We start from the raw sequence: 288,358 nt of genomic DNA, 5'->3' as shown, positions 1-288,358 counted from the left end.
TATTTTCCAGCAAAAAGTTTCAGATCTCTCTTTTTTGTTTTGGACAGTCTGGTCTTAATTGTTCTGTAACCAGCCCATATTTCACATGTGAAGTCTGTGCTATGATACAGGTTTCCCAAAGGGATGAGGGGATCTCTGTCCATCGGGCTTTTTAAAACGTGACTGATCTAACTTGGGACATAAGCCTTCTTTAACTGGACCTGAAATCTTGTAATTTCTGCAGTTCTCTCTGTTACTGTGGGAGAAACACGATTTCCGTGAATTTCTGTCAAAATCAGTTCGAGTCCTGTCAATGATACAGGAGAGTGACCCAAGAACACAAGCAAAACAACTTCTCAAAATGTCGGGTTCTCACATTTTCTTTCTCCCAGCCGGCTCTGCTAGTTTTGCTTATGCAGTTTGGGTATTCATATGCAAATCACATATTTGCGACCCTGCTGGACCATTATCAGAAAACAGGTCTTTCAGAAGTTTTTTAAACAATCACTTCCAGGATCGTGTTTTGGACCGGGAAAAGGAAGGAGAGTGGCATCCTTTTGAGACCTTTGAGATCCCCAGCTCTTTACTCCACTGTGAGACAGTGCAATATTTGCTATGGGAGAGCGTCCTGGTTTTGGCTGGGAGCGAATTAATTTTCTCCATAGTGGGTATTATGAGGCTGTGTTTTGGATTTGCGCTGAAATAAGTGTTGGTAACACAGGGATGTTTTTGTTACTGCTGAGCAGTTCTTACACAGAGCCTTTGCTGCTTCTCACCCCACCCCACCAGGGTAAGAGGGCTGGGGCTGCACCAGGAGTTGGGAGGGGACACGTCCAGGACACCTGATCCCAGCTGACCTGAGGGATGTCCCACAGCATATGGTGTCATGCTCAGCATATGAAGCTGAGGGAAGAAGGAGGAGGTGGCGGGGAGGGGGAGGGATGTACAGAGTGATGGTGTTTGTCTGCCCAAGTCACCATTAGGCATGACGGGGCCCTGCTCTCCTGGAGGTGGCTGGACACCTGCCTGCCCATGGGAAGCAGCGAATGAATTCCTTGTTTGGCTTTGGCTGTGTGTGCGGCGTTTGCTTTACATATTAAACCGTCTGTATCTCAATCTTCTCTCTCTTCTGGTCTTCCAGTAGTTTTCTCTCTCTTGCTCTTCTGCTCCCGCAACCCACCAGGGGGAGCGAGTGAGCGGCTGTGGGGTACTTGCCTCCCGGCTGGGGTTAAACTGCGACTGAGAGTGTCTTTATTACTTTAAAAAGTAGAGAACAAGGGAGGGATGGAAAATTAAATGTGAAAATAATTTTTAAAAATACTACTTTTTTTTTCCCTTAAGAAGTGTTTGTTTAGATGTGAACAAAAGAAAAAGGTCTGAGTGCAGGGACAGGGTGAGATCGGCTTCCAGCAGACCTGGTCTGAGCAACGTGCTAAACACAGGAGGAGGTACAGGACCGACCTCTGCAGACAGCAGAGAGAGGAGGCCTCTTGAAGGTACCTCCACCGTAGTGGCAGGAGGATCCCAGAAGGGCCCAGCCCGGCCTTCCCGGTGCTCAGACAGCAAAATTTGGGGCATAGTCCCCCGTGGGCAGTACATGGTATCCCTGCTCCTTCCTGGGGGTCCTCACAGGTGATCCTTGAGACACCCCTTGTGGGGTGAGGAGCAAGCCAACACCCCTGTGTGGACCACAGGAGCGAGGGGCAATGACTCAAAGGAGGGGGGCACTGACTGGCACATCCACTTTTCTGGAGGTGCCCAGCGCTGTCAGTGACAGTGTGCCGTACTGAGGGCTCTGTTACCGTGGTGGGGTGGTTCTTGATGGGGCACTGTAAATAGCTGGGCACTGGAGGTAATTTCTTTCAGTCACTTGTTACACATCCTGAATGGGGAGTGTCAACTTTTTCTCCTCTGAACTAGTCCGGGCAACACTGACAGAGGAGTTGAAAAATAAGCGCTAATCCTGCAGGAATGACTCATTCTGGCATGGGATTTGCAGAGTGAGATGAGCAGTTCAGGTAAAACAAAGGGAAATGGAGGCTGTAGTAAAACTCTGCGGTTTGAAGCACGACAGTTTAACTGCTACTAAGCCGAACTTGGAAACCCCCTCCCAACAAATTGCTGTACTCAAAACCTTGGCAATGTCTAGAGCAAGTCAATATTCAAGCATACCTGTTCCACAAAAACAGAGGCTCTTTCCCATGGGAGCTGTAGGTTGGATTGCTAATTACTATGGGTCTGAAAAACAATTACTCTTATTTCATTATTATTTTTAATTAAACACAAATAAAACAATGGCTGTCCCTTTAAAGTTTGACTTTGAAATATTTTTTGCTTTTTTTATCAGGGGTTACACTGACCATGTCCAAACAGAGCAGCACTGGAGTTTTGACAAAGGTTAAAGGTCATTTGCAACCAGATTTCTCTAGCAAGGACAATGGGGTAGTTGGGGTGAAAGCACAAGCCCAGTTTAAATAGCTGGGCTGGGGAAAGGAATTTTGGATTTCTTGAAGCTATAGTAGACATAAAAATAATTTTCCCCTGCATCCTTCATAAGTCTTCTACTTCAGCATGCTTTCTTTGCCTGCTATTCTTTGCAGACATTTCCAACAGGTTGCAGAGCAGTAGCTCAAGAGAGCTCACCTCCACAGTGTGGATTAGAGGAGGTCATTTTTCCATTATTGTTTTAAACTTTTCACCTTGTAAGATGAAGACGTTGGTGTGGTAATCACAAAAAGCTAAAGCATCAGGGATTCACAGAGAAGAGGACACTTTTCCATCCCAGCCTTTCCCACACTTGTTAGTAGAGATGTGGCACTTGCAGAAAAGTTGTACTAAGATGAGGCATAAAACACTAGGTTTTAAAGGAAGATATTTCTGCAATGCCCAGAACATTAGCAGAAGTGTGGCAGCCTTTCAGTAGATGCAGATTGTGTTCTGCAAGCCAGGACAGGAGAAAAGCAGTTGACCTTTATGCATGAGGCCAGCTGGGACCTGGTAGAATCTCTTGGGTGCTTGGCTTTGGCAGCGACATTTGGTGTCTCGCTGCTGTTTAGACTTTGCTGCGGGCAGATCTGAGCTGCAAAAGGGTCTCTGGCAGCAGCAAACAGGGCAAGGCTTACTGGAGCTGTAAGCCTACTCAGGACGTGGTGGGGGCTGGGGCTCAGGCCAGAGGGGGCTGCAGCTGCGCCTCCAGGCTGGAGCAGCTCGGGGCTGCCGTGCATGCCTGCGGCGCATTCTCCAGAGGATTAGCCCTGCAAGGAATGTGGTGCCTGAGGAGTATCCTCCCGGCGAAACCTGAAACCCTCCAGTCTGCTACAGCCTGAAAAACCGGGTGGGTGGTGGCAGCTCCGACAGCCCCATGACCCCGTGGTCCTAAGCTGGGGATCGTGGGGGATGCTCTCTGGTGTTTGGACCAGAGCACTGGCCGTGCGTGCTGTGAAGCTGGGGTGGAAGGAGCATCCCCCAAGAGCAAAGGACCTCGTGTGAGGGCACTGGTGGCAGGCTTGGATTCATCTCCTCATGCATTCTGCCAGTGTCTAGGCACCAAGACCCACTGCCACTGCAAAGTGAGCTGAACAGTGATTATGGGGAAGTGGGTTTTTACTTCAGCAGTCCGGGGCTTGAGAGTCCTCTTCCCTCTCTCTTACACCCAGCTGCTTGGCACAGCTCTCAGTGTACCTGCTGACCTAGCTCTGGAACCACCAGCACCCTTATCAGTGTGGCATCAAGACATGCACCCTTGGGCAAAGAGGGTAGCGCTGTGGGAAGAAAAGCCACGTTAGCTCATGTGGCTGTTTTAAGACCAGCTAGCAAGTCCAAAATAAAACTCAGTCAATGTCTGATGCTCATCCCAACTGCTTCTGTCACAGACTTCAGCCCCTCCCCACGGTGCTCACTTTAGGGACTGGCCCTAGCTGGCTTCCTGATCCCAAACCTGCCCCTAACTCCAGGTGTCACTCAGCTTGCATGCCAGTCAGATGGTGCTGCCTCACCTCTCCACCAAGTGATGGGTGTTTCGGCACAGTGTGAGCATCCGGGGGCCGTGGCTGGGTGTGGAGGGAGCCGTATCTTGTGGGGCTGCAGTGCACAAAGCTGTTTTCTGATGAGCTCATGGTGTCAGAGCCAGAACAAGGGCAAACAGAGCGTAAAGAGGGTTTGCACCCACATGCTGGCCCCATGCAACCTGTATTTTGTAACTGGGATTTAACTCCTGATCAAATTCCTGCCAGGTTATTGCTCAACCTCCTTGTAGGGGCAGCAGTGGTGTGCAATAGGTAAAGGCGTTTGGCCCCATACAGCTATGAGGCAGTTTCTTCTCTGGAAGCTGCTACTTCCTTCTCCCTGTCTGGAGAGGTTGCTGGAGACCCCTGTGTGATGACTCTTAGGGGCAGTTCAGCAGGCATTTTCCTGGCAGCTCCCAGCTTTGCCTGTGGCTAACCCAGCAGATAGCTTGTCCTTCTGCATGAAGCAGAGATGTTCGAGCCAGTCCAGCATTAAGTATGCTGTGAGTCTAAGGCTCAGAGCATACTTGTTCTCTTTCTTGATGCAGGCAGATGAGATCTGTCTCAGTTGCCCACCTCCTGCCTTGGGCAGCTCAACACCAAGGCAGAGTCCCAGCTGATAGTCCAGGGACCCTGTGAGACAGGAAGCCACACATCTGGTTTGTGATCTGTCTGAGCCCACCTCCAACTCTTTGTGCACTACAAAGATCTGGGGGCAAGTGAGGCTGCTGGGCTGCTCAGAAGGAGGTGGGAAGGGAAAGAAGGAAGTTCTGAAGGCATCATAGTAAAGCCACAGCAGAGTGTCTGGGAGTGCCATTTCTGTTGTGGGTTGAGGGGAGGAACTGAGTGTGGTTCTTCTCTTTCCCTGTAATAGAGGAAAATAGCTGTTGCACATGGTCATGTGCTTTGGACAACCTTCAGGGAGTTTGGACCAGCTGACCCACTGTGGTCCCTTCCAACCTGACCCATTCTGTGATTCGGTGAATTTGGCCCTGGGACCTGCCAGTGACAGGAGTGTCTGGACTGAGCTGCCCCCTTATGTCCTTGGCCCCATGCTCATGCCAAACACTGCCAAAAAGAAGCAGAGGCTGGCTCATAGTAATGTGCAAACAGAGCCTGATAGGGTTGGGGCACAGCCACAGAGAGGCTGAAGCAAGGGACCAGCGGATTCAGACAGATCTTTTGGGGCAGATCACTGCTCTTTTGCTCTGTCCTCATTCCTTTACCATTAAAAAAAATGATCCTACATTGAAAGCATGGCATCACCTTCCCTTCTCCATCCTACCTTCCCTCTCCTGCAAACCAACAGAGCAGCAATGGCTGTGGAATTGCAGTGAACAGTTTTCCATCCCCTGGATCCCAAGGAGTCTTGTAGGAATAGATACATTTCTCGAATAATTTGTAACGGGAAGTTAGAACTCGTTTGGCTGGAAAGGCTTTCTGCCTAAGCTGGTGGCTCTTTCTCAAAGGTAATTTCAATGCTTCCCCCCTCCCCCCCACTGAGAAATTCTCAGCCTTACTCTCTGGTATGCACAGAGATAACATGTTTGCAGCCATGCACAAGGCCAGAGAGAGTGGGGGAGGAGAGAGAGGATACAAAAACCCTTGGGGGAGGAGGGGCATGACCTTTTTCCCCTGGAGGCCCTGTGCGCACCATGGGTAAGAAATGGCCCTTGCATCTGAAATAAACCTTTTTTTTTTTAAATCCTTCCACTACCTCGGCATTCTTTTTCAGGGAACAATGTTTACCTTACAAGCCTGAAACGTGTACATTTTCACCTCAGACTCTCAGCCGAATCCTGGCATTATCCTGAGCACATATTCCCTCTGCTCGGCTCCTGTTTCCTCTCTGTGAACTGGGGATAATGGTGTCCCTTGTCCTTCCCCAAGGAAGTAGGAAATTAATTCAGCAAGGTCTGGCACAGTGAGCAGGTACTAGGTAGGAAACATCTGAATCCAAACCTCAGCACTGACTCACTACCACTCAAGCCCTTAAAAGTTCCCGCGCAGCGGACTTTCCTCCCAGAACCTTTCCCAGCCTTCCAGGCATTAAGAATAGATGGCAAAGTGCCGGAGCACGACACTGTACTTTCCTAAATGATGCCTGAGGTTCTTCTCCATTTTGTTGGTTTTCATCATATTCAATTTCTTTGAATTTTGTTTGTTTGTTTGTTTCTTTTGGAAGCCTAGAGGGCTTTCAGGAGAGGTAATTTAGAGAGAGAGGCAGCAGAAAGGCAGACATTTCTCTCTGGTTTTATCCTGAGTCAGAATAAGAGGTTTGGTGCAGAGATTTACAAAAGAACTTGGGATATAAATCTGCTGCTCAAATACTCTCTCTGTCCAGTGATGGAGGCACGTGAAGCTCAGAGGCTCAGAGGCTGCACCTATAGGACAGCTCTTGGGCAGATGGAGAGGATGTTTGAAGATCTGGAGGTTAGCTGGGAAAGCCTGGGAAAGACTTTCTGCTCCCAGTGCTCAGAGCAAGTTCACTGGGGGTGCCTGGCACCCACAGCCCTCAGCCCTCTCCCTCCAAGGCTGCAAACACAAGGACAGGAAGACACTCAGGCTCCCAGGGCTCCTGGCCCCATGGGTGGGTAGGATTGCTGGCAGGTCTCGGGGTCTGAGCGGACCCAGGGCAAAGGGGGTGACCAGATAAGCAGCAGCACCGAGAAATGCACACCCCTGTGGGTGAGGATGAGCCCAGCAACTGTGCAGCTCTTGGTACTGAGGAGGTATGGGGGACAGCAGCTAGCACTGCTCTGTGCACTCACAGACCACAGTGGCACTGGTGGCAGTGCCCAGTCCCTTAAGGGCCTGAAGGAGAACAGAAGTGGCTCTCCTGCATCGGCCAGCATCATCTTCATGACCAGGCACAGCAAGTGTCCACTGCAGAGGAGCAAGAGACAGGCCACTCCACCACGGGCTGTGTGCCACTCCAGGCCTGGAGGAGCTGCAGTCACTAGTCAAAATAGCACAGGGCTCTTAGAGGGTCACCTGGCAGTCACAGCTGCCCTTGCCAGAAGAGGTCCATTGTGCCTGTCCTGCTCCAAGGGCTTCTGGAGTTCTGTTAATGAAACCACTAATGCCTGAGATATGTGAATACTCCTCTGAGCAGTGATGCTGACCCTTAGTCCCTCTTTCTGGCCCATTGATTTTTAAATAGCTTAGCCATAATGGAAGGGGCTCAGGCACCACCTCCTGATGTCCTCCCACTCACAGGGCAGCATGTAGCCTGGAGCAGAAGGAATTGCTGTGTAGAGGAGGGGTAGGTGGGAACACCCAGGGTTTCCCTCAGGTAGAGAAGGGGTCAGCATGGGGAGCCCAGTCCACCTAGTGCTGGGCTTGATAGGGAGAGTGTGCTTCATTTAGGAGGCAAAGCAGAAGTGCTCTCAGGAGAGGGGGGCATGGTGTCTGTATGACAGGATGCAAGTTTCCACTGCAGACCTGCTCTGTCCTCCCAGCATCCTCCACTGTCCAGCAGAAGTTGGATCCGTGCATGTCTGCTCACACCAAGAGCACCTCAAGCACCGTGTGCATTAACAGCTGCAGGGGAAAAGGCCTACTTTGGGGCTGGGCTGGGCTCTGACACGGGAATGCATTCCCAGATCAAACCCCTGCTCATGCTACATTACCAGCAGGATGATGAGTAACTTCTGGGTAACATGAAACGCTGTTTCCCAAAGGCAGCCCTGCAGTGATTCATCAGAAGAACCCCTATCTTCATCTTTCAAAAGCTTTTGTCATTTTAATGAAGAAACAACTTCCTGCTGGCTGGATGGGCGATTACCCAACACAAACTGCAGATATTCAAAGGAAGGGCCCGGGATCCATTAGTTGGCTAAGGGCTATTCTTCAGCCCCAAGAGCCAGGATAATCCTAGGTGGGAACATCCACAAAGGGGTCAGCTGTTAGAGGCATTTAAGTGCATTTACATTGCTATCTAGAGCCCTGCTGGGAAGCTGAACCTTATGGAAGACCTCCTGTGACCTTTTTCACAAATCTTGGGGGTAGGCTTCTAAATCACTGAGGCACGTCCTAAGGCTTCGCTCTCTGTTTTCTCCATCACTGGGCTTTCAGACAATTGCATACTTGTCACACATTTGTCAAAGAGAAAGGGGGGGATGAGGAAAAGAAATTTCAATAGTCTCAGGGTTTTGCTCACGGCTGTGTTAATGCTGAATAGCACGCGGAGGTGGAAGGGATATCCTGAACAATGTCTCGTCTCCAGGCAGAATTCGTTTCCCATGACAGTGCCTTTCTGAAGCAGGAATGCCAGCATGAAGCAAAACTTGTTAAAGTAGTAAAAGAAGAGGTCTCTATTGTGTCCTGTGTGACAGAATAATCCTCCCTCTCAAGAGCAGGCTGCTGTCTTTTTCCCTCCCATCTGTGAATTTTGGCTTCCGTCAACTTCATGATTTCCACAAGGTATAAAATTAAAGTCCTACCCTTAAAAGCAACCAGCCAACCTTGCAGACATGCTCACAACTGTATATGTAGTTTTCCTGTACCGACTGTAAAATATCTGACTGCATTAACCTGAAATAAGCTTTCCTGTTAGGAGAAAAAGACAAAAAGAAACAGAGATTTTCCACATCTCTGTCTGTTCCACTGGTTAAACATCATTTCCCTTTCTCAATGCTTTATTCACAGGTTATCAATCCCCGTCTGAAATTTCTCCTTAAATTTCTCCTAAATTTTCTCTTTAAAGCTTTCCTTTCTGAAGTACCTGTGAAAACCTGAAGACAATTATTTAGACATAGCAGGTAAGCAATGCTGTCTTGCAGCTGTCTCCCCAGCTCCTCATGCCCTGTGCTTGTTCCACCTTTCTCTTCTGTGTTTGTACCCTAGACAGAGGTGTCTCATCTCACAGCTCAGCCTCTTAATTATAACTTTAATAATTAATCACATACATCATCAGTATTGTCAACAGCTCTGTACAGGAGCTGATCATACCAAGTTAATAGTGAAACAAGGCCTTAGCAGTGAAACAGGGCTGTTCCTTTCCCCTATTTTAATTCAAAAAGCTACAGATTGTTATGTTCTTTCCACTTATCTTTTTTTTTTTTTTTAATTCCAGCAACACCGTTGGAAACAGTGTCCCGAGAACCAGCCCTGGGAGGCCTCACCAGTGAGTGCAGTGCTTGAATTCCACATGCACACCATTCAGGGATCCTCCTTCCCACCCAGAAGCAGACCACAAGCTCAGTTTTGGAAGCTCCTCTGAGCTCTGAGGAGCCCCAGAGCCAGCAGCTGCAGGCTCTTCACGGGCCCTGACAGCAGCACCGGGTCAGGCAGAGCACTGGGTGGCACTGGGCAAACCGGAGTCCCAACCCAAGGCATGCCCCAGCATCCAGCACTGCCACAGTCCATCTCAGGGCAAAGGCACAGAGGGGTTGGATGACAGGCACTCACTGCCACAGCTGAAGGTCATCAACAGACTCTGCAAGGACAAGGTGATGGGCAACCTGTTGTCTTTGGAGTTAGCAGGAGGTTGGACCAGAGACCTCTGGTGATTACTTCCCACATAAAAAATCTGTGATTTTGTGACAAAAAAATGTGAACAGGACCAGCAAGTAGCTGTGTGAATGCTCTGTCTGCATATTTGTGTTCTTTTCACGTAAAAATACGGTATTTTTCTGGTGGCAGGTGATGTTTTCTCTCTGTGGAAACAGGAATGGTAGGTTTTCTTCATACAGTTCAGCAATTCACTCCTCTACAGCGCAAGGTTCACCCCTGACATGGCTCCTGTCCTTAGCAGTTTGGTCTCACCTCAAAGATCACGGATGTTGTCCCCTTCTCCTGCTGCAACCACAATCAGCTGCGTGTCTGTCACTGCTGCAACAGCATGAAAAAAACCAGTTACAGGTAAAAGGCCCTCTCTGAGCATACCCAATGGGATCCATGTGGACTAAACCCCATTTGTCGTGTTTTGAATGGAATAGGTATGGAATACTTGCTATCTGTGCGGGCAGTCAGCTATCCCTGGAGAAGGCAAACACTCAAATCATTATAAAACCAGACCAGCAAGACAGAGGCTGCTGTTTATCATGTGCCTGTGATTCTGCCATTAAAGGAATTTGTATTTTCTGGAGATGGAGAAAATCCTAGTGCTGAGTCTGGCACTGCTATTAAACAGTCTTCTGTGGAGAAGAGTATCTCTCCATGTCCCCAACCACAGGGAAAAGGATGAGGTTAGAATCTCTGCTGGAATCTATGCTCTCAGCTCAACAGACTGCATAAATGATCCTGAAGACAGGGGTTTGTAACTCCATGTGCCCAGGGTGAGCCCAAGCCCTGGACACCAGCCACTGCAGAGAAAAGGGTGTCTGAGATGGGGGTCGGGGCTGGGCTCACTTGCAATCCCTGCCCAGGAGCCACTAGGTAGGTGGTTGCTTCTGGTGCCTTCACATTCCTGTCTTGTGAGATCAGGTGGGGGATCTGACTGGCAGCCTGGCCAATTTGCAGGGGAGTTACCACATCAAACACCAGTGCTGGTGGAACCTTTGCTTTGCTGTTAAGTGCTACCCTGATTTGACTCTGGCACCTGAGAATTAAGTGACTCCTTAGAGCCTTTGTGCACAAACAAAACAAATCCTCGTAACTTTCAAAGCTACACATCTCTAAACTTGATGACAGCTCTGCACTGTTTACTTAGGGATTTCTTACGTTTTTGAAAGAGAAGTCTGTCAGCAAGGAATCAGACCGGAGATGTCTTGGTTACTAATTCGTCAGTAATTGAATTATGTACCCTTAAGATTCAGGCTGCCTCCCTTTGAAAGATCTGCTATAGCTGAAGCAAATGGATTTGGTAAAGGTAGTCCTGGACCACAGCTGAAACTTGTCCATGCAGTTCTCATATGGTGATGTTTATAAACAAAGCCCCACAGGAGCACCATGATGACAGACAAGCAGGGTCAGCACCACATTTGGAGTTTCCGGGCACACACCTTGGTCAGTAAAGCTGTGCTTTGGTGGCAGAATAAATTACTTCTGGAATTTGGTCCAAACTGACAAATGTCTTTAATAGAGAATAGGGGAGTAGAAGTTCCTGAAAGAAGAAACAACACATTTTGACATTTTCCAAATTAATTCATTTGCTCTCTTGTTTCATGAGGAGCTTTCAGTTTGAAACTGACCCTGACCTGTTTTCTTTTTCCTTTTTTTTTTTTTTTTTTTTTTAATTAATGAAAATTGTCTGAAAGGAAGAAAGAGGAAGGTTTCCTTTTGGTCCCCGTGAAGTGGAACAAATGCTGTGGCTCACCTACTGCCACACAGTGTCAGAAATTGCCCTCCCCAGGCATTTGCATGCTGTGAATAAGTCTTGTCTGCACAGGAAGAAAGAAGTTCAGGAAAAGCAGGACGAGATGGGTGCACCACCACTCAGGCAGGGTGTTGTAGAAATTGTTCTTTAAAAACACTTTAATTGCTCATTTCTTCGAAGTGTGGAGGGATGCAGTTTCTTTTTACAAGCCACCACCATTGTACTGCAGTTACAAGTGGTTACCTTAACTGCACTAAAGAGCCAAACCATGACACTCTCTTAATTTAGAGCTGCACAGAGAGGACCACCCACTCCCACGGCTCCCCCGTGGGCTGCTGGGGTGTTTTCACTGAGTCCGCCTTATGCATTTCAGTGAGTCCCCACTCTCCAAAAATTGTCGTGCACCCTCCATGTGCGGGAAGTGTGGCACAACACTGTATGTTTGCATAGGTGCCACACCGCTTGTGTCTCCATCAGATTAATCTCCATCAAACCTCACCAGAAACAGCATCTTCTCCGAGATCTTTGGCTACTTTGCTTCGGAGCGATGCGCCAAGAACAGATGTCTGCTGGATCTGTGTCAGGAATAGTCAGAAACAGGACTTTCCACAGAGAGTTATTTTTTTATCAGTTGCTTGCTTTTTAATCCATGTGACAGGTACATCACAGACCTTTCAGGGGACACTAATTAGGCACCTAAAATGAGATTAAGTGGACTGGCAAAGCCATTTGGCTGCTATAATTACCATCCTCCTGTTTACATTGTGCCTTTAGCTGAAGTTTGGGCAGGACTGATGAGAATGCAGGATCACTCATGGGTGTAAATTAGGGTTCGTCACATTTCCCTGTTTTTCTGCATGGCTGCTGAAGACTTCAGAAGGAAGCCAAGCACAAAGGAAAGGAAGCTTAGTGCTGCTGCCTCCATCGCTGGATCTCTTGCACACTCAATATGTTTCAGCACTTTTTGGGGCGGTTCATACATCACTGGGTTTGTTGTTGTAGGTCTTCATATGTGATCTCCTGGCCTCCTTTGCTGCACTATGAAATCTGTGGTTCTTGCAGTTTCTTTTCAAAGGATGGGGAACCCATACCCCTCCGAGGAGTATGCTGTGGTAATAACCTCAGATAGCAGTTGCTTGGCTCAGTTTATGTGACTAAAATGCCACGCATCATGACGCAAGAGATACCAAACAGAACCTTGTTAGCTGAGTTAGTCCACCCTGACAAAGATGTCAGAGATGGAAGATGGGGTACTGACATTTAATTACAGCTTCCAATTTCTTTCCTCCTAAGACACAGTTTAGTTTGAAAGGTGATCGGGTTACAGTGCATGGAGACCCCATGCTACCATCCTAAGGGCACTATATGGGGGAACAGCCATGGAATTTGGGGGCACTTATGAGAACAGGAAAAGACTGATGTCAACCTCCACCTTGTTAGGCCTAGATTTTGTAGATAGATACACGTATCCTCAAAATTTGTCTGGAAAAGTTTGCATTGGGAAACAGAGGCCTCAACTGGAAAAACTGAGATGTCTGACAGAGAGTGTATCAGCAAGCAGAAGGGATGACAGCACATGGATGGGGGTGTGTGCATAAATTTTCAATTTACATAAGGATGACTGGCAAAGGCTCTCTGGGCTTTAGAAGGAGAGAGGCCCTGAAGCTCAGATGACATTTGCTGGAGAGAAGAGGAAGGAGCTTGAGAGCAGGTCTCAAAACCATGTTTAGGTTGTCATCATGATTTCTGGTGCATTTTGGTTGTGAGGGGAGGAAACCCGGGGAGCAGAAGGCAGCCTGTGCCTGTGATACCATGCAAAAGTGAGAGACAGCTAGATGGACTGAAGTGCCTGTATGTGGGTCACCACCCTAAATTTGCCTTGGGTGCAAACCCCCTAGATTTAAAAAAACAATCTGTTCAATACGTGCCTTGTAGCAGAAAGGATTACTGTGTGTGTGTGTGTGCCACTGTGCTGGGAGAGCCAAAGAAGAGAAACTGGCAGCAAATCTGCGATGACCAGCCGCAGCAGCAGCCTGGAGTATGACAGCATCCAGCCCTGAGGAGTCTGGGGAAGCAGGCAAGGGGAACTTGGAGTTACTAAACTTCAGGAGAGGACTTGGTACTCATTGTGTCCCGTCTTTCTGTTGTCCACTTCCTTTGTCTCTTCTGGGACATGGTGCCATAAAGACTTTTGCGTTTAATTTCCCTGAGTCTGAGACAGGATAACATCAACAGTCCAAAGCTGGATTTTTGTCGGAGTTGCTGCAGTATGTCAAGAGCAAGCCAGAGATGCCAGCTGCTGGGTGTGCCACACACTCAGGCAAGGCATTGGATGCCTGGAAGCTATCTACCAGGACAGGCTCTGCTGCAAGGCAGCATGTGGTGAGCCTTCCTGGCAAGGCCTCCAGATGCCCCATTCTCCTCCAGTGCTGTTGTATCACCTGTGTCTGCTGCCCTCGGGAAAACGATCCAAACTCCTTCCTTCCAGTTTCTGTCTGGTGGGGTTGAGATTAGAACCTGTTTCAATGTAACATCCTGCAATCTTGCTTGGCTTCTCTCCCTGGGAAAAGGGGGTGGAAGAGACCTTCAGAGAGCTCTAGGAAAGGCTCAGGGAGAAGTGAAGCAACCCGTCACTTTGCTGAGAGGGGAGCTCCTCTAAGAAATGGCAAGTCCTGTGTTGAAAGGTGCTAAATTTCAGATGTGAGGGGGTTTTGTTAAAAAATAGTTGAGAAATTTTGTGCAGCGTTTGTTAAAAACCCTTTACAGTTGAAAGACAAATGTTTCAAGAGTAATGACGAAAGATGTCTTCCAGCTCATATTCAGGCTTACACGCTCATGGAAAGCCAATTCCCAGTGGACAGAGCTAGCTGCAACCAGGTACTGCTAGATGACATCCCAATGGCACTGTGCTCCACAGTTTCACAGGGACAGCTCACACACAGTTCTGCGTGGGGGGATTCTTGTTCCTCCGGCTTGCTGGTGACTCACAGGCACAAAAGACGAATGTATTGAGAAATGCATTGCCAGTGACAGCCCTGATTACCTCCAGACAATCTCCATAAGCCTCCACAGCCTACCTCTGCCATTCCAGGCATGCTTGATCTCTCACTTCCACTTGTCTGCTTGCCTCCATCCTTCTGGAGGCGTGTGGTGATGGCATGGCTGGCCTATCTGCTGCTAAAGCCCTAGGTTTTTCCCATCCTGGACTCTCTTCTAGGAGAAAGGACTGCACACAGTTCCCTCTTCAGGCGGGCCCCTCTGCCAGTGCCTCTCACCACCACCTCCAGGAGGTCACCTCTGCTCTGAAGCAGTCTGTGGGCTCAAGGCCTTATCAAACAGTGGAGGAATAGAAGCACACGCCTACCACAAGGCTTCACATTCAGCCAGTTAACTCGGGCAGCACCTTCTGCCTGTGTTCTCTGCAGCAGAGATAAAACCTGCCTGGATTTCCTGATTTTCCTTCCCCATGCAGCCTTTTGTGCGGCATCCCACTGCAAACTCAGCAGTTCCTTTCCAAGTCAGTGGAAACTTCCACCTGAGCCCTGCTCACCAGCTTCATTGCTGTCTTTCCTGCTCTGCAGAATCCTTGTTTCTGTGTCCTTCATTCCTCTTCCCACCTGCTGCAGAGCATAGAGAAATTGCCAGCAGCTGAGGGTCTAAGGCTATTTTGGCCATGTCATGGCTGTTCCTCCAAAGATCAGTGACATGGCAGCCTTTGCTGTACAGAAATCAAACACCATTAGTGTGCCATGGCATAATTATCTTACATATGGCCATGAGGCACATGTGGTGAAAGGTTTAGCTTTGGTAACAGCCACCAGGGGGTGATGGGAAGGACAGCAAAGGAGGAATGTCTGGCACTTCTCAGTAGGAGGCATGTGCACACCTACATCCCTACACCACCCAAGGCCCAGGCTCCATCCTCATATAGGCACCTCTACAACTTACTGTTGCTACAGCTCATGGTGTTGAAAGATATCTCAGAAGGATCACTGTTGGAGTTCCTCAAAGAATCACAGAAAGAGTTACATCTCATGGTCTTAAGCCCAACTACCTGATCAAAGCAGGGCTGCTGAAAACTAGGTCAGGACCTTACTCTGTCTGTCTGGAGAATTTCCAAGGAGAGAGATCTCACCATCTCTCTGGTGGCTGTCCCAGACCTGCTCCACTCCTGTAAAAGTGTGGAGTAAAAGGAGTTTTTTCTTGTAAAAGGAGTTTTTTTTTCATATGTCCAAACAAAATTTTCCCTGTTGCAACCTGTGCCCATTGGCTCATGAACCTGTGAGGATAGTCTGTGTCTCTCCTATGTAACCCTGCAAGGCAGTGGAATGGATTAAAGCAATTCAGTACCCTTCTCTTCTTCAGGCTGACCAAGCACAGTGCCCTTCTCTTCCACCCTTTACTGTTTATTAAGCTGTGCTTACCCTCTTGTTGCATTAAAGTTTTGGTGGGTTTGTTTTGTTTTGTGTTTTTGTTTGCTTGGTTGGTTGGTTTTTGTTTTGTTTTGTTTTGTTTTTGTTTTGTTTTGTTTGTTTTTTTGTTTCCCACATCTTCCTTGTGTAGCTTCCTCCTAAATGTCCCATCATGGTTCACTCAGGTACAAAAGGATTACTCCTGACCACTTTGAACGAGAAAGTGAATCACCCTGCAGAAAAGAACCCAGAGACCCAGCCAATACCCCACCATCAAGACCATTGGAGATGTGCTGCAGAGAAATGCTAATCCCAAGGGAAAGCCCACCTAAACTCTCTGGCCCTTTATTTCTGCGTGCTCCTCTTGCTGGTGCTTAGGTCTGAAGAGATGCACTGCTCTCAAGGGCAACAGGCTGCACTGCCTCCCTAAGAACACTCTTTCCCCAGCAGATCCTCTTTCCAGTCTCCACTTGTGTGAGCTGTTGAGTGGTTAAGTGAGGACTCAAGCCTCCTTGTCATGGCTCAGCTAGGCAGGAATTTCACTGGTGCATCCTGCTGGAGAGGTGAAGGCCCTTGAGTCGGCTGGAGTGGGGGGCACACAGACCTCAGGGGCTTCTCTTTTCCACTCTGCTTGAATACAAAATGTGCCATGACCTTAAGCACGCAGGGCTTGTGTCAGTGACATTGTAGCATACAATGTGAGACACATAAATTCAGTCACAGAACAACTGCTAAGACTGTTGATCGGCAGAATGAACCGCAAAATAAAACTTAGTTAGTGAATGGGAGGATTTGGCTGGTTTCAGTGCTTGAGGGCAACTCGTTTCTGCTCAAATCACTGAACCCTGCTGCCACATGGATCAGGCTTCCAAAGGGCACAGTTCTCCCTGCTAGGATGCTACAGCAAACCATCCTGATGCATCCTGACAAACTAGCTAGCAGACCACTAAAGACTGCATGCCAAGAAACTTCCAGGTATTTGCTGATGCCAGTCTCATGTCTAAAACCTGCCAGACCAAACAGTGGAAAAACCTGAGAAAGACATTTTCGTGTGAAAACCTGGCCTTTCTCATCACTTTTCTAGGCAGGCCACATTTTGTGTTGCTTGACTATTCAAGAAAAGAAAAGCACTGAGCATTCGGTGATTAGATGTAATGTGACAAATGGGATTTTGGGGGTGTTTGAATAAAACTGAATAGGGAGGCAGACATGCTCTGCAGCGTGCTGCAGATGTCAGAGGCAGGTGCTGCAGGTTTCTTGCACATACTGGTTGCAGGACTACAGTGTACCACAAAGGGACACAGCTTTTCTGATTTCCCTGTCTCTTAGGCTCTGCCCTCTTTTCTGTGCTTTTTGTTTTGTGACTGCAGGAAAGATACTTTCTCTGAGAAAGCCTTGAAAACTCAGAAGCGTGGATCTTTTTAAACTTTCCAGTTAAATATTTACTGTCCCAGACACAAAATGCTTCTTTCATCAATTGTCTGAATGCCCCCACCTGGAAAAGAAGCACAGAGCCTCAGAGATCCTTCAGCAAACAAATTCCTTCTCATTACCCACTCTGTGGGCATGACTGTTCTCAGGAACTTGAAAGTCAAGCTGCTCAAGAGTGCTGCCCATACATGTTTACCTTGTACTCCAGCTTCCCTCTCCAGACAAAATCAGGTACCTTTTGTCTGGTTTGCCTAAACAAGTACAGCTAAGGAATGAATGCTGGAGCAGTCCTAGGGGTTCAGCCAGGCTAGCCCCAGGTTTCTGACACTCATTTCTGTATGATTCCTGTAAACTCCAGGTTAACCTGCAACACCCGTGGCCTCCTCAGCACCACACACAGATATCAGAAATGCTTGTATATATAGTTTTTATGTGCTCTTGACCTTACTCTTATACCCTGACTCGTTCTTTTACATGAAGAAGTAAAAGGCTTGTTCTTTTACATGAAGCATAGCTGACATCCGCAAAAAAACTACTTTCTAACCAAAGTTCAGACTGTGGGCTGCCCTGCTTGTGGAAGCAGGTATTTCAGGACTTGAACTTCAGCTGCATGTCCCTGAGAGTCCATCAGGCTAAGCTGGAAGTGGAAAAGGTGACTGTGAAGGGCAAACCATTTCCCCTGCAGCCTCTACTCGCCCCATCAGGGCTTCGCGGGAAGGTCCAGTCACCATCCCCTGAGCATAACAAAGAAGCCACGTTCAGCAGGATCAAATAGCTTTGCAGTGTGCTGAGTGGAGGACGTGGCTGCAGCGTGATGAGTGTGTTTGTAATGTTGATTGTGGGAGCTGAAATCAAAATCGGTGTGTTAGGTTAAAACCACCCCAGGCAGTGAACTTGTGAGGAGTGAGCATGCTGCCACGAGCCTGAGAGTGAACAGTTTCAGTGACATTTCAAAAACTGATACCAAATGTTTGTCTTAGCAACTCAGTGTATTTCATCCCTCAGATATTAAGTTGTATTGACATATTTCAGAGCATCACAGAGAGAGCCTGTGTATACTTTTGCTTAAATTACGATGTGAATTCATACCTGCTATGACTACTGTGCTGTTGGCATGGTTGGAGTAGCCCCTGGGGAAGATTTGGCCCCCAGATTTTGCGCATCGCTCAACAGTTATTGTCTGGAGCTTGTACCTATAGTGGAAAGCCCCAGAACATGGCAATACTGCAAACAGCCATTTGTCTGAGCCAGACAGGTGTCTCTGTGGCTGATCACTGCTTGGAGCCAGAGCATCATGACCCCAGTAGTCAAAGTTTATTAAAGAAAGGTATGGGAGAGCATTTTGTCAGAAAAAAAATAAAAAGGGTAAAAAAAAAGAAAAAAAGAAAAAAAAAAAGGAAAAAAGAAAAAAAGAAAGAAAAAAAGAAAAAAGAAAGAAAAAAAAGAAAAAAGAGGGGAAAAGAAAAAAAAAAAAGAAGCCAAACTAATAAAGGAGAGAGCAGAACATGTGTAAGCAGCAAGGTTTAGTTACACATTTGTTCAGTACTGACATGGAAAGGGCCTGGGCTCTCAAAGATGCTGCTCAAGTGCCAGGATGAAATCCTGCCTTTAAGTATCATCTTCTGACCTGGCCAAAGTCCAGAGGGCCATCACCAGCTGACCACAATGTCCTGTGCTGCCCAAACTCCTGCTGCTTAATGCCTTGCATGGCAAACAGCACCTTTTCCCATGCAGACTCATGCCATTCCCTCTTCCAGGGACCAACTCTAGCCAGTCCTGACTGACTGGTACAGCCATAGGAGCATTAAAGTATCATCAGAAGAGTTTTTGTCTTCTCCATGTGGCTGCAGTTCCTGTGTACCTGTCAGGGATGGAGGCAGACATCACAAATTGGAGAGACATCACTGCAAGGTCACAGAGATGGTTGGTGTGTCTAATGTATGGAGGAGAGATGGAGAGAATAAGGATTTGTTAGCCTGGAGAAGAGACATGTCAGGAAAGCCCTAATGGCAGGTGCCCATTGGCTCACCAGGGGTTACCAGCCTCCTCTCAGAAGTTCATAGGGATGTCTGGTCTTAAAAAGCCTTATTTTGTCCCTCGTCATAAGGGACAAAATGGGAAATGCAGCATGGGAAAATCTGTTTGCACTTGAGGAGAAAAACAACAGTGGTGCAGCCCTGGGACAGCGCCAAAAGAAGTGGTGGACATGTTCAAAACTTAACTGGACAAGGCCCTGACCAACCTGACCCTGCTTTGAAGGCAGATGAGCTTGGAGAGAGGGGAGGGAGTGAAGACCTTAAGCTGTTCCTCCCCATCCGAAAGTTTCCGTGATTCTGTGTGCACAGCCTGCAGCTCGCAGCCATATATTAGTCATACCTTAAAAAATAATTTCTGAGTAATCCTGAGAATTATTTATGGGACCCTGGGGCTCACTCACATGAGTACCGAGCATAGGACTTGCTCTTAATTGAAGAGTTAAACATAAGTCAGCAGCCCAACGGGATTATTCAGTCTGCAACAGTGTCTGGCAAATAGGCATGTGAGCTTTCCATCTCTTCCTTTCAGATGTTGCTCCGATATAGCATTTGCTGCAACATGCTGTAACTATGTAGAATTATTCAAATAGGCAGTTTCCCATGTGTTCCTGATAGGATGGAAGGTCAGATCTACTTTCAGTGTGTGTTTCAGTGTTGTTTCATGTCTGTCAGGTTACAGAAGTGCTAAAAATCAAGCTTTACATCACTGACCTCCTGCTGATCTCTATTGTCAAAATGTTTGAAGCCATACAGAGCAATCCCTAGTTCACCTTTACTAAATACTTCTTGTTTTGTGATTTCTTGGAAGTGGGTCTTTTCAGCACCTCTGCAACCAATTGATCTTACGGACTAGGAAAGCCACTTAAATTTTAAGCAAGCTTGTTTCACTCTCTCATTCACTCACACAGATTTTCCCACATCCGCTCTCACATGTGTGTTCACAAGCACAGAGGGGTGTATATCCAAGCAATCTGGCCAGGATCACTTGGGATGAAACAGTGGGTGAGGGACACAGGTATCAAGTTCTCATTGAGCCTGGCAGCCCCTCTTCATAGGTGATGGTAGGGCAGAAGTGTGTTCTGGGAACCTGCTGCCATCCTCCTATTGTCAGAGCATAAGGTCTCCTGTTCGTAGAGTCACCACCTAATCTCAGCACAGGCCTCCTGGGCATGGCATAAGAAGCTGCATTGAGTCAAAGCAAAGTCTTCATCTCAGCTTCAGGCCTGCTACAAGAGTAGCAGTGTGAAATGCAATTAAAGGAGCTCAGAAAAATTTAGATTGGAAGGCGTCTTTGGAGGTCCCTGTTCCAACAACCTGCTCCAAGCAGGGCTTACCACAAAGCTAGATCGGGTTATTTCCAGTGAGGGAGATCCCACCTCCTCTCCAGACCATGTCCAAGGACTGCACCATGCTTGTGGGATGGTTTAACTTTTGTTTTCTCAAAACTTCTCTTGGACTAACCCAAAATTGAACCTAATTCAGGATGCTGTCTGATCAGTGCCATGTAGCAGTGGAGGGGCCCTTCCCTCCACTGCCTTTTAAGGACCATCCAGGCCCTGGTCTCTCAGCCACCGAGGTCTCAAGGCCCCTAGCTGCTGTTCCTTGCTGTCCACCAGGATTGCAGCACTTCTCTCCAGACCTTGGCCCTCATTCTGCACAGTGCTGGGCTCCTCTCATCCAGGGGCAGAAGAACACATCTTTTGCTCAGGCTGTGCTCCAAGAGGTTCACAGCATCCCATTTCTACAGTCTGCCAAGGCCCCTCTAAAGGCCAGTGTTCCCCTCTAGCTGCTCCCCCACTGTGGAACTATCCCCAGAAGTTCTACATCCCCTCTTCTAGTTTGTTGATAAAGATGTTAAGAAAGTTAGCTTGGTATTAACCCTGAGAAATGGCACCTCGAACTGTCTGCCAGCTACTCTTTGACTGATAGACCTCTATTCTTGAACCTGATGGCCCATTCAGCTTTCCACTCAGCAGTTTGCCTATGAAAACCATATTTTCATCAGTTTAGCTGCAAAAGTAATGATCAAAAACTCAAAAATAACTCTTGCAAAAAAGGTCCCCCTTCCTAAAACATCATCATTTGCAGACACGTTTCGTTTTTATCAGTTTGATCCTTTGGTGTTGGCCCAACCTGGGAATCAGCATGTTGGTATTGTCCCACCTGCTCTGAGTGCCCTGTTACTCTAACAAAGAACACCCACTCATCGTTTCATGCTGGCACCAGCGAAAAGGTTTTGTCACATATGAAAACTAGCAGGGACTAGCATCTTTTGTAAGCTTCTAGAGTTAGAAAGTTCAGGCATTGTTGACCAGACAATAAAACAGATATCGTGAAGGAAATGGACTGACAGTGCCTAGTAAACACAGTTTTACTAATTAGGAAAAAAAAGGGAGCATTGACGCTTTTATTATCTTGGGACAAAAAGTGAGCTACTGGAAGGAGTTACAAGCATCAAAGAAACACGGCTTTATCTGCAGGTTGGGTGTGCTTTAATCTGACATCCTGACAAAGCTGTGTGGTGAGTAATACCTACAGTGTGTCTGCCAAAGCTCTAGAGCCAAAGCACAGAGTCTACCTGTCACTCCAGAAGGGCCTGAATGAATGGCAGGACGCTAATCCCTTGGGCACCACTGGGGATGCATCTGGCCACTACAGGAGGGAGCAGGTGATGCTTCCTTTTGGATTACTGCAGGTGTGGAGCTCCCACACACAGAGAAAACCGCATGGCCGGTCATTGCTTCGGGTTAGCTAAAGCTTTCTGGTAATGGAAAGCAATGTGCTTAAACTTCCAGAGCACTTGCAATTCACTGTTTCAGAACTGAAACTGACTCATCTTTCTCAGGACGATCCCACACCCTCCTGCCTTTCAAAGTTTGCTTTGCTATGATGAAGTGTTAGGTGGGACTTTCAGACATCGTTTCTCTGCGTGCTTCCCTAAGAATCTTAGCCTTCTTCATAGGAAAAAGCATTATACTGACAAATCCATGAGTAGCTCACATAACTAGTGAACATCTTAAGTTATTAGATCTGAACCAAAAAATGCCTTTTCCAAGTGAGATACTTGAAAATTTTGCTTTTTACTTTTTTCCTTTTATACAGGAAATATAGCTAGAATTTTTCTTATACCACAGTAAAAGTTCAGAGAAGATGTTACCTCTATACCTGGTCCTTTGTGTAGGTCATCATCATGTTCGTACTGGTGCTTTCTGAGCAGGGGGCCCTCTCAATCAGCATTTCAGAGGATCCTTCATAGAAGTTCCTGGGAACACTCAGCACCTTTCTCTTGAAGGGGTCATTCAACTGGGCTTTTTCTATCAGTTTCTCCCTTCAGTCACCTTTATTTCCTTTATTAGCTGTGAGTACTATGTGAGCTACCTGAACAGCTAGGAATCTCTGCTAATAGCTAAAGGCTGTGGATTTTACCTATTTTGAAAAGACAAACATATTTAATGGTACCTAGAATGACTCTATTGCAAACTAAACAACAAAAACAAGCAACCATGTCTGTGAGAATTTTCTGAGTTAAGCCACCACAGACACAGTGATGTCCTACCATTCTTACAGGTAAGAAAAGATGGACATTTTGAGAAAATGCTCGCAGGTGGACAAAATGAAACAATTGGCTCAGTCACTCCATGGGTATAATAGATTTCAAACCCATTGATAGCAACAGGGAAACTTTCCTGCAATTGCTCTCAGAAAAATAGAAAAAAAAAAGAAAAGTAATTTTAGTGTGGAGTCAAGATTTGATCTCTGCTTCTTCCACTTCCAGGAATGGCAGGACCAGGATTTCTTTGAATCATTTACTTACTGTCTTGTATAGGACAGATGGGAAGAGGTGCCTTTCTGGAGTGCTCAAGCACATATTTTGAGTCCTTTTTATTACCAAATCAGTTAAGTGTATATGCTATCACAGTGCAAAACTTTTCAGTGAAAAGGATGAGGAAGGAACATTGCACCATCCGTCAGGATGAGCCTCCCTGACTTGCCCTCCTCCCTAGCCCACCCCACATCTCAAGTGTACAACAATTTTGTATCCTGTTTTTGGGGTCACAGATTTGAGCTCTGCTGGTTCAGATCCCAGAGGTGTGAGAGGTGTAAAGCTAAGAGTCATCTGCAGGATGCAGACCTTGAGCAGCTTATCCCTACTAAATCAAAAGACCTCTCTGTTGAATACTTACTTGGTAGATCAGTGACAGCAGGGTACAAAGGCTTTACTGGTCAGGAGCCACATTTCAAACTCCACCCTGAAACCAGAAGCATGCTATAGTGTCATGTGCATGCAGAAAAATACCCAGCTTAGCAAGGAGCTGCCATATCCTGCCCCAGCTTCAGCTCTCAGGGTGATTTAAGGTGGAGCTCATGTGGAGTGACTGTGATGTTGAATCTCCAGGTGATAACAGCCCTGCTGATGACAAGCAGTGTCAGCATCTAAAAGCTGTGCCGGCAGCCTGTTGACCAGTAGGAAGACAAAAGTCCTGCCAGACTCATTGCTACTCAGTCCTCCAGGAACAAGGAAACCATTTGCTTCATCTGGAGAGAGCTGCATCTGCAAATGCAGACACCCTGCAGCTGCAAAGCACATATGCTTTATTCCTGTCTTCCAGGACAGAGCCAACATCCCTTGTATCACAGGGATGTTGGAGTAAGCTTTGACTTGTTTTTCTTTTGTAGGCCCCAAGCTCACCCCTGTGCAGGGAAGAGCACTGAACTGCCCTGCCTGTGTTTAGAGCCACAGTAGAGCTTGGCACTGCTGGTAGTACCAGGAGACGGTGTTGAGACACGCAGAGGGAGAAGTGGGAGAGTAAAGGTAAGGGGGGAGAGGTGGTGGCAGCCTAGGGCTGCTTCACCTTAACTCCCTGTGCTAGCAAGCTCCCTTGTAACATCAGCTCCATGCCCCATGGAGGGATGTGACAGGTTGTTCAATTATTGCAGATGAGTGTCTGCACTTGGACTCTTGTAACTTTTGGGGTTCCATTAAGCTTATCACATTCAACAGGTTTAATTGTTGTAATAGAAATATGTCTTTTGCTTATCTCTGGAAGCATTCCTCCTCCCCCCACCCCACCCTCCCTTGCATTTTGAAGACTTAGGTTTCAAGTTCACATCTATCAGTATAAAAAACAGCAGGACATGCCCTATCATGTCCTGGACACCCTAAGCCAAAAAATGAGAGAGCTGCACCCTTTTCCCCTCATTTAGATACTATCTTTTATATGCACTTAAAATGTACATATAAAGCCTTATCACGCCCAAACCATTTCCGAAGCAATGAGCAGTCACATTAACTACTAGAATTTTGAAGGACTGTAATTCCAGGGTAATTTTACCACTCCCTCTGACAGTCTTTTGTATTTGTGATACTGTATGTGTCTCATAAACAAAACAGAGCAGAACATATCAATTACATTATCAGCACAGAGAGGATTACTTAGGAAGGCACTTAGAATATGCTTTGCAATCCTGTTGAGTCCAAAATAGCAGGTAGCCCATCTTACTCTGTAATAGGATTAACACTGGTGGAAAACGTGTTAGTACCTTTCTGGTATCCATATACCCCAATTCTCCTATTAAGTAAGAGATGCATAAAATAGCAGGTACTTAAATTGGGTAAGTATTAAAAAAAAACACCCCACAACAGTACCCTGGAGTACTGTCATCAGATCACTATGTCAGAAAGGCATGAGATAAGATATTTATTGACCCTGCAGCCGATAAAATCATTGGGATAAAGCCTTATAGTTTTTTCATGGTGATCTGGAAAGTCCAAACAGCAGCAGAATGTGCAGAATCCAACATGCAAAAGTCAGAGCAAGAAGTACCAAAGAACAAGTCATGACTCCCTTCTTTCTTTTGCCTTTGCCTTTCTCAGTAAGAAATCAGGGTTACAGGTCAGTCCCTTTCCTGCTGAACACTTGTGAACTTTGTGCACTGGGTCATCATCCATTCCCTTTTCCAAGGGGATTTCTACACCTGGGTAAGGACAGGGATGACCTTGACGGTTAAAGCTTAAGCCTGACTCAGGCAGGATCACTTGCAGATTATGTCTTCTCATGTCTCCTTGTGTGTTGCTGGTACATCTCTCATGAGCTGAGTGACTCTCAGTGGGGGTCAGTTCATTTTAGCACCAAACAACCGAAATGTGCTGCAGCACTGTGACAGCCAACATGTGTGGGGGGTGCTGCCACAAGCTCTGCTGGATTTCTGAGTCTTATATTGCTCCTCCCTTTTCTGAAAACCGTGCTTCCATGGGCACAGGAGTACACAAGGATCTCAGCTTTCAACTAATGGTAGGGAAAGCATGACATCTGAACCCAAAGGTTTGGAGGAAAAGCAGTTTAACCTCCAGGCCTGCCTGACCGACCTAGTGGCCTTCTATGATGGAGTGACTATATCAGTGAACAAGGGAAGGGATACAGATATCATTTATATGGGCTTCTGTAAATCCTTTGATACAGTCCCCCACAACATCCTTCTCTCTAAATTGAAGAGAGATTGATTTGATGAGTAGATTGTTAGATGGACTAGAAGTTGGTTGAGTGTTTACATCCAGAGGGAAGTGGTCAATAGCTCAAAGTCCCAGTGGAGCTCAGTGACAAGTGCTGTCTCTCAGGGATCTGTACTGGGAGCAGAGTAATTTAATATCTTCATTAATAACATAGATGAAGGATTGAGTGCACCCTCAGCAAGTTTGCAGATGACACCAAATTGAGTGCTTGACATGCCTAAAGGATGAAATACCATTCAGAGGGACCTGAACAGGCTTAAAAAGTGGGCCCATGGGAACTTCATAAGGATTCACAGGAGCAAATGCACAGTGCTGCATCTGGGCTGGGGCAACCCCCGTTATCAGCACAGCCTGGGGATGAACAGATGGAGAGCAGTCCTACTGAGAAGGATCCGGGGGTGCTGGTGGATGAGAGGCTGGACATGACCCAGCCATGTGCACTCACAGCCCAGAAAGCCAGTTGTGTCCTGGGCTGCATCCAAAGCAATGTGATCAGCAGGGAAAGGAGGGAATTCTGCCCCTCTGCTCTGCTCTGGTGAGACCCCACCTGGAACACTCTGGGGTCCAGCTCTGGGGTCCTCAGCACAGGAAGGACATTGACCTGCTACAGCGAGTCCAGAGGAGGGCCAGCAAGTCTATCAGAGGCATGGAGCACTTTTCCTATGAAAACAGACTGAGAGAATTGAGTTTATTCATCCTGGAGAAGGCTTTGGGTTGATCTAATTGTGGCTTTCCAGTACCCAAAGGGGGCTACAAGAAGCTGGAGAGGGACTTTTTACTAGGGCATGTAGAGACAGAAAAAAGGAGAAGGGCTTCAGACTGAGAGAGGGTAGATTTAGGTTAGAGATTAGGAAGAAATTCTTTACTATGAGGATGGTGAGGCACTGGAACAGGATGCCCAGACAAGCTGTGGATCTCCATCCCTGGGAATGTTCAAGGCCAGGGTGAACGTGTCTTTGAGCAACCTGTTTTAGTGGAAAGTGTCCCTGGCTGTGTCAGGGGATGGGAACTCAATGGTCTTTAAGGTCCCTCCCAACCCGAACCATTCTATGATTCTATGATTATTTATTAAAAATTCACTACTAAAAGACAATACCTTGCCCTTCAGCTTGCTAATACTTCACAGAAGGAAATAATGGGCATTATGCGACAGTCAGATCTGGCTGTGTGTGTATTACATTACCAAGCAAAGACTCACACATCCAATATAACTACAAGCAATTATATGTAAGTGGCCACTCTGCCGGGAAGATGCACACAAATGGAGGTAGGTCATCCTAGATACCTTTGCTGCTTATTTCTGAAGGCTGCTTTTATAGGAATGAACTGCCCCAGACACACAAACACAGCCTGACATGACTGTCTTCAGGGCATTTGATCCGTTCCTGGCATTCAGAGATATAAGGCACTGCCAAAGCACAAGGAAGCAAAACAATCAATTTGTTACATATTCTTAATAGACGAGGTCCTGGGATTTCAGCCATTCCTGAAATCTATTTAATGAGAATAGATGAGTAGTCTGCTATTCTGACTACCAATAACCCTGAAAATAATCCAGAAATCATTGATTTCCAAAAGGTGAAATAAAGCTGCTCCTAACCTCTGCCTGCTTTGTGCAATCCCAGAAAAAAAACCCAACTTGGATGCAACAAAATATACATCAACTTTAATACTGAAGAGCTCAGCAAGATCACTTCCAATCACCTCTGGGAAAATGCAAACTTGCTTTGCAGTGTACAGAATTTAGTCAGCTAGCAGCTTACAGGGGCACCTTCTGGTTTGGGAGTGATGAGTAAAATCTCTTAGCTATTTCTGTTAGAAAATAAATAATTTTCTGAAAAAGAAACCCACAAAACAACAACACAACTTTATGGTAGTTAAAGAAGGCTTTATGAGAAGCCAAATCCTTTTCATTTTTTTTTTTTTAGTTTTGCTCATGGTAACATCATCTCACTCCTCAGAGACAGATGAATCTTCTGGAACCTTGTCTCTTCCTTGCCTTGTACTGCTGCAAGAAACAGGAGCTAATGAACCGAAAGCTGTTCGAGAAGGCCAGACTCCCATTCAAAGGCTGTTTTAACCTCTTCCAACAACCCATTTGTCACAACGTAATGAAGCAGAAAAGCCGTCTTTCCTACACACAGGTTAAAGATGTCTGTGTAAAACCTGTGCCATAAATAAAATCCTTGATACTGCTACAGCATCTGTTGTTTTAAGAGAGGGCTGACTGCACAACTGCCTGGGCTGCTCCACAGCCTCAAGCTGTATCCCTCCAAGGAACACCAGCCCAAATGAAAGCTGGGAGCAGACTCCAGTGTGCTGTACCATTATGCCCATTAAGAGTTGGTCAAACTTGACTGCGTACATAAAAAATGTACCCCACGCTACAGCAGCTAAAACCAGCGGGAAACAGAAAAATGTAGGTGCAGCTATTTCTTCCCCACAACTTTTCCTAATTAAGCCTAAAAATGTCTGTAAGGCGAGCCCTGCCCCATGTTTTTGAAACCAGTCACTACATGTGCTTGTCAAAAGTACTTGCATGCTGTTCTGTAAATAAGCACCGGTTGGAAACTGCAAGAACACAGAGAGAAACAATGTAAATATCAAATAATCCAAAGCCTTTAAGTAATGTTTCTAAACACAGGGAGAGTGGCAGGTATATTGTACTTGCATAGAGGATTTCTAAAAGCCAGTATTAGCTGTGTGAGTGTAGGACAGAATACGTGAGTTGGGCAAGGAATATGGCCCTGTGCAGTTGGAGGTTTGTACAGGACTTTCAAAATTCATACAGCAAGTGACAAGAGCTCTGAGCCAACCACGTGTTACTGTGTACGAGCATCCTCCACTGTCCCTGGGTCCCCTGGACAGCTTCCAGCAGCAGAAGGCACACACTGTGAAGATGTATACCACTTTCCCAGCCTCTGGAACTAGCAACAACAGATGATCTCAGCACATAAGAAAAGATGTCTAGCAAAAACTGAACTCTTTGGGGAGAGAGACTGTGCCCCTCTGCATCCAGAGTTTTAAGACGAGTTTTGGATTTCCCAAGACATCAGAGATGTTGATAAACTGAAGAGTTCAAACACAGGATCACAAAGATGTCCTGGGGATGGGAATATAGAACATTAAGGGAAGAATGGGAGGAAACTGGTCTTCTCCAGCCTGATGAAGACAAGGTTACTGTGGGATATATTTGCAGTCAGCCACTGCCTACTTGAGCAAGAGGCACCGCTTCTCTGAGGCATGTGAGGAAACAGTGAGACAACAGGCATGGGTTGCAACAGGGGAAGTTCTGGCTGGACATAAGGAAAAAATTCCCTTCCATCATTGGTGCAGATAAGGCCCAGATAAGAGCTGACTGGACCTCTTTCCTAGGAGATATTCCAGACCCGGCAGGACAAGGCAACCTGGCCTAGACTTGGTGAGCCCTGCTTTGAGAAAGGGGTTGGACAAGGGGGGACTCTGTATGTTTCTCTTCTAATCTAAATTTTTCCATGCTTTTTATGACCCTCAGGTGTGGATTTTACAGTTATTGATTTGGGGATGTAGGTAGGCTTTCAGCATTTCTGATCTTCAGGGGTCTGAGTGTCCCTTGTGAGCCACCTCTCACTCAGCCACCATCACTGTTTGCCATGAGGCTTTCAGAAACAGAACTTTAAGAGCAGTTCTAGACATGAGATACAAGTTTAAAAGACCTCAGCTCACTCCTTCCACTGACAGCACTAACAAAACCTAAGCTGTTTGCCCTCCTCTATTCTTTCATTAGCTCCAGTCCCTACCTTCTGTGGTGGCCCTCTGCATCTTGGTCTGTCACTGGATCCAGAAGAGCCTATCCTGAGCCTCCCTAGCAGCAGGCTCTGCCACGACAGGGACACAGATCATGGTGCTGCCTCCCACCCTGGTGCCCCCCATCCCAGATGTTCAGCAGCAGGGCAGGATGGAGGTGCATCACAGTGGTGTGGGGCTGTGCCATCCCTCCCAAACCCCTCTGCAGTCCCCTCACTGTGGGGTGGCCAATAACAAACCCAGGCTGTGGAGCCACTTCGGGTTGCCCAGGGAGCAACAGTGTCCAGGAGAGCAGAGCTACTGCTGGAGAAACCTTATCTGTCTTACTCTTTGTGGCCTTTGCCTTCCTTCAACACCACTCACACATTTCTGTGCCCTGCTGCAGCCTATGCTCTTTGCAAAAAACATAGCAGTCACTCATCCTTTGTCTTGTTACATTTGTTAACCCACTTAACAGCACCACTGAAAGGTGAAAAGGGACCAAAATGAAAGACTGGAAGGGAGATACCTCTTCCACTCATTTGTAACAAAGTTTTTTCAACTAAAACATCAGGCACGTGTTAGTCTCAGTCTTCCTTGTTTAACACAAAGCAAAGAATTGGAACAAGGCGGTAGGATGCAGCGCGGGAAGCTTGGGGCAGAGCCGGTGGCCAAAAAGATTTGGTTTCATAGGTGTGTTTCTCTGACTTGAAACATTATTATTATACTCCAAATGGGTTGACAAAGCAAACAAGCACAATTGCTTGGTAGGCAGTCAGTATGGATGCTGAAAGCAGAGCCCCTTGGCCCATCCCTTCCCCAGACAGCTACTGCCTTCCCGCAACACTCCCAGTACAGAGCCCGTCTAACATGTTATTTTGTATGAAGAGTTCAGCCAAATGAACCATGAAGCAATGAGACAGGCAAAAATGAAGCAAGTACAAACCATGCCCACAGCAGCAATCAGACAGGTTGAGAACTGCCTGCTCCTCCTTCATGGATGCTGTGACGAAGACCTGGCTGCACCAGCGTGGCAGAAGGACTCTCACGAATGTTTATCTCACCAGGAGAAAAGTGCAGAATATCAAAGAAATAAATATCTTCCATGGCCCATTTTTTCCCTTGCTGGCACAATTTCCCTCTTTCTTTGGTTTCCAGCTCCATTCTCGTAGCTGGGCACAGCTGAAGAGAATCTCTGCCGGCCCAAGCAGCCGGGTGGCACCTACCCTGGCCCAGCGCTGCACAGCACCATTCCTGCAGTCTGAAGGTTTGTTGTGGCCTCCCAGCAGACTGGCAATACACACAAAGCCTATTTTCACCATCAATAACTTATCCTTAGGTTTCCTGCGTATTTCCAAGAGCTGGGGTACATGGCAGAAGAGCTGAAGCTGCCTGGGAGCTGGATCACTTGTATGGCAACTCTTATTTCTACAGAAGGAACCAAAGCTTTCCTTACTTGGACAAGTACATGGAGGCTCCAGACTCCTCTCCCTCTGGTGGCTAAAGTCCCTGAGAATGCGCAGCAGGTTGGGAAGTAGCTGGAACACTCAGCCAGCTCCCAGAGACAGCCCTGGAGGATGCACCCCAGCAGTCCATGCTGTTCCAGTGTTATCACACACTGGTGTAGTTCTGTTCCCCACAGCCCTGCCAGGAACGTGTCCCAGCTCCTGCACAGCACCGGCTTCAGGGTACCCCCCCAAACACCCTCTCACCTAAATATGTATAGACACTCATACCATCCGTTTTACCACTGTTGCTGCTCAGGGGCTGGTTTCAGTCAGTGGAAGGAAGGATGAAGCAAAAACAGTGCTCAAGGGCTAGGAGCTCAGGTAGTCTGGTGGGACACCTGTGTGATTGGGACCTCATATGTGCTTGAAACTGGCCTGAATTTGAAGTGATATATGTGATGACTGTTACAGGATTTTCTCAAAGGATCTAGGGCCATTTCACATCTTGAAGGCCAACAGGCTCAGCTCTACCCCATATCTGCACAGTTACATCCCCCTTCCCCTCTACCACACCAGATGGACACATCCAGGCTGTGGATGGGGAGCTCTCCCAGGCCTGGGTATTGTTTGAGAGTGTCTGACCAAAGCAAGTGGCAAGGACAGTGAGGAACACCACACAGAAGCGATGGTGGTGGTGCTGTCAGGCCAGCACCCAAGTGGGAATTAAAGGAAAACACGGAGATTGTATTTAGGTGAAGTTTGGGGTCGTGAGGCAAAACTGGGAGATGGGGAAGGACAGGTACCTTGGGATGTAAGGCCAAAGCAGCATACCTATCACGTCTTCTCTTATCACAAGTGATGCCTATTTCACTGCATTCCAGAGCTGCCTATTGTTGTACAGGTACCTACAGTGTCACCATAACAGCTGTAGCTTGAGCTATGGGGATAGCTTGTGGGCAAGGACACCAGAAATGATTTCAAAAAATGCTTCACAAAAAATCTGCTCTTTGCTTCTTTCAGGGCTATTCTTAAAGCAGAGTTTTTGCTTTCCACCTGTATTTCATGACTTTGAAGCAGAAAATATTCCAACAGCAAGAGAGGACAATTCTATAAAAACCACAGGGCATCTTACTAGCATATCATTCCTAGTAGAAAATTATAGACTGCTGCTTCATCTGTTCTTCTGCTACCCCCCTGACTGCCCGTTGCTTACGTTAGGACAGGCATATCTGCACAAAGAGCAGCTCTTGCTCTGAGTGCCACAAGCCCCGTGCAAAAGCTTCTGAGCTCTGGGCTGTGCCAGCAAAAATGGGGGCTGATTCCTAGGCCAAGTCGAAAAACGTGTATTTGCAAACATTAAAGAAATGCTGGAAACAGACAAAAAATCTTGCCAATCTTCTCCTGTCTAAAAGCTGAATGTGTTTCAGCCTGAGCTGAGTTTTAACTCTCCTCTTCCCAAACACCATGTCCCACCCTGCAGTGATTTCCTTTGTAAAAGGCAACTCAGAAAATAAAATAGCTCCATTTCTTCCAGGCATGTCTGAGAAGACTTTTTCTAACAGTAAAACTGAGAGATTCAGCTGCCTTAATAACTGTGGTGTTAGCTTGACCTGAATTGCTTTCAGGGTTGAGGATTCTGCTGTGACCCTCACACATGAAGCTGCTTGCAAGGGAAATGACTCCAGTGTTACCGGCCATGGGGCCTCCAGGGTCCATTGCAAGCTGCTGCAAGAACTCTCTTCTCCTGCCAGATGTTTCTCCAGCAGCCTCACTTCATGGGTCACATCACCTCTAAAGGGCCTCTTCCACCTTCCAGCCTTCCTGGTCCCACTGTAGAGTAACTCTCACAGGTGCCCCTGCCTTAGAGACTGTCACTGAAATGCCTCATCTCAACACCTGGACCTGACAAAGCCATTTCCACACACGGCATCAGTCTGGATTCTGAAACAGGCCCTGGCAACAAATATGGAAAACATCTCTAAATACACCTGTGAGGCAGCTGTGGTACAGTCTGTGTTAACCTCCCAGTGGCAAAGAGTGGGTTTTCAGATGCCACCTTGAAACAGTACCTTCTGACCATTACCAGACAGGAAAGAAAAGTGGGGAATTAAGCAAAAAGGAGCAGTTTTTCTTCAAAAGTGCTCTCATAAGTAGACAGTTCTCCTCCTTGGGGCAGGGGAAGGGACTGTCTGTGTTTCCAAATGCATCTTGGCAGGCAGCAAATTCGGCAACATGGAAATGGTCACAACAGCCACTAGGAACTTCACTGAAGATGCCTAAAGGGCCAGGGCCTGCACAAAGGATAAGGTGACAGTGGTGCTGGTAAAATCTTGTCCAGGTCATAATTTATGCCTACATCATTGAGAAGCCTTCAGATGATCAAGGAAAACATTACTTAAACAACCATCAACCATCCAGTTCTCTACTCCTTCCTAAACATATCTAAACACCTCCTCTTAAGTTTCCTCTTTCATGTGCCTCTTACAATGCCACTGGAGTAATGTTTAACCCTTATCTCCCTAGCTCATAATGGAGATGGAAGAACTGGAAAAGGACATAAAGATATAGGGAAGATGATGAGAAGTAAGGAATAGCCAACTACATCATGATATAGTGCTCTAGAAAAGAGATGACTAGAGTGAAAGCAGATCCCATCAGTGGTGAGGGGCAAGGAGAAGGCCAATAGGCAATTAGTACTCATGTGTCCTTCAGTACAAGAACAAAGAGGAAGAAATCGAAGCTAGCAGGTGGCAGCTTTACATTCAAACAGGGGATGAATTTCTTCTTACCATAAACAGTGCAGCTCTGTGACCCATTATTGCTAGTTATTGTAGATCCAGCAGTCTTGACTGGATTGAAAACCCACAAGACAAACTCACAGAAGTGGATGTACAAGGTAAGAGGAGAAGACAAGATTCACCAAAGCGTAATAGGATGAGACAAAATTCACCAAAGCAAATACTGCTGTGGTCAGGAGGAGCATACTCCGAGCAGAAAACAGGGCCAAACTTTGATGCTGAGTAAGGAAGAGCATGAGACCCTCTGTTGGGGCAGCCAAACATTCACAGAGAGTTACACCTCCCTTTTGTCCCACTTCATCCTCACACATAATTAAATCAATACTGTCATCATTTAAAACTGGCCACAGTGAGTTCCAGTGTTCACTTTGCCTCATGCCTTCTAAAGAAAATGTACCCTGCCTTCACGTTGCCTGCTGCCAGATCCTCACTGGAGGTTAATATATTCTTGACTGTTACAGAGATGTTCTCAGCTGAATCCATTCTCCAAAACATAGTTTGCTTAGCACAGAAAGGAGACAACTGAGGGGGGTTCTAGTTACAGTCTGCCACTGCCTACAGGGCACTACAGTGAAAGCAGAGCCTGACTCATCTCAGAGGTGACCAGTGACAGAGCAGAAGGCCCTGGGGGCACAAGTTGCAAGAGGGTTTGGAAGTGAGGGGAAAACTTTCCTGTGAGAGCAGTGCAGCTCCAGGACAGGCTGCAGAAAGGTGTTGGGATCTCTATCCTTGAAAAGATCAAGCACTCAAACAGATGAGGGCCTGAGTGACCTGACCCAGTGCTGTGGTGAGCCCTGCTTGGCACACAAGGTTGTACTGAAAACTTCTGGAGATGTCTCCTGACACAAACCTTTGTCAGATTTTGGGAACCATATTCCATCCAGTGCGACCAGCCTTGCAAGCCAGAACTGGTCATCCATGTAAAATCAAGTAAGTAAGTGTTCTTGACGTGGGAACAGCATCTTCCATGCACGACTGAGACACCAACTCACAAACTTCATGGGTGGTTCGGCGCTCAGCCGTGAGCTCTCTGACTCACACAGCACCTCTGCACTGCTGCCTGCCCTGCAGTACTGGAAAGGATCTGCACAAGGGAGGAGCTGTACCTGGCACACACACTGAAGCACCTTCATCCACTTTTCTAACTCTCTCATTGAAGGATTACCTGTAATAGTGGCTCCCACAGATGTCAGAGGTGTTGCTTTACCCATGGCAAGGGGAGGAAGCCATAGGATCCTGCATGTGGCAGCCTTCATCTGCTGCCCCCTGGGGAATTCTTGAAGGGTTTAAAGGAAATAGAAGCAACCTCCCTTGTTTCTAATTAGTCTTTAAAAAAAAGCATCACTGCCAGTTCTCCCCAAGCTCAGTGCCACATTAGGCCAGGCAAGCCAGGCTCTACAGCACCATTTTCAGTGCCCTGAAGAACTGTGACCCACATAAAAGAGGTGGGAACAGCCAGTTTGCCTGTTGTCCTGCATGGGTTCAGGTGGACACTGGAAAGTGGTTCACTTTACCCCTAAAGTAGAGAAACGTGCAGCTCCTGGATTCAGCCCTTCCTAAGACACAAAATCCATATCATTTGTATCAGTATCCCATAGAACCCAGAATAACAGTCCCATGGACATTTTAAAGGATCAGAATTTTTGCACTGCTGCAAGAGGTGAGCAAAATCATCAAATCCACCTCTTTCTTCTCCATAATAACATCAATATTATTTTTCTCTTTTTATCACTCTCTTTCTCCCCCTTCTGTCTGTAATTTGCTCTTCCTTGTGGAAAGGAAAGGAAGCACAAATTATTGCAACACTGACAAGACTTGAATAGCATCTTCTGTCACTACCAGTAAACCTCAGGAAGCAGAATAGACCTCTGACAGGGCTTTGTGGAATTCTAGATATGCTATCCATGTGTTTCTTTACTGACTGAAAATGTAAACATGAAAGCAATTCAAAGGATGTCCCTCTTCTATCTTCCTTATTTCTCCTGTTTCTGGCATATCTCATAATTTTTTAGCAATAAACGCACTGAGTTGGGCCAGTTCTAACTTTTCAAGCAGGTAAACTAATGTACATTTGCCTTGTCCTTTTGCAGTGAAGAAATTCAAATCGCTTGCTCTTTCTGTGCAGATGGAGGGCCCAGAAGTAATTGAAACTGACCCAGCAATGTGTAGACTGCAATGTCACAGTTGTGGTCAAATGCTGTTATCTTGTGAAAGAGAGATCATGGGAGAGTCATCACTGCCATCTTGAGAACAGCTTGAATTATGTGCCCATGACTTACACAAGACTTCTGTGCTGACTGAAACACGTATCAACTACAAAGGGGCACACCACTGTTTGCCCTGGGGAGTGAGTGCACAGAAAGGATGCACTTTGCTCATCTGTCTGCCTAGAGACCTGCGTTTTAAAATATTAGTAAGAAAGTCTGGGGAATATGCTTCAACAACAGAGCTGTGGTTTGGGTTCATTCAGCAGCTTTCAACTCAGTTGCTGTGCCTCTCAGGGCTGCCTCCTTTCAGTTTCAAAGAGAGAAAGACCCAGCCAGAAGCTGGCTGCCTCATTCAAAACTGCAGAGTGTGACTTATGGCGGGAGTAAATCTCACCAACTTCAGCTTCCACTGAGGCAAAAATCGCTTTTTTTTTTTAGTCTTGATGCTCTTTTGTCAGCAGCACGAACACACAGAAAACTGCGTGTTGCTACCATTTTTTGAGTCTATTGTTCTATAAGTGACAGATACAGAAGAACAGTATTAAAAAAAAAAAGAAAAAGAAAAAGAAAAAAAAAAAGAAGAAAGGAAACAACCCAAAGGTCTGTCAACTGTGCAAAATGCATTCCTGCACTGCAGGGTGGGTGGTCTGCTTGGAGGTTGTTATGGTGTCAGCACAAACTGCCACAAAGATTAGTGATGTGTGTGCAAATACGGCAGCATGATCGCTGCATTTGAAACCAAGTGTATTATATATACCTGTGTATGGAATCATGTTTAACACACGCACTCCACTCACTGGCCGTCAGGTGGGAAGCGCCACTCTAACATCTCATCCACTCTCTGTCAGGAATCTCACTGGAGTTCTAAAACCGAGATGGATCTACTCTCATTTTACACACAGGGAAACAGAGGCATAAAACTCACAAAGAAATGATAGATTCTGGGACGTGGAAAATGGGGTGTCTTTGAAAACACAGCAGCAAGTTACTTGTCCAACTTCACTGATTAAAGTACTAAGAAGATGGAAAGCCAAATTTGCAATTGGTGGTTCAGTGCAAAAATCCTAACTGTAGCACTTGCAGTACCAAACACTGAAATTCTTTTTCTTTTTTTTTTTTTTTTTTTTGGAAAAGACCTGGACGTCTTTTCATTTGGAAATTTGGCTTTTGTATCAAATACGAAACATTTTATTATGTACTTTGTAGGCGTGAGACTTGTAACTAAACTAAATGAAAATTCAAAATACCTGCTACTCTTACAGCTGTGTTAGTGCAAAAAACCACACATTAAAGAGAAGCCGAAGACATTGTCGGGTTTAGCTTCAACTCAGGGGAAAGTGTATTTGGGTGGGGATTATATGACCAAACGTAAATGCCATTTTCAAATAACTTAGCTAGATTCCACTTACGATTAACCACTTTATTTTTTATAAGCATTAAAATTAGTTGTCCCGTTGATTCTGAGGATGGAAGTCCAACGGCACTCACGGAACAGTAATTAAGAGCACCCTCTTGTGGTCATTATCACAGATGTTAATTTACTCTTTTACGGTAAGCCGTTAATGTATCTGCTCTGTCATGCCAACACTGTGCCCAGAAAATTCACTTTAAAATGCACATTAAGGTGCTGCACGTTATTGATGCCACATCCACCCAACAGGCACAACTGCAAGGTTTTATCTTGCTTAGCCACCAAAAATTCTATGCAATTGATAAAAATATTTTAACACTTCATGCAGCTTAAGGCTGCCATTTTCAAAATTGGCACGGAAACCCTCAGGTAGGATACAAAAAATGACAGAGCAGTACGTCTGGTCTCCACACCAGAGAACTTAGCAAAAACTATTACAGAGGATGGAATTAATGTACAGCAGCATAAAGCTTTGTTCTCTGTTGAGACAAAAGCAATGTGGCTACTGTAAAAGTGAGTAATTTTTTACGTTTTTTGCAGACCTGTTTCACTTCTCTGAAGCAATGATGAAACATGAAGACTTCCCATTTAACCATAGCTTTTCTTAAGATTCCTAAGAATAGCATCTACTAGAATACAGAAATTAGTATCTGATAGTCATTAAACATAAAACACCATCAGAACATAAGGAGTAGGTGGGAATGTATGAATGACTTATGGCAGCTTCAGTCAAGTTAACTTTAGTTAGGCTATATGAGAGTTATAGCACGAAAAACTGTCAAAGACAAGAGACGGTTGGATTGAGTCTTTACAAAAGCAGATTAGGAAGAATATCTTGAATGCCAAGCAGCCAGCAAGCACACTTTGTCCACATTTAATTTCCAAACACACCCCCTAGACATGTACCACAGCACAAGAATTTGCCATATCATATTAGTTTCACACTGATCTTAATTTAATCATCATATTGCATGATTACGTTAGGAATTAAAACTTGTCATCCATTACCATGAGAGCACACAACTTTCTGGATGGGCCCTCTGGGATTTGCCACGTAAACATATGTGTCAAGAGGATCAATGTCCTGTATGAGGAAATTTGCAACCAGGATTCTGCCTCAATTAGGACAATTTTATGTTGTATAGAAGATCACTGCAACGTGTAATTGTGAGCAAACACTTTGGGAAAAGTAAGAAGTAGCACTGTGAAGTCAATTGCTGGAATGATGAAACTAAAAGGGAAAGTATTCAGATTATCAGCGTATTAGGGAAGAAACTGAGGTTGTGCAACACAGCAGTAAAATGTCCCAGAACACCATTTCTATGGACAACAGCAGGGACAGACTCAGGAAATTAGGACATTGGTTATAGAGCATCCCAGTACTTTCGTATGTACCATGAGAAATTACATTGTTCACAGAAGAGATGGAGTGGCTAGTGTAGATAAATAGTCCAAGTCCAGGGATGTTTGAGGTGATTTGTACAGGCATTTTCAGACTTCAGTGGGATACTGAGGTAAAAGTTAATGAATCTGTGAGATGATGTTGGGACTTCAGCAACTCTGCTTGTTTTGCTTTCTCAGAGAAGAAAAGGAAAAAAAAAAGTTGAAACTCATAAAAATATCTCAAACATAATTTAGGAAAATGTGCAACATTCAGAATCACAACCCCCACCCCCACCCCCCAAACTGGAAAAACAAGAAATGAAAAAATGGGGCTTGAGGAAGATCCAAAATTTGACTGATAAAAATTCAAGCTGGTTGAGTTTAACCATGCTGACACACCCTAGAGAGACAGAGCACATGCAGACTCATGAGAAAGCAACAAGTCCCACCTGGCATGGGACTGTACCAGTGGTGCATCAGCTGCAATGGCTGGCAGCTGAGTGTGTCAGGTCTCCAGACAGGCACTAGACAGGGTGCTTTTCTAGACAAGTGAGGATACTTTCACTTGATGGTGAGTAGTTTCATTGCCTCCAAGTTCAGAGGGGATGCTGAAAACTGGGAGTCATTGACCACTGTTGTAAAGAAAACCCTGGCTGAGCAAAAAGCAAGGAAGTGCAGCCTCTTGCAACAGAAATGCTGTGTCACTAGATCATTAACTAGATTCCAAAAATCACTAATGAGATCCTAAATCTTGTAAGGAATAGAAAAAATCTCTCTTTTTCCCTCCCTCTCATTTTTCTTCACAAAGACCTTCCCAAGTTTTAAGCAGTATGTGGACATATCATGCTCTTAAAAAAAAAGAAAACAAAAAAAAAAGAGTTCTATCAAATGGCAAAGCTCAGTGTACCTATGCTACAAAGAAAACAAATTCTGAAAGAGAGCAAACCAGTCTCAAAAACTAAAATGGAGTACCTGGCTTTACCTTGCTGTTGCTATGCAAAAGTTTGACTTCAACAGCTTAGCTAGGAGAAACTTTTGGATGAAGGGGAAGTAACATAGGAATGCAGTAAATTTCTCAAAGGGGCCTCAGCAAGTCTTTTTCTTTTACTTCACTTATGAACACTTTCAAATTAATCAGAGGTATTAAAGCCTTTGGAATCCATTTTTCTGTGTTCCAAAAGAGAAATCAGTTAATGTCACATATTAAATTGCTATGGTCAGTGTTCTTCTTTCCAGCAAGGCAAAGCCAAGATTTCCCATGGTGGGGGAAACAAAAATAAGACAAGAAAATCAATTAACTGAAGAAATCCAGGTAGCAAGCAAAGACCCTGATCAGAAACTATTTTCTGGTCACGTTGAGAGGATGCATCAGGATTATGTTCAACATTCAAATTCTCTGGGTGGCTCAGTCCCTCAGAAGCACCTCCCACTGGTTCTGCATTCCTAGGGGTCTTAAGCCATATGTTGCTTCCCTATTTCTCTCACAGGGAGGTTTGTGTGAACCTAAAATGCATGGTCCAGTCATTAGGATCAATTCCACATTCTCCTTCTCCTTCTGTGCTTCAGCAGTCTGAACTGGCCACAGGCCTGGTGGTGCCTGTGGACAATATCGTGAAATGAACTTATCATATGTTTGCAGCTAAAACTGGAAACAAATTGGAAAGAGAGATCTGATCAAACCTGTGGACAACAGCACCAAAATGTTTTGTAGACCTTTGCAAGGACCAGAAGAGACACATCTTGCTAAAATCCTGGTAACTGGAATATGATTTTCTTGCTACAGCAGACTTTGTCGGCTGTTTTATGGTTTTCCCTTCCAGCTACTGGAAGGAACAAGTCAGGCTGGCTTGGAAGCAATAGTAAAAAAAAAAAATCTCTTTATATGACGGCTGATTTGGAGGGGGGGGGCACCTTCAGGTCTTGGATGTTAAGCCATTCTCTGGAGGTGTAACGCTCTCCCAACTGCCCCTCAAGCACGTGGCTCTACGAGCCTGTAAGGACACACAGGACCACGGCTGAGGGATGGACAAAAGAGGAAGTTTATTTGGGGATGGGGGTTTATATGGGTTTCAGGGGGATTGGAAAGGGACCAATGATAAGGTCCAGGTACTACAGAAAAACCCAATCAGGTAAAGAGTTAACAGCCAATAGAAAGAGGTGAACAAAGGCCAATGGGAAGACCTCAGGGTATCTTCCCAGGACATTCCTGCATAAGGGTCCTTCACAGGGGGGTGTCGGGAAGGAGACAGTGACTTTGCAAAATACAGAAAAGCCATCTTAAGATCTGTTTAAACAACATTAAAAACTTCTGTTTCTATAACATTTGAGCTGTTTCCTTCTTTTCCTTCACCAGTCCATCTCTGGCAGGACCTTTTCCATCCTATATAGGGCAAATCCATTCCTACATCTTTATGGTACGGTTTTAAAAAAAAAAGTATAATACACTGAATGATGTAAAGCAGAAATTTGAAGAATTTCTTTTTACATACTTATCTTCCTCATCTCCTTAAATACTTCAGGAAGGCCAGAATTTTACACTTTTCTCCAGAACACTCAGTCTTTCACCTTCAATATAGCTAGAGCTCATGTCTTGGAGATTAATATAACAGATGATGTACCTATTTTCTGTTTCAGAAATGCCTGAGATCCTCTAAAGGGAAAGTAAAGGTGACAAAAGCAATGGACAAAGTTTCTTAATGTTTCTAAGTTGCTAAAGGTAAGGTTCTTGCATGGATTAAATAACTGTCCAGATAAGAATATTGAGAGGGAGAATAAATCTGACAATATAGAGATTCCTTTTAAGTGGTATGTGAATATTCCTACAAATGATAAGCCTTGCATTTGGAAAAAGGGTCCCGAAACCTGAATAATTCGGCTTTATGACAGTTGAGACAATTCTTCAAACCCCATTTCTGGTGGGGCAAGAATAATCCCAGTACCTCAGTTTCAGAAAAAAGGAATTATTTTCCTCCAGTGCTTTTATGCTTTGAATTGGAGACACCCAATCGTCAAAGGCTGCCATGCTGCAGTTACAGACCTTGTTTGCTGTTTGGACACCGTTTCCCACTCTTTATGTGCATGGAAGAGAAAGAGGATTTTTTTCTGGTAAAATATTTCTCTTTCTGGATTGCCAATCAACAACAAAAGTGTGCAGTCAGCTTTGTAGCAATCTCTGAAACAGTAAAAAGCAGTGGTTTTTTTCAGCATGCCTTGACACTTTCCTGTTCACAGATATGAAACCAGTGGTTTTTATTGATATTAAAGGCAAATATATTAAAGTCCTATTCAGTAAAGAGAATAAAACAGAAAAGTCACGTACAATGCTAGCAAATAAAAGATATTTACACTTTAATTTCACATTCTGTCATCTGTAACAAGAAAATGATAACAAACTTGCATTAAGATCTCCCATTAGAGAAGAATGCCAGTTTTTGTCTCTAAATGGTCCTTGCCTACTTGCTCTTTTCAGATCTGTTGCTCAGGCATTCAACATTTTACATATTTACCTCGTTATCTGTCTGTTCAACCAAGATTACATACATCAGTTGGGGTACAATAAATGGAGCATGAAGACAGGTCACGTCACTATGAAAATCCCCTCCTACAGGTAGTGAGCAAAGGAGAAAATCTCATGGAAGTATGACAAACTTAATTTACTCTGCATGTCCCATTCTGTCCAACAGGATGATTCACTGTGTATTTCCTGATCCACGAACTACAGCATAGGTGAATTCAGAAAGGGAACATACAAATCCAAGCAGGTGCACTGTCTGGTTTTAACAAGTTCACTCTGTTTCTCATGGGTCACATGCTTCTTTTTCACCAAGGAGCCAGCAATACTTCTCCATTTATTTATTTAAGGTAACATAAGAAAAGGGTGTATCAAACTAAAAACCTGATGAAAATAAAATCACAAAGGCTATGGTATTTTTTTGTCTTACATCCCTAAGGCCACAATTGAACAGTTCTCTCCCATTCAAAAAGCATTTGAAATCACTGGACAAAATCCAATGCCTTAGTCATGCTAAGAGGCAGCAGCCCAACAGCCTCTGTGTATTGGCTGGTCAACTGCTGGCTACTGAATTCTACTGAGGCTAAAACTGATGCTACCACCTGAACCATCAAACAAAGGGGGGGGGAGGGTAAAGAGGTTTTTCTTCACATCTCCTCCTTCAAAAGAAAAACTCACAGAAAAGTGAGACCGTTAGGTCTGTTCCTCGTGGAACAAATGTTTTCTTACTGAGGAAGGACAAAAATATGTTTGGTTGTAGGCATGCAAATGCAGCTGTATGCATATGTCCACTAAGACTTTGGGGACACAGAAATGTAAGTGTATCATGAGGCAAAGCAGAAATATGTAGCCCAGCAGTTGCTCTATAATACTCCTGGTACAGATGAACACTGAGTCCGGTTTGAAAGAACCCATCACACAGGCTTAACGCTATTACGTGGCTCCAGGTGTTTCAGCGTGATCCTCCATGAATACAGAGGAAGAGGCGCACTGCCTCGGATGAAGAACTCATTCAGTCCGACATCCTGTTTCCACTACAGGCCACAGGAAAACGTCAAAGGAAGCGGAAAAGCAAGGCAAATACATGATATCTTCTCTGCAACACTCCCACAGCTTCCAACTGCTTTTAGCTCTGGGAATTTCCTGAGCGTGAGGGGGTGTTCATTCATTAACTCTCAACACAGCCTCTTCCTAATACTTCTCCAATCTTCCCTGCACTGCACCCAATTCAGAAATACATTGCAGGAAGAACATATCTTCTTATTTATTTAAGGGCTGGCTCCCACTACCACAAATCTGATGGTTTGTACTCAAAAAGTCAGTCGCCATCCACCCTCTCCAAGTTACTTAGGATGTAACAGGCCTCAGGCAACCTCTCTCTCTTGAGAGAGAAATCCAATCCTACTCAATTGTCCCTTTCAAGGGACACAAAGTCAGACAGCTAAGCATCCTTGTTATTCTTTTCTAGTTCCAGCATTTTCTCTCTAAAAAGCAGGAAACCCAGTGGGGAACATTGCTCATCATGCAAACTCAGCACAGACTTCTGGAGTGCCATAAATATGTTCCTTCTTTTGTTCTCTGTCACTTTCCTTACAATGTGCATTTTCTAGACACCAAGCTGGCGTTCATGCAGGCCATACACACTTAAAGTCTCACTCCTGAGTGGCAGCAACCATTTCAGGTATTTGTACCTTTTACGTAAAGTTAGAACTAGGTTTCTACGCACCCGTCATCTTGCACTTATCTACCCTGTATTTAATCTACTTTTTTACTGCTTAATCACTCTCAATTCTTTACAAATGACCCTCAACCCTGCTAACTTAAAAAAGTTGTGCAGAGTCAGCAAACTTCTCATCTTGCTGCTCGCTGTTTCCTCCATGGGAGTGATGAATTGCAAAGCACTGCCTAGCTGCCTCCTTGTGCTCAACCACTCACTGGTGCTGGCCTCTGTGGCTATGAAATAATGCATGTCTGTGCTTGCCAATTAACAGCCTACCTTTTAATACATGGCTACCAGCAGCCAAGTAATACTTGGTATTACTTGGCAGACAGCACCCGAAAAACTGTGTAAAACACAGATACCATTATGATTATTAACTCATGTGCACTTGCTAAACCACGTGTGATTAACATTAAGCATGAACGTGACCAGAGCAGTGCATATGAAATAGTTTGTAACACCTTGCTAATACATAACTATCAGTTTTATCCCCTTCTCATGACCATGAAAATAAGAAGCGCTGTATTTGATTCATTCTGATCAGAAGCAGAGCTGAGGAGAATATTCTGCTTTAATTGCCCAGTCAGACTGACCCTGTGAAAAAGAAAAAAATCTCAAACAAACCTCTACTATATGTTTCTAAAACAGTTTCACTTAATAAAGCACTGCATTGCATAGATAGTTGCGGCCAAGAGCCAATTTTATTCAAATGCCTTGCCTCCAAATTTGTTTTTGTTTATGTATTCTGATTTCCTTTTAATCCTAATTCTAGTTTGGTTGCATAACAACAATGTCCTTCTGCCCTTAAAAACCCTTCCACAGGGTCTCAAACTTGGCTTCGCTTTAATGCAATTTTAGTTTGTGAATGATACAAAACTATTTGTTACCCCACAAGCACAACTCAGAAGTTCACTCCTCCCTAAATGTCTGCTCCCACAAAACAAGGAAAAAGAAACTGGCACCAGAATAATACAAGGAACATAAGCGTATGTGTGTTTGCTTTTTGAGCAAACAATTTACATTTCCATGTCGCCTAGTAAAACACTTTTTCTTCAATCTCCTTTTATTGCACTTATTTCTAATGTATTTATTAATCTGTTTGTAACTCCACTGTCACTAAGTAAGTCCAAAGGAGGGAGTGACGAGGCTGGAGAAATGTGTGCTCATACTGTATAATTGCATAAGCTACTTCCTGTAGGCTGGGGTTATGATTTGCATTTTCATCCATTAAATACCTTGTGTTCTAGATCCTTCTCTCTGACTGTGAAAGGTACTTGGACATCTCCATTGTGGCACTTTTCCAACTTTATACAAGCACTGGAAAGCAATCTTGCTGAAAGCAGACGGTTTAGTATGACTTGGCTATTAATTTTTAAGGAAGAGGTTCTGTGATCTGCGACAAGAGAAGTATTTTAATTGATGGGAGGAACTACATACCACTCGTGCAAGTATTAGAACCACTTAAAATGTCTTCATCTGCATTTCTGTACATATATGTAAATATATAGATGTAAAAATTTCCCAGAAGCAGGATATTCTTTTCATAGCGTTCACAGCACACTCTGCTGGCTGCTCTCGAAAGTTAATGCCAAGCGAGGACGACAGGCTAAAAGGAAATGAAATGTTTCAGGACACGGGAGAAACCCAATCCATGCAGGTAATTACCGGGCGTTTGAACGGAGGGGAACAAGGGACGCGTTCTGGGAGCAGCAGGGAAAGGCTGGCAAGAAACTAGCTTAGTTTCGCGGAAGAGAGAGACCTTTTTTGGTGGGGAAGGAGGGGGGGAAGGAAGGCTTCTCCCTGGGCTGTGAGGTCATCCCGATTCAGCATGGAGGCAGGGAGCGCGCATCTGTGCCAGTGCCTCCATTTCCGTTCCTTCAAGGACAGGGCAGGCGCTGCCCGACGGGCGGGCGAGGATCGCCGGCTGCCCGGCATTAAGTGGCTTTACACGGCGGTGGCTTAGAGCCACATTTGCATGACAAAGCCATTTGCGCGCCCCTCGTCCGTAGGGGAGGCTGCAGCCTCCATTTACCCCGCGCCGAACACGCGCGACCATGAAAGGCAGAAACGGGGATTTCGCTCGGAAAGCTCTTTCCCGGTGCCGAGCGAGGCTGGGATCACCGGAGGCTGCGAACAGAGGGAGCACAAACGGGAACAGGGATCCAGCAGTTTTCTGGGCAGAAAACGTGGCCGGGGCCGTTTCCGGCCGGGTACCAGCCCTGCGCAGGGCTGTGGCGGGGCCGGGCCGGGCGGACAAAAGGGGCATTGCTGGGTGACGCTGCTGAGGAATTCCTGCCGGGCGGGGCGGGATTTATGGCTTTTTTTTTTTTTTTTTTTTCCACGGGGCCGCTCGGGCCCGAGGCGGGGGACGGTGCGGAAAGCGCAGGGTCATCATCGACTCCCCTCCCCCAGTCCCCCGCCCCCTCCGTGCCGTTGGTCCGCCATGCCGGTCCCAATCCTGACCCCGATCCCGGTGAGGATCCTGGGGCCGGTCCTGCCGCCCCCGCCCCGATCCGGGTCCCCTGGCCCGCGCGCGCCCCCGCCCCCCGCGCGCCACGCGGGCCGCGCGCCCCGCCCCGCCCGGAGCCGCGCGCGCGGGGCCCTCGCCCTCCCCCGCGCGCCCTCCCGGCGCGCCCCGCGCGGCGGCGGCGGGGCGGGGCCCGCCCTGGCGGCGCGCGGGAGGGGCGGGGCGGCGGCTCTGCGCCTGCGCGGGCGGCCTCGCCCCTTCGGTGGCCACCCCGCCCCCGCCCTGCGCAGGCGCAGTGCGGCGGCGGCTCGGCGAGGGAAGGGCGAGCGCGGCAGCCGGAGCGGGGGGGACCGCGGGGCTCCGCCGCTCCCGCCGCCGCCGCCATGGCGGGCGCGGCCCCGGCCCGCGCTGCGACCAGCACCGCGACCAGGGCGCCTCGGCGGCGGCGGGCGAGCGACCGCACCTCTCGGCGGCGGCGCTGGCGAAGATCGAGCGGAACCGGCAGCGGGCGCTGGCACTGCGGCAGGCGCGGCTGGCGGCCCGGCCCTACCCTGCCGCAGGTCGGATGGCGGCGGCGGCGGCGGAACGGGCGAGTCCCCGCGCCCCTTTTTTATCTTTTTTCAGGGGGATTTCAGGAGGGGAAAGGCGGCGGACGGGTGGCCATGGGGGGCGCCGCCGTGCTTGAGGCGGCGGGGGCGGCGTGGTGGTGGTGGTGGTGGGGGGCGGCGGGAAGAAGGAGGAGAAGAAAGAAGAAAAAGAAGAAGGTGGTGGTGGGGTGGGGGGGCAGAATCCGTCGCCGCCGCGGCGCGCGAGGGCCCTCCTTCCCCCACACGTGTGGGAGGGGGGGCCCTCGCACGCGCGCGCTCTCCGCGCGGCCCCCCGCCTCGCGCGCGCGGCGCGGCGGGGCGGCGCGCGCCCCTGTCGGCGGCGGCGCCTCTAACGCAGCGCGCGCCGCGTTTGTGCTCCCGCAGGCGGCGGCGGCGCGCGCGCGAGGGCCCTCCCCAAGGTCGTGGACACGGGAGGGGGATTCTTCCTGGAGCAGGAGGAGGAGGACGAGGAGAACAAGAAGGAAGAGCCCGGCGAGAGGATCGTGCACACACCCGGTAATAAAAAAAAAAAAAAAAAATTAGAGGGGGAAAAAAATTAAAAAAAAAAAAAAAAAAGGCTGTAGGGAGCGGCGGGCGTTTGGCGGGGAGGCGGCGGGAGGAGCCGGCGCCGCCGCGTGCGCGGGGCTGGCGGGGGAGGGCAGGAAGGCGCGGGGGCGACAGTGAGCCGGCTCCGGCCGCGCCAGCAGGGCGGGATGGATGGATGGGCGCCTTTTTTTTTTTTTTCCCGGGCTTTTTTACACTCCTTTCTTACCGTCTTTTCTTTCTTTTTTTTCCCCTTTTTTTTTTTTTAATTTCATTTTTTTGCCTTTTTTATTTTCCTCTCTCCTCTGCACGTTTTTCTGGATGTGCTCGATTAGCGGCGCGTCCGATTCTTTTCAGCATTAAATCGGCTATAGCAAATGCTCGGTAATTAAAAATGAAGAATTTTAAGCCGCGGAAGTGGGACACAGCCAGTGCCCTTGGGTATAGCACGTTTTTAATTTTTTTTTTTCCTCCCCTTTAATCGTTATTTCCATTATTTCTTTCGGGGAATTAGAATTTTAAGACCGACATTAAAGTAAACCTGCGCGGCTTCGTCGGTTCTGGGGGATTTTGGGTTTGATGTGGCTTGTGCCAAGACCGGAGTGCTGCTGCAGTGCCAGCTTTTATCGTTATAAAACGTGCTGGCGCCAAGTTACCGATCGTTCGGTGGAGAATTTCAGCACGTTGCCTTGCGATATTCTCCCCCCCAAAAAAGCAAATGGAGAAGTAAGGATCCCAAAATAGATCCACTTTCTTCTCTGGGATTGTCTTTGTCTTGCTTTGTTCTGCTTGAATCAGCTGCGGGGCTGTTGGTGCAGTGTATCTCTTTGTTAGAAATCAGCACCAGATTTCATTAGCGGTGTAAACAATTAGCAGCCCTGCTTCTTTTGACGGGCTAACGTTTAACAATAAATTTAAAGTAGATTTGGGATGCCCTTGCACGGGGGGTATTTTTTGCTGTGTAATTCATAACGTCATTGTCTTAATAAAATGTCTTCGTGTTCGGGAGGACTGCCTTAAATGATGGAATGTGATGTAAGAGTATGAAATGACTGTGTGAAGTACTGAGCATCCGGCTGTCGCTAGTAGGACGGAATTTACATAAAATGTCGACTTTGCTGGATCGGATCTGCTATAAATGCAAACGCAATTAAAATGTATGGTGCTGCATGTCAACCATTAATCTTGTGCTTCAGGTGTTCCTAAGATTCCGCAGCATTGCCTCAATTTTGGATCTCGAAACTGTACGGAAATGTGAATTTTTTGCTAGAACTCCAATGTTACTGTTCAAAAAATGTTCCTTATAGCTGTTGTTTCCTGAATCGGTGTTTCTTGGTGTCCCATGGAACATAAAGCAGATGGCGATGACGCTGGAGGTGATCCGCCCGTTGAGGATGCGCCCAGAAGTAATGGCTGGCGCTGAGATGAGTCTGGGCTTGGAGCAGTGCTGAGAGGGCTTGGGGAGAGGATTGTAGTGGAGCTCCATCCCCATTCCACTCCTAGCAGCTCTCTGGCCATCCACCTCCGTTTCTGCCAGCTGGAACGAACAAGAACCTTGCCAACTGCCCCAGGCCTCCACTGAGCACATTTAGGGAGAGGCAGGTGTGGCTGAGCTAGGAAAAAAACTGGAGCAGGGCTGAGAGAACTACAATGCCAGCGCAGCTCCTGTAGTTTCCTGCTCTAGCCACCCTCTTTAAAATGCATCCCCTTCTCTGCTTCCTCCCGTTCCTACCCACATGTCCTCTATAAACGAGGACATATTTTGGGAGGGTCAGAACAGAGGAAGTGGTAGGAGGGGGCATGAAGCATTTAGTGGGGAAATGGGGATTTTTTTTAACAATGGCTAAGTTAAAACAAATGTGTGCATTTGAATGTTGAAATCGTGTTCCTAAAACTGAACTTCCCAACAAGAACAGAAACATACAAACAGAGATGGGATTGTATGGCAATGGGTTTGAATTTGTACTGTATCATTCTGGAAAACTTTTATTAGAGTGAAACTAGTCTGTAACATGCTATAATGTGAATCTTAGTAAAATTGCCTGTAATACCAATTCTAGATGCTTGTTTTTATCATTGTAGTCCCTTTAAAAAATATTTTTTTCCATTAGCACCCGTACTAGAATTTGACTATCTCATCTGTGGAGACTGTGGCAAAGAATTCATGGACTCCTACCTTATGCAGCACTTTGATTGGGCAACATGTGATAATTGCAGGTATTACAAATAATCAGGAGAGAGAAGCACTATTTTACACAAAAAGATTTCTGGCCATAATTCAGTGAGTTACGGTTATTCTGTTAAATTAAAAAGGCTGTCATAAAAGAGGCGTTTCAGTAACTTGAAAAAAAAATTAAGGTTGACTGATACTTTGTGTATTTTCCATTATGGAAGTAAATCACGGCAATGTCTTGAAAGCCTGCCTTAAGATAGGGGACATCAGTGGCTTTTCATACAACATGGAAATATGTCGTGAGAACAGCTGGTGTGTTTGTCAGTGTGAAAATTTATGTCTGGCTGCAGACTAGAGCCAGTTAAAAATCTGGTGGAACACAAGTACCTGCTCACAAGTAAAACATGGATTAGAAGGAGCATGGTCCTAGTGATTTAACCTGAGTGGAGTTGGTACTTAGCACGAGTGACCTGGGAGCATGGCAGCCAAAGGGCAGAGCCCCTGTGGGGGGTTACTCGTTGGCCTGCAGGGTAAGCAGAAGTTCGACCTTGAGCAGAAGGCAGTCCCTGTGCTCTTATCTTTTAACACAGAAAATGCTCCAAAGGCCATCAAGATAACCAGGGCAATGAAAGCAACTGCAGCAGCAAGCCATCCATGTGTGTAAGAGTGAATTGGGTGAATGAAAAAAAAAAAAACCGCAGCTGGGAGCTGGTTCTGGGAGCCTGCCCGTTTACTGCAGGGAGTGGTTGGGCGTGTGCACGTGGTGTAGACAGTTCACAGGCATTTCAGGCAAAGTGCTGTCTGGAACTTACAGTGGGAAGGACAGGACTTGAAGCCTTGGGAGTAGTTTCCTTCTGTCTCAAGTTCCTGTAGCTGAACATTAGAAAGTCCTTAGTTGCAGTAGCTGTTACTGTGAACTTTGAATTCTAGTAAAGCTGCATTTACAGCAGTACTTCCTTGATGACCGTTGTTAGCACTTAGTGTTTGGCAGCTCAAGCAATTCAAGTTGCACTTCAGTCAGGATTGCGTAAATGTAATTTTTTCCATTAACTCACAAACGCTGCTGTGATTACACACTTTTTCATTATCTGTCTGGAAAAAGCTACAATCCTTTAAGGTCTTTGGTTCCTCTGCCTACAGCCTTACATTATAGAAACAAGTGCTCTGTCTGTGTTGCTGATCAGTTTCTAGGATCTAGAAGCATATGGAGTGTGTATATTCTCAGGTGATCTGTCTCACGTTACACATTCTTTCTCTCTTGACCATGTGTCAAGCTGATACTTACACTTTTGTCCTCTTGGATTGCATCTGGGTTAGGTGAATACTTAAAATTATTGATAGTAATTTTAAGTTTCAGTTACTCCCTCCAGGAAGAAAGTAGAAGAACCTTTCTAGAAGAGCTGGCTTTGACTCAGCCTGGGTTTGCTCAAATGGGAGAATTTTTAAACACTTAATTTCAGTAAATCTAGCCTGGAGTTTAGCTAGACTGTTGGAATCCAAAGTTATTTGCATGCATAAAAACCAGAGGGGATTAGGGCTACCTGTATTTCAGGAATGTTGAAAGGGATGGGGACTTACATGTTAATAAGCTGTGGTTTTAGGGTGTAGCTTTCTCATCATTATTTTACATCTTACAGAGATGTTGAAGATAAACATAAGCTTATAACAAGGACAGAAGCAAAAGAAGAATATCTCCTTAAAGACTGTGACTTAGACAAGAGGGAACCGGTGCTCAGATTCATTGTGAAGAAAAACCCTCATAATTCACGATGGGGTGAAATGAAACTTTATTTAAAACTGCAGGTATAGAAATTTACTGGATTTTAGACCTTTTTTTGCTCTGTACAACCTTATTGGCCAAAATGGTGTCACTTGGTACCTGAATGATTTTGTGAAAGCTGTGTGTTATGCATAGCTTGTTGCAGTTACATGGTCGTGGTCCAAATTGTTGAAAATGTCTGTGTGTGAGAGCATTTTGAAAATGCTCATGGAGCGCAACCTCAGTGGGTTGCACAATTCCAAGTCATGAAGCACGTGGCCGTTCAGTGCTACTCTGAAGTTAGTGGAGCAGCCGCTGCTCCCCTTGTAGCTGCGTGCACAGCTCTGCCCTCAGAGGCAGCAGGAAAGGCAAGTGGATTTTCAGATGTTCAGGACTCCTGTAATTTCTTGTTTGCTACTTGCATAGGAGTGCTGTTGCTTTAGTGAAATATGTGCTAAACTAGAGCTGGCTTTAACTTTTGCTAAGTTACATCCAGCTGACACTAAAAAAACAGCGTTGCTTTTTCTTGTGGAAGGAATGCAGTATTTTATTGGTCCAGAGCAGAGACAGAAGGGGAGGCAGAGGAAGATTGGGTTGGCAATTTGCAAGTTAGAGTAGTTTACTTTTATCATTTCAGGGGAAAAAAAAAGACATTTATGTCCATCCTGTAGGTAATCCAGCGTTCACTCGAAGTGTGGGGTAGTGAAGAAGCATTGCAGGAAGCAAAGGAGCTCCGCCGTGACAGCAGAGAGAAGATGAAACAGAAGAAGTTTGATAAGAAAGTTAAAGGTAAAAGGTTGAAGTTAAATACTGCAGTACCTGGGGTTAAGTACAGTTTTGTTTGAATCTATCTGCATCTGATTAAGGTACTGAGAAAGTCTTCAGTGTGGTAAAATGGTGGTTTTCAAGAAGTGTGGATGAGACTGGAGCAGTCTGGTCTGACCTCATAGCTATTTTGGGCAGAGGGTTGGACTTCTAGGATTGAAGTCCCTTTCAACCAGAATTACCCTCTTGTCATGATGGACATGATGTGACAGAAATCAGTTATGATGGTTCATTATGGTGTTCCTTTAATTTTTTGGTATGACCCAGAATGTGCCGTGATTGTTCAGTTACTTTTGACTTGTGGAGGACATAGGTTTTTGTGGCAGTGTGTTATATTTCTGTCATAGAGAGGCCCTTGGGTGGAGCGACTGTAAATGAGGGTAGAAAACGCCTTTTCCCAGCATTGTTCACTTCATTCCACACTGCTGTCTTGACTGCACATTATCCTTGGGCTTTTTTTCCTGAGAACTTAGTGTTTAGGAGAGTATTTGATGGGTGGGACTTTCTTTGCGACCTGTAGCATCCCCGCTTCCCTTTGGGTCCGCACTCGCGGGGACAGAAAGCTCCAGCTGGGTGTACTGGTGTTGCCTGGAGGAGGCAGAACAAATAACCCCTGTGGGCCATTGGTGTTCCACGCACAGGCAGACTGGCAGCAGGCTGCAGCCGAGGTGCCAGAGTTCAGTGCAAGTACAGGCCTTAACACGATGAAGTTTGCAGGCTGAACGGCTTGGCTCAAAATGTGACCACGTTTTGCTCTTCAGTGTGCTTGCCACCCTGCTTGCAACATCCGGAAGATATCTTGGGCTCTGCTGCCAGCCGGTGCGCTCTCGAGAACCTGCAGATTTCACTGCAGATGCTGCAGAGGCAACTCATATTATTGGGCATAAAGCTTAGAGAATGCCAAGTCATTTGGGAGGCTCACTGTGACCTGAATGAAAATGACTCTCTCTTGGTCATGTAAAATAAATGAGGTGTTCTATAAAAACTTATCCTTTGCATTTCACCGACCCCTTTTGGATACCTTTGAATGGCTTCTTGTAAAAAGGCAGCGAGCAACACGTCCTTAGTCCAGATGGGAAATCTTTGCCTGTGAGATCCTATGCCAATGTAGTTCTTAGCCTTTAAAACAGCAAACAAGGTGAGGGTTGCCAGGCAAGTAAGAGCTTGTTCTTGCAAGAGCAGATACTTGCCCAAAATTTATGGAAGACAGGCAGCAAGCGTTTTGTCATCTGTAGGCCTTGGGAAGGTGGTTAGCTTGAGTTTTATTAAACATTATTTAAGATTTATTAAAATCTTAACATTTTCTTGTATGTCTCATCAGAACTGCGCCGTGCTGTGAGGAGTAGTTTGTGGAAGAAGGAAGCTAGTATCCATGAACATGATTATGGACCAGAAGAAAACATAGATGAAGATACATATAAGAAGACATGCACTGTATGTGGCCATGAATTAACTTATGAGAAAATGTAGTGTTAATCTGGGTTTTGGGTTTTGGTTTTGTGGCTTTTTTTTTTTTCCTTTTTTTTTTTTTTTTTTAAATTTTGTTTAGTTTTTAATGGTATTTTGTATTAAAGTCAAATAAATGCTAATTATGACCAAGCTGTTGTCGAATTCTGTAAAGAGTTACATTTTTCAGTTGTAAGAAGTGCTGTACAGAACAGTAAGCTTTGGCTTTTAAGCTAGATCTTAGGGTAGAATGGAACACATTTGCAACAGTTCAAAAATTGGTATCTTCTAGGCCAAAGTACACGATTATATTGTTGTACTTGATATGCTGATGAAATGAAGGTGAACATTCCACTGCTGGTCTGCTCCTGTCAGAGGTGGAAGACTCCATGCTCTGTATTTTGTCCTGACTTTTGTCTGGTTTTCTAGTTACTGGTCATGGGTGGGCAGAGGACAGTAAGCTGATAAGGCTGGAGACTGTTGAGGCAGGTTCTCCTTCAGCTTGGAGGTGTAACTCCATGAAGGAGAATTTTCTCTCAAAAAGAAAGCTGCCTGCTCCTGGGGAGGTTCTGACACGTGTCTGCCATATTTTACAGGGAGAGTCCTTAAGTGCATCTTCTACTTCTTTCTGCCCCCTCCCCCCCAACTTTCAGACCAGAGACCAAGGCAAGGAGAAATATCTGTCCTCAGGGACAAGGAAGGGAAGTACCATACCAAGGTAGAGCTCTCTGAGCACACCTGAATAATATTTGCTTTCAGCAGAGGGTGGATTTACTGCCAAGCTCAAATTTCAAGTCTTGGAGCTGTTGGGAACTGCATGTGGAAGTGGCTGAAGGGATGTGTTCTAGGTAGCGGCTCTGCATTTGTTTGCCATTGTAAATATGATGGATCTCAGGGAAGTCTTGGGAGACTTCTTTGGGAAGCCTGGGCCACTGGCTGTGCGGAAAGCTAGGATGTGTCCGCCATCACGGAAATGGGGGATGAATCCCACACCTGGAGTGCTGCAGTGATGGTTATAAGCTCTTCAGGAGGGACAGAGAGGGAAGGACGGGTGGGGTGGCTCTGTACTTCAGGGAGCATTTGACTGCAGAGCTCAAGGACAGTGATGGTAAGGATGGGTGCCTATGGGTAAGGACTGGGGGGAGGCTAAAAAAGCAGATGTGCTGGTAGGAGTCTGTTAGAGACCACCCAACCAGGATGAAGAGGCAGATGAAGTATTTTAGAAGGAGCTGGATGACATGATTTCTAACCTTGGTTTTGTGGGAGACACTAACTTGCAGGATGTCTGCTGATGAGGCAGTCTAGGAGGTTCCTGGAGTGTGGAAGATAACTTCCTGACACCATTGGTAAGCGACCTGTCCTGATTCCTGCCAGGACAGGGTTAATTTCTGCAGTATCCAGGAGGGGCATGACCAGGACCCAGACAGCACCTCAGTCCATACAGGGGGACAGGGTGGGCAGAATGGGGTTCCTTCCAGGTAGGGTAACAACGTGTTCCGCATGGTGAGCACTCGAGGGGGAATCACTCGTCTCTCTTGCACACTTTTACTAATATTGGTGTGTTACTGTTCCTTTCAAGTTGCTGTTGCCATTTCCAGTAAATTTTTCTTATCTCAACCCGTGATCTTTATCTTTTGTGACTCCAGTTCTCCTCTCTGTCCCACTGCAGGGGAGGGGGGGAAATGAGCAAGCTGTGCATGGTTTGGAGTGTTTCAGTGAGAACACAATTGGGGACCATCATTCTTCAACCACAACATGAGCCTCCCAGCGGTGCCCCGCTAGACCTGCTGTTTAAGAACAGAGAAGGGCTGGTGGCAGATGTGATGGTCAAAGGTCATCTTGGGCACACTGACCATGAAATTATAGGTTTTGATTCTTGGTAAAGTAAGGAAGGGAATCAACAAAACCTCTGCCTTGGGCTTTGGCCTGTTCAGGACACTGGTTCAAAGAGTCCCTTGGAAAACAGCCCTTAATAACAAAGGGGTCCAGGAAGACTGGATATGCTTTAAGGGGGCTTGTCCCTATATGCTGTAAGATGAGTTGTGGAAGAAGACAGGCCTGGCTGAATAGAGAGTTTTGCTGGAACTCAGGGGAAAAAAAGAGCTTCCGACCTTTGGAAGAAGGGGCAGACAACTCCAGAAGAGTATGAGGATGTTGTTGGGCCATGTAGAGAGAAAATTAGAAAGGCGAAAGCTCAGCTAGAACTCAATCTGGGCACCACTGTGAAATATAATAAAAAGTGGTTTTTTATAGGTACATTAACAATAAAAGGAGGGTCAAGGAAAATCTCCATCCTTTATTGAATGCACGTGGGAACATCACCAAGGATGAGGAAAAGGCTGAGGTAACTAATGCCTTCTTTGCCTCTATCTAAAGAGAAATACCAGTTACCCTCAGGGCCATCAGCTCCCTGAGCAGCTAGACAGGGTTGGGGAACAGAATAGACACCCTGCTATCCAGAAGGAAGTAGTGACCTGCTGTGGCACTTACAACACAAGTCTCTGGAACAGGACAGGATTCACCTGAGGGTATTGAGGGAGTTGGCAGAAGAGCTCGTCAAGCCACTTTCTATCATTTATCATCAATCCTGCCTACCCGGGGAGCTCCCAGACAACTGGAGTTTGGCCAGTGTGACGCCTTATCCACGAGGAGGGATCAGGATCTGGGGAATTACAGGCCTGTCATCCTGACCTCGGTGCCTGGCAAGGTTATGGAACAGATTACCTTGAGTGTGATCACACGGCACGTGCAGGACAACCAGGGGATCAGGCCCAGCCAGCACAGATTAGGAAAGGCAGGTCCTGAGTGACCAACCCGAACTCCTTTTACACCAAGTAACCTGCCTGGTGGATGAGGGGAAGGCTGTGGATAGGGTCTGCCTGGACTTCAGCAAAGCCTTTGACACCGTCTCCTGTGGCATTACCCTGGAAAAGCTGGCAGCCCATGGCTTGGACAGGGGCACTCTGGGTTAAAAACTGGCTGGGTGGCCAGGCCCAGTGAGTGGTGTCACATCCAGTCAGTGTCTGATCACTAGGGGCGTTCCCCAGGGATCAGTGTTGGGCCCAATCCTGTTTAATATCCTTACTGATGGTCTGGATGAGGAGATGGTCTGGATGAAGTGCATCCTCAGTGAGTTTGCAGACATCAAGTTGGGTGGGAGTGTTGATCTGGAGGTTAGAAAGGCTCTGCAGAGGGATCTGGACAGGCCGGATTGATAGGCTGAGGCCAGTGGTGTGAGGTTCAATAAGGCCAAGTGACAGGTACTGCCCTTGGGTTACTACAACCCTGTGCAGTGGTACAGGCTGGGGCAAGAGTGGCTGGAAAGCTGCCTGGTGGAAAAGGACCTCGTGGTGCTGGTCAACAGGTGGCTGAACATGAGCCAGCAGCCCAGTTGGCCAAGAAGGCCAGCGGCAACCTGGCTTGTATCAGAAATAATGTGGCCAGCAGGACCAGAGCAGGGATTGTCCCTCTCTGTCTTCAGCACTGGTGCAGCTTCCAGTTCTGTGTCCAGTCCTGGGCCCCTCAATTCAGGAAGGACACTGAGGTGCTGGAGAGTATCCAGCAATGAGCAACAGAGCCGGGGAAGGGCCTGGAGCACAAGCCCTGTGAAGAACAGTTGAGGGAGCTGGGGTTGTTTACACTGGAGAAAAGGAGGCTCAGGGGAGACCTTATCCCTCTCTATGACTACCTGAAAGGAGGGTGTAGCCAGGTGCCTCATCTCCCAGGCAATTTGAGATAGGTCAAGAGGACACAGCCCCAGGCTGTGTTAGGGGATGTTTAGGTTGGACATTAGGAGGAATTTCTTCACAGGAGGAATTCTTAAACATTAGAATGTGCTGCCCAGGGAGGTGCTGGAGTCAACAGGAGCTGTTTAAGAAAAAACTGGCTGTGGCACTCAGTGCCACGGTCTAGCTGACAAGCTAGTCATAGGTTGGACTTGATGACCTCAGAGGTCTTTTCCAACCTAACTGAGATTCTGTTAGAGGAGGAGACAAGGTGTCTGGGAAGGGTGGATGATGGTTCCAGGAATAGGTCTTCACTTCCCCAGTGCTTTGTCTGCAGCTCCCCAGTAATTTGCCTTCCCACTAAGCACAGAAGGCCTAGGAAACTGGCATGAGGGGTTGGCTGGACACACTTCCCCACCTGCACAGCCCTGTGAGGCAAACATACATGCTGCTAGGTGTGAGGGGGTGCTGATGCTGACATTCTCCCTCTCTCTTGCCACCTCCTGTCCTCTGGCGGGGGGACGTGCTGCTGCAGGAGGTCAAGAAGGTGTGGACTGGTGGTGCTTGCTGAGGGGGGTGGTGCTGCAGCATGCCCACAGGTGGTTCAATAGCCAGTGCACACCTCCCAGCTGCCCAGGAGAGGAGTTTATGGACCCAAGACAGCACTGGGTAACAAAACTGTGACACGGAGGACTTTCAAAAGCCCTGCTGGGAGCTCAGCCACAGCATGAGGAGGTGAAAGCTTGTGTGTTAGTCAGGGTACCACCACGAGTGCTGGGAGACGAAACTCCCCCCGACCCCACTGCATTTAACACCAGCATAACCCAGCATGACTGCTTTGTTTCAGTGCCCCCCAAAACAGACTGGACAAACACCCTCAGCAGCAACCTGCTTCACCTTCATTTATTTTTGTCTTTAATTGTACATTTTTCCAACCACAGCACATTTCTACAGCATCTTTACACTACCCGCCACCACATGCTTCAGGCAGTTCCAAGTTTCTCCAGTGAGCTGCTGGTATCCCTGTGTAAACCTCTCCTTCTCTTTCCTATAGATCCAATCAGTTTCCCAGTCAAGTCAAGTGTACACCATCAGACCTTCAAGAAGGTGAAGGTGTCCAACAGGCTCAAGAAATGTAATCAAAGCCTGTGGTCAAAGCTTGGCATGATTGGAAGTTAAATCAATTTCAAAAGACATTCCTATTTGGTTTTATAACATACGATTACACTCAAGCATTTGCAACTGTATCCCCAGCATCAGTATTTGTCAACGCTCAAAGAAAGTTACAGGTTTGCAAGTTCTAACTGCATTACAGTTTAACAGAAGTCACATTTATAGTCAAAACCCCGACCATTAATTAATATCAGAACTCTGATACTGACCCAAGCCAGTGAAAAAACTATTAAAATCCAATTAAAAGCTCTAAAGTATTAAATGTTTCTTAAAAAAAAAACAAAACCAACCAACAAAAACTCCTATTTGATTACTCAAGAACATTAACAGAGAAAGATCTGAAGCACAAGTCCGTGCATGACAAAACTCTTGCATAAAGCAAATTTACAACAAATAACAGTATACTCGGAAAGAATGGGGGTATCAGTCAAGTCAGAAAGGGCAAGCAGAAAAAGCAGAAGGAACAGATCTAAGTCTATGAGAATATTGGATATATTGGATTGCTACAGGCCACACAAACTTAGGTCAACAGTCAAAATAGAAAGTACTGGTTTGTACCCTCCTTGCTTCATCAGGAGGTCATTGGTCAATACAATGAAATGCATTTCTAGGCATAATACTTGAAAAAATAATTTGTACAGGAACAAAATTACTCAAAGCCTGTAATTTTCTAAGCTAAAACTAAATAGCACTGGGTATGGAATTCTTTTGTAAGTTCATCTGCAAAATGAAGAGACCATGAACAGCTTGGAAACACTGCACGCTGATGGGCCCGAGTGCCTAAGGCAGCTCCTTTGCCATTCACCACTGACAAGGACCACGCTGGTTTGGCCTTTAGGTACGAAATATAACCTGCATAAATCAAAACCAAGGCTACTCTACTTTCAGGTTGTGTTCTCCCAGTCTAAGTCTCCCGTGACGTATCACTTAATTCAGCGTTAAAATGCTTTCTCGAGGCACGGGAGCAGCGTGCTGTTGTCACGTATTAAACAAGGGAGGTGCAGCAGATGCAGCCACGGCAAAGCAGTTGTTACCAAGCCAGATGAGGTGGGAGCACTCTGTTCACCCACTGTCACTAACCAGAAAGATTCCTGACATCCCTGCAGGCCTACAGGTCCAGCTCAGTGCAAATGTGACAGACCAGCTAGTTACTGGCTGAAACAAAAAAACAAGAAGCCCAACACTGCATTCCTTGTCCTCTTCCCAGCATCTGGGGCTGGAGCTCCCAAAATCCAGGCAAGGCTTGCAGTATGGAAGTCAGAGTTTGTCTCACTCCAACTCTTGCTTACTGTCTCTGTTTATGAGTGAGAACTGCTACCAGGAGCAGTTCATTATCTTCTGACCACACTGAAAAAAGGATTGCCTTTTTCAGAAGTGGTCCATGAAGCTTATCTACTGTTTATAGATACTGTAATAAGACACTAGACAATACATTTTAAAAACATATTTCAATTGAATTACATGTTCTTTCAAACTGTGAAAATCTACCTGGCTTTGTAATAAACGAATTTATAAGCTACTTTGAAAATGTATTTCACATGCCCAAAGTTAAGACAGTTTTCCTATGCCATACTTGAGAACTTACCACAGGGGTCACTGAGAAGGTGCATTCCCTTTCCTACTGACAAAACACTATGAATTGTTCTTCATTTCTGCAATTCCTTTAATTTAAGTGATAGGCAGAGGCAAAAATCTCTATTGTTTAGGATTGGGTTTTCTCCTGTTGTTCTGAGTTTGGGATTTTTTTTTTGCGGGGGGAGAGAGGGGGGTTGTGCCTGATTTTTATATAGGCAAGAGGGGAGAAACAAAGTTACTATCATGAAGCGAAGAGTCATACTAAATTAAAAGACAACAAAAAGAATTAATACTTTACTTCACAAATATCCCCTATAGATCATATCTTTTAAGGCTTATGATGCTTACACAGTTTGTTGTTTGTTTAGAGTACTCTACTGTTTTATATAGGAGCACATGAAAGCCAGTTTTACTCAAAAAATTCTTCCATCCCCATGTTAAGTTTTGCCATTAAAAAAAAAAATTAAAATTCGTTGAAGTCCTGCAGACAAGACTCTGTCCGTGAACAATCCCTCAGGCCTGCAGAGCACAGAACTGCTGAAACACAGCCAGTATATGGTGGTCCAGTTCAGCTGTAAACAGGAGGTTCTCTAGGGTCACCATGTACTGCTGGATTATCTGGTGGTGCTGGCAGATAAAAAAACAAAAACAAGACACATACCTTTACTGTTTTCCTTTATATTTATATAAGAACAGGCAGAGAAGTCACGACATATAAGAATCACAAGCCAAATGTGAATTGTTTAGCACATCTCATTTCCACAACACAACATAATGCAGAGCCACTACCAACTGTGAGAACAAAGCCTGCACTGAAATCCTGCCTGAAGCATCACTGTGCTCCCTGCACCTCCCGCATCCTGAGCCGTGTGCAGGGCACAGGTGTTGTGTCACTGCAAGGACCTCGGGAGAATCATGATATTTCCTTTCGTCTGAAGACACATCTACTACCAGGGAAGGGTTTACCCCAACAGAGAATTATACCCCCCTCCCATTATTCAGTGTATATCTTGTGCTCGCACAGGTACAGCTTCCTGTGTCCAATCACTTTCATCCAGCCGCCTGTGCTCGTTAACTGATTTAACACAGAGCCAAGCATTCAGAAATTATTTTTAATAAATGTTTATGCACCTTATTAAAAGGTATCCTGCAACAGTTTAATCCACTCACTTAAAATACACCTATTTTAGCATTCTTGTCCGTTCACAACTTTGCCCTTACTATAAACATGCAGCCAAGCGGAACTTGGCGAAATTCATAATCGCGTCTTGAAATACTTTTGCAGTGTGCTTCCAGTCAGGGAATTAGTCAAGGATCAGTCACTCCACCGGACTGTGGCAGAGGTTTGGCCAGAGCCAGAGCCATGGCCGGGCACAGCAGCCTCCAGAGGAGCCGTGCTGCTGCCACCTGCTGCTACTGCCGCGAAGCGCTCTGCTCCCCGCCCACGGAGCTCCCCCACCCAGCACGGCCCTGCCCAGCGCCTTCCCGACCCAGGAATGAGGCTCACCTGCAGGAAGATCTGCTGCAACCTCTCTATACAGCTCTTGTACCAAGGTGTGAACACATCAATCCCACCGGTCTCGCAGCGCACCAAGTGCTCCGTTAACAACATAATGAAACGCTGCAGGAGGGGGGAAAAAATACCCTAACTTAGTCTCATCGACTGAAAGCAGAATCCTAACCTCAGGTAAGAGGATCTGGGGGTCAGACACTTTGAAGAGAATAATTATTGTGCTTGGGAAACACTGAATTTAGTAAGGAAATAAAATCCAGTTACCTTCTGGTTGTTCAGGGAACAATGCTAGCAGAACTAAGCACTGCTCAGAAGCAGTTTGTGCAGAAGGATGATCTGCACTGACACCAACACACAGTAAACCCACCAACCCCTTCCCATATTCTTATTCCAAGAAGATGCCCAAGATGCAAGTGATGCTGAAAGCTTATAAATCCAGCAACTTCAAAACCTAAAGTAAGAAGAGACTGCCCATCATTACCTGGAATATGACAAGGAAGAGATTCTTCTGCTCGCTCTGGGCTGACTCCACCTTTTCCTGCAAGCGCTCTATCTGCTCTTCTAGTGGTCCATCTTCTCGGTCAGTGCTTCGGTCATCATCATCATCGTCATCATCACTGTCTCGCTGTAAGTGACGACAACACAGGATTAACCAGTAATACTGACTACCTGTGGATGCTGTTAATGACCTGTACTTCCACACGTGAAAAGGTCTGCTGAGCAACTGAAAAGCAGCACAGAATTCAGGGTAGAAATTTGGAAGGAAAAATGCCAATATGGGAAAGCCCCGGGGGAAAAAAAAAATTAAAAATCAAGATTTCAAAGAAAGTAGAGCAAGCTGCAAGATTTATCAGAATTCAAGGGTGTTCCTCTAGGATGGTGACACGGCTGACAGCCCAGCTGGGCTGCCTTTACACCAACGCACGCAGCATGGGCAACAAACAGGGGGAAGCTGCTGTGCTGCTGGGAAGTCATGACCTACTTGCCACTACTGAAACTGAGGGGAGGAAGGAGAGGATTGCCCTCTGCATCAAGGGTTGGACTGAGTGTGTCTTTGATGAAGAGCCACGAGCAAGTGGAGAGCCCTTGGGTAAGAATGAGACACTGAGGCAACAAAGGGATCCTTTTGGTTGGTCTCCATGTCAGGCCCCTGAACAAGAAGAGCCTGCTGAAGCCTCCTTGCTCCAGCTACAGGAGGCATCACACTCACAGGCTCCTTTCCTGCTGGGGGACTTCAACAACTCCCACGTATTCTGGAAAAGCAGCTGCAGGCAATCCTTGAGATTCCTGGAATGTATGGAGGATAACTTCCTGACCCAGGTAACAGAGGGGAGGGATGTGTTACTGGATCTGCTGGTCACCAACACAAGTGAGCTAACCGAGGACATGAAGACTGGAGAAGCCTGGGCTGCAGCAACCATGTCTGGGAGGAGTTCACAGTCCCGAGGGATACGGGTCAGGCAAGGGGTAAAGTTAGGTCCCTGCATTTAAGAAGGCAGACTTCAGCTCTCCAAGGAGATAGTCAGTGGGATCCTCTGGGAGACTCCCTGCCCTCATAGACAAGGGAGAAGAACAGAGCTGGCAGATCCCCATAGACAGCAAGAGCTAGCAATTCCCAGGAGTAAGAAATCAGTCAAGGATGGCACAAGATCAGCATGGCCGAGTAGAGACCTGCTGGTCAAACTAAAAGGAAAGAAGTAAATGCACAAACAGTGGAAATAAGCACAGGTAACTTGGGAAGAGTATAGAGACTAAGTGTGGTTGTGTAGGGATGGGGTGAGGAAGGCCAAGGCAAAGCTGGAACTGAAGCCGGCAAGGTTCAAGGAATAACAGCAAAGGCTTCTACAGGTATGTCTACCAGAAAAGGGAAGTCAAAGGAGGTGTGTCCCCCCAAACAATGCTAGTAAACTGGTAACTACGGATGAGAGCACTGACTGAGGTTCTCAATGACATTTTTGCAAGTCTTCAATGGCAACACCTCTTCCCACACTTCTTGAGTGGATGAACAGCAGGATGGGGACTGCAAAGTCCCTCCCACTGTATGGAAAGATCAGGTTCATGACCACCTGAAGAACTTGAACAGACACAAATCTATGGGACCCAATGAGATGTCCCATAGAGTCCTTAGAGAGGCCTTAGAGTCCTGAGGGAACCGGCTGATGTAGTTGCCAAGCCACTCTCTGTTACATTTGACAAGACTTGGCAGTCAGGTGAAGCCCCAGGTGACTGGAAAAGAGGAAACACTGTACCCATCTCTAAAAAGGGTAGAAAGGAGGACCCTGGGAACTACTGATCTGTCAGCCTCACCTCTGTGCTTGGGGAGATCATGGAACAGATCCTCCTAGAAACCGTGCTGAGGTACAGGGAGGACAGGGAGGGGATTTGGGACAGCCAGCACAGCTTCACCAAGGGCAAGTCCTGCCTGACCAGCCTAGTGACCTTCTGTGATGGAACGACTGCATCAGTGGACAAGGGAAGGGATACAGATGTCTTTTATCTGGAGTTCTGCAGAGACTGACATGGTCCCCCACAACATCCTTCTGTCTAAACTAGAAACTGTTTGGGCATTCACATCCAGAGGATAGCAGTCAACAGCTCAGAGTCCCAGTGGAGATCAGTGACAATTGCTGTCCCTCGGGGAGCAGTGTTACTTAATATCTTCATTAATGACACAGACAAAGGGATCGAGCGCATTCTCACCAAATCTGCAGATGACACCAAGCTGAGTGGTGCAGCTGACACATCTGAAGGACGGGATGGCATCCAGAGGGACCTGGACAAGTTCAAGAAGTGGGCCTGGAACCTCAAGAGGTTTAATAAGGTGCTGTACTTGGGTTGGGGCTCAGCACAGCCTGGGGATGAACAGATGGAGAGGAGCCCTGCTGAGAAGGATCCGGGGGTGCAGGTGGATGAGAGGCTGGACATGACCCAGCCATGTGCACTCACAGCCCAGAAAGCCAGTTGTGTCCTGGGCTGCATCCAAAGCAGCGTGAGCAGCAGGGAAAGGGAGGGGATTCTGCCCCTCTGCTCTGCTCTGGTGAGACCCCACCTGGAACACTCTGGGGTCCAGCTCTGGGGTCCTCAGCACAGGAAGGACATCGACCTGGTCAAAGGAGGCCACCAAGTGGATTGAAGGGATGGAGCACCTCTTCCATGAGGAAAAGCTGAGACCATTGGGACTGTTCAGCCTGGAGAAGAGAAGGCTCCCAAGTGACCTAACTGCAGCCTTCCAGTGCCTGAAAGGAGCCACATAAGAGCTGGAACAGGACTTTTTACAAGGGTGTGTAGTGACAGGACAGGGAATATTGGCTTCAAACTGAAAGAGAGTAGGTGTACATTAGATATAGGAAGAAATTCTTTACTTTGAGGATGGTGAGGCACTGGAATAGTTTGTCCAGAGAAGCTGTGGATGCCCCATCCCTGGGAGTGTTCAAGGCCAGGCTGGGCAGGGCTCTGTGGAAGCCCATGGCAGGGAGGTTGGAACTAGATGATCTTTAAGGTCCCTTCCAACCCAGGCCGTTCTATGAATCCAGGAGTTGAGGGAAACACAAGTGAAAGGTAACACCCCTGCTAACTTTATCATTAGCAAGTAACGAACACCTTTTTAAAAAAACATGGCACAGATTTTTTCAAATTGCATGTACTGCAGCAGGGCAGGCAATTCATTGAATGAAGAGTTTTGAAGTCTCAGGGCTCCAAAAAATAGTGCAAGAACTCAAAACAATCCAGCTGGTTAGCACAAAAGTAGCGTAAAGACTGTTACCAGTGTGGTTGAAGTGGTGACTCCCTATATTCATGATCAGAAATTGTACTCTCAGGCTAGAAAGGCTCAGCATGGACCTACTTGGATATACTAGATGGATGTACTAAGAACATGGCATGCTCTCACTGCATCAAGACCAAAACACAGCATCACCACCACCCACAAAATACACAAAAGTACCAGCCTTGGAAGCTCAGGTAATTAAGTCTTAAACAAGACAACAAGGCGTATGGAGAGGAAAGGCAGAATCTGATGGATTATCGTCAAGTCAAGCACAGATACTGCCTCAGTCTCATATGATTGTTTCTATGAAAAAACATCCATAAATCAACAGCTCAAAACTTCAGATATTTGTAAAAGAAGCATGTATAACTTGTGACAAATACAGGGCCATGTGTCAACTCACCTACTGCACAGGAAATGAAGCTCACAATCAGAAGACAGGTATAGCTCCAAATTAGCGTGGAAAATGAAAATGACTTACCATAGCAAGTGAGAATCTAATTTTATTCTCTCTATGGGAACTTGCCTTTTCCCCACCTACAGAGGTTTTCTGAACTCAAAACACTGAAGGACCAATAGAACCCAAGAGAAAGGATGGATTCATTCCACAGTAAGGCAATCTGCTTTGTGCTGGAGACATCAAAACTTGATGTCTTACCTCCTCTAAAAGGAATGGTCATGCAGCAGAGCAACAGCCTGCAGAACTACTCACTGTTGCATACAAATGTTTCTTCCTAGCATAATACTCACTTAAAGTACTAAGTAATACAGAGCTGCAGCAAGAGACAAGTGCAGAAATTAAACCACTGGTATATTTAGAGTTGCTGCAGAAGCTTCTTCGCCTCACATTAAGATCAGTGACTACACTTAGGCCTTCACTAATGGGCATTTATTAACTGCTCATCAATGCAGGCTGAGGATGCAAGCAATTAGCATGGCTGTTGCTGTGAGTGGAGGAAACAAGATGAAGGAGCTGGGATGAACTGACACTGGCAAACTGTGAGTTATTAGCAATCTCTCAACAGAAGCTTCTGGACAAATGACTGACTTGTGCAGGTTTCTTCAAAAAACATCAGCCAGCCTCTCTCTTTCTGACATTACCCTCACTCAAAATTTTGGAGCTAGCTAAGGGTTTTATGCAGCTAATCACACTCGAAGACCTCAAAGAAACATAGAAATTCTCTCTTGATTTCTCCAAGTCAGCATATTTATAAATTAACTAAATTCTGTCATGACTAAGTTCTGCATTCAGCCATGCTTCCTTGGGCCCCATCTCTTCCAGCTGCCACAGAAGACACTCACCCACCCCACTTTATTGTCCTTCTTGGGACAACAGAACACAACAGCAGCTGCTTCCTCATCAGCTTGCTCTATATAGTAATGCAAGATCATGCAACTGTATTCAGAAAAATAAGCTGGAAAAAGGAAGTGACATGCCAGTGTCAGAATCCAGCAGCATCCATCAGAAGAACAGTAACAGCCAATTCTCAGTTGCAAATAGCTGTTTCTGTGCACTTCTGCATGGAAGCCACAAGAGCACTCTTTAAACAGAACTTACCACAAATAATTTGTAACTGTTCTTACTGTTATCCAATAAGGTAACTGAACGCAGATTAGAAGGCAAGTGGAAGACATGCTCATATTGGAAAAGAAACTTGTGAGAGAGAACTTGAACAGAGCAAATACATATGAACTCCCTTAAAAGATTTTACTAAATTCTTATGTTCACAGATACTGTTAGAAAGGTGGACTGAGAATATGCACCTGATTTTTGATATCTCAGGGCTACAGATGACCACATGTCTGCAGACATGCTTCCTGATGAACCACATTCATTCAGTCCTCCCCAAAACCAACTGTGTGTCTGTCTGTCTGCACGCAGGTTTGCATAACTGAGTTTAAGATTATTAAAATTTACGAACAAGTTACTCACTCTTTTGTGCTGCCTGGCCAATCTTGCCTTAGTCTCCTCCAGTTCTTTGTGAATCTTCAGGACATGCTTATTCATCTTACGAATTGTGGAGTGTAAGATCTCCCAGATATAAAACCTAGGAAAGACACAAGGCTCAAAACGCTATACTACACACTACCCCAAGACAGAAAACTAAACATAGTTTCATACAGAAAACTAACTGGGAGAACTTAAAAAACTTAGTATCACTTAAGACATCTACTGGACTGAACAAACACAGCATATAGGAAAGCATACTTGTAGTGCAAGAAAGCTTAACAGTCAGTTCTTTCCAATTTTTTGCAGTGTGCTTCAGAACCAGAGTTTTATTTCATACACACAGTGCAAGACCATCAACACCTGATGACTCCTTAGATGAAACAGTTCTCCCATTCTCAATATGCAGTGTATCAGTGGTGGTACAAGTTACACACCTCAACCAAAGACCAGGAGCACATCAAGGTAGCAGCTATATAACACACAGCAACAGGCTTTGTCTAGAAGAAGTTTCAGTGCTATTCTACTTAGGCAGGCTTAGATACTGTTTGCAAAATGGCATGCTAGCAACAACCGTGTGCTGTCACGTAAACATTCATACCCAAACTTAGAAAGAAAACCGCTAAAGTATGTGTTTTGTAGAAAGAGCAAAAGCTGAAATGTACCTTCTTCCACTACTCAGTTTTCATAGATTAAACAATGTACTGGCAACCTCAAATAGCAAGTCAGAGACAAATAACAATCCCAAACAAATTCCTGTTACCTAGTAAAATCATGTGCAAGCTCTGAAGAAAAGATCCAGTTTGCTACTGCAGCACAGTCGACAATTTGTGTCCGAATCATCTTGTCCACAAGCACAGCAATCATCTGTATTTTGTGAAAGACAATACACACACAATCTGTGTAAAATATTCCAGCCTCAGACAAAACCAGAGATGCTTTGATGCAACTCTACATCAGTGGTATCAGTGGGTAATTTCAAATACTTTAGGAAATTGGGTAGTCTAGCCTAAAACATTTCAAATGAGGGGATCCATACCAATTACATAAAGCACTGTTCTCTTGTTAACAACCTTACCTACTTCTGAAAGTGAGCATCACTCTTTGTTAACACACATATTTCCATACCAAAGCAAAAAAATAAAAGAATCAGAGTTGGAACCGAGGACTTAGAGACATGAGTCTTAGTATTTGGCATCCAAGTACTCAAACCAGAGCACATATACCTATCAGATCACCATAATGAAGGAGCTACTGTTAGCCCACTACCCTTGAACTGCAACAGCCTTCAAATGTGACACCAAAGCTTTTCTCTCTGAGGCCTATTAACTTCAGGGTGGAGCCAGTGCCGTGTAGTCAATGGAAGGGCTCACTTGCTGCACTGCCACGACTGTGGAGGAGCTGCAAGCAATGCAGCAGGCAACTGCAGAGGAGAGTAACTGACTACACAGGTTGCAAGCTGCTCAGAAAAAAAAGGTTTATCTTAATTACTCATGTGATTGAATGCCACAGTATCTAAGAACTGCAGCCTGCACTGTATTTATCCTTACAACCACCCGTTGTCAAATAAGGAAGTGTAACAAAGCTCCTTTTAAGGAAGGAAAATTAAAATAACTGAATGAATCATACAGAGGACTCAGCACTCAACTTTCAAGTCTCAGGATAGCATCCTATGCTCTATTTGTCTTTCTGCATTGCCAAGAAGAATTTCTGATTACTTAGCCTGATCTTCCAAGAAACACACATCTAGGATTTTGAGAAAATATTTAATGTCAAAGTTTCTCTTTATGAAGTTACCACCACAACCTTGGTTGTACGTCCAGGGACTAGGGATTCCTGTTGCTAAACCACTACCTGCAGCACAGATCTCATCAGTGCTACACGCCTTGTGAGTACTGCTGGTAGTCTGAACCAATTCAAAGGACGTTCCCATAGACACGGGAGTAGGGTGAGCAGCCTAAAAACAGACTCTGCCTGCTGTCAAGGCGCCATTCCTTCTGTGTGACAACCTCCTTCCTGAGGTTGTGGACTCAGGAATGAAAAAAAAAAGGAAAGTGCTAGATCAGAAACAAAATACTGAACTGCGAGAGCAGAAAATCTAACTTCCGTGGTCAAGCAGAACAGCAGACCTGCCTTACTTTATACTTGACATTTTTTAAAGTGATCTTGATTTATTCATAAAAGTCCAACATGACTATTTATCCTGGGTTTGAAACCTCCATCTCAGTTTGGCCACGATGCAATACAAAGGAATGAAGAGGAAGTAGATACAGATACTAGATTGCAGTAATGCAATTTCTTCTGATCCAGTTAAATGGCAGTAAAAAGTAGGTCAGACTGTAAATGTCACACATTCAAGGTCACTAAACTGGGTAGTAACTTCAATGTATGAAAAAAAAAAAAATCCCCTTTTTTCCATATTTTTAAGAGAAGTAGCAGCCTGCACAGGTATCTCCACCAGGGAATGGACCACATGTCCAGTAGCACATGCAAGGATTATCCCTGGTTCTCAGTGGCATGACTTCTCAAAGCCTGGCCTGTGCAGCTGCGAGGTACAGTCCACTTTCCAGCACTGAAGTGGAACACAAACACACCAGTAAAAAAGACATGAAATAACTAATGCAGGCAAATTCAGCCTGAGTTCCTTATTTATTTCTATTTATAGAAAAATGACAGCTGAGGGAGAAAGCAACTGCTGTGAAGAAACCGAACAGTTTATACAACTGAGGCATTTTTTTGCAGGTCTTTTAGGGTGTTATTTCCTCTGGCTCAAGAATGAACATAATCACAGCACTGTCAGACTGATCTGTTCTGAAACAGCCACTACTGCAGCTCTACTCACCCTGCCCACACACAACAGTGACTCCAGCATGAGCTTTGTGTAATAACTGGATGGCTTTCACCAGCACTTGATGAAAAAAACACAATAACACAGCTCTAAAAAACTCTAGGTTTCCACATCTCTAGGAATGCGGCCTGCTTTTGATATGAGATCTACATATTATTTCAATTTACGTATCTATGCTGTTTTCCAACTCTGAACAAAAACATGATTTTTGGCAAAAGTTATTCTCTTGTACAACAAACAGCATAGTATGAATCTGAGTCATAATGAAGCCTTTGCCCTCTCACAGTGAACCACTGAGGAAGAAGCAGCATCATTGGTGGTATGTACTTTATGTTCAGCCCTCATTTCAGACACTAGTAACAACATTAAATACAACCTCCTGAACTTTCCTTAAAATGACAACAGACAAGTTACAGGATATAAAGCAAATTGTATTTTTTTTTATTTACATACGACCTCTGTGAGTTGAAACACACAAAGATACTTGACGTTCCAGCCTCTTACCTGTGGATGATTCTTCCAAACCTCATACACAACCCTCAGCACATGGAGTTTCCCCTCATCACTTTCAGCAAGGGTTTTGAAGACTTCATGAAACCTTTTAACAGATACAAGTAGTCAGTGGAGGGGCTGGGATCAGGTCAGAAGAGCATGAGATACAAGGCAAGTGGTTTAGATTGGCCAAAATAAAATTTTGTGACTATCTGCTGCACTTCTTGGACAACTGTTCCCTGGAAAACACAACCATCCTTAGCTAAAATAGACTACAAAGACATGGCACCCTCTAAAAGTAACTTACATCTTAGTGGTGAACCTACTTCCTGAAGCGGGGCTATGTTTCTCATACTCTTAAAAGCAGGAGGCACTTTCATGCTTCATGTGCTTACCTATACACAGCTGGAGCAAAATTTGCTGCCTTTTGAGACCTTCCTCTTGACTTGTGTTTCCATAACTTTAGACACTTATCCTAAGTGCCTCTTTTTGAAGGAAATGCTGCTAAAAGCCTCTATTTTAGCAGTTACGCCGACTGCTACAGAGCACTCACAGCCCCGCTTATTGTAATGAAACTATAAAGGGTAAGAGGCTCTTTCTGATCTCATGGTTGCTGCTGATGGTGTGCAGCAGTGAAAATACCACGGGTCTGAGCACTTGCATCACCCTGCCTCTTGCACTCCTGACTGCAGGTTACTACCTGCAGCTTCCTATCAACGCTGCTTCTGCAGAGCTCCCAAGTGCATGCTTTTGGAACAGCTTTATGTATCTTTAGGGACAGACACAAAAATAACTCATTAAGATGCACATGAGACTACCTTTCGTGTAACAAAAGGCCTGAAAGCAACTCCGAAACACAGAGGATTAAAAATGTTATTTTATTTAATTTTGCTAAAAATGGTGCAGTAAATTCTTTATGAGTTCCAGCATATCTTTGAGGGATGATCTCTAAAGTATTTTAGGATGGATTTTACTTTGCTTTGGTAGATAGACAGAAGGAGTTTACGGCAGATTGTTTTGAAGTTTCGTGTTTTCTTTTTCTTTGCTTTTTATACATAAGTAACTGTTCTAGGATCATATTCATAGTCCAAGATATTGGTGATGGCAGCCATCCAGTCATTCAAATGTAAGGAGAATCCCTTGTTCCCCACCATAATCAGCAAATAAATAATTGTAAAGTGGAGTAATTTTCCAAACCTGTCTCTTTTGTTTGACTTACATCACACAGCTGTAATGTACACATTTCTGCTAATTCCATTCACATATATATAATCTAGGATTTACACTACCATTATTATTTCAGTAATCAGTGTCATTAGTTCTAATCATATCGCATTGTGGAGCACCTAAAACACTGCTAGAGCTTGCAGCCCTTTTCTTTTATCATGCATTTCACTGTCAGAATTGACAGTTCCATAAGCCCCAAAACTGACAGTTCCATAAGCCCCAAAATAATGCACATTACACTTACTTTGCCAGGGCACTGAAGGAGTGGCTGAAAGACTTGGCAGCTAGATGGAGCAGAGTCTGAACAAAGACTTCTATTTTCAGAGGGTTGAAAGAAAATCCTTCACCTGCAAGTTATTTAAAGTTGAAATTAATAAGCACTCCAAGTAGAGCATGTAAGCTACTAATAAAACTGTACAGGTAACTTATGGTTTTAGCTCATTTCACAAAAGAGTTCCAACAACAGGGTTGTGGAGGGCTGAGCAGGTAGCTAGTAAAGAGTCACCCAAAATGTGCAGGTTTTCAGGCTGCCATTTCACCACGTAGAAAATGTGCAGGAAGAATTCCAGGTCAGTGAAGAAGCCATCAGAGGCACAGCCACCCTACCAACATGTAGCAGTACTGATGGACTGCAGCAGAGAAAGTCAGCACAGGAAACTGCAGTTGTGCATCAAGATGAAGGCCTGGAAGGCCATAAAGAAGGGAGCGTGGATGAGGAGACAGGAAAGTAAGGGTTACTAACCTAGAGAGGCTGACTATTTGGGATATGGAAATGCCCAGCAAGCATGTATAGCAAATACAGGTACTAAGATGAATGGTGTCAAGTCCTGTCCTGGACCTGCAGCTACCTGCAGCTGAGGACAGGCAGAAGGGAGAGCACTAATTAGTGGGTAATGCCCAAAGCAAATCAGGAAACATGACAGTGGACCCCAGGGCAAAAAAACCCCCACCAGATGGTTGCTGCTCTCTGCCTGCATGACAGAACGCTTGCAAATACTAAAGAAACAATGAAGTAGTCCCCATTGTTTAGATCACTTCTAATTCTCTCACACCCCTCATTCCATAAAATATGCAGGGTTTAGGAATCAGTGCTGCCTGTGGCTGCAAAGCTAAGGAGAACGTGAGCGGAGTCCTCTTGTGAGTTTTTATCTGTGGAAGATGACAGCGGCAGGCTGGCTGTCTTATCTGTTGTGGGACTGCACTGAGGGGAGGGATGCTCTGAGGGCAGAAGTACTGAATTTCAGGGGTGAGGATGACAGCACGAACTGCTCTCTGCTGCTGGGAGGCAAAGGGAATGTTAAAATCTTTCATTCTGTCAGTACTCACAAGAAAACACACCCCAAGCACCAGGTTACTTCTGTTAGGTTAGAAAAAAGAGGCCTGACTTAGCATGTAAGATATTTACAAAAAACCCTAACAATGGTGTATTATTTCTATTCACTGATAAACTGAAACCAGCTACTAGAAGGAAAAGCACACAGTTCTATTAACCACCACACTCACAGCTCCAAAGCATGGCAGATCAATCCATGCACAGGATAAATTACAGCCTGCCAGAGCCTAACAGAATACATCTTACCATCATCATCATCCTGGTTGGGATTAGGCACATCTTTTAAAATGCTGAAGATTTCATCATTGCTGGCCTTGTTTTTAATGGCAATTGTCAAACAGAGTGCCACAGTATATCCAGGAAGAGACCCTGAACAAAAACAAAGAGGTCAAAAATATGTCAAGGCAACATCAGTTTGCCTCTCAGAGAAACCAGTACACTTCCCAGCTACACCTAAAACTAACTGTTTCCAATATCATTGTCCACATCAATATTCCATAAAATCACTCAACAAGGTTTCTGGTCTTCACTTAAAATTCAAAACTTTGAGTAGAACCTTCAGAGCTGAGGTCAGGTGACCACTTTCCTGGCTAAAAGCTCTACTTCAGTTTCCACCACTTTTTGCAGAAATACAATACTTCCTCATTTTCCCCCACAGTATCTGTGATGATGACACTTTTATGCTTAGGTTTGTATTTACACCCAGTAATAAAAGGAATAATAAGGCATCTCTCAATATTCATGCTGTCTGCTCCCTCTGGGTGCTTCATTAAATCAAATTTACTGGTAAAATATTCTACTGTTTCACGAAGTTCAAAAAATAAACTCTCAGTATCACTTCATATGCTGCCTTTGGCATAGCATTGTGGTCAAAGAGGGAAAATGGATGAATTATCCAATTTTAGACTTCTGGCAAATAACACTGCACAACACCACAACCACCTCAGCAACAGTAATTGCCCATATCTGGATTTTCTTTTCTTCATAAGCAGCAGAGAGGATTTTATTACAGTGATCCAGGCTTAATATATATTAATTGCCCATGTGAAGCACATTCACCCATATGAAAATCATGCATATTTATTTCAGCTATGTTCCTCTTAATGAAGACAACTGACATTAGGGTCAATCTAGTGTGCTCCCTTGCTCTGAAACACTTCAACTTGACCAGTAAACACTCGACAATAGTATATTTACTTGACCATATTTAATACTTACTATTACTTTCATCTCCATATTTGTAAATGCATACTGGATTAGCAGGACTGAGGACAGAAAAACTTGCAGGAACAATGTCTATTATTCGCTGATGGTAGGAGAGTCTGCAAATAACAAGTTTCATAGCAGCAAGATTAAAATGAGAATAATACCATGGCTAATTTTACTGTGACTGCTGTATAATCATTTTCCCGTACTTCCACAGAACAAGAATCAGGATGTTTATACAACAGAATGGTAGTTTCTGCTGGATAGTACAAGCTAAGTAAACCAAACTTACTAGTAGATGCCTTCCATTTGAACTCCATGATGCTTGAGTTTCATGTTCATACAATTAATTTGCCTTGTGAAAAGGCTGCCTGGTAAGAAGTTTTATGTAACAGCTTAAGATGCACTGCAGAAAACTAGTAAGATGGTGGGACTCAAAAGTAGAAAAATATTAAACTGGATGTCTTCATTTTACTTTCCAGCTTCATTTAAGTCCCACAAAGGCTTAATTTGCCAGCAGAGTTTTTAGTGAAATGGAAGAGCACAACAGAAAAACTGCATTCATTTTGCAGCACACTGCCTTCACGTTTCCTATACAGAATTCATCCAAAACCAGACTAATGTTTTCATGTAGGATGCTGAATAACATACGCTTTCAGAACATTTTGCTCTTTCTCTCTCTTATATCCTCCTATCTCAACAATTTTACGCCCAGACACTGATTATGTGGTATAGTTGTTGGGTTTGGAGATTTTGTTTGTTTGCATGATTGTTTGTTTGTTTCAGGCAAATGAACACCAGAGGCACCTAGAAGAACCAAGACTAGATTCTCATTTTGCATATTTAATGGTCAGTTCCCTCTCTTTCTGTGAATACTGAATACTTTCCAGGAATACAGCCCAAACTCTTTATTTCTTTCCATGCCTATGGTGAAGCATGTCTTTTTTTAACTACAGGAGTGCATAGACAGCTCACTACCATCTATCTGCACTACTTGTTTCTCCCTCTCTCTAGTGTCCTACAGCAGGTAAACCAGACTAAAAATCACACAAACAACAGAGTCATCTCTTAACTGAAAATGAACTGCAAGACCATAGTCAAGTTAAAAGCACTCTTACAGTATCCAGATGAAACTTTGCCTTGAATGCAACTATCAAAAGATCTTACTTACCGCATGCACTTTTCCAAAACCTCTCTCACAAATTTAGGTTTGGGTTTTTCAAGATCCTGAGTAAGACAATCTGACCTATGAAAGGACAGAAAGGGAAGGCTTTTATTAAAACAGTTTGTGCTATAGTCTCTTTTTGGCTTGGTCTAATAGGTACAAAACAACAACAGTCTAAAGACAAGTGGAGCATTTGACATTTAAGCAATTTTAAGCCACTGAGATAAGTTAATCACTACTTCCTTACTGGCAATTAGCATTCTTGGAATCTCATCTCTCTGTGATACATTTTCAAGTAACATCCCTTCCCCTAGCAGATTAAAAACAATTTGTGGCTATGGTTAGCTGGTTTTCCCTTTCCTTAGTAAAGCAATCTTGTGTGATTTCATGGTCTTTTCCTCCCTCACTGGAATTTTTAAACTTCTGGCTAATTTCAAACGCATTCAGATAAAGAAAAGCCCCAAATACAGTCATGTGCAAGATCTGTGAAAGACAGATCTTTGAATACAGCTGCATGGTCAGTCAACATGGATGCAATAACAGGACAGCCATCAAACACTTAACTCCACATAAGGACAACACGAGAAACATAAGAAAAGCCACAAAACTCTATCAGAAGAAGGGCTGCACCCCTCTCCACATGGATTCTTGGGCACATCACCTACAGAAAGCATGCACAGTAGCAGGCTGTGGAAGCTACTCTAGAGAGAACTTAATCTCAAGCTCATCTCCCTTGCTACATGGGTGCCTGGAATAGAAAGCTCAGGGAACCTGTGGATAGACGTTGATGGTGTCCAGGGAGCTCCTGCTAGAGATGCAAGTTCAAAACATGGCATGGCAAGAATGGGTGGCAGGGTAAGCTCTGATGGAACTTCAGGCACTAGGATTTGGCAGGTGGGAAATAGACCACAAGGTCTCAAGGACAACGCTTATAATGAAAGGTTTCAGGTAGGACACAGAGAAAAATTGCAGAATGAATACAGGATACAGTCAGCACAACCCATTAAAAAGAAAATCAGGGAGTCATTTTGAAAAATGTGATAACAACTTTAATGTCCAGGACACATTAAAGAAATCACATTTCTGCTTCCCTCTTGAAGAAATACTTATACTGGCTTGAGATTTATCACATGTTCACTAGGGACTAAAGAGATTATCAAGATAATCTACCACTGAGGGCTGATGAACAGATTAAGAACAATCTCTAAAGAGCTAGAGGAAAACAATTAACAGGGCCACTATGCCCTTATTCTTCCCAGGTAAGTTCGAAATTTTAAGGGTTTTCCAGTATCAGGTTTGAATCAAAAGGAGAAAAACTTACCAGTCACTTCGTTCCCACAAAGGCTTAATTTGCTACCAGAGATTTTAGTGAAATGGAAGAGCACCACATAAAAATTGCATTCATTTTGCAGCACAATACTTTCACAGTTCTATACAGAATTCACCCAGTGGAAGATGCCAAATAACATACACTTCCAGAACATTTTCCTCTCTCTCTCCCTACCTCTCCTATATCTCCCTTCTCAGCTTTTCGCATACTAATGGTCAGTTCCCTCCATTTCTGTGAATGCTGAATATTTTCCAGGGATATAGCCCCCACTCTATTTATTTCCATGCCCACGGTGAAGCATGTCTTTTTGTAACTGCAGGTGTGCACAGACAGCTCACTGCCATCTGCAATATCAGGTTTGAATCAAAAGCAGAGGAACTTACCAATCTTCCCAGCTCCAACGGAACTGAAAGTTGCTCAAGTGGTGAGAAAACCAGTTAATAAATCTTTATTAAAAGAAAAAGAAAGGTCCATTAAATGTCATAGAAGTGCAGGAAAACTTCCAGTTAAGCTTTTCTTATAAATGCATTCTAAGTTTTCAAAGGTAATCCTGTATTTTTTTAAGCAGTTACTGCATTAAACAGGCATTTCTGTCGACAGATACAAAAGACTTGAGTTTGGAAAGTCATAAAGAAGCTTTTATGGGAAAACAGACAGCTTGTCATGTTCTGTCATTTCATATAAAGAGATGACGTATTAAACTAACAATTAAAATGTAAACTTACTGTGAATATGCAACTTTCACATTTTTGATTAGTCAATAACTGCCTTCCTACACAGTGCAGACATCACTGAAAGGGCAAAATCACCACCATTCTCCTCCTTTCGGTGGCACATACCCCATTAACTCCACTTCCAAGTGGCCCCCCAGACCACTAGGGAGCAGGCACAGTACCAGGTAACAGAGTGCTGTTATACCTGGTAAGTGACAGTACATACAACTATGGACAGCTCTGGACACAGTAAAACCTGTCACCCATCTGCACTGTCCTGTGTTGACAGGCAGACCTCCAGGAGAGTGCCCCAGCCAAAGGGAGGCAAGCTGCCAATCCTCCACCTTTTCTTTAGACTGTTCTAAGCTAGAGGCCACAGAACATTCTGAATAGCATCATGCAGTTCTAACTGTTCTGACTACAGCCTCTTCACTTTTTCCTCTGCACTGGACACTGAGGAATGTTTTCTGTTATCTCCAAAACGCACTTACCTGTCCACACACGTTGTATTCATGGTATCCAAGCGCATGTAGAGCATTTCCGTGGCTTGTGCAAGCTTAAAGTTTCTTATTAAGGTTTACAGAAAAGCACTAGATAAGTCAGATGTTATTCCTTAAAGGTTTTTAATAGAATGTCATCAACCTTTTGCACTGAAAGCTTCCTGAGTCTACTCCAGAGTGAGTTAAATCCACAGTGGAAAAAAAAAAGAATATTGTGAGTTCCATCCTTTAATCCCAGCCTATTTTTCTTCCATCATTGCAACAAGACTGTTGGCTTCCTCCACAGAAGGACAGAATTCACATCATGCAATAAGCAAAACTGCACTGACATGAATAGACAGCAACCTCCTCATGGAGTACTTCTGTAATCTCACCCACAGTCTGGCTTCACAGGCTGCTGCTTACCCACACTCACCACTGAAGGCTTGAAAAAGAGTCAGTGCACTGACTCTACCCAGCAAGGCCTTTATCCTTCTTACAGTGTCCCTATTAAAATAAAAAACTTCATACACCAAGTTCTAGGAAGAGACTTGGCTACTCATTGAGATGATGTGATTTTCAGACAGTAGGTGGTATCATGAAGTAGAATGAAAGTTTTGGCATGAAAATACCAGTGGACAGACATTTTTGATCGTCATCCGTTCTCAGTCTCTAGCTTCATCTAAACCAATGACCTAGGAGGATATAGTGTGATGGTCAGAGTTAGCTGGAAGCCATGCCTCACCATTTCTTCTCAGCATTTAGCCACCCTGTCTGTCTGGAGCTCAACAGATGATTATATTAACCTCCTGAATGCTCCAGTGTGAGCACCAAGTGGGAACTCAAGCAGGTTCTTTTAAATCACCTGCTAAAAAAAAGAGCAGGAGCACTCACACAGTTGTTAGAACAAAATATCAAGTTTGTCCCTTCCTTTCCTTCTCAGGCTTTAATGTGTCTACTGACCATGCTACACGCTGTCCAAACCTAAACAGCCTGCAGTGACAGAGAGAAGTATTGTATTTTACCCTTTTACCAAGACAGCATTTCCTGGGAAGGTTAGAGGAAGTATGAGAACACTGCCCAGAATGCTGAAGAGTCTTGCCTACTTGGCAAATCTAGATCTCTGCAAAGTGGGCTCTGTTATTCTATCATGCACATGTTGCAGGCAAAGTTTCATGCAGCTGCTGCAAAATACTATTACTGCCATTATTTACTGCTATCCCATCAGCTACAGAACAAACATTTCATAAATGCTCTTCAGCAGCACAGAAAGGATACAACTTGTGGTAAAGATCCAGGCTGAAGTTTGCACAGTTCAATCAGGAGCGTTGTGTACATGACTTCAATGTGCGGTGGGGATGGAAGCTGAAACAATTCTGCAAATATTACCTGTAGGAGAGGAAATCACAGAATCAGAGCACAGTCAAACGTGGCCTGCATGACTCTTAGCTTCACAATAGTGCAGGCCATCAGTCTTAAATAACTATCTATCCCAAAAGACCCATATTGTTCTGTCAAATGCATGTTCCAGGAAAAAGAGAGAGAACCATATAAAAGGTAGTGGTAACCCTACACTGTACTAATAAGGCCCACTCTAACTGCCCTTACCATTTCATACTAATACAACACCAGCCTTATACATCTACTATGCCTAAGAGATGTAGCACGCAACTGTAGAAATGGGAATAGTTACAATATGACCTATTGCAGTGATACCACATCATCTGAGAAACACAGAAATAATTTGATCCTGTTTAATAGTAAATATAAATATCAATTATACGAAAGGAAGCCTAAGCATTTAGTATGAAAGACTATTTGCATTAAAATGACATCTCTTTTACATCATGTCCTCTTTTCTCCTATGCAAAACCTCATATAAATAAAGCCCCAAATTTAAACTGCAAATTCCAAAGAGCATTTCATACAACAAAAACATATGCCCAATACTTCTTGGCAGAAGGTCCTTCCAAGAAAACTGAAAATAATCCTGCAGTCAGCATTTGTGCTTTTATTTTAAAGTTTGCCTCTAACAATAAAACCATCTCTGTACAACATCCACCTCTGCGTTTCTGTTTCCTTCGCATTCCATTCTCAACTAAATCTAAACAACATCAAAGGAATCGGGAATCTTTGATTCATTATGGTTGATCAGTTCCCTCTTTAAACTTCTGAATAAAGCTTAAAGAAGTAAGCTTCAGAAAAATCTTGTTTAAGAAATCAACCTCCATTTATAGACTCCAAAAACAGCACATGAAAACACACTGACTAGAACTTGTTTATTCTAAGGAAGGACTTGACAGCAGAAAGAGACCGTAAGATGCTGGGGAACCTTCTGTGTCAGAATAATTTAGAATACCGTTAAGATAGATGTGACAAAAACGTAGGGACAACTTTGTTAGGTTAGAAAATGGCTCCACTTCTCAAGACAGGAAATAACAACTGGATGATGAGTTGCTTTCTGTTTGGGATACTGCATAAAGCTGTGTTTCTGATACTCATCACATGTTCGTTACCAAGTACTCAGTTCAAGTATTTCAAACTGTCGTCACATACTTTGTGAAGAGTTCAAGGCTACAAAAATGATCAGGACACTGATGCCCTGAATGTCTCAACTGTGTACCAGAAACTGTGGGAGCACAACAATACACAGCAGTACAACAAGCCAATGAGGCTGCCCAGACATCCCCTGTGAAGAGCTACCAGAAATACCTATAGGTGTGTCTGGAAGAAGCTACTGAGAGAAAGGTGTCACACTTCAGTGTTTCACACGGGTTCCAGGCAGCAGGGAACATCCTGTGCCCAAGGGGGTCCCCAAAAGCATTTTGGGACACTTGGGAAGGTACTGACAACTCCTTCCAGGTTCCATTTACTTCTGCCTGTTACTGAAGTTCTGAACTTCAAATAACATTTTCCTTTATTTGTTAGACCACATTATTTCTACAGTTCTGTGACTTACTGAAAAAGTCAGTGAAATTTCACAGATTAAACTACTGTTGAAAGCAACATATAACCAACATGACTGCTGGTGAGGGAGATCATCAGACAGACTTTACAAGGAAGCAGCAGTAAAGCAGAATGAACAGAAGCACAGAAAAAAAAACCTATGCTAAGCCTTACAAACTCTGAATCTTCATTAAAAGTGAGCAGTCAGACAAATAATAAAGTGAATATCCTAAAGTAACTCAAAATTGCAAGAAAAAAGGAAATTATTAGTGTTAGTCAAAGAATCTGTACTCTAATTTTGCACTTCTTTTCATCACTTTTTACAGCACCTCAAGATACTGAAGGTAAAATCACTGAATATACTTCAGCGTTAGGGCAGAGAACTACTCCTCATTTTAATATTCCTCCATTCTGAATTCAAAGTGCAAGAAGAACAAGGTGACCAAACCCCATGTAACTTTACAGAAATCAAAATATCTGGCATTTTGGTGCAAAAGGAATTCTCAATCCCACTTTTATGAAGATAAATCTTCTACATAACATTATTTCCTGTCAAAACTAGCTCTGAAATTCCTACTTACAGCTACTTCTTCATAAAACCTTTCTATGACAAGTTGCCGTAACTGAAATCTGTTCATCCCTTTCAACTTCTGATGAAAATGAATGCAGTTTTATGCAGTTCTACAACTTGAAAACTTTTCAAAGAAGGCAGCAAAAGAAAACCTATGCTGCTCTTCTGGTACACATTACAGTTGCCTAGCATTCTCTAATATGGAGAATGCCCCAGAGGAAACACGTTGCTATTTCACTGCAAGTTCTTTTGAGGGCTAGTAGAACAAAATAATTTAGAAGATTGTCCTAGTTAGAGCAGCAGGGACTGTCTGGGTGTAACCCAAACTGAGTATTCTAAACCTTCTATGTCATTTCCCAGACTCTGTTAACAATAGGCCATTTGCAGAAGCTGCCCAGAGCACACCTGACCCCTCAGGCTGTTAGCTGGGTGTTAAGAGGCCTGTGAGATAAGAGGATGTTCCTGTCCTCCCACCCACAACTCACAATCACCGTTTGTGGCACTCCCAGCCCTGGGAGAGGTGCTGGGCATTCCTGCCTGAACATGAGTGAATACAATCTTGGGCTCTTGGGACTTCTGGTACCTCTAGTGGGATCCAGAGGAGGACCACTGCTCTCAACCGGACTGCGACCATCACTCGCATTTTTGTGGGTTAAAACCAATTGTTAATCTGTATAACTGTGTTTATTGTATTATTTTTATTAAATTGTAATTCTGACTAATAATCTCTTTTGAGTTGCATTAATTTCTCCTGCTGGTTTGCCTTTAAACCAGCACAAAGATCCAAACATAAAATCCTACGGAATAGCAGGAGTCTAACTGGAGATCAAGTCAAAAGCCCCCTGCATAAGGCAGTCACCTAGAGCAGGTTGCTTAGGGCTGTGTCCTGTTACGTTGTGAACCTTTCCAAGGGTACAGACTCCACAAATTCTCTGGGCAAACTCTTCCAGTGCTCAATCACCTCTGAATTAAAAATAGAATTTTTTTACGTTTAAATGGAGGTTTTTTTGTATTTCAATTTGTGCACACTTCCTCTTGTATTTTCACTCGAATTTGTTCTAAACTGAAAGTGACTCAAATGCAGCCATCTCTTAGGCTGTGTGATACATTAGAAGCATCATATATATAATCTTAAGTTTGAGAAATGCCACAACCCAGATTACTAGTTCATTAAGAAATTTTGGTATTTGATCAGAGCTCCAATGTTAAAATGACAACAAAAGCTCAAGACAACCCGCTCATTTATAAAATGTTGTTTCAATTCAACGAGGTTCTGGTTGATTCCCAAATCAACCTGTAATTTAATGGATCTGTAACAGAACTAACTGGGACATATTACTCATGAAATAATGGTGCTACAAAGAGGAGATCTATAAAATCCATACCTCTACAATGTGGTAGTTCAAGGGGATCTTGTTATTTCCCGGATAGCTCAACAGCTGTGCAGCACTGCAAAACCAGAGATACATTCAAACATGACATAGCAAATGTGATGTAAAGACCAAGTAACAGAATTACAGATAATGCTTAATTCTATGCAAGAGTTTCCACAAAACCAGCATCAAACACATCAATAATGCTTCTAAAGCTTGTTCATTAATTCACAAAGCACTTAAAAGACAGCACAAGAACAAAGTAGCATTGTCTAAACTACGATCTGTAACAACTGTATGTAGTGGTTACATTGCTTTGCTTTAAAAAGTCACTGTGATATGCAATTCTGGCATAAACCCGCCAAAAATGGAAAGAAGAACTACCCCTAACAATTATAGTTCAGAATGACTTGAAAGCACAATTAAGCTAATGGGTTATGTAAGAAACTCATGTTTCAAATGCTTCATCTTTTAATCAGGTCGTTACCACCTATCATTAGTGCAAAGCAAACAACTAACTTCTCTGGTAGTCTTAGTCTTTTACTGTCCTCTGATAATTACAAAGACTACCCCAGTAACTGCAACAACACCGAATTTCTAGTTTCTGCTGAATCAAACAGCTGCAACAAAAAAACTTTATCACATGCCATCCCCAAACCCAACATTTCTGCCCATTTTTTTGAGTACTATATACAGTTTGGTAGTTTTCATACAGAAGCCTGACACCTGCAGCAAACCACCTCGGTTATCAATTACCCACATCAAACATTGCCCAGGCAGAAATGAAGGAAAGTGCCCTGACTGCATCCTGAATTGAGTGGACTGCACAGCTGAACTGAAACTAACGAAATCTACTGGCCCAGCAATGGCTCCCCAGAGCTCAATTATCTCTGCCATGTAATTCCCACAGGAAGCCCAACACAGAGCTGTTCCATAAACACCAAGGCACTGTCAGCTGCAGATGAACAAGCTCAAGGCTCACTGCCCCACCCAGCAAATCAGCCCCCTCAATACTCTGGGAAGCACAAAACAGTCACACTCCCCACAGCGCTCTTGTGAAGAATAAGGTGTGTCTGCATACTTTTTACCGCATGTTCTGTATTATCAAGGGATTCCCTTCCCAGAATCCACTGTCCCCCTGGATCATACAGACTCTGTTATCTCGGTATTACAGCACACAGTATCCCAGGCAGCAGTTTTAATAGAGCTAAATGTAGTAAATTAGCTTTCACCAAGTGCTTCAGGAAACATTTGGTCCCAAACTCTCTCCTAACCACTGCAGGACTCTACACATCCCTACTGGCACCAAAGCCATGGCAGCATTTAAAAAGTGCCAGGCCCCCTAGTGCTCAGCTCCTCCTACCAAGTCTTTCTCTCCTTCCAGTGGGATTTGATGATGCAGTGGAGGTTCTCTTCTATTACAAATCGTTCAACGGAGTGGCTGCCAGGCATGACAGGACCCTAGAAAGAAAGAGTGAAGACTCATGAAGATCACTGCTAATGCCGTGGTACAACAGGCAGCAAGCTACCCTAGATACATTTACAGGTGAAAAAAAGTGGTCCAACTTCCACAGAAACTCAGTGAGGTCTCAGCTGCCCTTTAGCCTTCAGGACTGAAGAGGTGATGTCACACAGTTCCACGCAAACCTCAGACTCACGTTTAAAACAAAATGTATGTTAGGACTTATTACAAGAAGAAATAGGAACAAAATTAGAGAACATCATTTTAAGTTCATAGAGCATCTGCTTCTTCCTTTGCTTTGTGGAGTCATTGGGCAGGCTACCACTATGCAGCCTGGAAAGAAAATCAACAGTTGAGCTAGAATATGATAAAGGAATAAAGCCACAGAGTAGAAGAATACATACTCATGTGTATTCTTTCTTGTTCATTGCAAAAAAAAAAAACACAACAAATGAAGGTAAAAGGCAGCTGACTTAAAAGGAAATGGAGGTATAAAAGCATTTGGGGAAAGCAGTACATATTCTTTTCCTGCACTCCTTTGTTCCACAATACGCATCAACAAATTTTAACAGACAATAAACACTGCAATAAATACCTAGCCTGGAGAAAGACTCCAGTCACCAACCTTTTGGGAGTGAAGTCTAACCCTGCGAACGTAGTTTTACTAGAGACATTAGAGAATTCAGTCAACATTGTCATTCTAAGCATCGCAACATCTAAATTCTCCTCACCACAAACTCAGCTTTTACAGTAACTTGGTAACTTAGTTCGTTTCTGCAGAAGTACCAAAGCAAAACTGTCCTCAAACCACTCACTGTCCTGGGAGAGGAGACATCACATTTTGACCACTATCACCCCAGCAACCTAACTGTGAAATCCGCTCGCCATCTTCCACAGCAATCACATACCTCAGGGTCATCTGTGTAGTCAAACATCCTAAAAATAACCCTTGGCATCGGGTACACTGAATCTTCAGTATGAGGTGGAGGGGTGAACGGAGGCAGATTGTGTTGCAGAGCTTCACAAAGAACGCTGTCAAAAGCCAAGTAGGGCCTCAGAATGTGTCGCTCCTGCCAACGGTCTTTTTTCAGCTTCTGAATCTGAGACCAAAGGCAGTCTAAATACTGAAGGAAAAGGGTGAGAAACGTCAGATGCGCCGAATCTCGCAACAAAAATGGCAGTTCCCTGAGCTATCTGAAATGTATTCCTTAAACTCCATGCTCCACCCCGAAAAAAACAGTTTCTTAAACTGCTGCTTCAGTAAACTAACAAATAATTTAAGAACTCTAAATACAAGAGCCGCTCCTAATTCCACACAATATTGTGCTTAGTAAAATTTAACCCCTTTAAGTTTTTTGAACACCAACAAGCAGCTCGGGAGTCTCGTGGAGCTACAGCAGCAAACGTCATGTCACTGCTCTTTGGTGGTATTAAAACAGACATATCAACATTAAAATCAGAAATACATTCTATTGGACTACCATGCTGGTCCTAGAGCAATCAAAACTACCAGCTATTCAATACATATAAAATACTATCAAATATTAAATACCTTTGCCTTGGTTTTCAACACAGTTTTGAGTCCCAGCATTCTCACAGAGATAGCACAGACATCTGTGCAACTGGCAATAAATAATCTTGCTTTGTTTAGTTACTCCAGGAACTCTGGAGGCCTGTGGCCCTACTGAACGCAAGTTTCAAATTATAACTTCTACACGGAGGTGCTTTGCATTTACTGAAATCATCACACTACAAAATGTGAGCATTACAAAACTGGTAACAACCAGCACTTGAAGTGAACAGTCATGTCTGCAAGTACTCTGGGTAACACATGGTATCAAATGCAGTCAGCTAATCTCTCTACTGAACTAAATGAGAAAATCCAGATACTGGGCAGGCAGAATACTCATATAGACAAATCAATCATAATCAGAAAGCCTACTCCTCCAAATTAGGATTAACAAGATAATTATTAAGGCTGTGATTTAATCAGAACAGTGAGCACAATCTAAGAGGGCCATGCTCCAAAATATCCCAGAAAATCAATTTAGATACCCCATCCCAACATTTGTCCTGAAAGTCAGGGGAAAGAAGCATCTTCAGGAATATCCAGAAAGGCAAATCCCACCCTAAGCCAGCCAGATGCCACCTCTCCTCTCCATATTTTTGGCTCGATTGTGAAAGATGGCATGGTAACTGCTGCCCACAGTTTCTACATATTTCTTTAGCACTTCCTAAGGTGGAGAAAGCAAAGTCACTACAGAGGGTTCTTTCTCACAGACAGAAAACATTTGGGGATAAGTGAGGAATTACATTCTGTTTTACACAAAAAGTCTTTTAAGATGAAGTCCTGCAACCTGCAGTTCCAAAAAAACACTACAATCTACAGCCATTCCTCACTTTGTAATATTTTTCAGAGGCCTGTCAGCACACAACAAAACACTTCTTACTCCATACAAGCTCATATTTTGGACCAATACTTGGAAAAGAATTCCCCCCACACAACTTATTGGAATTACTGTCAAACAGCAGACAGCTCAAAGCATTCATGCTTTTAGAGGTGCCTTTTAATTTTGCGATAAAAGAACACCTTTGCACAAAACTATTTTTGACTTTCTGAAAGAATGCATGTAAAGTCCAATCACCTCTTCTTGTGGATGTGGTTTATCAGCCGTCCACACCTGCAGCATGGGCACATGAATCTTCTGGCGGCGTCTGTTTAAACAGGAAAGAAAACTTGACTTTAATGGACTAATTTAGGGCAGCAATTTTGTTTTTTCTTGTGGGTGTACTGCTATTTGTTCTTTTCAGCTGATGAAGTCTACAGTATATAAAAAAGAGGTTTCTGATTACTTAAAATCTCTCTATTAGTACATTTTGACAACAACATGAACTTGAAGCACCCAGACAGAATGCAGTGACGCTTGTTAGCACTACTGCAGCAACTGTTCAGTGTTCATACCACACTTACAACTCCAGCTGCTCCAGCAAGAGCAGAACATGACCTAGAACATACTCTAGAATTAGACATGACAATAAAGCTTTTCAAATTCAAAAATCTTTCCACCTAATGTATTTTCAGGGCTCTTGTTCCCCCTCACAGGGCAGTTTGGACCTAAGGCTTTAGAATACTTTTAAGTGAGCATTAATAATCAAAGCTATTAATTCTTATTTACTAATATACTTAAACAGATACCACTAAGAGTGTTTCTAACTGGGTTACAACTTACTTCAAATAACTTTCTGTCTGAGACAAGAGACGATCCATTTCAGCGTCCTTTTTCTCATATAACTCCTTTCCAACCCAAGGCAAAGATGACAGAAATGCAAAAATATACCAGTCACATCGCACCTACAAGAAGGTAACATACCAAAATCTAAGTATACAAGTGAGCTTCAACAGATTTTGTACACACATAACATTTAAATTTGAAACATCAGCACACTGTTTTGGCGGGACACAAAGACCAGCATTTGCAGATTGAGACATCTAATTTTTCGCTTGAACTGTGATAAACAGACCTGAAAAACGGTATCACTTTCAAAGTCCTTCTGCAGATTATCAGTACAGGAGAAAAGCCAGCTGCCAAAGTAAGGTAAAATAAATTCACTTTGGCCACTTCACTATAAAGGACCACACTTTCTTACTGTATGATCTATTTCCCAATTGCCACAGGCTCCTTTTACTAATGCTCAGGAATTCAGTTTGCTGTCTCTAAAACCATCCTGTTCTAAGCATAAGTAAAAGGAGGATCAGTCCAGACAGACTGTGAAAACAGCCCTAGGGAGCCCACAGATCTTTTGCTTACTTGGGGTACATCCTCCTCCTGTGTCACACTCACGAAGTTCTCAAACATAGCTACCATTGAAGGTGCAGCTATTACATGACAATTCACAAGATCAGACAGAAAACGAACCTAAAAAAAAGAGAGAAAAAATGTTTAAAATTAATACTTTATACACTGGTTGCACAAGAACAAACAAACTTTACTGAAATGATTTAAAAAAAAATCAATAAAAGTATAATACCCACTGAGGACCACCAAGACTGAAATACTGTACAGACCCACCTTTCAAAGCAAGAAAACAAGTATCGTAAGTGCTGCCTAACAGATTGTTCACTACAATGTCTGTTATCTGTTCCACTTCCACAACACTGAAAGGATAATATTCCTAATAAAGGAGTGATGGGAAATACCAGTATGCATTCTAAGACATGCAACCTGATTCCACAGACGAAGACCCTTATACTTCTACCTATACAGTATACAGTATACAGCTATACAGTACCAGACCACTAAATAACAGAAATTCAGCAATTAAGTCCTATTAGAAAATTGTCCCACGGTTGAACAGCAGTCTCTTGACTAGAACCTTTATTTTCACCAGTTGGGTTCAGAAGCAGCTGGGAACTTGGCAGTGGGCTTCTAAATCAAACACTGCTGAAGTTCCAATACCTTTTAGCAGACAAAATCTATAAGCAGCAAGAACAGGGCCAGTGGTTTCAAAGACAGGTAGCACTTAAAACTGCCTGTTTTATCTTCATCCCCCATAAGCAGAATGAAAACAGCCATCCAAAACAGCTTTTAAGAACCAGATTGTTCATTTTCTTTTCAGTATTTTTCCAAGAGAACCACAAGATAGTTGTATACCTCGGAACATAACAGAAGCACAACGACTCTCATTCATCTTTTACATTTGACTATAGAACAGGTGGGGAGAAGCACCTCTTTACCACAAATTTAATTTTTCACTGGAAAAAATATACAGTTGAAAGTAAATTTTGCAACTGTAATATGATCCCTCTCCCTTGAGGAAGGAAATAGTTCTCACGTAACACACATTTCCTCTTGGAGTATTTACAGTTACTGACTGTAACATACACTGCACGGCCCAGCTCTTCTGGGACAAAAAGGTATAGAAGGAGACGAAAAGGACAAAGAGAAATGTAAAACAAATAGACAGAACTCCACTTACTAAGTGCACAGCTTCGTTATACATATTGACTTTCAGACATTCTTTAAGCTGACGAATCATGGCTTCTACGAATTCTCCACCAAAATTGTAGTTCCTGGCATTCAGCAACCCAACCAGAGTGGTGTAAACAGTAAGCTTTTCTGGTAACAGACGTGCGCTGGCACAGAAAAAGAAACACTCAGTTAGTCATTTATTCATCACGTGCCAATTGCATTGCACCTTAGAACCTGCTTCTCTTGACTCACGAGGAAATAAGATTGCTAGCGGGATCTTACAGTTTTATCCCACAGTTAGCATCTTACAGACAATATTTTTTGTTTCAACCATAGCCCCTTAGAAAGGCACGTGCCATTTTCAAGTACAATTAAGGTATATGCTTTTTATTTATATCTAATTGCTGAATATTCCAGAGGGTTGGACAAATAATACATGTGATGGAATTTATGTAAGGATGTAAGAAGCTGCTTTAAGTTCACAATTTAGAAATAATGTTATTATGCAGCACAGGGAAAGCCAGGCCCTACCATAAAGAATTAATTCTCCTCAACCATTTTCATATGCATGAAAGCTAACCCTGTACTTTCAGAAGTGTCTCATTGCTACAGCTAAAAAAAAAAAAAAAGGCACTATCTGCCTTTTACTAACAAGTATTGGTACAAAAATAGATTTATAGTATCTGCAAAACCAGATACTTTAGTGTAGGCTACAGTCTCCCCCGCACCCTTCTTTTGTATTTGTCTTAACTGCTACCTTAGGCACTTCACAACCCCTCCCTCAGACACCACTCAGTGACCCTGACAAAGAGCACCTCTGCTCCTGCACTCTGCAAGGGAGAGTAGGGAGAGCTGTCAGGCAGCACAGAGACTGCTTCCTGCTCCTCATGTTTGGGCTTACAAAGACATAAGCAAATCGTTGCCAGAGAAGAGGAGAAAGCAGTGAGGAAACGTCACAGATAATAAGACTAAATAAGTGTTAGCAGCTAACAGCTTTGGTAGTCATAAGCATTTCACCTGGGTACAGGAAACTGCCCAGCATTGCTGTGTTTCCACAGCTACTGAAGAGCAGCTCTCAAGTTTCTTCTATCTGCTTTGAGCCTTGTACACATTTCAAGTCAAAGTAATGCAAAGTCGTATTTTCCTTTAATGACACCTACTACATAATGAGCTTATTCCTTCTATTTCTTTCATTGGTAGTAAAACAAACTCCATGCTATGACAGCAGTAAGGAACTAAAACCACTCTTGGCATTTAAACTACCCTTAAACTTATGCACAAAGAAAACACTTCCTATATTCCCAGACTTCCTCTATACGTACACAGTGCACAGAATTCTGAGTATCTTGCTTTTGTAATTGGGCAGATCAGCTTCCAAAACACCAGCTAGGCCCTCCAAGTTGCTCTCCAAAGACGAATTACTCTAAAATTAAAACAGAAAAAAAAAAGCTTCATCATCAACCAGGCAAAGTCTGAGGAGATGTCACCTCTTTTTTCAGGGCACCAAGCTGTGATAAACTGCTCTCACTTGCCTGAGAGAAGGAGCAGCTACTCCTCAGAAGAGCTGCACCTCACCAACCTCCCCCCTGGGAACCCCAGTGCTCCCCAAGGATGCAAGACGACACCACCTCGGGCATCCTTGCAAGGCAGCCGAGCCTTGGTTAACAACACAGCGTTTGCGCCTTTTTTTCTCAGTGCACGGTCATCTTTTGTCCTTTCACCTCCTCTTCCACTAGCCCTAAATTCCGTCAGGACTGGAAAATCGTGCCACAGGGACACCCAGTTTATTCCTTCACGTCCTTGGTAGAGTGGGACCACCAACCCCCGCAGGCGCACAGGTAACAAACTACTGGCTGCCCGTGTATCGCCGCTGGGCAAACACCACGATGCAAGTTAAGCACTTGCCCGCCACAGCAAGCGGCTTTGAGAAAACCGACAACTTTCCGCGTCTCTCAACAAAACACGTGGGGTTTTTTTGGGGGGAGGTGTGTGTGTGTGGGGGGCGGCTACTACAGACGACCTGCTACCACATGGCGCAACGAAGGGGAAGGGGCGAAGGGAAACAAGGCCTGAGCTCTCCCGAGCCCACCTACCTTCTCTCCCACCCTGCAGATGAGCGACTCGAGCCTCTCCTCGATCTCCGACGGCTCGGACGTCCTCCGCCTCTTGTGGGGCTGCCCTGCTCCAGGAACACATCGAGCACAGCGTTACCGACGCCGGAGAAAACACTTCCCACCACCCCGCTCCTCCATCCCGCCCCATCCACCCTGCCGGCCGCCCGCGCCACCCCGGCGGATGAGGGTTGGGGGAGAGGGGGGCTCACCATCGCTGTCGTCGCTGTGTCGCCGCCGCGACATGGCGGGGAGGAGCGGCCGGGATGAGGGCTGGGAAGCGGCGAGAGGCGCCGGGAAGCGGCGAGAGGCGCCGGGAAGCGGCGAGGAGAGGCGCCGGGAAGCGGCGGGCAGCAATGGGCCGGGACGCCTGGCGCGGGCCCACGGCAACGCGCTCACTCCCCGCCCGCGGCCGCGCTGTTTCCGGGGCGGGCACGGCACCCCCCGCCGCTTCCCGGCCGGGCCCGAGCGCTTCCGGGGCGGGGAGCAGGGGAGGGAGGAGGAGGAGGAGGAGGAGAGCGGGCGCTTCCCGGTGGAGAGGCGGAGATGGTGCCGGCCGAGGCCGGCGCGGCTGGCAGGAAGCAGCGCGCCCTCGCCCGCAGGAAGGTGGGTCGGTGCGGGGCCGCGCCGGGCCCGGGGCGGGGGGTGGGCGGGCGCGGCGGCCTCGGTAACGCGGGTCCTTGCGGTGCCTTCCAGGCCTTCTCCCTGTTCGTGAAAGCCAAGGAGGTGCCGGCCGCGTCCCGGTGTCCCGGCGGCGGAGAGGGCGTGCGGTGGCGGTGCTGCCGGCAGGCGTTCGAGGAGCTGCCCGGCATCCACAGGCACGTGGCTCTGCACCACTCCGGAGACCTCGGGAGGCAGGACGGGCTGGATGCGGGGCCGGCAGAGGCCGGAGGGAGCCCTGCGGACGGCCCGGCTCCTGCGGGCAGCCCGGAGATCTCCTGGGTGCTCCCGGACACGAGCCGCATTAGCCACGACGATCTGACGAGGTAAAAAAGCCCCCCGTGGGTTTGCCGGCCCGGGAATGGGCTCTACGTGCCCATCTTTACGTGATCGTCTGCCAGCAGCACTTTTTGTGAAATTCAGTCAAGTGACACTTTTAAGGTGCAGAAGGTATCTTCCCCAATATTCCTTTAGCTCTTCGAAGTCTTTGGATGCCTTTTATATAAAGAGGTAGATGGCACTGCGGGTTTTTTGATGTAGTTCAGTCCACTTAGGATACTCTCAGAGCTCTATCATCCCACGTTGTTAAAGCTGACCTATACAGGTGTTGCTGGGCAGCTTGGGTCTGGAAGGAAGGAAGGACCATAAAAGTAAAGAGCAGAACAGCAGGATATGCTCTGCACAGGTTCCTTTTCTCTGCTCATTCAGGTACATTAAGGGCTTGTTAGTTATGAAGTAGGCTCACAAAACTGTTCCTGACTGTGAGAGAGTACAGCTTGTGCTGCACGGAATGCAGGCACACTCAGTCTCACTAAAGGTTTTGGCCTTTTAAATTTAGATGGCTCAAGCACTTGAATTTTCAAGTGCCAGTTTGGCAAATCAAGCATTTAATGGGACTCCTGTACACACAAAAATTATCAATTCCTGTGTCCTGTGTTGAGAGAGCACACGTAGGCCACTAGCAGAAATGTCCTGTGCAGCACAGATAAGTTCCTTTTGTACCCAGTCCTGACAACTAGAAGTGTGGGAGCTTTTTTAGTTAATATTCCTTCTCTTTGAAATAAATCAAACCCAGCAGTGCTAATCCCTCCAAAGTTTGTTTGGTTGTTTTTTTCTCCATATAACTGCCAGAAGAAAATTGTCTGCTTTTTGAATGTTTACTACTAATAGTATGTTTTTGTTCTTTCAAACCCTAACATCCTTTTTCTGTTTGCTCGTCTTTACCATGCTATGGGCAGCAAGGTGGGAGAAGTACTTCTCTATTACTGTTATTGTGAGGTGAAGGATCCAGAGAAACTCTGTGCTTGGCAAAAGGCTCTGTGCCAGCATCTACATCTCACTGGCAAGGTAAGGTTTTCAGCAATGGGTGTATTCTTTAGCAAAAAACCCCTATCTTTGCTTACTGCAGGACAATGGGGCATGTGGAGAATCGAATGTTTGCACCAGAAGATGCTAGTCTGTTACAACCCCATTAAGAGAGGTACTCAGACTCTGTAAGGTATCTTTTAGAATTCTGCTTAAGAGCTATTGCTACAAAGAAAGAAAAAAATACAGATAATCTTGTATCTGTTTTGGTGCAGGGAACCCTGGGCTGTGCAGCATCCAGCCAGCCTCTGGTCCACACACAGTACACAGTGCAGGCCCTGTTCTTGCAAGGGTTACCCCATTTCCATCATTTGAACCATTACATGTGGAAGCAGAAAAACAAATCCTTTTATCACTCCTGCTGTCACCTGAGAACTTCCTGATGCACTTTTAGATAAAGTCAAGGAGGCAAAGGTGGCGTAATCACTGGTGTCAATCAGGTGTCTCAGTTAGCATTACTAGGCTGTGTTTTATCCTGTGGCCAAAGGCTACTGCAGCACAACACAGCCTGAGGGCCAAGCTAGAGGTGCAGCAGTGTGTAGTGTGGAACTGGGCTTGCTCTGCTTCTGGTTACGTGTATCCTAACTCCTGGGGCACAGTGATCTTCCAGCCCAGTAACTACACCAAGCTGTAATCCATACGGTCAGGAATTAGGTGAGAGCAACTGACATCTTAGACCACACCATAGGAGAGCAGTGTTCATTCCTGCACTGTCTATGTTCTCCTCATTCCTGGCAGGCCAAAAGGAGGTGAGTTGCTTATCTAGCTGGCCTCTTGAGGCTGTGGGCAAAGGTGAGTTTTGGCCTCATGAAGCTGGTGTTCCTAGGCTGTCTGGAGGACAACTCAGAGGAGGAGACTCCTTTTGTCTTTGACTTTGACTTGTCTTCCTAAGTAGCTTCTTTCTCTCTGCCCATGGTAGGCACCTTCCCTGTTGTACCTCAGCACAGGAGATGTGGGGGTGAAATGTCCTGATGCGTTCACTTCTTTTTCTGCTCAGCTCTCTTGCCTGGTGGGTGGTATTTTTCTCAAAAAAAATTTTTTTTTCATCTCATCTCTGAGGCAGGTACAGCATTTAGCTTCTTAACCACTTGTTTTTCTCCTTGCCCCTTATATTCAGTCTTCCCTCCCTCCCCCTACTTCAGCACTTTTGTTCCTTTGTCAGTGCTGAAGATAAAATGACTCACCCTGAAGTTTAATATTAGATATGATATTATGCATATTCACATTTTGCTTTTAGCTGCGTGAGTCATGGGGCACAAGCCTATTGTTCTTCCTGAGGCAGACTTCCAGTGGGAATTTTAATGCTGACTGCAGGATTTGCAGACAGCAATTTCTCTGTTTAGAAAGCATTTCTGTTTATTGCACAGACTCTTCTGACCATCTTGATATGATTCTTCTGAAATGGCTCAGAAGTGATTACCGGGGTTTTTTTCCCAATTTACTGTCTTAATGTTTAACTTCAGTATAACCATATTTTCCTTCCTTATTCAGTAGTCTCTTTTCTGGACATACTCTTGTGCCTGCCTTTTTCTTCCAGTCATATTTTGCTAATTTCCCTGTGATCTGTTTTGCTGTCACTAAGGCTCAGCCCCAGCTTCTTCTCTTGCCTTCTAGGTACGAGTTGCTTCAGAGGGGATTAATGGGACAGTTGGTGGAAGTAAAGTAGCTACCAGTCTCTACATTGAAGTTATGCTTTCCCAGCCTCTGTTCAAAAACATTTTGTGTCACGAGGATTTCAAGGTATGAAAAAATAATTTCTACGTAGACATTGTTAATGCAGGTAATTTAATTTTTAAGAAATAAGCACATTCCTTCCTGACAGCATTACCTCTGCTGTAGCAGTTCTGCCCTGCCAGCACTTACATAAGCGAAGGGTTCTTAACCATGCCTTGTTTAGATATCTTTGCTGGCTTTTACCAGCATTAGCAGTTATCATGAGCTGTGACAGCACCTGCTACAGGCTTTGGCAGCTATGGGTGCAGCTGCAAGGCCCCTTATATAGGTGAAGGAGGGAGAGTGCTTCAGCCCCATCATTCTTCAGCAAGCATTTTCTCCAACTTGAGTAGGCATCACGACATTCTCTTAGGCAAGGAAAGCATTTCCACGCTGTCCTCTTTACCCTGATTTTAGATCCTTGACTGGAAGCCTGCCGATTTAGGTTCATGGAGGCTTTGGTGTCTGTACAGGTGCATTGTCCATTCCGTGAACTGGATATCTTCTAAAGGAAGCACACAGGCGCAGTCAAGAGGTTTCTTCCTACTCCAGTTAGTACCTGGCTGGAGGCAGAGGTGCTGACTTCTGCATGAGCCTGAGCATATGTGCTGATGGCTGTCCTTAGATGGTGAAGGCAGCTGTGGCTGGTGCACTCTGTGGCATCCTGGTAGGCTTTGGCTGCCCCAGCACTGCAGGTGCTGGTTTCTGTGTGAGGAAGGAAAGCTGTTGCTAAAGCAGCAGCTCTTCTCCACACAGTTTTATTTACAGGGAGAGCTATTTTTTTTTTTCCCATAAGCAACTAGACCAAAGGAATTAGTGAAACTGCGGAACTAGAATTCCACATAGAGCTGCAGTGATGATTCAGTCTTAGCTTTTTAACTGTTTGTTGTGCTTGGCTGAATTTCAGTGGGAATTGCGTTAGTTACAGTTACCTGCAGATGCTAAAACAGAACAGGGATGGAATTTTACTTCAAGCTCTCTGTGCATCACCATTCATGCATTAGTACATTACAGTATTTTCTGTATTTGCCTAAACCTCAGGATTTAAGTGTGGATTTCAGAAGGAGAGACATTCCTTTCCCTCAGCCGCCAAGACATTTTCATGTTCTAATGAGCTGTAGAAATTAAAGTGAGTGGGTAATTTTAACCTTGACACCTGGCAAATGTTGGTGAATTGTTTTTGTGTTTGATTACCTAGAGCAGTGCAGGAGGAGCTCACTGTTTCCCAGACCTTCGAGTTGGAGTATTTAAAGAAATTGTACCTATGGGCATTGATCCAAAGATAGTGTCTTATAAAGAAACTGGTAAGTTTATTTGACGAAAAAATAAAGCCTCTCACCCAAGTGAGAGGTAAGTGAAGAATAAAGAAATAAAGTACCTTTATCAAAAACATTTCCCTCTGCACAATGGCCAGGGCACAGGACAAGCAGATACTGCTTTCTTACTGGTAATCAAAAGCTACTAGTACAGGAAATATGTTGGCCCAGGTTTTAGTTTGCTTTTAGCTGCCTCAGAAAACTTAACATTAAATTCTCATTTTGTGGGAAACAGTTCAGATGACATCAAGCAGTTACCTTGTTGTGGGATAGGGACATACCTTGTGCTTTAGTTATGGAGTAAGTCACTGGATATCTGCTAAAGGCAGATGTGAGATGAAACTATGTATGATGGTTACGAAAGACATTTCTATGCATGAATATATTCATATTCTAAGTATTCTGTAGGAGTTCGAGACTGCTCAGAAAATAAATCATATGAAGAGCTCCAATGCTCTTGTTGGGCTTATCTTGCAGTAAGAACCAAGCTGTATAAAAAGAGCTTTTTCCATGGGAGTTTCTTGTGGATTCAGTGGGCTCTGGTGTTGTGGATGCTGAGAGCTTTTTCTTTTTTAGAAAATGTAGAATCCCTGTAGAAGCTTCAAGTTGAGCATGTGCATGTTCCTGTGTTGGGGACTGCTGACTTGGTGCCACTCATTTTGAAGGCAGGCCCTTCTAGTGACTTCTGCACTAAAGCAGAGAAGAGTTCTGCACGAGGTCCTTGCCACTCCCCCAAAACAGACTGCATTTGTTTTGTGCTGCCTGTAGCTGCTTACTGTGGATTATGCCCGATAAGATATTTCTGGCTATGCCTTTGCTATGAGGATGCTTATATACGTGGTAAGCAGGAGCACAGCAAATGGCAATTAACAGAGCAGTTTGTTTGGTTTTTTTTTTCCCACCGAAAGGTTTTATTGGTGCCAAACTTCTGTCGCATCTTTTTGTGTTTTTGGGAGAGGATTGCTTTTTATCCCCATTATTTTGTAGTTTGTGGGATGTGTGTTTGAATATTATCCCTTTTTTTTTCCCTTTTTCCTCCTATTTTACAGCATTTTATGGAGATGGTTCCTATTACTTGACTGGGTTGCTTGTAGGTGGGGGGGTTTAAATAAGGTAAAGGATATTGCTGGTTTTCCTTTTGTTTGTTTTCATTACACTGGGAGTCTTAAGAGCAACCTGAAAGCTGAGAAACTTTATGTAAATTGAAGTTGTACTGAAATTAATAATGCTTATGGAAATTTTCCATTTTTATCAAGAAGGGTTTTAATTTAAAAATTGCATTTCTTTATTCTTCTGCACCTCCAAATGTAATGTCAGATGAGCAAAGGGAAGTGAAACGTTTTTCACTCTTTCTTTTACAATGGTAAGAGGTGCCAGGAGGATGCAACAAAAGACCACAGAGACAGGCTTCTGCTGCTTCTCTGTCACGTGGGACAGTGTTGTGTTTTCTTTCGTTTGCCAATGGGAAGCCAAAGATGGATGAACTTGGCTGATTGAGTTGGGATGAAAAGGCTGTGAACAATCAGAAAATTTTTTTTTTTTTTGAAATCTGAAGAGCATCTGGATCAGTGAGATCATATGTAATATTGTTTTGTGGTTCTGCTTCTCACTTTTCTTCTCCCTTTCCCCTCACCCCCTTTTTTTTTTTTTTTTTTTTTTGTGTTAAAGGAATCCATTTATCCCCTCAGGAATTTCACAGAGAGGTAGAACAGTATTTGTCTCAGGCCAGTCAAGGACAAAGCGATACCATCTTGCTGGACTGTAGGAACTTCTATGAAAGTAAAATAGTAAGTGTTGTTTGCCTGCTTCTTGCAGTGTGTTACAGGTGCTGGGGTGAAGCATGTACCACTGTGAGGGTGTAACCTTACTGGAAGAAGAGATGCCGTATTCCAGACTGACTGTAATGTGTACAAAGTTTTGTAGTGAATATTGGACACAAGCAGTAGAGGACTCGCTCACAGCTCAGCCTGGAGCTTGCCTGGCTAAGTGCTTGGCAGGAAGAACACAAAGTGGTCCATACAACATTAGCAGTGAATGTTTGAGGTAAAGGTGGCGTAATTTGTAGGGATGCTTTTCAGCATTTTTTGCCTTGTCCCATATGTAAAAAAGAACAGGGGCATCCTGCTGTCACAGCCACCACCCCTCTGTGTTGTGGTTTGTCTTCTCTCTGACAGTGCTGTTCTGCTTAGCTCAATCTTTTCTATTTGGATGAGGAGACATGCTGTGTCCAGAATCGTCCTGCAGTTTTTAACATGTGTTTTAGTGCATAGATGCATCTGAGGAGCTGCCTAAAATGGCTGCAGTGAGATGAGTGTTCTGGGCCAAACATTTGTTACTTCCTCTAGTCTGAAACACAAACCTTACCAGTAATACTGCTTGTAACCAGTTGCATTGGCCATCTGTTGTAATTGCAGGGGCAATTCCAGGGCTGTCTGGCTCCAGATATCAGGAAGTTCAGCTATTTTCCCAGCTACGTAGATGAAAACCTGGAGCTTTTCAAAGACAAGCGCGTCCTGATGTACTGCACAGGAGGGATTCGTTGTGAAAGAGGCTCTGCTTACCTAAGGAGCAAGGTAAGATGTGGTTCTGAGGGCACAGGTGTTGGGGAGTTAACGCTGCTCTAAAGGCACCTGTCTTTTGTTTTGCTGGTAAATTCCTACTGTGCACGAGCTGCCTAATGCACAGGTGGGGAAATAAATACCTCTAACTCGTGCTTGCCTCATGCTGCCTCTCAAGGATGCGGATAGTTTAATGCAGCTCAGTATAATCTGCATGGACTAGTGTCACAGCGGTGATTGCTCTGTGAAAATGATTATGTAACCCATTTGTTGATAAGAGGTATTTTTACGTCCGCTGTAGGAGTGTTTCAGGAGGGCTTGAGAACGTTCTGCTGTGTTTCCACAGATGCTGTCTAGGTTATGCTCTGTGGTCATTACTGCATGGCTTGAGTATCTCGGAGTGATGAAAACAGCCAGTCAGTGCTTTCCTAGTGTTGTGGAATTAAATCCAACACGTTGCATTGTTCTAACTGTGCTTTCCATCCCACTCTTCTCCTGGATCCTTCCCTCAAGGATCAAGGGAACAGAACACATAAGCGTTCTCCTGAGACTTAAACCTTGTTTGTTTTTTCTCTGCTGCATCAATGTGAACCCTGAGAAATTCTGCTACTGGTAGCAGTTTACTACATAAAACCAGGTTAAGCAGCAGTTCATGGAGGTTTAAAAGCATTTGATCTGTGATGCAGCACACCTCCCTCAGGTGAGGAGGTGACCAGCTTCTTTTGACTGTAGCATTCATTAAATGCCCAGTTGGGTTCATGTCAACAAGCCAACATTGTGGAGCTACTGCCCAGTAGTCCCTGATGGCACTGCCTAGGGTGTGAGTGCACGTGGTGCCATCTGATGGTCATTGAGAAGCTGCTGCTTTTCACTGACCCCTGGCATTGACAACATTTGCTTTGGGAACTCTGGCACACCACCACTTCTGCGGTCTCCTTCAGCTTTTCTGCTAATATGCTTTAAACAGGCAGTGTGCAGAGAGGTTTACCAGCTAAAAGGTGGAATTCACAAGTACCTGGAAGAGTTTCCAGATGGATTCTACAGGGGGAAGCTGTTTGTATTTGATGATCGTTACGCCATTTGTTCCAATGAAGATATCATCTCAGGTAGGACTAGATAACGTAAGTGCAGAAGGCTGGGAAGCTATTGCAATCATTTCCAGAGGTGTGCAGGATAGGGGCAGCCAAACTGGTCTACGTAGTTCTTCCTCATACTTGGTTTGATCTTTTAGTGTTATCACTTTTCATGATGACTATCAACTCTGTGGCTTTAACACATAAAACAGAAATGAGAGAAAAGTGGGTCACTGAAAAGAGTTCACTAAAACTGGAGCAGTAAAAGGCAGTATTCCCTGCAGAACAGCTGCTGCTATGAGCGGTCTGCACTTACGAAGATGTATGTCAAGCACCGCTGTTGTTACCTGCTTGTTGCCCACAGTGCTGATCAGACTGTGGTTGGCCAAATGACCCAAGTGTTAGGTTGTTCTCCTGCTGCCAGCAGTTCTCTGCTCCAGTAATTTGACAGAATATCCACACAGGCTACCAGGCACTGTGAGAGTAGCGGCACTGTACTCTACAGCACTTTGTTATTTTCATGCTTTAAAATTTTCTGTAGCTGGTGGAATTTCAGTGACCTCTAGTAGAAGTTGTTAAGAACATAGCTTGGTCTTCTGGCTGGGATTGCTCTTCAGTTACTGCAAATGAAATAATATGCCATCTTCCTATCAGTTGCCAGGTACAACAAATAGATGGAATTTGTCTCTAGCCCTTTTTTCTTTTTTTTTTTTAAGGAAGCAGTGCAGATTTCTCTCTGAGTTAGTAATTTTTCAAGCATAACCTCTCATTCCTCTGCTGCAATTAGTGTATACATCTTAAGGGGGCCTGACTTGGTGTAGAAACAGAACACACTCTGGACACATCACAGCCATCCCTAGAGAAGTTTCAAGGGGAAGTGTTGTGGTGCAGCTAAACTGGGCTGTAGCTTTCAGTTTAAGAGTTAAAACCTCTGATGTTGTGGAAGGATTCCACCAGGACTGCAAATGACACCCTGTCTGAACAAGCCATTGCCTGTAGATGGAAGGAAGTTCCATGTCACCCCTTTCCCAGAGGCAACATATCTGTCTACTGCCTTGGTTACCACCTGCATATCTTTCTTCTTCTCTTGGCGTTAAGATCATTAAGAATTTTTAAATCTGTCTATTCAGAACTAGAGGAAGGACTAGTGAGTACTTTCCTCTTTTCCTGAGAGAAAACAGTCCTATGTTTTTCACATCAAAACCAGAAGTTTAAAAGTTATCTAGATTCTAGAAGATCAAGCTAAGCAGGAATTAAAAACCTGGAAGGCAATAGATAGCCACTTAAATGAGAGCTGGCAGCCCCCTGGTGCCATGGCAAGCCCTCTGCCAGGAGAAGAGCTGGAGCAGTGCAGGTTGTTAACTTTTTTTCTTTTCCTCCTCCCTCCAGCGTGCAGATACTGTGGGGCGCTGTGGGACCAGTATAAACTTTGTTCGAGCCAGCACTGCCGGCAGCTTGTCCTGACGTGTCCAAGTTGTTGCAACAAAGGTCTTACAGCTTGCTGTCCTGTTTGTCAAGAGAAGGAGCTCAAGGTGACTTCAAGGGCTGCAGGACAGACGCTTAAGGAGGAATGTGAATGCACAAGGAGACGGCCAAGGGTGCCTATTGAACGTGTTTCACAAAGGATGCTGGACACAGGAAAAGATTAAGCTGTTTCACTGGCTGATCTGACACGTGCTAATGTGAAGGGCTTCTATAACCAGATCCCTACCTGTTAATCAGTTAGGTTTGGAAATCATGAAAATGTGTTGGCTTGGAAAGTCTTGCTCATATGCTGCCTTTAAACCTAGAGTATACCCTGAAAACCATCCATTACTTGCCTGTAAATTACCAGAGTGCCCAACACGTCACCAGCACTGCAGGATTCCTCTCCCTGGGGACAGTCTTGTAGTGTGGCCTTTACCATGGGGATTTCGGAGCAGAGTATCTGCGGTGTGACAGAGCTGCTCACAATTCGAAAGAAACTTAAGGGACATAAGAACAATTCTGTTCTTTTCTTCCTGCATGGAGATCAATCTGTCTGACCTCTCCAATGATCATGCATTTGCTCCAATAGCTGGTAGTAGGGTGTGCAAACAGCAGATTTGGTGTGGGTACGTGACTAGGTTAGAGCTGAAGATACTTTCCATGTGCATGCCACCTCTTGCATCTCTTACTTTATACCAGTGAGAAGCAAGAGGTAGTTACCTGAAGTCACCGACTTAACTCTTGTGTAAAACTGGCTGAAGGCAGCATAAGGACGCTCCTCTTGTAACTGGAGCAAAGGCCCAGAGGTAGTCTGCCCAGCCATAGTTGTGTGACCTGTAGGACGAACAGCAAAAACCATCCTCATTCCAATGCTCAGTCTCCCTGCGGACTTTTGTTTCCTTCAGCTTGTCAGTATATGAAATATCCAGGGCTCAGCTCTGCTTGCACTGAAAAAAAACCTGACAGCTTGAAGCATTTTGAAACAAGCACACAAAAAGGGAAGCACAGAGACTGTCAAAATACCGGCATTATGGCACTGGAAGTGATGCATGTGTGCATAAATGTCAGCAACAGCTATAAGGAGATTGCAAGATCCTTTATCCAGGTTAAATAATTCAAGATCTGGGGAGCATTTGTCCTTTTTAAACATGGGTTGAGTTTTTTTAAAAGCTGCAAGATATTTGTGGAATTTCCAGCACCTGTTAGTGGAGAAATTGTCTTTGAATTTGAAACAACCTACAGCAGATGAGCTCAAAATACTTTCCCACATGCTGCTTGTGTGCCTGATGCTGTACAATGTACAGAAAGGATTTATTAATAGTGTAGATGCATCTTGACTGAAAAATGTCTTTGAAACATACTGTCATTCTGAGAACTAAACAGCAGTTAGTCACTGGGGTTTTTTTTGAGCTGGCAACTGCTTTTAAAAGCAAGAAAACAGTTCACAGTTCTGCAGTTGCTTAATAACAGCTAGGGCTATGTTATTTTCATACAGATTGTGACTTCTCCCATGGTGCTATTAATTCAGCAAGGCCTCAAGTTGGCTTGACTAGCAACTTAAATATATGGACATTGGTTCCATTAAAGCCATGGCAAGCATTTCCTCTTGCTTCCAGTATTGCCACTGTGAAATAATGGTTCAGCAACTGTCTTTTTGGCAATTCCATTAATGAGGCAAAACTTTGAATCTTACGAATATTTCTTTTGAGAATCTAGGATAGTGTCTAATAGTAAATCTATGAGAATTCCCAGCAGTAGACACCTTCAGCAGAAGTCTAAGCAGTACAAATGTTTCCCTGACTGCTTGCCTTCCAATCTTTGCTGACCATTCAACCTCTGTGGTTTTGAGGACTTGGAGTATTTGTGGAGAAGCATGCAAGCTGTACTTGCAGGTCTGGTCTAGAACACTGATGGGGATTGTTCCAGCTTGCATGGTATGCTCTTCTGGTGTTAGGCTAAAAAGAAACACAGTTTTGTAATTCCGTCTGTCAGCAGGTCTGGAACACTGTAATCAGTGTGTTTGTAAGGCTGTTTCAATATCACCAGTACAGGATGGCAACAACTAGACTTTGTACGTAAACTTTTGAAACATCCATGATGATAAAATAACCTTTAGTGCTTCCATTAGATTTTTTTTTTAAGTACTGCACAAATACACTTCACCTGTTGTGTTGGAGGTGCTTAATTCTGCCGAGGTAAATGCTGAAGCCTGGATAGTCTGCCACGTGATAGACCTGGCTACAAGGTACAATTCTCCTGGGAGCTCGTGGCAGCTGCAGATTCTACCTCAAAGGCAGAGGGGAGCCATGAGGCCTCTTCTGGTTCTTGCTGCACTAAGGCAAGGAAGGAGAAGTGTTTGAGATGTACAGATGGAGTCCCATAAAGTCACGTTCCCTCTGCTGCAGAGTGGAGAGAGGGTTAAGAGCCTCCTTCTTGCAAGTTAGCCCATAAGCAGCTCTGTATCCTGTTTTCTGGATTAATTTTGTTGGATTATTAAGGACTTGCCATGTGAAATACTTTGTGGTAGGATCCAGGCATCTCAGTGGTAATGCCTGAGAGAAAGCACATTAGCTCCAGGAGAGGGAAGACTTTTGAGGAGGAGAGGCTGTTGACCGCCAGATGCTGCAGTCACCAAATGGCTTTTTTTCATCCTGTTCCCAGAGAGCTGCTGGGACAAATGGTGATGCATTTGCTCCTAAATACTACCATTTTGTAGCTCCCTTGCTGCACAGCTTAACACCTTTCACCACGAGGCCTGATGACTCAGCACTGTCTGTCTCTGCTGCACAGCGCTTGGCTGTCGGATGTATCTTGCAGCAAAGCGGCCCTGTGAGGATCAGCTGAGGAACCTGGAATGATCCTGCCAGCTTTATATACCTTTGGGCTGCATGGCTGCTGCTATAGTGAAACACAGGACAAAGTTCTTGTCTTTTTTTTTTCCTTTCCTTTTTTAGGGGCTGGGGTTTATTTTTCATGTAGCGAAAGATGCTGTAGTAATATCCATGGTAGTGCTACCTATTCTGCAGATGCATCCCCTTGCATGTCTGGGTTTCTTAGCACCATCAGGATTTTCCAGGATAAGATATACATATGTTCTTCTGAATCTGAGCCTGTACCATGCAAATTTGAGTGGATGGCTCAGCTGAAACTGTGTGGTTCTGATTTGATGATTTAGTTGGCCGTTTTGAAGTCTTTGCAGCGCACATGGAAGAAAGTGGCTGTCTGCCAGTTTCTTCATTTTGTTATGCTTTCAAGTGTTTTTCTTCTGTAGTCTCTTCATTTTCTGATACAGAACTTGCACAGGGGGGGAAAGAAGCTGTAGTGGAGCACTTTATATGACACCACTGGCACATTTGTTAAGATTTGAAGAGCAATGGATGCGTTTCCCACATTGCTGAATAGTGTTTCTCTGCTTTGCTGGTCAGAGCTAAACCATTGGTGGTGTTTGTTTGCACACAAGCTCTGAAGAAGTCTGTGGGACTTTTGCCAGAATATGTGTAAAAGGCTGAAAAACTCCACTCTTAACAGACATTTAAAGGGAGATTTCTATCAAGAGAGAGCATTTTCTGGGACGTGTCATCTGGCCAAGATTAAGGCTTAAGTACAGCAGCACTTCTTCCAGGAAACTCTTCCTAGCAAGCAGGATCCCACCCACGTTAACAGTGGGAATTTCAAATGTGATGGTGCTGGGTCCAGTCCACTGCATGTCTGGGAGCTGCACACAGGCCTGTGGGGAATTCCTCCCAGGCTGGATGATGGGTTTAGGCTGACAAAAAGCTATCAGACCGTGTGCAGTGCAAGTTCAGAGTTGCGGGTATTTCACTTCACAGCCTTTCTAGGGCACAACATTTATTCTTGCATTTATGTGGACGTAAGGGACAGCAGTAAAAAGAAACAATTCCTAGCAGAACAGAATTTAATTAGTGGACATGGTCATCTAGACAAAACAGCGAAGAGAGAATTTGGCTTGTTTCCAGTGAATATCTGGACAAACACTTTTAACATAAAGAAGCTGAAAGGAGTGGGAATTAAAAGAGAAGGCTCTCATTTGCTGATTAGTTTGGCCATCTCTTTGGGGTTAGAAATTGCATCACATCTCTAAAAGTAACTGTTTTCTTCAGATGTGCATTGAAGGATATTGACCCGTCCTAAACCACTTGATTTTTGAGACTCTGTTTTATAATTGGTGGCCTTAAGTTCCATTTATGCCGGGGGTGGAGATCAGGTTTTTTTCTAAGAAACACGGGGATGCATTTGAAACAGCATCTCCAATTAAATGATTCAGCAAATGTCGGTAAAAAATGGTAGCTCACAATTCTTGAAATTAGCCATGTTTCCAGACGGTAGAAGTGCTTGTTAAACAGTTGCTCCTCTATAGTTACTTGAGATCAACTTGGAAAAAAATAAAGTATTTTTTTAATACTTCTATAATTTGTGTGAAACAATTGTATCTTTCACTCATGCATACCACATCCTAACTTTATGAAACACCGTGCAGGAAGTTTATATAAAATTAAGTCCCAGGTTAATTAAAGTCACTTTTACACTGGGATGTGCTCTAAACTGAGATTGCATAAAACTGACAGGTTGTTATTGGCTTGAATAGTTTCCAACTCTACAGAAAACATCACCAGTCCTACTGGATAAAATCTTCATAAAAACTATAGCCACTAGTTAATTTAAACTGTTAGTGCATAAAACAGAACCGAGGCACCACAAATACTCTGTCAAGGCACTTATTGCCTTTAGATTTCCACAGTGTAGCACAGATCACCGGGAATGACCTCCATAGCCAGGAACTACACTCCAGTTCTGCACTTGGGAAAAATAGGCCCATTCAATTCTGCAAGTCTTCTCTTCCTCACTGAAAAAGAAAAGAAAGAGGAGTCGGTCATGGCAATGGGAAAATGTGGATGGCAGGCTTGGCTTTACTGCTGTGGAGAGGAGCTGAGAGATGTACTTTCTGACAGGAGAGAAACAGGATATTCAGCTTCTGAATACCTGCTTTAAGCAGCAGGCACAGCCTTACATAGTTTAAAACCAAGGAAGGTAAGATGAGGTTTCTCTCCCTATGGGTTTTTAAGGTGAGAAGCTACTTGCAGCCTTACCTCCCTTATTCTACAGTCAGTTGTATTTCACATAGTTTGTCTATGTAACTAGATTTTGGCCAGTGCATCATCAGATGCTAATTGATGTAGAAACAGCGGGAGATGCATGCCACAGTTTTTCCTTTGCTAGTTTTTCCTCACTTGCCTTTTAAAAATTAAAAAAATAAAAATTAAAAAAAATAAAAATTTAAAAAAAAAAAAAAAATTCTTATCCTGAGCCTCTAGGCTCCAGTCCTCTGATCACAGTTAACACAGTCAAAGCAGCCTCATATCTAGCCTTAAAGCTGATTCACACCTCTGACAGCTACATTCACGACTTTTTGAGAAATGTGTGCAAAGAAAAACAACAAAAAAATTTATAAAGAGGATGCAAAAGTTAGCTCATGAGGGTGAATGTAAAAGCCTTCATGGTTGGTTCATACAGAGTATCTTAGAGAACAGAAGCTACAGGACCAAAACCACGTTCTGGTGGCATCAGCTGATGATAAGCAAAAGTATTGGAGTGGAGCACAAGGAGAGAGCTATTGCTGACAGGGAGGAAAATAAAGTTTTTCTGTACTTATACATCGTCCAGTTGTAGAGCTGAGATGCTATTGCCAGAGACCATCAGACCGATGAATATGAGCTGCAAACAAGAACCGATTCAGACCAAAAATGCAGTTCTTAATGGTCAAAGAGGCAAAATGCACAACATGGAAGGCAAGGTGTGAATTCATCTCCTTAACAACAGGAACAATTAAAATACTAGATTTAAATCTTTCAGCTGGTTACTTTGAATGCCAGGTGCTGCAGAGTCATTCAAAATCTTGCTCTGTTCCAAAGGACAGGAAATAGCAAGCCTTTCCCAGTGCAGCTCTCTAGTGACCAGGAATGCAGCCACAGGCAGAATAAATACGCAGTGATCCGTGAGATTGAGTATTTTGTGTGATCCCTGAAGAACTGGCACATACCTCTGCTTAAATGTGCTTCCTAGGAGCAGAGGACCAGCTGACACAAGGTTTATTTGCATTATTTGTGTTTAAAACACCACATATTTATCATCTGCCCCAATATGACAGCCTCTGAGTACAGCGTGATGGGTGTGTTAGCTCTGCCCAGTGCTACTCTGCTGGCCTGATCTCCAGAGCTCCACAGCAGCCTGTAGCCAAGCACTGCAAAAGCTCTGAAATGGCAGTCTGCAGGCTTGCCCACATTTTGCTTCACAAGCACTTCTGATCACTTCATTGAGAGTATAAAGATAACTCAGCCACGTGGCTTCCCACATCTCCCTAGAAACAGTTCCAGCTTGTTTCACTGAAGGGGATGGGCCAAATCCTACTGCTGTCCAAGTTCAACTCTGCTACTTTTCATCTCCTTGTTAAAGTGGGAATGAAGCTGGAGGAAGACAAGCAGTTGGCAGGAATCACAAGCGCCGGCAGCTCATAACCCATGTGCCATATGCTGTAGCACAAGCTGTACCGAACCGCATCAGCAGCTCTCGCTCCTTTCCAACAACACCCACCGCCACTGCAAAAATCCTTACCTCTTCTTGGAGTTTTAGCTGCCCAGTGTCTCCAGGTTTGGAGCACAACCCATTGCCTGCCCGACAGCAGCTGCATTGAGGGACCAGGTGGTGAAGGCTGCCTCCCTCCTTGAAGGGCAAATCATCGTCAGGCCCTTCAGGAGGTGGATTCTAATTCATACACATCTACCGGAGCTTTCCCATGGGCAGTTCTACCCTAATCCCACCAGAAATTGTGCACAGGGCCTTCCCATACTTCCTGGCTTGCAGCCAGCCTGACTCACCTAGGTCGTTGTTATTCATCATAGCGTTGGAGGCACGAAGCCGGGGACCTTGCTGAGTGAAATGGTACCCAAACTTCAGCAGGGAGGTGTTTTTTTCCAACATATTTGCGATTTCCATTTCTACTTTGTTGCCCAAGGGCTGGCTCTTTTGAAAATAGAAAACAGAAAATCAACAGAAAATCATGTCAGATGGTGATTCAGAGTGAGCACTTAGATCTGTCATGTCCACCTCTTCCCTTCTTCTCTGGAGCTGTTGGTTCGTTTGACATTTCTGACTTGGAGCTGGTAAAACAAACCACTGGCCTGTTTCTGGTACAACTGAGTGGCTCCAGCTGCTCCAGCAGACATTCCCACAAGTTTGTTTGCCCAAAGACTTTATTTCTTGGGCAAATTAACAGCTAAGAGGCGTCTGGAGAAACTAGGATTTTGAACTCCCAGTCATCTGTCCCTGAGCTCCCCATAGCTCAGCTGCTTCAACCTCTGGGTTTCTCAGGGAACTAAACTTGCCACAGCATCTGCACGCTGTACAGGTCTCCTTCACTTTCCATTGCATTTTAGGAAACTGCAGCAGAAATGGGGCTGAGAGCTGCCAACCTCCACCCTGACCAGCCACTCGGTTCCCCACAGCCAGGGCATGCTCCCTTGCCCAGAGCTGTCACTCCCTTTACCTGGTTGTCGATGCGCAGCTCTACCAGCGATGTGTTGCCCTGGAGCACCTCGACAATAGCCAGGATCCCTGACCCAGAGATGAAGTTTGATTCCACGTTCAGGCTCTTCAGCGTGTTGTTGACCTTCAGCATTTCTGCCAGGGCCTGTGGGCAGAGGTGGGCAGGAAGAACTGGCAGTCATACAGGCAGGGGCAGAGCACCCCAGGGCAGTGGGGGTTCATCTCCCCTGGCCTCCAGGAGGGTCCTGCATGTGGAGCAGTTTCACTGCCACCAGATGGAATTGCTCTGTGCAGAGTGAAGGGGCTGCCTCACCGCTGCAGGGGGATTCTTGAACGTGAGCATGCTGGAGGCCACAGCAAAACCTGATTGGGTCTCTGCCTGCACTGCACGGGGCTGAGATGCTCCCCATTATAGGAGGCAGAGAGAGGAGCGTCTGTCTTGAACAAGGGGTTCTCCACATCCAAGGTGTCCTCCCAAGTGGCAGCATAACCATATTAATGACTTTTGCTTCCCTCAGCAGGTAAGACCACAGGTGGGCTGGAACACTCCCAACCCCCCTGACCCGATCAGATGATCTCGTATTGTACAAACTGTATGGGAATATTCATCTGTGTCACAAAAGAGAAGGAACAGAAGGTGATGCCCAAGTGGCAGGGCTGACCTGCACCCACAGCACTTGGCCCCACAACTACCCTGGCCGTGCACAATGTCCCTGGAGCCCTCGCATAGCACCAGTGCTGCCTGCACAGGCTTCCTCCTCAGTCCAGAGTGCTTGAAATAATCTGAGGGCAATATTCACCCTCCAAAAAGGGTTTTTTTGTAACACGAAACTGGTGTGCACAAGTCTGTGTGGAGGTAGGTAGGGGTGACCTGGGTGAACAGGAGCAAAAATTAGCTGCCACGGTGCTGGAGAAGTATGCAAAGATGCAGCCTGGAAGGTAGCATGAGGGCCAGGCAGAATGTTCCGCACCTCTCTGCATGCCCACTGATACTTAGGATCATGCACAACAGCCGGAAAGACCCATTATCACCTACAGAGGCCACACATAGGAGTCCTTCTGCACACGTCTGCACAAAGGAATATAGGAAAGAGAGCTGGAGCAGACGTGTGCGAGGGGAGGAAGAGGTGTGCACACAGCAGCACACATCCTTGTGCCAACAGAAAGGAACCTCCAGAGAGAGACAACCTGCTTTTAGAAAATGCCACCAGGGAGCCAGTTCTTGTCCCATGCTCCTTTTCTGGGAGATCCTTGAGGACAAATATGAGACTGAGTGGGGTTAAAGGATTGTACCCTGAAGGCTCTGTAGCTGAAAAAGGAAGTGAAGGAACCAATGCCTGTCAGTTGCTGACTTCCACTAGTGCTCCCAAAACTGAAGCACCTGCACCAAACGCCAGAGATGTGGAACATGCCAAACATGACATAAGGTGCAGAACCAGTCAGTCAGTCAGTCATGCCAAGAACACCTTGCCTGAGAACAGCTCCTGTCACAACATTAGGATGATGAGCCCACAGTACTTACAAAGGCAACGGGATCGTTGCTCCGTGTCCCAACTATACTGAACTTCTTCACATACGTGTTGTTCTTGAGCGCTTCCGCAAAAGCCTTTAAAGTCGGGATGGGAATATTCTGTGAAAAGAAATGCAGGCAGCGTGTGTTAGGCCATCATCTGTATGAAGGAATACGCAACACATTTAAAAGATACTCCTAATTTCCCATCAAGGTCAAATCACCAAATGCAGCGAAGTAATTCAGGAAGGCATTGAAAAGGGTTTTAACAAGTTCTTTTGCTTAATCAGCATGGCCTGAGGAGCATGGCAGTGCCTCCATCCTATGTCGTACTCTGCTAAAAGCTCCCTGCCTTGATTTGAAGCCACATCTCTGCTGTTTGATTGTTTGATTTAATTGCCCAGAAACTCAGCAATGTAGGAACGCAGGTGTTGTGGGAAGGTAACCAGGATCTGTGAGCCCACAGAGTACTGCTCCTGTGCTCCCTGGTACGATGACAGATCTGAGTAACATTCACGTTTTGTTCAGAAAATTTCCACCTACAGGACCTGATCTAGAAAGGCCTGAAAGGATCTGCTTGTTAACACAAATCAGACACCTCTGAGTATTTTATACAGCATCTTTCAGGCTAACATTTGTCGTTCTAGGTCTCATCAGACTGAAAAAAAAAAATCCATGCTGCTTATTCTGAGTTCCTTCAAAATGAGTATTTTTCACTTACCAAGCACTGTAGATACCCTTTCCAAATGCACAAATTTTCACCTAACATTGTAAGTAGTATCCTCACCTTGGACTTCTTGCCACACCATTTGGATCCCACCATGTGGAATCACCAAAAGTACTCAAAAGTTCATCTGCAAAGCCATAACACAGAACCCAACAGCTTACAGTCTCCACTGTCACTCCTTTGTTCTCCAAACCATGTCCCAAAGTCGTGAGTTCAACACACAATAATAGTGCCTGCCTGCCTGCCAGACCCTCAGCCTTGTGTCCTCAAGGGACAGGGTCACTAGCCAGAATGAAATACATGAAAGTAAAAATATTTTTGTTACGGAAAGGTGCAGGTAGCATGGCAAAAAAGTCTTTAATGTGCACATGCAGTTAACCATATTCTTGCTGTTTGGCTATGCCATCATTCAACAGGCCTCACGGAACAGAAACTGTTATTTTTTCGGTATGTGTATGTGTCCTAAAGGCAACATAAGAAGTGGTGCTGTGTCCTGATTTGCTTTCTACAAAAAGTAAAAGAGCTCCACAGAAGGGGTGAGTGTGAGATGGACAGGGCAACCTGCAAGAAGGGGGGGTTCTTCATATTTTCATGGCAAGTGTCAGGATTAAGAAGCCTTTTATCCCCCCACCATTTTATAATACACGTAAACAGCCGCTCCACCAAATATGCCTGATTGAATCATCAAAGAAACCTAGAATACCTTTAACCAGACAGCCTGGGGTTGGGGTCTCCCCAAATTACCCTCAACACAGCTCCATTCTTCCAGGCACTTAGAGGAGTCCTTTTGCTACCAACACCATGCCTTTGTCCCAGGTAACAATCCCTGTTGCCCACAGTGGGGATGGGAAGCACTGGTGTATTTTGTTGGGCTACATTCTGTTATGGTACTGCTCTGTGCAGCAAAACAGCCTTGGTCTCTGCCTTCTCTGTTCAAATGTTCCAGCCTGTTATTAAGAGAGGAGGGTAGAAAGGAGCAAATACCATAATATTGTTAAGGTTGACTTCCTCAAGATCAGGATCATTGCTCTGTATTCGTTTCAGAGTTTCCTCCACGTCTGTTGAGTTTGGTTCCTCATCAGGAACTGGTTTGTACTGTGTGGGCTTAATCACACCTGCAAGTGAAAAGCAACACATATGAAACCAAAACCACCTTGAGTAGCAGTATCTTTTCTTTGGATGTGTTCCTCCTCTTCCAGAAACAGAGATGGAAGTATGGGAGATGGAAGAATGACCTGACAAACAGACAAGAGATGAAAGGCCCCTCCAGTATGGGGGAACCAGCACAGGACAGCCAGTACCTGCTGCTATGTGCTTTCAAGGTCCAAATCTGGGTGACAGAAGAAAGACACACCACTTCCATGGGGCTGTTCCAGGGGCTGTGCTAGCTCCCAGGTGGCACCAGGGAAGTGGGCTGAGACCACGCTGCCTGTCACAAGGCAAGGATGCACTAGAGGTGGCCCCAGCAGTCACAGGCTGCTCTGACATTCATGGCTCTAACCTTCAGCCTAAAAACAATTCCCACTTTGCCTCTGCTAGCAGCTTCAAAGCCAACTGCTGCAGCCTGCTAACGCTCTAAATCACTTACTGTTGAGCCCCTCTTTGTTCACGATGGTGCTGCTCCCCAGTGCCTCATAGTACTGCTGGTTACTCATCAAGGTGTGCATGCCAAGGATGGCTATGGAAAAAGAAAAGGAGAACATGACTTATTGCAGGCTCCAAAGCCAGGAAAAGACACATAGATGCTGTCTGGGATGGGAGTAGCGTACTACCTTTCCCTGTGCAAGCTTGGAACAATATGCAAAGGTGGGATGAAGCCCCCCTTAATACACAACAGGGCTCAAATGTGCTCCCTTGTTTATTCCAATGTAGCATGATTCACAGGAGAAAAGGAACATCATCTTGTGGACAACAAACAGACAAACAGTCAAGGCTTCCCAGTAGCCTACCTGACTTGGTAACACACAGAAACAGCGAGGAGAAGACAGTACAGCACTCAAAAAAATGTGATGGGTAGGCTTTAATGCAAGCAGGTCCAGCAGGAGCCTGCCCATTTTTGTCACCCAGTTTGTGAAATGGGCTGTGCCCCACACAGAGCCAGACCGATGCCAAGGCAGCAACATATGAGGTGACTGTCACCTGAAGCGTGGCAATGCTCAGCATGTTTTTACCCAAAAACAAGCCTGGGGTTGAGGTGTTGATCTTTGTACACTTGGAAGTTGACCTTGTGGAAAGCCAAAGCTCTGCTGCCTTGGTTGAAACGTAGAGAGTGATGGTGTGAACAAAACTCAAACACTGTAATAACCCAGAAGCCTGCTACTCACAGAGAGATCAAGTTTGAAAATAAACTGACTTTTTAATCAACTTTTTTTTTTCTTTTAATAGCTATATGATTTTCTAAAGAAAAATATAGAGACATGAATGTTTGTTAAAACGAACACATGTTGAACAAATCTTGAGCTCTGGACAGACACAGCCATCAATATAATAAATTTCTCCCTAAAATTCAAGTATGCCACCAACAAAGGCACGTTGCTTTCCCATGAGCTGCTCCTCTTAGGCTTGGTTGGCACTAGTCTGTTACCATTTTCTTGTTGCTTTGGCCAAGAAGTGCTGGAAGGTGCAGGACAAAGCTACCCTCGAAGCCCAGGTCCTGAATAGCATCTGTTGTGGTGACAGCTCATCGTGACTCCAGGTCTGGGTTGCACAGGCAGGACACCCTGCAGCAAAGTGTGTCATGGATTTCCCCGTGGCCACAGCACATCCCCAGCTGGATCTCACAGAGCCAAGCAGTCTCCATTTGAAACTCTGAGTAAGGCTGGGCACTTTGAGTTTGCTTGTTTGTATTTTAGCTGGCCCTGTAATTTGCAGGCTCAGCACCTTGGGGACACACATACCCCCCAAAACACAGCTTATTCAGGCAATGAAATCTCTCCATCCACCAGGAGCATGAGTATCTGGGCTGCAGAGAGGCAAGGACCTGCTGTCATGACCTCTCAGGGGCTTTGAGGGCTAGAGTTTGTGCTGGTCAACAAGAGGGACCCGCTGTTTCCAAGTCTGGTGCTTGCTGTGTATTCTCCAAAGGAACTCAAGCAGAACAAAGGCATCCCATTTCTGTCTCTCTCAGCTGACCAAAGGCAGGGGAGCCCTTCCAGGATGACTTGGGAGCTGCCCTCCTGGCCTTGCCAAGGAAGGGATCCAATACATCACAGCTGACAATGAGCCCTGCTAAACAGGCAGGAGCAAGGCTGTCCCTGTCAATATTGAGATTTCAGGACAGCTTGTATCACATCACTACTCCTGCTGCCACTTCAAGTGTATTCTCCCAGCAATTGCTGAACAAGCTACCCTGAACAGCATTTCCCTGGAAAACTAATTGCTGCACAGACACGGAGAAAGGCGGATTTTATAAGACAGGGCTTTTTAGGACGCTAGGACAATAGTAAAAAAGCAAAATCCAGAGATGCAATCAATACTTGGACAGGATGCATATGTTGGAAGCCCTAACGCAGAAACACATTTCTAAGGTGAAATACTGTATTATTATTATGCAGAAGATGTCTAGTGGATGTACTTATTCTACAGACTTTCTTACAGACTTCTGGAGAGGAGGACACTTCTAGGGAATATGGAAGTCTGAAAGAGACAAAACTGGAAGAAGAAAGAAGACAGTATCCTTGAAAGGTTCATTGACTGCTAGAGCAGTAGGGCACATGTGAGCTCCGTAAAACACCATGGGGTGTCCATATGCTCCTTTGGCTGAGGCATGTCCTGTCCCAGTCACAGAGCTAAGTCCATGCTATGGACCTCAGCAAGAGACCAATATTGTCATTTGACTGACTGGCTGCACAAATCACAAGAAATCCATAGCTTTAAAAATGCGTTGAAAAAGCTCTTTAACAGACAGCAGCCCTGAGTGCCCTGTGAAAGACTTCTCTCACCTGACAGCTCCTTTAGTAGGTCCCACAAGAAATCCACATTCTATCTACATCAGCTTGACTGTTTCCTAAGGTTTGGTTTGAAGAAAGCTTTGCTCTTGAAGGTATAGTCAGTGGCAGAGACAAGAAGATATCAAACAGCACACACTGTTCCCTCGATAAATCCTTCTTCTCCCTCCTCAGCTTTGGTCCATGCTCCTGATTAAATCACATGGGCTGAGAGTAACTCTTTTTAACAAAGAAATAAGTTCTATCAGAACTGAGAGCATTCAGATAAACAGCAAAAAATACAATAGCTCCTTTCCCACAAAAGAACGAATAAAACCCCCCAGTAGCTGACTACTTGAACACACAATTATTGTGAAACTATTTTACCAGCAATGTCACAGAGCTCTGCATCAGAGGCATTAGCAAGGGCTTCCTCCAGTTCCGGCTCCAGAGTCACACTTTCCAAAACAGGATCCATTGGCTTCTGCTTGGGGATCCAAGCTTTTCCTATAAATGCAAAGTGAGTCACTCTCAGTGTAGTTACAGCACCTATTTCACAGCTGGCTGTGCAGACACATTTCCATGGTTTGAGTTAGAACCCGCAGTGGAAAGGACAGAAGGGGCACAAGAACGAAGAGAAAAGTAAGAGGATACACTGAATCCCTTCCCAGCTTGGTCTGAGTGCTGCTGTGATGTGGGCCAGGAGGCACCTGCAGACACCTCCAGCTGTGGAGCTGGGCCCTTTCACCAGGCTGTGTCTACAGAAGCCAAGCAGTACTTTTGTCCGGGATTGTGGCTGTTCATGGCATAGCACCCAAAGCCACACACAGCAGGGCCCTGCAGGACTTCACTTCTTTGAAGGCTGCACAAAAGGGGTGAGGGTTTGCCAGCTCTCAATTGGACAAAGAGAGGCCGGTGGCCTGGACCCAACACTGTGCGGGATCAGTCCTGCCACCGAGACAGTTCCTGCTGCTAACTCCAAGTGCATATGGGCAGGGTAAATGGCACATCAGTCAAAAGAGAGTGGAAAGGAGGTGGTGGAGGAATCTGGCAGCAGGCAGAGATAGCAGTTCAGTGAACACATAGGATGCAAGGAGGATCAGGCTTGGGGCAGCTGGTTTAGCTCAGCCTTGCTGCAAAGGGCATGCCAGATGGAGACCTCTGCACCTTATCTCCCAGGACAGCAAAAGGCCAAGGAACAGACCTTTCAAAGGTCTGTTCAAATTCAAAAGGTGCAAATCAAGAGGTCCTGGGAACCTGGGAACATAAAGTTGGCATCTCAGTTGCTTGCTCCTGGCCTTTTCCTAAGCGTGGTGCCACTTCTGGGGTGCCCAGAAGGACAAGGTGTGTGGTGAGTGGTGCAGCTCCAGCCCAGCTCTGAATACAGTGGGCTCCCTGGCACTCCCCCATTCCATTGCCCATGGTGATCACTAGGCAAGCCATGACCCTTTCTCTGCTGGAGCTGGCTGCATCCCAGGCATGGGGCAGTGGACAGGGTTGGTGGCACTGCTTGGCTGCTCCCAGCTCTGAACCGCTCACACCGCTAAAGGGCAGCGGATCTCTTTGCAGAGGTGGAACAGGTCAGGTCTGAGATCTCACCCACCTGTGGCTGCCCAAAAGAAAACAGTGTTTTAACACACCACAGTAGAGAGCAGACTGTTGGGTGAACCCAGTGCTGCAGAGATTCGAGTAGAAGGAGGAGGGCTCTTGGAGCATTCTGGAGCAGTCCCCTCCCTAAAATAGTCCAGGATCACTGCAGAGATAGCAAGTGCAAAATGCTTGGCCTGGCATACCAACCAGGACTATTTTTGTCCCCTCTCTGAAACCAAAGTCAGCAGCACCAAAGAGGAGAAACAAAGATCCTGCTGCTCAGGCGTGTGCAGAAACAGAAGGGGCTAAATTTAGCCTCAAGGAAGAAGCAACTGCACCTCAGGCTCCCTGGTACGAAATGGAGGCTGCCATAAACAGCCTTTTGCACAACAGCTCGTCTCCTGCCTGTACACTGCCACCCTGACAGAGAGGGCAGGAATCTGCCTCCTGGGACACAGCTGCTCTCACAAAAATAGGCAGAGCGTCATGTGTGCCTGCAGAGCCATGCATCTTCTGGGTGCTCAGCAGCAAAATGTCTGCACTGGCTCGGTGTGGAGATCTGGAAACCCTGTCCCATCCAATGCATGGCTTGGGAGACTGCACATTCTGTCTGGTCTGTGCAACATCAGCAGGGAACAGGAGAAACTAGGCAAATTTATTTCTCCTGTCAATGCAGTAACTCCTTTCTTCACCTCACTGTCAACAAAATTTCTGTGGTTTAATTCTAAGTTAATTTTAATTCACTAATGGTTAATTTCTAACTTCTAGAAAGTTTCGTGTCTCAGCCATGCTTTGTTACAAGACTGAACTTTAAATTAAATGGTGAATGTTAACACAGTGTTTTATGCCATAATACAGCATGTATGAACAGCCCAACTCCTACCCTGCCCAGCATCACGGCCAGGGAGAGCACCTCCCATGGACAAACTAGTAAATCACCCTCCAAATGTGGTGATTTATTTACAGCTCTGTCACAGCTGTGAATATGTAATTTACCATCTCTGGCTCACAGTCAATGCAAGTAGTGTCTCCTCTCAACAGCGTGTTACAAGTGAAAATATGTTTAATGCATTTGAGATCATATCAGGCTGAAGTATGAGGAGTTCAGACCAGAAGCTGAAGACTTGAGATGCCTGAAATACCTCTGTCCCCTGCAGAGCACTGCTTCTATCTTCTGGGCTAGGGAATGTCTGAAATTGCTAAACTGGTCTTCCTGATTGCACTCAATTTACTATTTTAATTTATTTTTCTTTTCTTCTTTTTAGTCTAAAAACACCACCTCAGGTTTTATTACCTGAACAGATTTAACACAAGCTCTTCCTAAGAGAGCCATGTGAGCCTGTAAGGAGATACCTTCAGGAAAGACCTCAGTTGGAAAACCTCCTCAGTATGTCTACATTTTCATGCACTTCTTGTTTGACACAGGGCAACCATTAACGTGAACAGTGTCCAACCAGATCATCTGCTGCAGGGGGACCACGGTAGAGAGGGAGACACAACAGCAGTAGAGAGATGCTGAGAAGCTTATCAAACCCAGAGGCAAGGACTGGCCAGCCCATGTCCCGTGTCAGATGATATTAAGAGTGCTAATGGGAACAGGAAAGTTATTTACATGGTGGGTCATGTACGAGGAGAACAGGAAAAGATGCCAGAAGCAGAGGAAAGAGAAGAGGCAGCCTTGCTCACAGAACTCAGGGCCATGCAGAGCAGGAGCACAGCTGCTGCTGTAGGGTATGGTACAGGAAGACACAAATGTGACCTGCAGGAGGCTGGGAAATAAAGCTGCAGTTGTTAAGAGGTGATGGAGATTAGAAGGGAACTGTTGGGACTCATCACAGCTGTGGAGAGCTGCGGAGTTTCTGTATGATGGGAGGCTCAGAGTGTTGGGATGGAGTGTGAAAGGAAAAGTTCAACATGGAGCACAGCACACAGAGCTCACAGGAGGATGGGGCAGAGGAGGAGACAAGATGAGAGGATAGAAGATGGTGTTGTTTCCAGAGCCTGATACAGCTGCAGTGGCATGGGGACAGACTGAGGCTGCACAGTGCTGCAGATTCTGTCCAGTACTTATCAATATATCAGGTAGTACCCAAATCAGCAGGCACAGGGACCTCTTGAGCACACCCCAGTTTTTCAGGGATTAGACAGCAGAGAGCAGATTCACCACCTCAGTGGCGTCAAAATGAAGTTTTAGCAATACAGATTAGACACAACCCTTCTCCTGTGCACCCACTGTGCCTTCATCGTGATACACCCCGCGTGGTGCAGAGGATGACCATACCTCTCTTTTCACCCGTGAAAGGAACCAAGTCTTCTCTGTCTTTAATGTCCTTTGCTTGCTTTTCTAGGTGGGCCATGAGTTCCTCCCTTTTGAAGGGGCCAGTTGGTGGCTTTTGCGTCTGATCCCGCTGCCGCAACCCTGCCGGCAGCAAGGCGTTCTGGACATGAAGGGGAGAAACACAGGTTACCTCTGCAGGCCATGATCCCCATCCATCAAACACTCTCCCCTCTCCACTTCCCTCACTGCACTGCCTTTCTTCCACATTGCTGGATAATTCGCTTCTCCTTGTGTAAAAGGTTATCTCCATCCAGCCCCACTAATTCCCACATCATCCAACACATGTGATGCTCCTTCCCTGCTCCAGTTTCAAATGCTGCCAAGTTCTCTGCAACTGCAGCTCCAGCCCTTTCTTCTGGAGGCTCTCAGGCATCTTCTCCCCCCTATATGAGTCTGTTCAAGTGCCCACACGCCCCATACGTCCCAACAAGAATCAGCTCAGTGAAATCTTATGATTTCTCACAGAGCAGACCAGAGAATCATGATGCTCCCTTCTACCTTTCATGATGCCTCACAAAACTGCAGGCAGGGTCTCACAGAGAAGGTCACTCGGTTGCAGAACAAGACACCTGTGAACCTCAGCCTGTTTTCAGACTGCCTCCTTGCTATTCAGTCACATAACCACCACGGGAAGTTGCTTTGTGCCTGACACATACGGCACGTAAACACCTGCTTATATTTAAATATAGAACAGCCTTAATGCAGTAAGACTATTCCCAGATTTGACACTAAGCATGTTCTTTAAAGCTTTACTGGATAGAAGTCAACATTTACTTTTTAAGACATTCAAGGTGATGTTGAACAATGCACTGATTTTTCTATGCCCGCCTGATAAAAGTATAGTCCATTACAATTTAAATCTGTTTCAGTGAAAAGCCTGGGAAGGAAAATTACTAACAGGAGGCAATTAGACCCAGGCAGCCTTGGAGGGCAACAGAGGAAGAACTGTGTGAATGCCCAAGTAGGGAGGAGTAGGGGACAGCTTTCTTCCTCAGGCTTCATGCTATGAGAGGTAACCATGCAATCTTCAGGCTTTAACTTCTGCTCTCAGACTACACCTGTACTGATAGCTGTCCACAATTATTTTACCTTTCTGCATCTTTCACAGAATGCTGCCTGCCTCTGTGTCTTCTGAGGCAGCTGGAACTGAGACAGCCCATCAGCCCAGACATTTAATCCTGGGAGCTAGCTTGCCACCTCTTAAATATTTTCCTATGTTGCAATTAAAAATACTGATGATGCAATCTACACGTCCCATCATTTACTTCAGAAACACTAACTGCATGTTGCAGGAACAATTTCTCACTTGGCAGTGCCCAAACTCATCATATAACACTGCCATAACCCTGAGGCCTGCCAGTTGGCTCTGCACATCCCCTGCTAGGGCCGTGGGACAATGCTGCCTCCAAAAACCTTTCATCAGCTTGGCACCAGCAGACCCCATGTTTGCATATATGCAGCTCCTGCTGATGTTGGGAGGTTGCTAAAAATAAATTGTCCCACTTTGCAAAACTCTGGGATTTGGCTTTCTGCCTAAATGGAGGAAAATACAGACCGTTTGAAGTCTGTTACAAAACCCCCAAAACCCAACAACCCACAAAGCATTCCCTCCAAGGTGACCTGATCAGAAAGAGAGATCCATTTTGTGCAGGTTTACTGCCCTGCACCAGCACTGCCTTGTATTGTTGCTACAAATCACAGTGCTTGTCACATCTGAGCACACACACTGGGGAAAGAGCAGGAAAACAGAAACAAAGACACACATCTGGACTGTGCTTCCAGTGGCAAAAACTTCTTCTGCTCACCTGCAGCCAGTCTCTTCCCCTCTTGCACTGAGTACCAAGGATCCCAAAGGATCTGCAAAGGATCCCACTGAAATAGAGATTACTAATGCAGCCCATTCCCCCACAGCTACGGAGATTTATCACCCAGCAAATCTCGGTCAAAAATTACTTACATCAGGATCCAGCTCTTCCAGTTCATTCTCTAACTTCCTGAGCTCCTCCTCTGTCAGAGCTCCAAGGATCTTGTCTTCATCCAGGTCTCGGTACTTTTCTAGCTCCTTTCTGTAGGACATCTTGGAGGAGTCTCGTGGATCTCACTTTTACGCTGAAACAGAACCTGAAATGAAAACAAGACTGAACACGTGAAACATGACACTGTAGCCTGTCTGGCTGGGGAACACTGAACACCCCAGAGCTGCAGCAGATTTATGCCTAAAGCATGGCTGATTTCTAAGACAGGCCAGATTGCTCAGGGCTCCCACCCATATCCTACATGCACATAACAGTCCCTGGTGATGGGAGTGGCACAACTCCCAGCAGCTCATTGCCCCATCACAGACTTATGGGGCAGCACTTTGGGGAAGAACTTTGTACAGGGCCCTGGCTACAGGGCCCTTTTTCTGCAAGCAATGCTACATGTGAATGAGGTGTCCTAGGCATTTATTTCCTTGAACAATAAACCAGAAATCATCAGTAAACCCAAAGCCTGCGGTTCTTGTGTCCTTACGAGCCCCCAGTAACACCTCCCTGCACTTGGCACTCCAGATAACACTGTCACCAGATGGGAAAACAGATTTGGAGCACCTCTGAGTACCTCTGAGCCCTGCAACCCTCCATGAGGCTGCAGTGCACAGAACTTCTGCCCGTGTTTTAAAGCCACAAGGAGATCAGGAAGTATTATCCACACACGTCCAGGAGGCTGCCAGTTAAACCCACCTTCCCTGAGACAACACATTTGAGCAGCTGCCAGCTAAGCAGATGACCTGTGTGTGCTACTGCGTGTTCTAAACCAACTCTGCAAGAAGAGAAGTGGGACTAATGTACTGAATGGCCCATGTGGATAATCCCTGCTGACCCAGGGGTTTGGTTCACATCTCCCAGTATAAAATGCCACACACAATCACACACATGTAACTGGACCTCTGCAAGCAAAAAGACTGTAGAGGACCTTCTGCAAGGGTCACTGTGTTTAATACGTTCAGGTGGGTTAGAAACACGCTTGATACAACACACAAAAGTGTTTCCAACTCTGCTCTTTTGCTGACAGTCTCCTTCTGTTCCATAGTATTGTCTGTATATTTACATTTTCTGGCTCAGTTTTTGTGGAGAAAACTGAACTCTAGATATTATAAAGTGACTTTTCCCAAAGTTTTGCTCTTCTCTCGAATGGCATTTACATTAAAATAACAGCAAGGCCTGTGCATTTTTTAAGGAGCCAAACATCTTTCAAGTTTCTATAAATGGGCCCTTTTCAGCTCCGTGGAGCATCAGAGCCCTACTCCAAGTCTCTAGCTTTGCTTGTCCTCTCAGGACAGATTATGCTCTTATGATCATTGTTCTTCATTAGTGGAGAAGTTTCCTTATACAAGTTACAACATAGTTGCTGTTCTAGATAGGAAAATTAGCTTGGTCACAAAAGGGCACAGTAACACACACGTGCTTGCTCAATGGCAAGCCCTTAAATTTAGAGCTGTCATCTGGTCAGACATTTGGTTTCCCACTGGCATGATGGCAATTCCTGCATCACTTGCATTCCTGCCACTCGCCACTTAGGAGGTAAAGCACCAGGTGTCTCCTGGATGAGAGAAACAGCCCCTGAAGCTCCCAGAGCTTGGGAGCTGAGAAGGTGAAACCCAGCTTTTCATTGGGCTGGTTTGCTCCGTGCAGTGACCTCTGGGCACCGGAGTCCAGGGCAGTGGGAGGGTGAAGGAGGGACCACACGTGGTGGGGCCCCATGGGTTTGGGTAAAAGAGGCAGTGGGGACCCCCACATGCCTGTGCTTTACCAACACCCTGCAGCAGTCAGTGCAAGGCTCCTTGAGCAGCAAGGCTGGCATGCAGCAGCCGTGCAACCACGCCAGTCAGCCCACAAGCCACATCCAGTAGCTCATCCCCTGCAAGACTGCCCTTCCTGCTGGCATAGAGGAGGGCAGAGCCTTTATTGCAGTTGCCCATGAACACTGATGAGGGAGATCCTAGAAAAGCAGCCTGGATTCGGATCTGGGGATGTGCTGTGCCACTGCAACCTTAGACTGAAGTGCACGAACCACAACCAGTTTGCATTTCATATGCGATTTTTAGTTTTGACCCTTTTGCTGTGGAAGGAGCTGGAGCCAGGAGTAGGCAGGAAGGCAGAGGATAGCCCACCCCAGGCTGCTAAATTTCCTGTAATACCTTAAAATACCTACACCTGCCATGCACATGGCACTCCCTGTCTTGGCTACGTGAGGACAACTACTCCCAGAGGCAGCCACAGTCCCTTCCCAGCAATCCAGGCTGGTCTGCAAGCATGGCTTATCCAGAGTGCAGCCCCCTCAGGGCTGACCTTGCTGTCTCCCACCAGAAGGACAGAGATGTCAGCACCAAGAGGCGAAAGGCAGGACAGACGTCGGACGTCAGTGCACACAGGCAACGCTTCTGGAAAACGCTTCAGGTTTCAAAGCATCTTGCAGAGATATGAAGCCGGGGCTGCATATAGCAAAGGCCCTGAGGGTTGAGGACAGGTGCAGAGCCTGCTGAAACAGAGCTGAAACCTCTGTGGGGAGAATTTTGTTTGCCACCTACCCCAGTCAGAGCTGCTGGGAGGGGACAGTGCCCTCGCAGTGTTGCTGGTGCAGCCGGATGGTGCTGGCACCTCGCACAGCTCCCGCAGAGAGCACATCAGGAGCACTGCTTGATGGGACATTCTGTGCTGCTCCCCTGCCTGTTGAACGAGCTGTTCAGCACCGTGTCCTCCAGCACGGCCTCCAGGACCAGTACGTTCGCTGGCTCTCCCTTATCTCTACCTCCCAGCCCTCTCCTACCCCTATCTTGCTAATGAGTGCTGGGAGAAAAAGCAAAAGAGCCCATCTGCTATAAATGGCAAGAGGGCTTTGTACTGCCAAAAATAAGAAAGCAGGTAAATTCTCCCTGAGCACAACTGTTTTAATTTGCACAGCGTGCTGAAACAACCACCGCCACAAACAGCTCTCCCTGGCTCCTGCTGGGGTACAAGCACAGCCTGACACAGGTCCTACCCCCAGCCGAGCTCAGACGAAATGACGAGATCCTCCAGCACAACTGCAGTGTTACGTTCAAATTTTAAATCCATGAACTGCTAAACAGTCAGGGAAGAGTTAACCATAACTCACCACAAATCTCCGTCGTGTCTATTTGCAATGCTCAAATAAGACGGCGCCTTTGATTTTTCTCTATTTTTCATTAAACTTAGCACTTTTCGTTCAATCAGCTAAGGAAGCATCACAAAAGAATACATAAGTAATATGCAGAAACTGTACAGGACCAACACTATTACAATTTTAAGACCTGAAAACATTGAAATTCATATAGACTACCAAGAGAGCAAGATATTAGGTCTCCTTGGTCAAAGAACTTGTCAAACACATGAGAAGACAGCTCAAACACTTACACTTGGTAAGTCTGAGAAGCACATAGGTGAAAATCCACGATGATCATAAAAAACATTAAAGGAGAAAAATGAAATTGGATGGGAGATAGATGTAGGTCATCTACAGGGAAGACTGTTCCTGTCAGGAATGTAGGAAAACAAAACAAAACAAAAAAACTCCCAAAACTAAAAAGGCAACATTTATGATTACAAAGGGGATGGAATACTTTCTTTCTGAAGGGTCCGAATCTGCTGAAAACATGTGGATGCTGAAAGTAAGCAAAAATGAAAAGTATCCTGTACGATACTGGACATAATCACTGAACCACCACTAAAAGGCAGAGAATGGGAATCCTGAGTACCCCGGCCCATAATGAAAGCCATGACTGAAAAAACTAACATCCCTGCCCTAGACAACCCTCAAATCTACTGCAAAACTCTTTCTGAGGGCTGAAATTTGAAAGGAGACCAAGGGGCTTCTTTTTTTGCATAAGGAGGTGGCCAAATGTCACCAACTTAGATATTGATTATTCTTGGAAAAACTGCCAAGTTTGAAGGCAGAAGTCTAGTCAGGGTAAAAACTGTTTTTAAGCACCAGTGGAGGCAGAAATTAACCTCGTGGCTTCAGAACAGTCCCTATTTGACTCACACAGCATTTTGATTTATGAGATTTTTTTTTTAATAGCTTAAGTATAAACCTGAGTCAAAGTTCAGAGCTATTATTTTTGTAATTTAAAAATAACAAACCAATGTCAACCAACCCCTCTGCACTTGTTGCAATTTCTTCCTTTTTTTTTTTTTTTTTTTTTTCTTTTATTTGTAGCATAACTTTAAAGATAAATGCCAGAGCTGTGGGGTTTTTTGGGTTTTTTTTTGGTTATTTGTTTGGTTGGTTGGTTGTTTTTTTTTGGGGGGGTGGGTTTTTTTGTTTGTTTGTTTGTGGTTTTATTTGTTTGTTTGTTAGGAACTATATATAGCTCAAGTGACCATTTCCTATAAACTCAACAGAAATACTTTCTGTGCATACACTTAGACCTCAGTGAATCACCCAGGGGTAGATCCAAGACTCACACTGTGCAGACGAGAGGAGCAAATCAGCTCCAGCTGGTTCCTAAATGAAAGCTGTATTTTTATGTGGCCTGTCAGTCCTGTGGTAAACCTTAAAGCCATTAGCTAACCCTCAATGAAATTTCATGCAGGACCCAAACCCTAATTTATCATCAAGCTGCACATGTGTGCAAAGGCTCTCTCAGCCCTGAGCTCTCCTCTGGATGACAGTCAAGGAATGAAGAAGAGTTGGGGCATTTGCAGACAGGTCTAAGGAAAAACAGGGGATACCAGAAGCACTTGGAGAAGAGGTAGCTGTGACATGTGGTAGAGCTGGGGCAGCAAAATCCCCAGTAGGGATGAAGGACAAAAAAGTCTCTGCTGCTCATGGGACAACTTTTCAAACTCTGAGCTTACATCCCAGCACACCTGGGTGCGAGTGTGCAAGAACCTGACTCCACAGCCACCCTGATGTTTGAGTCACTGAGCAACCCAACATCACCAGTTCCTTCAAGTTTCAAGAACTGAACAACAAATTGTGGCCAGATCCAGCAGCAGGAGAGGAAAAGCTGAATATCAGCTCCTACTGAGACCATACCTAAAACCACGAATCTATGTGAATTTTGCAAAAACCCAGTAGGAAATCAGAGCAGAGCAGAGGAGGAGCTGGATCCATCCCCAGTGCCAAAACACAGCTGTACACAATCATAGTCTTGACCACTGTGTTCTTGCTATCACCAGTCACCCTGCTCACGAGGGATGTCTCACAAGCAGCAGTTGTGCTGCTACAGGAATGGTCTCCTCCTAACACACAGCTGGATGCTGCATCCAGCTTGATGCCCCCTAGTAGAAGAGAGGTCTTCCCAAGCTGCAGGGAGTCCAGTACAGGGCCATCAGGATGGGCAGGAGGCTGGAACACATAAGTTGTGAGGAGAAACAGAGGGAACTGGGCTTTTTCAGCATCAAGAAGGGAATGCTGCAGAGGGATCTAATTGCAGTCAGTCGGTCGTGCGCTGCCTAAAGGGAAAGGGTTTCTAAAGACAAAAGCAGGCTTTCCTTAGAGGTGCACAGAAGGGGCAACACCAACAGCCTGAGGCAAGGGGGAGCCTCCTTGATGGAGAAGTGGTACAGCCCTTGGATGGGGATCAGAGAGGTGGTGGAATCTCCATCCTTGGGTATACAACCCTCAACTAGTCAAAGCCCAGGGGAAACTGATCTAATTACGGGACTAGGCCTGCTCAGAGGAGAACATTGGACAAGGAACTTCCAGAGGTCCCTTCCCAAACAAAATTTCTCTGACTTGGTCTCAAAAGAATGCACAGGTACGTCCAACCGTCCAGGTTCCTCCTCTGAACGCCAGGAGGTCACACAGGATGGGAACTGGGCTGCAAGCTGACCCCCTACATTTCACAAAAACTTGCTTTCTGCACTCGTCAGTTTGAATTCTGATTCTAGTTCGACACAAGAGGGTTTAGCTCCCTTTCCCCTGAAATAGTTAAACCGCTACTAGTTTCAACACGACTGAAATTCTCCTTGCTCCTGCAGCATGACAGTGAGTCACTCAGCCTCCAGGAGACCATCATAGCACCTTGTTTTGCAGCTTTCTCACACTGAGGAGCCCTTGTACAGCTTGTGGAGCAAGTGGGCATCATCTGGAACACTTCTCAATAAAACAGAGCCTACAAGACAGTTGGTGTCCCCAGCCCCTGCTCAGCAAGCAATACCCATCAGGTATATCTTCGTCTCTTATTCTTTCCAGGGCAGAGCTGGCAGTGCCAGCATATTCATTCCCTGGGTGAGGAGTGTGGACAGAGAAAAGACAGTGAATATTCCAGATGGTGAGAAGCTCTGTCCTGCTGGAGTCAGAAAGCAGAGCTCAGCGTACACTCTCATTGCTTCAGGCAAGGCAGCCATCAACTAGAAAGACGGAGGCCTCAGCTTCCTGGCAAAAAGCCTAAGCAAATCCAAGAGGGAATCTGCTGTCCCTTCAGGAAACCTAAACTTCTCCAAGGAAGGTCTAGATATCCTCTGGTTTGGTAAAAATCTCCCAACCAGCAGCTGTTAACCTAAGACACCCTGAAATTCATATTTGAAAGGAAACATCTGGAAGAAGGCATTTTGGATCTATTAAAGCACACCATGACTTCTGCCTCTCCCAGTGACATGCCAGCCATGCAGAACACATGACACTGTTTGGAGTCATCCTCACTACCCAGAACCCTGCAGCAACTCTGAAGCTCAACAGGCCATAGACAAGACTTACTGATGATGCCACTTCATTCCTATGGGTATCCTCATGCCAGAGCTGGCATTCCCACCCTTGCACATGACAGCTCCACAGCAAACAGCTTGTTGTCTGACGTCATGCACGCATGAGGGCTCCCTGTGCTCAACCAAAGTGACCTCTCCCTTTACCCACCAGTGCTGAGAAAAGTCTCATGCTGGTTGCCCTCTCCTGGGTCTTCCTCTGTCAGGACCCAGGTCCTGATATTCAGAAACTGTCTGTATCTCCTCACCCTCCTCTTGTCAACACTTCTGCAGCCTGCAAGCCACACAACTCAGTACTGGCTCTTACCAAGTGGTCTTTCTCACCAGCAAATAGCCTGGATGTTTGGTGACCAGCCCAAGACCTGCCAAAGCCCCAGCACAAAGCATCCCAGCTATATCTCCACCACTTCACATATTTTTAAGGCACACACTTGTAAGCACAGTTATGTGTTCTCCTATTTGGGGTGAGGTTCTCTCATGCACCTGGCATGCACTTAGTTGCTTAATTACTAATCCCAATGAAAAGTGCGTGGGCACACTTAAGTCATTAGTGACACCGAGCACTCAGTTCCCGCTCTGTAACTTGAACCTTTCACTTGGAAACTTCGCAGACAGCACAGTCTCCTCTGAAAAGGGATCCTGGGTTTCTTTCCTGAGTTCCTGTTAGTCCTCAAATGGATACCCCTGTTGCTCTGGCAGGGAACTCGATGGGTGTAATGTGAACACAGGAGCAGAAAGGCTCCTGCCTTGCACTGAGCAGTGCCTCGGATCCTTCCACAGACAATAGCCATGTCCCGTAAAACAGCCCTGCCAGACTGCCTGGCACAAAGCACAGCAAGCTGTTAGCAGTAACACACCTGTGTCTGCGTGTCCCAATCCCACCCCACTGCTAGTGCAGCTGAAGCAGAGGGGATGGAAAAGAAGTGGTGCAGCCAATAAGCCCTGGATGGGTTGATGCCCAATGAATACCGTAGCAAAACGAGTACTGTTTCAGCAGTAATGAGTGTGTGGTGTACACTGGCTAACAAATCTGAATGAGGCACTTAACAGAGGCGAGACCACCACACAATCCTCCAAGGCCTGCAGAAATGAAGATGCCACCTCCAGCTGGGAAAGTTTGAATGGGGCAGGGTTCTAGGGAAGCACCACCTCCACCTTGCTTCCATGTTCCTCCCCAGGTTGCAGTCAGCAGGGATTTTATGTACACTTAAAAACCACCTCAGCCGTGGGGCTGAGCACCCTTCTGGCTCAAGGCCCAATAGCCAAGGAAAGATGTAAAGCAAGTAGAGAGGACCTCCACATAAGGGTGGAGCAGCTGGCCTAGAAGGGAGGCAGAGGACAATGGATTCTGCCCAACAAACCATGCGTGACCATTTCAAAAGCAGAAGCAGATAGATGAGCACATCAGGATGGCACATGAGTTCCCCCCAGAAGCTGTGTCCATCAGAGTGAAGAAATGCTAACTTTGGGATAGGCAGTGCCTTTCAGTCAAAGCAGACAAAGTACAGCCACGGAAAGTATGGCTATTTGAAGCCAGACAAAGTGTGGCCATGGAAAATACACCACAAGGACTCAAGGAGCCTTTCCTCCTGCTAATTTCAACTTTTCCTTTACAAAAGCAGCACAGCTTTCTATTGACCCGTTGTCCTCCCAGGACTACAAACGCATCGACTGTAAAAAAAAAAAAAAAGAACTCTTGGTGCCCTTTGCAACCCGCTCAGCGTGGTGCAGGGCCTTCTCTTCCCTCCCCGCGCCAGCACCCCCCGATCCCCGCCGGGGACTGCCGCGGACACGCGTGAGCGCTGCCGGCTGCCACCCATCCCAGCCCGACGCCTCTCGCCGCGGGCTCCCGGCTGCTCCTGCCGAGGGACACAGCCATCCTCAGATCCCGGGGACACCGGCTGCCCGCCGAGGGACACAGCCATCCTCAGATCCCGGGGACCCGGCTGCCCGCCGAGGGACACAGCCATCCTCATCCCGGGGACAGCGGCTGCCGCAGCGCCTGCCGCCGGCTCCGCGCATCCCGGCTCCGCGCACCCCACTCCGGGCAGGGCTGCCGGCAGGCAGGCAGGCAGGCAAGTGTGCGGGCAGGCAGGCAGAGAGAGGCAGGCGGACATGCACGCACAGAGGGAGGCAGGCGGGGAGGGAGACCCAACACCCGGGCAGTCCCCCCCCCCGTCCGGCGTAATTAGGGAGGCAGCGGTCGCTATTTATATCGAGCCGGTGCCGCCCGGTGCCGGACAAATATTCTGCCCCGATACGGGCCGGGCCGGGCCCACCGCGCCGCCGCCACCTTACCGCACCTGTGAGCCGAGCCGAGCCGAGCCGAGCCCGGGCGGAGCGTCCTTGCCCTCGCCGGCTCCGCCACTGCCGGGGGCGGGGGTCCAGCCCCGGCCGCGGCCCCGGCCCGGCCGTCACTCAGCGGGGCCGGCCCCGCCGCCCCTCCCGGCCGGGAACAGCTGCGCCCGGCTCAGCCCCCGCCCCGGGTTCGTCCTCACCCTCCGCCCGCACCTGCGGTGGCGAACGCGCTCCGTCCATCCCCAGGGCAGCGTGGGCGCTGCGGGGGCCGGCAGCAAGGGCAGCGTTTGCTTCCAAAGGGTCTTTCCTGCTTTTTAACGATTCAGGTACGCTGGAGCCTGCCTTGTGTCCCATGGCAACTTCCCTCACAGCGCCGATACAGACACCTCGGCAAACCGCCTTTTTGGGAAACCCCACAAGATGTGCACGCATCTTCATGGGGATCCAGGCCACTGTAAAATACCCTGAGACTGCGGCTGGGAAAACTCCTTCCCGGGAGGAGTGCTGCAGCACTGGGACGGGGAGTGCAGGGGACTCCCAAGGCTCAGCCAGACCAAGTCACAGCCACTCATGCTTCTGGCAGGATGGCACCACTGCCAGCACTGCAGGGAACCTGTAGCTGCAAGCATGGGCACTTTATAAAAGCTACTTCTCGCAAACACCTATTGTATCAAAGTACCTACTAATCCCGTCTTTATTCCCTATCAATTTGCCCCACACCTCCAGTGACAGCCACCTTCCTACCTAGAGCAGCTTCAAGTCTGCCATCAGCCCAGGAGAGCTGCCTTCCAGTCTTATGGTGTCCATAGTGTTGATGTTGCTGCCACCTCTCCTTTCCCCTGTCTCACCTTTGACTCACTGTAAAACCCTATGAATTTGTCCTATAATAATTTTTTAAGAAATCTCCTAGAAAGTGTAATTCCCAAGCTTCCCTTTATCTTTGCTCTTCAGTCTCCACCAGCAGCCACAAACCAAGAGTGGAGAGGGTCACAGATTTATCAGAGGAGGGCAGTCCATCTGAATGCTTCTCCAGAGCCCCATACTTCCCAGACCTGGCGATGACCTTAATGTGAAAATGCCCGCAGTCTCCATGAGATGGCACCTGGTTTTTTTTTTGCATGGCTTGTCATACAGCTGACTTGGTTGGCACTGAAGTTCCATGTCCCATGGCATTCAGGAAAGATCTGCAGTTAGCCCTGGAAACGCTGCTCACAGCTGGGCCAAATGAAGAATACAAATGGATTCAGTGCATGCCTCGCTGAGGTGAGCAGGATTATGGTCCAGGTCACCGGCATCATCCCAGCTGTTGTCAGGAGAGAAAAGGACACTTAGAAATACCCACTTCCCACAAATGCCTGAGTTTCTTCAGGCTGAAGAAGCCTGACTGGTACCAGACCAGATAAACCCAGACACCAGTGCCTATGCCACCCGCTTACCATCCCCCTTCCTCAAGGGTGTGCCAGCTGAGAGCAGCTCACGAAGGGATCCACTGGTACCACCAAGCTTCTCTACTAAGGCCATATTGGTTTTGCACTCTGAGATACATAACCACTTATTTTTTATCCCATCTGGCTGCTCTCAGATCTAGCTTTGTGTGCACCAGCAGCTCATCCAAGGTGAGTGCTACAGTTCCTTCAGAACGCACTTGGCCATCAGGCGAGACAATAACGCAGCTTCTCAGCACATTTGTTTTCAGTGTATCAGTGACACCTTTTCACCTGTCTGTCGTGACACACTGCAGGAATGAAGTGTGTCACGCACCATGCAGCACTTTTCACAAGGCACTGTGTTTCACTAACGACACGCTGGCTCTCGAGGAAGTGGCTCAGCATGTTCGAACCATGCCTGCTCAGGTCACAACCTCCTGCCCTAGCCAACTTCTAACTTCACAGGGCAGGGAAATTCTCCTGTTTAAGAGTTCCAGTCCAATCTGAAAATATCAGCAAAGAACAAAAGAACACAAAAGGAAGATCCCAAGCTTTATGAAGGTCTAAAGTGGTGGTTTTTTCATTGCATGACTCTCCTTCACTTTTCTTGTCCAATACAAGCAGTACATGAGAATGTAGGCTCTTTCCACGTTTTGCCTGATGCACAACAACTGTGAGGACAAAGGATGAGTGTGGTGAAAACACAGAGATAAAAGATCCTTGCAACAAAATTCTTCCCAAATGGGGAAAGAGGAGTCTGGGAGTGGAAACCTTGGAGATAAGAATTTATTTTGGGATGGCAAAGAGGGTTCTCACATTTCTCTGATGAAACAAGAGCTCCTCAAAATGACCCAGGGTGAACACACTGTGAGATGAGAACAGGTAAAATATAACTTTGTAAAGTTAACAAAATACAGTGGAGACAGAATAAACAGAAAAGAGGTGATTTGAAAGTGCTTATTGTTCACAGCCTTGGGAAAGTAAGAGATCTGCTCTGTTTTAGTTGTTACAGTGTCATCTGTTTCCCCAGGTAATGAATGCTCAATTTCCACTTTACAAAATTCACCATGATCCACAAAACACGTCTAACAAAGTTGCATTCTCTTTTTTTGTTTCGAAAGTTATCCTGGGTGAGGTCCCAAGAATTACACATTCCATATCCACATTGCAAGGGAGGATAAGCTGGGCTTCTTCAGATACATCCTACGTGGTTTTGGCATTTATAATGAAACCGGAGTTCCAGTGAATTTCTAGGCTTTGCCCCTCTATTTAGAAAGACGGTCTGACACCCAATCTAAACTTACCTTTCTTCAATTCAAGCTTTTACATGCCTTATTTTATTTATATATAAAACAGTTAACAGTGACAACTTCAAAAATGTTCCCGTCCTTATCCTTCTTCTATTCAGACTAATTACAAATCCTACTATTTAAATCAGACTATCTAGACTTCCACTGTTCTTGCTTTCATCTGGTTCCTCTGTGAATAATCCACATCTTTCCTATGGGACAATGCCCTGCATGCAGGGTTCCAGTGGAGGCCTTTCTAACAGCTGTCAGAAGGGAAAAATCATGTGAAACTAACTCCACCACCTGCTGGATTCAGACACAGGCTATGGTCCTGGTGAAGTGCCATGCATTCTTGAAAGCAGAGAAACCATTCACAACCGCCCTGGAACACAGACTGCTGAAAAACTGCAGCTAAAAACTGTGCAGCATTCTGTGTGCTTACACAGCTTACACAGAGCAGCCTAATGCCTCCTGGGATCCACAGACTATCTACCAATTCTGCTATTTTGTGGTTCAAAAACTTCAGCAAACCCAAAGCGTTCACTGTTGTGAACAGTCAACACCTTCTGCACGTTTTTCAAAGCAGAGCACAAAACGTACTCCAAGAGCACTAGCAGGTCAATTAGCAAGTGTATCAGAGAATCTTAGGGGTTGGTCAGTGGGTGATCGAGTAACATTAAAAACAGGTGTAAAATCATAGTTCTGCAAACGAAACCACAGTATAAGGAGACAGCAGTAACAGCAGAGTACCTGTAGTGTAATGGACTAGTACTGGAGACACTGAGGAGAGGGTTTGTCCTGCAGAGTGGAATGGGGAGACACCTCCATGCAGCCTCTCTGGATACGGTGTATGAACTGAATGCAGCAACGTGTTAACTTTGGGTTTGGGTGTATGTTCCATGCAGGCACAAAACAATTCACCACATGGAGAGTGGTGCCCCTGGGTTTGCTCACCAGTTACACTGCACTCTGTTTTACCCATGTGAACTCCAGTACTGAGCTGTGAGACCGCTGGAATGTTGTACTTAACTTCTGATCTGGGCTTTTTAGCCACTGAAAACCAAGGATGGGAGGAGGCGTGTTCCAGAAGGGGTAGACAAGCTCAAAAACCATCTTGAGTGCAAATGAACTTCTGTCAAAGAGCAGATTCCCAGGCCTTAAAGGGTGCAAACACAGCATGGCTATTTCTCATGAAACCAAACTTCAAAATAGCTCAATCAAAACGCCCTGTGCCAATACAATGGCTTCTGACTTACAATGGCTACAGACTGCATGACTGAGAATGAGGGTGACATGTGCTCCTAGACACACAGGTAAACTCTCACTCCCTTCAGGAGCTCAGGGAAGTGCTTGTCTCATCCTAGTGTCCTCTGTCATTCAAATTTTCAGGCTTAGAATATATCGTATGCAGAGGGAAACTTCTGCATGGAAGTTTATCCTACAGTGGTTCACCCCCACAAGGATCCCCTCACCTGCATTCTTCACCTACTCTGCTGTGGCAGCTGAAGAAGAAGTTGATTAATATGGAAAAATATTAGTATCTTCATTGTTAATTTACCTCTCTCAACAAGTACACTTAAGATCTTGTCTCAAACCTCAGCATACTCAAATACGGAGAGGACCACGCTAAGTAGCAATTTGCATTAGATTAGCAGTTTGTTAGTTTACCACTGCCCACTGAATTCATTAGGGCTCTGCTATACCCTGCATACAGTCCAGGCAGAAGACACTCACCAGCCTCCCAAGAGGACTCCTTGCTGCTTAGCTCAGACCTTCTCCAGAACTGCACCAGAGTTAGACTAAGAGGTTGCAAAAGTCTTACATGCTTAAAATGTTTACTCAGAGTATTTGTATGCATTTTTCTCTCTCCCATCCTAATGTTACATGCACCTCACCATTCAGTCTTGGTTTCCTTTCTGTCCAGTCTCCCGTTCTCCTGCAAACAGCATCGTGGGCAGAATTTCTTGGTCCAGCTTGTGCACCACTAGAAATGTTATATAACCAAGGACAGCAGAAAAAATCCCGTTGCTGGCATTCACCGCATAAAGCTTTAATATGGTGCTTAACAATCTGAAGGAACTACGTCAAGCAAACTCAAATCTAGGCAGCAGACTACGAAAAATAACCACGTCTACACCTCCTCTAAATATTTCTAAGGCAAAAAATTAAGTAAGTTCTCAAGTAGTCCAAAAATATCATGTTCAGAGGACTTTAAACACCCATGCATGTGCTTATAAGACTCTGCTTGCTCCTGTCTCCAGGGAGCAGTCCTTGAAAGTTTCTCAGAAGCAAACATGAAAAGGAGCCATCAAAAAAGTGGGAAAGGAATGCTTCACATGTAGCAACTGGTGGGGTGAGAAGGGGAGAGGAGAATTCAGAGAAATGGTATCATTGCTAAAGAACAGCAAACAGACTAGTGAGCACACAAAGCGCAAACCCTTCCGTGAATATTAAGCTCCACAAATGCAGTATCTCAAACAAGGCACTACTCAATGCTTATGAAGTTAAGGAAGGGGAAAAGCTCACCAAAAATGCATGTCTCTGATAATAAATTCAGGAATATTGAGGACTACATCCATGATTCAGAAGTAATAAAAATATTTGTTAAAGGGAGGACTACCCAGTAAGTGGCTCTGAGCAATAATACGAGATTAAAAAAACCCTCCAAAATTAGGAAATGATCACAAGAACAAAATTCAACATTGTTTTATTGATAAATAACTTTTTAAATATTTTAACCTAAATATTCTATCATTACAATGGTAAACAACATGAAAATTTTCAAAAAATCAACTGAAGTCAACAGAAACCAAACTTGTTAAACAAACACAGATATTTCAGTTTTATCCCCATTATGTCTTCAAGGCCATGTAGTAGTTATATTTCTCTTCAAAGCCTGTTACTTATTTCATCACTAAGCAGCTACATTTCAGAAGTTGTGATTAATCACCCTTTGAAAATTCCACAAGACTTTGTGACACAAAATCATGAATCCACGTATCAATATGTGGAAGAGATGTGTCCACGAGAAAAGTCACTATTTTTCGATCCCAAGGGTTAGTGCTTTCATTAACTGCCTGTATCTGTGCCACAAAGGGTTTCTTCTCTACAAGATTCCGAAACACTATTGATGCCTCTTCTGACCACTGCTGGTTTTTCACTCCTAGGACAAATGTAAAGCAAAACAGAAGGTCATTTATAGACTAGATCAATCTGAATTATTAAGTTTATAAAGAAGTGGTGTGTGTTTAAATACTTGAGAAAACAAGTGCTAATGAATGCAACTTAAATCTAGAAAAGAAACACAAGCTCACTCACCTCCTACGCAAACAAGGTTAATTATTACACAGACTAGGACATTTATTTTTTCTTGAAGTCTAAAGATATGGAGAGTGAAAGGCACATGCACTGACTCACTGAGAAATTCAAAGTATATCAGCTGCCTTGCATGACCAGGGCATATCAGGAACCTTTTTTGAAAGTTCCCTTCGAAACAAAATTTCTTTGTCTTCAGCCCGAGAATGCTGAAATTATCTGCCCTGTTGGCCTTCCTTCAGATTAAGTTTTCTTCATCTCACAGCAGCATCAGCTACTAAAACATCAACCAAACCTTCAAGTCCCAAAATTTCTGCAGAGCGCAGAAACGAATTAAAATGCTGCCTAAATGCCTCACAACTGCTCTTATTTTTTTTTTTTTTTCAGAGCAAAGTCAAAGTCAGAGCAAAGCAAAGTCTCAAAATCCCACAAAGTCAAGTCTGCTAGAACATAAACAGGTTTTTAAATATGGCTAGAAAGAAGTGGTTCATGCAGATTTGGGATTCAGTCTCCCCAGGCTACTGCCACTGCACAACATTTAGACACAGGGGTTCAAATATCATGCAGAAATACACAAAAAAACAGCTTGTGGGTAAAAGAAGCAGAACAGCAAAGTGACAATACTTTGCTTCTACTATTAGCAGCAGCTTGCCACTAATAGGACAACACAGGAACACAGCTGCCTGCAGATTACAGAAGGAATTAGAAGCCAATAGTTAATCAACACTTAAGAAGGGGTGATTAATGCTAGGAAAGGCTGCTGTGGAAGCAAATGGGATTTTACAAGGGAACAAACCAGAGACTAAGAGGTGGGAGACGTGAAAACAGAGAGAAAGAAGTGAAAGAATAGCAAGACAATAGTTACCGGTCTTCCAGGCTCAGCTGGCCTGCTTTGACAATATGAAGCATCTCAGAGGCAAACTTAACTAGCTACCTGGGGGACTCTGCGAAGCAGGAAAAGTGGATGGCTTGCAGGCTGGCTCAGCTGGATCCTGTACTACCCCAGAAGACAGACACAGCTAGAAATCAGCTTCATTACAGCACTGCACTCCCAGGACCCAGCCTGTCGGTAACACACCCATCATCACTAGTCACACTGAGGCCACACAGGAAAACAGATCCACAGAAGGAAAACCAGGATCAGAGCACCAACCCTGTGGCCTGTCACTTCCAACAGGCACATTCTGTGACTGAAATCTAGACTAGTGCTGACCAAACAGTGGCAGAAAGCAGGAACTAACTCCAACAAGATGCATATATCCGAAAGTGACACAGAAATGAAAGAAAAATTTGGAAAAGACAGCAAGAAGAGATCAAGTTTTTTTTTTTTTGTTTAAATTGTCTCAGATGTATGCATACTCTCTATGCCTCATATTCTCAAAGAAATTAATCTTACTTAAGCTTATTAAAAGCCCTCACTTCTCTTGTAGAGTCTTTTGTTTGCCTGAAAAAACCCAATATATTTCAGGTAATTTTGGATTCCAAATATACACTGGAAAATTCAAAATTTTATGTAAACTAGGATAATCAGAACATTTGATTCTTATCAACAGATACATCATAACTTTCATACCACACAATTGCCTATGTTAAAGCAACCAAAAACCCATTTAGTTCTGATTACCGTGTGCTTTGCATACTAGATATCACACAGATGGAACGACAAATTTCATGACAATAAAAAGCAGCTGCTGTGAATGTTAAGCTGAATGTTTAAGTAACCTTCATTTTCAGCACATGATAATGAGAAGTGCTTCATTAAATGAAACACACAAATAACAAAACAGAATTGTCAAGAAGAAAGGCAGAGCTACTTTGATGACACAAACATGTATAGGTTAAGCATGTTTCTCCAAGCAGGTACAATTAAAAAAAACAATTATACCACTAACCTTTGATTTTGTCCACTTTACATTTTCTGTTCATTTGGTATCCCCACTGATGCAAGACCTTAGCAAAAATTGCTTGCTACCTACCTGCAAGCTGAGCTGTTATAGCTTGGAAAGGCAGTCTTCTAAACGCATCCGTGAGTGGCTGTACTTTCCGAATGCTGACAAACTCATGTTTGCCATAGTCCAGCTCATACACTGACAAGAAACCGTTCCTAAGGATTCCTTTCACTATGACCCTGTACCACCTAAGAAGGGGGAGAACAAGAACAGACAACTTGAATTCACATTCACACACTGTCAAGGCACTGGAAAAATAATACACAACCAAAACATCTTAACCATGTCTGAGGCTTCTCAGATCTGGATTTAGCTGAATAAAAGTCAACTATTCCAACTACAGTCTGGAAGGAGGAAGGGACTGCAACCTCATTTACTCCCTTAATCTCTCAGATATCATTGGACATCTGCCACCTGGTTAACAATGCGGACTAAGCAAAGCTAGGCTTGCCTAGCTTAGCAGAGTTAAGCTTGCTTTCAAAGATTTTGTTTTTAAGTAATTTAAGTATCTACTTACTCATCTCCAATTTTAGCTGCATACAGCTTGTTTTTTTCAATATTCACAGGTTTCTCTTCTGCCCTGCTGTAGTACAAGATCATTTCTTCCATCAGGGCGTACAGATTGTTGAGGTCATTCCAAGGCTGGACAATGAAGTGACCTGGATGGCAGGCCACCGACACATAGATATCCATGAGCTCGCCAGGCTTTGGCAAGGGTAGAGGAGGAGGCATATAGATGGTAGACACTGCACTGCTGGGTTCTCTGGCTGAATCAGACAAACTCTTCTCTGGCTTCCCACCAGTTAACTGCAGAGCTGAAACACCGTCACCCATAGCTTTCGTGGAGCTAGTCCCACTGGGCGTAACGCTTAAGAAAACATCTTTCTGATGCTTCCACAAGTCTGCATTTTTGATCTGTCTATTGATACTTCGATCCACGTCTGGAAAATTCTCTGGAGCAAATAAGTAAACGTGTGCAATTCCCTTTGAACCATCCTGTTTAATCACCTTGGAACACAAAATACAGTTTAATATCCAGTTAGTAACTGTTAAACGCAAATCTGACTTTGTAATGAAGACTAAAGCGGCAACAGTTCATTGCATTTATGCACAGAAGTATTTTTAAGATTCTCCCAAAAACATTAAAGAAGTTGTGGATAGTAGACCAATCACAGCAGATAAAAAGAGCATTTGCAGCTATTCCACTCATGTAAAGCAAGTACAAAGCTTGAACTGAGCTTTGTTCTGCCCAACAGGTTCAATCCCAATACTGGTTTATACAATTCTAGTTTTCAGAAGAACAGTAGCCAGTGTCCATACAGATCTAAACAACTATTAAATATTCCCACATGATCCTTCAAAATATCTTCCTGCCATTACGGGAAGTGAAGCCTACTAAATTAAGGATGGGAAAAAAATAAAGACAAACAAAGCTTCCAGGTTTGTATCATGCATAATTTTCAAGAACCAACATAAAAATATTTCCTAGTCAACAACAGATATGCTAGCATTATTAATAGTAAAGCACTGAAATTTTAATTTGAGAAAGTAAGTAACATTTTAGAGATTATTCCATTGATGCTCCTAGCCAGGAATAAAAACTTTCCACAATTAAAGCACACATCTGCTGTCTACTATTTAATCCAGCAAAAATTAGCACCAAACACAAACTCTCTTGGAAGAGGACGTTTAGAAGAGCCAGATGTAACAGGCATTAAGTCTCAGACCAAAGCAAGAAAAAAGTTAAGGAAAGCTACAAAGCACTTCTTCAAAGTGCTCTGACAGTATCTGGAATAAAATTTTTGAGGAAATTAGTTTTGTTTAGTCTGTAGTTAGAAATGGATTTCCTTAAGAAGGGTATTTTCAGTTAACTGAACTGGCTAGGATACAGTGCAAATGGAAATAATTTTATCTCAAAGATAAAAATTCTAAGTATACAAAGCACATACGAAATCAAACTTGATTAGAAAAAGTAAACAAAAAAATAAAGCTGCTTTCAAAAGAGCAGAAGGAGAAAAAGCTATGCTCATAAGAGGCATAAAAGTAATTCAAGATTAACTCAAAAGTTGCATATTTTTATGTGCTGAAATGTGAACAACTGTGTTTCTTTCTTATCAGCTGGTAAAATAACTCTGGCTGCATATTTGGACTTGGACAGTAGAATGTGAAAAGCTGCTGTGAAAGTTGCTAAACCCTTGTGGGGAAAGGAGAAGATGCTAAAACGCTTAGGCAAGTAAGTTTTATGTCAAATGTCCTAAGAAAAGGACTCAGTATAGAATTTATGTCCAATAGCTGGTTTTAAACTTGTACAATTCTGTAACAAAAATCAATTTGGTGAGTTTTTAAATTTCTTAAAGTTGTTCTTCCAACGCTCTCTTCCCACGCCTATGGATTTCAAGTCCCATAGGCATTTTGACTATTTACCTTCATGCTAAATTCAGGGCAATTCATTACAGCGTCTCTCAGCCACAGTACAGCATCTGGAGTCCACATGCCAGTGTTAGGAGGCAGATCTGCCAGGCAGCATTTTACAGCCTAAGAACAGAATTAAGTACACAAGGTGTAATCTAGAAATACGAAAACTAGTCCACAAGTCCCAGTTCACAGGACAATGCTGGCAGACTCAACAATGTATGATACACAGAACGGGACGGGGCCAACATGCAAAACCAGTGCCATCAAACATACACAACATACTGTCCATACACAGGACTGCACTGCGATTTATTTCAGAGATGCACAATGAAATACACTGCAATGCTGAATGCTACGAAACAAAACAAAATTTCATTACATAAAACTTGAAATAGCAGCACTACAGACACTGGCAAGAGAACTAATATAGGTTAGGCTACAACACATCTTTATACCTGAGGAGGTATTGCAATTACTTCTCTCAGGAACTGTGGTGGGATTTCTCTGAGCTCTGATAGTTTCACAGTTGCAACTGTTCCAGTATCCATGAACTGCACATCCAGTGCCCGTCTAGTGTGAATAATTTTTATCTGAAAGAAGAAACCAAGAGCATAATTTTGAGGTTTAAAACCTCACTGACACACACTATAAAATGTTTCATGGAAACCAAAAATTCAGACTGAACTGAACAAAAAGAAAGGGACATTTCTACGTGGGGAAACTGTAGCTGTTTTTTTGAATACTTCTTACCTCTACACGTGCCCATTTTCCTTTGGAAGGAAACAAGCAGATTTTGCCACAGAAAGGTAGCAACACATTGAAGTCGGAAGTCTGCTGCAAATACAAAACCAGAAATAAAAAAGTGTGGAGCTATTACTATCTGGCACTCGACTAACCATTTCAAAAGCCACACAAGACATAAATGTTTCTGAGAAGCAAAAACGCTGTGTCAAATACGAAGTCTCTTTCCAGACTCAGAAACATTTCTCATCACGTTGTTTTAAGCTTCCCCAATTTGCAAACCTTTAAGTCCAAGCTCTGTATCTTACAGGGAAACTGATAGAATGCAAAGCGTCAGGGGGAAAAAGCAACACTTGGAAACACAGTATATGAAATCACCAACCATTACTTTACTGTGAAAAGCAAGAGCAGTTTAGAGCTGTGACAGAAAACTGAAGAAGCTCCTAGCTTATATTCTAAATCATACAATTTCTTGAGATATTTAGCAACCCAAATCTACTACTGACTCAAATGGAAGTCTCATGGGGGTGACATTCACCATGATAATCCTAAATAACGTAACAAGACAATGTCCATGCTATAAAAAGCATGAAGAAACTCTATATGAAGAGCCATCAACACCTTATTTTGTTTAAATGCCCAGGCAAAATAAAAGAAAAATAACCCTCAAGATTAGCTGCAAAGTCAAGATTGCTTCTTTTACCCTTTGAACAAAAGAATCTGAAGACCAGTGTCTCTCTTTGATGGCAACAAGAACATAACACGTAGTCTTTCCCAAAAATAAAAACTTTTGAGATACCTGTCTGGCTGCCTTTCTTTGTGTTGCTAAACTTTTCAGGGTTCTATACACTTTCTTTCAGTGTTTAGCTTGCTTGAAACTGAATCTTGATAACTGAAACATGTTTAACACAAAATATTTCCAGATGATTCCACAACAGGTCTAAAGCTTAACTTGTACACCTAAAGAAACACTTTCAACGCAGTAGTGTCACAAGCAGCAGTTCTAAAAGGACCTTCAAGGATCTGCATTACATGATTTGATTCTGTAAGGCTCAGCTGAATTATCAACAAATTAGACTCTCTCAAGATCTCTTTGCCATAAATTGAGTCTAGTGAGGATTGCTGCATGTGTCTGTAAATGGCTGGTGGAACATCAGACTTCTTTGCCACACGCCCTTTTTAAAGCAACTTAAGCCTTCAGAAAACCCCTGCTACACACCACTTCTTGTTGATATCAACCACAACATTCGAAATCTAAGGGTGCAAGGGGACAAGTGACGCAGCATATCAGATCGAAGCCACTGAATTTCCAGGTGAAAGGCAGGCTAAAAAGAACACACTTCGGTCTTTAGATTTTGGTCTAAAGTGCTTTTATTGCCGCTTTGCACAATGTGCTGTGGGCCAGGCTGTTTATGCACCTCAACTCCATCACCTGAGTAAAATTTCCAGCAAAAAACCAAAACGGCAGTATCTCCCCAGGCTTTATACCAACCTGCAGCAGCTTCCATTGGCAGCTTCCCATTAAGAGCCACATCGTTGCTACTCTAACTATTAAAGGAAAGTTATAAGTAGTTACTGAAGCCTTAGAGACTGCCTGTGAACAAGAAAGCATCAAAAGACACTGTTCGTGCTGAAAGATGCACCCCAAAAAGCCCCAAACGAGGAAGGGAATTTATAGCCTTTTAGAATAGTCTGTGGCTACCAAAGAAACTTGAACTTATGTGCAAGGAAAGTGATTGGTACATTCTGAGGAAAGGCTACATGACTTCACCACTTCCCTCACCACAGAACCTACCTTGTAACCAAAGTAGTCTTCTACTTTCTGCAAGACTTCTGAGAGTCTAGACAAGCCTTTGGATGGCACTTGGCAATACAGGCTTCCATCAGAGAAAACACTGGTTACTCTGACATTTGTATATAGTGCATCTACCTGCAACAGTAAGATTTTGACACGAAAGGCGACAAAAAAACACTTAGCAAATTTCTGAGTACTGTTTTTTGTCCATCTAAGACTTCAGCAGTCAATGATTTTTAATGAATTAAGAAGGAAGCAGGACAATGGTACCTGCAGGTGCAGTTCAAGGGACTTGTCATGCAATGCCTTCAGACAAGTAGCATTGATGTTGATATCGTCTTCTCCAGATGTGTCATAGAGAACAAGAAGAGGAATATCACTTTTTTCCAGTATTTCCACAGCAAATATCTTGAAGCATGTCTGTGATTCCACAGTCTTTATTAGGACAGGATCATCACAGAAGGCTTCAAGCCCTGTAAGACACACCATATTTTTATGGATCACTGTATTCAAAGGGAAAAACCACAGGAATATTTCCAAGAATCAGGATGAAGCAAAGAAAAGCTGTACTGCACCCCTACCTAAATTCTACTTAATTTCTGCCTTTTTAACACAGAGAGCCATCTTTGGGGGTGGGGCAGAATAGAAAGGACCCTCTTTAGAAAGGGTTGAGACAAAATTGTAGAGAACAAAGGAATGTATCAAAAACCAACCAAACTAAAAAGCCAAGCTCATTCATGGCAATTTTACACATTAAAAATAAAATATTCTTAAAAACTTAGAAAGGCCTACCAGTTTTAGAAAGGTAAATAAATTCCAGCAGAGCCCAGGAAGTCTGCAGGTATGCAAGTATTGAAACGGAAAAGAGCCCTTTAAAATAACTAAATAGGTCCATATTTAGAAATATTGCCTGACCTGGCCACAAGAGATGTGTCTCATTTTTGGAAAAGATGTTGTGTTAGTACATTGTTTCACACAACACTAAATGTTTCCTCTTATTTCTTTAGGCTCACATACATAAAAGGGACAAAGACATCCAAGTGCAGAAACAACTAAGCTCCACTACATAGATACTGGATATAACTGTCTTCTAATACCAAGGGTTCTTTATAAAACCCTTCTTCACATCCTTTCTTCCTCCCTTTTCTTTCTTTCCATGTCTACCTGTGTCTGTTTAGATTAGCTGTGCTGGACAAAATCTATCATACACAGAGTTATTACAAACGAGGATCAAAACTCCCAGACTCGCAGATGCTTCAATCCATAAATTGTGCAACAGTAAGCTGTACAGTCAGCACTGCCCTTCTCTTACCTGCCAGTTTACACTTTACAGCTTGGAAAGGAAGCAAACTGAACTGTTTCTGTAGTTTGTAAACACTGTTGCTTTCAACAAACTCAGTGAAGCCATGATCAACATAGCGTACCTGAAAATGGAAAAGGAAATAAAGGCATAAGATCATCAACATCATTGTAAATATGTTTTCTTGAGTCTGGGGAAAATGTATTCAGTTATCACATTCTCTGTGCAGCCACAGGAAAGTTACATTTTGCTCATTTACTAGAATATTAGACCATTAATTTAATATTTATCTTACTGCTTGAATGTTCAGAGTTTTCATAAAGTTTTGAAAGTGTTGAAAGGTCACATACCACTTAGGTGCCATTATAAGCTTTGTCTACTGTTTTTACAGCATTATGAGAATCATTTTGATTAATGCTTGTCTTAACTTTGATACAAATACCACGGTCAGTGCAGGAAACCATTACGGAAACTGCTGACTGGCAGTAAATAACTGGAGCTAAAGTAAGAGAAAGAAGGCTTTACAGGACTTTGTACAACTTTTTTTCTAAACTCTATCATGCAAAACGTCTGCTTACCAAATACTGAAAGGAGGTCTGAACACTGTGTCAGAGGATAATCAGCAAATGATGCAATAAAGCAATAGCCTTCTTTTGGCTGGTAGCTCTAGCTAGGGAGAAATTAGAGGCAAGCATGGCACCTATGTTCTTGCCACTTCTCTAAACTCAAAAGTCTTTCAAACCCAAGTTCTGACACTCTCCAACAAGCTCTAGCTGAAGGGTATCATATTAACTTCCAGAAAATCCTCAGTTCCAACACACGTGCTATTCAAGCATTTATGAAACGGTTCAACTTTATAAGTATGTTAACAAGACCTGGATAAAAAGTCACACAACTGGGGGAAGAAACAAACAAACAAAAAAACATAAAAGTGTATAATCAGTGTTTGACGAGGCAAGAAATAACTGAGAAGTTTTAAACTTCTTTTAAACTTCTAATATATGTTCCAGTTTCACTGCAGATAGTAAGAAGAGTCTGATTGGCCCAGGGAAAGTTTAACAGAGGAATCAAATAATCTCAGTGGGGTTTAATTAAAATGCATTCTACATGTAACTCCCAGAATACCAGGCCTAGAAGGGAAAAATATAACCTTCTCATTTTTTCACTATTTAATGCATGTTAGAAATATTTCAGTACAAGACCCCAAAAAGCTCTAACAGCAAGTGAATTCTGTCCTTCCCTTTCCCTTCCTCTGTCCCACTTCAAATAGTGGTAATACAGTGTTCCTCCCATCAGAGGTACATTTTCAGTACCTAAGTGCTATAGGGTCCAGCCCCATATAAAATTCAAAACAAAACACCCAAACTCAAATTATTTATGGAAAAAAACCTGATAGACCATTGAATTCTGGCCATCACTCAACTTCAGAAAAGTCTTAATTTCGCACATAACTGAAGACAGAAAGCAGTTCAGGGCAAGAAGAGAGAGAATGCTAGCGTAGCATATTTAAGAATGAACCAGGTATCTAAAATGTGAGATTGTTTCAATTCTTTCTCCGCGTGCCAAAAGAGGTAATTACTTGCCTTTATTCTGTTGTCTTCTAGAGAAATTATTTGAGCACGCACCCAGGCGTCTTCCTCGGCATGTACTGCAACAACTTGCCCAACACTCAGAGACTGAGCTGGTGACACTGTACTGTTCTGACTATAGTATGCTTTCATCTCCTCCTCCATTTGTTCCTGGGCAGAAGAATAATCTTTGCCCACATACCTACAGTATTTTCAAAAAAAAAAAACAACCCAAAACAAAACAAAAACCAACACAAGAGTTAGGATGCAACTTCAAAAAAGCTGAATAAAAAAACATAAGAACATTTCCATGCATATATGAACCTATGAGTAAATTATGGATGCGTACATTTTCTAAGCACACTAGTATTCAAACTCTTTTCCCACTAACAGGGCTATAGAAAAAGAAAGTCACTCTGTCATTAACAAACATTATCTTAATCTGATTTTCACTAAGGTTGATCCAAAACAACACAACTAAAATATTTTTTAAAATCAGCTGTTAAATCAGGTGCTGTTTACTCTCCCCCTCCAGATCAATCAGCATTAGGTTGATGACCTAACGGTTCCTACTGAAGCTGTTTGTACTTAGTGAAGTATATAAACTTCCTGAAAACTCCAAATAGGAAGTTCTGAAGGCTTCAGAAGCACATTAGATTAGAGTAGGCAAAAGGAAAATTACAAATTTGTATTTAGTAGCTACTGTTTCGGCATGTTCGTATTGTCATTGATACTGCACAATTCTACAACATAGGTCACCATCCTATAAAAATTTAAGTTTATTGTGAAGGTCTGCTGTATACTCAAAATTAGTGTAGATATTGTACTGATATAATATAGTGACTTTATTAAGATTAAATTAAATCTGATCACATTCCAGGGGAACCCTCATTTTCCTAAAGACAGTGTCACACTTTTCAGGATGACAGCCTTTTTGTTTCTACAAAACAATGCTCATCTCCTACAAAATGGAGATAAAGTGGGGTGACAGTCACGTTATGTCCTACCTAAAAGTTTCTTTAACATTTATTTCATAAGGGTACCTAACAGACAGTTGGGATAGCTCAACAGAAAGTAGAAAAATCTCTCAAAATTTCCTGCCTCACTATTTTCTAGTAATCGGTGAGCATAATCCTGTAGAAGTTTTTGGTTGCTCAAAGACAACTGAAAAATTATTTTCCAGATTTTTTTTTTTTTTAGAAAAGAATCCTATAAAGCTACCTCCAAAACAGTGTATTAGAGGCTAATCTACATGCAGGTAGCCAGGCATTACAAGTGTTCATTCAGCATCATTCTTTGTCTCAGCTGGAACCAACTAACATGTCCAGTAATGCTTGCTGCTCCACTGTGAAAGGAACAGAGGGCTGTGCTTCCACGGTGGAACACACAATGCAATTCCATCTATGCAAAAAGATGAGGGGAGAAAGGCATCCGAGCTGTAACACAGAAACTTAAAGTAGCTGAGAATAAACCGTGACAGTCAATTATTTCTTGTGAGAATTCAACTGCAGCACCTAGTGTATTATCTCTGCCTTCAATCACACTGTTGTGGATGTACAGCAAATATCTGGCAGTGTTTCTATCACCTCGCTTTCATTCTGACTCCCTCTGACTTCTCACTGAACTGTTCCATGTTTCAAAACAGAAACAGCACCAAGCCTTCCAGCTTTGCCTTCATTGCTACTGCATTTGAAAGGTTTCAGCCAAACAACACTCGGCCACATACCAAGAAAGCAAAGAGATATTGCTCCCTCCCCAAGACCGAAAGAGGAATCTTGATTTCATTGGTCCTACAAAAACCAACATCAACCAACAGCCCCTACACAGTCCTTGTGCAGATGAGCAGAAATGGACTGGTAGGACATGTAAGGACAGATGAGCCCATGCACTGTTTCCTTCCTGTATGTCCACGTGAACATTTTCTTGTCACGGCAAAAAAAATATCCCCTTCAGGTCTAGTTGCATCGTATCCAGATAACTGACCTTGCCCATGACCCTAAGTGTAGTAATTTCTGTACCTAGGGCCAAGAAACCACTAATTTTCATCATCTACCTGCACAGAATTGACAAATTCAGAAACTTTAATATTGTCCAAGAAACATGGTCCACAATTTGAGAATTGCTGCTTTGCAGAGAAATTTTAATATAATCACTCTCAGCTGATCAGTGTCATGCAGTATTCCTCCCAAATAATTACTGGAAACATGCTTGAAATAACAGGTTAGAAAGCTAAGAACTGTTACTCCCATGTGCAGCAAGCTATCAATGCTGCCAGAATTTAAAGGTGTACAAGGAGAAGGAAAAAGTTTTGCAGACTTAAGTTCCACCTGCATAGCAAGCTGGAAGTAAGAGACGTAATTTGTTTCTGTTCTTCCCAAAGCAAAACATATGCATTGTGTCTGTTTCTGTATCTCTATGTTATATCTCAAATGGGCTGTCTTTCCTGCCACTATTCATTGTCATCATCTTTCATGTTTTGGACTAATTTCAAAGAGATCTCCCAGGAACAACCTGAAACATAAAGCCTCTCTTTCTTCCGTGATTTCTTTTTTTAAGCTGAGGCTCACTCACAAATTCCAATTGTGTCTTCTTTGCTAAAATGGCTGACTTGTTCAGCTGGATATAGTACAAATCGTTTTGACAGATGAAGCAGCTTGCCTTAAATTATGCTTTGTGGTGAGACCAGGATACAAAATAAATGTATAAGCAATGCACACAGAAGATTATCTGAGAAAAAGCACAATATAGGAATGGTAACAGCTGCTGAAACAAAGATGGCTACATTCTCAAATGGAAATTCCTCTTGTAACCCCCAAATAAGGGGATCTTTGCTACAGATTACCAGCCTTGAGATTCCATTACTTCAAACAGTGGAGTGACACCTGAAGTTCAAGACATTACTGAAAGCTAAAGAGAAAAAGGCTATCTAGATTTCAGCTATAAGCCCAGTGTGTTGAATACTGCCAAACAGCGATGAGGAATGGGGTAATAGGATCTGTAAGGAAACTGCACACATACTTAATTCAATCCTCATCTGAGAATTACTGGAACTATCTCATCAAAGTGAAAATTGTAGGAATCAGTGGGGAAAAAACAGAGACCCGTCTCTACAGTATATTACCACACAGTCACTCAATTCATCCTCGTGAAGTGACCCATAAACATTTTAAGATTAGGGTCAAATTAAGTAAACAATAAAGCCCTGAAATCTCCTCTTCATCAATTCCTTTCTGGCACACCTGCACAATGTCACTATGTGGATTTATAAATAAAGCAAGAAAGACAGACTCCAAAATACAAACATACCTAATTAGGACCTCATTAGTGTTTTTCAGTTCTAACACCATGATTGACACAGATCCTTCTGATGGAATGATTAGAGAAGGAACACTTATGTTCTCTGGATACTGGTCCTTGGATTCTTCATCCTGCTGTTCAGCTGTGGCCTTCACACCATCGTGACTCTGGACCTTCTCAGTGACATTCAGATTTTCATCAGTGCATCTTTGGGGTTTAGCGTAGAGAATAGCCCTTCTGGGGGCTTCAGAGACATAATCCACCGTGCACACATCTGACAGCAACTCCAGATTACTGAGAACATCTTCTGGAAATTTTACTTGGTAAGTGTCTTGGTACACTTTGGGGAGTGCATGAGCCCAAAGACCATTGGAATATTTCAGCAAGATGCTAACAACTTTCTGCTTCAAGTCGCTGCTCAGTGATGTGGTCTCCATGTTCGGTTTTAATGAAGGGTCTGCTTTTGAAGAAGTAACATTCTGAGATGCCTTTTCTTGATCGGTGTCGCCTTTTGCTACCGGTGGTATTTTCTTTGCAGGGTAAAGATGTTCATCTATCTGATCACCCCTGTGTATTTTCTCCACCTTATAAAACAAAAAAAAATAGAGCCAATAATCAGCTGTATCTCTAAATCTCTAAATAAATTTGCCAATTACACTTTTATAACATGCATTTTACACAGACTTTGAAGGGGGCATCCACAGGGAGCTAAGCTTGAGGAAGTTACTACAGGGTAGTATTTCTTGTAATGCTTCCTCCTCTGTTTTGAAGGGTACCAAACACGTATGTCTACATCAGTACAGGGCAAATATCTGATCTGTACAATACAAGTGGAACTTGCTTCCAAAGAAGTACAGTCTCTCTTTTTTTCCCAGAGGACCAGAAGACGACGACGCACTCCACTAACTTAGGTCTTTTGCACATTACCCCCCACAATCTTTCACACAGGTAAGCATATCATAAACAAAAGGGAGATGGGATTTGACTCTGTACTTCAGAAACAAGAGGACACTTGCCAGGCAGTGCTGTCAGGCAGACTATCTGCTGTCATGCTCAGGGGATTCTTTTTCAGTACAAAAGCTCTGAAACTAAGGAAAATGTGTCTGGATCATAATAAATTTCATAATAAAATTAATTAGGCCCTTTTAAGCCACGCTCACAGCCTCCTGCAGAACCATACAGATGTTTTGCCAGTCCCTGTGTCTCTGGTGTTTGCTAAGTTCCAGAATAAGCATCTCACATAGTTTGAAACCACAGCCTTGAAAGCACTGTTCGAGAACTGTAGCAACAAACTCACAATAAAATTCTGTTTCCTCAAGCTATGCAGTTTCAACGTAGATGGATCCTACCATCACTTAACAGGAATTTATGTAAAATTGAGATAACAAAAGCTCTTACAGTTTCTACACTGGTCCCAAAGCAGGAAGAACTGCAGCAATAAGGAAAGTTATTAAGGTTTATGTAGCTCCACTTTGATGTTCCTTCCTCAGAGGAAACGTATCTCATCAAAGTAATTGCCAGAAGCAGATCAATGAAAAAACATCGAGCAGCTGAATTTCCCCAATCAGCTCTGTTTGTCTGCATAAACCTTCTCTCAATTTATAGTAACTGTGTGGGAGGTGAGAAAAATTAATCCAGAGCAAAACCACGACGTTTTTCTACTACTCAGTAGTAGTGTTTACCTCCACACCATTGATGTCCATACCCTTCAGAATTTTGTAAACCTTGCCTAAGTAATTCTTTGCAGTTCTGCCCTACCAACATACGATGTAAGCACAGTGAACAAGGCTTCAGGTATTATCTTATACATGAAGAATAACACAAGTCACTGATTAGCAAGATAACACTAACAAGATACAAACACTGACTTACAGTACATGGACAAAAACTTTAAAACTGCCTTTTCTGTGTCTAGGACCTTGTATTTTGTCCTGAGTACACCTGATCACACTCAGCTGAAATTGCCACGTGATGACCTGAGTTGAGAATCAGCAAATGCACTACATAAGTGGATTTCCCTATACTTACTCTGCATTACATTGCCTAGGTTGGTGCCAAAGCAAGGTATGAAATGATATTTGGGAATAGGTCTTGGTCAAATTCCATGAACAGTAGCATGTGTGCTATCCAAAATTATCACAAAGAAAACAGTTTTCATAGATATGAAAAAAATATGAACCAGGTTAGAGAACTCTCACACATTTTTGGTGGCATACCTGAATTGTTCTTCATCAGTGAAAACCAAAATAATAGTAATTTTCTGCAAGAATAAGACATAAGAAGGCAAACAACTCTATCTAACAACCATCAGCTTCCCAGGTTCATGTAAATGAGTCAAACAAGTTTTAAGATTCCAGTCTTTCCAAATAAGCTCACTAAACCAAGGAGACATTCCCTGTTAATATCTCTTTGGGAGAAGGGGAGAGGCAGTGTCCTGCAGACGTCTACTTACTAAAGAACAGCTATCTACTGTAGGAAAAAATATAAAAAAATCATATAAAGGATGGTACATTCACCAAGGTCTTGGGCACCTTGCTAGTCAGGTTGACACAAAGGATGACAAAGCATGTCTGGCCATGCAGTCTAGAAGGATCAAAGATGCCTTCAATGATTCATGACATGGAGAACCTACATCTGTAGGTCCACTGATACGAGGAATTTTATTATGCCCCTTGTACCACAGGAGTTCGGGTAAAAATAAAACCAAACAGAAACTTATCAAAGCCTTGCAAGGGCCTTGATACACAGTCAAGAGACCAAAGAATATCAAGTGACACAGAAAAAGAAATCAGGGCCCATCATCTTGGCAGAAAATGACATCCTAGGTACAGAGGAATTGATGGGGATGTCCCATGTGTCCACACACAGGATTGAGTAATTTGTTTAAATGACCAGCCAAGGAAACTTTTAGCTGCAGAAAATACTTGGCATTATCAGGACAACAATTTGTTTGAGAAGGCTGTGTTGGTGTGTATGGCAGTTCATCCCAAAAGAAGCTAGATGCAGAGAGTTTACCTTCATGCATCCTTTCTCTTGACTAGCACTCTTTATATAGGGCTGCAACAGAGCTGAACACATTTTTGCTGACAGGACCATAAACCCTTACACACTGAAGATTGGCAGAAGACTAAGAAGAGAAGATCCTCAGAGATCTTTAAGCCTCTTATCTCCAATAATAGCTCTGAGGTTTTCTAGGCATTGAAGTTCAGTTTTTAAGAAGCTGTAGATGCTGACTGAGCAAACCATTTAGAGACAGAAAAAATACTATTTCAGGAAGTTCTTTCAGATTCCTACACGATAAATGAGCTCAGGTCAACATCATTAGAATCACACAGTCATAGAGTCATGGAATATCCTGAGTTAGAAGGGACCATCGAAGTCCAGCTCTTAGCCCTGCACAGGCCATCTCCAGCAGTCACACCATGTGCCTGAGAGCATTGTTTGAACACTTCTTGAACTCTGTCAGGCTTGGTGCTCCGACCACTTCCCTGGGGAGCCTCCAGTGCTCAACCACCCTCTGGGTGAAGAACCTTTTCCTAATATGCAACTTAAACCTCTCTGACACAGTTTCATGCCATTCCCATAGCTCCTACCACAGGTCATCAAAGAGAACAGATCAGTATCTGTTCCAACCTTAGTGATTCCATGATTCTGTTTCTGTAATTTCTTCTGTACTTAACTGAAATGTTAAAATTAAGTCATATTGGGTATATTTTTGTATTTTTTTCGTTGTCAGACTAAAGGATCCCTATTGTAAAGATACCCCCTGTTCAGGTTCAGCTAGCGCTCAGGGCTGGAGTGGTAAGCTCTGTAAAGTACAGGAGTGTCTTTTGGTTGCCCCCTTCTGCCCCATCCTCTTTGCCCTTCCACTTCATTACCCTGCACATCACAGAGGGGACCTGTCCAGCACCATCCCAGACATCCAAGAGACAAAGTGAAGAACACTAGGTTTTCCTTTACCGTGTAAAGCCTCCTCCTCAGAACAAATAGCCAGGCAAATGTTCTCCAGACTGAGGAGCCTTTTCACACAGCATCAGCCAACACACTGCTCAAGCACACTAACAAACATCCTCGGGCTAAAAACCTCATATTTTTTAGCCATACCCTTATTAAAAAGCAGTAAGATAACTGACTGAGAAATGGTAGATTACTGGAGATGAAACTATCCTCTGACGACAACAGACTAATGGTTAATCTGCTCTGTAGCCAGGACCAACAGGATATTTTACAATAAAGAAGAACATCTTTGTTCTGGAAGTGCTGAAAAGCAGATATATCTCTTCCAGCGCAGGTGGAACTTCCAAATTCAGAATGGCAGTCTTATTTTTCTACCATCTCCTTCAGAAAACAGACAGAAAGACTTAGGCAGCTACTATTAAAAGAAACACCTAGAAGCAAGTCTAGAGGCATGCATCCCTTCTTTCTATCAGCTAAAAGATGGCTCCTCAGTATTTGTTCTATTTTGTTTTCCAACTGCAAGAATGAATTTGGGAGGACAAGTGCAAAAAAAAGATGACAGAAGACAGCTTCACCTGGCAAACAACATAGGAGACTGATGTATTTTGTCATCATCTCAGACTGATATAAAAGCATGAAAAGAGGCCACTACTAGAAAGAATCCAGCACCAAGACGGGTTGAAAATGAAAAGCTAAGAGAGTTGGGGTAGTTCAGCCTGGAGAAGAGAAGGCTGATAGCAGGTGTCCAGTATCTAAATGGGCTTATAAGAAAGATGTGGAGAGACATTTTTAGCAGGGCCTGTTGTCATAGGACAGAGCGTAATGGTTTTAAACTAAAAGAGAAGAGATTTACACTGCATATAAGGAAGACATTTTTTACAATAAGAGTTCTGAAATACTGGCACAGGTTCCCCAGACAGGTGGTTGATGCCTGGAAGTGTTCAAGAGGCTCTGAGCAACCTGATCTAGTTGAAGATCTGCTCATTGCAGGGGGTTGGAAGTTGATAGCCTTTAAAAGTTCCTTCCAGCCCAAACAATTCTACAACTCTACCACAATTACATAGAGACAGATTGATTTAGTGCATTGGAACTGTACTGGGTCAGAACAAAGATGTCCCTAGCCTAACATCCTATTTGACAACAGCAAGTGTCCAGGAAAAAGCATAAGGGACACGATGGTTGTAGGGATACCTCCTCCTCCCATTCTGGATACTCCATAGTTCAGGCACTACTGGAGACAGTTTCTTTGGAATGAAGTAGTTCATGACATCTAAGGCCAGAGATCACTAGAGTACATATTCAGTTGCTTTTGAATTCATGATGATTAACATTCTCCATCTACCTTCTTCAAGTCTCTTATTATATTTTATCTCCATCTTTCCCCACTCAAAATCATTTAACTCAATTTTTGCTTGCACAGAACTCAATACTTATGTTTACCTGTCACCCTTTTGAATCATCTTCTCACTCTGCTTGATCTCTCAGTCAGTTTTTGTTTGTGTATTTTTTGGGTGGAGACGGGAGGAGCATATTCGATTCTGATATGTGCTTACAAAATAGGTTTCCCCACTGGTACCGTGTTTGCTGTTTTGTTCGCTGTTCATGAGAACAGGGAAGTCTTTACAGGGAAGTTTGCTGCCTGGGGCCTGAATCTAGATGAGATGTCACTGGACAACTAAATAGCTTAGTTTAGATTTTGGACTCTTATCCACTCCTGCACTTTCATGTGAGTACCAAATACGTTGCAACAAAAAGTTTAAGGCTGATCAGAAGATATTTCAGAGCCCTAGGAAGAATGTTTAAAAATTCAGCAGCACAGGTAGTATTTTCCTCAATCCTCTCAGTAATGAAGAGAGGCTCTGGAAAGAATATATGAACCTGGCTCTAGGACTAATGCTCGAAGCACTTGTTTACCAAGAGGTGGTCAAACACTGGAACAGGCTTCCTGGAGACGTCATTGATACCCCAAGCCTATCAGTGTTCAAAAGGCATTTGGACAACAGCCTTAATGAAATATTTTAACTTTTGGTCATTCCTGAAGTGGTCAGACAACTGGACTAGATGATCACTGATAGATCCCTTCCAACTGAAACACCTCTTTTCTATTTATTTTCAAGTACTTATCACTTGCATTTTTCTGTACTGAGCCAATATTTGCACAAATACCAAGATCTCTTTTCCCAAGCTTAACAATCCCCACAGAAAATCCCCCACATTTTTCTAATGTGAGTCCTTTCTGTCTACAGTTGTAATTAAGTCTCACTTGAAATTTTATGGGCCAGCAACGTGGTGTTAGGAGGTTACCTAGTTCTTCAGAGAGCCCTGGTCTTCATAAGCCTGACTAACCCTGTATTATTATCCAGCTCAACTTGTATTTGCACCCTTTACCATCTCACTTACTACAATCCTGACTGGCCTGTTTCCAAGTGTTGCCTCTGTGGAATCCCACCATGACTTTCTGCCTTTTTGAAGGTCAACCATTTCTGCCTTGTTCCATTTCTAGCCTTTTAACTAATCAAACATCCATGCAAGGACCTTCCCTAATGTCCTAGCACTGCCTAATTCTCTAAAATACAGTTCTTGCAAAAGAACTCTGGAAATTCAAGTAAATGTTTTGAGAAAATATCTAAGAGTTTAGTCTTCTCTTGCACTGCCATATGTGAATCACCATCTTCTAAATCACTCACAGAGTTCAAGTAACTGATGAGAGCTGAGAATGTGCAAGGAAAAAGTCTTTTAAACTTAAATACCACTCAGTAACGACGTTTATATTTAGACTACAAAGGGAACCATCAATCATTTGGTACCACCAGTACAGTAGATTTATTATTACTTTTTGGACTGTGACTTACAAAACAAAAGAGAAGTTTTTAATTTAAGTGTCTACATCCCTCTCACATCTCTGCAGTAATGTTCCCTCTCCCTCAGGGGTTCAGTTGTCTGCATCCCAAGGATTCAAGGCAGAGCCCAAACACTGCAAAGCTATGTAACTTTGGGTCAGAATTTGTAGAAAAACTGCTGAGTTCTGAGAAAGACCTGTGAGAAAAATATGGAGAAAGATAAGAAAAGAGACAGGGTAGAATGTCTAAATTAGGGATCACGAATCAGCTGCTTAAATATGCAAGACAAAGTAATTAGTCAAACAGAAAGGTATAAGATTCTGATATAAAAAGACAAAGGTGGGAGAGTCACTGCCAGTCATCACTGTTTTCAAAGTACTACTCCTGTTAGAGGTGAAAGCAAACAAATCAGCAACACCATGGATCTGACTGACATAGCAGTTGAAGCAAATTCTTCTCCTGACTGAAGCCTGTCCAGAAAGCAAAGATTTTTGGGTTATTATATAACAGTGGCGACCATATTTATTCTCAGCCCCACTGCTCATGAAGGCTTGGCTATAATCTGGGAGTCCTTGCCACTACTTAATTCCTTTCTACTTTTGCATTTAGCTGTGCAAAATATGTTGCTACAAGTAAGATGCTCAAGCAAGCTCTAACCTAAAGAAGGGAGGTAACAGACCAACGGAGAACAAAGTCAGGCTCCATAGTTTGTAATATGTCCTCTTCCCTGAAAGGTGAAGGCTGAAAACAAGATCATCAGTCTGCAACTTTAGTGCAGTCAACTATAGTGACCTTTGGAGACTTCAGCTCACTAGATAGGAAAAACGTCCATTAATGGTGGTTGTAACCTGAATCAGAAATTACTATTTCCTAGAAAAAATTCCTTCCTTTCATACAAGCTTGAAAGTTTAGGGATACGAGTTATTCAGAAATAATACTGTCCAGAGCAGAGTCCTCAAATTAGAATCTTGAAGAGGCAGAAAATGTATTGCAAGGTCTATTGCCTGCTGGTTTGTAACTATGCTGATCAGCAAGAGATAAAGAAGAGGATGTGCTGTCTCTTTAAGAAAATACTGAGAGAAATATCAGGCATTTTCTTCTGTTCTGAGCCTGGCAAACACTCCCAGTGTAAGTAACCATATGGCAGAAATATTTCAGAAATTAGTCATGGAAGCATCTCTACTGATACTGGAGACAGTACAGTCTGTCCTCTGGCATTTCAAAGTTTCTATAGATCTGCACACCTGCAGACAATGTGTTTGAATCAGGAATAAACGGTGATTATATTTAAGAGGTGCACAGTAGCTTCATACGAGAAGTCCCAGTTCAAATTTCTCCATGCCTGAGCCATGACTGCTATTTCATAAGTCAGTAAACTGAGACAGGCTTTACAGGCTCATTAACAGTTCTCTACAATAAGACTGACTGTGCCAAAATAACTTGATAGTTCTGACTGCTGTTGTACTGTGCCCACTCTATTACAACGTTTCCACAGATTTAATGACTGCCAACTTATGCTAAAATGACTTCATTTGCTTGATAGAGAGAAGAGATAGACCCAGTAGATAACAAGCAAATGGATAATGAACACAGAGCGAAGATCCTGGATGAACAGGACTGACTGAAACATTAGCTACAAAAAAAGACTAAAATTTGCTTCATGAATTAAATAACTCAAGATGTAAGAGCTTGCTCCATGGATTAACAGGAACCAATCATCAACAATCAAAACAAATGCTGCTGACTTCATGTGTTACTGGTGTTTGTAATAAAGTGTCACAAACACATTTTACATATCTGCGGGAATACCAGACATGCACGCAAATGCTGTTATTCCTGAAGAGCAATTATTTAATCTCAGTTAAACCTTTCCTTCTTTTGGCACTTAAAAGTTATTACATGAGAAAATACTTACCAGGACATACATGAAAAGTCACATAAAGCAGACAAATATTGTCATTACTTCAATACTCTTCTGGTGCCGCAGTTTGATAGATACTAAAGCAGTTGAAAGTGTTCATAGATATGACTGGCCTGTTAAAAGCTAACCAAAGCCTTGCTGCAAAGCTGCATAGCACCATAAATACAGAAGGAGAGATAAAAGTACAGCAGTTGAAGACCCTCAAGCCAGTGGTGATGGCAACCCATGCAGCAGACCTGTAAGTGGATACTCATCCTGATATCAGATCCTGATATGAAGGACAAAGACACCCTTGGTGACCAAGACATAACAGACATCAGGAGCACAGCAGGAAGGGGCTGAGCTGTAATCTCTCCCCCCAGCATTATCACACTAGAATTTCACCTATTATTGTATCATAAGCCTAACTTACACAGCAAAATTCCACAACCTTGGCTTAGGATGTGAGAAAGACCTGTGGAAAAGTCTATAGAAAAATACAGATAGACCTCAGACTGTTCACACAGGATCTGCTGGTAGTTTATAGGTTTAAGAGGAGATAAACCTACCAACAAGGAAAAGTATAGAAAGCAATAGGGAAAAAATCAACAAAAAACATGGCATGGACAGCACGTGCCATCAGCTGTTTGGGTTGTCACTACTGTAGTCAGTTAAAGGTGGCAATTCAGCAACCCCAGGCACTTGCTCCATGACACCACAGAGGCTGACCTTCCTTCTCTGTAACAATGCTAGTCCACTCAACAGTGATTGTCTGGGTTTCAAAGGCATTGTTACAGTTTGGGGTGGTGGGAGGTGTTTGGGTTTTTTTGTTTTGTTTTGCTTTGTTTGTTAGGTTTGTTTTGTTTGTTTTTTTGTCACAGCTACAGATAATTAAAGAAAATGCAGGCATACATAAAATAGCATCTGGAAAATGAACACTCAGAAATCTGTAGGGTATTGGCATCTTCCACAAAAATGACATTCAGTACTTACTGTGCATACATGAGGCCAGTTCTCAAGCTGCTGGAGCACTTCTGTGCTAAGATCCTCCCAGTACATTTCCCGATAGATTTGCAGCATCTTTGACACCTTGACTCCACTGCTGTACTTGCTCAGAAGCTCCTTAATGCGACTCTGAAGCTCATTGACATCAGCAGCAGAAGAGCCAGAGGCAACAGTATGTGTCTCTGCAGTGGATGTATTTAAGTTATCTGTTAAAAAAATATAGCCTTGAAGTAGACACAGACTTACCAACAGAGAGAAATACAGGTGATAACCTCCTTAATTAAAAATTAAACACCCGAGCTGCCACCATAATACCAACTCTAAAATGTGGCTCTCTTGTCCAGCATGGTTGGTTCAGTGGTTTTCTATTAGAAATAGCTATGGAAACCTCAGACATTTAGTGACTGACCTAAAGCTGCATTTTCAGTCACCGTAGTTATTTCCATAAGATGTTGCTAAATTTTACTTCTGAAGGAATTCTGGAAGAGGACACAGAACCCTCAGCCCCACTGTAGCTGAGAAGCTGCACTAACACAGTATCTCAAGTGGGGCACAAGATATTTTCTTTATGAATACACACACAACAAAGATACAGCAAAACAACCAAGAATGTTCTTCTACATTCAGGCAGGCATACAAATCAGACCAATCATTTGCCTTTCGTTCCAATATATGTCCTGACAAAAAGTCTCCATCCAGCACGCAGCCTTTCTGTGCTACTGCACTCAAGGAAGCCCTCCAATGAAGCAGTGAAAGAGACAACTTTCCACGTGCTCTGGAGTTTCATATATTGTGTGTAGGAGTAAGAGTGTCATTATTCCAGGGGGAGGTTCACATCACTAGCTTGCCTGCTTCCTCATCTCTGCTCCTCCCTTCCTTTGGAACAAGTTTTTGAAAGACTTGTTTGCTACCAGTCCTGAAGCTTCACAAATCAGCCTCACAGGTCTCAAAGAAAACAACCACGGGCAAGCCCATCAACTGCAGAACTGCTGCAAACCAGGCAGGTAGGAGGGTATTTTCTGGACAGATACATTAGTGCGCTGCTTACTTCTGAAAGCTGGGATTTCACTATTCTACCATATCCCTAACCTGGCAGTGAAGTTTATTCATCCCATTTCCAAGCTACTCACACTAGCTTTGTGATTGGCTTTGCCACTTACTACCCAACGTTTTTCACAGAAGACTGAGAGGCACACAAGCAAACACACACATTTCCTCAGCACAATGAGAGTGAGAAGGTTCACTTACAGCACTTGGTTTCTCACTCGAACCTATTTCATTCAAAACAAGTACTAAGGTGGATTTTTCTTAAGATGACATCCATTCTAATATGACTAGCTAACAAAAATGTTCTTAATGGGCATACCATTTGATTCTGTGGAAGAGCTTCTGGACAGGTGAACTTGCAACTCTTTCTGAAACCGTGGTGGGACTGTCAGTCTCTTCTCAGACCTAAAATTGCAAAGAAAATTGCTTCAAATCATTCTCCTGTCTCTAAATAGCATTCCATTTGCTTGTAAGACCTACACATAAAACAGATTCCACACACTTCTAGCAAGCCTTCTGCACAAGATCATTACTCACAATGTCCTTGCTTGGAAGACAACCTGATGAGCAGTAACAGGACAGATCAAGAAGTGGTTTCTAGTTTTTTCCTTATTATTGTGAGAAGTAAAACATACAGTAAAGAGACATTAGAAAAATGAAAGCACTTAGACCTAGTAACAGTTGACGGTCTTACACTTGATACATTCAGTCTCACTATTTGGTCATTTATCTGGATGGTATCTCAGCCTTGCTCTTGAATATGATTATGTTAATCTGCTTGGTAGCCTTGTGCTTCCTGAGAGTAATTGGCTTCATAAGTCAGAGAAACACAGAGGCATTTACAGTCTTCTTCAGGATGCTGTTGCTACCTCATTTAACACATTTCTCTCTGAAGATCTCTCCCACTGAAAGCACCCAAATATCATGCTTGCAGGTGTTCTTCTGAGGTCCTTCAGAGAGCAGCAGCTTTTACTGGGACCACAGACACCAAAATGAGCTCCTGACACTGAAGAGGTCACAGCTATGTGCAGCTCACTAAGACCTGGAAACAATCATCTGTGAAATAATTACATACACTGCAAGCACAAGAGAAGATGGTTCAAAGACTGGACCAAACACTTCCCAAAGTCACATACCCAAGAAATAGCTGTGGTGGAGAAGTCAGGGTGGCAACAAAACAGGTCTCCACCAAAACACAGTAGGCTGATGTGAACCAGGCCTCTCCAGACCAGAGCAGAGTACCCACACACTTGGCAGGCTTTGCAGATCACCTCGGCCCAGGGGCCAGTAAGGAGCCTGGCCTGAACTCTGTGGAGTTCAGGGACAACCATGAAACAAAACAAAAACTTCACCAGCCACAGAAACACCAGGTTCACCTGGGCTCTCAGAAGGCAGGACAGCAGTACAAGTATGATGTTGGGACTAGCAGCAGTGGGGAGTCAAGACCAAGCTGCTCTATATGCCACCAAATTGACTCTTGACAGAGCAGATCCATGAATCAGAAAGAGGCCTCCCACACTCACATATGTTCTAAGCAACATCTTAAAAAATTTAACATGAATTTGTCTCCCTTGCTTTTTTGCTGTCCCTGTGAGATGAAAGCACTGCTCCCCCACCAACTATGTGGTGTCACCTGTACCAGAAATAATACCTCTGTTCTGAATCATGTCTCACAGCATTAGCAGTGAGGACAGCCACTGCCCAGCCCAGCAATTAACAAAACAGGAGTCATGCACAGAAGTGCTAGACAGCAGCACATTTGTGAAACTCAAAAAGCACAAAAGCAAAGCCACCCACACGAAATCGAAACACACCTTGCACTTGCTGGGTATCTGAAAAGACTCTTCCAACATTCCATCTGCATCACAGGAAAACCCTTGACTTTCTGGGCACAGCTCAGATGCCCACACAAAGCAGCGGCAGTCTCTTCTTACAAGGTGTGCTGTGACTGGCCATGCAGATCCTAGAGGAAATCTAGGATCTCATTTCTCTGTATGTATATGTACCAGTAAGGACAACTCCTAGCTGGACACACAAGCTAAAAAAAGTCCTCTTAATGGAAGCAGACTCAGAAGAGACTACTGCCATTGCTAATCAGAAAGCAAAACAATACCATGAACTAGCTACAGGGAGCTCATGGAGACTGTCCTGCTACCCGTCTCCCAGCAGGAATCCATAGCTGTGTTCTAGTCTTCAGTGCCACACATCACTTGTATCATCTTAAGACACGTGAGGTGACCTGAATGACAAAAGTGCAGGCTAGGCCAGCAGGAACTGCAGCAAGGTTTCAGTAAGGAAAAAGGTAGATGTTCCCCTCTCAAGCCATGCCATCTGGAACACCTCAGAAAGGAACCTGGAACAGTTCGATCATTCCCTTACGTATCTTCTGAAAGCTAATTGGATTTGGGATCCTCAGTATTAAGAAACTTCATGTGGTGTCTTCCTGTGCTTTCTGCTGTGGTTCAACAACTTCCCATGGACTGAAGTGGTGTTAACATCAGCTTTGAGCCCACCCCTGTGATGCACTTCTTTCTCACACAAATCATGATGGTCTTATCTCTCCAATGATGAGATGGAACTCAGCCAGACAGCGGAAGGGCCAGCACACTTCTCTCCAGCATGCAGGTGTGGACAACTCAGCTGCCTGCAAGGCCTTGTGTTCCTCAGCTGCCAGAAACCTGCTCCCAGCAAGAGGGCCTCCCAGCAGCCTGGCTCTTCCCAAATGCCTGACCAGCCATGCAGCCCTGCCAAGTCACCCACACGTACCTGTGGCTGAGCAGCCAGCTACATCTCACTCCCAGACATCAGTGTCTCACAGCAAAGGGGAGCCATACTCTTCCCTGCCCATTGCCTAACCTCGGAAAGGCCTGTGCCATCCCAATCTGCTCTTTGGTCCTTGGACAGTGCTATCTCAGCAGCAGCACCAGGCAGTGGCCAGCAGCAAATGGTTCCTCCTGCTTCCAGTGAGGGGGTCAACAGGCATCTCAGCCTGTTCTCATTCAGGCTGCTGCTTTCCACCTTCAAGGATCTCTGCAGTTAATCTTAACAGCAAGGTGTCTCCCACCTTCTGGGGATTTGCAGGTCCACAGCAACACAGTCCTTGGTGCTATAAAGACAGCCCCTCAGACCCTGCAGCAGCATCTGCAAGAAGGCCTGGAAGGGTAGCAGGAAACAACCTGCCACAGCTGCAGCTACCTTCACCAACTCCCTGTTGTCATGTGAGTGTGACAGAATGGGGAGGACAAACATCCCGTTCGCCTACCACCCAGTGCTGGCAGATGCTGCAGTCAAGAAAATCTCTGAGAAAAACACCACAGAGTGCTACAGAGGTGGGACACAGATTTTGGCAGTCACAAAGGGAACTGCCATTTTCAGTCTCACTGTGGGCCCTCACTATGTGATAAGAGGCAAAGTCTGTCACTGGCAGGACATCCTGTCAAGGTAAGTAACATAGATATGCCACAGCAGGACCAGTATTCAACAGAAAAGGAGAAAACAAAGACCTTTAAGTGCAACCATAAGAGTGTGGATTTTCTTTACTATGACTTGGGTAAATGGAGGGGCAGGGTGGGTAATAGAAAACCAGAAACCACAGATGGTCAATGGCTCACTCCAAACTAAGAAACGGGGCAGACAGTCTGTCACCTTCAGGACTTGCTTCAGTCAACCTGTGCCGTGAATGCTCAACCACTCTCACAGGCAAGTGCTGGCACCATTGCTGGAACAGCATCCTCAAATCTGTGCCAGCTACCTGAGCCTGCTGGGAGACCAGGATTTCTGGGGATGCTGCTCACAACTCCACCCATTTGCACACTGCTTTGAGGTCAGGACTTGCTGGCACAAAGAAGCTTTCCCTCCAGCAATTCCCAAAGCACAAGCAACTGTAGTAGCTCAGGAGTCACAAAATGTCCACAGCAGCAAGGACACTGGCCATGGATCTTGCCAGTCCTGCTTCAAACTGGCCAAGTTGAAACAAATTAATCCAGTCACAAGGCCACTATACAACCTTGCATTCAAACAGTATTATCCTCTTCTTCCTGAACTCTCCCTTCACTGTGTGAAGCTAACAAGCCAACAGGACAGCATTTGGACCCTTTGCAACAGCACAAGATATCTTCTCCTCCAAAACTACTTGGGCCAAAGCAGACTTCACTTTGTAGCTTCTCCTTCACAGTTGGGCAGGAACAGACACCAGGAACAAAAGCAGAACACTTCTGTGAAAGCAGCACATGGGAGCAGAGAGATGAACAAAGATAACAACACAAGATGTAGCATACTCCATTAGAACAGCCAGGATAGGGCTGACATCTACCTAATTTTACTTCACACATCATGAATCTTCAAGTACCTGGCCTTCCAGTAACTAACTTAGAGAGAATTGTAAGTGCTGGTTTTTTCCTCTGCCCATCTGGGACAAAGGACCTCTGCCTTTTACGGAAGTGCCACTTAAAAAACTACAACCCATATGCCTGTGCACACCTGCTCCCACATTTCTGGATCACAGCAGGATGGCTTGGCCCTTCTCTCCTCTGCACAACAGACATCTGACACACTCAGAACTCATGCAGGTGACTGGGACAGGACGTGCCTGCTTTCTGGGTCTTCCAGAAAGAGCAGGCACCATGGCAGGATTAAGCTGTCCTGCTGCTCCGTGCCACTTCACTGCTGTGCCACCGTGGAAGCAGCACTGCCTTTTCCATTCAATGCCAGTCTGGCTGCTAACCCAGCCCGCTGACCTGCAGAGGATTACCACCACAATCACAGCTCCAGCGGACTTAGCACAGCCACAATGAGGGAACGGCAAACACTTTCTCCCCACCATCAGCTGATGGCCCAGAGCAGCCCAAAACAACACAGAAAGAGAAATGATGGGGCAGCAGCTGCCTAAGCCACCTGGATTAGGGAGGCTCAAACCAGCCTGAAAAACAGCATGTACTGCTAACCCAGCAAAACTGCAGCTCCAGCCCTCGGCTCACTTCACCCAAACACGTCAGGCACCTCCGGGCTCCCAGCACACTGAGAAGGGCCACAGGCACTGGTGCTGCAACACAGAACTCAGCCAAGAGGCAAACAGCACCCACCTGCACACAACCATCACCCTCAGCACGTACCAGTGCCTGTCCCCTGCACACAAACCTCCTCCTGCCTTCTGTCCCACCGGCCACAACAGCTCCCTCCCGAGCCTGGGAGACTGAGACAGCCCCACACCCCCTTGTGTGACACCTCTGGCCACGTTTCTCCCCAGAAGATGGAGCAGGCCAAGAGCACTGGGGAGCTATGGCAGCTCCCAAAAAGGAAAAGGGTCATCCATCTCTTTCCTGGGATACCAAACCATGTTCAAACTTCCCCATCTCCAAGTGTGGGAGCCCTGATTTCCACTGGATCCCAAAATGCACTGCTGGCATGGCAACGCCCAAGGGTCCACCCCACTTCCTTTCACCTTGCTCACACACACACACTCACACGTGCACACACTGACCTGTTTACCACAGTGACATGCCTTTGCATGGGGATTTCTTTAGGTGATCCACTCCCAGCAGCTGAAGGCAAGGCAGATCGGGCACTCTCCACAACAGGTTTCACAGCTCCACACGCCACTTCTCTGCCTCGGGGCAGGCGAGACACGGGCTTCTTGCTGCCTTCTTCTGGCACACTCAAAGACCGGGGCTGTCGCAAAGTTCCTTTGGGCTTTCCTAAAGAGTTTGCAGATGGAGCCATGAGCAGTGCTCTCCTCCACCCAACCAGCCTATTTCCACCTTCCTGGGCACCTCCTGCACTGCTGCTCAAAGGGTTTCTTCTTTTCTACTCTGGCTTGAAGGTACCCGAACTCCCACCACAAAGCACAGGTGACCAAGTATAACACCCCAGGGAAACACACCACACTGGCATTCAGGCAACACTGGGATAAACAAGCTCTTGGTCACTTTGCTGTTTATGTGCTGGTTGTGCCACATCAATTCTGAAGGGTTCAAACACTTTTGAGGGGCATTGCTGTGCAAGACAGTAAACCAATGTGCCTTTATAATCACTGTTGTTTAACTGGGGTATGAGTCACCAGTTCAGCTTCCCAACCAGAGGAAACCAGGTATGGTTGCAGGAGAGCAAGAAGCAGCAAACCCTTCATTACAGACAAGAGGAGAGTACAAACAAACTAAAACCCACTGTTGCTCCAAGTTTCCAACTTGCAAGCAGATGGGTCTTGCCTGGGCTGATCCTGGGCCCACCCCCACTGGCAGTCACACAACAGCAGAGCAGTGAGGGAAACCTGACCCACTAACTTTGGGAAAACACTGCTACAGCAGCTTACACAAAAGGTAAGAGGTAAAAAGAGCGGGCAATGGGCATCAGAACTTTTGTGGCACTAAGGCACTGGCATCAGCAACAGGACCCGCTGAAACAGCCACAGATGATGCTGCAGGGGCTCCTTCTCACTATGAGGGCACAGCTTATCCCTGCCTCTCCACAATGGGCTGAAACCAGTCTCAAAAAGTAAGGAAGTTCATTGCCACATTTCTTGCCCACATCTCAACCACACCTCTCACAGAAGCAGGGACACATGAAAATGAAGCCAAGACTCCTCTAAGAACTTTTTTTTTCAAGATCATTCACATTTCATGCCTGAGAAGGTCCTCCTCTCTGATCATGGCTTTCAAGCATAAGCACCCTTGTAAACAGCACTCCATCCTTCCAGGAACTCTCCATCAGGACCACACAGCTCATGGCCATTAGTGATGCACCTTCCTGGCCTAGACTTTTGCTACAGCAGTTGCAGTTCTTTCATAAGGGCAGGCCCATGGCTTACCTGATAAACTGACTGGAGATGTGTTCTTCAGCCTCATCTGACAGTTCACTTGCCGGACTGTTTTCTTCTTGGAACTCCTCTGTCGGGCCACCAGCTGAGCAACTCGCACAGTCTCACTGCAACTCACAGCATGGCAAACGACCTTGTTGGAGCACGAAGGGGACAGGGAAAAGCAGTCAGTGAGGCCCAAGCTCATCCACAGCCCTCAGAATGACTTTCATCCATTTCCAAGCCTGTACCTGCTGGGTCATGCAGGCCTGCAGGTTGTTCGGGAAAGGCTTCAGCAGACACTGGTCTTGAAGACCTCCCTCTTTTTTTCCAGTGAACTTTAGAGAGCAGCAAAGCAGACAGCCAGATCCCTCTCCCTCACCTTCCCACATTAGGCTGAGCTCCTCCAGGAAACAGCCTGGTTTCTCATTCCCATGCCACAGGCCCACAATCTTGCCTGACAACACTGGGAAGCCACGGGCTTCCAGCCTGCTCACACTCCTCCTGCCAAGGCTCACCAGAGGCTCTGGCACCGCTCTGACCCTGTGGAGCTGGGCTGCCTTTGCCCTGCTTACCCAAGAAACTGCACAACTATCCTGGCTGCACAGATTGCCTCACAGGCACTGGACTGGCCCCCAGAAACAGCCCAGCCTTGGATGAGCCCATGGCTATCTCCTTCCCAACTTAATGGCCTTTTGCCTCAGTATCCCCCTGCCACAGGCCATCCCTTGAATGGATACAGAAACTGGCTTTGGCAAGCCCCCAAACCACATGCCTCACGTGCACTCTGCCTCACAGACAAGACGCAAGCCCAAACTTTTGGGCCATTCAACAGCTGCAAAGGCAATATGAGAACTCCTCCAGGGCTCCAAAAGGACACAAGCAGTGACCCCAAAAGTTAAAAACTGAAGTCTGTGTTCTCAGCCACAGTCTGTGGTGATGACAGAAGCTGAGAAAGGGTCCCTCATGGGGCCAGCATTGCTATCTTCCTAACTATGGCCCTCAACAAACACTGGGGCTGAAAACTGAGCACAGGAGAGGGGCAGGAGAAATTCAGGGACTTGGCCAGCACCTCTGAAGTTTAACAAACAGCATCTCCAGAAAAGAAGATTTCTCACAAGCAAGGTGGGGCAACCAAAGCAGAAAAACTGAGGGCCAAGAAATAAAAAAGCAAAAGATTGCTGAGAAGCAACAGCTTCTTCGAGTGCCCTCTCAATCTCCCAGGGAGACCCAAACAACCTAGAGAAATATGGACAACATTAGAACCAGGCAACACTCTTGGCCTCCAGCACCACACTCCAGCTCATCCTTCCCCTCCTCTTCTTCCTCCACTGCACACCCAGCCTGTGTGCTGGGCTGGCTCAACACTGCAGGGAGGGCCTCTCCTTCTGAGGGACAGCTCTCCTGTCCAGGAGCTCCTGCTTAGAAATCAGACAGCACACCTGCTGTGCAGTCAACACCCATACAAACAGCATCCTCACCACTGTAGTGATTAAAGGCCAGGAATCACAGAAAAACTGAGGATTACATCTCTGTAGTCCATGTCAGACAGCATCTCTGTTCAAAGCAGCATCAACTAGACCTAGTTACCCAGTCAGGTGGTGGAATATCTCCAAGGATGGAGAATTCTAAACGACTCTGGACAACCTCTTCCACTGTTTAGCCAGCCTCACTGTAAAAAAAGTGGGTGGTTCAATGTTTAAATGGAATTACTCAAATTTTACTCCATTTCCGTTGTCTCTTGTCTGTTCACTGAATACCATTGAGAACAGGAGATTGAATCTGACTGCATGCTTTTTACTCCCTCCAACAGACATTAGTACACATGGATAAGATTCCCCCGAGCTTTCTCTTCTCCAGCACAGTCACAGCTCTCTGAGCCCTGCATCAAAGATGTTCCAGGCTGTTCATAATCTTCACAGCCATTCACTGAACTTCCTTCACTGTGTCCATGTCTCTCTTGTTTTGGGAAGCTTGGAACTGGAATAATCACCTCTATCAGAGTGCTGGTAACATTCTTCCTAATGAATCCCAGCATGCTGTTGGTCTCCTTTGCTGCTCACGGTGAACTTTGTGTCCATCAGAACTCCCAGGAATTCCTCTGACAAGCTACTTTTCAGCTGGTCAGCTGCAAAACTATCCAGGAGCATGGGGCTGTTCTTCCCCAGGTGCAGGACTTGGCATTTCCCTCTACTGAACTTCATAGGGTTCCTCCTGTTCCACTGGTAACTGGTCTCCCAATGGGTTTTGTGCCACTGTTATAGAAGAGACTATTAAAAGCCTTATTAAAATTCAGATAAACCACATCCTCTCATCTATTCAGAAAGTAATCTCATTTTGGAAGGGTATTAATTTGGTCACGTATGATTTTCACTTCATAGATCCATACTGACTTGCCCTCTTTTCTTTCAAATGCTGGAAATCTTTCCAGGATTAGCAGTTCAATAACTTTCCCAGAGTTCAAGGTCAGGCTGATCAGCCTGCAGTTCCTTCTTCCCACACTTCCTGGTAAAGGGTGGTGCTTCCTTTCAATACTCAGTAACTTCCCACAAGCTATCCTTCCAAGATAACTGTAATCCATGGGTGCACTACAACAAACCCATAGACTTGCACATGTTTCGTTGGTTTAAATATTCCCTATCCTAATCCTCTCCCAAGAAGACTAAGACTTCCTTGCCCTGCTCTTTCCCACTGTTCTCAGCCCATCCCCGAATATTTCCATAGTGCCTCTATATCCCTTCAACTTCACTCAATTCTGCTTCTGCCACTTGTGTGCATGCCTTTAATGGTAGACTTAAGTCAGGAGCTCCCTCTTCACCACGTGTGCCTCCTGCAACCTTGCTTAAGGAAGAGATTGTACAGCTGACTGTACCTGACTGAGTCATAACTCATCTTTGTGAAAGGTGAACCTGAAATCCTTCACTCTTCACTCTTTCAGAGATGTCTGTGCAACAACCTGTGCTCGACCGCTTGAGCATGGACTTGATAAAGCTTTAGTGAAGTGAAAGACAGCAAAGGGTTGAACTTCTTCATTTGCTGTACCTTCTTTCTTCTAGATTTTCTGTTGTCCCTGTATTTTCTCCTGTTACCTATACACTTAACCAGCTATTTTAAAGACTTTTTTTTCAGAAGCATGCTCTCAGAACTGTCAGTGCTTTGGGAGCTCTCTGTCTTGGTCTTCAAGTTCTTGAAATAGTCAGAAACAAATGCAGTCTTTCTTAGGCCCATGCATGTTTGTTTGGCAGCATCTGTATGTTCCTCCCAGGGTGCTTCTCCCTGCTCCCACTCATGCATGTTTCCTTTTTATGGTTCAGTTTTGTCAGTGCTCCTGGCTCCTTTGCTTTTTTCCCCAGTTGTTGGAAGGGACCATTCTTGACATTGGAGGAGGCAATCCTTGAAAGTCCACTACCTCTCCTAGATCACTCTTCTCCCCAGGATTGCATTCAATAGGAGTCTTCCAAGCAGATTCCTGAACAGGCCAAAGTCTGCTCTCCCTAAGTCCTGCATTTTTGATCCTGTTTTTTGCTTTGTTTCCCTCCTTTTGGGCTCACAAACACCACCATCTTGCCACTGCAGACAGGACTGTTCCCAGCCTTTACATCCGCAAACAGCTGTTCCTTGTTTCGAAGAACTGTGTCCAGCAGAGCATCTCTCCTCACTGATTCATCACTTGTGTCACAATGTCGACATCAGCACACCCCAGAAACATCCTGGATTGCCCATGCCTGGATGTCTTGTCCCTACAGCAGGTATGGCAGTAGCTCAAGTCCTCCGTGAGGATCAGGACCTGTAAATGTAAGGCTTTTTCCAGGTGTCAGAAAAAGGCATCATCTGCTTTATCTACCACTTCTTCCCAAATAGGGCATGTGTAACAGACAGCCACCACGTTGCCCACACTGTTCTGTCCCGTCCTTATAAGCTCTTGCTGTCTCATTATCTGTCCCAAGGGAGAGCTCCCAGCATTCCCACTGCTCCCTTACTTGGAGGGGCTCAGAGAAACCCCTCCTACTTGCCACTGCAGGCCATCATTCCTCAGCAGCCTGTGTCAATCCACAGCAGCATGCCAGTTGTGTGAGTTGTTGTAACACCTCTCCATGGCCCCCAAAGAGATCACAGCCCTGAACAGCGGGCAGACCTCCACTTTCTCCTGGTTGTGTCCCAAGCTGCGGATAGCAATGTACTGGCACTTTCAGAGGGGTGCCCAAATCTGCTCATTTCCATGAGAGTTTTTCTCATTCTCCTAGCTCACAGGAGTGGAAGAATGTGGGATGGGTCACCTTGAACCTTGCTCTGTTCTCAAAGTCTCAATATAAAAAGTTTTTTTGTCCATACACATTTTATCATAGTTTCATAAATGTACATTTTCACATTTAATTTCAGGTACGTTTCAGGTTTTTCCTGTCACCAATGTTGTAAGTAATTTTCAGTATTTTCTTCCCTTGTTTCCACATCATAGTGATTTTAAGTTTATGCTGGTTTGAGTTAGGATGAATTCAGATGTAGAGAGATGGGCTGGATGAGCACAGAAAAGCAGTCTTCCATTTCCCCCTTTTGGAGGGGCTTGGTTATTCAAGCAGAAGTCAAAGTTTTCTTAGAGAAAGGTGCAACTACATTCTTCTTGTGAATGAATATGAATTGAAGCAAAGCAGGGTTCCTTGAAATGATAAAATCACCTGTTGCAGGTGCACAGTATTTCAATGCGAGTCTTCTTGCAGTGTTTTCTGTAGGCTGAATTTAATTCTCATCTTGTGTGGAAACTGGAAACCATATCTACTGCACAAAAAAAAACCTGTCAGCTTTCCTCTTCCCTACATTCAAGCCAGCTAAATTAGTATTCAGTAGCAAGAGGAATAAAAGACAATTTGTATCATTGCCACCCCAACAGAACCAGTCTGTTCACCTAGCCAATATTCACCTCACACAAATACTTTAAGTAGCATGTATCACATGACAATCTGAGATCAATTTGTATTATTTACTGCCTACTTTATACTATATTCCTAGTCGAATGCATTTTTCTGTGCTATGTCTTGGGCAGTTGTCCTAGCAGTAAGGAAAGCCCTAGCCTGCAGTCAGGATCATCAACTGCTAGTAGACCCCTGGATGTGCATGCCTTTGCTTTCCTGCACCACTGTTCACAAAGAGATTAAAGGAAGAGGCAAGGGTCTTGACAGACATTTTGGAGATCAGAGCACTCCCAGAGTCATGAAGAGAGGCTGGCTGACTGCCTGCTCTCACAGCAGGCTTGTGTGGACTCTGAAATACGGTCTCAGCCTAGCATGGAGCTCAAGTACTCTGGAGAAATGTGAACAAAGAGCAAAGGCTTATAGTGACGTATGGCCCAGGTATTGTATCAGGAAAGCATGCAGGAGCAGTCCCAAATAGTTACCAGCCAACACTAGTGCACAATCACACTTGCAACCCTCTGCTTAATGTCTGCCATGGGGACACTATGGACAGCAGCAACGGGAGGGTCATCAAACAGCAACACGGGCTCAGTCCTCGTGCCTCTCCTGCCTCCCAGGTATATTCGCAGGATGATTCCTCTCAGCTGCTTCAGTCATGCAGAGCATAGTTGACATTCCTGAACCAAACTGAGTCCTCCTCAACCACTTCAAGATCCCTGTTTAGTCACTTTCTCCTTTTTCACCTCCTAAAGTCACCTTTCACTCTTGTTACAGCTGCTTCAAGGAAGTCACTGCCTCTAGTGCTACCCAAGAGTCCACAAGGCCCTCAGCACACATCGTATTAGAGGATAAACAAGGCTCTCAAGGGAATGGGAGGATACCAGATTATACCCTGGAAGGCCCTAGTTAGAAACAGATGGTTATTTGCCAGAACTACCACGAGGAAGCATTAAACTGCAGGATCACAAATGTTCCCAGACCTGAGGTACCTGCAATCATGCTACCGATGTAGCTGCAGCCAATGCAGGCTTGGAGCGAGCAAAAAAGAATCCCAGACTTGATTATCTCCTGTAAATGGGCAAATTCTGACAGCTGTAAAAATGCAGCTAGGGAACCTGTTGCTTAAAAACAGCTACATTTCCAGATATCAGTAGAAAACCCAGGAAGACTCTTACCATGCTCTTCACAGTAATGAGTGAGATCGAGTTCTGAGTTCCCAGACGCCATCCCAACCCAGCTGAGCAAACAAGGAAGCTCAGCCTTAAGTCCCGTCTCTCCAGACCTGCTCTGGTAGCCATACATAGTGCCAAACATCTGCTAGCTTTCTGCTCTACGCCAGTCTACCCAGACTTCAGGAATCCAGACACGGCTCAAGTGAGGGAGAGGCTTCAGACAGATTATTTACATATTACGCAGCTACAGCAACTATCAAGAGAATGCATTCTGACTCAAAACCAGGAACCCCACACTACTGGACAAGGATGTTTGCGGTCCTAGCAAGCTGCTTCCAAGGTGGCAGCCACCAAGAGACACAGGCTAGTGTAGCAAGGCTGAGGAATAAGGGACAACTCTCCCACCACACTAATTCTCTGCTAAGCTCTGCTCCACTCTCTCCTTGACCTGTGTGATGACTCCTTGCCCCTCACACACTTCCTAAGCTGAGGAATTGCAATTCTTGCACCAAGGCACCTCACTAGCATGCATTCTTCCTCACCTCAACATGTCTGCACAGTCCTGATGCTCTGCAACTCATGACAAATGAGTCCTAGGCCCAAAGCACACACTGTCAGGCTTATAAGCAACAGCATTCAAAACAGTTTCACTGTAGGAAAGAGATGATCCTAAACCCCACCCAGAAGAGATGATCAAGCTACACACACACACAAGTTAACCTTCTTTAAGGTCCCAGGACATGCCATCAATAGCTCCTCCAGAGTCAGAAATGTTGAGAGAGGGGTCAGAGCTCTAAAGTCACACAAACTATCTTTCCAGCCATAACTCACATGGCCAGGAAGACACCCTGCAACTTTACACCTTTTGCATACACAGCTTCACAGTTGGAATGCACAGGCAGGAAAATAAGGGGCACTTGGTATCTGTGTCACAGCTTCCACTTCTCCCAGCACCATATGCATACTATGGTTATTTTTCTCAGAAATCCACAGGATAAAAAGAGAGGACGTTATGAACAACAAACACTTTGCAAACACAAAAGCCATTTCCGAACTGTAACTGATTCTTACCTCTCCCATTTTGTTCTCTTCCATTCTGACCACTCCTGGGATACTCTCCAAGTAGCCTTCCAGTGTGTCATATCCTAGGTGCCTGAAGGGAATCAACTCGTTGGTCAGAGATTTGTATTCACTTTGAAGCTCTGACAAACGTATGCCATTTTTAAAGGCATGAAGAACAGCTCGGAGTGCTTTCACAACAAGTTCTGGCTCCTGCATCTTCACCTATAACCACCCCCAAAAGAAAAAAAAGAAAAAAGCATTTTTACATTCAGAGGCTAAAACTAGCAGCTTTTACTATTCAATCTCCCTCCCTCCCAAACAAGCAAGGATTCAGCAGCTCAGTGAAGACTGTGATACTTCTGGGTAGACATACAGGGCCTTCGTTGTGCCAGACAACCATCATGTGGTATGGAACACAAGGGACATGACATTTTAAAAAAACGCCACTGGCAGAGCACAGTAACCCTCATGCATGGGCTGGCTCTGCCAGACCACCACGACAGACAGCATGGCCAGAAGAGGGGCAGGGCCTGCTTAGTAACTGGCCCACCAAAGACAAGTGCTTGGATGTCGCACGAGGGACACGGCAACCCTGGCTTGTGTGTATAGGGAACAAGATGCTGGAGAGTAGTGCTGTGGAAGGGGCCCTGGGGGTTCTGGTGGATGGCAGGTTGAACGTGAGTCAGCAGTGCCCTGGCAGCCAGGAGGGCCAACCCTGTCCTGGGGGGCATCAGGCATTGCCAGCCGGTCAAAGGGGATTGTCCCACTCTGCTCTGCACTGGAGCAGCCTCACCTTAAATATTATGTGCAGTTTGGGCACCACAATGTAAGAAAGATATTGAACCATTAGAGTGTCTAAAGGAGGGTCATGAAGATCATGAAGGGGGAAGCTACACAAAGAGCAGCTGAGGTCACTTGGTCTGTTCAGCCTGGAGGAGACTGAGGGGAGACTTCATCGCAGTCTACAACTTCCTCACAGGGAGAAGCAGAGGGGCAGGCTTCTCTTCTCTCTGGTGACAAGTGACATGACCCAAGGGAATGGCCTGAAGCCGTGTCAGAGGAGGTTTGGGTTGGCTGTCAAGAAAAGTTTTTTCATGCAGCAGGTGGTTGGGCACTGAACAGGCTCCCCAGGGAAGTGGTCACAGCACCAAACCTGCCAGAGTTTAAGAATTGTTTGGACAATGCCCTCAGGCACATTATGTGATTCTTTGGGCTGTCCTGCGCAGGGCCAGGGAGCTGCAGGACATCCCCAGGAGGTGGGACTTTGATGATCATGTGGGTGCCTTCCAATTCAGGATATACTGTGATTCGATGACACGTTACTACCCGTAGGGCCAGAACTTCCACTGGAAGTGGGACAAGGGCCTACCACGCCCCACCTTGGCACCCAGCACTCCCTCCACTTGTACCCCATGGTGACACTATGGCTGCTCATCCCTCACCTGAGCCTGCATCCCCACACCAATGCCAATATGCCAGCTCCAACGTGGAAACCGCATGCACCCGGGTCATGCAATTTCTTACCCACAGGCGCACAATGCCTTGACTCCACTGATGCTCTTCAGAGAGAAAACCCAACAGAGGTCCCCAGGCAAATGTTCCTCTGACACTGGGATTTGGTTCTGGCCTTCTGTTTCTGCAGCCTGTGTTGCCCACATCTGGTAGGGCCATGGGATGCCCACAGCCTGCCCCACTGACATGCTCTGCACCACCAGCCCATCGGGCTCTGCCCCCTCATAGAGCCTGCTCAGCCTGGCTCACGGACACATCTCTTCTGCAGACAGGACAGGGTGTTTGCCCACGCCTGCCTGGTGGCCAACTCACAGAGGCCCACAGCCCTCAGACACGGCCCAGTTCTCTGCGACACTTCTTAGGTGCCCCCACAACACGTTAATGCTTTCTCTGCAGCCACGCAAAGCGGAAGGCATGAACCTGCCTTTTACTTTGGTGTCATCACATTTTATTCACATCAAAGGGTTCATTCCATTAACTCTTTACAAAGACTGCTTTATCGACCTTATGCCTATAATTGTACCAGTCTGTTTCATTTATATACCTCTAGAAACAAATATCACCAACATATCTGTGTAGAGATATATACTGATACACTCCTTCATACACAGATTTCTAACTATGGACATATTGTATGCAGTGTATAAAAATACTTGGATATCTGAAGACTTCCTGGTACAAGGAAGCAGGAATTGCAACACTGAACAAAATGGCAGCTTCCCTGCACAAAATGGTGGCAGAAACCCACCAGCCAGGGCTCCAGACTGGGAAGCCTGGGCAGCACAGGGGTGTTTGCAAAGGGGGGCTAGCACTACCTAAAGCCCTCCCAGCCCCCTCAGCTCACAGGCCTGCACGCACTTGGGGCGTTCCAGGAGCACCCAGCTATGGAATGCCAGGCACAAGTGCTCCTGGCCAGGTGTCCTGCTTGCAGGCCCTTGCTCGCCACAGGGCAACTCCTGCCACAGGAACTGCCCCACACGGCAGGGGACCGGACCTGGATGGAGCTCTCGCACAACCCAGGAACAACCCTGCTCTCCAAGCAGCTGCTGCACGCAGCCTCAAGTCCCAACACTGACCACACTCGTGTGCTTCAAACACCTCAGCTTCACTCCCTACCAACTAATGTCTGCAACACCTGCACAGCCATCTCACTGCCCTCAAGATGCTCCAGCTCAGGCCACAACAGCAGAGTCTCCCACTCCCCAGAACCCCAAGGCAAGCACCTGCTGCCCACGGACCTGCTCCATCGATGCTCTCCCTCAGTGGTGGCAGCGGCTCCAGCTGCAGCACCACCCTTCCACACTCTGCTAAAGGCTGCTCTGCCCTGCTCTCTGCACAACACACCAAGGCCAAAAGAAGGAGAAATCCCAACCCTCAGCACATTTCAGGTGCCACCACACACACTTCAGTCGCTCCCTTCCTGCACCCGACTTTGTGACGGCCCAACTCAGGGGCCAGGCAAGGAAGAACAGCATCGAGTCCTTTCCTTCACCGTTTCTTGAACAGCTTTACTTCAGGCACACACAGCACTTTACTAACCTGACTGTGTCTCTCTGTGTGTACACTTCTATTTCCACACAGGCACACCCACGTACCTGCACCTCCACACACAGCACTGCCTGCACACGTGGGCACACACGCGTGGTTCCTTAAACCTGCAATCTCTGCCCTTGCTGCTCCAGCGCACTTCACTCACTGACCATGGAACAATCTCTGCCACACCTGCCCTCGCATCCTCCCCTGCTCAGCTACGGGCACAGAGGTGCCACACCCAGGGGGAGGAGCACACGCTGAACTTGCACACCTGCACAGGGCAACGGCCAAAAGCTACACTGGGCTCTTGGATCCTTCTCTCATCCTTTTAGAGACTCTGCAGCACGTGAACTGAGCTTCAAAGAGTGAGAAGACGTGGTTGTCACCTGCTGAAAGAAAAACACTCAGGAGGTTCATATCTCCTTTGGACCCACTCAGTGTCATGGAGATGTCATTGACAGGCAATGTGTAAGTGGTTTAAAGTTGTGACCGTTTACACAAACCAAACACTCAAGTATTGAAAAACAGCACAGTTCTGTCTACAGTTGTGTTCCCAAGTCACATTCATACCGGAGACACAGAAACTGAGAATCTTTTTGGGGGAGTTTACTCTTTCTTTTAAATAATAGACCCAAATTCTTATTTGGTTAACATGGCTAAGAAAGTCCTCTTATCTGAACTACCTGAGTTTAACTTTCTGCTCAGGAAAAATTAACAGTATATTCCCTACAACTGGGCAAAGAGTGACAATGAAGAAAACTTACAATAACCCAGGAAGGCAGTTTCAAAATTTATTCACATGAAGAAACTCCACTACAAAAAGAAAGAGAGTAGGATCATGGGGGAATGACATCATGCCATTATCAGACAGGTTAGTTGTATACCAATACTAAAGAGTTGAATTAGATCAGAAGCAGCAAACAGCAAACCATGCACTATATCCTCCTAAACGATATTATGCGGAGTAGTCATGAGGACAATTCATTTAGTTAAGCGAGGTGGCAAATTCTAGGGTACAAAGGTTAAACTCAATCCAGTCTTAACCTTACACCTGACAAGCTTCCTATTCCCACCCCGCAATAATGCAGAAGACTTGCAAGGCTTTCAAGTTTGTACCCACTACTCCTTGTAACGATGACAACACTGATAAATTAACAGAAAGCTACACAGCTCAGAGCGGTTTCCGAGGTTTTAAAAATCCTTTTTGTGGTCAGCTGCTTAAAGATTATGTCATTCAGCAGTTATGACATTCCCCCAGCGGCTCACTGCCTCCGGACAGGAGGACACTTCATTGGAAACACAGCCCGAGCCGCCTCATCACCGCCAAGCCAGCGCATATCGCTCAAACCATCTCTGCCAGCATCCGAACCGAAACTTTTCTCAGTATGCTCAGAAGAGATGAGCACAGCTCCGGCGCAAAGCAGCACCCGCGATGCGGATCGCTGGCCGGGCTAAGTGAAAAAAAGGAAGTGCAGACACAGCTTTCCCACGCATTCCCTAACAGCCACGCTGTCAGCGGACTACAAACACAGGTCTCCTCCGAAGGCACAACGCAGTCACTAACCCGCTGAGGTCGGACACTTTCTCTGTCACCACGCAGACAGCGAGGAGGAGCCGCCTCCCGCAGGCAGGCAGCGCCCGTCCCTGCGCGCCGCCTCTCCCCTCACTCCGCCAGGACTTACGCCCGGAGGGGCTCCGCTGCTTCCTCACCACCTCCTGAACTCAGGGGCTTTCAGACACCAGCCAGAGCCTCTTCCCCTCTCGCTGCCGCCGGCGCGGGCCTGGCCGTAGCGGGGGCCGGGCGGAGCCACCGCCGCTGCTCTGCGCGGGGCCCGGCACTGAGGGACGGCGCAGCCTCCCGCCCCCGCCCCGCGGGCCCGGCCCCGCTCCCGCCCGCCCATGCGCGGCCCGCCCGGCCCGGCCCGGCCCGGCCCGCCCGCCGCCCCCGCCCCGCCCGCACGGCCGGGGCCACCGGCGGACCCCGCGTCCTGCCCGCCAGAGAACCGACACGTGTCGCGCCCGGGGCCGCGCACGGCTCGGGGGGCGGGGGCCCTTCTGCCCCGCCCGTGCCCGCTCCCCGCGGGGCCGGTGAGTCCTCAGGCCTGTCATAAGGCCACGGCAGCCAAAATCAACTTCTTGAGGGAGAGGCTGAGGAATGAATGCACAGTGCATCTCTTCTGGGGGGAACCATAAAGTCATGGAATTTTAAGGGCTTGGAAGGGACCTTAAAGGTCTTCTAGTCCCAGCCACCCCTGCAATGTGCAGGGGCATCTCCCACTAGACCAGGTTGCTCAAGGCTTTGTCCAAGTGAACGGTGCCAGGGTTGGGGCATCCACAGCCTCCCTGGGTAACCTGTTTCGGTATCTCACCACCCTCACAGTACAGAATTTATTCCCAACACCTGGCCTGACTTTTCCTGTTTTCAGTTTGTACCCATTACTCCTTGTTCTGTCATCACAGTTCCTGATGAGGAGTGAGTCCCTTTCTGGCTTCCCTGTAGACCCCATGAGATACTGGAAGGTATCCAGATACTCCACACAACCTTCTCTGCTCTGAACAGCCCCAGCTTTCTCAGCCTGTCCTCAGAGGGCTGGTGTTTCAGTCCTCTTAGCAACTTCGTGACCCTCCTCTACACTCGCTCCAACCATTCCATGCCCTTATGTTGGGGACACCAGAACTGTACACAGTGCAGGTCTTCAATTAATGCACTTCAATGCCTCAGTTTCCCAGTACAGAAAACTTCACTGAATTTAGTTGCACAGCTGGAGCTCTGTGTTAACACTGTACAAACCACTGCATTGTTGCACGTTCCATCAAGGAGGCACTGGTGGGTGCAGTTCCTCTCAATAGGGCTTGTGATTGCTCAGCTCACACTCAGGCTGCTGCCAAGCTCCAGGTGCTGTGCATCTGCATGGGCACCTTGCTCCATCCATACTTCAAACCTGTAGATCCCACGGGTTCTGCTTTGAACAGCTGTTCGTCTGTTTCAGACTGCAGCAGCCTTCCCCTCTCTGCAATGTCTGCTTCTGAGAGCCAGACTGGAGGCAATATCAGGTCAGGCTGCATGACGATGGAGAGCTGCCAAAGCCAAGTCAGAAGCTGGCCCCGCAGAGGGAGTCTGCAGGGGCACATGCCAGGGAAGAGGTAGAACTGCTGAACCTCACCTGAGCTGTGCCTGCAAGGGGCTCCCAATGATGACTACCACAAGTACTTAGTGACAAAAACCCTCTGCTGTGACCATGACAGCCTCCAGAGACTGGGTCTCATCAGAGTCCAGGATTTCTGACCAGGCTTTTTTAGGTAATCCTCACATGGAGGATCAAATGTTTAATACAAAGTTTACTCATTTGAAGCTGTTTATGTTTATGAGGGTTTTTCATTCAATAGGGTAATAAAGCAGTCAGTATAAATACACATTAAATTTTGCAGACTATTGCATTTCAAATATATTATGAAATCACAATATAGTGGTGAATCTCATAACTGGTCTCTAGAATATGTGTATTGTTACAGTGCTGGCTGTCTCTAATTTTCAGGAGGGACTATGAACGTGGCAGCCAGCTCAAGCCTAGAACTCCCTCTTTAAAGGTCCTTTGTTCATTGTTTTTGACATTTTTGTACTTAATTGTGTTGCCTAAACACTAAATCTAGTTTTTATAGCTAAAACAAGTAAAACAAAGTTATAGGCCAAGAGAAGTTCACACAGAGTAAGCTTCATAGCCCCTACCCTGAGGCCTTGTAAACTCAGTACCCATGCCACTGCCCAGAGCGCTATCCTGGGCCTTGAAAAGCATGCTTTTTTTAATGCTATTTTTATAAAAAAAAAAAAATAATACAAGCTGAGAACTCATGAAGTTAAGACACTTGTCCAACAGACACCACACTGAGGAGCATATTTCATCCCTCTTCACCCACTGGACCTGGTGGAGCAAGCCATATGTACGTGGAATCTGAAATGTCAACTGCTGTGGAGTGAGATTCTTCCATCAGGATGTGTGGCTCTGCTCCTCAGGCTTGCCTTAGAGCTCGAGGTGTTCTCACTGCTCCACCTCTTACCATAGGTGGAGTCACAGCAGGAAAAGTCCTGTGCTAAGAGAATGGCAGGACTATACAGAAATTGTAAACCGATAAGTTAAATACCTGTTATAGTTGCCTGAATTTAAAAAAAAAATTACATATATACGTGGTTAGATTGGAATCATAAGGTCACAGCATTAAACAGATCTAATACATACACAAGCTGTATTATTTTAACAGCAAGTATGCTTCCAAAACTGGTTCTGCTTGAAGTCCAAATTTCTTAAGGTCAAAGACAGTTATATAACTATTCTTTATACTTATCTGATTCAGCCAGTCTGTCTGAAGCAAAGACATCCTCTGGTTCCCTCTGGTATTGAAATGAGTTTGGGGTTTTTTTGCAGCAGTTGTGGTCAATCACTCCATTGTTGTCCCCTAAGCCTCAAGGACATGGAGCCTCTCCTTAACTCCCCAGGGCATGCCTGCCATGCTATATGTGGTGGGGGGCAAAGGGGTCCTTTGTCCTGTGACCTGAACAGGCCACAGTCCCACAATTGCAGTGGGAACTGGGAGCCTCTTTGGAACCCACCAGATACTAGCAACGCTCCTGAAGCTTCCTGTCCTGGTTGAACGTGAGGAGATACAACCTGGATGATCAGGCCACTGCTGGGGGACATACAGCTGTTTCTTTCTGAATCACATTAGACAACTCTTCTGTGAGCTTGTCAGCTTTGCTCAGGCCTCAGGCAGCATGGATGCCTACAACTGCATGAGGCATGCTTGCCTTCCTGACACGCATGGAGGAAGTGCCGTGGCCTGGCACTTGCCACACTGACGGCCACTCTCACAGCCCCAGCCCCAAGTGCATCCTAAACTGGTAGACCTAAGGTCCCTGGGCACAAGAAGCTTCTCAGCACTTCATGCAGTGTCACCCATGAGGTCCCTGCAGCAATGGTCTCCTCAACATTTGTGGGGAGGCTCTGATAATGGAGCATGTTCAGTGTGGCCATGTGTGCAGCTGGAGCCCTGGCAAAGCCGGTAGGGTCTCCTCCCCAGACTCCTCCTGACAAAGGAGACAGCCTGAGCTGCTCTAGCTGCATCCCCACTGTTCTTGGAATGAGATGGAGGCAAAGGAGGATGTGGCTGCTTGCTAAACTGAGGGCTGCAGCCAAACCTGCTCTGCTTCCAGCAGGAATAGGCAGTGCTTGTCTGCAGTCCCAAGCTGCCCAGGTAAAGGAGGGCAAGCAGCTTTAGGGTTTCACCATGGCAAGAGGTAGACGTGACTCCAGCACTTGGAGCAAGTGTGGGATCAAAGCTATAGTGCCAGCAAAACAGGAGCAGGCAGAGAAGGAGGTCAGGACACAGTCAAGTCACAAGAAAGTCAAAGAGGCTTTGAAAGTTGCGAGAGGCCAGCAAATCTGGACTACAGCAAAAGCACCTAAAGAAATAATGAAAAAAAACCACTAATCTGGAAGAAACAGTGTCCAAAACAGTGCCAGAAGGCAGGAGTGATGGAACACACTGATGGGTATCAGAGACTTAGGGCACGGGGTCAGGGACAGAAGACACAGGAAGGCCTCTGTGTAGGACAGAGTGAAAGAGCACACACTGCTTTGTTTCCCCAAGCAGTGAGAGGTCTGTCTTGCATCCCCAAAACTTCTTTTTCTTCTGGGCATGTCTACACAGTTATGGTAGTGAAGCCCTGGGCATGGAGCATAAGATTAACACTTTCACCATGTGTTCCCAGTGCTTTGCTGTAGGATTGAGCATGAGATGGAGAGGTTGCAGCATGCAAACCTGAACAGCTGAGAGACATTCTAGGAAGCTGCTCCTGGGCATTTCTCAGCTGCTGGTGAGTGAGCCACAGAGGTGGGAAGGCTTGCCTCCAGCCTGGACCAAACCAGCATGGCTGGAATTGTGAGGAGTGGGTAGGGACAGCTTTGTGAGCTGTCTTGCTCTACTGATTTCTGGGAACACGTCTGTTTGTGCTAGTCCATGGGGTATGCAGCACAGTCTTGCTGCAGACTTAGTGTCACACAACGAGAGAATACAGACAGTTACTTGCCTACAAGCATTTCGTTACACTCAGTATGTTCCTTGGTCCCATGCAGGCAAGCTGAAAAGCAGTGGAAATTTGGGAGAGATCTCACCGTGTTGGGTAATGCCAAGCACTTATTATAAGGGTGGCTTGTATTTGCCCAGAATTTTAAAAGTCACCGTCTCAATAAACATGTAAGAAAAAAAAAAAAAAAAGAAGAAAATCAATACATGCACAAAGATTTAAGGTAGGGCTTGTTTTTCAGAGGCTGCTGGTGCCCCGTCTGCGAAAAAAAGTCCCTCACTCTGCACCTTTTGTGGTGAATGAATTCAAGTGGGACAGACTTTTGTCTGGAAAGAACTCTCTTGTAACTTTATTACTCTATACTTATTTACAGACTCTCTACCGACCCTGGGTCTGAGCTCTCCAGCCAGCAAGATGTTTCCTTATCTGCACACCTATCATACAGACACTCCCATGGCTGCCTTCAGCCACAGAGAACAACCATGCTTCAAGCAGCTTTCCAGCTTGACCTTGCGATTCTTTCCCCTCACACACAAATCTTGCCTCTGCCTCGCTTAGGACCACAGTAGTTTTGCTTTAATGTTTTTTGTTTCTTCTTCTATCATTCAGGTGGCTAGTGTGGTCCATCTAGCCACTCCTACAGGCTGCTGCTGGCCCTCTGCCAGTCTGAGCAGGTGAATGGACATGATCAGCCAGGGCACAGTCTCCTGCAGTCTTGCATTTCCGGGACTGTGCGAATGAATTCCTGACCAAACGAGTTTCACAACACAGACCTCATACACCTTGGTAATCAGCCACACCAGCAGGAATCAGTCTGATAGGAAGTTTCTGCTAGGGGAAAGGCACAAAATACAGCTGTGAGAACAACTTCTTCTCCCAACTGCGTAAACCTACCATGGTTGAGGTTCATTGGAGTGCACAGAACTCCAACCTGGACCTGCAAAAACAAACAACAAAAAGACAACCAAAACTACTGCTAGAGGCAGTGCAGGACTAGTTCCCTCACGTGCTTTAAGGCTACAACACTCATGAGAACCCTTGATTGTCTTAGAGTGGGACAATGGACAGGTAGATGTATGGGAAGAGGATACTGAATGTTTTTTACTATCAAAGCTATAAAACCAAGGTGAGACATGCATTTCTTCAAGACATGACGTGGTGGGTCATGTCTTGAACAAGTGGATCCAAAGGATACAGAATTCCTATGTCTTTTTATTCTAGCAGGTGACAACCACGTCTTCTCACTCTTTGAAGCTCAGTTCACGTGCTGCAGAGTCTCTAAAAGGATGAGAGAAGGATCCAAGAGCCCAGTGTAGCTTTTGGCCGTTGCCGTGTGCAGGTGTGCAAGTTCAGCGTGTGCTCCTCCCCCTGGGTGTGGCACCTCTGTGCCCGTAGCTGAGCAGGGGAGGATGCGAGGGCAGGTGTGGCAGAGATTGTTCCACAGTCAATGAGTGAAGTGCGCTGGAGCAGCAAGGGCAGAGATTGCAGGTTTAAGGAACCACGCGTGTGTGCCCACATGTGCAGGCAGTGCTGTGTGTGGAGGTGCAGGTACGTGGGTGTGCCTGTGTGGAAATAGAAGTGGACACACAGAGAGACACAGTCAGGTTAGTAAAGTGCTGTGTGTGCCTGAAGTGAAGCTGTTCAAGGAACGGTGAAGGAAAGGACTCGATGCTGTTCTTCCTTGCCCGGCCCCTGAGTTGGGCCGTCACGAAGTCGGGTGCAGGAAGGGAGCGACTGAAGTGTGTGTGGTGGCACCTGAAACGTGCTGAGGGTTGGGATTTCTCCTTCTTTTGGCCTTGGTGTGTTGTGCAGAGAGCAGGGCAGAGCAGCCTTTAGCAGAGTGTGGAAGGGTGGTGCTGCAGCTGGAGCTGCTGCCACCACTGAGGGAGAGCATCAATGGAGCAGGTCCGTGGGCAGCAGGTGCTTCCCTAGGGGTTCTGGGGAGTGGGAGACTCTGCTGTTGTGGCCTGAGCTGGAGCATCTTGAGGGCAGTGAGATGGCTGTGCAGTGCTGCAGACATTAGTTGGTAGGGAGTGAAGCTGAGGTGTTTGAAGCACACGACTGTGGTCAGTGTTGGGACTTGAGGCTGCGTGCAGCAGCTGCTTGGAGAGCAGGGTTGTTCCTGGGTTGTGCGAGAGCTCCATCCAGGTCCGGTCCCCTGCCGTGTGGGGCAGTTCCTGTGGCAGGAGTTGCCCTGTGGCGAGCAAGGGCCTGCAAGCAGGACACCTGCCCAGGAGCACTTGTGGCTGGCATTCCATAGCTGGGTGCTCCTGGAACGCCCCAAGTGCGTGCAGGCCTGTGAGCTGAGGGGGCTGGGAGGGCTTTAGGTAGTGCTAGCCCCCCTTTGCAAACACCCCCTGTGCTGCCCAGGCTTCCCAGTCTGGAGCCCTGGCTGGTGGGTTTCTGCCACCATTTTGTGCAGGGAAGCTACCATTTTGTTCAGTGTTGCAATTCCTGCTTCCTTGTACCAGGAAGTATTCAGATATCCAAGTGTTTTTATACACTGCATACAATATGTCCACAGATTTCTAATCTGTGTGTGAAGGAGTGTATCAGTATATATCTCTACATAGATATGTTGATGATATTTGTTTCTAGAGGTATGTAAATTAAACAGACTGGTACAATTCTAGGCATAAGGTCGATAAAGCAGTCTTTGGAAAGAGTTAATGGAATGAACCCTTCGATGTGAATAAAATGTGATGACACCAAAGTAAAAGGCAGGTTCATGCCTTCCACTTTGCGTGGCTGCGGAGAAAGCATTAACGTGTTGTGGGGGCACCTAAGAAGTGTTGCAGAGAACTGGGCCGTGTCTGAGGGCTGTGGGCCTCTGTGAGCTGGCCACCAGGCAGGCCTGGGCAAACACCCTGTCCTGTCTGCAGAAGAGATGTGTCCCGTGAGCCAGGCGGAGCAGGCTCTATGAGGGGGCAGAGCCCGATGGGCTGGTGGTGCAGAGCATGTCAGTGGGGCAGGCTGTGGGCATCCCATGGCCCTACCAGATGTGGGCAACACAGGCTGCAGAAACAGAAGGCCAGAACCAAATCCCAGTGTCAGAGGAACATGTGCATGGGCATAGTATGGGAAAGACCTGAAGGGGACCTCCAAAATTCTACATGTGATTCTTTATCCTTATGTCACCTCTGTAGATAAAAACTAGAAGACGGAGGATGCAATCAAAACTGCCCTGTTGGACAACAGTTATTGCAAGGCCCTTAAGGACTATAGCTCTTGCAGAAAGAGCAAATGTATCAGTGTGAGCACTGAGGTTTGAGTTCTTCAACTCAGATCATGATTATTTTGGGGCTCAGAGAGCCAGGAGAGAGGTCATAAAAGGGCTGGTGTGACCTTAATTTTGTGTAAGAGGGATGATACTCTGTATCTGTACAGGTGTTTGGCTGTAAGGGGATATGGGTCTCCTTCCCTCCTGCAGCGTGGTGGTGGACATTGTAGTTTGTGGGTCTCTGAGTGCAAGTCACAATGCTGTAGCAGAGAAACCCACAGCTCTGGCTGAGAGCCTCCTTCTTGACTTGTGTGAGCAAGGTGAAAGGAAGTGGGGTGGACCCTTGGGTGTTGCCATGCCAGCAGTGCATTTTGGGATCCAGTGGGAATCAGGGCTCCCACACTTGCAGATGGGGAAGTTTGAACATGGTTTGGTATCCCAGGAAGGAGATGGATGACCCTTTTCCTTTTTGGGTGCTGCCATAGCTCCCCAGTGCTCTTGGCCTGCTCCATCTTCTGGGGAGAAACGTGGCCAGAGGTGTCACACAAGGGGGTGTGGGGCTGTCTCAGTCTCCCAGGCTCGGGAGGGAGCTGTTGTGGCCGGTGGGACAGAAGGCAGGAGGAGGTTTGTGTGCAGGGGACAGGCACTGGTACGTGCTGAGGGTGATGGTTGTGTGCAGGTGGCTGCTGTTTGCCTCTTGGCTGAGTTCTGTGTTGCAGCACCAGCGTCTGTGGCCCTTCTCAGTGTGCTGGGAGCCCGGAGGCGCCTGACGTGTTTGGGTGAAGTGAGCCGAGGGCTGGAGCTGCATTTTGCTGGGTTAGCAGTACATGCTGTTTTTCAGGCTGGTTTGAGCCTCCCTAATCCAGGTGGCTTAGGCAGCTGCTGCCCCATCATTTCTCTTTCTGTGTTGTTTTGGGCTGCTCTGGGCCATCAGCTGATGGTGGGGAGAAAGTGTTTGCTGTTCCCTCATTGTGGCTGTGCTAAGTCCGCTGGAGCTGTGATTGTGGTGGTAATCCTCTGCAGGTCAGCGGGCTGGGTTAGCAGCCAGACTGGCATTGAATGGAAAAGGCAGTGCTGCTTCCACGGTGGCACAGCAGTGTAGTGGCACGGAGCAGCAGGACAGCTTAATCCTGCCATGGTGCCTGCTCTTTCTGGAAGACCCACAGAAAGCAGGCACGTCCTGTCCCAGTCACCTGCATGAGTTCTGAGTGCCTTGGGGTTGGGGTGCCAGACTGGGAGAGGAGGATGTGCTTGGAGCACTCATTAGAGCAGTAGCTGTCCAAGCTTTAGTGCCTGAAACCATAGTGTTTTGTTGATGGCTGATAGCACTGCCTTTACTGCAGCTCCTCCACAAAGGCTCCTTTGCTAGGGCAGCGCCTGTTGAGCTTTCCCAGCTAGTGCTGATGGAGTGGTCAGGTGCCTAGGAGGGGGAGGCAGCAGGGTTATACATATCTGCTGGGACTTTGCTCTGGGGCAGTGCTCTTCTCAGGGGCAGGAGTCACTACTTGTGTCTGGACCGTGGCTGTAGCAGCAGCTGTTTTTGAGGAACCCAGGCAGAAATTTGGAGGATTTAGGAGGCAGGTGGTGATGACTTCAGGGCCAGAGGCTATAAAGCTGAGGAGGGCACGAGGGTGTAAATGGCAGGATCAGGGAGGAAGCCAGAGGATCTGGCATGCCTGTGTAAGTAGTGGAGGGCTTGGAGGAACAGGCCAGGGAAGAGAGATGTGCTGAGAAGGACCAAGCCATCCAGCTGCACAGGAGAGATTTCTTCTGCAGGCCCTTCCACCTCAGGTCCCCTTGAGCCAAGCTCTTTGGGACCTAGTCCTCAGACCACGCAGACCCTGTCCCAGCAACTTCTCTGTGTTTGTACACTTGGGGCTCTTGAGAACTTTTCTCCCCACTTTTGTCCAGGCCAAGACAATGGCTTGCCATCACTGTCCACCACCACACCATTGTGCAGAGTGCTGTGGGGCCTGGCCTCTAGTCATGCTGAGTCATGAATTTCAGGCTCCTATTTGATAGGAGCACTGTGACAATTTCCTGAAGGCAGGCAGACCTTTGCCACCAAGGCTGCCCAACTCTCAGCAACCCTGGAGCTGGCCCTGGAGCAGTAACGGGCTTAGTTTCCCACTTTTGCTGAGTGCTGTGGTTTGGCCCTCATACTTTCAAAAGCCTTGACCTTTCCCTCCTCAGGCTGCATGAAATGTTGTTCTCTGAGTTCACCTCAAGCCCAGCACCATGGGGGCTGGCTGCAGGGCTATGGCTTGGGCTGCCCCATGTCCCCTTGCAGGCAGGTTTCAGAGAGCCCAACTCCCCATGCCAAATTTTCCCCCATGGGGACAACACCCATACACAGGGAACTGGGTCCCTTGTGCCCTCCCTGTGGTGGGCCACCCCCAGGGCACATCCTGCCAATGCTTCCTTGGAATGCATGCCCCCTTCCAGAGGGGAATGACACCTGCAGAGCAGCACCCCACACCTTTCTGTTGCTCCTCCTTGCCATGATGAGGGGCTGGGCCACCTCACTGCCCAATGAGACCCAGTAAGACCTGCTATGTGTCACCTGTCACCTGCTGGTGACACACTCCTCGGCAGCAACACTGGGAGAGCAGCTTTAGAAACCTATGCCTTCAGTATCCCACCATACTGCTGGTTTTTTTTCTTCCCCAAACTGATGATAATTTCAGAGGACGATGACTTTTTAAAAAAAGGAACAAAATTTTTAAATCAGTGAACCAAACAGTTAAAGCATAAACATCTTTGCATAACTATAGCACAGCATTTCTCTTGTAACAGTTTTTAAATCGCAGCAATTGCACATCTGGTGTCTGGGCAGCTCCTGAAGCCTTTCATAATTCAGGTGAGAGTTTTGCTATCCTCAGTTAGAAAGCAAGAGGGCAGCAACCTCCAGTTTAACAGTGAGTTAACTAGAAGGCAAAATCATGAAGCTGTCAGTGACAAGCAGAAAACGTCCTTGTTTGTATTAAACAAAGACATCGCTAGAACTAAAGTCCCTGTTTTAGTAGCACGATACTTTAATGACACTGCTCCTCTTTTGTGCCAACACACATCATGAAACTTGGCAGACACCTGGGAGGATGTTTAACAGAAACTCAAGCGGCTCCCTCTAATAGGCAGATGTAGCTGAGGCTTTGGACACATTTTAGCAGGATGCAGTTTCAAGGTTATGATCAGAACTGCTGATACATCACAGTTACAAACTTACAGGGACTGAAAAAAAAAATCTTCACGAGGTTCACTTACAAGCTTGAAGAAAGTATTTAATGGGAGTGGCTGATGAGGATTAGTAAGAGGATGGAGGTACCAGCAGGGACCAAAGGTCGGGAAGCTGAGGTGGTGGAGCGCAGAATTAAAACGTGCCACCCAGTCAAATGAAGCAGTCTCCTTTTCTGTAACAGGGCTGATGAAGGCTCTTCAGTTCTGGCATGGCCTCGATGAGGATGTGAGGACATCTTTGCTGCAGACATGCTGAGACTCAGTCAGTTTTTTGTTTGGACTGGAGATGATGAGGTTTGACTGCGAGGACTGTGGCTTATGAGACTGAGAGTCATAGGTGACTTGCTACCAGTGCTGCTCCGTGTTTTGTAGGGGAGGCTGCTACAGCAGAGGACACCAAGCTGTTGTGACAGAAAGATGTGGGAGCAGGACCTTCTGTGCAAGGTTGTGTAGTGGCCTTGTGACTGGATTAATTTGTTTCAACTTGGTTAGTTTGAAGCAGGACTGGCAAGATCCATGGCCAGTGTCCTTGCTGCTGGGAATGTTTTATGCTTCCTGAGCTACTGCAGTTGCTTGTGCTTTGGGAATTGCAGGAGGGAGAGTTTCTTTGTGCCAGCAAATTTGGACCTCAAAGCAGTGTGTAGATGGGTGGAGTTGTGAGCAGCATCCCCAGAAATCCTGGTCTCCCAGCAGGCTCAGGTAGCTGGCACAGACTTGAGGGCACTGTTCCAGCAGTGGTGCACTTGCCTGTGAGAGTGGCTGCTTATGAAAAATGATCAATTTGATTCACAGCACAAGCTGACTGAGGGAAGCCCTTCAGGTGACAGAGGTTGCCCCTACCCTATTTTCCAGTCTGGGGTGAGGCACTGTCTGTGTGAAGTTTCTCTGGATGTTTTCTGAAGCTTACCCTGATCCCCCTCTTATTACAAGGGCTCCACATTAAGTCAGCAGGCTCCTGGTCAGAGCACTTGTCTGTGCCTGACCTGTTCTACTCTTTAAACTCCATCCATAACTGGTTTTGTTGTTGTCAGTTTTCTCTCCTGTCTCTCTCTATCCCTAGGACAATTTTAAGGTGGATTTCTTGGTTGCAGTTCCTGGATAGACCAAGAGAGTATGGTGCTCCAGACCACAAGATGTCTGCAGAAATGGAGAGCCAGAGATTCATTTAGCAGTGAACTTTGAACCCCGTTAGTTGGTGAGCAGGCACAAGTTTGGCCCATTTGCGTTATTCATGTCGATGTGGCTTGCCTGTATGTGGGTGTGTGCTTTGGCATGGCTCTGTGTCTGAATCAATTCGTTTACAACATCTGCCATCACCACTGAGCATTCCAGCATTTGGGCATTCGGCCCCAGCAGGAGGAATCACATGTGGTGCAGTGCACCAGTTGTCCACAACGATAAAGCATCTGTTTTAGGAGGCCAAAGCTGTCAGCTGATGAACAATGTCAAGTCCAAAATGGCTCCATCAACTCTTCAATTTAATTTCCTTGTGACTTTATTTGTCTAAAATTTTTTTTTTCCTTAGCTGTACTTCAGAGACTAATTGGGTTACTACTAACTAAATCCACTTGGAAGTCAAGCTGGGATTCATCATGGCCAAACCATCATTCTTATTTTCAGTCACCAATTCCCCTTGATGGGAATGTGGCATGGCCAGATTGCAAGGCACAAGCATACATGAGCAGGAACTGCTGGAAGTTGTTCGCTCCACCTGCAAAACAGATCCTTGTTCTTTTCTCAGCTCAGAGGAGGGCAGGGGTAGAATTCACTGGCAGATCATCACCAATATAGGCAAAACAACATGGCATCTTGGAAGCACCAGAGTTCCTGACTGTGTACTGAACTCTGTAAGCATGAATTCTTCACTGAAGACAATGGTGTCTCACTCTAAAATGGCAGGCAACTAGGCCTGATACCTTTCCTGACTGCACATAGGCCACTTCAGGTGTACTCCATGCATTTAAGTACACTCCATACTCGAGTGGCAACCCACTGGATACCCCCTACACCTTTCTCCCCCAGATCCCTCCAAAAATTTCTGGGCCTTCTGGAGCCCAAGCTAGGAAGTTCCTCCACTTGTATTTATTTGCTTCTTTTCCTCTTTGGCAGTCAGAGCACTCTCATTTAGGCTTGGGTAACAGCTTCAAACCCTCCCTGCACATGGGTAGGACTGAGGATGTGCCTTTATGCTCACTAAGCAACTTTACAAGGAGCCGCATGTGGCACCAGAGCATAGGTGTGCTGGCTGGGTGTCACGCCCACAGCTTTGAGGAGGTGTTAGTCAGGTGTGATGCCTGAGCCTCTAGCAGCGCTCTGCTAAGAAGGAGGATCACGAATTCATCACTGCTCGCTTGTTCCCAGTTACTATAGTAACTTCCTATAGTCCCAGCTTTGGGACTATACATGAAGATGGATTTTTTTGATCGTGTCTCCTGAAAGCCAAGCTCATCCAGCTCCTGCATGCTGTCGTCTCACAAAGGTGTACCACAATCCCACCTGCACCATTTGGAAGGATTTCGCCACATTCAGCACCCGCAGAGATACCCTCCAGGTACCTTTTTTTACCTACTAGACAGCTCAGCTGGATCTTGTATTAGTCTATTTGAAATAGGGTTGCAACATGTAGAAGCTGAAAAAAAGTCCATGCAGTGTGAACAGCATTATGTTCTACTCTGTCACACCACCTCTAGGACCTGAGGGAATAATAAGTGGAAAACGCTACTTTGTTTTCCCCAGATAAGGGAGAAAGGGCAATTTCTCTTCCATTTTTAAGGCCAGCCAGTAGGTGTAAAGCTTGATTAAATCGCGAACGCTTCACTTGGATGTTTTATGGGTTCTTTTTTCCTCTACATGAAGGTCAATATTTTGTTTGCTTCCCCTCTTTTCCCACAAATTCCAAAAGGTGTTTTTCTGTGTATGGTAATGTAACTGTAGCTGCTTCAGAGCCTGTTGATTTGCAGTCCAGCAAGGAACAGTAAGGTTTACCCTGAGACGTTAGGGCTAAACTGAGCCCTCCCCTGTTCTGCAATCAGTTCTGAACAGAGTGGGGAGAACTGACTGCTCGTTGCCAGAGGCAGGGTTAATGCTGCAGGGACACCCCAGGTGGACATGCCAAGCTGATGGGTCCCATCAGCCAGGAAAGGCAGATGTTAACCTCCAAGGAGAGGCGGGCTGTGCACCCAGAGTGGGGCAGTTTCCACCTGATTCCAGCTCACTGTACAGCTCTCCCTCTTGTCCCAGCTGACTCCCTCCAAGCCAAGGTCCATGAGGTCTGGCTCGAGCTGTGCAGGCCAGGTCCCCCACTGCTCACCAGAGCCAAGCAAAATGAGAGTATGAGTGGGCCTTTTCTCCACAGCCTGACAAAACCAGGTCATGTCTTTCCAGAGGAGGGCAAATAGGGCAAGTAATTGTACAAAACTACCCTGGAAAATCCAGATCATCACTGAAGTAACTCAAAACACCAGAAATGCTTAACACACTGTGGTGCTATTGCAGAAAGACTTTGCCAGTTACAGTAAGTGCCATACACAAAAAAAAGGGTTCTAGAGGTGCTTGAATGTTGCAGGGATCAAACCAAGTGTGTAGGTGTCATCTTAGAAATGAAAACATGTGAAATCATACTTTTAGAACACAGTCAGCCGTTCACAGGGCATGACCCAATCTCAACCAGCAAGGCTAGAGAATTCCTATAAAAGCAGTGCACAGCTGAGACAAAGTATGTTTGTCTCTGCAGAAGTGTGTTTCACTATTTTTAAAGCATGACTACTCCAAAAACATGCAGGGCAGAAGAGATGTTGTATTTTTCACAGACAAAGTCTAGTTACAGATCTCTGGGAACTTGTAAATAATATTTAGAATACAGAATTTTAAATTGGTGCAAAATGTACAGTCAAACACAAAACACATATTGCAAAATATATACAGAATTTTTCTAAGAACAGAACCCAAGGACAAACAGATGTTTAAATATAAGAGAAAAGTCCACCTTTTATAAATTACTTTTTCAAAAACCAATTATTACACCAGGTATGTTATTTGTAGACAAGTTACCACAATATAATGACATGTCTCATTTGCAAGGCAGGCATTGAGAAACAAGTTACGTCACTCAAAGCCAGTTTCTAAGACCAATCCACAAGTAAACATGTGTGATAATGCATTACTGGTTTGAGGCACACAATGTGGAAACAGTTTTCAACCACTTTAATGCTTATACTTAGGCGCTTTGTTTTTCTGAGAATTAGGCAGATGCACAAAGAATAAGCACTAGACACTAACTTGTCATCTTACATTAGTTTATTGGGCCAAGATGATTTATTATTGATGTATTAGAACATTCACAAAAACACTATGAGACGCCTTAGGAGTATCCTGATAATAAAACAACATTCATACAACTGGATGAATCTGGATAATTTAAATAACCAGAGGTGAAAAACAGTTATTTAAGCAATAGTTAAGCCACAGTTTGAGAAGAAATAAGATGTCATAGGTTGTTCATAAGTAGGAAGGACACTGAAGTCTATAGCAAACTACAAACTCTGATGCTTTGCATTCAAAGCAGAGATGTTCTCTTCCAATAATCAGAACTTGCAGCTTCAAGGTATTGATTGCTACTAGCTACACCATTGCTAATTAAACTATCACAAGGGTAACTTGCTTTGGGCATGTTTGGAATGCTGGAGTTGTACAGCTATTGCTATGCTACAGATCCCCGAATTTTGCTTTAAAATAGCAGTGAAGGCTTTATACGCACCTAAAATTACACAATAAATACTCAATAATTCTTCAAGCACCTCTTGCTACCCAATTTGGCAAGACCAGCAGCACTAGGAAATGGGTGCCGTGGTGAGCCAAGCTGCTAGCACTTTGACTCAGGCACTCCTGATTTGTGCCTGCCTGCCTTCAGAAAGCAAAAGGGCTCATGTGGAACACTGTGTGACAGGGAGAGAGAGGACTGTAACTGCCAGTCACCAGACGTGTAACCTTCCTGCAGTCAAGCACAAGGACAGGCTCTCTGCTCTTCAACCTGATCCATCTGGAGAGGAGTTCTGACCTGTACAGCTGATGTTTACATTAGGAGTTGCTGCCACAGGTGTAACAGGTGATACACACACTATAAATGAAGCCACATCTTCTGAAAACAAGTCATCCCCTAAATAACACACTTGAGCAGTGCACAGTGACACGCTAAATGGGTGTGCTGCTAGGAGAGCTCTGAGGGGTAACTACACCACTAACAGTGCCCTATTAAAAATTACTTTGCTTTGGGATACATCTTCAATATCTACACACATTTATTTCAAGACTTCAGACCGATTTTTACAAGAACACTGTTCTGCTTATAAAACATTCTCATAAATTATCTCCACCAAAAAAAAAGTCACTTTTTCAGAAAACATGTTCAGTACAACATTATCAGTAGAAATTGTCCTGTGAGTCCATGGCAGAAAAGTAATAATCTACACTTAAATCTCTCCAAAGCAACATAACCAGGAATCTAAAACCAGAAGGCAACTATTCCATTAATTATCATGGTAAGCAGAAACAATGCTTCCAAAACACATAGAGTGCACTCTTTCAGTGAACACCTATGCATTTACAATCAATAGTCACTGTCCTGTAAACATTGAAACTGCTGCTCTAACTGCAGGTTAAGATGAGTAATTTGCATTCATTCCACGGCACTCCACACATACAATCGCTACATTGTTAAAAAAAAAAATCCCCAAAAACATTAAATAGCAAAAGGAATGAAGGCTTTGAAGTGGACCTCTCCTGCAATTAAGTGTCAAATCAGTAAATACTGACACTATAAATTAAACTTGAACGTTACTTAAAACCTAAAACTTAGAATAGCAGCCAATTTGCTCAAAAGTCAGCTGTAAATACATACTGCGACGGGAGGAAGAAGCCATCTCTCATTCCCCAGCAGGCTTTCAAGAAGAACACAGTGTTAGATATGGACAGGGATCAGGAACACTGCAGTCAGAGAAACTCCTAAACAATTGCATTCTACAAACTTGTTTTCATTGCTACCTGAAAGTGCATCTTTGTATCTGTAGAATCATCCCCATATTTATACAAAAAGTACAAACGTGATTTTGTCTATCCTAAGCCTATCTAACGTGTAGTTTCTAGTAAGTGCAAAAAGTGTAATGAAGTTATATGTGCTCTGTGCATATAAGATCAAAGCCTGAAAATGAGGCAACGTAATCACCATGAATCCCAGGTAGTTCAGTAGTTGCTGAGCCTTTACTGCACAGCTGTTAAATGGCTAAAGCAGAAGCTGAAGCAGAAATTAAAGAACAGTCTAAGCCCATTAACCAGAGCAGTGTTTCAGAGCAGGAACTCTATTCCCTCACTCTCCACACACATTTACCATCAAATGCTCATGCCTTTATTCTGCACAGAGCTAGGCCTGAAGGGCAGGAGGGCAGCCTAGCAGAAGAGGAAGATGTACAGTTACACTGAAGGTTGTGAGGAAGAGGTGTGTGGTGCAGAATGAAAGAGTATCTACTGCCAGGTCTCTCAAGGGCACAAATCCAATGCACCCCCAGTAGGAGGAGCTGGAATATGGACCAGAGGCTATGCAGCACAGAGCATACCTGCTCAGCACATTATTAAGTACATACGCAGCTAAATCTGTCATGCCTTCAACATAAGCCCTTTTAAGTGTCACAACAGCTCCACTTGCCTTCTCCTCCCACAAAATGAGGCTTCATTGGATAATGACACGTTTATGTCAAGAGTCTGTCAAGTCACATGCACACATAAATATTTAGCAATTCGAAACAGCTGATATTCAAAACAAGTACATTACCTGCTCTTTAAAGAAATGAAATCTGTTACAATACTTGTAAGAGGGTAACTGTAAAGATTAACAAACAATTATCTAGAACAGTTCAGTTAGTTTTGTTTCTTAGTTAAGTCTTGCAGTGGACTATGCTCGGCTTTTTCTATATTTTAAAATGCTACAATAGCCATTGCCACTAATTTTAGACACACAAAGACTTGATTAAAATCTAGAAAGAGCAAGAGGAGCTCAAACTGTAAAAACACAGAGGCTGTACTCTAAAGACAGTTGTGTTTTTCACTATATTCCCATCATGTCTTGTTGGAAAGCGCCAAGTCCTGCCTCCTGTCCAAAACTGGTGAGAGAAAGATCCAGAAGCGAGTGCTATCAGAATGTTGTAACAGAGCAAAAGCTGTACAATTAGGCACTGTGGAAGGAAATACAATAAGGCGTGTTCTCAAAGGGTGTGTGCACATGTATGTATACGCATGTATGTACACGCACATATATACACATACACAAATAGCTTTTGGCAAAACAACAGTTTCATTTAAAAATCAATGCAGTGAAAACACCAGCAATTTAAATTATACAAATCAAGGGAAAAAGCCAGGGGAAAAGAGCAGCAAATTTTCTAAGTAGCACCTGTATCTCAGGGATGAGCTTTTGAATTTCAGTTCTCCCAGTTCAAGGCAGAGGTGTGTTTACCCATCAAAACAGATTTTAACCAACTGATCACCTTCTCTCATCTGCAATATTGGGCTATTTCAAAGGAACCATGATTTTCAGAACCCTTCTCTCCCCAGTGCTGGCAAAGCTTAAGTAAGACACTAGTAAAAGGTCAGGAGAGTGTTCCTCAGCAGGAGGGATGCCAGTTGTGCTACCTGTGCCTGCCATGATTTATAGGCAAGGACAGTGGAGAGAGGATGAAGGAGTGTGTACTCAGGACAGCAGTGAGCCTGTCTACAGTTATGGCTCCTGATCCTGTGTCCCTCGTGTTCATTAACACCTATCTTAACAAAACTGAGCCTCTTCCCCACCACCATTGCTACTGCAATATTCAAAGTACTTGGCCACAGGGTTCTCATACAATGTTACTCAGTCAGTATGGAGAATCATCTATCTTCACACCGTCATGAAAATTATACTGCATTGTTTTGTTCAATGTAAAGACCAAGCCTAAATGTTTTGTATTAACTGCAAAGAGTTATCTCCTCCTTTCAATCAAGTCTTACATACTATGGAAGAAAATACTAGGCCTTCTCAGACACTGTGTGTGATGAAAATGTGAAAAATAATAAAAGAAAAAAAAGAACAAAAATATTCTTGATACACTGGCCTTTACAGAACCTGAAACTGAAACATCTTAATAGAGGGGCTAAAGACTGAGTTTCTCTTTTAAAAAGCTTTACAGGAGGTTTCCTATCTCGACTGCCCAGGAATCCGTTTTGTCATCAAAACACATTAAGCATCTTTTTACAATGCACAGAGATCTGAGATGCCAAGTGAGTTTTTCTTAAGGTAAGTTTTCATTCCAGGGTGGCACTCATCTACTCAAACAAGATGGCAGTTGCTTTCTGGAAAAAAAAAAGAAAGGGAAAGAAAAGCAAAACTCAGAGCCTTCTTGTCCTCCACCAGGATCTCCTCTGGAAGTTGCAAAAAGAATACATTCATATTTCAGTGTCACATTGCTACCACGATGCTACCCTGAGACAGGCTTGTGCAGAGTTCCAGGGATGGAAAATCTCCTGGGAAGGATATAGTAAGGGGACCTCTGATTAAAGTACTGAGACCTGTGAGTTTCGTGTTATTTCAGAAAACAGATACTGAGCAAAAGGGAGAGAAAGCCAGGTCCTTAACAAGCCAAGAACTTGAAACACTGTCAGCTACATGCTGAAGGGTTATATATGTCTGGAAAATAGTAAGACAGGTTTATTTACTTGGGCTGCAGAAGACAGTCAGCATTGGCAATCTTAAAATTTATGCAAGTTTTTTGTAACAAAGAGTCAAGTTTTCTTCTCTACTACTGAGTCAGCAACTGGAAAGTAAGACCATGTATTCTTTCTGCTGCCACATGGATACAAAGCAGTTTCTCTGTCTTTCTGGACAATTACAAAGCAGCAATCTATTTCAGATATCCTCTCTAATTTGTGAGATTCATCCAGAGAGTGCATACCCTCAAATACAACACTTAATTCTTCCTACTTGTATTGCTGGTACCAGGATGCCAGAAGAGCTCCATCTGATCCTTCATGCCCAGGGTCTGAAGCAGACAACCCTGTGTTTAATGAGCAGGAAGACAAGGATTTTAGCTCTGTACTATCCAAACTATCTCCTTCACAGCATGAATCCAGTATGCATGTTGAATAAAAGTTAAACTGTAGTCCACACTGGGGTACCTGAAGAACATCCCTGAAATTAAGAATTTAAACAATTAAGAGAAGGTTTCACTGAAAACAGGAGTCAGTCCTCCAACTGCATCTCTACCAGAACATAAGAACAGAGAGAATCACTAGATAGGAAGGAGAGACTGTGGGCACCTGCCATTCTTCCATGGCTGTTTTGTCTCTCTTTGTAGCTTTAGCTGTATCATCATTCTGCTGCTGTAGATGACTCTCTTGTAGCACCCACATTCACACCCCTGTCTGCACCATGACTGGAAAGTAGAAAGCACAGGTAACGATCAGATGTTGCTAAAGTTGGCCAAGTGCTTAGAGTAGAGACTCATCAACAAGACCCAGCAAGAATTGCCTCAGCACGTAACTGGCTCCATCACAAAACTGGCTTTTGCATATTTCAAAGTTACACTTAAGTCCCCTGAAGCAGCTGGAGACGTTTTTCTAGACACACTGGCAAGAGGAATGCTCCTAAAGCTGACACTTGAGTGATGAATTCATGCCACCCATAGCTGAATTAGTTATTACTGTGCAACAGAGGACAAGTAAGCCCACTGTCTGGCTGAGTGGGCTCTAGGCAACATGGTTTAAGTAGCTCCAAGCAGCAGATGCATCCAAGGGGCAAACTAATGCAGGCCCCACCCCCTGCCCACAAGTGGCTTGCAGGGCCCCTTGAGTATGACGCTGACCCGAAGTGAAAGGTTCAGTCCCTGGAGAACCACGGTGAGATGAGTCTACCAGAGATGTGAGTGAAGAACAGCAGGACCACAAGCCATGGATAGCAGATATATGGAGTGCTTGGCAGGACTAGCACATCTGCTCCAGCACCACTCTGTAGCATGAAGCTGTGAAAGGAGTACTGGATCCCTTCAGCAGAGGAATAAATACAGGGCCTCTGAAGAGCCCACACTCGTGCAAGTGAAAAGGAGACAGTCACTGTGTCCCTGGGCCCACACGTGATAACAACACCCACCAAGGATTTGAGAAGCCTGACCAGGTAAGTGAATTTTCACGATGGCTCTTGCATTCCCAGTTATTTGAAGCCTACAGCATGATACATGCACGCTACAAGCTTCAACACTGCCTAAGGCTCCTCAGCAAAGCTATGCTGTACTTCAGCTCTAACAGATGACTGTGCTAATTCACTTAACACTAAGTGGTACTTCTTTTACACTAATTAGTGATGATTCTTTTAGTCTTTGAGTTTGCTGTTATATAATAGTCCAACTGTGACAAATTCATGAAAAAGAAACAGCACAATTAAAGACAAGAAGAAAGGTCTGGTGTCAGAGATAATGATTTCAGTGATAGAAAAAAATTGGTATACCATAATACTGCCTTGGGTATTCTTGTTTCTTTTTTTTTATGAGCATTGTGGCTACTGAAATTCAAATGCCTTCTAAAAGAGGCTTTGGCTGAATAATGAGAAACTAAGCTGCAGTTGAAAAATTGCTCTACAGGCTGTTTCCCCACCATTCATATTGCCCAAGTACTGCTGAAGTAAACTCTGTGAAATATTTTGACTCAACTGTTCTAGTACTTTCTCTCTTTCCAGTGCACTGGGCTCCTTTTATAGAAATAATCTCTCCTGTGTTTTGTGTTTTCCTCTTTACAGTAGTACTGTTTCAGCTGTGCTATTTGGATGGGTCCAAGTTCTCAGCAGCTTGTGTCTTTGCCTTCTTTTGGTTACGATGCTATTGTGAACATTATTTCAAAGGAACACTTTTTCAACTATGGAACAACTCACCAAAATTTATCTATGGAATGACTTTCTTTAAGAAGGAGCTAGGAGGAGAGGAAGAGTCTTTGTGAAGGCAGATACAGAAATCTCAGCATCTTGGAATCTCTGTTTGGCTGGAAAATGGAAATGGCTTATGGAAAAGCAACCCAAAGTAAACATTTCAGATGAGAAAAGTGTTACATGATAGTTATCTGTGACAATGAGGCACTATCTTCGAAAGACAAAGTAGAACCCAGTACTGTCAAAATGTAACGAAAGGCACGCTCTTAGGCAACACTCTTCAGGAGTTGTCCGTACGTGGTTTTACTGAACCAGCTTGGTATCTACAGTAGGTGTGCTGCATCACTTCCGAACACAGGTCTTCACTTAGCGTCCTCCTTCAGAGACTGACATGCTATCCACCTTCATCTCTCTCAGGCTTCCAGTTTTTTTCTGTTTCTGCTTGGATTTTTTCAACATGTGGACCTAAAATTGAAAGTTTTAAAAGAAAGGGAGTGAGTATTAAAATAATCACCAACAAGCTGATCGAAGGCAAATAACTAATAACCAAGTGAAATGCTGGAATTGCCACAGAAAACATTTAAATACACAACTATCTGATGCACCTATCCTTATAAAGCTATAGGATTAACTGCCTTTTTTTCCATAAACATGTTATATGTATGCATATAGATGTATATGTATGTGTGTGCATATATATTCCTGTACACACGTATACATACACATATAAAGACACAACAGTACTAGTCACTAACCTGATAGAAAGATAAGAAATGTTTCTCACTGAAGGACGAATTAGGTTTGTTCTCTCTCTTTCTTCCTATTTCCCCCCCAGCCCCTTCTTCTCAGGAAAAGAACAAAGTTTAACATATTCTGAAACTTTGATATATGACCCTCTCTTTCACCCATTTTTCTTCTCATTGTCCTGGTAGCTTTCCCAGGAGAGCTACATATTCTCTGAGACTGTCAAGACTGTCTGTAGCAACAAATTTCTGCAAGTTGGAAAGGCATTCTTAGAGTAGCAGGCAAATGTGTAGACTGGTGTGCACCCCAGTCAACTACTGCAAAACGTTTATTTCACAATTTAAATGTCAATAGAGAACTTAAATTCTAAGGCAGCTGACGCTGCCTTCCTTTTACATACACATTGAGACGTCAAGGAAAACCAGACATGGATTACTCCAAAGTCTCTTTTTTGCGAACCCTTTTGCTCATCCATTATTCATTTCTCTTCTTTGCTACTCTCTGACAAACCTTTCCTCCTCCAGCAAACTGATTCCTACCTTGCACACTGCAGTACTACCATGGTTCTTATAGCAGTGACCTGCTTCAAGGCAAGCAACACTGCCTGGAAATCTCAATATAGAGGAAAAAAAAATTAAGTCACTAGGCTGAAGTTCAGGGACTATTTTTTTTAAACACAAGCCTCATCTGAGCTGCTGGAGAGAGCCCTCAAAATACCCTCTGTAGAAACTGCTGTGTATTTATTCAACAGTTACCACATGTGCTGACTAGCTCCTTTAAGGTTAAGTACCAGAACACAACAGACAAGCAGAATAATATGGTAACACCCAATGGAGGAACAGAGTCAACTTGCTAAGAGAGACCTACAGCCAGTACCTTTGGTCCTGCAGCAGAAATTATAATCTGGCCAGGGGCCTGAATCCAGGGCTCTCCATCAACTTGAACTGGAATTGGCTTTAGGAGTGTTACACGAAAATACGAGCCTTGGGCTATGCGGATTCCTGATCGAAAACCACCTTGGACTTGACCCTGTTAGGAAGCAAAAGCCAGGATATCTATCACCCCAGTTAACAAGAAGCACAAATACTAGCTAGGATTAAACTGGGTGGATAGTATTTTATTCTCACCTGACATTTTAAGTTTCAAGTAAAAGAACTGCTTAGGCAAAATCTGCGTAGGATGCCTTTAGTGTCCCAGCATTAATTATTTCAGTTAGTGCAGAACTTGGACACCCCTGCAGGATGCTGGAGGCAAAACAACTTCCATAGTGAAGCTGTTTGTACTCCAAAGAAACAGGTACACTCCTTGCTGCTTCTCCTTTCATGAAAGATTTAAGGATCTCTACCAAAACACTTCTTCAGTGTCTTTTAAAAGATCTAAATTAAAAAATGGCAAAGTTGGCCAACACTAAAGATGAGCTGCATGAACTTTTAAGCACCCACCTTTCAATTTTTGATTGTTTTATGGATTAGTTATCTCTAATTACCTGACCACATATACCTTTTCAGCAGCATATTTCTTCAAATAGTGAACAAAATATGAAGAAAAGACAAAAATAACCTGCCATTCTACAAGACTGCGTTACTAATAGCAGGCCACTGTAAAAATATGTAATACATTAAAGAATTAAAGTTCCATATGTTGAGTCACAATCTTCTTAGCAGAATGGCATACCATCTGCTTCATGTAGCACTCAGATCAAGAGCAGCTAGCACCACATTCTCCAACAGGGAGATTCCAAATCAGATTCCAACCAACAAGGGCTGGAAACCCTGTGGTAGATAGTAATAGAGTCACCTGTCTAGAAAGAGTGTCCACCCTGATGAGATACAATAGGATTTTTTTGCAAGTACATTAGGTGAAGGGTGCATGTTTTGGTAGTATTAGAATATAATCTTGTTTTCATGAACTGTTTGGCTCTGGCACCATGATACCTGTCATGAGAAAGCAAAGTGCATTCTATAATACATACATATATGTGCATTTAACATATATGTATGCATGTAAGTCTCTGGACTGGGTTCAAAGCCTAGTTAAGTTAGGGAGCATTTCCCCACGTGCTTTGAGCAAGTTCTTTTCACTCCCATTACTCCTTATCCGGCCTTAACAGAGAGGCATCCTTTTTAGGACTACGCACCTGCAACGCACTGTCTGTTACAAAATCGAGCCTGTCTGAAAGAATGTCTGTTCCTTCTGCGCTTACTGGGATGCCAGCTTACCATGTGAACGACGCCAGTCACACCAACAACTTCCAGCAGGCCGTCGTCGATGCGCGGCTTCTCGAAGCGGTTGTCGCTGTCAGAGCCCCAGAGATCGGCTCCCGAGCCCCAGCTGCGCGGAGAGCACACCACAGTCACCACCCACGCCTGCCTCGGGGCACCCTCCCCGGCGCCCTGCTGGGGGTGGCTGCTCTGACAGGCTCCCAGAGCCAGACACTCTGCTCCCCCCCATCAGCTGGAGGGACTGCAGTTCCTGCGCTGCGAAAACAGGAACCGTTCTTCCCAAAACCTGGGAGAATTCTGGTACGATCTTTTGGTAGTAAAAGGAGGAGCGAAGGAAACAGTTTCCATTGGAAGGAAAAAAGTGTAAATAAGAAGGAAGTGATTCCAAAGGGTTTTAGTTTGCTGGGAAGTACAGGTTACAGCTTCATTAACCCTTACCTTTCAAGAATTAAGAACTTAACATAGCTCTTACTGGTCTTGACAATATTCACAGAACCTACTGAATGGAAGTTAAAGCTAAAACAAGTATGAAGTTTTTATTCTTGTACCTGGCCAAACTCGCTTGCAGTTATTAGCAGGTTCTATCCTGCTAATATGCACTTCAATCCTCTGACATGCCTCTGACAATTTATTGCCATGTTCCTTTCTGTACAACACTGACCCTCCTCACTCAAATCACTCGCTTACTGTTTTTATGCATAGGCTGCTCATCACTAGTCATGATTTATTCTTCTACACAGTTCTCATGTGCAGTGTGTATTTGTCTCTGTGCAAAGGTGTGTATACACACACAAAAACACATATTTGAATAAGAAGTTGAAGAATTTTCAGACTCAAATACAAAGAGATACAGGTTGTTTAAGATAAGAGGGTCCTTGAAAAAGAATAGAATGGCACCACTAATCACCTGCTAGTTTTGTGCAAACAAAAAACCTTCCTCGACCAACAGTAGACCTAAGGAAGCCAGAAATCTGAGGATATGGCTTCCTTTCTCCCACAGCAGTAAGTCCAGCTCCCTGCAGGTGTCAGGGCAGCACCCACAATCCCACAAAAGGTACCTGAACTGAGGGTTTTCAACAGCTACCCAGGCAGCATCACAGACTCCATGTACACTGACCAGCTGCCTGTGTGACCTGGGCAGTGTTTGGCAGTTGAATTCTGTCTGACCTTCACTGCAGGAATTGCTTAGGTCCCTGGTCTCTAACACGTCAGAAAGCATGTGCAGGTCAATCATCTTTGATCCTTCCACATGTCACTGTGAAATCCAGTCGACTATTCAATAGTGGAGGGACAGGGGAAGATGACAGTGGACAGAAGCCATGGGCCTAGAGCCATGCCTAAAAAGTCATGTTTTGCTAGGAAACTGTGCCAAGAGAATTTGGAAGACCTTTGGTGAGGAAATTATTCCAAACTGCTGCCAGGACAGAGAAGAAATAGCAAATGTATGGGGTTTGCATAAAACCTGGGAAAACAGGATGGTGTAACCTTATTATCATAAGAATTCCACCTTTATGTGAAATGAAATTGTGAGTTTCAGCGAATAGCAAAAATGATGTCAAAATAGTATTAAAAACTAGCTCTTTATGCACAGTTGTACAGACAGCGAGTCATGCAGTAATCAAAAATACCCACTAAGAACCTCCTACTAATCTAAGCTGCTTAACATTGTATCTAACCATTTGACATTTGATGCTCAAATACCAACCCGCAATTCCACACACACAGCCAGGCATGCATCCACAAGGGATCCTTCCTCTCATTTTTACCTGGGTATATTAATAAAAATGAGTCCTTCTATACTTGGTAACTCCACCTCATGCTGGTCCACTTGCAGCTTTATGTCCTTGTGAAGGTTTCTGGTATGACTAATCTTCTGCAGCCCAACTTTCACGTAAACTCCTTTGTTGTGAAACCTAGGAGCAGACAAGTATCTTGTAACTAAGAAGTGAGGCCCAGCATAGCACTCTTCGTTGTATGCGTACCAGTATTGTCCTCTAGCAGGTATGTTTAAAGACTTTTTTCAATTAGAACCGTCTTCAAATTCTTCTAGCTTTACTGCAGAAACAAAGCATAACCCATGAAGTGCTACTTTATACACCTTTTTCTTAAGAGATGATTGTGCTGTCGAAGGATGTGGAGATTGTGAAATTTTATTACAGAAAAATCATCCCTTTTAAAGCATTGCCTGAATGCAATGCCTCTTTGAAATGTAAACTTCTGGGTTGGAAGGTTATATTTTTAGAGGTCTTCATGACACATTTTAAAGTCTTTTCTCATGCAATGCTAGAACACTTCTGGCACAAAAACACTTGATAATCTTTGCTTTACACATTGCTTGTTAATTTGAAATATACTTAGCTGCAGAAACTTAGGCTTAGTAATGTTATTTTGTGACAGAGCTCTAACATTGCTAATTTTAGAATAAAAAAGATGAGGAGGATTTTTATGGCATCCCTAGAAATGGCAAAATATTTTAAGAATAACATAAACAAATGATAGTTAAACACACAGACTATTTTGTTCTATAATGGAAACCTTTGGATATATGGCCTTCAGAGTAACCTTAAAATAAGAAGCATAAATTTTCATTATTTGACCCTACTAGCACATGGGATTCCAATGACACCAACTCTGCAAAATCTCTCTAGCATTATGTCTAAATACTGTAGACATTCAAGCGCAGAAGACAGCCAGTTTAGCATGTGGGTTCTAGTCAGCTCTTCAGAGACCTTTTCAGTTATTTTAAATTATTATATTGGGGATAATTAGTCCTATGTCCTAACAGTTTTAAATAGCACTGAATTAAAGGTACCTCATGTAACACCATTTAACACATACTTTTCCTCCAGACAAGACAGTAACATATGTCTGTGCTAAGACAGGTTCTGTCTAATTTGGATACAAATGAAAAATACTGGAATATCAGTAGAAAACATAGTACTTTAAATATCCCCGAGGAGTATTAATTTTTGTTGCAGGAAGCCTGCAGAAACTGAAAGAATATAACACAGTGGCCTAACTGCAGAACACTTGTGTATCTGTGTAAAACAATTCTACACTTGCATTAAATTATGCAGAATATTCTCTCTAACTTCACATTCATGAAAACTGCTTGCCACAGCAGTCTCCTGCCATTTTGGATGGCACAAAGAAGATGTGGCCTCTTCTGTGATAGGCCATCCTAAAAACTGCTGCAGGACCCTAGGGGAATGACTTGGATGACGGGGCAGATGACTTCACTGATGACACAAAGGTTAGAGGAGTGGCTGATACCCCAAGAGGGCTGTTCAGCCCTTCAGAAGGATCTCGACGGGTTGGAGAGTTGGGCAGAGTGGAACTGTCTGAAATTCAACAAAGGCAAGTTCAGGGTCCTGCACCTGGGAGGAATAACCCCAGGCACCAGTACAGGCCTGGGAAGCAGCTCTGTGGAGAAGGACCTGGGAGTCCTGGTGGACAACAAGCTCTCTATCAGCCAGCAGTGTGCCCTCGTGGCCAAGAAGGCCAAAGGTATCCTGGGGTGCATTAGGAAGAGCCTTTCCTGCAGGTTGAGAAGGGTGATCCTGCTCCTCTGTTCAGCCCTAGTGAGGTCACACTGGGAGTGCTGTGTCCAGTTCTGGGCTCCTCAGTACAAGAGAGACAGGAGCTCCTGTCCAGTGGAGGATAATAAAGATGACCAGGGGACTGGAGCATCTCTCTTATGAGGAAAGGCTGAGGGAGCTGGGTCTGTCTAGCCTTGAAAAGAGATGACTGACAGGGGACCTCATCAATGCCTGAAAGTGTCTGAAGGCAGGGTGTCAAGAGGATGGAGTCAGGCTTTTCCTGTTGGTGGCCAAGCAATAGGACAAGTTCCACCTGAACACAAGGGAAGGACTTCTTTACTGTGTAGTGATCTTGCACTAGAACAGGTTGCCCAGAGAGGTTGTGGAGTTTCCCCTCACTGGAGACATTCAGGAACTGTCTGGATGCAATCCTTGCCATGTGCTCTGGGGTGACCCTGCTCAAGCAGGGAGGTTGGACCAGATGACCACTGTGGTCTTTTCCAACCTGACCCATTCTGTGATTCTGTGAATGAAGGCAGATGCCCTGATCATTAAATTTTACACTGTGAAAAGAACTCACACAGCTTGGCAGTCAACAATGCAAAAACCATCACTGTCACAACATGCACTATTTTTATCTGCCCTGCAATGCAAGTTCAGCATTAAATTCCTGCAGGGAAGTCATCACTGCACTTAGAACTGCTAACCAAGGTAAGCAGCCCTGACCACATAAAGAGACTCTACTGACTGAGGCCAGAGAGCAGACAGCTTTTGGGACATTTACCAGCTTAAGGTCTTGCTTCACAAGAGCACTCAAGCCTGTATTTCTTCCAAGGACTACCTGCAATTTCTGTTGCCACAGCCTGAAAATTCCTGTTCTGCACTCAAGAGCAGCCAGTTCACATGTGAGCAGCTGCTGCACCTGATACCCTTTTTAGTTAGTTTACCAAAAATAATTTAAAAAAAGTGCTAATAATGCTGATAAGACTGTGCACTTGCTTACCATGGGAAAGTGCAAAGCCAGTCCTTTTAACAGTCATTGTCACAGGCAGCCAAAGGTAAATATCATGTGTCAGCACTGTTAACCTGCACAAGCTGTTTGCCTTTTGCAAAAACATACCTCAGTTTCAATTAATTATTTCATATTTCTTTTCCAGAAATATATAGCCCTTCAGATTTGAGGGAGTGGGAGAGGGAATCATCTCTCTTTTCCCATGTTGCCTAAATGGCTGTGGGGAAAAAAAGACTCCAAGCCCTTCAAGTCCCCCTGCAAGAATGGTACCAAGTCATTGCCCACGGAGCTGCAGGTGCTGCACACTGGGAACTGACAGATAAAGATTACAGGGATGAAAAGCACATAGGGCAACAGAAATCAAAGTATAACCATCATATGCAGTGGCAATAGGAAAAGGGCGTATCTTTCGAAGTACTGCTGCTTTGCAAACACAGAGGAGTTTGTTCTGAAGAAAGAATGAACGTCACTTATACATGATATTAACTGCAAAAGGCAATCTAGGAAAGCTTCATATACTAGATTAGGCACTGCCATATGCTAACTTATTGCCTGATTTTACTACCTGTGATGTTTTTAATCCAATTCATTGAAAATGCAAACCAGTGCCTAATAGTAACAATAGAAACAATTATCTTGTGTTATTCAGTTTTTAAGAAAACCGCTATGAGCAACGAGTGTAATGATACACAGAATACAGCAAGACACGTGGGATTACACATCATTACACTTATAAACAGTTAGAGAGTATTTTTAATAGTTTGAACACTGCACAGTTGTAACTGGCTGTAACTCTGGCAACCGAGAGACAATTTAGAGGACATTTAATCATAGAGCAAAGCAGACAAAACAGTTTCTACAAGCAATTATGGATTAATTACACAATTGTGATTTCTTTTACTCATCAATTTGAGTGGTAATCAGAAGAAAAAAAAAGCCCCATTACTGGCTTGTCAGAAAGAAGGAAGAAAGGAAGGTCTCTCTCATTACTTTTTTAATAAGTCTCCCTTGAGATAGAGATTTTTTCTTTATCCTTAACACCAGCATGCAGCACTAAGCAAGGGTGTAAAAGGTACAGAAGAAGTTCTGAAGAAGTTCTGAATGTGCTTATTGCTTATGTAGCAGTACTGCCCTCATTCCTAATAAAGACTTTTAGCAAGAGAGATTTCCACTAACTCAAAATTTCACTGAACTCAACACTGCAGACTAAGAGTACTAAATAACAATGACACGGCTTCCAAAAACTGCGTTGGTGCTCTCTATTTCCTCTATTAGAGGAAAAAACCCCAAACTGAAACAAACAAAAAAGATGAATTCTGGGCCTACAAGTTCCTGTCTAACTCAATTCCTCCCTGTCCTAGCTCTGCCTGAAGCAATATTGATTTGTGGATAATTGTAGCATTTAAGGTTATCAGCTGTAGTGTAAATTGGAAGTAATGCAGTACACAGAGTTGACCTTCACACCTGGTTTCCCCAGGATTACCTGCTATTAAATTTCCCTGGTTCTTCTTCTCTAGCATGATGAAAGTCCAAGCTCAACTCTGCATCAATGCCAAGACCACAGTAATTGTTCATCTGTACAATCTGATTAAAAAAAAAAAAAAATTATTATTTCCTGCTTACATTCATAAATTAAGAAGTTCCAAAGTTTTTCAACAAAAGCAAGTTTTGCAGATGATCCCTCCAAGTCACTTGCATCTTGAGAGATTCTGGAAAACATTTTCCAGAAACGTTGCACTAAAAATAAAGCTGTAGGAACAAATGTTGATACACAGCCACTGTTTCCAAAGTATCAGAAACTTCAAAGTTAAATGTTAATTAAAAGTGACAGGCATAATAAGGCAGAAATAAAAACTAATGCAGAAAGAAAACCAATCAACCTCTCAAAGCTATTCTATGCAATAACTTCCCAAGTTGCTGAACACCCATGCCACTATTATTTTTGGCATCAACCATGGATTTATCATTACAGTGCTAGGAAGATGCTCTTCCTTACTTTGGAAGGTGACTAGCTTATATCAGAGTGTAGAACTTGACTTCACCTACTCAGCTGTGTCTTATATAGCTCCCTATATGCCAGGCTCAAGTTTCTACAGATTTCTACCATTTTTGCCATTAATTTTTCCTTTGTATGCCATAGCTTTTTTATCCTAGTACTTGACTCTCCCACCCTTCACCTTTAAAAAGCAGATTAGGCACCCAGGGAAAATAAACCCCTGCCTCCACCAAGTGAAAAATAGCTGGAACCTGAGCAACTTAAATCCTCCAACTGACTCATAATGCCTACGATTTTCCAGTGACCAGACCAAAGTCTTAGATAATTGCTGCCATTGTTACAATTTCCTCCTTTTTTTGTCACTCCCTTGTCCAATTTCTTCTTTTTGTCTGAAGACAGAAAGAACCAGCATTCACATACAGCTCTGAAGTCAACAGCTACAACCAACATTTTTATTTTCCTAAATAGAAACAAGTTAATATGAAACAAGGAATATTGACTTTCATTCAAAAAAGTGCAAATAATGGATGCTACACATACAGACACGCAGTGGGAGCAAGATGACAGAAGGATTTATTTCCTGTATATGCTAGCAACTCCTAGTAATTTTTTAAACCATGAAAGGAAAGATACGAGTACCTTTTGAGGAGTGGGGTGTTTCTTGGTTGACACTCCAGTTGTAAAAGTGTTCTGCAAAGCATCTAGCATTCTTTCCAAACCCTTCTCTTATTTGAGAAATAATTTTCTTTCCAGTTGAAGCAGATAGGTATGCCATTACCATGGGAATCTTTTCATTAAGCCCCTATCAGATGCTTTTTGCCAAACAGCTATGAAGTGTGTTCTGCAGTCAACCAGCCCTGCCCAGACTGAAACACTAGATCCAGATGTTGCTGTGTTCACTAACGAACAGCTCAGTAAGGCCTGAGTGCAAAGCCAAGTCAGCCAAAAAAATTAAACTATGTTAATATCCATCATCTTTGTGATTTTTGACAGAACAGCAGCTCCTAAGAATCAGAGCCAAATGGTACTCCACTTACCTTTGGAGGCTCAGGTTCTGCAATACCATTCTCTGCACCTTCAACTGGCTCTTCTGCATCCAAAAGGATAGTCCAACGGTCCATAAGGACATCATCTGCCTCATCCACGGAAACCAAAATGGAGTATGGGTCCTCCCCACTGTAGCCAGCTCCCCATCGCAAGACCCTCCCCAAGTCATTACCTGGACAACAACAAAAAATGCCAAATTATGACTGTACTTCGTAATCAGTGCATCAGCCCTGTTCTACAAACCACATTGCATTCAGGTGCTCCAAACAAGCCACAGGATTAGGTGGGTTTGGAACAAAAAGTCAACAAGCAGAAAAAAAAAAAAAAAATCTAAGTTTTGTTGTGGTTGCACATGTGCTTACTATTACATACAGACACACTCTGATCTGGAATCTTTTCACACACACAAAAAATGCAAAAAACCTGTTACTGAGTTAAGATGTCAGGGAGCAACTGAGTTCACTGGTTTAGAGAAATGGCTGATGCCTCTGTGGTTGTCAGGAGGAGAATATCTTGCCTTCTCCAACTCCTGCCCACTCTCAAACACTCCATACACTCTGGCTGCTTGTTTTTCCTTCAGAAAGTGTGGCTGATATTTCCTTGAAAAGCTGACACTGCAATTTACCCTCCAGCACCAGCCAGAACTGAATCACGGCATGTCTGCTGCAAAACCGAGTTCTTTGTCAGAAAGAAAAATAAAGATAGAGCTCCTGGAGGACTTCTGCCCTCGGAAGAGGAATGGTTTTTGCTGTGATTCTCACCTGTTCCTAAAGGTAAGATGGCAACTGAGGGTTCTGAGCACACCAGCTTGTGCCTGATTTCCTCGAGTGCACCAAGGACCCAGCCGACAGTGCCGTCCCCTCCGCACACCAGCACTCGGAAGGAGGGGACTTTGGAGAACGTGTGAAACCTCCATTGTAAAACAAAGCACAGGGGAAAAGAAACTTTACAATGTAATACAGGAACTGCAAAGTCTCCTAATATGCTATTTAAGATAACGAAATATTATTGGAATTCTGCCCCATGCCCCCCTTTACCATCAGTTTCAGGATTGACTTCAACAAAGAGAATGGAAAAATAGGAAGTTTTACATAAAGCTGAATTTAAGAAAAAAAAGAAAACCACATTCCTCTAAGATTCTTCACTTCTCTTCAAGAGTTAAATAATTAATCACTTTCATTTTCAAAGGCACAGAGATCTAACTAGTCATAATTTCAATACGAACATATACAACTCTTTAAATCCTAGAGGAGATGTTGATTAGTGATGGTGTTTTTTTACTTAGTCATAGGAATCACAGAACATTTTCTTCTTCATAGTACTGTTTTCCTGGTGACTCTTACCTTTTGTGGTTTTTCATCCCACATAAAAAGACACCATGCAAAGTAATTTTTATTTCCTGTTGCACAAGAAGCAATTAATAAATAGGAGCATTTTGCTGTAAAGCTACAGAAAGATTCCAAGGCCAAAACAAAATGAACTAATTACTGAAACTGAAGTTTGAACTGCAATAGAAAGACAATAGAATTATACAGTTCTGACAGAAAAATTAGTTTGTTTATCTTGCCTCCTGCATAGGCTGCATTTCTTCCAACAAAGCTTTTGTTCTGAAGATCTTGTCCTGACAGTTTTTTTTATTAAAGCAATGCTGAAGAAATGAAGAATAGGCTACAACCATCACTTTCAGTTTTATGAAGCTGGTAACAAAATGGGTTTGATTAAAACAAGTCACCAGTTCCTGCCTCCTCACAAGCACATTATGTCCTGTTCCTTGTAGAAATGTTGCAGCTGCGATCAGCCAGGCCCTGTTAATTCTGTAACTGTGGCCAAGTTTCAAGAGTCAAGACTGAAAATTTTATTACTTTCCTAGTAGTTCCCATGAAACAACAGAAGAAAAAAAAAGCAAAAATCAGTTTTGTGAGGAAATGTGCCATTTCTCTGTCCATCTCCATTCAAATATAAGACATTTTTAATAGTTGTTAAACATGTGCTATTGTAAAGTGCATCTGACTTTGCCCAGATCAGATTCTGCTAGGCTTGACAAAAATGTATATACCAGGAACTACTCTATTCTCTTTTCTTTAGAGAATGTCAAAGTTTAAATCTGGTCTCACAGTAAGAACCAGTCAGAAGGGAGTGATCCACTGCCCTGGTGTTCAGGTACAGAACAGAAGCAATTTAGATCTTCAAAATAAAATCTAATACATCCTTTAAAAAAACATAACAATGTAATTTTTTTTTTTTTTTTTTAAATATGATGACTTACCCAGGAAGTGGGCCCCCATTGGTAAGTTCAAAGACCTGGTGTGGGTTTAGCAGCTTTCTAAAACTGTACAGCAGATCCCGACCTTTTAGCCCACCACTTTTTGGATTCACAAATACAAGAAGTGGGCAGCAATTCTGTGGTATCTTGGAAGCCTGAAAGAAAACCAGAAGAAAAGGATAAGCCAAACCCATGAATAGGAAGAAAAATTACTACTGCATCTCAGAAATATTACCTGGTGCTTCCTTGATGATTGGTAAAAAAAAATCCATATTCTATAAATAAAAAGATTCAATGTCCAGAAGTGGACAGGTTAGCTGCTGTTCTTGATGCCCTGGGAACTGAAGTCTCCTTAACCCACTCCAATTACACAGTGGAGCCAACATGAAACAAAGTCATTGTAAGCAGCCCTTCTTACACTTTTTCAGTAAACAGTCTATGCCAAAGAACAGTGTAAGGGATAAGAGGCATGTACAATTCAAACAGAGAAAGGAGAAAGCTTCTCCTAAAGAGAAAAAGAAAAGACAGAACTTCCCTCCAAACCAACTGAATATTTTTTCTTTAGTTTGGTGGTTGTTTTAGAATACATGTTAATTAACAAGGCCAAAACATTTCAAAATGAGGATGTTTGGGCAGACACTGGCGTACCCCTCCCTATGAAATAAGAGGCTGGAAGCTTCTTTCAAAAATATGCAATTAAAGCTTTTCTATCAGGAGGGTTTAATCAGGAGTGCCAGTATCTTATGCTTTACTGAAAGGGCTCTCAAAGCATGGCCATGATGCGGTGGAGTCTAGTACCCATCCAGAAACCACTGCAAAGGAAGCCACTGGACATGGCAGAGGTGGGATTTCCTGGAGCACTCCACAGACTGCACGGGAACTGTACCTGCAACCTCACCAGATGTCAAAACCTCCAGCCAACAGAAGCACCCCCTCGGGACTGGCTTTCAGCCAGCCACTCCGCCCACGAATCATTCTGTAAAATGATCTGTAAAGAGTTCTAGAAAGATCAGAAGACTCTGGCACGCTTTTCATCTGTCCTGCCACGGGGCTGGGGGCAGGTATATGCCAGAAAAGTTCGCTGGGCATTTCAACAAGTGCTCTTCAAAACAGAAACATTTGCCACAGTCCCTAAGCTGTAATAATTTGTATTTACACATTGGACAGCATTCAGAGAACAGCGATTTGTCACGCAGCTGACCGGATGGATTCAGGGAACAGAACAACAGTGCTAAATATAAGTCAATTTAGACAAGAATGATTCAGGGGGCGGTGAGGCAGCAGCATGACGGCAGCGTGCAAGCATGTGGAGAGATACCAACAGCTACACAGAGGAGGAGACAGCACCCAGAAAGCCTGTTGACTGCTGTCTGTGAGCAATCACCAGAGTGCACGATCTAAGGTGAACAATGGAGAAATCAGGACAAAAATAGTGAGTTGAGTTTACGGGGATGTGAAATGGGGTCTGACAGTGAGCTACCCCAGACCATCATCTACCTGTGAGCTGATATGGATGCTTAAAAACAAATGTTTGTTTGGGGCTTCACAGTACTTGAGAGATTTCCTCTAATTTTCCTTTCTTAAAAGAGCTGGCTGCTAATCCTCTGCAAGTCACACCCTGCCAGATGTGTCAAGATACCCAAAAACACAGAAGTACCTCTCCTCTAACGCTGCCTGCATAAGCAATGCTCTCTGCCATCCAGTGTGACTTGTCTCTCGAAAAGGAAAAAACACACTGGGAAGAGGAACACTAAGCAAGTAAGAAGGCTGGTGGAGCAGGCACACACTTTTCTTGCTCCTTCATTCTCTGTCCTTTAGATTCTACCGGAGACATTCACTTTGAAAATACATCTGTTCTCTTGAAAAATATATTAGCCAAATAAGGCCTATTTTGGGGGACAAGGAGCCAAAAGAGCCTCAAAACTTTGTTCTACCAGAAAGGTTCCACTGCTGGCAAAACAATTAGGTTGGTGAGACAGAGGCTGCATAGCTGTGCATTGAGCTTTCTCCAAAGGAACCACCTTCATGCTGAACTGTGACAACTGAGCTCAAAACACCTCTCGCCTTTATATTCAGTATTATTGGAAAGGGGGAAGCAATTACTCAGAGCATGTCCATAATATAACAAGGGTAATATATTCATTTCTGTTAAGCACACGAGAAAGATTACTTGTAGGCAGCAAAGGAAGCCTATGGAAAACAATGCATGCCTCTCTCGCAAAAAGGAAGGACTTTTTGAGTGTTAAGGTCAACAGCTCAAGGATCCACACAACCCAAAGAGACAAGTGTATTTCCTTCCCTTCAGCCATTCCAGGCATTAATGAAAGAGTAAGCAGGGCTCTGCCTTTTCCAGAAGTGAAAACCATCTTGTTACTCCACCAGTTCCTGCACCACCATCTGCCATATCCTGCCTAGAATGGTCCTTTGATAATCACAGAATCATCAAGATTGGAAGAGACCTTTAGGATCCTTTAGCCCAACTAAAGGTAGCCTGGCACTACCACTGTGACCCCTAAACCATTAAATATCGTACCACATCACCCAGCGCTACAACATCTCCAGGGATAGTGACTCTACCACATCCCTGGACAACCTATTCCAATGCCTGACCACCTTGACAATGAAAATGTTTCTAATGTCTAACCTGAGTCTCCCCTGCCTCAGTTTAAGGCCATTTCCTCTTCTCCTCTCCCTGCAGGCATGGAAGAAGAGACCGGGCCCCGTCTCACTACAACCTCCTTTCAGGTGTGTGTAGAGAGTGATGAGGTCTGCCCTGAGCCTCCTTTCCTGAGACTAAACAACCCCAGCTCCCTCAGCCACTCCTGGAAGGCAACAAGCGTTGTTGCCGTTCACTGGACACGCTCCAGTGAACGCTCCCTGTCCTTTTTCTAAGTGAAGGGCCCAGAACTGAACACAGTATTTGAGGTGTGCCCTCACCAGTGATGGGTCGAGGGGGAGATCACTTCCCTACTCCTGCTGGGCACACTGTTCTTGATCCAGGCCAGGATGCCACTGCCCTTCTTGGCCACCTGGGCACACTGCTGGCTCACGTTCAGCTGTCTGCCGACAGCACCCCCAGGGCCTTTTGTGATGAGCTACTTTCTAGCTGCTCTGCCCCCAGCCTGTAGCAATGTGTGGTGTTAAATCCCACAAGCAACAAAAGGCAGAGCAGCTCTGAAAGGAAACATCATGCCCCACGGGGTAACAGAGCAAACTGTTCCCTTCCTGCACTCTTTGTCCAGCTTCTACTCTGCCCTACCTTCTTCCCTCCTGACCATATCCCATTTCTTCCTCCTCAGAGTTTTTTACTACCTAAATACCATCTCCAGACCTTTCAATTTTCTGAACAATGACAGCAACCTGAAACCTCAGGCTTGGTCTAATGCCTTGGAGACTTGCAGGTTTTAAAAAGCGGGGGTTAAGAAGATAATATATAGAAAAAAATACTAAGTTCTGCAGCTCAAAGTAATTAAAAACTTGTCTAAAAAAGAATGAGAGAAAAGAAACCAGCCCAACAATTACCTTACTTGAATGTGACAGGAAAATTTGATTAACTTCTCTTTTTCAGGAAATCAGTTTCTAAAAATACCGGTTTGGGGCATTTAGAAGTGACACGTTGAATATGTTTTTTATATTACTTGCTTTTCCAGGCAAGTTCTAGTGCTCTGGGTTTAAAACTAATTAACTAAAGTAATTCTAATGGAACTTTAGGGAATCACAATGATTTTTGAGACATGGTGCACTCTAAAGCATTCAAAAGCACAGCTGTGTTTTATAAAGTCACCTGAGATATTTCCCAAATAAATATAAAGTATTGTAAATATGCATTTACAGTTTCTACAAAATTGCCATCTAAACTTCCCGTCAAGTGTCAGTATTGTACGAAAAATAAAAATTAAATAAAAAGTTAAACATATACCCTGAATGCTACTAAGATTCACAAGCAGCTGCAGGGAATGCCTGGAGCTAAAAAAATATCTGTATGCAGTGTACACTGAGCAGTCCTAGTACTCAAAACCAGCTTTGTTCAGGTATCTTCTGCTGTAGATTCCTAACTATACTCATTTAGTACTAGATGTATCTATGCAGAATAAAAAAGTGTTCTAGAAAGTGCTTATCCTTACCGTGAACTTGCTTCCTATCATGACTCTTCACTAAGCTTAAAAGAGTAATCAACACTACTAAATCCCCAGATAAAGGCCAGCTTCTAAAAAAACAATTGTCTTTTGGTAGGGGTTAAAAACTCTATGGTTTGTACAACAGAGCTGGGCTGCTGTTGTGCTTTCTCAAAAGTACACTCTCTGTTACAATTTCAGACGGCCACAAGTTTAGCGAGCACCTTTATGCTGCAGAATCTTTTTAAAACCCTTAGTAAAGCCCCACTGGGGACATACAAATGAGTTTGTTACTGGGCAGAAGACAGTATGTGACTCACAGCCTGAGGACTCCCTTCCCCCTTTAGCTCTGGCTTCACTGCTCTGCTTGAGGAGTGAAATCTGCAGAGGGGTTTTGTGTTGGCTGGCGTTCAGGAAGGAATTTATTGCTCTTTTCCTAGAGACAGCTGAAGGAGTCTGCGTGATTTAGACACTCTGACAGTCGCCCTGCATTGCTTAATTTGTCAGGATTAGCACAACACGGCTTCAGGTTGGGGCAAGACGTTTATTATCTCTGCTGATCCCCTTTCTGTTAAGTGCACTGTGTAATCACATCTCACTACGAAGCAGAACGAGGCGTTCTGAGCCACAGGCCTACCAGCCTGACAACCACGGCACATCTTCCAGTGTGGTGGGCTGTCTCCAGGAACAGCAAATATCTCTAAGTGCCAAGTAAAATTCTACATCTGCAAGCGGGACGCCAGCAGCACGTCCCATTTGAAAGGACTCACTATGGCCCAAGCACAAACTCCCTCCACCCTGGCCGGAAAGGACTCATTATCTGATGAGGAATTATATGCAAGGTGTCTCAATACAACTGGAGCAGCGGCTTGGTCAACTCCCAACCCTTTTCTTTACTTTTTGGCATACTGCAGAAATGGAAGAATCACAGAATCATTAAAGTTGGAAAAGACCTGCAAGACCATCAAGTCCAACCTTTGACTGACCACCACTTTGTCAACTAGACCATGGCACTAAATGCCATGTCCAGTCATTTCTTGAATGCTTCCAGGGATGGTGACTCCACCACTTCCCTGGGCAGCCCACTCCTGTGCTTGACAACCCTTTCAGTGAAGGGTGAAAAGGGTGACAGCCCTTTCAAATGGGTGAAAAGTAATCTTCCAAGTTATGTTGGCAAAAAGGTTCATTAAACTATCAAGCTTTTAAGTTGTAAGTATTTCTGTGAGGAACTAGTGGATTGAATAAAATGGAAGTTTCATCTATTTAGGAATCTTCCACGTCTTTTTCTATTATGCTTAGGGAACCTAAACATAAGAGGGCACTCCACTAGTAAAAGGCATTACTGATAATGGGATGAAGACACAAAAACTTGTGCTGGTATTGGCCTCATATAACCCTCTGCTGACTTCCTCACTTGCCAGTGCTGCAAAAGAAGTTCTGCTAAATTAACTCTGAATTCAAAGATTCAGCCCTGCAATGTCTTTCACCTTGGCATGATATCAGAGTGAAACCAAACTGCCCCTGCAGTTCCTCACACAGAGCAGCTAAACAGCTTTGTAAAATACTGTATTTTTTTTCACACTCCAATTAAGATAGTATTTTCATTTATTTGAATATTGTGAAATGAAAAAGTGTTCGATTAAATTCTTAAAGGCCTGAAACAGCAGAACAGAGCAACACATCTGATAACACTATCTACTTGACTTTCTAATAAGCAGTTGGTACAAATTGATTCTGCATTCAGACTTTGCAGTAATGGTAATTTGAGGGTGAATTGCTCCTGGTAGACCAGACCATGCCAGACTAGGACTATGCCTCCTCCTTAGAAGGTACAGACACAGAGTAAGCAAATCTCACCTCAGAAAAATGAACTAGCAGCTTGCTTAACCACCAATTTACTTCAATGCTTTTATCAAGCTTATAAAAGGGGCTGTTTTGTTGTTGTTTTGTGTTTTTTTTTCCAAATATAAGTTAGAATATGCAAAAATCATTAGCCTTTCATTCCCAATTTCTTTGTATTTCCCTCACAAAAGGAATGTCAAACATGGTGTAAATTTAGTATTGTGCTCAGTTCCTGTGTATTTCCTGGTACTGTATTTGAATAATCACATCTATAAACAAAAGCTAATATTATCATAGGATAAAAAGATAGTCCAGGTTGGAAAGTACCTCAGGAGGTCATCTAGTCCAATTGCTACCCAAAGCAGAGTCATCAATCACTCATTAGTTTACCTTGGGTAACTAGGGTAAATGAATGTCATAAGCTGGGTGGCCAAATCATACAGAAAACAACACTTGAAGCATCATTTAGGCTAACTCTTGTCTTATTTCAGTGAGATGACCAAATACAAACAATACATGCTGCAATGGAAGTACAATGTTTTGTGCCCATGTATAGTCCCTCTCTCCTTCTTATATATTCAAAGTTAATCCCTAGCAGTTCCCTGAGTTTCTAAAAATATCTTGCACCAGATAACAGATAGCATTACCCACATTTTCCCGACATCAAGAAGTTCACTTCAAACACATCCAGTCTCAGAAAAACAGACACATGTAATCAACAGAGTGGAGTGTGTTCAACTTCACACACCAGACACCAAACACAGGTTCATAATGCATTTGTCTGAAAACCACTAAAAACGAGTATCCAAAAGCAGTTCCATCTTCATGATGCCTTCTGTTTCCCATAACAGGCACTGTGAAACCTAGCTTGGACAAGGCGGGGCCTTGGTTTTTAAGGATTTCACAAAACATAACTCCTATGTATGTGTAAGAACAAAGAGGGGAGATATAGCTTTCAATTTTGCCAGTTGCATCTCAGCACTACCCCTAGTATCTGCTCATACAAAAAAAAAAGAAGTGTCTTCAAAAAGCTCTGACAAGTGTAGGACTCATTTTTAAACAGTAAAAGCAGGTATGTAAGCAAGCAACTATGGTTACTGAACTTGAGCTCCTCCCATCTAGAGTTGTTTCACAATTCCCATTAATTATGTTATTTTTTAAAGTTTTTGACACTCTGTGGCATTCCAAGAAGTCAAACCAAGACTCTCACTTCCCTTGCCATAATGCAACTCCAGAAAGTTAGTAAATTGCAAGATACACAACAGCTCAGCAGAAAGTAACTATGGCAACACTCTCTTTTGGACAGAATCTACATCATATCCTGGTTTTACTGAGTTAATCATTTCCCTCTTGTCACCTGGACTCTACTTTCTTAACACGAAACCTATTATCATACCAACTGATTCATATGACAGTGATTCGTAACGATAAAAATTAATAAATCAGAATCAAGCCTGAATTTGCCAAAGGACTCTTACACTAAGTCTTTCAAAAGACTTATGTTCTTCTGAAATTCAGAAGGTCTGATCCCTGTGCCACAGAATGGGGAAACAAAGATACCGTTAATGTGAAGATAAGCAAAAGTACTTTCCCTCATGGTTAGTAAGGAAACACATTTAGTCCCCAAAATAAAATTGTTGTAGACATTTTCAGACATGCCAGCTAAAACTAAAACCCCTCCTAACTTTTTGATCGTTGAAAGAAATATAAACAGGAAAAAAAAAATGTTTTTCTCCCCTTTATAGTTGCATAGTTAGGCAGTTGTATATTGACAATTCAACAGTAAAAGGATAGGTGACTTAACTCACAAAAGTATATCATTATGTGAAGTACAGGCTCTGAAGGATTTTTTTTTATCACACTACTTAGAGAAAATCACTGTATGGCCTCTTCAAATAAAAAGTATTTTCATTTAGTTCCAGCAGAAAGACTTTTAGGGCAGTTGTTCAAACCCATCTCTTACCATAACTTCAGGAATCACCACAGCATTCAGAGGCTTGTCATTGATAACAGTATCTTTAACTAGCATATATATTCTTTCAGCTTCAGAAAAACATGAAATTTGGAGTACAACAGCACCTGTAAAGAGGCATCAGAACTAATTTTTATATTTTCTATTATTATTGGAAATAGGTCTCATATATTACAGCAAAACTTCACTCAGTTTACTCAGAACATCATTTAGCAAAAGTTACTCTGTGGTTGTTTGTTATCAGTGAATTGGGCTGTTCTGTTTCTAAAGCTTTCTTCATAGCCCCAAAACACACCTCAGATTTTTGTTAAAGTAAAATAGTTTGAAGACAAGCAAGAAATGAAGACAGCACAGAACTGATGCATATTTAAAGACTTCCTTTGAGCTTCAGAGGTAGGGCATATTTCTATACCCTACCACAACTAATATGCTTTTCTCATCATGTACAAGTGACAAAGCTATCAGGTTTTGTTTTGTATCTCATTATTAAAAATCCATTAGTTCCATTCATTAACAGTATCTCTGTAAGAATTACTGCAAGGAAAGATTTGGTTTGAGAATCAGTTTTAGATCTTTATGTTGGCTTAGGTCCTGTATGAGGAAATTGGGGAAGAAGGGTAGACAAAAGAGAAAGATAAAATAAAATTAAAATAAAATAAACTTAAGTTCAAGTGAGATACTTAATGGGCAAGAAAATGGGGCAGGATAAGATCACAGTGCATAAAAGCCAGCATATGAGATGTAAACTGGTAACACAACCTGGGTGCAATGAAAAGGGAAAGTCAGGAAGTTATGAGAAACACAAAAATACAAATGAAAGAAAGTGACAATAAAAATCACATACAAACAAACATCTAAAAAACCCGTGCACGTAAATTTGGTTCAATGAAGCTGTGACATGAGAAGAGCATTGCAAATCCAACTATTCTCCATTAAGAAATATGAAAAGGAGAAGGCACATCTTTAAAATTTTTGTTATGAAAAGTATTAATTAGCCACATGGAGACAGCAAATACACAAAGGAAGCACACATCAGTCTTCAAAACCATATAGAAGGATCCATTTAGCAGACATGTGAAAGTTAAGCCTGCCAAAGGATGTGTAACATCTCAGATATAGATGCCTAAACACACAAAAGAGAAAATTCCACACTTCTGAGTTTTACCAAATGCAGATCTCCACCTGACCACTGCACTAAAGCTGCTCAGAGCCACTGCTGCTCCAGCTCTCAGAAGCCAGACGGCTTCTCCGACCTTGCTGAAATAAAATTTGTACAGCAAAAGCTCAAAGGATGAACAGAGATGAACGTATTTATTTCCTACAACCTCCAGCTAGCTATTAACACTCTGCTAGAAAACAGTGACTGTGAAACAATCCCATTGAGTCCAAAAGCACTACCAAATTTTAGTATTTTAGAAGTCAAAATAAAGAGAGAGCTGTTGAAGGGTTTTCATCAGTTCTGTGGTGTTAGATTATTCAGTTGAAGTGCAATTTCAAAACTAATTTTTATGATGAAATATTACCACCTTCTGGTACCCGAGGCATGAAGCCAACCTTTTAACTTTGTTTAATAAGGTAACACTAATCCACTGCTCTTCATAATTACAATGTGTTACATTTTACCTGAAGGGCTTTTTGCTTATGCAGTAGAACTAACATACTCTGAGCTTCCAACCTCTAGTATTAGGCTGCAGTTTTGAAAACAGACATAGTTTGTAAGACTAAAAATCTTAATGCTTACCTTGTGCTTGATAAACATGACTCACAGATACTACATTTGCTGCAAAGGGTAAAAATATAAACACATAAAACCTTGGGTACATTTAGAGTAAATATTTAAAGTATTTTTAAAAGTTACATGAATACAATATAAATAAATATTAAAAGTTATACAAATATAGGGAGAATCTCCAGCTAACATTTTCCCTCTCCTAAGTTTACTTTGCAAGTAAGAAAAGCTGAACTGATTTTCATAAAAGGCAACTATGAATTCTTTCTAGCATTTCAAGTTTAATTCCTCTTGAAGTTACAGAAAGAATTGGGAAAAATGCTTCATTTCCTGAAACAAAAATCATGATGCATTCCTGACACTGTTTATAGAAAGCATTGGTTGAAGGACTATTATGAAAAATCAATTACACTTCTTTGAAAAAGAAAAATAAATTATTTTCTCTGAGTGGTTGTCCATACGTGTGTACACACAGTGCTCACACTTCTCCATGACCAGTCACAAAGACCGTGAATAACATGGAGAACAACCCACGCAAAAAGTGTCAGAGGTTAATCAAGGCAAGGGACATTCATGTGCAGGGAATTAAACTGCACTGGCATAATTTGAATGGTTTAAGGTACGTACAGTTCTTTCAAAGAGTGATGCTTTTTCACTCAAAAAAAAAAAAAATGTGGTCACAAATCAAGTAATGTAATAATAATTCTGTGAATAATGAGCTGTCAGGTTTCTCATGTAATCATGAGCATTTTAAAATGAATAAAAAAGCCCCCACGAGATTTCGAGGCAGAATTAAATAAGGTCAGAAGAGGTAAAAAAAAAAAAAAAAAGGAGCAATAGATGCTACATTTTATTCTGTCCAACTTGAAGTATCTGAAAATGCACTTGTTTACTTACTTTTGATAGCTAATTCTTCCTTGAGAATATTTGTGTATTCTTCAGGAGAAAGCTGAGGTGGAAGGCCACCAACAAATAAATTTACTTGTGCAACGGATTTACTGTTTTCCACAATGTAAAATCTTGTTTGATTCATCTGACGTATTGAAGTCTACCAAAATAAAGGAAAATAAATGACGTGACATTTGGCAAGAGGATACTGTGAAATAAAATCCAAAACAGTTCTGCACTTAGCAATTGCATCCTCTGTGCCTAAAGAATATCACAAACAGAAGCAAACCTCAAGATCTCAGCTTCTCTACAGATGAACCAGCGGGGGGGGTAACGGATCACACAGTTTTTCTGTAAGAAAGGGGACTCTCTACAAAACAAAGGGATCGGGTTTTTTATTTTATTTTCAGATTTACCTTTCTTATGTCCTTGAATCTGTTAAGAATCAGTTCCTGATTGTCCAAAACCATGCGTTGAACTGGAGACAGTAAGAACATTGATGATGTTAGAAAGCAATGTAAATTATTATCAGGCTCAATTAAACAGAAAAAATAAAAAAAAAAAGAAAAAAAAACACTAGGGAAAAAGTACAACTGCACATACAACTAACTTCAACAAAAAAGACCATGGTGACCTGAACGACTCATTATTCAACAGAAAAAACACTTTGGTGCTTGGAACAGTTTCTGACTTTTTTCCCAGTTCCTGAACACCACCCTCCTTTAAAGAAAGGCAGAAACAGTCTGGACCCACTCAAAAGACAAGCAGTACTTTGGTAACAATCTAACTGTTTGACAGAGGATCTTAAAACTATATTCCCTAACAGCCATATTAATAACCTACTTCTGTGTTTTATCAAAATACTAAAAGACTTCTAACAACTTCCAGTTAAAGTAAGGTTGCAAATGATACTTTAAAATAGAGAACCAGAAACCAATCAATGTTAAGACATTCACAAGGCTACAGTGACCTTATAAAACAACTTGCTGATAATGCTCACACATAAAGCAAAGTCTTGAGCCAGTTTTTGAACTACAAAGGTATATGCTCAGCTATGGTCAGATATCAGACTACTTCTATGGCTTTATTTATCTCACTATGCAGCCCTAAGAATACTGAAGCACTAAGCGATATGAACTTGGAGAACACCAGTTTAGCTCCTGCGGGATCACAAAACACTTGACCAATGCCAGGACTGCAGATTTCTGTACTTTCTAACACGAACATATATTACTTGGACTATCTATGGACTATCTTAGGACTTAAACTTACTCTTTTTTGGGAGCTGTGTCAGGGGAAAGAAGAGAGAGAGAGGGAAGGAGTAATTTGAACTTTAGAATTAATCTTTAATAAATAACTGCAGTTAAGAAAATTATGTCAGTTGAACACAGCTCCCCAAAACAGGGCCAAAATGCCAATACCCACCAGAAACCACAAGTAAATCTTTATGTGAGAACGAAGAAAGAGAAGGGAACCTTATTCTCAAAGGACATACAGGACTGAGGAGGACCAGCATAACTTCTGATTAAGTATTTCAACATCACCGTGAAGTTTCATTTGTGTTTTTTTACTGTAAAAAATGAACTACAACTGTGTTGGAATGGGAAACACCCCCCCCACACGAAAATCAGTTATAGATGTGGCTTTGACTAATTCTCCTTCACTTACCTTGCTTACTGCCCATAAGCACCTCTACCAACTTGAAATTCTGGAGGCACTCCGTCTGCCAAAAGATGCAACATGTAAATGCAGTTTCTGAACAACAAAATTTTACCAGATGTTTACTTTATTGTGTTATACAGCGTACAGAGCATGAAAATCAAATATTTTTAAATCAGTCATGACGTTCTTCCTTTAACCAACTGCTTCTGCGTCAGGAATAATCTTTATTTTACACACTCACGGCACCAGGCTCCCACGCTCTCACACACTGGCATCCTCGCAGCCGCATTATGAAGTGGCCCCTGTATAGCACAGTTAATTCCATTCCTGATCAGCAGCTCATCTAGGGCATTGCCTGAGCACCCTTCCAGAGACAGCATGCAGCACTGGGAATGAACCTGCTCTTTGAGAACAGGGCCCAGGATCCAGGCTTGGCAAAAGCAGCTGAGCACTCCCCATCGCCTGGGACGCTCCACAGGCACTGACCTCTTACATGAGCCACAGTCTCTTCTCCAAGCTACTGCCAGGGACCACTCAAGTCCCTCGCAGCTGGACCAGAAGAGTTGGCCTAGCCAGAAGTTGAACCATTTACTACAATTTATTACGTTTACTACAACCCTGAGATCATGTGACACTGAGGATCGAAGATGTGCCTTAGCGTGTGTGGCCTTGAGACTCAAGAGACAAATCTTACTTTACATGTCATGAAGGGGGGTGTTAAGAGCCTGAACTTCCTGCATGTGCTTTGCCTGATATTTGATGAAAGTGACTTGGAGAGGATCTTCAGCATGGGCAAATTCTGGATGTTAAAAAGAGATTTCCTGTATGTGCATCTTTTCACAAGGAAATGAGAAGAGCCTTTAAAAATGATCACTATTGGAGAAATCGTAATTGTGCCTAAGAACTGAGTCTCTTACAGCATACAGCTAGCTTCCCAAACACAGAGATGTGAAGACCTTTCCCAAACAGAGTATCCAGCTATACTGTTTGACAGTTGCTTTTTTCAGGTGAGATAAAATTTTGGAGACTGTTGTTCAAATTTTTATTAAAAGGTCCACAGCCTTTGAGGAAACAGACTGTCAACAAATCCTAGAACCATCCTACGGTGCAAATAAAGCTGCATGCATTGCACAGCTACGTACACCTAGACAGAGATCTACAGTTATCACCTACTGCAGATAGATAGCCACATGCATGTTTCTAGTACCCTGTAAATAATCACAGAAGGCAGAAGTCACTCTCTGTGAAGCATGGCTGTTCCCTGGAGCAGCAGAGGTATGTTGATCTGCTGGTGTGCTGACAAGCCCCAACTACTGAATGAAATGTCCATGCTACAGCTTTGTGTCTCCATTCTACTAAAATGTTTCCTGAAAGTCATGCTATTTTGGCACCAACTGTAAGAAGGACAGGCAGACTGAAAAGAGACCATCTGCTGATGAAAACATGCATCTACAAAAATACAAGATGTATTTAATAATTTCCAAAAGAATATGGTTTTGTTTCAGCCCTGAGTCCTTCCTTGCAGTCCTTGAGGACTAGAGGTGCTGCTTGCCACTGAAGGGGGAAAATTTGTGCAGCCAAAGCTCAACTGGAGTTCAAGTTGGCCACCATTGTGAAAGACAACAATAAGGGATTTTTAAAATGTGTCAACGGCAAAAGTAAGATCAGAGATAATATTGATCCATTGCTTCATGAGGTCGGTCACCTCAAAAATAGGGATGTAGACAAAGTGGAGACATTCAATGCCTTCTTCACTTCTGTCTTCAACACCGGTGATGAGCTCTGGGACTCCCAGCCAGCCCTGAACTTGTTTGAGACTTGCTGCTCCAGCCCAGTGCACATGAATCGATAGGGTCCAAGGGAATTCATCCAGGCTACTGAAAGACCAGGCCAGTGTCACCGTGGGACCTCTCTCCATTGTCTTTCAATGGTCTAGGGAGTCTGGAAAGGTCCCAGCCAATGGGAAGATGCTATTCCACTACTCAAGAAAGGCAAAAAAGGAAGACCTGTCAATCTCTTTCAGTGCCTGGTAAAATCATGGAGATGGTTATTCTGGGGAGTATTTGAAAAATACTGGAGAGATAATGAAGTCATCAGTCACAGTCAGCACGGGTTCGTGAGGGGAAGGCCGTTTGACAAATTTAATTTCCTTTTATGACAAGGTCACCTACCTAGCTGATCAAGGGAAGCCAGTGAATGTGGTGGGCAAAGCCTTTGATACCATCCCTCACAATATCCTTCTGGATAACCTGTCCAGAACAGAGCTAGACAAGTCCACACTACATTGGGTGAACAATTTGCTAACGGGTTAGGCTCAGAGGGTTAGAGTATGTGGGGTTACATCAGACTGGCAGCCAGTCACCCATGTGGTTTCCCAGGGCTCAGTTGTAGGACCTGTACTCTTTCATGTTTATATAAATTGTCTGGATACAGGAATGAAATGCACAGTGAGTCTGCTGATGACACTAAGTTGGGAGGAGCTGTGGGCTCCCTTGAGGATAGGGGACCCTTACAGGGAGATCTGGATAGGCTAGAGAGCTGGGCAATCCCCAGCCATATGAAATTTAACAAGAACAACTTGCCAGATCCCCCCAGGATGGCGTAAGCAATCCTGGTTAAAAACACAACCTTGGTGAGGAGAGCTGGAGAGCAGCTCTGCAGAAAGATATCGTGGATGGGGTTGATGGCAAGTTGAATATGAGTCAGCAGTGCCCTGGCAGCCAGGAGGGCCAGTTGTGTCCTGGGAGACAACAGCATCACCAGCCAGTCGAGGGAAGAGACTGTCCTGTGCTCTGCAGTGGGGCAGCCCCACCTCAAGTACAGTGTGCAGTTTTGGGTGCCTCAATGTAAGAAGGACATCAAACCATTTGAGTGTGTCCAGAGCAGGGCGACCAACAGGACTTAGGAAGAATGCTCTACGGACACTTGACTTGTTCACCTTGGAGAAAAAGAAGCTGAGGGGTGACCTCATCACAATTACCAGCTTCCTCCAGTGGGGCAGTGAAGGGAGAGGTGCTGATCTCCTCTCTCTGGTGACCAGCGATAGGACTCAAAGAAAGAGAACAAAGCTACGTCAAGGGAAGTTCTAACTAGACATTAGGAAAAGGTTCTTCACTGAGAGGAAGGCCAATCACTGGAACAAGATCCCCAGTAAAGTGTTCACAGCACCAAGTCTGTGAGAATTCGAGGAACATTTGAACAATGCTGTTAGTCGTACCCTTTGGTTTTAGGCAGCCCTGCAAGGAGCAAGGAGCTGGCCTCAGTAATCCTTATGGGTCCTTTCCAACTTGAGATGTTCTGTGATTCTATGATTTCCTTTGCAGAGCAGCACAAAGAATTAGGAGGACAAGTATGATCATCCTATCAGGGACTGCCAGTTTCCTAACAAGGTAAGATTAGAAGTGTAGAATCGTTGTGTTCATAAAAGAGCATCTCCTTGACCTAGAAACCTTCCAGTACAGAGGAACCGTGCCTACCAGGAAGAATGCAGAAAGCTTTGAGCAGCGTGCCAGTCACACGAGATCATCTGACACCCTAAAATCATGTACATAAACTGCAAACGAAGGAGTTACAATTCTTCTGAAGAGAAAAATATGTACACCCCACTTCAGGCTCACTCAGGTGGTACATGGACAGGCTTGGGATCTTTGAGTTACCTGCCTTCCAAGTAAGGGAAGCACTTCTTTGATCACAGTCTGCGCAGTGCTATCCTTATTTACTCGTAGAGATACGTATGCCATTCCCACCCTAAGAGAAAAAAAAAACCTTATTTTACGATAATCATTTGACTTATCCTGTGTGTACCTTTTTTACCTAAGTGTCAAAATTGCATAAGTTGAAAAAAGTTGCTCACTGAGCCTCATGGCAAATGCAGTATCAGTGTCACAGACTTTCATCTCAAGGAACTGTTAACTACAATTGTACCACTGTAAATTAGTTTCCTCTTATACACAAAATTACCTTCAAGTCTTTCATAAAATTTGGCAGCGCAGTTGCAACAGCAAACTGAACAAATGGTTAAATCTGATTGATCCCACAGCGCTTCAGAAATGGAAAGGTCACCAGACCGTTTTGTTTTCACTGCTAAATATGCTTAAAATTTATACTGTCTCAGTGGCAAATGGAACAGCTTATTTTTTATTTTATTTTTTTCCTCCTAATCTCACATGGGAACTTACACTGTAGTTCATCCAACTTCATATTTCTTTGAAAATATCCATCAATTTTTCAAGCGACACGTGCACGTCATCATTTGTTTACAGATACAGTTAATGTGAAGTTGCATCTTCCTGACCAAACACATGAAAATAGAACTGCAGAAGTTGTACAGTATGTTCCATGCGCGTAAAGAAACCCAAGAGTCATCGAAATGAATAATATGCACATTACTCATTCAGAGAAATGAAAAGAAGAATCCTGAAACACAGAAAAGGAAACTACATTCTCTGCTCTGCTTCTGCAGCTTCAGAAACTGAAGATAACTGAAACAGGGCTAGACTACAGCAGACAAATGTAGCCAAGCAGGATAACCTTGTGATCAAGCAGGAAAATACTCACTTTAGCCAGGCAGGATAAATTCTGATCACTTCCTCGTCCTTTGGTTTGGCTCTGATGATCCAAGCTTCAGGAATGGATTCTCGGAATACTGAGCCCAAGTTGCTGTCCTCTGCAGCATCGTTCCTGTTGATAACATCATCAGAGAGCAGCACCTGCTGCGTGAAGGTCTGCAACTCGTACTCCTGCTGGTCATCATTTATATAGTACGCCCTCAAAGCAGCCTCCTAAAACACAGCAAGATAAATTAACATTTACTTGAAAAGACATCATTAAGACCTGTGTAGCCACAGACTTTTATAAATACTTTATTTATGAAATGGACCTCTAGTGCATGCTTTAAGCCCAGAGCTGTAGATAAACAGCAATGGCCAAAGAACAAAACAAGAGTGAAGTTTTGAAAACAAATTTTAGTGAACATGAAAAAAAGAAAACTTGAGATATCAACGGATTTGAACACAGTCCACAGTATTTTTGGCAAATGACAGTGATTTTAAACCCAGATATAATAGTTCAGCACCAATAAAGCTACACTTGCTGCATGCAAGATTTACTGCATAATGAAAATGGTAAATTACATTTGATTGTGCCCAACTCTGCCTATTCAATTTTTCTGCACTAAGGGGATATAGAAAATTAGTGAATATCTCATCCACAAGGCTATCCTGAAAAAACACACCTCTGAAGACGAAAGGTAAGATCTGCCCTTGAAAGATGCATGCAGTCACAGGAATTTTACATCCATGCCCATGCCTGCAGCACCTCTGCTGACACAGATGCTGCAGTAAATACAGCCCAGTAACTCACTTATGAGAACTGGTATTAAAAACAGTTGCCTGATAAAATGTGCTTGAAAGGCAAGTAGCACTCCCAAATGAAACTGTTTTCAGCCCTCTACACAGTTTTCCTTAAAGGTCTTAAACATGCATAACACTATAATCCATTTTGAAAACTCCTCTTGATTTTCAGCACAGTATCAAGATAAAAATCCTAATGGGCTTTAGTTTTAAATTGTCAAAATTCTGATGTAATAAATTCTCCAGACTCCTCTGCCAAGTCCTTTACGACTTTGAGCCCTCTCCTGTGCACCACCCCGTTCCCTCCCCAGGCTTTATTTCTGCACAGCGTGGGGTCTCTGCCTAGTCCAGTAAATTAAGATCTGTATAGTACACCTGATTTAGTACTGAATATTTCTTCCACCCCAGATAGAGTAGTGGAAAAGCTAGGAAGTGGCCAGTATGTGATCAGTAATTCATTAGTTTCACAGCCAAGGAGCAGAGATAACTATAGTATGTTTCAGTGTTCAAAGCTGATTAACTCATGTGCAATATTGGTGGCTGTTCCGGATAAACATCAAAACACTAAATACTGTACAGTAAAGATGCAAGATCCAAGGAGGGGGTTATCCAATATTGCTCACATCAGTAATATCAGACTTCAGAGCCCCACAGGAAAGGAGAATGACTGCTAAAATGTAATATACTGTGGTCCCCATTATACTAGAGATATGTAAGCCACCATTTCTTTGGATGCTCTAAAATAAGGGCACTACATGAAGATGTCAATTACACTGTAACAATATAGGCCATTTACATATGTTGTTGATTTTGAGTTAGATTTGTAAAACTGTTACCTTCTGACTGTTGTAACATGTAATCATATGCCCCCTTATTACATTGAAATATTGACCTTCGCTGGGTATCTTACCACAACTTCTTCATTTTTTGCAATCCTTGGAACTGAAATCAGTCGAAATTGATTGCGTTTCACTGCATCATTCCCGTCAAATATCTTTAATGTTTGTTTACCTGAATGGAAACAATTACTGTATTTCAATAACACACCCTCAAATCATAAAGCTACCTCAATAGGAAGGGTATAATGGAACTACTAAAAACCTGCTTTTAACCCACTGAAATGTTTCTTCTTGACAAGTTTTGAGGTTGAATATTTTCATTTTTATTTTGTTACTGTTCATTTAAAACACGAGTACATTAGCAGAGGAAAGAGTACTTCAAGTAATCATAGTTTTATCCTGGCTTTTGCTATAAGTGCTTACATATAACTATACTGTTTATGTTTCCGCTTCTTCATCCTCACCATTCAAGACTGCATTTATAACTGATCAGTTGAAAAACTTGAAGACCAAGACACAGTGCCATCCACTTCAGAACAGCTCCCAAAGCACTGACAGTTCTGAGAGCATGCTTCTGAAAAAAAAAGTCTTTAAAATAGCTGGTTAAGTGTATAGGTAACAGGAGAAAACACAGGGACAAAAGAAAATCTAGAAGAAAGAAGGTACAGCAAATGAAGAAGTTCAACCCTTTGCTGTCTTTCACTTCACTGAAGCTTTATCAAGTCCATGCTCAAGCCGTCGAGCACAGGCTGTTGCACAGACATCTCTGAAAGAGTGAAGAGTGAAGGATTTCAGGTTCACCTTTCACAAAGATGAGTTATGACTCAGTCAGGTACAGTCAGTTGTATGACAAAGTCTCTCTCTTACTTAAGTGACTATTTTAAGAGCAATAGCAATTTGCCATCAAATTTTCAAAGCACAGGCAGCTTCTGAGAGGCTTTAGGAACAAATGAATACTACTAGTCCACTACATGTGTCCTTACCACCTGCCTGTGGAAATGAAATCAAGTTAATCAACCCAGATCAAAAAGGAGATTCTATTCTAAGCTGCTCAGTTTTGCTGGTTCTTTGCAGGTTTCTCTTCCCAGAGAGCTTGTGCTTTACAGCAGACATGACTGTTCTTCACTGATAGAATCTGCCCTTCTTATTGCACTGTTGGACTGAACTGTTAACAAGTCACTCTTTGGGTATATAGCACAGTGTTACAGACTCCGATCTCGCCATAAATCTGCACACCCACATTCATCACATAGTAATAAAATCGCTAGAAGATACCACTTGCAGCCTTGAGATGTTAGAAATATTAAGTGAAAGCCTCATACACCAGCTGCAGTGCCCACATGATGGGTTAATCACGCAGTCCGTTAACACTGTAAAGGAGATCCATTACATGCTGGAGTCTACTTTCTCACAGCTTGGAAATACTTCGTAGTACAGAATAAAATACTTTTTCTCTCAAATCATATCAGCATTTAGGTTCAATGGAACACATGATCCAACTACCATTTGCCATAGAGGGATTAAAAAGGAGAGCTGCAACTGGCGGAACAAAACCACCAAACCACTACGTAGACTCGTTCACTTCCTGAAGCCTTTCTTCATTGACAATTCCACTGGGCCTGGCACAATCTGTGTATGAGGATGTTCTCATTAGGTAACAAAGACCCCACTGCACAGCAAAGTAGTCACCAGCACAACCTCTCATCCTCCAAAGTCTTCTTTGTCTCTCCTGGGACAAAACTGGCCAGGTTGATTGGTCTAGTGAAAGACATCCCTCATTACAGTAGGGGTGTTGGAACTAGATGAACTTTAAGGTCTCCTTTCAAACCAAACCACTCTATGACTCTACTGTGATATTCAAAACCTTACTGAACATGACAAACTGCTCTGATTTGCCCTGCTTGAGCAACCTCCAACCTCAGCCATGCTGTGACTCTTTGAAGGAAAGCCTGTACAACAGATGCATGCACAAAGAAAAATAGACAAAATCAGAATAAATAAAATTATAGAATCATAAAATATCTTGGTTTGGAAGGGGCCTTCAAGCATCATCTAGTACATACACTCTGACATGGACAAGGACATCTTTCACCAGATCACATCGCTCAGAGCCCCATCCCACCTGACCATAAACACTTCCAGGGATGGGGCACCCACAGCTTCTCTCAGTAACCTGTGCCTGTCTCACTACCCTTATAACAAAAAATTTCTTTCTTATGTTCAATCTAAATCTACCATCTTTTACTTTTGAATGGTTGCCCCTTGCCTTGTCCCTTTTACCAGTACAGGCCCTGGTAAAAAAAATCTCTATACATCTTTCTTATAAGCCCCCCTTAAGTACTGACAGGCTGCAATGAGGTGCCCCTAGAGCCTTCCCTTCTCCAGGCTGAACCATGCTAATTCTCTCAGCCTCTCTTTAGCTCTTAGACGGGATGTTCCATCCCTCTGATGATCTTGGTGGTCTTCTCTGGACTCGCTCTGACAGGTCAATGTCCCTCCTGTGCAGAGCTGGATGCAGTGTTCTAGGTGGGGTCCCATTCCTTGTCCTGCTAGCCATGCTGCTTTTGATGCAGCCCTGGATGCAGTTGGCTTCTTGGGCTGCAAGTGCACATTGTTGAGTGGTGTTCACTCCCAAGTCCTTCTTGATCCCTTCATCCCCCCCTGACACTGGGGGCTGCCCCAGCCCTGGTGCAGCACCTTGCAGTTGTCCCAATGAGGTTTGCATGTGGGCCCACTCCTCAAACCTGTCAAGGTCCCTCTGTATGGCATCCCTTCCCTCTAGTGCACCTGCACCACTCAGCTTGGTGTCATACACAAACTTATTGAGGGGGCACTCAATCCCACTGTTTGTCATATATTAAACAGTCAGATGTATCTGACTATTTGTCAGATATTAAACAGTCTGCTCCCAGTATGGGCCCTTGAGGGACACCTGGACATTGATATGAAAGCATAAAGGGTTTAAGCAGGAAGGCAAACAGCTAAATCCTACATGAAAGCCAAGCAGAAGGAGGAAAAAAATTCCTGTCTTTCTACACAGTATCTACAACACAACAGATCTTTGGTCTTCTGGTTTTGCAGGTTTACTTCTGGTCCCTGTCAAGAAGAATGACCTTTGGAAGCACAGCTCTGATTTCCTCTTTCCAATATTCCCTCAGTAGTATTTTGAGAGTAGTTACCTGAAAATTTTTGTGTCTGTTTAAGGAAAATAATGACACAATTTCCATGTGCAATGTACACTCTTTACAGCAATGGAAGTGAATAATGCTACTGGATAGGTGAATTTGGGGTGACTTTTCAAGTATTTTTGTTAATATGAAAAGTAGTATTACGAGGTGGGCAGCCCCTGGTGGTCTAGGGGTAAAGGCGCCGCGCTATCACCGCGGAGACCCGGGTTCGATTCCCGGTCAGGGCCACTCCCGGGCAGGTGGGGCTCGTTAGCCCTTAAAGGCAACCCACCTACGTCCTAAGGACCTCGCTGCCACCGTCCAAGCTCGCTTGGCCCCGGCAGATGAACCTTAGGATTAAAGGGTGGGCTCAGTTCCGCGCACACTGTGTCTCACCTAAAAAATCCAATGCGCAGGCTGGAAGGTGGAAAGACCTTCCCCGGATCTTCGCTCGCGAAGACTGGCCATTATTACGAGGTGAATTTGGATTTTCAGTTCTCGAATTATCTATGCAGTGGTTGCATCTGTTGTCAAATTCTTTTTAGTCACAACATAAGGAAGATTTAAATATCATTCACTTTTACTTCTACAGTACCCTTGAAACTATTGCCATTCCATTTAGACTACAGCATGCATCAGAAGATCCACCCCTCTAAACCCTGCTGGATTTACGCCAGACAAAGTGAAAACCCTTTAGAAACAGATTTCTGTCAGAGTGATCACCATGGTAACTGTAGCATAGACAAACTTTAACAAAAAGACACACTGTGTCCTGTGTGACCTTCTTTAGCGCTAATACAACTTATAAAAACACAGCAAACACTGGTTACTGACAGCAGAGCTGATGTTCTGAGTACGGACTTTAATAACATTATCAAAATCTCCACTGTTATCTGTAGCAATCCAGTGGGTAGACAACCATCTGAGAATAAAAACATTCATCCAAGTCCTAGTACATGTTTTCATTTGAAGTGCCTTTGTAGTCTGCTCTTATGACATACTAGCTGGCATGAGAGAATCCCCAGCAATTTTAACTGGAGAATTTTTTATGAGCTCTCCGTGTCTTAAGGCCAGTCAAATGGTTCAAAAAGCTGGCTTGACTCTTATATATAAAACTGGTTTACAAGGAGAAGTTTAGATCTACAGAGCAGTAGTAGTGTCCTAAGCTCAAGCATATTCCTTAGCTAAATACACATTTATGGTCAGCTCTGTTTCCTTAAGTTAATCTGGTATCCATCACACAGAACAAAAATTATGTTTAACTTTGTCACTGCCCTCCTCACAAGGGACACCTTTGCTGCAACCTGATGAAAGATGGCTTGCTTGCACACGAGCTTCTGGGAGCACATTAACAAAAAAATAAACAGCTAAATACTGCAAGTAGTCATCTAGAAAGACATTTCCCCACTGATTCAAGAGCACATTCAACACATGTTAAGTTAAGGGGTGTCTCTGGCCAGTCTGATTTGTCTAACCAGCCTTGGCAAGAAGCTCAACTACAACCCCTTCTAAAGTTAGATAAGGCTTTTTCTTCCACCTGTTCCAATTTTTAAATATTAAGAAATGATCCAATTACACAAATGAAGTCTGTACCTACTTAGCATATATATTAAAAATAACAAACCCGGGCTAATATGCAACAGATGTACATATCAAATTTTGGTATTTAAAGGCGTTACTGATGGTTTCACAAGGCTGACACTTCACTGGTAAGTATCTTAACTTTTCCTGTTGGATTAGACACAGTATCAGGACCTTCTCCTGAAAAACACATAACTTACTTTCTTACCATGGGATACTGAGCTGAAAATAACCTGTTATTCATGCTTATGCTTTTCAAGGGGAAAATAACTACAAAAGGTCAACCCCAGGCATAATTTACCAAATTATGGGATTTGATTTTGGAGGCTAAGATACCAAGTCTTCCTGGGAAAAGGATAAGCAACATTTGATGAGTCCAAAGTTCATGTTCCCTTTGACTTCCACATCTCCAGAGACTGGACATGGCTTCTGAAAAGACTCATATGTGGTTTGTGACTGAGATAGGAAAATGATGCTGTCCTGAATATTTTAGCCACTGAAGAAAGCTAGAGGTCTACACCAAACCTACTGGTGAAAATCACTCTTAAAAGACTAAATTGTAGCAACATAGCTTACCAAGAACCATTCTTCCTAACAAAACTTCTGTTATCTACATGCTTTCTGCTCTTCTTCTCTACTGCTGTTTCATATTACAACACTGTATATATATATATAAAACAAATTTTGCTGTATTTCAGTATGAGTATTCATAAGCTACAAGGCAGCAGTAAGCTTTGTAAGACCTGTGTATTTTTTCTCTTACTGGCCTTAAGACAATCTTTCAGAATCCTAGGTTCTTGCTTTCTCCAGCTCCTCATCTTCCAGGAGAGCTATTTGCAGGTGTGTCCCCTCTCTGAACTTGTTTTTGTGAGCAGCTCAAACTCCCCTATTTTCAAGACAATTTTGAAAAACAAATCTGCATTAACAGCCATCCTCCCACTCTGGTAGCCACTTCTTCACCCTTTTCCTCTTGGATTTTAGAGCTTCTCTAATCATCCGCCATATGTATCACCACTCTATCTGGTCTCATCAGCTTCAAATCCACTCAAACCATGTTTCAGAGAAAAATGTGACATGCTCAGTTATCTGTAAGCAGTTAGAGCAGAACACAGTGACCCTTCTTATGAAAGCTGAACATTTTCCTATTTATCTTAACGGGAAAATTCCCTCCCCAGTATGCCGTCTTTCCTTCTTCCAGAAAACAGTTTGTTCCTGCTCACAGGTCTACAGTGAAGGTCTCCTCCACACTGTCAGCAGGTTTGAGACAAGACATCAGCAAGCTCTAAGCCAGTGACTTGGGTCTAACAAAACCATTTTATCTTTCACTTGTCAGGGAAAAACTGAGGCTGTGGAAGGACATGCTGTGTTTGCTGACAACACTGCAGCCCCCATTTCTTCCCTCAAAGAGATTCCTCTAAAACCTCCTCCAGAATGGGTTTTCTCTGGATGGCTGAATTTTGTCCTGTGTAAGACAGACACTCACTGAATCAGACAGTTCACGTGGAGCCAGTGAGTGCTGAGAAACTCACAGGGCAGGGAGAGTCCTTTTCCAAACCTACTCCGACTGTCTATTAAATCTATGTTAATTTTGTGCCTTTGGTTTCAGTATCTTGGTAGGCTAAATTTCATGGTTGATTTAATGTACTTAAGCTCCCAAAATTAAGATTTAGATCTTTTAGCTTTACACTTCAGTCAACAAGCCTATTACAACAGCAAAGAAACAAAAGGGAATGTAGACCACTAATTCAAATCTTCCAGTATCAGTCTACAGTCTTTGCATCCTTTTCTACTGGTTTCTTTCCTATCGAAAAAGTGTGTCTTTACATCTCAATATTATTCAATTTCTTCTGACTTGTTTTTCACTATTTTTTAAAATGTGTACCCCTATAACATAAAAAAAGAGATGCATGTGAAAAGCATTCTGGCGTGGTATTAAGAGTTGTTAGGGGAAGTTTAGGAGAAGAACCAAAGGCAGGGGAAAGGAGAGATCAAAGTGGTTAGGGAAAGAAGCATGGGAAAATAGTGGGATAAGGAGATAAAGGAAGCAGGTCACATTTAAAGAGGCTGCTTGTTGGTACTGCATGGCCATGCCTTGCATCTTATCACCACAGTTTGTCCTGTCTTAGCATTAAATGCTATTTCTGTTTCTTTTTGTCAGTGTGGTTATTATTGGGCTTTCTAAATCATAGCAAAGTTATTGGCTGTATATTGTCTTATGTTTTGTGAAAATGCATTAAGGGGAAGCAATTTTTTTAATGTGACTGTTTTGTTTAAAACACAAGTAATGATACTTTAGATGAGCCTTGAAAACGTACCATCTACTGCTGCTTTCTCCAGACAGTGTATATGAACAAACGACATATTGAATTTTGTATCCTTCCCCAGATTTTCACATCTTTCCCCTTCTTTTGGGAAGGTTAAACTTAAGCTGAACTGGCCTGTAATAGTACTTTCAACCAATCCAGCTGAATATCTGAATACTTAATTTGCTCTCTTTGACAGTCAAAAGGGTAAATAGGCTTAGTTGTTGAAATGCCAGAGTCCTCACACTCAACCACTTAAGTCACTCAAAACACTGGAAAAAGTGAAAGTTTCTTAGACAACCTGCAGTTAGTCAGGGCCTTTTCCCACAATAAGGAAGCATGGTGGTGAATCATAACTTAGAATCATTAAGAGACACCAGCCTCAAATTTTAAAAAGGGAACTAAGACGATGCTTGAGATCACTTCCATAACTGAGTTATTTACCAAGCTGTTTTGCATGATTAACCTCCTAATTTTGTAAGAACTTTAGGAATAAAAGAAATAAACTAGTATTTATTGATTTGAAATTTCCTTTTTTACAACAATCCATGCAGCTACATTAGGTAGCAAGTACCATGTTGTTCTAGTTACTAATATGGATATGGGGGCAAGATGCCCTTAAGCTGTGCTTTTACTTCATTTTCTGAAAACTGATACCAACTCCAGGCAACTCTGCAGAGTTGCTTAAGACTTTAACAAAATAGGAAGCAACTTGCCCTTCTCAATTCTGATTACTGCAACATGACCAAACAAACAAACAAAAAATTCACCTGGTGCCTTTAGTAAGATTTGGATCCAGCAATTCTAAAAGCAAAAGGCTTTAAAAAGACATGCTGTCTGCCCTTTAAATTAGTTGTTTATCTATTGGTTGCTAACATCACATTTTCTTTCTTCAGTTACCAAGGTGAGAGAAATGACTTCTTTGTCAGGATGATGAACAGATTATCACTTATGCCCATCTACCAGTTGAAAATAGCTGTAAGATATTTGTAAGGCCTTGGATAAATGTGTTGGACTAAAACTTTGAACCTCAAATTAAAATCTAGCATTAGAAAAATAGGCATTTAACATTTTGTCATAAGGCAATATACGTTAAGATTATATGAATAAAGACTGGAATGGGCGACTATTCCCCACTTACTAAAATTTTGCTTACTTGAGTCTGTTGAAATTTGGACATCTTTTGCTGATCCCTGCGTTGAACCATCAACATCATCATCTTCATCTGTGGAAACAGAAACATTTAAAGAAAGAATTCCTGTTAATTTGAACCACAGGGGAGGAAAAAGGTGTTTGTCATTTAAGAGCAATTTCCACCAAACAAGCTAGCACGAAATGATCCAGACAGAAAAGCACACTTTCCTTTCTGCCTATAATAATACAATAAAAACAGCATTGAAAAACCCAAATCTGCATTGTCGTGTAACTACAGTGAAGGTATACCTGAGATCCTTCTATGATTAGCTTTAATATTGCAACTACTGCATTTCCTCCCTTTCTAAAGCTGCAGTGTTTATCTATGACTGAGGTACACATGGTTTCCAGTAAGTTTTCAATCACCAAATCAATCCAGGAATTGAAGTAGCAGCATTACAGTCAGAAATACAGGTGTAAGTAATTTCCACAACTGAAAAACAAATTTGCAGACACACAAAGAGGAAGAAATTGCTGCTCTTCAGAAGAGGACTTTGGCAGCAGCTCATCATTATCACTGAAAGCTGGGAGCTAACTTGTCAGCTAGTAATGCACCCTGTAAAACTCCACACAAAACACTAAGATCAAAATAAATTCTATGAACATTTACATTTGCTTCTGTGAAGGTAACATCCTGACTGCACTCTCATTCCTGACTCGTGGCCATACAAGAAGGCCAGTGCAAATCCAAAGATGATCAGTTTTTCTCCTCTAAGGGTAGCAATAGCATGCAACACAACATGGTGTGCTCATCATATAATGGTATTCATACTCACACCCACTGAAACTCCCAGTCACCCCCACACATCCTAGTCTTGACTGGGATGGAGGCAAAGCTCTCAAAAAATATAAGGCAGGCAACACCTTTATAAAACCTATGCCTTGCAGCTGACGAAGAAAGCAGGAAATCAAAGCACAAAAAAAGAATGAAAAAATAAAATCATATTAGTAAAGACAGATCTTCAGAGCAAAAGAGGTACTGGGGAAGTCAAAATCCTGAAGCAGGAAAACCTTCAAAGAAGCAGAATCACAGCATGTCAAGAAGGGTGCTAGGCCGGAGTCCTAAACTTAACACCAGGTAACTTATTGAACATTTGTGTATTGCTTTAAGTGACTGCAAGAAAGATCAACAATAATGTTTTTGGGCTGGGGCTTTTAAAATAGAAAAAGAAGTGTTGAAATACTTTCCCTGTTATAGCTGACAAAGAGATCAAGTTTCAAATTACAGAGAAATTTAGACAGTGTGGGCTTGAAATACCCTGAAATAAAAGGAAGCTGAATGCCTTCTTGAATTTCACTTCAGACAAAATCAGGTTAAAAAAAAAAGAGTATGTAAATACAACAATAAGAAATGACTGCTCCTGATTGCTCCCAACCTTCTTCTCAGTTTAGATGGGAAGGAGCTAACATCTTTTATTACTCTTTCTCCTTCAGTCAGGATAGTAGGGATATGTATGCTAACAGCATCTTGAAACTATTCCAGTGAAGTTCAATGAGTTATTTTAAAATTCATTATGATGGGAGCCAGTTGGAGGAAGGGGAGATAACTACTCCACCCAGTGCTTCCCCTGGTAGCTCCAGAGTTTTGAAAAGCCTCTTTCAGCACAGAAATGTTTGCTGAACGTCCGTCATGGAGTGTTACTGCAGTGACAAAAGCAATCTGGACAAATGCTCCCCAGCATGTCAAGGATGATGCATGTGCTCATTTACTGCATGGGACAAGGCAACTGACACTTCCCAAACACCATCTTGGGAAGAGCTATGCCTGTAGCAGTTAACTCATCCAGGCAACTGCTAACACTTCTTTGGTACCTCAGACTTGTCTTCCATAATGATCTGGGTGATGTCCTTTGTCAGCTGTGGCAACAGAAGAGCACCCTCTGAGCATGCCCCTTCCGAATAAGTGTGCTTCCACAATGGGTCCCATGGAAATGCTAATTATTCTCCAACAAAGGAGCACCTTGCTCCCCTGAAACATCCCTAACACACATGCAATCTTTAATGGGATCTGTGATCTGCCACCCAGAGCCTACACCTTCACTTGGAAAAGCAGCAGCAATTCCCAGGGCAGTGGTCCTGAGCTGTTTCGCGCTCAAAGGAGCATCAAACACATCCTAGCAGAGTGTTAGGGAGCTGCCAGACTCATGACACTTCTACCTAACTCAGAACGTGCCAGGAGCTAGTGGGTTTCTGGAGGAAAATGCAGGTTTGTTCTGTGAACATGAGTAACAAGAAGGACCATGAGGCCAGGGCACTGAGGACACTGAGTTCCCTTTCACAGATGATGTGAGAATTAATTTAAGACAATTCTCAGCTCCGCCTTTGAGGAAGAATCTGGGCAGAGGAAAAGGCCATACAGTGATTGTACTTGGTGCTATTGGTGGGGACCTACAGGCAACCCAATCTCCAGCAGATGACTGAGAATGGCAAAACTCCAGCAAGGCTCAGTAGGATGTGAATGGTGTAAAAGGAGTCACATGTGAAGACACCCTACGAGCACCTGTACATTCAGGACCTAGGTGCTAACCCAAGCATCACATACCATCATCAGGTAAGGAAAAGCAGAACAAAGCACTTCATGCATAGCAGACTGCAAGGCAGGGACCACACCATGAATATGAACTCTTCATGCCTTGCACTGAGTCACAGCTGTGGTCCACTGACCATGAAAAAAAAGGAAGATGTCAAGCCATCAAATTCATGGGTATGCCATGGGTCAGCAGCAGGAGGAAAGGGGAGCATCCACATGACTTGGCCCCTGCTCCCCTGGGTATCAGCAGCTGCTCCCTGCTGGGAAGCTGCTGCCCACCGGATGATGGGGAGCTGAGCCCAAGGGGCAGAAATTCTCAACAGGCCACAGAGAAGAGATCTGGTGTTAAAAAAGAGACTTTTCAGGGTGTTGCTATATTATATCTATGTTATATGTAGGGTGAGGATTATAAAAACACATTCTGGCTTTCCAAACATGGTGGGGTTTATTTGCTTTGGGTTTTTTTCTTCATATCATATTAAATGACCGGAAATGCCACAAATTAAATTAGTGAATACTTCCCTATCCCTAAGTGTCTGCTTCCGACCACCAGCTAATGGCTGCATTCTCTCAATTCAAAGTACAACACACTCATTTTGACTAAAGAAATATAAAAAATATTATTACTTTAAAAAACCTTGAATATAACATAATCTCATACACTTAGTGTGTCCTGAAATGGAAACCCTTCTCTTCCATCACTTAAAATACTGAAGAAAGGAACTAGCAGATGCTGCTATAACCTTGGGATCTTTCATTCAGAAAGTTCAAGAGCAACTTGGTAGGTTGAGAAAAGTGCAGTTGCAAGTATTTAATTTTCATGAACCATATTTTGCCAACCTTTTATGTCCCTTCCTGTTGTATTCAGGCACCAAAAGAATGGCTTTACAAAAGCAAAACAATCAAAATATAAATTGGAAAATAGTTCAGTAATTGGAAAATACTTAAAAAAAAAATTTCTGCTGTTCCTAAAGAGCTGTTAAACATTCACTCTAGATGGCAGCAGAACATTACCCTGGCTACACACATGATTTCATTTCAGCACAAAAATCTTAAAAGGACAGATGCCTAATGCAAGAGACACGTAAAAATATCTGTATGCATGACATGAGAAGTAAGCATTTGTAGCAACAATAACACACCACAAATTTTTAGATTTTAGTTTTTCACCTTTTGTGCACTTGATGTTTCAAGAACAGTCAACAAATTGCCCTGTACCAGTAAACAGAAGTTTCTACTTTTTGCACACCTAGTGGGCATTTCAAAACCTCTAACCTGTCCCCAGAAATAGCAAGAAGTTATAGTATTGCCACAAAAGCCAGTAAAAATTGGCAATAATATGCTTCAGTGAATTACAACACAAGGTTAAATATACTCATCAGTGAGTTGCACTGCACGTTGAAATTTTTACCTGATTCTGTTTGCAAATTCTCCGATATTCGAAAACAATGCAATTTGCTGAAGTTGCGAGAAAATAATTGCACACAACTTGGAGGAAGAATCATATTCCTTAATCTTCCAAAGGTACATTCTGGTGTGACAATTACGTAGCAAGCAGCATGAGCCTATAAATAACAGCATCAGTTAAGAACTTCAGTGATACACAAAGAAAACAAATCTGTTTATAACAAAACATGACTGGAATTGCATAACTCAGGTTAGGACGTATATAGATCTTCTGTTGATCACTCTCATGAAATGAATGGCTCATTTTTTCACCCTAGATTTTCATTTGTTCATTTCAGTTTTTACATAACCCACGGTGGGAAGTCTTAATATGTGAAGAACTTTCAAAGATCACAAACCTGGTCCATCACAAACTAAAGGTTTTTATACAGCAACATGGAGAAATTTAAAGTTTTGGTCTCAAACTCTGAATCTTCCATTCCATATAGATATTTACTGGGGCAAATAGGAAAGGTGCACAGGTTATACTGAATAGCTTGAAAATAGCAGTATTGTCTTACCCACTTGCAGATTTAGAGACAACATTGTTTCAAGTTTTATTCCAAAGTGTGACTGGCTGTTTTCTGCATTTGTATTGCTGCAAGATCTTCTGACATTATTGAATACACATATCTTTGTATGTATGGCCATATAGCATGCTACATTTGTTAGACTCTTCACAAAGACAGTCCCTCCCACCTTGGAAATTATGAATCAGATTAAAATTCAAACTCCACAATATTAAAAAAAGATATTCAAATCACGCCTGAAATACTGAATAACCTCAGAATTTTATTTTAAGTTATTATTACATAGAGTACCTCCTCTTACAGTAAGTGTCAAATTAATGATATATTACATATGCTCTTCAGTTCTCACCTCATTAGGTGTTACTTTGCACTTTCATCATATTTTAATAAGAGGTGGCATTAAGTGGATGGGCCAATTGTTATCTACACAGCACACAGTGTGTCAGTATGTGAAAACCTGTGGCTTTCATGAAGGTTATTGAAGGGTACCATCACCGTGCACAGGAAATAGACATGCGTGATATGAACGGAAAACCACAGAAAGTGATGTTGACAACTTAAAAAAATTCCAACCACACAGGCTAAGACCTATTCTGTACTGAAATATGAGTAAACATATTAGAAAGGTCTTTTCTTTGACCTTGCAGAATTCACGTGACTTGAAAGAAATTCTGATTTAACACAGAAAAAGTGACTTCAGGCTTCTAAGCACAAATCTATATTGATTAGTCCCTGCTAAATTTTAATTAAATTGCATTTACATAAAGCTTAACTGCAACTTTAAAGTTGCTCATTAAAATGACTGGGAGGCAGATTTTCCATCTAACACATAAATATATATATTTATATAAAATAGGTGTATATACAAAGTGCATATAAAATATATTTATACAGTCTACAAATAAATTATATCAGGTGTTTAAATAAGCACGTGCACCTATATATATGGTTCCCACAAATATATGCAGCAGCACAACATACCAGGATGCCACACCATTCACATCTCATGCCGGAGAGCACCTCAGAAGACCCGCAGGTTTTTTTGCAAACTTCACAACGAGCACTTGAAGAAAGGTTTCCCTCCCTCCAGTGGTGGTGGTAAGTATCCTGAGGGGACACATCATGACTTAGCATTACATCAAACAGACACAGCAGCATCTTCAGTCCAAGTTTGAAGTCATCAATTCAAACAGCTCTGAAGAAACAGTAACACAGACTAGGACATTAAGTTTTTCTCATGATAAATATGAATTTGAACAATCTTACATTTCACCAAAAGAAGAAGTTTGTTAACACTATTAGAAGCTTATCATAGTGTTTTTTCTTCCCAGTCCACTAGGAAAAAAAAAAACCTTTAAAAAAAAATCCTGAAATACCAGTACTTTGCATGTATGTTACTGTTAGAAGGTAAGAAACTAGGCAGTCTTGCCCCGGTCAGAATGCAGGACAAAATGATGTTTGCCAGGGATGCAATTCAGCCAACAGCTCAACACACAGAAAAAAAGAGTTCCACGCCACCTTCTGCAATGCCGATTTTAATAAAAGATGCTTTTTTTTTTTTTTTTATTTTATTTTAAATTGGGACGTTGTATACATTGCACAGACTTTGCAGCAAGGGTTCAAAAGCACCGTGAACGTATCAGCATTTAAGTTCATTTCCCTGCCTGTGAGACATTCTGAAACCACACATTTCCTTTTCCTGCCAATAAAAGTGGATTGATAACTGGCAGCATGTGAAGGACTACCCCTCCTCTAGTCCAGGCCTTCACACCAAAAATGCATGACCACTTTCCCCTGCAGAGGCATCTGCACTTACGTGGTCCAGGTGCCCATCCTGGTGACACTGCCGGCAGTCACTGCAAGCAAACAGGATACAGTCTGTGTGCACATGTAGCTCACAAACTGAAAGCATAAAAACAAGAAAGCTTCCTTAGGCTGGAAACCACAGGATTTTCTGCATCTCCCTCCTCCCTCCCTCCAATACCCCTCCACTTTTTCACACCACACTTTCTTTCCTTCATGCTCTTTACATTCAGCAAAGACAGACAATAAAGAAGTTTATCAGCATTGTCCTGTGTGTTGCTCCACTTCCTCTGTGTAAAAAGATGCAAAAGTATAAGGAAAGGCTGAGCTAATTTCGCACATAAGAAGCACTTGTCATATTTCCTCCAATACAGCAAGTTAAATTTGTACAACTGCTTGGCTTTGTCTTGCAGTTTCACAGGAACTGCTGCCTACTCCAGTATAATTGTGCCTCAAGATTACTTTGATGTAACCAAATACAAGAAAACACCACATGACAGAAGCATTAACAGAAAGTTTTCTTTCTGCATCCAAATATCATCAAGACCTGAGTATAAAACAGTGGTCTTCCTGAATCAATACTCCACTCCCTTTAGAAAGCCTTTTCCAAGCCCTGCTGCAGAGCAGGCAAGCACTTGGTTAAAGGGTTCAAAACAGCAGACGTTTTTCTGCTCTCCACCCCTGGAGCTGTTAGGAGCACAAGGGAACAAAAGGCAAGGTATGTTTTAGTACCAGCTCCAGCAAAGCAAGGGGCATGGCACCAAAAGAGCAGGAAGGCTGTAGCCACCTCTCCTGCTCACAGCCAGAAGCCCTGCCTCACTCATGGGCCACAGGAGACACGTCAGTGTTCAGATCGGCCATAGACCCACATGGCATGTCTGCATCAGCATGGACTTGTGTTTGTGAAGTGAGATGACATCAGAACATGCAGAATGACAATGTCAATCCCAGGGAGAATGCAACAGCCAGAAAGCATGTTTTACTCAGGAAATAAATCCTTTTTATTGAGAGATGATGCTCAATGGATTTAATTTTAGACATGACCCAAATAAACTGGTATATTAATCTCAGATAATTTTCTCAAGTATGTCTCTAATCACCATTTAATCACTGTTTCATTGCCACAGAAAGGAAATAATTTTTTCAGAGCACTCTCCTAAGTACGCTTAACACTGTCTTCCAAAATATGTGTTAAATACTACAGACACTGAAAGAAAATGGAGCTGCACACACAGAGTTCAATTTCAGGACTTGTCCACTGATCGTTCTTTGGTGTTCCCCCTTTATTCATATTCTCTCGCAAACAGCACCTGGTGTTTTCCTTTTAGTTAATCGGAATTCCCAGGATCGTCCTAAACCAGTGCCTGGATCCCACACATTCACCTCGCATCATGTGGTGGCTGAGTTCAGCCACGAGAGAAAAACACACACGCTATCATGCAGACCATTCAAAGGGGTTTTCAGCTTTGAGGAACATAACATTCTCTCTTTCAAAGCACTTAGCCAAGGTCGAGCCTCCCTTTTGATTCCGGTTAACTAAATGCAGGTGCAGAGTGACTCAGCTTGCTCCCACAGACACTGTAGGTGGAAGAAGTTTTAGTGCATCCTATAAAGGTTTAGGCAACTTTTGGTTTTGAAATAATTTAAATTGTTTAAAAGTTGACTGGAAATATCGGATATGAAATAAAAGAATCTGCAGCTATGCTGCAAAGGACAACTCACCAAAAAAATACTACTAAAAGATCTCAATACAAAGCTTCTTTACTGCAAGAGTTAGGAAGGTTCTTTATGGACCTCATAGACAGAGATGGATAAAAAAGATCCTCCTGTAGCGGATTTAAATACTTGTGTATACAAGTGTTCTGGGAAGGCATCTGATTTTTCATTAAGAAATGAAAGCAAGAGACAAGCATCAAATTCTTAAAATATTTTTTCTGTTTTAGTCAAACAGGTTATTTCTCCAAGTATATTAAAAAAATATGAAAACTGTAACCTGAAGATTGGAAGACAGCAACTGCATACATTAACCACATTATCTGAAAATATCTTGAAAACAGTATTAAATAAAATAGAGAATAACATGTTACTTTGAAATCGCTCTCTGGACTCCAGAAAAGGTGATCACAACAAATACTGCCTTTTTCTAAGAACACATAAGATCATAATTTACCACCACATCAAAGGAAAAACTCTTGACCAAGTCAACCACAAACTTTCACATACAGTTGCCCATATTGCATGCCTTTACTGCACTCAAGAACTTCTATATGAGCTGTGACAGTCCCTCCTTCATTCACATTTCTCCACCTATTCCTGTTAGTTATAATATGAATATTTTACCATTTTGCCAGTTCAACTACCAGGCAAGCTTTGAGTGATGTCCTTGGTAATGGTAGAAGTGTCTGTAGATCAAGTTACAGCTTCAAGGAATTAACAAAAGCATTGGGTTTTTATCATTAATTCTGCTAGCTCAGACACACTCTTCCCTTCGCTGTACTTTGCAGGAAGACACAGAGGTTTTTACCCTTGGTTTAATTCACATCTGTTGCTCTTAACACCAACCTGAACTCAGAATTAATAAGAAATGTGCTCATGTGAAGGGCATGAGTGTCTCAGGAGTTAATCCCTTCCCTAGCTATCCTGCTGTGGGAAAGATCCAGTTTTTGAATGTAAAGATAAAGTCAAATCAGAGGCCCTACAAAAAGAAAATTCATCTTTATCAGCCCTTCCGTAATTCTTTAACTCAGAATGATGATCTTCTATTCAAGCTAGCCAGGAAAGCGAATTTCTCTATGATTGCCAAAAACCCCAAGCTGATTAATTACAGATACATAAACTTGGAAGAGAACCTTTAAAATGTTAACTGCCTCCTTCTCCAGTAAATCTGCTGCTCCTGGTCAATGCTTAATAAGAAACTTTTGTAAAGTTTTCAACACTTAAAAAAAAATTCTCTTTCTTACTTTCCAGCCCTTCTCGGAAGGAAAAGGGAGAGCAACTCTTACCATCATGAGTCCATGTTCAGCTGACACCAGTAGAATTCTGGTAGTAAAAATAGCTATCCAAAGCAATTAGTAATTGTCAGCAGAACTTGGAGTCCAACTGTTGTAATTTTTGCCAATGAAGTGCATGTACTTATCTCACCAGGGATTAATATACATGAATGCTCATTTCTGAGAACAGATGCCCCCCTGCGCACCCTCAGCATTTAATACTTGCCTGAAAACTTTCAATTTCCTTTCACGAAAATTTTTCTTAATTATGGTAAAGTTCTTAATTTCAATATCAGATGAGAACATCATAACCAACAGTAGACTTGTAATATTAAGCTAAGTCATTAGAAGTAAGCAAAAAAACGCAAGAAAGTTCAACATCTCCATCTGGATTTAAAAGCTCTACAGCTCAAAATAGTTGACTTCCAAAGCAAATTCCAAAAGCATTTTTGAAGAGTAAAGGAAGAATCTTGTTCATTTTATGAATTTCAACTGCCCGTTTTAAGACACATTTTAGAAAAGCATAAGAGAAACAAGTTGTAGCCTTGTTGGTATCTGGAAAAAGGAATACAAAACAAGTCACACCACACAAAATAAGAAAAGTGTTTAATCCATTTGAGGAACACAATTCAGAACCTTCAGTGAACCATGAAAAAAAAAGTCTGGGCCTTTGTAATACCTAAATATAACATGCAATTTCATGTGTTTCTTGTTTAAGAACACTTAAATGGAAACATCTGGAAAAAAATTCCTTTGCAATGGTGTGCTGGTTTTGGTTGGTATAGAGTTAACTTTCTTGTGTCTAGTACGGGGCTGTGTTTTGGATTTGTGCTGAACACAGTGATGACAACTGAAATGTTTTTGTTATTGCTGAGCAGGGCTTGCAGAGCATCAAGGCCTTTTCTGCTCTTCACACTGCCACACTGGTGAGGGTGCCTGGGAGGTTCAGAGGAGGCACAGCTCACACAGATGACCCCAACTGACCAAAGGGATATTCCAGACCATATGACACCATGCTCAGCATATAAAGTGGGGTAAAGAAGGAGGAAGGTGGGGGGCATGTTTGGAGTGATGCCCTTTGCCTTCCTAAGTAACACGTGATGAAGCCCTGCTCTCCTGGAGATGGATAAACACCTGCCTGCCCATGGGAAGCAGTGAATTAATTCCTTGTTTTGCTTTGCTTGTGTGTGTGGCTTTTGCTTTGCTTACTAATCCGGCTTTATCTCATCCCATTTGCTTTCTAGCTGTTATGCTTCTGATTCCCTCCCTGATCCTGCTGGTGGAGGAGTGAGTGAGTGAGTGGTTGTGTGGGGCTTAGTTACAGCTGGGGCTAAACCATGACAAATGGATACAATGCCAATACAGCAGAATTAAGGGAGTGAGAACAAAAAAGAAAAATTTAGAAAGTTTGAATTAAAATTGATCACTAAACAGAAGCTATTTTCAACACTTAAGAGGATATAGCTAGAGAAATGTTTCAAATTTTCTATCTCATGCCACACAAGTTCTGAGTCTTATTAAGACAGATGCCCAGAAAATTCTCCGCATCTCTTCGACCATCCCACCTAACCATCCAACTCATTGTGGTAACCACATTAAGTGACGAATTCCCAGTAGTCAGGAGAAAATAGTTTGGCTTCATTATGCAACTCAGCAGACAAAAGCAGAAAAAGAAATACTGTACCATTATAAGTCTAAATACCTTGATCAAAGAGGAATGTTTCCCCTACAAATATACACAGAAAACCATATTAAATAAGACATTATCTTTAGCATAACAGCTGTTTTGAAACCACTTCAATCCCCTGCAGAATTGGTTTTTCACTCAGACTCTTCCTTTTTTTTTTTTTTACCAGTTCACAGGTAATATTACTTTAACATACTAAATTCTATTTAACCTCACAGCATCAACTGAAGAACAAATAATATACATTTAAGACAAGGGAGACAAGAAAGAACTAAAGAGCTATCCTACATCAAAAATCAGTCAACTACTCATGCCAATATGTATTTCAAATAAAAATTCTGGTGTTTGGGTGATTCCTTTAATTACTGTTTTTTCAGATAATCCATGTCAGAACATTCAGAGCAGTACTATTTTGACAAATAATATTTTCAAATATCTTTCCATTGAAGGTATCTTATTCTCATTACAAGTAACAGATATTTGACACTAGTAACACAGGAAATTCTACATTCTTTTCTAAAAACATGAATATCTGATGATTCCCTGTGTCAAAAGCTTCCACTGGAAATAGAAATAAAATACCTCAGCAGGACAAGTCTTTTGTCGTAATAGCTTCTCGCCCTTTGCACATCTCAGGCGTGGATTTGTTGCACACCACCACCCCCACAGACTTACTCACAGTAAGTTGGAGGAAAGGTGAAAAGAGCTTACAGGTTTGACAGAGTTCGTGCTCTGTTGAAGGGGATTGATTTATTACTCCTTAATCTGAAGTGCGCGTTTTCACGATCGACGAACGGATAATAAACAAACCAGAAACTTCTCAAACGCTGCGAGAGCATGTGTGTGCACACCCACACACCCTCGAGGTACGCAGCGTGAGGAAGGGGCGCGTCACTGCAGAACACACAGACGGATGTACAAGGAGGGTTTAAGTTACCTTCACATCGAAAGGCAGGTGACTCCAGTGACTTCCTGCACACAGTGCAAAACTTTCTTTTGTAATGTCCTGGAGGCCCAAAACAGTGTGCAACTGGAACCTGCCAAAGAAGAATGCATAAGACATCATCAACTTCAGCTTCCAAACTGTCAGTAAAAATTCACAGAAGCTGCTTTATCTTGCAACATAGGGCAGTACATACAATACAGACTTAAATAAGCTCAAGAATAAATGTACAGGCAAATCATCCTTTAACAGAATTCATACTTAAAATATATTTTAAATACTTTAACTGTTTCTTAAATCCTTGGGAATTAATATGCGTTGTATATATTTTTCAGTGCTGATCAGCTTTTTCATGATTCACAACAACATTAATCCAAAGGCTTGCTTCATGACTTAACCTGCAAACAAATTTCTTCTCCTAAGTACTCTTAATTGAATCAAGGACAATTGAAGTGTAACAGTTGCAACGGTGAAAAAAATACCCTAAAGGCACACTCGAGATAGTTCTTAAAATCTTAGTGTTGCCACAGTTCAGTACTCTCCACATGCCTTTCACCCCTTCCCCCAGTGCAGCCCAGCCAACTGGCTGGTCAGGACAAAGGCACTGATTGGTCTTCTCCTGCCCCATCCAAAGCTTCGAAGCCTGACTGGTACAGAGATCCAGCTCCTGAAGTACATCCACACTGAGGTTCCTGTTGACTCTAGGTTCAAGATGATACATTACAATACCCTCTTGCAAGAGCTGTATTTTGTTTTAGCAAAGGTATTGCACTTATCTTAAAATGTAGGGGGGATGTTTCTTGCTTAGCGATTAATAATGAAGATGACAGTACCAAAAGAACTACAGATGAAGAAAAGAAAAATGAAGAATAAGAAACATACTTGAGCTTTATAGTTGTTCTAGAAACCTCTTCCTACAAGATGCACAGCTTTGTTAACTGACATTCACAGTAGAAGGACAGAACCTAATGGTATGTTTAAAGTCCTAGAATCCAAATGAGTCCCACAGGAGTTTGCCATGATTTAGGTATTTATCATTATGCATCTCACATGCACTTCTTGCTACGACAAACACATCAGACTTATCTTCTGGTTCTTGGATCACAAAAAAAAAAAAAAAATCCAGTAAAAGCTGACAAATTATTATTTAGGCATGATACGAAATTAATCATTCACAGTAAAAAGTTGGAAATAATGACTAAAGATACATGTAGTCACAGATAGCTTCTTCTCTTCCCAGATGGACACTAAACAAGCCTCCAAAGTTATTCAGTAGGATTTGAATTTTTCTCCTCGTATATCAGGGTTTTCCTGAGAACCACTAGCAGCAAATCTGACACATGATTTGATGACCCCAGGAAGTCACTTCCAGTTATAAATGTCTAAAATTCCCATGTGTATTTCTGCCTCTGAAAGCGTGGGGTCAGTTACACTAAACAATCCTGTATTTCAAGCAGGCACAAAGAAAGAAGTGAGATTAAAGTTTTGCCAGATGCAATACAAGGGGGAAAGAACACTGCTGGAAGTTTGATCAAGAAAAATCAGTAAACCCCAAACTGCAAAGTGCGTGGTTCCTCCCGTCCTCCTCAGAATTATGCTTTGGGAGATAAAGGAGAATAAAGAGAGATACAAAATATGCCTGTATTATCCAACACAAACAAGATCATGCACAGCAGCTGACCACTGAAACAGTCACCAACTCACTGCCCCAGCAGACCGTGTTGTCTGGAGCAATTCTTGGTCCCTGACTGCTCAAGGAACTACCTGTGCAGATCTCAAGCTCCACACCAAAGTGGGCTGCCAGCTAGCCTACCAAAAGGATTTCCTATTAGTATCTGCAGTATGATATATTAAAAAACATCCTTGCCTCCGAAAGCTTCAATTCTTAACTTAATGTACAACTTTGGGATTTAAAAATACAGAAGAAAGCTTCTTGTGGGTCCATATCCTACTCCCGTCATCCTCTGCAGGCCTCCAGCTCTAACTGACAAAGTTCATAGCTGACTTGCATTATTTTTCTTTTTTTAAATCAGAATTCTCTAGTCATATAATGCATGTTTACAAAAAGACTTAAAAAAAAAATATCCTTAGTGGGGAAAAAAGTATTCTGGAGAGCCTGGGGAACTTCAATCAAGCTCAGATTAAATTCAAGCCTCATAATCCCTGTCCACTCTCCTCACACTTTCATGTTACTTCTTCAAGAGAGGAAATAAACAGACCTCTCTGTACAGTAACAAAGAAGTTATCTGACTCAGCTATTGTGGAGGCAGTGCCAGAACTGTATTCTTGCTCTAGCTGCTCCAAAAATTCAGGTTTGGTAGGAGAAGGCCACTTGCACAAAATTCACCCTACACAATGAAATGATGTGCAGATAATGATGATGAGAACAGCTTTGTGAGTACAACCCCAGCCAGATACCGCAATTGCAAGGAGTACTGAAAAGCCCTTTTGAGATTTTTTTTCTGGCAATCTTTTCTGCACATCCCAACCTGTCTTCAGGTTTCAAGTGTCACCTTTAAGTCATGTGCCCGCCCTACCCCTGCCACAGCCCCAGGCACAGTGGAGCCAGTTGTCCCCAAGGCAGAATTCCCCTTGAAATCAGACACAGAGGAGACCTCCTTTATTTCTGAAGTGGTGAACAAACTGCACTGGACACCCAGCATAAGCAACCAATCCCTTCAACAACCCATGTCTGAAACACAGGGGACTCTTCTTCCCTAGCCATGAGCCTGACAGAAGTCAAACTTTTTCAGGGTCTGACTGTACTTATCTAGAAAACTCAAGGAAAGAAGATCAAGTCTGAATTCTGCAGTTGTTCAGACCACAGTGACAATCCTCTGAAGTCTCAAGTCACTGCCAAAGAGAAGGGAAAAATTTGCTGATTGAAATGTTAAGGTAGGTGGGGGGAGAGAAAGGAAAAAAGGAAAAAAATTGGTTTTTTCAACTTCTTCCTTTATGAAACAAGTCAAAGAATCTTTGTTTATTACATGCGTTATTATTAACTTGCCTTAGAAGTGATAGTTTTTAAATCACTGTTTTTTCAGAGTCTGATGGAAAATGGGCTAGGAATATGATGGAAAAAGAGAAAAGGTAAAAGAGCAAGTACAACATAGTGAACACATCAAATACATAATGCTTCTTCCAACATTTTTTTGTTGCTGAACAAGTTCCAAGCACCCAATACATCAGGGAAAAAAAAAATCAAAACTCAGATTGGGAAAGCCAGTGAGCAGCATGTCAGAACACAAAATGTTACATATTATTCCTTAGTTTATATTCACCTGTATAAGTGCAGGAAAGTACAGAGACATAAGGTGGCCTACAGAGAAAAAGTTAATAATTTATGAGAGTTTAAAACCATTTCTGCAATATAACTACTTAAATTACCTTATGAAAACCACTGAAATCGATTTCCACAGAAAAATACAGAAAGTTTCTGCTAGTAATATCATTAAATGACATCTAAGTGCCCTTGCAATATTGATCAGAAGCACATCAACAGAAAGTATAATGGAACACTCTGCCATAATCTCCAGAATGACTTTGCACTCATGGACAAGATACTCCTAGTTCCTGTTCTGTTTCTTGCCCTCTTCTAAGAAATGCAAGGCATTAGAGAATGTAACACATTTCTGTAGAAGTTCTTATCAACCTGTAATAAAATGTGATCCTAAAGAAACTAAAACTTAGATTCTAACTCCTTCAGTGCAATCTGTGAAAATGCATGGCAGTTCTGCATGATACGAAAAGAACATCAGCAAGCTGCTCTTAACATCCAAACTTTGGAAGAAAAAGGAAGGATAGAATTGTTTTCTTTTGGTAGCGCCTTTTAAAATTGTTCCTTATCCTGAAATGCCACAGGGTATCAAACATACGGCCAACAGTTTATCATGAATTTATGTGCTCTTCCACTAAGGGAGAATCACTGTGTACAGAGCAGCCCAGCTACCATCCACATCCTTTGATTTGTCGATAGAGTCAGGTCAGGTCTTCTTACTGGTCTGCAGCCTTTTTTTCACCCAGGAGCAGCTTCTTTTCTACCAGCTCAAGCAGAAGGAAGTTTAAGTTTAAATTCTGAGGCAATAACTTCCAGGCTCAAAGAGGAATGAGAGAAATATAGATATATCAAATGCCAAAGTGACAGCTGCTGTCTTGGGCAGTCTAAAAAAAGAACCACCTACTAAAAGCTTTTTCTAGGACTACATCTAGATATTATTTTGCCCATGTATCTTCTTCGCCATCACATCAGGGTGGCTCGCACTTGGCGTGACTTTGTAACACACACCAGAGAGACTGAGAAAGCAGGTCAGCAGGACCTGAAACAGTGTGGAGTTGAACTGCTTCCAAACAGGAAAGGTACACAGAAAGAAGGATACAAACAGTCTCAACAACGGCCTCCAGAGACTGACTAATTTAACTCAAGGTCACTAGTTTTCAGTTCAAAAATGCTGCTGCATTTTAAGGATAAGCACAAGGAGCCTGGAAGAAACCATCTTCATTAAATGCCCAGAAGGGTAGTTGCATGGGGTCATTCACCAAGACTGCTTCAACACATGACCAAAAAAAATTTGCTGATAACAATTAAAATGGTATTCCTGAAACAAAAACATGTAGGGATTCTGACGCTTCAGTGCAAAAGTACTTCCCTATCTAAAGTTTCTAATGTTCACTCCTACACCATAAACCTTTGCTCTAGGGAGGCAGATAGGGTGATCACACCTGACTACATCCCATGACTCTTCTGTCCTGCTTAATATTCTAGACTATACCCTCTCTGAGAGAAGCTATCATCTTTGTGATTCAACTTTTCACAGTATTGGCGTATTTTCAATTACTTTCTTGTTACTCACAAAGTAATCACAAAAAGCCCTTTTATTTCTTTGAAACCTCTCTGATTTAGAAGCAAAATATTTCTGCAACTTGAACACACTGTTTGCTCTTGACTGCCCTCTCTATTTCTTTCTCCTTTTAGGGACAATGCCTATCAGTTGTGTTCAAACTGACATTCTTCCTCTGAGCACTCGATGTATCAGTTGGTGTTTAAAGGCAACTTAAGTAGACATTCTGTATGGCAGTTCTGAAATGACGTAAGAATAAAAAGTTAAAGGGTGTCCCAACAAACCATAGAACAGGAGAGACAAGAAAATCAATTACTTAGCTATCAAAATATTAATTGGGGCTAACGCAAGGGAATAAGGCACACCTCACCTCAATAATAACCTCACCGTATCCAGGATCTCCATCCTACAGATCCCTGTGACAGGACATTTGGCCTTATCTTCTCTAAGATCTCAAGGACCCTTTGGATGGGAACTATATAATGAATTCCATACCATATCAAACCAGGAATATATGATACTTCTACTCAAAAGTAAGACTTGCGTAAAAACTTTCCACTGCAACTAAGAGTTGCTTGGACTAGTATATTTTGTACTGGAAATAAAAAATGATATGCAAAAGTCAGTCACTTCTTGTTTTGACTGCTACAGAGGAAATCCATGTCCATCTCCTTTTATCAAGATAAAGAGTTAAAAGAAACAAACACAGTGATATCCCACAGTGCTTCTGAAACTGAAGAGTCACTGATAGGGTTACAGAGCTTGTCTGGGAGTTTACAAGCTCCCAGGCAGCTTGCATCAAGTTTCAATAGAGCACAGTAAGCTCTCCTGAGTTTATGAACTTAGGAGGTGCTAGCCCTTCCTTCCCATCAACCCCGAGGGAAGGGTTAAAGGGTTTAACACCCTTTAAGTCTGAGGTTCCACTTCAGGGAAGAAAAGGAGGAAACATTGGTGCAGTGCCAAGATTACCAGGGAGCAGTTTTAAACTTCACTTGGAATCAAAATTATACCTTGTAGCTGTTTGACTCCAAGCTACTGCCTTGCTGAAACAACATAAGAAGGGGTCAGGTGCTAGAGAACTAGAGACAGACCTTCTGGCCAGAAGGTGGTCAGTGATATCCAGCAAGCACCCAGGTAAATCACAGAACTGTAAAATGGTTTGGATTGGAAGAGGCCTTTAAAGATCATTGAGTCCAAACACCGCTGCAGTGAGGAGGGACATCTTAACTAGATCCAGTTGTCCAGAGCCCCATCCAAACTGGCCCTGAACACTTCCAGGGATGGACCAGCTACCACCTCTCTCTAGGCAACCTGTGCCACCGTTTCACCACACTTACAGTAAGAAATTTCTTCCTTAAATCTAATCTGAATCTATCCCCTCTTAGTTTAAAACCATTACCCCACCTCGTCCAACCACTACAGGCCCTGCTAGAAAGATCTTCTACTCTCAATTCATTAGGAACTGACCCAAATAACCACCCTGCCCACAGCTGCATCCCACAACCAGAGGGAGAGACTCAGTTCAGCAGACAAGGAAAAGAGTAGACTGCCCCGCAAGCACCACAACCTTCCCATTCACTACTGCAGCCCACAAATGCAGCAGTGTTCCTTACAAAGGAAAGTCTTATTTTTAGCATAAAAAGCTTCAGGAGAAGACGATGGCCCAGATTAGCACTTTTGCATAATAGATAACCTGGCTTTAAGAATAAAAGCACACAAGGAAATCTTGTGAGCAGTCCATAAACTCTTCTTAAAATGGAAGTGCTTAGGAATCATTGATAATGATACCAGCAATGCACCAACACATCAGTAAGGATAAAAAAGCATAGCAAATACTTCACTAAAATACCATTTTTCATATGACCTCACGTCAATTTAGTTTTCAAAGAGCTTTTACATAGAAAACACACACACAGTTCTATGGCAAATCTAAGAGGTAAAAAACTTGCAATACAGCTTCAATTCCAACCTAATGAGGGAAACCAAAACTTTACATTTCACACCCAAAGAGGTCTTATTTTTACTATTATTTTGTTTTGTTTGGGCATTCGGAGGTGGATTTTTTTTTGCCCCATTCCCCCCTTTTTTATTTAAACATGTACCACAGAGTAGGCAAATACTTATGGGAACGTAGGAAAGAGAGGGCTTGAATTTGCAAAAGTTGCCGAGACCTTATCAGTGAAACAAATCACATCCACTGCAAACTTGTTCAGAAAACTGATCTGTAAAGGCTTGTTTTGAAACATCATGACCTGGATCCAGGAATACCAAATGCAGGTGATAGTGATTTACAATAGTGCAAGAAGTTCTTAGGGCAGCCTTAAGAATGAATTCCTCAAGAAAGAATTCCTCAAGAGGCTAGATGCAGCATGCTTATGACTCTGTGGGCCTTCACTTGACCCTGGGAAGGAAACTCTACTGTCAGGAATAAAAGTTTCCACAAAACATCTGCTGAAAAATTATTTGCTGCTGGGTTGACTTACTATCAAATGACACACTCAGATGAGCTTTAATAATTGCCATCTTCTCTAGATGAAATCCAGGCAATTAAAAACAAACCACAAATCCCATTTCTATAGTACACTGAATATTAACATAGCTGAAGGAACTATTAAAAAAAAAAAAAAATCCTACCAGTGTTCCCTCCTACGTCAGACCTTTTAATAAGTAAATAATAAAAATCTGAAAAGAGAGATTAAGCAAATAAATTTTCCACAAATTGTATAAATGAATGTCATTTGGTTTTTGCTCTGTTATATTTTTTAAGCAAATGCCAAGTTCAGTATTTGCTTTGACAGAGCTTGCATGCAAAATGATATCTCCCATATGGCAGACTTCACTTGTACAGCAGACCAGGATTAATGCAACTTGGATGACCACGTCAAGGAGGACAAGACTGTTCAGAACGAAAAGTACAATCCAGAATTTTCAAAACATAATCATTATAGCTCAAGACAGATAACACAAAAGGCTCTTTGCAGCCTAATACAGCAACACTGAGCTGCAAACAGTTTCAAGGACTGACAACGCCACCCAGATAACTATCCTTGCTGAGCAGTAAAATTTAGGTTTAGCATTTAGACACAGAACCATACGATAAATTTTACGTTTTAAGGCAGGCAGGTTATGGGGACTGACAAAAGAGCAAAAAAAAGTTACACTGACATCTACAACTGATGCAAATGGAAACATTAGTAAGTTTAAATGTAGGATTTTTACCATATAAAAGCAAAGGAACAAACACTGTTTTGAACAGCGAATTAAATTTAGAGCAAATCCACAAAAGAAGCAGTCAGTAATTATTATAACTCTGACCCTCTGAATTAAATTACTGTTTTCCAGCTGGATTTTTGCCATTCCCCCCAAAGGCCCTTACAAAGACACCTATATCATCTGATTCATTACTCCTTTTCCCATGCTACAACGACTCATTGCCAGCATGCTGAAACAGCAGTAGATGCTAACTCTTAGTAAAAGCATTTCTCACTACCTACGTTTCCCTTTACCAGGGAAGATCTAAGATTTAGGGCAGTATTTCTTACTATTTGACTGGTAACTTTCTATGTCAACCTTTTTGACACCTAAATTATACCTCTCAAGTTGAAAATTATGTAAGTAAGAAGCAGCATGTTGGCAAAAGCCTAGCAGCGTTACCATCTAGACAAAGCATATTTCAGAAAAACAGATGGGTAAATCTCTCTATTCAATTCCTATAACCCAAGCTACATATTGCTTAAACTTTCACATCTTGGCTCCTGCACAGGCTTCCACAATATAAAGGAACTTGGAAAATGTTTTAGGACACAAAGAAAGGAATCAGCTCCCCTTCACAGGTCTACACAATGGATTCCCGTAAATGTGCTTTTGGTCAGCAAGGTCTGTAATGCACATGACTGATTTTACAGCCACGTCTCATCTGACTTTTGCATATGGCTTCTTAGGGTGTTTGTAGTGTTTTTCTACTTCTCTAGTAAGTTTCTCATGACCTTCTTCCCTTTTGTTCCTCTTCTGTCATCCTTTCCCAAATGAATAATATACTTTGTTTTCTCTTCCATTTAGCTTCTTAATACCTTAGTTGCATCCTATTATCTTCTGTAAAGTTGATTCATCTTTTACACCCTTTAGAAGCAACCTCTTAAGCATGAAGTCTTGACGCATGCCATGTGAGGACAAGTACTTTATTAATCACCAAAGTAAATTTTGAACTACTACCATCAGCTGAAGTCCTGTGCTCTCTTTTTTGGCTTTGAAATCCTATACTTTTAATGCAATGACTTTATCTAGGATGCAGCAATCAGTAGAAGACAAACATAGCCTTTTTTTGACAGAGCGTAATTCTCTGCTTCAGCATCTTCCCTTTTTAATTCTGTAAAGAAAAACTGGTGATTTACATAGTTTGTTTTTATGACACATGGTATGGTTTTCGGAGAGCACTGATATCAATCAGTCTCTCCAGTTCATTATTGTGAGACTTCCAGGTAAGGACACACAGTAAGAACATCTAGTAATATTTAAAGAAAGCAAATAACTGCTCTTCAAAGACAGACTATCTACAGCTGCCCAGAGCAGGGACTTTTCAAAGGAAGTGTAGCTTTGCCTTCGAGCAGCTATAAAAGCCTCAGTGATTACTAACACAATTTATGCATTACAATATTAAAATCCCACTGCTATGCTACATCATGTTAATTTGTGATAAATTTGGGCTATTATCCAAAGAAAGAGACAAGCCAGTGTGAGCTTACTCACCCTTACAAGGCTGGGAGCAATACATGAGCATGGTATCTTGACGTTCTTGAGGCACTTTTCATGAGACATGAAGTTGCAAACTGTGGAAAAAAAGTAAGAACCATGAGCAAATCTTCACAAGCAAAGGACTTAGTGAAACACAAACAAACAAAACCCCATATGGAGCAAAAAACAATTAGGAACACATTTTTTTAATCGCATTTGCTGTACCCTGGGTTTGAGAACGTACATGACTGTTGCACTTTGTGCAGTGCGTGAACTCCAACATGTGTCGTTACTAAGACATTGGCAATGGAAAAGGAAAGGGGAGTTTATCCCAGTGCATTACAGGCAAGTTATGTCCTCCCACTCTCTCTCTCTCCATAAGTATCAAAACGAGCTCTTAAATTTCAAAAGAGGTTTTAAACAGTCCAAAATAGCTCTTTGATGTAGCCCAAGCAGATGGACATGCTTGCAAGTGAATTATTCTACAAGCTAGTGCATGTGACATAAATAAACGGGAGAAAACAAAGTATTGTTACACACTGAGCATAATGGATGAAGGAGACAAAATTAAAGGTCACCAGTTGCATGCAGCTTTGAAAGTCAAGAGCAACTAACTATTTCTCTTACCACAGGTTTCTAATTCCATCCGAGCACCAGAAAGCATGCTTTCACCAGAACAGTGTTTGAAAAAAAAAAATCAGTTCTCTTGGGGTGGATATTTTCCACAGCTTCTCACCATGGATTTGCATTACATTAAGCTGTGTAAAAGAATCAAGGGATCCTTTATTTCATTCCCACCACCTCAGATTAATTAGGAACTAATAAGCCATGAAGCTATGGATTTAGAGTCATCCTTATTTCAGAATTACTCTCTACCAGTTCAAGCATGAAGCCTTATGCAGACGCTAAGGCCCCGACCTCTTGTGTGGAAGTGCAGACCTCTCCACAGTGCCTGGGCAAAGGATCGCACACCAGGGGCAACTGCTGCTGTACACAGGGGTTTTCCACACGTCCCTGCTTTTCAGGAGCACACCACACCTCTTCCTAAGTTCCAGAAGCATCTGAAAACACCCCCAAGTGCTTCAAACTTCCCATCTGCAGCCCATTGCTGCCACTGATTGTATTCTCTAATGCCATCAAAAGCAGTAAAATTCCTCTCTTCCCCTTTCTCCTGCTTGTTGACTTCTGATTGCACAACACTGCATTGCACCTTCTTCCACGCCAACTGAAGCATTAAAATCCAGGTCCACTTCTCTAAGCACTGCCAACCCATGCAAAGTAATTTTTCCTTTTTGTAGCACAAAAAGAAGGATGACTCCTTTCCCACTGGCACTCATTTTAATGTCAGCAGTAGGCAGAGTTTGTTTTTCATTACTCTGCAAGTCAGAAAAAGAAGCACTGCAAGTCACTGCTGTGTACAAACATGTTATTTGTCATCTATGGCTGAACCCAGAGTGATTACTGCACTGATGAAATAAAGTAGGAAGGAGCAGAACCAAATCTTCTGCTAGGTGACATGAAATGTTATGCATGTCTTTAAGACAGATGGCATTTCTGAATGGGAATGTCCCCTAAATGGGGTAGATGAGGAGAGGAAACAATCAAGAAAGGATGATAAAGCAGATTCTCAGAGCTGAAAATGTAAATGTTCAACATATTTGGAGGCGGTCTCTGTGGTGGAAGGGGCACACATCCCCTCAGCACAGAGACCAAAGAGAACAAAGTCATTGTCCAGGAAGAAGAAAGATGAATCTCATGCTCCAGAAAACAGGTATAACTCCACACACAGAACTGGTGAATTCTCATCATTTATGTATGTTATCTCAACGTGGATGTAGTGTTAATATGTAGTTAACATAACTTAATGTTAACACAACTCTCACCTAAGGTCTCAGCAATATTTCTACTGATGCTTTTAGGAGGGTCACCTGCTTGCTGTGAGAGCAGGTCTGCAGAAGCTACAGGAGAAAAGCCCATTATCGGCTAGTCTGAAATTTACCATACACATCGTCACCAGTGGAAGACATCTGACTTCTGTAGGTGGCCTCTTCACTATCTCATAGTGGTGCCCAAAGCTCAGCTGAAACCTGGCTAGGTGAGGGGAACTGACCTCTGCAGGCTGAAGCATTGTGACAAAGGTTCTGATGGCTTCAAACCATGAAAGGCAGAGTATGACGCTTCAAGTATAAACTGGCAGATGTCAAGAAGTTCATAAAGAGATGAGATGCAGTCAAAGAGGAAGCAGCAGTGGGTAATGAAATTCAGTGAAATGACACCATTTTCCCTCTTTCCTTTTTTTTTTTTTTTTAATTCAGAAGCAGGCTGGCTAGAAGGGAAGGAACAGAGCAAGGTGCTGCAGATTTATCACAGAAATGTTGTGATCTGTAAGGAGCAGCAGGCAACTGAAGTCTGCAAGGTCACTGTCATCAATTGGCTACCAGATTTAAGTGCACACAAACTCAATGTACAAGAAAACTGGGCCCTATAAAAACACCTCAGATAATTCAGCGGATAACCAGTCAATAGATGCTCCTTCCACAGACCTCGAGAGATGTTCTCTACTTATTATCACTATTATTTATTATCACTATTATCACTTATTATCTACTTATTATCACTACACAACACCTCTCAATTTTCTCTTTGCAGTGACAAACACAGCAAAACATAAAGACAGTAATACACAGTTCAGCTCAGAAAGCATCTCATAGCACAGAAAAAATACACTAAACCAGCAGCTTCAGAGAAGTAGTAAACCCAAAAAGTGAATGAATGTTTCAGACAAGGAGCAAAACAGGAAGGTGCGTGAAGGTTCTCTCTGCTCAAGTACATATAGGAAAAAAAAACACACAAAAGAATTAATTCCCTAAGATTTCAACTGAAAAACTGAAGCATTTGCAAATAATCCAATCAAGGAATAGCAGAAGACAAACAGTGGGAGATAAGGAGTGCCCAAACAGAGACAGTAACATTCTCCACAAAAGATTTTCATACATTTTTTCAGGAGGTACTCTCACACACCCTCCTCTGCTTGTCACATTCCTCACAAGGTGAAATTACTCCTACAAGTCACCATTTTGTTTTTATTTTCCACATTCCACAAAGAAAGAAATAAACACAAAATGGCAGCAAGCCACTGAAGCATTAACAATACTGGGGGGGAGCAGGGGAATCCGGAATTCATATCAATAGTCCCAGAGAGGCAACACAATTAGGCCTGAAATTCCGAGAGCCAGGAGGGGGTTTGTGTTTTCTAAAGTGTGACCTTTCATTAGGAAAAACAAGCCAGAAGACACTGTGTGTGAAGTTTCAGGAGATTAAATGCAAAATTTTGAGGAAAAACCATTTAAAACAGGAGGGTAAGCTGTTCTCTTCAGGGGAAGAGGATTTCTTGATACTGCAAACTTAGTGATGAGCTACAAACAGACACATCTAAGAATTGTCTAAGTCAAAACAAAGCAATTTCAATTACATCTTTCAGACACTCTAAACAAAACCGATGGTCTCAGTCAAGCTTGAAAGCCTGCAGCGCTCCGTGCATTCTTTAACTAAGCATTTTAAGCACTGTCAAAAGTACCTAACAGCATGGATGAAGGAAGAGACAAGCACATAAAATGTATTTGATGAAAGCTGCCTTCAACCTTCATATTGGACTTTGAATACAAGGCACCTATATCCAGGTTTAAGCTGCATGAAGTTATTCAACACTGACGGAAGATGGACAGCCACAATTTCAGGAGACATTGTCAGAATCTACAAAATCATTTACTTAAATCTTTAGGGGACTTTACATGGTCTCTCCAAGCACATAACTATATGCTCAGGCCTACGGCAACCATATTTGACAAGTTTCCCTCGTTCCCTTCCTCCATTCAATAATAAATTACTTCCTTCTTGTGAAAGTTTAGTTGTTCCCAATGCACAGCAAGAAGCCATGTGGCCGTCAGGCATCACAGGGCTGCTCCCTGTCCACATCGAGCACAAGAAGTGGCTTTACAGCAGTCTCTGCCCATAAGCCACTGCTTTCCCTACCACATTTTGTTTCCCCTGGTGTTTTAATAAAGATAAATGCAATGTGTACATATGGCAACACTCAGTGAACATGAAGCCAGTGGCTCTCCAACACACACTTGAAAGGAAACAGAAAACATCTCTCTCCAGACATCCTTAGGAAGGCAGGAGATAAAAGCTGGGAATCACTGTAGTTCCTGAGTTGTGCAACACTTCCTAGAAAAGTGAGGGCTATTTACACCCTCCAATGTGTCACACTTTTTCCACAGGAGTGTTTTGCTCTCTGTCCTTAAGACAGACTTCAAAGCAGAACTCAAAAGCAGGAAGAAGAAAAAGGTGGATGATGTCCTGGGCAGACTCCAGTAATGTATCAGTGTCCCATGAAAATGATGTCTGGGAGAGAATTGCTTATGAAATAATACCAAATTTAACACATAATCTTCTTTCCGTTTTGAAAAGGTCACCCAGCCCTGAGGAAAAGCCTACAAGGTGTTAAGACCTACTTTTGTTTCCTCTTTGGGGCGATACTCACCATATCTCAATTTTGCTGTTTTTCAAACATAAATTTATTTGTAAATTTGCATTTTAACATGTTGGCCTTCATTTAATTTTTATTTTATCTTTAAAAATTGTATTTTTAAATATTTCTTTACATTTGCCGAAGAATTCTAAAAGCAGAGCTACCAAATTGCTCTCCAAGGAGGATAAAGGAATATCAACACAAAACCAAAGTGGATTTGATCTCTCCTGGAAGTGTGACACAAGACTTACTGTGGATCTATTCACCATGAGAATTTTGAGCTTAACAAAAGCATCCACAAGGTAAATTGCAATTCACCTTCCAGCACTGGAGGAGGTTGTCTGGATCTGTTGTCCTGCCTGTCACCTCCTGGCCCTCTGTTGGAGGTATCTGCCTCTCAATTAACTTCCAGCAGGAGCCACAATCATCAGTAACACTCCTTCTTGCAACAATTCCCTTCAGATGAACTCACTGCAGGTTGCCACCGCTTATCAGTTTTGCAGACTGTGGTCTACTACTCACACAAGAGCCATCAGCACTGTCATGGCCACAGGTCATATCGAGGACCCTGAAAAAGAGAGAGCTCCTGCACCCCAAGACAGAGGCAAGTTCCTGCAGCCGAGCACACCTTGTAGGTACTGGTACACAGCAAACTTCAGTAACTCCCAACAACACACTGCTTTAGCCAACTGGTATTGCCTGTCACAGAGCCAGCACAGGGAAAATGTCATACTCCTGACATAAACTGACAATACAATCACTCCTCAACATTGCCTGGATGACTTGGTAAATAATTTCATTTTGTTTGACATTACTTAATGAGTGCTGTAACTCACTCACTTGCATTCTGCTCACTTTCACCAACTGTAAACCCCCAGCAAGTGCCGGCCAGTGTTCCTTCTAATCTTTTAACAAAGGTTACAGATTACAGAATGACCTAGCTCACTATAGGGCTTATTCTTGTTTTTGAAAAAAAAAAAACATTAAATCAGTCAGGAGAGGCTTAGAAACTCAGAATTGTTTTGCCCAGCTACAAGAGCACAGTAAATTTTTCATTTCTGGAAAACTTAAGTGCAATGCATTAAAGAACATAGCTTGTTTATCAATGTGAATATAAATAAAACTGAATTAAGAGCAGTAATTCTCTGAGGTATCTTGTTAAATATAAGACTTGGAAGTAGTCCCTTTCTTGAAGAGTTTACTGGAACGGATGGCCTGACATATGTAGGAGTATTAAATAAATGAAAAATCTCTAGAGTCCTCTACAGAAAGCCCTATTAATGCACATAGATTACATGAAGGAATTACAAGGGTGTTTTAAAAAAAAAAAAAGGACAGAAATAAGAACGTGCACACTGTGATTTTATATTACGGCACAAAGGTGGCCATAATTCTGTGTCACTCCTCTCCATTCTTTTCCTAATAATATCTAGCATTCCATTTGCCTTTTTTTGACAATTACACAATGGACACATATTTCCCCAGATGCATCATTACAACTCTAACTTCATTTCCTGCCTACCCATAAAAGCTGACTCAAGGCCCATCAGCTTGCAAGAGTACTTTCCCCGCTTCATAATCATCACTTAACATTCAACCACCCCAAGCAATAAAACGATAGATTAAAATTAATTCACTTAAAATATTCTTCTGCAGTCCTCAGCAGCTGGTGTCCAGCATGAACTCTCATCTCACTACTGGCCCTTACGGAGGGGGTTGTGGGCTATTAATGGAAGAGTCATGTAGCACAACACCCTACTGCAACACCCTTGCCACAAATCCATGGGCAACCTCACCTGAGATCACTGCTTCTCTCTATTGCCTTTATCTGACACCCAGACCCAGGCATGCAGTCATTGTCTTTTTATTTTAGCATTTCACACACTGTGAATGCCAACTTTCAATTCCACTGGGAACCTTCCATGCACAATGTCCTTGTTTATATCTGTCTTCTGCTATGATGCTTAGAAAAACAGGACTAAGAAAAGGCTATGGTTATGACTAGCAGCTGACTCTGGCATTGGACTTGGACAGCCAGGGTAATGTTGCCTATATTTTCCTAAGTACATGGAAATTTTACAGGATAAAAGAGAAATAAAGTTCCTACCACATTAAATATCAAGCAGTTCAGTTTTTTTCAACAGGTGTCAGCAAGTGTTATAGATGATCCCTCTCTAAGCACAACATCTTTAAAAAGTTACCTTTAAAAGAATATGTAACAGGGGATGGACAAACACGGACAAAGTCCTCACCAGCACCTGCAGTGTAACTTTATTCCTCCTACTCTGAACTGTGTCTCTGTATCCACAGGTTATCTTCCACACCCCAAGAATCTCTCTCCTCCTTTTTCACATGACAACCTTCAACCCATTACTACATCTTCTATATCAAATAAAACTAACCTGTAATCAAATGCTTCTTTTTCTATCTGAACAACTCCCAGCAGCTGCAAGGAGTGACATTTTCTGCCTAAGACTGGCAGGTCTCTGAAAAGAGAGGACCATGGCCCTTAACGCTTCCCACCACATATTTCCAGACTTAGCTGTATGAGACTGCAACAGGCCACAACTGCCCTGAATTCTGATTGCCCCAAGAGGGCAACTATTTGAAGAGAAGTGGTACAGAAGAAGTCTAGCTCCTTACAGCTAGCAAAAGGACATGTACCTTTTGGCAACTTTGGCCAGAGCCTGCATTGCTAGCAGACAATTTGGACAAACTCTCTCCTGGCTGCAAACTCCAGGGTGATGAGCACCAAGAGTAGGACTTTGTTGCTGTTTCTCCAGGAAACTGTTGGGGTTCAGTGGACCTCTTGGGAAGGTGACAGCACAGGCATTTTTTTTTACCCTACCACTTACCTGGTGCCACAGACCTCCAACCTCAGCAACAATTCAGAGCCATCCAGTTTCGCAGCACAAAGCGCAGTGCAGGTCAAGCCTTGTGCTTCGTAGCCAAGTGTGGCTACATTTTAAATGCAACAGGTACTACAGAAAAAATAATGGTTCTTGCCATTTACTCCAGAGGGGTAATTCACTCCAGCAGGGTGAATTTTTCAACGTCTTTTGCATACTTCCAGTAATTTTCATTAACTCCAGGAGAGAGAGTATTACTGTTAAGTATTAATGCATCTAACTACGAGTCTGAAGAGTAAAGGTCAGACTCTCACATACTGTAATCAGCACAACTACTTTCAGCTTGCTAAAGCACAACAGTTTACAGAAGCCAAGGTTCTTTGACTTCAAGTCAATTCACCAGGTTATAAATTTGACCGTGCAGAATATACCTTGATTTATCAAGATGAAAGAACGAATAAGGGGGAAATGAAACCCTCAAAATATTACCAGGCTTCTTGTAAAGCTTAGTGCTTTGAACAGATAGCCATTGGTACTTCTAGCAACATAAATATTTCTCTTAAACAGATGCAATTGTTACAAATCTTTGTTCCACATGTCACCAACTTATATAAGGCACTCAACAATCCAGAACAAGAGGAAGTATTTGAATTTGCCTATGCCACAGTTTTTCAAGTGGTTATTCTCACCCCTCCCCTCACTGAAAAAAAAATAATGCTCAGCAAGTGAAAAAGCAGCTCTTTTTTAAGAGCACTGTCAATCACTGTTAGAATAAGAGAAAACAAGATGTTCTCTTACTGCCTCTCCTACTCAGGAAGGGGATGCAAACACTTGTTCAGTCCAGCCAATCTCCCCAGGGCTGCCCCAAAACACAACAGAACTCTCTGTCTTCTGGTGGATCACCAAACCAAACTGCTTTACTCCAAGACCTGGAAGGGTTTCAAAAATTCTCCTTTAGTTTGCCATCAGTCATAGAGATGTCTTAGCTTCCACCTTGGTTCTGCCAGGACTCGCAGTCATGAAACAGCAGTACTGGTTTATATAAAGAGGCTGCTGATGAGTGCCTGGGGAAGAAAGGCAGGTACAGAAGAGCCGGACATGTAAGAGTCAGCTTGCTCAAATTAGTTTAATAAAGTTCCCCATGCACACAAAGGCAAAGATGCCCAGTGCAGCAGGCATAGCTACTGCAGCATACTTAAAAGACAGAAGGAGGAAGGACAACTGCCTGCAGAGCAAAACAAACAAGAAATCTCGCAGAGCCAGGGGATAAACCAAAGCTTCAAAGCTGTTAAGCAAGACAACAATAACAGCCTCTACTTTCCAAACAATGAATCAGCAGGACTTAAAGGGCATATCAGCACCACGACAATTCAGGCCAAGTCAGTCTAACTATAAAAACACAGTCTTAGTTTAGTAAAAACGGAGTAGGTTATTTCCTCTGCTCTTCCTGCTCTTCCATAGCATGTGCCTGATATAACAGAAGCCAAAATACAGGCTTAATCTTAGAGTGTCTCTGCCCTTCAGGGCATCACTCATTTCTGAAGTTGTCCTTGGTGTGCAGGCAGGCTCATTTTGTTCTGCAGGACTGCCTTTGCATTCACTGAAGAGATCCATTGATAGTTAAAAGACAATAGCTTTTAAAAAATGCCCACAGGCTAATTAGTCTCAGATTGGAGGAACAGACTTTTTTATTTTTAATGGCAATGTTCTTATATCATATAAAACACACTAATTGTGCAGACAGGATCATTCAAGTTGGTGGAGGAGACACTATTTTCATAAGTGACCTGAAAGCAATACTGGAAGTTTGTGGGACTTCAATTTTACATTTGTAACACAACTCCTTTTCCATTGTAGCAGCTTGCCAACACAGATCCATTTAGCTTCTCTGTTTAGGACTGGGACCACAGGCCAGCCTGAATACTGTGACTATTCACTGAAAGGAGTGCTGGATGAAGTACATGGACCTTGCCAGCCTATTTCCCAATTCAGTAGAAACATGTACAGACCTGTATGCAATATTGGTGTGCTCTCTCAGGCAAAGACACAACCTAGTTTAAGTTTAGAAATCTGTTGTGCAATGCTTGCTAAATGTCACCAAGAAAGCTGTCACTAGGAACTTCGGTCTTCCCAGAACATTTCAAACAACAGCAAGACAGGAATGGAAAAATCTCTGAAAGCTTTATGAAGTCAGGCATTAAAAACACCTTCCTCTTTTTCACTGTGGTGAGAAACCTTGTGCCTTTTTTTGTCTTACAGTTCAATGAGACCACTATGCAGATCCTCTTCCTCTGAATATCCAGAGGAAATGAGAACCCTGTTACAGTTTTCCAGATCCTTACTGAGCATCCTTATAGATCACTTGTATCTGCCAGCTCTATCCTCTCTCCAGGACTCTCTGGTCTTGTCAACTAATCAGTCATACCTGCCTCTGCTTTAAACAGAGATATCAGTATATACCCTGTCTGATAAAAATGCAGTTTGCCTCCATGCAATGTGAATTGCCTTGTACTGTATATTTCCAGAATTGTCCACATAAGAACAACCTCTATTTACAGGTATAGATACCCCAAAGAAATGTTTTTGTAGCATGTGAGCTCTATAATTTCAAGGTAATACATCTGAATTCCTATTCATTTGCATTTCAGATAGGCTGTTAGGAAATAACAAAATAAGAAAACAAGTGAAACCAAGCTACTGAAAAATGAAACAGTCAGATGAGTTAAATGATATTCTTGATAAATGCAACAATTTGGTTATAGAAGGGTTGTTTGAATTGTGGTAGCCTTACAAAGCACCTGGGCTACCTTAAGCACCTCTCACTTTCTCACTCATAAGGCTGTAAATATTCTGAAGCCTGATGACAAACTATTTTCCTTCTCCATCTCCCTGGTACAGTAAAGAAATTATGGACAAATGGGCTAATGGAATTTCACCTGCCAGAACAGCATCCTCCTCATCCTCCCATCTCCATACTTCACCCCAGAGCAGGTTCCCTAAATGCTGCTAGGCAGGTGAAGCTGGAGCATTCACAGCTGGAGAGACAACAAAGGCACCTGTGTCATATGCTCAGTTCCAACAAGGCTTCACACCCCAAGGAGAAAAACAGCAACTGCACAGGCAAGCTATGCCTAGTAGCAAAAGCAGCCATCTCCATTTAGTCAAGAGGCTTCTCTAAGTTACAACCATGGTCAGCAGAAGATCTAGACACTTTACCAGTTGTGCCTGTACAAAGAAGAGGGGTCCACCCACTCCACTCAAGATGTTGCAGTCCATTCTCCTTCCATTCTGCACAATATGGCTAGTTAAAAAATGGCCAGTCTGAATACAACTTTGATTAAAGGAATTAGCTGGATGGCCACATTCAGAGGGTAGTGGCCAACAGTAAAATGTCTGGATGGAGATCAGTGACAAGTGGTGTCCCTCAGGGGTCCATACTGGGACAGTACTGTTTAATGTCTTCACAAAGTCAGCAGCATCGAGTGCACAGTCAGCAAGTCTGCACATGACACCAGGTTGAGTGGTGCGGTTGACACACCTGAAGGATGAGATGCCATCCAGAGGGACCTGGACAAGTTCAAGAAGTGGGCCCATGGGAACCTCAAGAGGTTCAACAAGACCAAGCTGAAGGTGCTGCACCTGGGCCAGGGCAAGCCCCGATATCAGCACAGGCTGAGGGGTGAATAGATTGAGAACAGCCCTGTCAAGAAGGACTTGAGGGTGCTGTTGTTTAAAGAAGCTGAAGAAGCATAGCCAGCAGATTGAGGGACGTGATTCTGCACCCCTACTCCACACTCGTGAGACCCCATCTGGAACACTGCATCCAACCCTGGGGTTCTCAGCACAGAAAAGACATGGAGGTTTTGAAGCTGGCCCAGAGAAAGACCACAAAAATTATCAGATGGTTGGTTAATATCAGCACCTTTCCAATGAGGAAAGGCTGAGAGAGTTCTGCCTTGAGAAGAGAAGGCTCCAAGGAAACCTTATTACAGCCTTTCAGTACTTTTCCCCAGGTCTTTCGTACTACAGCCTTTACACAGCTAGAAAGGGTCAAGGCAGCTTGAAGGCTGAGAGAAGACTTTTGATCACACTCACTGCACATGTAGTGAAAGGCTATAGCTCCTTAAAAACCTTCAAGGGAGAGGAAAGGTCCCCCAAAGGCACCCAACTCAATTGCATCAAGATGCCATGGGGGTAAGAAGAAAATCAAGTGCCAGTACAGAAAAGCCTCTTGAAAGATCAGTAATTTCCTCTGGCTCTGTCTTAATCAGGTGCCTCTTTCGTCTTCTGCTGCAGACTACCCATGCAATCAGCTGAACAAGTGGCTGGAACAAAGATGTGCCAGCTCTGCAGCATCTGTAGGTGAAACAGGACAGCAGGAGCACAAAAACATGTAAAGGTTAAAAACAGAAGAGTGACAAGGAAGATCCAACTGGACTTCAGAGCCACCTATTGCAGGACACATACCCCCCAGCATATTTACCATGCTGAAGTCATGGTACTCAGCTCCCTGCAACAGTTGTCTGCAGTTGTCTGCAACAGCTTCTCCAAGTCAGTGCTTTGAGGATGATGCTTTACAAAGAGAAACTTTGTCAGTTGTTTATCAGCACTCTCCAGCTGACTCAGAGCAACTGGTCAAAACAAAGAGCTATAGCTTACAGCGTTCAGAACAGAATGGCACAACAAAAAACACAAGACAGACTGATCCAGCCCTCAGTTTAAAGGAAAATGACTAAAACAATTTCACATTTAATGCAAGTGTTCTTGCAACTAAAACTTCATCATAAAATCATGGTTAGGGCTGGAAGGGACCTCAAAGATCATCCAGTTTCAATTCATCCTGCCATTCACTAGACCAGGTTGCTCAAGACCCCATCCAACCTTGCCTTGAACACCTGCAGGGATGGGGTATCCATAACTTCTCTGGGCAACCTGTTCCAGTGCTTCATCGTCCTCTGAGCAAAGAAATTCTTCCTAACACCTAATGTAAACCTGCCCTCTTCCAGTTTAAAATCATAGTCCCTTGTGCTGTCACTATCTGCCCACATAAAAAGTCCCTCTCCCTCCTTTTAGTAACCCTCCTTAAGTTACTGGAAGGCTGTAATGATGTCTCCCTGAAGTCTTCTCTTCGCTGAACAAGCCCAGCTCTCAGCCCACTTTCACAGGAGAGTTGCTCCCTCTGATCATCTTTGTGGCCTCCTCTAGACCCAGTTTAACAAGTCCATGTATTTCCTGTGCTGAGGATCCCAGACCTCGACACGGTACTCCAGGTGAGGGTTTCACAAGGGCAGAGTAGAGGGGTAGAATCAGATCCCTTGACCTACTGGCCACACTGCTTTTGATGTAGCCCAGGATGTGCTTGCTTTCTGGCAATGTGCAAGTGCACACTGTTGGCTTGTGTCCAGCCTTTCACCAACAAGAACTCCCAAGTCCTTCTCCACAGGGCTGCTCCCTAATGACGACTTCTCCCACTCTCTGCTTATTTCTGGGATTGCCCCAACCCAGGTGCAGCACCTTGCACTTGGACTTGCTGACTTCTTGAGTTTATCGTGCCTAGGCACCCTGCATAAACACTGCAAGGTTCAAGCCCTCACACATGTGGCCTCCTTCATCACTGTCACTGGTTACCCACTACAGCACCCATAAATTCACACACCACCATGTCAGTGTCATACTTCAGTAATAACACAGATGTCTCCAGTGAAAAACCAGTCCTCCTAATACTTCTGCAATGTTAAGACATACTCAAGCCGAAACGCCTCCCCATGTATAAAAGGGAAATAACAGTAACACATCTTTCTTCAAAAAAGAAGAATTTGAGTTACTTAAACAAACAGAGTGGATTGCAGCTGAACTTAACGCACAGTAGGACTTCATAAGCTATGACCACATTTTGTCAGAAAAATGTGATATTGACCCCGTTGCCTGGACACTCCCACAATACTCAAAGACTTGGAGACATTCTCAACACTGGAGCACTCAGACCAGCTGTAACACAGCCCTGCACCTGTGGGGCCTATCACCAGAGGCACACAATGTAAGCTACGTATGTATCCTCTGCACACAGAGGCTCGGTGAGTTTGCTCTGTCCTCTTAGCAGGGGGGAAAACAAGGAATTCCCTCCCAAACACATGTAAGATACTGAGTGGACCAAGGAGAGACAGGCAGTGTTTCACATAAACCCAGCGCTTTTCACTTCAGTGATGTAAACAGGATGTAAGCAGGAGGTTTGCAATCCCTCTTCCACCTTGTCTCTTAAAAACTGAACAAAGAACATAAAAATACATTCAAAAATCCTGAAGATACTAGAACAAAAAACACTGCTAACCTTAGCTACAATAACACACACATACCTCCACAGCACTTACAGTTACAGTTTTTAAAGAAATGTTAGATACTATTAAATGTGCATCGAATTATTAATCTACATAACCCCAAAATAAGCTTTCTTCCACTTTTAACATGGGTAATCTCAGGATTATCTATGGTATCTCAACACTTCTTATCACCACAAAACAAAACAAGTTAAAAAACAAGACAGTCCAGTTGCCATAGCAACCTCTATTTCTCATTCCTATAGGGCTTCATTTCCAAGCTACATCACGCAGAGAAGTGTATAAAACTATAGGATTTGACCAAAAAAAAACCAACCTGGAAAGAAGAGAGGGAGACAAAAATGCAAAAACCTAGGGAACAGTCCTGTGTCAACTGGGTAAGAACATTTAGTATTTTCTCCAGTCTGGTTACTATAAAGCTATTGACATCGTCGGGAAACAAAAGGCAAATGATTCACAGAGTAGTGAATCAGGAAAACAAAACACACAAGGCACTAATTCCAGAAAGGCTAGCAAGTTGAAAGTGCTAATCTCTGTGATTTTTTTTTTTTAAATGCCTATTCTTAATTTTATTCACTTCAAGTATTTTAATGAGATTCCTGTTAGGAAAGTGTGAGGATTTTAGTTCCACCACTTAGGCTTGAGTCATTGATGAGATTCAGGACTATATTTATCTTGAATTAAAGGAACAGTACTTTCACATGAGTAAGATCATGTAAAATTCATAGATGCCGAGCATTTACATCTATCTAGAGAACAGAAGCCTGCAGTGACAGGTTACATACACCACTGACAAATACACCAGTACTTCTAAGGCATAGCAGCTTTGCTCACAAAACAGTAAAATTCAAAATGTACCCCCAAAAACTATAAATCTTTCCAGAAAGGGACCAAATTATACCAAGGTCTTGTTTATTTTGGTTTGGCGGTGTTTGGTGTGGTCTTTTCAATAGATCAGAGTGACAGAGCAAGTTCCTGTAGCACTTGTTCTTAATTTACTATGCAACATTATCAGCTGTTAATTTATACACATGAATTACCAACACATGCTGAAAGGTTCTTGAGGCTTCCCATGAGAGCACATTTAAGAAAAAAGTTACACTGAGCAAAAGCAAAAATGAAAAAGTTACACTGAAAAAGTGTAATATATTTCCATTATCTAGTGGATTTATTTTTTAAATAATCTGTTTGCCCTACTTGAAGAAAAAGTGCTTGAATGAAGAATACAACAGCTTCAAGAAATCTCAAGGCATTTGCCATACTGGAGCTATTCTGGAGCAAAGAAAATATAATAGGAATAGAACAAGAGAGGTAAAAACCAGAATGGACACAACAATATTTAGCTGTTTTGAAGAGTATTTTTGACATTACAGTATTTTTACCTCCTCCTCTGGCCTATTTTTGAAAAAAGGATTCAGCTGGTGAGGTCTAACAAGTCTCAGCTGCTGTTAATTAACTTCTTCACACGAGAAACTACAGGTGTGTAAGTCAACAGCACAGAAATCAAAACAGGAACCTTTTAATTTGTTTTTGGTTTTAAGGTTACATCTCTTCTTCCACACCTTGTCATTTTGGATCACATGTCTGGTTTCTCACTCAGCACCTTCTGTTTACAGAGCTAAGTCTGCCCAGCACCCAGACAGAGGGTTAGAGCATCAAACATAATTGCAAGCACCATTTTCCCAAAGTTTCAACCCCTTTCAGGATAAAGGAGTTGTGACTGCTTTTTGGAAGGGCTGCTATTACCACCAATGACAACCCTCCAGCAGTGAGGGCAGACACACTGCTCACAGCTCACACACACACCTGCCGGGTACAACTGTTCCAGTGTGGCACTATGCCACCGGCATATCCTACGGCATCTGTGGCCACCCAGAACGTGGGCATCGACTTGCAAAAACGTCCTGAGAGTTTCAAGTTACCTAAACATTTGCGAACACGCAAAAATTTTGAAGTCAGCTCTTCCAGCGCTCCTTATCGACACTGTTTTGAGAAGGGCTTGAATGAGAAAAATGCAGTTTTTCCTGGGACATTACTCAGCCCACACCTTTGATTCAAGTCTGAGGGCTTCCTTCTATAGCAGATACATTCCAGGACTGCAAGTCCCCATCAGTTTCCCATGCAAATTTGTATGTAGGATGATGTACACTCACTCTGTCACCCCAACTAAATTCTGAAGAAAATCTGTCATCTCACAAAAGGTATTTTTTATTCTGAAAGAAAGCATCCACAATCTCAAACAGGACTAGCCTTTTCACTCTATGTTCAGATCCTTCCCTCACGCCATCTTCATGCTTAGAGGAATCTTAGCAATTTCCTTGTATTCTTCTGCCTTCTTTTGAAAATCTCAACCAAAGAAGATCCCAGCCACGTAACGATTTCAGCATTGAGGAAGTATTTTTGTTTGAATCACTTAAGGAACTGGATAGTAGAGTATTTCTACGTTCAGTGGCTTAACAAGGTTTATCAGTTATTATTTCCACAATCTGTAGAGAAAGTATTGCAGAAGAAGGACAGATTCGCTTCCTGAATTACAGCATGACAAACCAAGACACTACAAAGTGACACAATCTGCCCAGCAGAAAGAAAAACAATGAGGAACAGAGATTTTTTTTTTTTTTATGTATTCTTGCACTTGAACTGGATGTCCAATTTTCTAGCCACTGTAATCTAATACTACCCTGCAGAATGATACAGTGCTCTGATTTTAACACCTGAAGATCAAATAATTCAGTTATCTAAAAGAAAATCTGTTTAGCCAAGTATTCAGAATGTCTCTAGCACTATTCTGTGTGTAAACCTCCAGGGATGGATTAAATTGTAGTTCAAACACAGCATTATTTATTCTAACTATTAGTTCTTTAGATCTAAAAAAACATTACTTTTTCATAAGTCGCATGACAACTATATCATACAACTGGTATTTAAAAGGAAGCTAAGTACGTGAGCGATATGACCACATTACATTCAGAATCCTAAACATATATCCAAGTGAATAATTCATATTCAATTCCAAACAGGAAAAAAAGCAAACATATAAAAAAATTCAAATGCATGTGTTCTTCACATAAATATATATGAATATATATGTATGAGTATATACACAAACACATGTAAACACTCCCATTCTTCTAGAGTCAACCAAATAAAAATATTTCAATAAAAACAGGAAGTGAAATTAGAGGTTGACTGTACTCTACTGAAAAACAAACTTTGACAAGGGAGACAACAGTAGTCAATGATACGGTTTAAAAGGAAGACTACTGTGGTAGCACACTTCAAAACAAAACAAAACAAAAGAAGTACACTTCCAGTGTGTTTTTTATCACACTGTGATACACACACGTTAGCTTTTGCTCTCTGCTTAGGAGTGTTTCCTAACAGGCTCCTCTCAAAACTGAAAGGTGCCACGAAATAAAAATGCTGGGTAAAAAACCCAAACAAACCAACTAAAAGGAACAGGAGTTGATCAGCACATACTATTTTATCCCTTAAAAAGGTGTATATGCTATACATACAACCTACACTTTCCCCATTGGAGCTGAGTTAAGCTAAATACATTCAGGTAATTTAGTCGCCTCTTTTCCACACATGTTGCAAAAGCAGTTTTGCCAAAGAGACTTCTGTGAGCCAGCTCAGGATGGACCTAATTGAGCAACAAGTAGCCCAGAAGAAAGTCAGTTTGAGCCAATGAGATGCAGAGCTAGAAACAACTCGAAGAAACCAGTGACATAACCAAAAAGCAAAGGTCACCCAGGGATAGCCTGACTGAATGATAATTCAAAGCTCCCCCACGAGAAGAAAGCTCCAAAATCAGGAAGGGAACCTTCCTGGTTCTCTATGGGATACCAAGTAGCAAAGTAAGTGAGGGACAAGTTATAAAGACCCTGTAATGAAAAACGAGAAAATAGACAAACAAGCAAAGAGACCCTGCCCAGAAGTAACCCATTGGAAAAAATGTAGCAAAATTCCTTATCCCTGGACTAATAATTCACAATAAGTGTGGTGGTGGGTGGGAAAAATAGAAACATTTGTTACAAACTGCCAAGAGGTAAACAAAAATTGAAAACCTTGTACGCCTTGTGCCATTCCCCGCCACCCCCCCACCGCAGCAGAAGCAGGAGACCCCCACCTTGGGTTGCAATTACAATTGGGTAACTAACACCCATTATACATAACCCAGAGTGGGTTATAAAGCAATTGTCAATGCAAAGTGACTGCTTAATGGGCTTATTTTACATGGAAAACCCCAGGACACTAACTAACATTACTGAGAAAACATGGAAATAAAAATAACATCACTACCAGAAAGGAATTGCTGAACAATAAACTGAGGGAGGGCTGAGGAGTCACACAGAGATGTGTGTTGCTGAGCAAGATGCACCACAATCTATTTTAATACAAACTTCCACATCTATAAAGAAGGAAGGCATGCCGTCTTCAGAGCAAGGGTAGATGTTACTGATTTCCAAAAAGAAAGCAAACTTGAAGCAGGGAGTGCATCAGCCCACAGCAAATGCACATAAACATCACAGAAAATCGGAACAGGCCAGTGCTTCTCCACCCATGAAGTAATGAGGCCACTTCTGACTGAAATGCTGTGCAAGTTTTAAACAAAATGCTGTTAAATGACTAGTACAGTACTTAGAAAATGTTTTATGCGGAAATCCTTGGAGTTTAATGTTCTTTGTTTATCACAAAACTAGTCAGGCATTTATCTCCCACACAACTGCAAGAAAGAATGAATAGCTTTTCAGACCCTTAAGCACAGCACTGCAAGAACTATGGTCCGTGGGAAACTTCCCAGAGAAAGACTGAAAATTTTGTGCAAGATTAAAATGACCAGAGGTTATTAGCCTTGAAGATGGCTGAGGAACACCTGAACACAGAAAGTCTAAGCAATATGTGATGAAACACCATCTAGAAAGGAAACCTGCAGAGCCACATCAGCAGCCACTGCGTACCATGAGGGGTTGATGAGTACACCTTTAGTGCTTTTGGAACTCATCACTGAGTCAGACTGAAGCAGTAAAGCAGATGATACATGAAAGTGCTGTGCAAAGCTTGGTATTGGATTACTGGCTTTAGCACTTTCTGCAGTAAGTTATTTACTGACTAATTGAGTTTCTGGACTGAAATTTGGGCTAATGTTATCAACACAAACTATAGCTTCCAGCTACAAAAGCTGTGTGCATCCTCACAAAGCTCCCTGTCTTTTTCTCTGCATCACTGATGGTGACAATGATATTTTCCTCTGATATGCTGTCAGGAGGCAGGGAAAAGAGAAGTATAAATTCTCTTCTGTACAAAATGCATTATCCTTCAAATCCAGACCAGTAAGTTGCATTTTTCAATGTGTCAGTCAATGCTACAAACATTTTTCCCAACATGTATTTCAGCTTGACCAGAACTGAGCCAAGTTTCTGTGTTAGGTTTTATTTTGGGGAGTGGTTTTTTGTTTCAGGGGTTTTTTTCCCCTTTTTTGACAGTCTGTGTTTGTTCACAAGATGAATTCAGAGTCACATGGCTTCATCTAAGTTTCAAATGCAGCAAAGTCACATCCACTCAACAGCATCTCAACCACAAACTCAAAATGCATCTCAACATCAATCATCTTATTGATGCATGGAAAGGCCCCACCACTGGCAAGGAAACCAATGAAGAATAAAGCCAGCAAGTCTCGAAAATTCCAACTGGTTGGAGGATAGAAGTAAGATTTTACTATGGTTTTACCTTCTTGCAGCTTTTATTTTTAGTTCAAAATGCTTCAAAAGCAAGCCAAGCTTGTCACAAGAAGGAAGAGTTTGTTTTCCTTTTGAACTGCAAGAATTTAGGCTACTGGGGGAATCTCATACATTGCTCACTTCCTTCAAAGCAGAGCTAAATGAAACCTGCAAGGTCAAATATGTTTCAGACGTCTATCTCAACAACAGAACTAACTAGAAAAGATGTGTCTTCAAGGGTATTGCTTCGTCTCCTTATTCCTTGCTACTATTCCCATATCTCAACAAACTCCCTGCTCATCTGACTCCCAGCCTCAAACTAAAACACACATTCCTTATCTAATTTCTTAAAACAGCCTTTAAATACAGCAGACTGCATTCAAAACATGTCCAGAATATGCACCTGCAGACCGCTGCAGAGGTGTTGCCCGAACATCTCCAGACTCTCCTACACCAGCAAGGAACAACATGGCTTGCCCATGTCCGGGACATACCTGTATGAATCACAGCAGCTTTATGGCTGTCTTGCCAAATCAGAGATTTATGGCATAAGCATAACTCAGATTCACCATGTACATTTTAGTCTGGAAAAGCTGCAGTGTTGTCAGCCAACATCCAGATCAGATTAGGAGAAACAAAGATTTATCTATCTTGGAATATCTTTGGAGGTTCTGCTCAGAATACAAAGCCTAAAAACAAAAATAATTTCAAAATGCCCAAACCCTCAAAAATAAATACAAAACCAGAAAACAAGGACGCTGTTTCCCAAAGTATTATTTGACTTAGAGCCTTCATATCAAGACAGGTTCCATACCTGCTTAAATGGCATTTCCCTAGTAGAAACAGACCAAAAAGTCCATGACAGCAGCTTCCCATAAATGTTCTAATTAAATATGTACAGATATAAAGAACCTAAAAATGCTTAAACAGTTGTTAAATTTGCCAATAAACTTGCTTACTACTTAAATTCCTTACATTCTACCTTTGGCTAAAATAAGCCAAACAGAAACATTTTCACACTAAAAAGTTTTATAGCACTGGCAATACCTGCAGCCTGCAACATGTACAGATTCACAATTCTTCCTACTTTTTTATTCTTGAAGTGTTTTATGTAAAATAAAAACACTGTGAAAAGTGGTTTTATTGGTGGCTAGAAGTAAACCCAAACTCCAAATTAGCTAGCTATCTTTTAGTGTATGAAATTGGTTCTTCTGTGAACTACCAATGAGAGCTCTCCTTACTTCTTATACAGACTTCATATATTTAATATTTTTCATTTTTAAGATGCATATACACATGCACAAACCCTAGCCACTTACATTGCCTTTTTCTTGCCAAGCTTGAGGAAATTTAAACCCACTCTAACCTGGAATGTCCTGACTTTGAAAAACAAGAGCAATATAAGAGAGCAATTTTTCATGTTACAATTCAAGCATCACTTATTCTTTCACACATGCCAAAGGAAGTCACAGCTACAGATTGTGAAGTGGTAAGAAATATAGTCATTTACAAAGGGTTTACAGAAAACAACTCTGTGGGGTGGAGGAGGGTGCGGGAAAAAAAACACAGATGCAAATCTAGTTGACTGATGTTACAATAAGTACATGCACAGAAGTTTAATACTGTAAAATCTTCAGACCCAACTGGATGCGTAATCCACACAGCAAAACTGCTGCCTCCCCTGTAGAGTTTCACTTGTAAAAACACCTTGCTGATCTAGTAAGAGAAATGCAATTGTCCCCTGGAGTACCTTCACTCCCTTACAAAGTGCTCACAGCAGTGGTTCTGGCCTTGAACTGGAGAGGGAAGCAGTATTTTACTTTAAAAAAAAAAGGTTAGATGCAGGACACTTTGTGCCTTGCACAGAGAGCATCAGAGCATCTCTTCTACGTACTTTTCCGAGTTCACAAGAAGAAAAGCTAAAGACCACTTCTCTTGGCCTGCACTGTCAGAAGTGTTTCAAGAAATCATTTTATTTACTTGTATTTCTGCTACGCAGCAATGAAAGCCACACGGGTATGTGCCAGTCTGCTGAGTAGTTGACACATTTACTGAAAAACTCCACAGACTTGATAATTCACACACACACGCACATATACGTGTATATACAATCACACATACATTCACATTTCCAAGGGTCAATCACAATTAAAACTCAAATCCAGATCACCTGGACCACACAACCACTCAAAATAATAACAGCTAAGAGAGGCTGGGTTTTTTTTGGTTTGGTTTCTTTTCGTGCATGTGTGGAATTTTTTTCTCTTTTCTATAATTGATGGAGTCTCATCATCAGCACGCTTGGTCTCCTCCACAGTTTGGAAGCTTTCTGTATGGCAAATGACCAACTTAAGGGAACATCAACATAAACAGCATCAGGAGACTGAACATCTGAACGCAAGGATTTGGAACAGCAACCATTGTAAATTCACTCAGAAGAAGGCCCCTCAATGTCTTAACTTTGAAGCCTGTGGATGGTTTATCAAAGGGAAGCCAAATATCAGCTCAGCTGCAATTCCACTTGCAATGCTTTTAAACAGAATTTACTCAAAATATCATTCAAGAAATTGTATTAGCATTTACTAAGTGACTTCTCAAAAGCAGCCACCTTGAGCAAATGACCATCAGGTATTTTTTAAAGTTGCTGTTTAGAAGTAAGTTGTTTGAAGGACAAACATGACACTAAGAATAGTTGGGTGAAAACAGACAAATGAGTCAAAAAAATAAAATAAAATCGGCTCTTCACTCAAAGGAAACACTCATGTGCCAGGTGGCATTACAGGGTTTCCCCACACACTCTGAGCAAGGAATGTTACAGCTAATGAAAACTAAGAGTATTTTCTCACACAGGTGACTTGTTTGGGATGGAGTTTTAAGATGTAGGTGTAAAAGAGATATATTAACAGTGCAACTTGGAAATGCCTCATCAACACATGGTCATTAGACAGTGATGCTAGTGATCCTTATCCAGAATTCTGCCTGAAAAGCCAAAGGAGAAGAACAATTTCAGGATACAAACTGTCAGTGCACTTTTCAAACTAGGAACAAACCCTAAATTGTTGCAGCTATGGACTACCTTTAAGTATATAATGTGCAAATGGAAAGAAAAAAAGTTAGACATCCTGGGCAAACCTTTCACATTTTTCTACCTGTTACCATTACCAAAACCACTCAGTTTCAAGTGACAAAACTAACACCAGAATGCCCACTTTTTTGACTCCAATTTTTTTAAGTCAGTGACAGAATAAGAGACCACAGAAGACCAGCTTTGTGCATTTTCACAACGTAAGAAATTTTCAATTGAGTTTGGGGCTTTTTGGCTGATTAGGGTAAGCAGTGACTTTCTGCTATGCAGCCAGAACAACACATCCCATGGAGAAGTTTTAAGCAAATATTAAACCTTTCTTGCAAGACTTGCCTTGCACCACACAGGAACATGACTTCCACCCAATTTAATCGCGCACCCTCTTCACCCACAGCAGTGACAAAGGCAGGAGATGTATCAAGAACTGCATGGTACTTGTTCTACACCTACAGCCACGTGTGATACTCACCCAAACAATGAGGCTCTTGCACAACCCCACTCTTCCAGATGTGGTTTTGGAGCTGCAACCCAAGCTGGCTGGGCTGCATAGGCTCATGAAGACACCAGGGCGCCGTTTGGGTTTGGTTTGGTTTTTTGTTGTTTTTGTTTAAAGAGGCACACATAGATCCCCTCTTGTCCCTGTGAACCACTTGATTTCGCTGCATCAGAACAAGCCATGATTTTGTCACCTTCAGCTGAGGTCATGTAGGCCGACAAGGAGAGTTAGTGATTCTCTCTCCCCTCCCTGGCGTCAGACCAGGTTTAAAAGGTTCAAACTCCACACTGGTCTCAGTTCCTCCGTGCCATCAAGCATTTCAGCAACTAAGGGCACACCTGGGATGGATCCACTGTGAACTGCTGGGGTGGTGGGAGGCTCACAGTGGGGCCACCCCAGGATGGGCCATGGCAAACACCCGAGGTCACCACAAAGGAGTGAGCAGTGCCACACCTCTGAGTTTTTATTATTATTGTTAGAATTTTTATTATTATCATTACCAGGGTTGTGATTAGGTATTATAATTATTAAAATTATTATCGTTAGACTCACCATTGTCAGAATTTATTCTTATCACTTGTTAACAGGAGTAGAATTTTCAGCATTGTTGTTGGTTCCAGACTTGACTTCTCTGCTTTACTACTACTAGTATTAAAATATTTATTACTACTGTTAAAAAAAATTGTGTAGAATGTACTGTTTTTAATATCATATTTTGTGCTGTATTTTAGCATTATATTTCATTAACGTATTTCAGTATTGCGTTTCAGCACTGCATTTTAGTATTATATTTTAGGATCGGTTTTATTACTATGCTTTGTTATTATGCTTTAGTGTTATACAGTCCGTTGTTAGATGTTATTATTAGAGTTTCCACCGGCAGTATTTTTAGCAATTTCTTTTTCCTCCCCCCCACACCTTGCCCCGGACGGGTGCCCAGCCGGTCCCGCCCGGCCCCCGCGGCGCCCCGGCAGCCCCTTACCCTCGCACTGGTAGCCGGCCAGCCCCCAGATGAAGTCGGTGCAGTAGTGGCAGAAGGTGGGCTTGGTCAGGGTCACCCTGCGGAACGCGTGGCCCGGCGGGCTGCCGCCCCCCGCCGCGGCGCGGCCCCGCCCGCCCAGCACCGGGCTGGAGGCCGGGCTGCCTCCGCCGCCGCCGCCGCCGCGCAGCGAGCGCGCCCCGTCCGCCATGCCCGCCGCCCGCCCGCTCCGCGGCACCGGCGCTGCCCGCGCTTCCGCCACGGCCGCCGGCGGGGGCGGGCGGGGGCGGTGCCGCCTCACAGCCCGGGCGGGCGGCGCCGCGCTGCCCCCTGGCGGCAGCGCCCTCAGGGCTCCTCTCCCGGACACCGCCTGCCCGGGCAGCCCGTTCCGCGGTCCGGCCGTCCTTTCCGCGATGAAATTCCTCCTACTGCCCGCACTAAGACCGCCCTGGCACAGCTTGAGGGCGTCGCTGGTTGCCCCGGAGAAGAGGCCGACCCCCACCTCCTTTCACGTGGTTGCAGTGAGTGAAAGGTACACACTGAACCTCCCTGTCTCCAGGCGAAACAACTCCCGCTCCCTCAGCTGCCCCTCAGAAGACTTGTGCTCTAAACCCTTCCTTGCTCTCCTCTGGACTCAGAGGTGAGACCTTCAGTGTTTTACCACCACATTAAACCGCAGAGTTTTGCTACCCCATCCTCGTACTGTTTTAGAGCACACAGAGCTCCACCTCAGGATTTCTGATGCTGCACTGGGAGTAAAAGATGATTTGCCACAGGGTTTGCCTTCCAAACTCAACATCTCTGCCTTTACGAAAAGAGATAAGGGATTCTGCTGAGCAGTTTCCTTCCTCTGAAACATGGGGAGTTTTGTCCCTTATATTCACTTCTTGCTGCTAGTTTGGAAAGCACTGACATGCCTGCGTGTTTCTCTGTTACTAGTCTCTTGAATGCCTGTTTCTTTGAATGTTACTACATTAGGCAAATGGAGTAGGCTGGGACAAGAAAGGAGGCTATGCTTTTGGATTTTGTGTATATAGATGTATGCTGTCCACATCCCTGCTTGTCTGACTCTGTCCTTGATCTCAATTTCCAACAACCTCCACTGAGCTGCTTGAAACATATCCAGGTACATTCATTAAGCCATGAAGGCAAGAAAAGATTAGTTAAAATTTTCATTCTTGGTTCTGATTTATTTGTATTTTGGTGAAAGGCGTAATAAACTATTCTGTTGTCCTGCAGACCAGCAGAGAAAAAAAACTTCTTTTAATTTCTCCTACTCTTATTTTACATCTTCTTTCCATGTTGTTAATATGAATGTATTAATGATCAGGAGGATTTGACCTTCTCAAGGAGAAACAATAGAAACAACTTAAGTGACCAAAAAAAGCATAATATGACCTTTTTATGGTTGGAGAAGGAGTGAGATATAGTTAGATGCAAAAGGTCTGAAATATTTCTAATTGCTCCTAAAAACATGATTTAGAAAACATATCCAAGATACTTTAGAGATTTATCAAGTCCCATATATACAAGAGACCTGGAAAGAGGGAAGCAGTGTGAAACCTTTGAAGGTGTTTGCCTGCTGAATACAATGAAAGAGCCAAAGCCCTTAATGATAGATCCCATCTTCGACAAACTCAGCCTTGCTTTGGTCTTTGTAAAGGTTGTAGCACAAGGACCCTTGGAACACATTTCTGAGCACATGGACGAGAAGATGAGGAGGAGCAGCCAGTACTGGATTTGCCAACAGTCAGTGATGCCTGAGCAACCTGATTGCTTTCCATGACAAATGGATAGATCTGTGTAGGAGGGGACACCAGTGGAACCTTGACTTCAGCAAGGTTTATCACTTGTCTCCCACAATATTCATGTACTCAAACTGGAATGTTATGGTCCAGCATGGGTGGACAACTTTATGGGTAAAACACTGGTTAGGTGGTTGAGTGCAGCAGGTAGGGGTTAATGAGTCACACTTGAACTCTGCCTGGAGGCCCATAATAGGAGGAGTACTACAGGGTCTCTCCTGGGACCAGTTGCAACGAGCACCTTTATCAAGAACATAGAGGGGGTGATGGAGAGCAGTATTTTCAGGTTTGGGCATGACTCCAAGCTGGGGGAACTGTCATTACACTGCCATCCAGAGAGACCTGAACAGGCAGGAGAAATTAATCATATCGTAGAATCCAAGACTGGTTTGGGTTGGAAGGGATCTTAAAGATCATCTAACCACTTCTGCCGTGGGCAGAGACGCCTTTCATTAGACCAGGTTGCTCAAAACCCCCATCCAACCTGACCATGAGCACTTCCAGGGATGGGACTCTGGGCAACCTGTTCCAGTGCCTCACCACCCTCAGAGTAAAGAATTTCTTCCCAATATCTAATCTAAACCTACTCTTTTTCAGTTTGAAACCATTCCCCCCATCTTATAAAGCCATGCCCCCCTTACGTGCCCTTGTAAAAAGTCCCTCTCCAGCTTTCTTGTAGGATCCTTTCACGTACTGGAAGGCCACAATCAGGTGACCTGGGATCCTTCCCTTCTCCAGGCTGGACAATCCGAATTCTCTCTGTCTTCACAGGAGAAGTGCTCCATCCCTCTAATCACCTTGGTGGTCTCCTCTGGACTCACTTGAACAGGTCAAAGTCCTTCCTCTGCTGAGGACCCCAGAGGTAGACCCCAGACTGTTCCAGGTGAGGTCT

The 288,358-nt window shown here is 43.8% G+C and overlaps 6 protein-coding genes across 16 annotated transcripts; 2 read left to right on the top strand and 4 right to left on the bottom strand.

The window, feature by feature from the left end:
* The first annotated feature begins 46,320 nt into the window (after positions 1-46,320).
* Positions 46,321-53,842, top strand: XPA (XPA, DNA damage recognition and repair factor). The gene is made up of 7 exons (XM_050328907.1): positions 46,321-46,402; positions 46,635-46,904; positions 47,316-47,447; positions 49,586-49,691; positions 51,285-51,450; positions 52,078-52,195; positions 53,553-53,842. Exons 1-7 carry the CDS (start codon positions 46,321-46,323, stop codon positions 53,699-53,701), a joined length of 1,023 nt encoding a protein of 340 aa, XP_050184864.1. The 3' UTR covers positions 53,702-53,842.
* Positions 53,843-58,279: 4,437 nt separating this feature from the next.
* Positions 58,280-92,163, bottom strand: NCBP1 (nuclear cap binding protein subunit 1). Its single transcript, XM_050330003.1, has 23 exons — positions 91,816-92,163; positions 91,586-91,671; positions 90,815-90,915; positions 89,500-89,656; positions 88,332-88,439; positions 87,753-87,874; positions 87,168-87,237; positions 85,431-85,646; positions 84,424-84,521; positions 83,073-83,136; positions 79,449-79,559; positions 78,183-78,247; positions 77,362-77,424; positions 75,655-75,729; positions 74,496-74,599; positions 73,524-73,646; positions 72,189-72,291; positions 70,730-70,823; positions 68,141-68,244; positions 67,363-67,477; positions 62,145-62,288; positions 61,658-61,771; positions 58,280-60,777 (listed from the first exon to the last, which is right to left on the bottom strand). The coding sequence occupies exons 1-23, from the start codon at positions 91,847-91,849 to the stop codon at positions 60,664-60,666; spliced, it is 2,385 nt and encodes a 794-aa protein (XP_050185960.1). The 5' UTR covers positions 91,850-92,163; the 3' UTR covers positions 58,280-60,663.
* TSTD2 (thiosulfate sulfurtransferase like domain containing 2) lies at positions 92,113-106,186 on the top strand. Of its 2 annotated transcripts, XM_050330004.1 has the most exons (9): positions 92,113-92,209; positions 92,300-92,589; positions 93,502-93,610; positions 95,243-95,368; positions 96,540-96,645; positions 98,326-98,444; positions 99,072-99,230; positions 100,183-100,321; positions 101,678-106,186. In XM_050330004.1, the coding sequence occupies exons 1-9, from the start codon at positions 92,150-92,152 to the stop codon at positions 101,935-101,937; spliced, it is 1,368 nt and encodes a 455-aa protein (XP_050185961.1). In that variant the 5' UTR covers positions 92,113-92,149; the 3' UTR covers positions 101,938-106,186. The 2 variants fall into 2 exon arrangements, with proteins under 2 accessions (XP_050185961.1, XP_050185962.1); XM_050330005.1 differs by lacking the exons at positions 92,113-92,209; positions 92,300-92,589 and adding an exon at positions 92,592-92,713.
* TMOD1 (tropomodulin 1) lies at positions 105,658-130,744 on the bottom strand. Of its 3 annotated transcripts, none has more exons than XM_050330009.1 (10): positions 130,623-130,744; positions 121,364-121,527; positions 119,350-119,506; positions 115,866-115,985; positions 113,141-113,230; positions 112,537-112,667; positions 110,838-110,945; positions 109,317-109,460; positions 108,649-108,793; positions 105,658-106,619 (listed from the first exon to the last, which is right to left on the bottom strand). In XM_050330009.1, exons 2-10 carry the CDS (start codon positions 121,481-121,483, stop codon positions 106,555-106,557), a joined length of 1,080 nt encoding a protein of 359 aa, XP_050185966.1. In that variant the 5' UTR covers positions 121,484-121,527; positions 130,623-130,744; the 3' UTR covers positions 105,658-106,554. The 3 variants fall into 3 exon arrangements, with proteins under 3 accessions (XP_050185966.1, XP_050185965.1, XP_050185964.1); XM_050330008.1 differs by lacking the exon at positions 130,623-130,744 and adding an exon at positions 130,415-130,524; XM_050330007.1 differs by lacking the exon at positions 130,623-130,744 and having other exon boundaries at positions 121,364-122,967.
* Positions 130,745-135,846: 5,102 nt separating this feature from the next.
* Positions 135,847-179,068, bottom strand: TDRD7 (tudor domain containing 7). Of its 8 annotated transcripts, none has more exons than XM_050329995.1 (18): positions 178,795-179,068; positions 175,710-177,619; positions 174,195-174,407; positions 167,057-167,198; positions 165,734-165,947; positions 160,574-160,659; positions 159,196-159,413; positions 149,515-150,089; positions 146,224-146,410; positions 144,653-144,764; positions 143,611-143,813; positions 143,341-143,475; positions 141,555-141,638; positions 141,260-141,394; positions 140,814-140,924; positions 138,907-139,397; positions 138,417-138,577; positions 135,848-136,288 (listed from the first exon to the last, which is right to left on the bottom strand). In XM_050329995.1, exons 2-18 carry the CDS (start codon positions 175,854-175,856, stop codon positions 136,068-136,070), a joined length of 3,435 nt encoding a protein of 1,144 aa, XP_050185952.1. In that variant the 5' UTR covers positions 175,857-177,619; positions 178,795-179,068; the 3' UTR covers positions 135,848-136,067. The 8 variants fall into 8 exon arrangements, with proteins under 8 accessions (XP_050185955.1, XP_050185956.1, XP_050185952.1 ...); XM_050329994.1 differs by having other exon boundaries at positions 175,710-177,616; XM_050329997.1 differs by having other exon boundaries at positions 175,710-177,616; positions 178,913-178,930.
* Positions 179,069-193,542: 14,474 nt separating this feature from the next.
* DGKQ (diacylglycerol kinase theta) lies at positions 193,543-285,872 on the bottom strand. The gene is made up of 23 exons (XM_050328894.1): positions 285,665-285,872; positions 261,679-261,758; positions 252,089-252,188; positions 246,488-246,573; positions 245,653-245,778; positions 244,107-244,260; positions 240,128-240,196; positions 231,992-232,092; positions 230,288-230,511; positions 229,387-229,477; positions 225,737-225,791; positions 224,485-224,546; positions 224,078-224,228; positions 223,193-223,231; positions 221,443-221,558; positions 213,526-213,677; positions 212,021-212,169; positions 211,250-211,431; positions 209,700-209,800; positions 205,432-205,578; positions 203,663-203,774; positions 202,320-202,472; positions 193,543-201,164 (listed from the first exon to the last, which is right to left on the bottom strand). Exons 1-23 carry the CDS (start codon positions 285,870-285,872, stop codon positions 201,066-201,068), a joined length of 2,757 nt encoding a protein of 918 aa, XP_050184851.1. The 3' UTR covers positions 193,543-201,065.
* Positions 285,873-288,358: the final 2,486 nt, after the last annotated feature.

Source organism: Myiozetetes cayanensis, unplaced genomic scaffold (assembly GCF_022539395.1).
Source record: "Myiozetetes cayanensis isolate MyiCay16 unplaced genomic scaffold, myiCay2020 scf4, whole genome shotgun sequence".
In the NCBI taxonomy this organism is placed as follows: domain Eukaryota; kingdom Metazoa; phylum Chordata; class Aves; order Passeriformes; family Tyrannidae; genus Myiozetetes; species Myiozetetes cayanensis.
This window is presented reverse-complemented; position numbering and strand designations above follow the sequence as displayed.

Excerpts from the sequence above, each read along its gene's own strand:
- XPA (XM_050328907.1), top strand. The coding sequence starts at position 46,321 with ATGCCGGTCCCAATCCTGACCCCGATCCCGGTGAGGATCCTGGGGCCG. Across the intron at positions 46,403-46,634 it reads GCCCCGATCCGGGTCCCCTG|GCGCAGTGCGGCGGCGGCTC; the intron begins GCCCGCGCGCGC and ends CGCCCTGCGCAG. Across the intron at positions 47,448-49,585 it reads GAGGATCGTGCACACACCCG|CACCCGTACTAGAATTTGAC; the intron begins GTAATAAAAAAA and ends TTTTTCCATTAG.
- NCBP1 (XM_050330003.1), bottom strand. The coding sequence starts at position 91,849 with ATGTCGCGGCGGCGACACAGCGACGACAGCGATG. Across the intron at positions 62,289-67,362 it reads TGGCCAGGCAGCACAAAAGA|CGAGACAGTGATGATGACGA; the intron begins GTGAGTAACTTG and ends CGTCACTTACAG. Across the intron at positions 60,778-61,657 it reads TGCAGCAGATCTTCCTGCAG|CACCACCAGATAATCCAGCA; the intron begins GTGAGCCTCATT and ends TTTATCTGCCAG.
- TSTD2 (XM_050330004.1), top strand. The coding sequence starts at position 92,150 with ATGGTGCCGGCCGAGGCCGGCGCGGCTGGCAGGAAGCAGCGCGCCCTC. Across the intron at positions 92,210-92,299 it reads GCGCCCTCGCCCGCAGGAAG|GCCTTCTCCCTGTTCGTGAA; the intron begins GTGGGTCGGTGC and ends GGTGCCTTCCAG. Across the intron at positions 98,445-99,071 it reads ACTTCTATGAAAGTAAAATA|GGGCAATTCCAGGGCTGTCT; the intron begins GTAAGTGTTGTT and ends TTGTAATTGCAG.
- TMOD1 (XM_050330009.1), bottom strand. The coding sequence starts at position 121,483 with ATGTCCTACAGAAAGGAGCTAGAAAAGTACCGAGACCTGGATGAAGAC. Across the intron at positions 115,986-119,349 it reads TTTCACGGGTGAAAAGAGAG|GAAAAGCTTGGATCCCCAAG; the intron begins GTATGGTCATCC and ends TTGCATTTATAG. Across the intron at positions 112,668-113,140 it reads GAACAAAGAGGGGCTCAACA|GTGTGATTAAGCCCACACAG; the intron begins GTAAGTGATTTA and ends TTTCACTTGCAG.
- TDRD7 (XM_050329995.1), bottom strand. The coding sequence starts at position 175,856 with ATGGCCCTACCAGATGTGGGCAACACAGGCTGCAGAAACAGAAGGCCA. Across the intron at positions 143,476-143,610 it reads CCCTTGAACTGCACCTGCAG|GTAGATGCACTATATACAAA; the intron begins GTACCATTGTCC and ends TTACTGTTGCAG. Across the intron at positions 141,639-143,340 it reads AAGACTACTTTGGTTACAAG|CAGACTTCCGACTTCAATGT; the intron begins GTAGGTTCTGTG and ends TTGTATTTGCAG.
- DGKQ (XM_050328894.1), bottom strand. The coding sequence starts at position 285,872 with ATGGCGGACGGGGCGCGCTCGCTGCGCGGCGGCGGCGGCGGCGGAGGC. Across the intron at positions 229,478-230,287 it reads ATTTATCCTGCCTGGCTAAA|GGTGGGAATGGCATACGTAT; the intron begins GTGAGTATTTTC and ends TTTTTCTCTTAG. Across the intron at positions 201,165-202,319 it reads TTTCTGCTGCAGGACCAAAG|GTCCACATGTTGAAAAAATC; the intron begins GTACTGGCTGTA and ends TTTCAATTTTAG.